Raw genomic sequence first — 276,085 nt, forward strand, 5'->3', positions numbered from 1 at the left:
TTATCACTTCTAAACTTACATGCTGTGCAGTTTATGGGCTGTTTAACACCATTACCAACCAGAACAGTACATGTACATGGGGATCCGTCGCATGTAGCCCACTTCATATTGTGACATGTACCTAAGGAGAAAGAGGAGGAGAGAGAAAAATAATAAAAAAAATAAAATAAAATAAAAATCACCACTCTGGCAGATTATTAACAGGAATTCAAATATGTAACCACATTACTATACAGTGACTTGATGAAGTTTCAAAAGAAAAAAAAAATATGGCTGCACTATAATATAAAGATGAAGCTTTCGGCTGCTTGCTATGATCGTGTTTAAAAAGGATTCAGTCTTTTGTCTTCCTTACAGCTCGAAACGGAGACGGTAAGTCCAACAGGTAGACCAGCAGGTTTGCCTGGGCGTTGGTTTCTCCCCACAGAGCGGAACAAACCTTCCCAACCCCCACCCACCTGAACTAGCTAGTGTTGCATTAAAAACAGCTTTTTGGTCCAACTCTGGCGGCTAATTACATTATTTTAACAAATAAAACAAGCAAAACTACATCTCATAGAAAGATAATGTATCTATGTCGTAAATAAAGCTGCTCTGAACTTTCCAAATGTTTGTTTTTGTGAAAACTTCCATCAAATCTACGTCAAAATGAACTGCGCGATTTTTCAGCCGAATACAATTTTATATCAAATTTAAACTACTTACAATCAGCCGAGGCTCCGACCGCGAGAGCGGCGAGAACAGCAAAAATCCACATTTTCATGATCAAACAAAAAAGTCTTCGTCTGTCCGCTTCCTAAGCGTCCGTCTCCCGCAGAGGTCAAAGACCGAATGAAAAATGCCCTCGACGCGCCCAACAAGGCTCCTTTTCTCGGCGCAGGTGTGTCCCGGTCAAACCTGTTTTAGAGAGGAACTAAAGCGCGCGCACTCACAGGTGAGACGAGGAACCGAACGAGCGCGAGCACACGCTTAAAAGTTGAATTCAAATTCAAAGCAGAGCTTATCCTGGATTATATTCCGTTTGGTAGTTGTTGTCCACCTGACGGAGGAAGGACCTGAGCAGTAAAATTTATAAGAGAATTACTCTCATGACGTCAGGCTAATTTGCATAGGCGGCGCAGTGCGGGGTGGGGAGGGGGCGGGGGAAACGCACCTAAATCCGGTATGACCATATTTGCCCTCTCTGTCTCTGTTGAGATATTTTCATTTTCAAATCATAAATAAATTTAACGTTTACCCTTGTGACGTCATCATCTTGTTATATTTATCAAAAATTATCTGAAACTGGTTTAAAATTTGGTTGAATTCATCTTTAAATACCTTTAAATGCCTATGTAACCATCGGCTTTTAGTGTTTTGGGTTCACTAACACAGAAAGGAGTCCATTAGGAACTGCAAGGAACTGGTTATTAAGGTGTTTTTCCCTCTTTTCCCCTGTTTTCCGTGTTGATATTTTCCTGACGTGCTTGTTGGGTTTCGTGTAAAACATGTAGAAAAAGGCAAACTCTCCTAGGCTATAGAAGCCATGTCATGTGGTGTTGATTCATATCATAAACTTTACTTTTAAACAAATAAAAGCGTTTATTATAATTATTATTCTCAACGTATTTTATTGTAAGACCGCCATCATAATATTCCCGCAACATTTTGTGGCAGATAACTAGAAATCCCATGTTGCTACACTGAAACTACCTAATGGTGTAGTTTCACTTTAAAATACATAAGTGTTGTTCATGCAGATGTTTTTCCTTGTTATGAATTGTGAAACACTGCGATGCGATGACATCATCAGCAGGTATCTAGCAGAAACCGGAGAGGGAGAAAACATTTCTCAGGTGTTGTGAGTCACATTCTCACGGATGAGTCACAGCCTCGGGTCTCTGTCTGAGAGATACTCTCACCAGCTCTGCACAAATCCTTTCTTTCCTGATCTAGCTAGGATCAAGTGGCATAAAGTGTTGTTTTAAAAGATTAAACTTTTAAGTTGGGGACAGTTTTTATTTGGGCTTCATGCACAGCGAACCAGACGAATGCTCTGCTGCCGCCTACGGCACACAGTGTGCTTTTTGTGTTTTTCCTGACACACCTTTCTTTTTCATGAGCGTGTTTACAGATTGAGAATCTTTAACTGTCTCTTCTTCAGTCTGGACAGTTACCCGTTTAAAGAAGACAGTTGTTAAACACTTAAAACTTTAGCAGGGTTTTATATGTCACTCCAGAAACACGAAAGGAAACAAAGACACATATTGGAAAGAAATCGCTTCACTAGGAAAAACTGAAAAAATGTGTTGCATGTATTTCCCAATTAAAAAAACATGCCCTGTTCTTTTTGTACACAATAAACAAAGTGCTATAGAAATACTAACAGGTGCTTTCTTTATATTTTTTAGACACAAATATTATCTACAAGCAGATACTTGTGATTAAATGTACAAAATTTGGTGGTAAGGAACAAAAGATCTGCTTTTAGTGTGATTGCTGGTGTCTGAGCCAATCTGACAAGGCCGAGAAGGCAAACAGTTTTTCAAAAGTCTAATGGATATCATGCATTATATTCAAAATGATATTGATCTTTATTTCAATTAGTAGCTTTTTTACTTTGTCTGCATACAAAAGCCGTGCCTATATGAAACAGGAAGTTGTAGCCCATAACTACTAAGTACACAGAAAGGTCAGGCAAACAGCAAATGGGTTTCCAGATTCTGCAAGTGGTGTAAGTCTTTCACATCGAGCGCCAAAGTAATTATAGTTTACTAAAACTAAACTGGAAACTACAAGAAGCAAACCTCCGCCGACACAGCTCACTCACTGGTATTTATTTTGAAGGCAAGAGTGTCGTATTTATATACATTTTCTAGATATTCACTTTGTTTTCTTTGTTCTTTTTAAAGAGTAAAAATAGAAGAAATATGTATGTAGCTTGTTACAGCTTCTTTTATTTTATTTGTATATATTTTGCACATCTTATATTTCTACTTTATTTCTCAAATGCTGTGTGACTGGAGAGTGCCATACAATAAAAATGTTTACAATTTTTTTTTGTAAAAACATGGCTTTGTGTGTGCACTGTAAAAAAAAAAAAAAGCACTACAGTTATTTCAGTAACAAATGGTTCGAGATATTTGTGCTTCAGTTTTGTTGCTGGAGGTTCTGTTTTTTTAATTGAAGGCTTCTTGGCACTAATTAGCAGGTCACTGTGTCACTGTGCCTGGATAAAGCTTGTTAGCCTTAGCTGGTAACGTAGCGCTCCATTCTCTGGTCACATTTAACTTAAACAAAAAGGAATTGCCTTTTAGCTACAATAAAAATGAGGCCGATTCATAAACACAAAGGTTATCCAAATTGTTCAAAACAAGTACACATAGGTGCAGAAGTATCAGTTTTACAGCTTATCTACATACTAGATATTATAATCTCATGTCTCTCATTACAGTCTGTGATAAACTATTAGCTGTAATTCCAGCTCATGGCAGACATTTGCGGTAGGAGCAGCACACAAGTAACAATAGTTGTTGTGTAAGGAGTGACAGTCTGAGTAATGAACAAAATAACACTGAAACCAAGAACAAAAGGACAGCTCACTGTCATCGTCCCAGGGTTTCCTGGACTGTCTGTTGTTGTTTTTCCTTCACTCCTCACCACCAGGGTGGAGTCTGGCTCTGGTCCCCGCCTCAGTACTCACCTGTTCAGCTCTACTCACCTGTCTGCCATCACTGATAATTACACACATGCCATCCATTGCTGCTGATTACTCCTGCACTACTTAAGGCCTTGGTGGAGGCTGACTTGTTGGTGAAACTTACAGTTCACCATGGCTAAAATGCAGTGAGAATTACAAAAGGTGGAGGGTTGGGCTCTGGAATGGGGGTTTAGGTTTTCGCTTTCAAAAACAAAGTGGATTGTTTTCACACATAAGAGAATAAATTGCCAGTTGAGTCTCAAGCTATATGGGAATGACATAGAAAGGGTTGATTGCTTTAAATATTTAGGTATTTGGTTTGATGAATGGCTTACATGGAAAATACACATTGGGAAAATGACTGAGAAATGTGAAAAGGTTCTGAATATTTTACGGTGTTTAAAAGGTAATGACTGGGGTGCAGATAGGACAGCATTGAGAGCTCTATATGTAGGTCTCATTAGGTCAGTGCTGGATTATGGGTGTCTGGTTTATGGTTCAGCAGCTAAAACTTTGCTAAATGACCTGGACAGAGTTCAATATCAAGCTCTGAGGTTGTGTTGTGGGGCTGTTAAGACTACTCCAGTGGCTGCTCTGCAAGTGGAAATGGGGGAACAACCATTAGAACTAAGGAGGCGTCAAATTGCTTTGACTTACTGGGCAAATTTGAAGGGACATAGTGAAAGTCATATAGCGCAGAGTGTACTTAAGCCTTGCCGAGAACAAGAAAAAGGGATTGGACAATGGAGAAGTTTCGGGTGGACTATAGGGAAAGAAGTCAACGAGATGGGATTTAGTGGCACAGACCTTAGCCCAGCAGTAGCCTTGTCAGTGTTGCCACCTTGGTTATATGACCAAATAATTCCTGACTTCTATTTCCTACGTAAGGGAGGGGGGGTGACTACAAGTGTTGGATAACAGAGTGGGTGTTGCATTTGTTCTCCCAGACATAAGTTTCGTGGCGAGTGAACGAATTACAGATGATTTGGCAGTTTATACTGGGGAGCTTGTAGCAATTTTACTGGCTTTGACCTGGGTGGAGGACGCACCAATAGGGAGGTATTTGGTTTGCTCGGACTCTAGCAGCGCACTAGTGAGTATAGGTAATATGTCTTTGAACTCTAGACAAGATATTGTTTTTGAGATATTTCATTTATTGTATAGAATTAAACATAGAGGGATAGAAGTGGTTTTCTTATGGGTTCCTGCGCATATCGGTGTTGATGGTAATGAACAGGCCGATAAGTTTGCAAAAGGTGCAGCAAGAAGGAGTCATGTAGGTTTGCCTGTAAAATACAGCAAAAGTGAGGTGAAAAGTATAATCAAGGTAAAGTTAAAGGAGAAGTGGCAGTCACAATGGGACGGAGATGGGAAAGGCAGGTATTATTATAGCATGCAGAAAACAGTCTGGCAATGTAGAAGGAGCTTTAGAAGTAGAAGAGACGAGGATATCATCTCGAGAGTAAGATTTGGTCACACAGGCTTGAATAGCACACTTAAAAAGATGGGCAAACATGACACAGGGAATTGTGACTTCTGTGGACAAGAGGAGACATTTGAGCATGTAGTGTTGGAGTGCAAAAAGTACAAGCGAGAAAGGGAAATATTGAAGTCTGAATTGCAAGAAAATAGTTCAGTGTGTTCAGGGTGAGGGACATATTTCAAAGGGATGCAGGGGATGTTATTTATAGGGCAGTGTTTGGCTTTTTAAGATCGACGGGTGCGTATCCGAGGCTGTAGATAACAAAACCGTTCCGACCCACACTCCATTCCAGAGGGTGGCGGTAAATGCACCTAAAAGTTGTTTGCCATCCGCCATTAAAATGTAGGAGAAGAAGAAGACTTGTTGTTGGAACTTACAGGGTCAGGGGACAGATCACCCTACATTAGATGTACTTAGACCTTGCTGGGAGAAGGGCAGGAGGGAGTTAAAGAGCTTTGGATGGGTGGTGGGGGGAAGAGCTAGAGAACTTAAAATGGAACACTTAGACATATGTCAGCGAGTGCCGAGGCCTGCAATCCCTCCATGGTTACTTCCTGAAGCAGCTGTAGATTTTGCTTTATTGTGCCAGAAGAGTAAGGACAGGGCAGGCGGTCTAGACTCAAATATACAGGGAGTGCAGAATTATTAGGCAAATGAGTATTTTGTCCACATCATCCTCTTCATGCATGTTGTCTTACTCCAAGCTGTATAGGCTTGAAAGCCTACTACCAATTAAGCATATTAGGTGATGTGCATCTCTGTAATGAGAAGGGGTGTGGTCTAATGACATCAACACCCTATATCAGGTGTGCATAATTATTAGGCAACTTCCTTTCCTTTGGCAAAATGGGTCAAAAGAAGGACTTGACAGGCTCAGAAAAGTCAAAAATAGTGAGATATCTTGCAGAGGGATGCAGCAGTCTCAAAATTGCAAAGCTTCTGAAGCGTGATCATCGAACAATCAAGCGTTTCATTCAAAATAGTCAACAGGGTCGCAAGAAGCGTGTGGAAAAACAAAGGCGCAAAATAACTGCCCATGAACTGAGAAAAGTCAAGCGTGCAGCTGCCAAGATGCCACTTGCCACCAGTTTGGCCATATTTCAGAGCTGCAACATCACTGGAGTGCCCAAAAGCACAAGGTGTGCGATACTCAGAGACATGGCCAAGGTAAGAAAGGCTGAAAGACGACCACCACTGAACAAGACACACAAGCTGAAACGTCAAGACTGGGCCAAGAAATATCTCAAGACTGGTTTTTCTAAGGTTTTATGGACTGATGAAATGAGAGTGAGTCTTGATGGGCCAGATGGATGGGCCCGTGGCTGGATTGGTAAAGGGCAGAGAGCTCCAGTCCGACTCAGACGCCAGCAAGGTGGAGGTGGAGTACTGGTTTGGGCTGGTATCATCAAAGATGAGCTTGTGGGGCCTTTTCGGGTTGAGGATGGAGTCAAGCTCAACTCCCAGTCCTACTGCCAGTTTCTGGAAGACACCTTCTTCAAGCAGTGGTACAGGAAGAAGTCTGCATCCTTCAAGAAAAACATGATTTTCATGCAGGACAATGCTCCATCACACGCGTCCAAGTACTCCACAGCGTGGCTGGCAAGAAAGGGTATAAAAGAAGAAAAACTAATGACATGGCCTCCTTGTTCACCTGATCTGAACCCCATTGAGAACCTGTGGTCCATCATCAAATGTGAGATTTACAAGGAGGGAAAACAGTACACCTCTCTGAACAGTGTCTGGGAGGCTGTGGTTGCTGCTGCACGCAATGTTGATGGTGAACAGATCAAAACACTGACAGAATCCATGGATGGCAGGCTTTTGAGTGTCCTTGCAAAGAAAGGTGGCTATATTGGTCGCTGATTTGTTTTTGTTTTGTTTTTGAATGTCAGAAATGTATATTTGTGAATGTGGAGATGTTATATTGGTTTCACTGGTAAAAATAAATAATTGAAATGGGTATATATTTGTTTTTTGTTAAATTGCCTAATAATTATGCACAGTAATAGTCACCTGCACACACAGATATCCCCCTAAAATAGCTAAAACTGAAAACAAACTAAAAACTACTTCCAAAAACATTCAGCTTTGATATTAATGAGGTTTTTGGGTTCATTGAGAACATGGTTGTTGTTCAATAATAAAATTATTCCTCAAAAATACAACTTGCCTAATAATTCTGCACTCCCTGTAGTTCAGGGTTACATCGATCAGTATTATGGTTATGTGCAAGTATATACGGATGCTTCAAAGAAACCAGCTAGTCAAGTGGGGGTGGCAGTAGTAATTCCAGACTTTATGGTAAAAATTGGGAAGAGGATTAATAATGGATTGTCTGTGTTTACAGGAGAAATGATAGCAATTCTATTAGCAGTACAGTGGGTGGAAGATTTGAGGCCTTTGAAAGCAATTATTTGTTCAGATTCAAGTGCAGCCTTGGTCAGTCTACAGAATGGTCATTTGAAAGGTAGGTCAGATATTTTAATAGAGGTTCAGCAAAATCTTTTCAGGATACATATGATGGGTCTGTCAGTAGTGTTTGTATGGGTCCCGGCTCACTATGGGGTAAGGGGGAATGAAGCAGCGGATAGGTTAGCAAAGGAAGCCACTAATCATAAGATGGTTGATCTGGCGGTGAATTTTGGTCAGGAGGAAGTATTATTAAGCTAGAAATGAGGGGTAGATGGCAGAAACAGTGGGACGAAGACAGGAGGGGAAGGTGGTTATATAAAATTCAAAGGGGGGTGGGAGTGAGAAGAGGTGGTGGTGTCAAGACTGAGATCTGGACATACGGGTTTGAATTCTACACTATTCTTGATAGGGAAGCATGCCTCAGGGAAATGTGATTATTGTGGAGAGGATGGAACTTTGGAGCATGTTATTATGCAGTGTCGGAAGTATAAGGAGAGGAGACGATTGGCCCAAAATCTCAGTAGCATTGCTATGAAACTTGATCTTGTAGGGTTACTGCAGAAGGAGTCGGGGGATAAATGTTATCAGGCCTTGTTTCAGTTTTTGAGAGAAGGAAGGTTGTTTGGGAGGATATGAAGATTTTGTTTGTTTGTTTTTTGAGCGTGAGTCCTGTCCACACTCCATACCAGTGGTGGCGGTAATGCACCATGCAGTTGTTTGCCAACCGCCAATAATACGTACAAGAAGAAGAAGAAGACTTGTTGTTGGATTGTTGTGCTAACCTGTGTCAGTGTAACCCAGCTCACCTAGTGATTTCTTCATGCGCTTTGCTAACGTTGACTTTCCCCTTGTGTATAGACTTCCCTGAACCGCTTCCCTTCTTTGTGAACCCTGAGTGGATAAGGGTCCAGCTTGGGCTGGAGTGGCTTTTGGATTATTATGAGTCACTGGCAGTGTGAAAAGGAGTTTGGACGTTGCTCTGCACCCCCTACCCTGCCCCAGCACAGCACTATGTGTGGATATATTCTCACCTGGTGTCACTTTTATAAATAAACCTCCTTTTGACTTTCATTCAGACTGAGTCATGAACCTTGACACTCACAAAGATTATGTTGTTACACAGATGTAACTAATAACATGAATGTGTGAGGCCCCAAACCTGTAGTTCAGGTATTTGTGGTCCAAATCTATTCTGTCTACTAAGTGATTCTAGAAATGTGTCCAAAAGCTGCATGAATAAGTTTTGGTTGCCCCATAAGATTTTTTATATTTTATTATACAGAATTGTTTAAGTATACTTTTTTAGTAACAGTCAAAGAGCACACCTTGTTTTTACCAGTTTAGACATTCCTCAGATTTTGGCACATGTTGACATGACAGCATCACACATCCATGATGTGAATCTCTGGTTTCACTACTTCCCAAAGGTGCTCTATTGGACTGAGATCTGCTGACTGTAGAGGCCAGTGGAGTGCTGTGAACTCGCTATCATGTTCACGAAATCAGTTTGAGATGATCTGAGCCTTGTGACATGGTGCGTTATCCTGCTGTAAGAAGGCATCAGAAGATGAGTACGCTGTTGTCATAAAGTGATGGGAATAGTCAGGAACAAGACTCAGTTAGGCTGTGGTGTATAAACAATGTTCAGGTGGTACTAACGAGCCTAAACTGTAAGGTACCTCAAGGAAAAATACACGTTGAACCACCAGCAGCTGTCTGAACCACTGATAAAAGGCAGAACAGATTCATGGTTGTTTACAGTAAAGTCTGACCTGACAGCAGCTGAACTCAAGACTAATCGGACCAGAAGAGTGCATGGCAAGAAGATTTCCCTCACACCATTACACCACCACCACTGGTAGCCTGAACTGTTGATATATGGCAAGATGGAAACTGGCTTTCAAGTTCTTCATGCTATATTTGGATCGTTTGATCTGGATGTTGCAACAAAAATCGAGACTCATCAAACCAGAGAATTGTGGTGAGCACATGCAAACTGTAGCCTCAGTTTTCTGTTCTTACCTAACAGGAGCAGCACCAGTGTGGTCTGTTACTGCAGCCCATCTGCTTCAACATGTATTCAGAGAAACTCTTGTTTGTAATGAGTGATTATTTGAGTTACTGTTGCCTTTGTGTCATGCTAAAGCGGTGTGGCCATTTTCCTCTGACATCGATATTTTCACCCAAAGAACTTCCAATATTTTCTGTTCATCCAAAAGATGTGTGTCAAAATCCCAGTAGATCAACAGTTTCCAAAAAACTCACCTGGCTGGCATTAACAACTATGTCAGGTTCCAAATCAATTAAATTAACCTTTTTCCCATTCTGATGCTTGGCTTGAACTCCAGCAGCTCGTGTCATGTGGCAAGCAAGGAACAAATGCAGGACTCCGAGACAAAAACTTTAAAGCAGCAGCTTTAATTGTTGGTAAAATGAACTAAAAACAAAGCAGATGAACACTAAGGAAACAAAATAAAGACAAATTAGAACTAACAAATGCAGAGACTTGAGACAACATAACAACAAGCAGAGGGAGACTGAGGGCTGAGGCTACATCCACATGTACACGGGCATTTTTGAAAACAGTTTTTGAGTTGTTGTTTCTAAAAGAAATCCCATCCACACGTAAACCCCAAAAACGAAGGAAAACGCTGCCAGGAACATGCCAAAGCAACAGGTGGCAATAAATTCCTAATTGTGTAGAAATGTTAGTCAATCAGAAGTCTAGAAGCCTGGGTGGGAAAGAGTAAACAAAAGTGGCCCATAGAAGCAGAACTGAGTCCTGTGTGTGGAGGGACAGAAACTGTGTGTGAATTACTAGGTCTCCACCAGCTTCTCACACTGGAGGTTCTGGTCTCCCTTGCCAGTTCGACGAACTCCAGAGTTGTTGACGCACCAGTAGTGATGGGTAGATGAGGCCTCGTGAAGCGTTTCAGCACATTCCCCAAACTGTATCGACACTGTGTCGACACAGTTTTGCTGTTTTGCTCCATACTGACACCTGCTGTACCTTAAATATCATTGCAGGCAACTTACTTGACACAACAGACACTGATTCAATGACCTAGTCATACTTATATACACTGTATACACTGTAAGGTATTGTACTTTCCATGGAATCATTTTATATCTTCTATATTACAAATATTGTAGACATCTTTAAAATATATTATGAATGACATTAAGTGAAAATTAAAATGAAAGTATTGTGAATGTAATATTACCCATTTGACTCAGAGTTTATTATAAATTTCTATTCAGAAAAATAGGTTTATCCAATGTTTTTGCATTCAGTCTATTGCGTTTTGTTTTGTTTTTTTTACACCATTTCCCCAGCTTTGGAAAACTCACAGGAACAGATGAAGCTGGGGTACACAAAAGCTGTAAAGCCAGGTGGATAAGGTTCTGATAAGATGTCTTCCTATTCCCTCAGTACGTTACACTCACTCTCCACAATACTAAGGGGTTGGCAGTCCTTTATAATAAAATTCAGGACTGCCTGGTCCAGAGCAGTCTTCCTAGATGAAAATAATAAAACACATATTAATTTTAAAAAAATGATGATAAAGATGTTCAGTGTCAATATAGGCCTACCAATGTTCATTCTCGGTGTGTTTGTCTCCTCATTTTCATGTTTGGCTCTGTAATGCCTAAACACTGAGGAGGTGCTTTTGTTTGTGTAAGAAAGCTCCGCAGAACAGATGCGACATTTAACCTGCATAAAATGAAATAAATAATTTACACTTCAAGTCACATTGCTGTTTTTCCTATTATGATAGGTCACACTGAAACAAAGACAGACAAACTATTACCTTATTTGCAGTTAAAAGATCAAAATGATCCCACACAGCAGAAACATTTCTTTTTCTTTCGGGCCCCATTTTGTTATGGAGAGATGTGTATTATTATTTTTTTTTAATCTTTGCGAGAGTAATTTTGTGTTTTTTTTGGTGGCGACTCATTCCGTTGGCAGATGCGGATGCGGTACCTTTTAAACACAGTTTGGCGCGTTGGCAATGGGCGATACAGCAGCTGTATCGATCACGTGACTTTTTCTTAAAGCGACGCACGCACCGATACAGGCATCGCTAGGTGAGCTTGATACATGCGTTGGTGCGTCAGTGTTGCTGGACCCATCACTACGCACCAGCACACATCTGTGCCGTTGCACTGCTTGGCCTTGAATTTGCCTTCATTCTCACATTCGGGGTCAATGGCTGTCTCATCTGGCTTTCCTCCAATACTGCGAGTGCTCAGACCCTTTCTAGCTCTGTACATTTCAGCTTTCATCAAGATCACTTGGGGATAAGGCAGGGCGATATGGACAAAAATATATATCACGATATATATTTGAAAATTTGCGATAACGATATAACTGACGATATAATTTCTGCGAGACAAAATACAACTCCACAACTTTACTAGCGCACAAAAACACCATCCATTTATTTTACTTAAACAAGCAGCTGTTTTTTATGTGCATTAAACCTATATAAACATTTAACAGTGCAAATGCAAATTCCTTGCTGAAAGGCATTTCCAGTAGAAATGGGCTGACATATCCTGTGCATAACCATGTATGATAAACACTGAAGTTAAAAGAGGTGCTTTGCAACATTAAACTGCAGTGTGCCAAAAAAAAAAAGGTCAAATGTGTATTTTTCGGACCATAACGTGCACGGGATTATAAGGCAACAAAGCAGTCAGATAAATCAAACTTTATTCGACTCATTCTTCTTGCTTCCTCCACTTCTGTACCATTGATTCATTAATGCTGTATTCTATCACAGCTGCTCTATTCCCATGTTGTTGCAGTATATGAATGACTAACCTCGTATTGTGGATGGATTATCTCAGTTGTTCTCCTGACTGAAGTTTGGTCCGTTTACAGCATCCTGCCATGTGATTGCATTTGTCCCTGACCATCAGGAACCTTCACGTTAACTTTTATCGAGTGGAAAAGTGTTAGCGTTCGTCCTCCAGCTTCACTGTTTATGCACAGCTGTGTCGCTAGCGATCACGTAGCACATCATTACATACCACCTAGCCAGTAGCGGTTTTTGATACGGGCGACACGGGCGGTTGCCCGGGGCGGCATCATGGTGGGGGGCGGCATCACGGGCATCGGCAAAAAAATAAATAAAAAAATGCTGCCCCTACATCATGCCAGCGCATATCGGGAATGGCATAGGCACCGATCGGTTTTCTATCGCCCATTTGCTGGGAGTAAGGGCGCCCTCTGTTTGCGAGGTGCGCCTGCTGCTTGCGGTACAGGGAGGACAGGGCGGGGCGGCGGGGGATTCTCTTGCTGGCTGGAGCAGCATCTAATAACCAACTTGCAAAATAAAACAAAATAAAAACAAACCAACAAACACGAAAACACCAGACATTATGATACAGACTTATAATTTGCACCGATGTTTTTTCGAAATTCTATACATGAAAAGTAAACGCGAGAGCCCTCGGTGCGCCTGCTCGCTGCTGAAGTCAAAGTAAACTTTATTGTCATCTCCGCTACATACAGTCCAGTATATAGAGAGACGAGACGACGAGGCTCCTGTTACAGCAGTGCAAGTAAACAAACAATAAAGAAGAGTAAGAAAATAAATATACACTTTAGGACCAGGGGGAAAGGGATCAATAACAATTTAACATTTATAATTTACAGTTTGATGATCTCACACACAACCTGTCGACAGGGGAGGGGGCGGCTGCTTCCAAATAGAGCACATTTCATTCATAATGATGTAAATCCAAGCCCATCATGTATTCATGATTTGAATCCTGGGTTGTGTGAAATCCCAGAAATAAACCCTAGACAAAGTGAATCTGTGAACTAAGGTGTAGGTCTGTTAGGTTATGTTGTGGTGATCCTTGGGTTGGGGAATGGGTGTTCCTACTGGAGTGCAAAATTAAAACCAAGATGGACAAGAAAAGTTCAAAGCCATCAGGTGCTCAGTTTAGAAAAAAGAGAAAAGAAGAGCAGGAGAAATGAGCAAAAGATACAGGTAAGAAGATGTGTCATTGGATAATGGCCGGTCATCCTGAAACAATCAGAATCAGAATACTTTATTAATCCCTAAGGAAATTATTTGGGTTACAGTTGCTCCAAGAAGAAATGGTAAAAATAGTAACAGTAACAGTCTAAACTCCAAACAATACATTATGTTACAGATTTTACACATTTAAGAAATAGCACTAATATATACAGATCACTCAATTATAAATATCAAGGATTAATAGAGGTGATTATAAATAAATATCAAGAAAATTGACGAGAATATTCAAGAGTAAAAAACAGCATGTGTTCAGCACAATATTAATTAGTCATTGTCAATTCTTGATTTGTCCTGTTCTCATTGCATGGTGAATTATGATGGCTGTTTGGTAGCCGTTTGCATAGTATGCATACTCTCTCTCTCTTCATATATGTGTGTGTGTGTGTGTGTTTCTCTGGTGAAATTCAGTATGGTTCCGACAACAGTTTTATGTTAATGTACAATCCATAATATGTTTTATGTGTGTGGGTGGGTGTATGTGTGGGGAGGTGGGGGGTGGGGCGCCAGAGGGAGTGTTTGCCCAGGGCGCCAAACAGGCTAGGACCGCCACTGCACCTAGCCCAACTTCAGTAACCCTACAAACGTCACTGCTGTTTAGTTTCCTGTCTTCATTTATGTTGGAAGTGATAGCAGAGCTGTACGTTTGAATTTTTTCAGAAATCTCTCAGTCAGAACATGCTTAGGTAACTAGCGAAACTAGCGAGCTAACTTCCGCTAACTTCCGCTAACTTCTAACTCCGTTAAATGTAATGAATTCTGTTTTCATGGATGCCTGGATGTTAAACATCATAGTTACACCTGGTAAAGCACCAACGCTGATCGTTTTATTAAAGATGAAAGAATTTAGACAGTTTTTAACTCTCAGTGATGCCGCAGTGTTCGTTTGACTTTGGGACCTTAAAGGACGGAGTTTAGTACCCAGATTACCCCCAGATTTACCAGCGCCTTAGTCCGACAAATACGGCAATAACGATAGCCCGCTTGCATGTTCTACAAAAAAATGTGCTTTGTTGTGTATCTGACGGACAAACACCAAACCAGTTAAGTTGCACCATTTTTACAAATCAATTCTGGTTTATCCGTTTCACTCAACAATCCGCTTTCCCCCTTCTCGTTCTCCGTTGCCGCCGTGCTTTTTCGGCACTGCGCATGCGCGTTTTACCCATGTTCTATCGCGATATTTCATTTTCTTATCGTTAGCATTGTACCGGTATTACCGTGAATGGTATAATATGGCCCAGCCCTACTTGGGGGACCACTGATGGGGGAACAAAATGCACACCATGAGCAGGCTGGAGTGTCAAACAGAGGACATGAAACAGGAAGGAGCCCCTTTATCACTTCTAAACTTACATGCTGTGCAGTCTATGGGCTGTACCATTACCAACCAGAAGAGTACATGAACATGGGGGTCCGTCGCAGATAGCCCACTTCATAGTGGCACATGTTGTTGGAACTAAAGAGAAAGAGAAAACAACAACAACACAACACTAGCAGGTTATTAATGGGAACTCAAATACGTAATAACATTACTGTACTGTGACTTCATGAAGCTTAATTTTTTATTTTTAAAAGATGCAGTATTATATAAGGGTGAATCTTTTGGCTGTGAGTCCCAACACAGCGGAACAAACCTTCCCAACCCCCACTCGCCAACAAAACTAGCTAGCACAGCTTTTTGGTTCAACTCTGGCGGCTAATTACAATATTTGATCACACAAAACAAGCAAAACTACATCTTATAGAAATATATATCTATGTCTTAAATTTAAATTTGTTGTTGTTGTTGTTTTTCTGAAAATGTCCATTAAATCTAGGTCAAACTGAACTATGCATTTCTTTTCAGCAGAATAAAGTTTGTATCAAATTGAAAAATAATAATATTAATAACAATAATACATTTGATCTAAAAGCGCCTTTCAAAACACCCAAGGACACTGTACAAGAAAACAAACGTAAACCACTCGGAGTATAACTCAACTTAGAATATAATCTCACCCAGATGAAGTCTAAAACATAAACCCCCAAGACAGCTTGCCTTGACCATGTCTACATACTGCACTGAGTTCCTGCCATGTGATTGGCTGATTAGATATTTGCATTAACAAGCAGTTGATGCATGCACACTTCCTTTAAAAATAAGAGAGAGAATGTTTTTTTGTTGTTGTTGTTTTTCCAGCTGTCCCGTTTGGTTCTTTAGCCGTCAGAATTGTTGTCTGAAGGTCAACAAAGATACCCAACGGATTTACAAATGGATCATCACGGCTTTGCCATATTGGTCCATTTGATCGACCTTTTTTGTTATTATTATTTATTTTATTTTATTTTTATTTTCAGTTGTTACAGACGGGACAGACATGGCTGGGGGATAAGAAAGGTAAAAAAGAAAGATGAAGGAAAAGAAAAACAGAGGGGAAGAGGGACAGTGAGAAAGGACACTTAAAAAGAAAAAAAAATCTCCCGGATCAACTGTTGAGAGAAAAAAAAAAAGAGAAAACAAAAAAGAGAGCAGCATAATAAAACCAACACCATCACATTAATCTAGCTATGTGTAAAAAAAAAAACCAGTAAATACTAAATATTGAATGTTGTTGTGCAGCACGTAGGACCAACAGCGCACAATGTGCTTTGAGGTAGCAGCCAAGAAAGGTATGGTTTGTGTCTATGAACAGTGCACGCCTGTGTGGATGAGCGTGCTTGTATTCAAAAGGTTTCTCCATGTAACGATCTGCTAGACGGTGTGGGGAGCCATAGCCCCGTCCCCCAGGGCATGAAGCATGCATGGAGTACATCCATGCCCCAGACATCCAGAGGCCCCAGAGTGTGAGAGCCCAAGGAGGACCACCAGAGGGGCATCCTTGCCACCCTTCTGGGAAGAGCAAAGGAGAGCCCCTGACGAGGGGTCACCAAGCAGCTACGGAGCAGAAGCCAGAGGGGGCTGCAGTGGCGTGCCCATGGGCTCTGCCGGCAGCCAGCTGTGCCAGAGTGAACCGAGCCGCAGGCCCAGAGGCCTGAGGGCCCCCCAACCGAATCACGGCGCCCGGGCCCATGTTTTACGGTGAGCCGGTACATACCTGAGTGCCCAGCCCCGGACACCAAGAACCACCAACACACCGACGCCTGAGGGCATTAGCCACTGGCAGGGAGTGTGATGAGGGCAGAAAGGCCTCCATAATTTGGAGGGCCTGAGAGAGAATGGTTAGTTTTATTTTCTAGTGGGAACACACATCAACACAAACCATAAACATACCCGAAATCACAGACTCACACATACCTTTGTACATTCATTTCATTACCTCAGCTACTTTTTGCACAACCCACTGTCATTGTTGCACGTTTCTATTGCACCGACTAGTGTATGCATCGTTCTGTTGCACAGTTTTTTAATTTTTGCATACTTGCACTTTATGCAGTCCTGTGCTGATTTACTGTTACATGTAGCACCATGGTCTCAGTGGTTGAAATGACAATAAAGCCACTTGAGCTTCTTTTTGTAAGTTATATAAAAATAACTACTCATACTTAAAAACGTAGCCTCCTAGCTTACTTTAAGGAAGCTTGTAGGACAAGTTTGGAACTCTGTGTGAAGCCATACAGGCTATTTAATGCATCCAGTCTGGATGCCAATTAGCCAACAGCTAAATTTGGCTTTTTCAGCGCCTGCCTGAACAAGCATGCAGCATAGATGCTGAGCTTGTAACTGTTGCTTGTTGCTGTGCAAAGACTATCACTGCTACATGTAACCAGGGTAACCAATTGTGCAGTCAAATAGGATCAGACACCTTAATCTTTATAACAGGCCATAAGATTGTCCCAGTTTTCTCACCAGTGGACAGAGCTAATAAACCTGCGCAGTATCTGTGGCTGTTTTATCATCCAAGGATTTATTACTATGTCATTCTGTGACGTGAACAGAATGGCTGAGAGATGGCGCCACCATGTGACTGGTGCTGGCACACATTTCAAAACACTGTCACTTTGTTGTGAACTGATCTTTGTGGCAAATTCAACCCAAATCCAGAAAATTCAATTAGATCTTTTAAAAAAAAATCCCACAAAGAGCCTTGTTACTGTCATCAGTGTACATTAGTAATACAAACCAGCTAAAGCTACAGTTAGAATATGTTAACATTATTAAATACCAGGAGGGGTGAGAAGCATGGCTCTAAAACCTTTTACAAAACCTGCTTTTAGCATGAATTAAATTCATAAACATATTTTGGACATTCCTCAGATTTTGGCACACGTTGACATGAAAGCATCACTGGACTGAGATCTGCCGACTGTGGAGGAACCCAGGCGGTCTTCCCCTCTCTCCATCCTCCACTTTCCTGTCAGTCTTCACTGTGCCTATCAAAAAATAATAATTTTCTGAAGTAAAAACACTTATTTTGATCTTTTTTCCTTTTTTTGCAGCTGAAAAATAAGATATAATATAGAAACATGTCAATAAAAAAACTATACATAAACTACATAAAGTTTTAACAAGACTAAGAGTGTTCATGGCAATGGACTTCTTATTTGTCATTTGCTAAAGCAGGTTGTTACGACCCGTCTAGGGGCCAGGCAATAACATAAGTGAAGGACTCACTCGCCCCACAAGAGCGAAGCAGTGACAGGAAACAAATCAGTTTGTTAAAAGGTGATTTATTTACAAAGTGATAAAACAGATACAACAAAACGGGAGTGTCAACACATCGGGGTGAGCTAAGGCCAAAATAATAAACAAAACGAATCTAAACTGATTCCCACACACATAAACTTACCAAAACAAGAGCCAAAAACAAAGACAGAGGCTGACCTCCTTAACTTACTCAAAACAGGAGAAAACAGGTGATCAAAAGAAACGGCAGCTCACCCCTACCCACTCCACTTCCTCAACTGTCACAATGTCACTGAAGTGGCTGTCACAGGCGTACTGCTTGGATGTTGGGAGAAACGCGAGAACCTCTCTCACCACAGAGCTCCATCCTTCATTTGATGGGCGGGGCCTCCAGCTGGAACCAGTCACTCTGGAGCTGTATATCCACGCACCAATCGCAGCAGGGCCCCGGCAAAGCTGAATTAACATAACCAGATGCGTTGAGCGCACAAAACAAACACATACAATGCAGGTTTGTAACAAGGTCTCCCTCAAGGAAGATTAACATGATTTACACCAGGCGTGTCCATATCCTCCTGACTACCAGGAAAAAAAATGTTGTCCAATCAAATTTTTTTTTAAATCCCCCAATGTTTGTAAGGTAATTAGAAGACTGAAATAAGTTTGAACTCAAGGAACTGTAGTGGTTTCTTCTCCCAAAACTGCAAGTCACTGCTATACTGAAGCCACGAGTTGGTGATTGCCAGATCAAAAAGTAGAGAACTGCACATACTGTCAATTTCTGAGTGCGAGAGACCATCCTGTAGAAACTCAACATTCGGCAACAAGGTCCACGTCACCTATATTGGCCTTGGCACATGGGCAAACCTTTTGTTTTACTTAGACCATCTTGTGCGTCTGTCCTGAGGTTGATTGCCATAGGCAGAGGATGCCATGACAACTGGCTTGTTGTCCAACCACTTAATGACAGCAAGTTCAGGTCTGAGTACCATCCCTGATGCTCCTCCTTCTTTCTTCTTCAAGGGCTTATTCCCTATGATCTTCTTCATCAGACAACTCAAGATCTGGGTTTCCCTCATCAAACTGTAATAAATTTCTTTCTGCTTCTAAAAATGACTCCTTTTCTGGTCATTTAAAAAAACAGAACAAAATGGAGGAAATGACTACAAATGTCCACTACGGAGGACATTTTTTAAACACTTCAATACTATACTAAAATGAAGTTAGAATTAAGCATACTATGTTTTAATGTGTTATTAAGAGACTTATTTAAAATATGTTAACAACATTTATAGCTAAAAATTGTTCAATAAGAAGTTTTATGCACTTACTTTTCTTCTTCCCATAAAATGTGCTTGCAGCGATGGCCGCCATGTTCCTTAATGAAAAAACTAAAGTTCCCAAAGCTCCACCCCTTCACATTTGGTATCATTGGAAAGCCCTAAATGTCCTCTGTAGATACCAAAAGGAAGCAATTCTGTAGTATGCAGTGCATGGGAGATATTCAGGTTTAGAAAGGTGCTCTACAGAGGACAAATTTGCATTGATGGTAGTCAGGAGGTTAATGATGTAACTGACTGTCCATCCAGAACCTTCTCCTGAGACACAGACAATAGTGTTGCATGCCCTGGAGACAGTATTAACATTTAGATGGTAAGGGATTACTTTAAAAAAGCATTTTTAAAATTTCTTTTAAAAATGTAAAAAAAATAAAATGGAGAAGGAGGACAAGATGCACTAACAGTCATCGTCCACATAGACACGATGATCTTCTCCATCGTCAGATTGTGCCCATCCACAGAAGGAGTAAAGCGTCTGCTCTGGTCATAAAACAGTTGCAAATTATGGCTTTTTATTTTAACATTTGTTCTTTAAACAACACTTCTGACATGCAAATACACTCGCCACAGCAATCACAGCAATCGCTACCACCACGATGACAGCGATGATCCCGCCTGTCAGGTACGCGTATGCGTCGACTCTTCACACTCTCTCTGCTTTACATCTGCTCCATCTCTCTTTGCTGAATTGGAGGAAAGAGCAGACACACAAAAAAAGTTTATACAATGACCCTTTGACAAACATAAACCACTCAGAATATAATCTCACCCAGATGAAGTCTAAAACATAACATGACAGCTTGTCTTGACCATGTCTACATACTGCACTGAGTTCCTGCCATGTGATTGGCTGATTAGATATTTGCATTAGAAAGCAGTTGAACACGTGTACTTAAAAACTTGGCTGGATGCATGCACACTTCCTTTAAAAATAAGAGAGAGAATGTTTTTTTTTTGTTGTTGTTTTTTTGTTTTATCTGATCTTCACTCAGAGACTTTCCTCCTGAGTTACAGCAACCCCAGAATATCCACAAGCCTTTTCTACTCTGTACCAAAATCGATCAACTCAAAGGCTTAAAGAGGACCAGAGGACTCAGAAATATGAGGTGAGGAAGGATCGACTTTATTCTGCTTTTATTTTATTCTTTTGTTGGGGGCAAGGCACTGTCATGACTTAGAGTCACCCAGCCTCACGTGTAAAGGTAACGTAAAATAATCGTTATTGCGTTTTACTAATGCACTGATATTTTTATTAAAAATTAATGTCAGCTTGAATATACGAAAGCTTCACTGGACTGTTACATGTGTCAGTTTGTGACATACTTTGGTGAATACAAGTGTACGTTAACTGTGACCTGCTGTCAAAGTCGTTTTGCATCGAGGTCCACATCCAGCCCACTTTAATCTTAAGTGGGCCGAACCAGAGAAACTCCCCTTTGTCTCAGTATAAAAATGTTTAACCATGCCTTTAATCCCCTTTAATATAAAAAGAAGTGAAATTTCAAGAGTGCATCTCAGTTTTTTTGCACAATAAAGACATGCTGCTCAGAAAACGTTATCTTTCCCCTGTGGACCCATTGTTAAAAACACAAATGTCTGCAGTTTAGTAGATTCTATAGAGATACCTTAAAATACTAAAGGTTTCTTACTATTTAAAAAAAGGTGCAAATAAGTGTGAAGTCCAGATGTTTTTTATTTCAACGCTGAGTTTAGTCAGCATTCTGTGTTGTGACTTTCTGGCTGTTAATCGCTACAGAATGTTTATAAAGATGATAAAAATCAAAATATTTTAATAAGATAAAGTTGAGCTTCTTGTAATCGGCACATTGGTAATACAAACCAGCTAAGGCTACAGTTACAAATTCTACATTACTGTGCTTAACTAGGATTTCAGTTATATGTGCTTTATTTGAGTACTTATTTTTCTGAAATGTTACGTTACCATCCTACGCTTCAACATAAATATCTTTTTTGGCTCTGGCTTTTACAGAGGCTTATATGTTGCACTGTTTCTTGAAAGGCTGTGCTGATTATCCGATCTCTTTTCCTTTTTTGCAGCTGAAAAAAACACAAAATAATATAGAAACAAATTTAAAAAAAAAATCAAACTACATAAAGTTTTAGCAAGGCTAAGAGCGTTCATGGCAATGGACTTCTTATTTATCATTTGCTAAAGCAGATTTCCCTCAAAGAAGATTATTATGATTTACACCAGGCGTGCCCATATTGATGTAACTGACTGTCCATCCAGAACCTTCTCCTGAGACACAGACAATAGTGTTGCATGCCCTGGAGACAGTATTAACATTTAGATGATAAGGGATTACTTTAAAAAAGCATTTTTAAAATTTCCTTTAAAAATTAAAAAAAATTGGACAAGGAGGACGAGATGCATGAACAGTCGGGGGCTCCTCATCCACGTAGTAAATGATGATCTTCTCTATCACCAGGTTCTGCCCATCCACAGAAGGAGTAAAGCGTCTGCTCTGGTCAGTAAACAGTGGCAGCATCTTCACCTGCAGAAAGTCACGTGAAATGATGGAGTTAGCCAGTGGGTCCATTATACAAAACGTGCGCACACACAAAAAGCTTCTACATACGTCTTGCTCCATGTAGTAAACCATGGTGGACAGGTCATAGGTGCGATCTCCTTTCACCTTCTTCACATCAACCACAATCATGCGAGCGTCTGTATATGTAACCACATTACTATACTGTGACTTAAAGATGTTTAAATTTAACAAAAAAAGTTGCAGTATTATATAAGGATGAATCTTTCGGCTGCTAGTCCCAACAGAGCGGTACAAACCTTCTAAACCGCCACCCACCAACAAAACTAGCTAGCATAACATTAAAAACAGCTTTTTGGTTCAACTCTGGCGGCTAATTACAATATTTGGTCAAATAAAAAGCAAAACTACATCGCATATAATCTATCTATGTCTTAACTTTGAAATGTGGTTTTTTTTTGGGTGAAAATTTCCATTAAATGTGCATTTCTTTTCAGCAGAATAAAGTTTGTATCAAATTTAAACTGCTTACAGCTCTGAGCCGAGGCTGCTACTGCGAGAGCGGCCAGAACAGCAAACATCCACATTGTCATAATCAAACGTGAAGAAGAAAGTTTTCGTCTGTCCGCTTCCTATGCATCTGTCTCCTGCAGAGTTAAAGACCGAATGAAAAATTCCCAACAAGGTTACTTTTCTCTGCACATGTGCGTCCTGGTCAAACCTGTTTTGGACAGGAACCAAAGCACAGGTGAGATGAAGAACCAAGCCTATTGTTCTACAATAGGAACTGAGCTGTACTTGATGACATCACAGCTTAGCTTAGTTTTTACTGCCAGACCCCTTAATTTAACTGTGATTAATATTTGCAATGGAAAAACATTACATTAAGATTTCTTTAAGAAAAAAAATGCGCCTGCCTAGACGATGCAGAATAGACGCTGAGTTTGTTACACATACAGACACTGATAGCAGTGCAGAGTCTATCACTGCTACATGTAACCAGGGTAACCAATTATGCAGTCAAAAGGGACACTTAAATCTTAGTGAAAGGCCATAAAACTGTCCCAGTTTTCTCAACAGTGGACAGAGTTAATGAGCCTGCGCAGTATCTGTGGCTGTTTTATCATCCAAGGATTTATTACTGTGTCATTCTGTGACGTGAACAGGATGTTTAATTGATGGCGCCACCATGTCACTGGTGCTAGAACTGACTGCTACATTTCAAAACACTGTCACTTTGTTATGAACTGACCTTTGCTGCAAATTCAAGTGCAGACATTCAATTAGGGCTGACAAAATGCCTGCTATCACCCTGCGGCAGCAGTCGTGTGGTGTAGTAAGAATGAGGACCCAAAACGCTGGCACTGGCTGTGATGCGAGCGAGCTTTATTGCAGACGGTGTACACAACAAAAACGAGGGAATAACCAAAACAAAACCTGAACTGGGAACAACTAAAGAACACCTCTCTATGACTTTCATAGAGATAAGGTACCGCTGTACCGGACTCAGAGCCTGAAGAGATGGCTGAGCAGGTTTTGATGATGAATCTACTGGATGACACATTAGTTGACATTGCACAGATCAAACGTTGGACAGCTAAGGATGCCTTGTTGTTGCAAGTTTGTGAGTACACCTTAAAAGGCTGGCTTGTTCAGACCGGGGCCTGTTTCAAGCCATATCGACAGAGAAAGCTGGAACTGAGTGTGAGGGATGATTGCATGCTCTGCTGAGCCCGACTAATTATTCCCACCAAAGACAGAGACAAAATATTGAAACTCCTGCACCAGACTCATACAGGCATGTCGAAGATGAAAGGCTTGGCAAGGTCTTATGTATGGTGGCCTGGGATGGATGAGAACGTTGAAATGGAAGTGTAGGCATGTGAGGAGATTCAGAAACACCACAAGTCTCCACCTACGGCACCATTACACCCTTGCGAATGGCCGGAGTCACCATAGTCCAGGATCCATGTGGACTATGCAGGGCCTTTCCTCGGGGAGATATTTCTAATCATAGTGGATGCTCCTTCCAAGTGGATGGACATTTACCCTGTGAAATCCTCTACATCACAGGTGACTATAGAGAAACTGCGACAGAGTTTCAGTGTGTTTGGACCACCTAAAATGTTAGTTTCAGACAACGGAACATGTTTCACAAGTGCTGAGTTTGAGTCATTCATGAAGCAGAATGGCATTGACCATGTGAGGTCAGCACCTTTCCATCCTTCTTCAAATGGGTTGGCTGAGAGGGCGGTCCAGACCCAGGAGGGGATGAAGAAAGTAAAAGGTGATACCTTGCAAACCAGACTGTCCCAATTTCTGTTCAGTTATCGCATCACACCGCATGCCACTACTGGTTTATCACCTGCAGAGTTGATGATGTCACTGAGACAGCAGATATTTTCAGCAGATATTTATGAATGCTAATTAAAAGATAAAATGATCTTGCAGGCCGACAGGTTAACCCAGAAATGTTTCCAAGTGGAGATCAGGAACCAGCTTATGAACCAGCTTATGAACCTATTGGTGGACTCTGGGACTTACTGAACAATCTTTATCTTGCTCTCTATGATATCATTTTTTGGAGGCTGAATGAGCTATTAGATGAAATGGAGGCACGATATGATGAGGACTTTGACACTGACTTTGACAATGTCATTGAGAACAATGTAAACATTCACAATATTAATGTGAGAGACAATAATGCCAATGTTGACAACAATGATCATAATGCTCAGTTTTCAGTTTTCAGTTTTATTTGTCATATGCAAGTTAGCACAGGGTCAACATTGCAATGAAATGTGTTTGACGAGCAGCAGTCACTCAGCAGCATGGTACAGTAGGAGAAAATATAATAAAATAAAATAATAAAGAAAATAGAAAAATAGTAAGGAGCAAAATATTAGAGAGACATGGTAAAGGAGAAAAGATGACTAAATATATATGTATCTATAAATATAAATATATGTACACTAGTGATTAAATAAGAAAATCTTGAAAAGAAATATGACGGGAGGGCAGATGGGATATTGCACAGGAATGAGCAGCAGAAAATTACAGTATTGCACTTTTAAATATAAATATCAATGACAATAAAGTGGAGTGACCAGTGCAGATTAAACAGAGTACTTGTGAAGCTGCAGGGTAGCTTCTGAGTGCTGTGTTGTGTGTGTTTAAGTGTTGTGGTTGAGGTGTCGTATGGCTTGGTGGTAAAAACTGTTTTTGAGTCTTGTAGTCCGAGCAGACAGACTCCTGTAACGTCTGCCAGATGGTAACAAGGAGAAGAGCTGATGTGCTGGGTGGCTGTGGTCCTTGATGATGCTGTGTGCTTTACGGAGGCATCGCTGGAGATAAATGTCCTGAATGGCAGGAAGCCTCATGCCAGTGATGTGCTCTGCTGCCTTCACCACCCTCTGTAGTGATTTACGGCTGCTGGCAGAGCAGCTTCCGTACCAAACTGTGATGCAGCTCGTCAGCAAGCTCTCAATTGCACACCTGTAAAAATTTGAGCCTCCTCAGGAAGTAAAGCCGCTGGCGAGCTTTCCTGATAGCAGTGTCTGTGTGAAGGGTCCAGGAGAAGTCCTCAGTGATGTTGACTCCAAGGAACTTGAAGCTGCTGACCCTTTCGACCTTGACACCGTTGATGTGGATGGGCTGGTGTTCTCTGACTGGTCGTTTCCGGTAGTCCACTATCATCTCTCTAGTTTTGCTGATGTTGAGAGTCAGCAAAACTAGCAAAATGCTGTTGTTGTTGTTGGCATTGAAAGTGATGATTCTGATGAGGCATTTGAAGACTGTGTGGATGTTCACCAGTACATCCCAGAAGAGGATCCTCAGCCAGCTGTATCCAGGAGGAGGTCTAGAGAGATGGATGATGAAGATGTGGAACCAAACAAAAGAATCAGATGGAGCGAGGAGTTTTCTGATGATGACTCTGACTTCATCTCTGCTTGTGACACTGATAGCGAGGGCTGTCCTCATGTTGGTAATATTGCTGATGAGGACATCAATCAGCAGGTAACAGAAGAAGAACCGCTGCCTGGTGGATCCACGAAAAGGTCCAGAAAAGAAGATGTAGATGAAGAAGAGCGTAACAGCAAAAAATCCAGGCTTGCAAACTCTGATTCGGGGACTAGCTCAACTGTCTTTTCCTCATCTTTTCCTTGTTTTGATGTAAGAATTCCAGGATCCAGAATTCAAAAATATGTAAATAAGAAAATATTTAAATGGATTTTTTCTGAGCAACACAATAAAACCTCTAAGATGTCACTAGAAGGCTTCAGATCTCTTTCACCTGTGCTGAACAGGTGAATAGAAATAATTATGCCATCTTTTGTCTGCAATAGAGAGGACAAGCCAGGGCCTCTGGGTCTGTTCGACTTATTGTGTATGAACTGATACATCAGGGCAACATGGGTGTTCCCCTTCCCAGAGGTTTAAGATGTCAAGGCAGTGGACAGTATGATGCGATGGGCTATTGTACCCAGAGGGGTGGAGAAATCCAGGTAGAGTTGGAGGAGAAGAAAGCGACAGAAGCTGCTCGAGAAATAAAGTTTTACCTTGTGATGAAAGAGCAGAGAAAGAGAAGGATCTGGAGGTGGCAAGCCCACACTCTCTACCCCATTTCAGACTTAAACAGGACCAGCGGACTCAGAAATATGAGGTGAGGAAGGAGCTCCACTACTTTATTCTGCTCTTATTTTATTCTTTTTTTGGGGGCAAGGCACTGTCATGACTTAGAGTCACCCAGCCTCACGTGTAAAGGTAACGTAAAAATAATCGTTATTGCGTTTTTTATTGAAAAATAATGTCAGCTTGAATAGAAATAAAGCACGGAAGCTTCACTGGACTGATAATGCCTCGTTACATGGATCAGTTTGTGACATACTTTGGCAAATACAAGTGTATGTTAACTGTGACCTGCTGTCAAAGTCATTTTGCGTCGAGGTTCACATCCAGCCCACTTTAATCTTAAGTGGGCCGAACCAGCAAAATGCATTTAATCCCCTTTAATATAAAACAAAAGTGCAATTTCAAGACTTTTTCTTCTACACAATAAAGAAATGCTGCTCAGAAAATGTTTTTTCCCCCTGTGGACTCCAGTAATCCCCTGTAATCGGCACATTAGCAATACAAACCAGCTAAAGCTACAGGTAGTTGTTAAATACCAGGAGGGGTGAGAAGGGTCGCTCTATAACCTTTTACAAAGCCGGCTTTTAGCATGAATTAAATTCATGAATACATTTTGCATCATTTTTACAATCTGGGAGCAAATAAAGTTTAAAAACTTTATTTTTTAAACTTTATTTAAAAAATTAAAGATTTTTAAATAAAATAGAGGATTTTATAGAGGTAGGAAGTACAAATTCTACATTACTGTACTTAACTATGTGCTTTACTTGAGTATTTATCTTTAGGTAATTTTACTTTTACTTCCTACACTTCAGCTTAAATATCTTTACTTTCTGTATGCATTTTTTCCACCTCTGGCTTTCACAGAGGCTTATATGTTGCACTATTTCTTAGAAGGCTGTCACTTATTTTGTTTACTTTTTCTTTTTGCAGCTAAATAAAGAAGATATATGTTAAGATGTTATGATAATATGTTCACAAGCCTGTCTCTTTTACTTTGGGCTGTGTAGGGAATATCTGTTTCCATGTTTAGAGTCTTTGTGCTGTGCTAAGCTAATCAAGTACAGCTTGACATGAGACTGGTATTTTTTTTAAATGGTCCAACCTTTTTACTCACAGAAAGTGTAGAGTACGGAAGAGCAGACCAATTAAAAAATCAGAGGACATAAAGTTTTAGCAAGACTAAGAGCGTTCGTGGCAATGGACTTCTTATTTGTCATTTGCTAAAGCAGGACTCCCCCTTAAAGAAGATTAATATGATTTACACTAGGCGTGCCCATATTGATGTAACTGGAGTCAGCCTCAGTACTGACTGTCCATCCAGAACCTTCTCCTGAGACACAGACAATAGTGTTGCATGCCCTGGAGACAGTCTTAACATTTAGATGGTAATCTGAGCCGAAGAAACGGGATTGTTGGTATTATTCTCATAATTTAGCTCAACTGTACTCAGAGTCATTTCCCATAAAAATGCTTTGACATTATGCCAAGAAGATTTTAAACCGAAGCCCTCACCTCAAAACTAACTCACAGTTGAAACGCTGAGTTTAATTTATCAACTGTAGTTATATATGTAAAAGGAGCCAATACTTATGTTTCCTGTGATAGGTGTTCATATTAAAAAGGTCAAAGTTTCAAATACTGAAAACCTGAGCAACTGTATTCACAACCAATTTATGTGAGCTGAAAAAACAAGAAATTAGTGTGTTTAAAACACTAATACTTTTTCCATTTTTGGATTTGTATACTATCAGTGATAGGAGATACCTCTAATTCAATTCAATCCAATTCAATTCAGTTTTGTTTATATAGCGTCAAATCACAACGACAGTCGCCTATATTGTACAGTAGACCCTATAATAATAGATACAGAGAAAACCCAACAATCATATGACCCCCTATTAGCAAGCACTTTGGTGACAGTGAGAAGGAAAAACTCCCTTTTAACAGGAAGAAACCTCCGGCAGAACCAGGCTCAGTGAGGGGCGGGGCCATCTGCTGCGACCGGTTGGGGTGAGAGAAGGAAAACAGGATAAAGACATGCTGTGGAAGAGAGCGAGAGATTAATAATAAGTATGATTCAATGCAGAGAGGTCTATTAACACATGTTGAGAGAGAAAGGTGACTGAAAGGGAAAAACTCAGTGCATCATGGGAATCCCCGGCAGCCTATGCCTATTGCAGCATAACTAAGGGAGGATTCAGGGTCACCTGATCCAGCCCTAACTATATGCTTTAGCAAAAAGGAAAGTTTTAAGCCTAATCTTAAAAGTAGAGATAGTTTCTGTCTCCCGAATCCAAACTGGAAGCTGATTCTGTCAAGGTTGGCTGAAGGAGAAGCCAAACGCTGGACTTTTAGAATGGAGAAAGTGTGTTTATTTACAGAGAAAACAGTGCCAGCAATCCACAGTGTGTGCTCTCCCAATTCCCCGTGCTGTGATTCCTCTCTGTGATGCGTGGTAGTGTTTCGTCCTCCTCGGTGCTGTGTTCAACAGTGTGCTGCTCCCTCCACACGTTTGCGTAATCACCCTGGAAACAAGAGATGCCACGATGAGTGCCGTCCCATCCACCGACAGACAAAACACATCAACTATTCCAACAAGAGAGTAACTGAAAACACGATTATACGAGCTGAGCACTAACTGTATTTCTAGATTAATTATCCTGCGCTGAGTAGAGCTCCTTGATTAGGCAGATCAGCAACAGGTGAGTGATTATCACAGGTGTGGCTGGCTCCAAGGCAGGGACTCTGCAGGCCTGGTGGGGCAGCAAAGCTGACATAACAACACACAGGGAAACGAGGAACCAGGAGCAGATCGCACCACAACCATAAATGATTAAGAAAGACAAATAAAACTCATAATATTCATTCAACTCAAAAATAACACATGATCCCTGGGTCACAGACTCAGACCCATGACAGGTTCCACAGAAGAGGGGCCTGAAAACTGAAGGCTCTGCCTCCCATTCTACTTTTAAATACTCTGGGAACAACAAATAAGCCTGCAGTGTGAGAGCGAAGTGCTCTAATGGGGTGATATGGTACTACAAGGTCATTAAGATAAGATGGGGCCTGATTATTTAAGACCTTGTATGTGAGGAGCAGGATTTTGAATTCAATTCTGGATTTAACAGGAAGCCAATGAAGGGAAGCCAAAACAGGAGAAATATGCTCTCTCCTTCTAGTCCCTGTCAGTACTCTTGCTGCAGCATTTTGGATAAACTGAAGGCTTTGCAGGGAGTTTTTAGGACTTCCTGATAATAATGAATTACAGTAGTCCAGCCTAGAAGTAATAAATATGATCTGCACCAAGGCCCAGTAATTAAGGAGGTTTTTTAGACCTCAACCAATCAGCAAATAATACCGGCTGACAATATTGCCTGCCAGTGTTAGCTATTTGCCATTTTATCGGCGTTGCAATTTATCAAAGTTAAAAAATGTTTTTAAAGTAAAGAAGAGATGAGAAAAACACATTTTAACTATTTTATGAGGGTTGCACAGTCCTGATCACCTTTTTTTGAATAATGGAGACATTTGAACTCTCATTCAGCAGCCTCGCCCAGTTTTAATGCAACTTAAGGAGAGTTCCAGGTATTTAGCTTGTAATGAGGTTGTCCTCTCCACTCACATTAATACGGCATTTTCAATTGCTCAAGACATAAAGACACAGGAATATTGATTTTACTATGTAATGCATGTTACATAGTGTTACATAGTAACATGCATTACAACAAAACAAAAAAACAGCAGACTTCCTTTACTTGACTTCCTTTAATGTGTAAAATCAATATTCCGTGGTGTTAATACCAGTGTTTGGAATGCCACAAATACAACTACCCAGCTGCTGAGCAATCGGTGATAAGTGCAAGTGAGTAGATTAAAAAAAAACATATAACAAAGGTTATAAAAACCGGTTCTAATTTTGTGTGTCCAAATAAATTTTAAAAAGTTGTCTTATATATTGGAAAATAGTACTTTTAAATCCCCAAAAACTGGTATCCAAAATCCATTACAAATGCTATAGCTGTCAGCTGTAATTACTTTTAACCTTTAATCATGCAAAGGAAGTAGAAAATATGGCAGTGGAATGGCGAACTGTGTTTCTTTCAGTTTACAACACAAAGAGGATGAACAGGTCAGGTAAATTAAAAAAGAACCTAAAAAAAACCCCAAAAAACAAATGAATAAATAATAAAAGTGCTTCACTTTTTTCATTTTGTAAATCTGGATTATCAGAGCAGAGCATTGTAATTACCTTAATTTCTTATTACTTCTCTGAAGTCAACAAAAAACTGAAAATTTTGTCATCATAATGCCGAAAATTATAACGTCATCAACAGAAATGATTTTTGCTTTTTGATCTTTAATACCATCACCCAGTTTGTGCAGCACATGACATTTTTTCAGAAGCCAAATAACTGCCAGATCTTACAAGTCCACAAAATCTATTTCTCCTTTTCAGACAAAAGACAAATTAATCACACAAAGACCTTTAATCGGGTTTGGGGCGTTTATTTTTAGGTGAAAGGAAATATTTGCTTTAAATATAAAACTCAATGTCTTCATTTATGGTAAAACCAGGTTGGAATATTTAGGCATGCTATGTCTTAGAAAGTGTTACGATTACTTTGACACTTCTTTTATTAAGTGAATGCGTTAACTATAGGAGATCTAATTTTATGGTATGATGTAGCCATAGTATATTTTTAGGAACTCAACAAAAACATGTTTTTTCTTATTGCAAACGACAGTCCTACTTAGATGGTGACTCAAGATAACCCCATAGGTTTATTTGTGTTAAATCGACCATAACAATGATGATGAGTGATGAAAGTAGGCCTGTAAGTAGAGTAAAAAAGGTAACACATGCTCTCTGGTTACAAAAGCCTAGTTACACACCAAAGCTTGACAAACAAACCTGGATGACATTTCACCTCACTCTACATAACGTAGAAACTGAGGCCACTGGGGTATAACATGGGTGTTTATCTGTACTTAGAGAGCTATAAAAAGTCTAAGTTGGATGAAATTCCTCTCTCCTTACCTTTGTATACCTTTGTATGAACTCTTCTTGTTTATCCATTGTCCAAGAAGAGTACAGAATGCCTACAATGTTTCTAGAAAAAGTATATTGTTGCATATGCTACTTTAAATAGTTATGGGCAGTTCCCATAATTTTCTTTTCATTCATTCATTTCCTTCACAGGTTTTCACTTCTGTGGCTGTTCAGTCTATTTGCAGTGCTGGATTACTGTGGTGCAGGTATCAGACTTCTGCATAATACCTTCAGGTGACACATGATCAGGTGCATCTTCTTTCAAGCTCATTTCTTGTCTTTATGTCTTTTCAGTTGATCTGAGGGACTGTGAGGAAGCAGGCAGCAATTGTGACCCCAACGCTGACTGTATAAGGATCAGTAACACCTTTACCTGTGCGTGTAGAATGGGCTACCAGGGCGATGGTCTGACGTGCAGCGACATCGACGAATGTGGCAGTGGCCTGAACAACTGCCACAAACAGGCAGACTGTACCAATACCTTAGGCAGCTATAACTGTGTCTGCCGCAGTGGATACACTGGAGATGGTACAACCTGCGAGGACGTAGATGAGTGTCAAAGAGACAACGGGGGTTGCCATGAATATGCCCTCTGTACTAACTTTGAGGGAGGACGAAAATGCCAGTGTAAAAGTGGCTTTAGTGGTAGCGGCTTTCAGTGTACTGATATTAATGAATGCACAACACCGAATATTTGCCATTGGAACGCCACCTGCACCAACACCCCAGGGTCTCACGTCTGTACCTGTAATCCTGGTTATAAGGGCAATGGAAAGTACCTATGTCTGGATGTAGATGAATGCTCAGAGATTCCAAACGTGTGTCCTTCTGGACGTGGCTACAGAGGTTGTAGAAACCTGCCTGGATCCTACAGTTGCGTATGCAGCCCTGGCTTTGAAAATATTGGAAAGAATTGTGTGGACATCGATGAATGTGCCGCTAGCACTTGCAGCCATTTTGCAGATTGTGAAAACAGCTTAGGGTCATACATGTGTACTTGCAAAAGTGGCTTTGCTGGAAATGGGCTGACATGCGTAGACATAAACGAATGCAATGGAAACAATGAATGTGACCCCAGGGCGGTGTGCATCAACAGGATGGGCAGTTATGAGTGCTCTTGTCCAGTTGGTTTTCTTGGAAACGGAAGACAGTGTAACGACATAAATGAGTGTGAAAGAACTAACATCTGTCCTTCTACCACTACCTGTGTGAACACTGGTGGCTCGTACTACTGTGACTGTGGCCGCGGCTTTATCTTTAATAACTCCCAGTGCATTGACGTGGATGAGTGCGTGCCCGGCCGCTGCAGCCCCTACGCAACCTGCACGAATTCACCTGGGTCCTTCTCTTGTCAGTGCATGGAGGGATACAGGGGCGACGGTTTTACCTGTGAGGATGTAGATGAATGCTCGCAGGCTAAGCAGTGCCACACCAGTGCTCTGTGCATTAACCTTCCAGGCTCCTACAACTGTACTTGTCAGGTGGGTTATTCTGGAGATGGGATACAGCAATGCAGGGATATAAATGAGTGTTTGGTGGATAACGGAGGTTGCAGAAACAAAGCTACATGTGTCAACAATCAGGGATCCTTTTCATGCCTGTGTCAGCCTGGCCACGTCTTGATTAACCGTACTCTTTGCCAGGATATAAATGAGTGCAAGGAATTGAAGAATCCCTGTGGCATGAATGAAGAGTGCAATAACACCGATGGGGCGTACCAGTGCCCATGCCGGGTTGGGTACTACCGCCCTGGTAGCAACATGAATTGCATCGATATTGATGAGTGTAAAGACAACCCATGTCATGTCCATGCCACGTGTATCAACACGCAAGGCTCATACACCTGCACCTGCAAGAGTGGCTTTGTAGCAAACGGCACTCAGTGCGTGGATGCAGACGAGTGTTCTCAGAAGGATATATGCCACGCACGAGCAAACTGCACTAACCTAATAGGGAACTTCTTATGCACTTGTCAGGAGGGTTTCAGGGGCGATGGCTTCTTCTGTCAGGACGTGGACGAATGCTCCATCTCTAATACAACCTGCTCCGCTTTCTCAACATGTATCAACTCGGCCGGTTCTCACGTCTGCTCATGTTTGAATGGTACAGTGGCCTTTAATAACACTTGTGTGCCACCCAGCCCACTGTGTGACCCTGCGTGCCACAGTCGCGGCCTGTGCCACCGTTCACCAACTGGATACCAGTGCGTTTGTGACCTGGGCTACACGGGCAATGGACTCACTTGCTCCGACATAGACGAGTGCCAGAGGGAAAATGTTTGTCCTCAAAATGAAATGGAGTGTAAAAATATCCCAGGATCATTTTCCTGCACCTGCAAACAGGGCTACACTCTCAATGGAACTCAGTGTGTCGGTAAAACAAACTTTTCATATGTCTCACAATTACTCTGTCAAGGCATGTTTAGCACTTTATTATAAAGTTAAAAAAACAAAATTCTCAATAATATAAATGCGTATCTCTCATATATGGTTTGATTGGGCTTTTTATTCAAACTGTTTAAGAAACCAAGCTTAATACTGATTAACAAACCACCCGCTCTTCCTGGATCCAGAATAATGAGTTACTTCATTTATAGTATTCATTTCCTAATATTTGTTTTAACCTCCTAGGACCTGGCTTCCAATGTGGAATCACATTTTGGGTTGTCTAGACTAAAATACAAAAATTTTGCTCTACAAGGGCTTGATATACACTTACAAGGACTCTTCTATTGGAATTTAAAGCGAACGTCCTTATATGCGGATCTACTTTTTCTCAGAAACAAAAATCAGGTTAAAAAAATCACATAATTCTTTGTTTTTACATTCATCAGGTCCCAATCAGCCCAAATAGCAAAGAGAAATTAAAAATGCATGCCATGGAAGAGTTTGGGTCTTAGGAGGTTAAACTTGTATGTATTTTATCTCACTTCTAGATTAAAGTTTGCATATAAAATTTTTTTAATCTATATTATTTTCCTTTTTTTTCTACCCTACCTTACACCTCATTTCCTGTTACCTTTGTAGATGTGAACGAATGTGAGACAGGTCAACAGGATTGCAGTGAATTTGCTAAGTGTGTCAACACAGTGGGCAGCCATTCCTGTTTCTGTCTCAGCGGTTTTACGGGTGATGGAAAAAACTGCTCTGGTAAGTAATAAATCCTCATTTAACCTTCAATTGGAAAAATTGGTTCTTTTGCACCAATCAGTGGACTTTCTTTGAGCTTTTTTTTAGCACCATTCGGAGCTGTTTCGCTGACACTGTCCCATTTTGGATAAATTATAGACTTCGATGAGTGCCAAGGCCAAAACGAAGGATGCCACCCAGCTGTCAGCTGCACTAACACACCTGGATCATTCTCCTGTGTCTGCCCACTTGGCATGGAGGGAAATGGCTTTGACTGTCAGGATGTGAACGAATGCCAGGAGAATAGTACCCTGCCACACAACTGCAGCGCCTTAGCTTTATGCCTCAACACCAACGGATCCTACCGCTGCCAGTGCAAGCATGGATACCAGGGTGATGGCTTTGTGTGTGATGATGTGGATGAATGTCAGCTGGTCACAGCCTGTAGCAAGAACATGACGTGTAGCAACATTCCCGGATCGTACACCTGTTCATGTATCTTGGGACGGGAGTACAACAAGGGCACATGTGTGAATGAAACAACCTGCCTGAACGCTAGTGCCAACTGCCACCCACTCGCCAAGTGCCTTCCACATGAGGGTTCCTTCTACTGTCAGTGTGCAGATGGTTATGAAGGAACAGGAACTGACTGCTGGGATGTGGATGAATGTGGCAAACTACAGCATCAAATCTGTCCTGCCTTCTCCAACTGTTTCAACACAAATGGTTCCTTCATCTGCACATGTTGGAGTGGTTTTCAAGACAACGGGACACACTGTCTGGATATAGATGAATGTGCGATGGGTGACTTCCCTTGCCCTGACAACAGTACCTGTACTAATCTAGAAGGGAGCTACAAATGTACCTGTGACCCTGGATTTACAAGGAATGGCACTCTGTGTGTGGACATAGACGAGTGCTCACTTGGCCTTACTCTGTGTCCTAAATTTTCCAACTGCTTAAACACAATTGGATCTTCTTTTTGTAAATGCTGGGAAGGTTACCAAGGAAATAGCACTGTCTGCGAGGAGATCAATGAATGCCTAGATAACATTACCTGTCCGGAACATAGCAGGTGTATCAACACCAATGGTAGTTACCTGTGTCCTTGCGACAGAGGATTTTCCAGCGTCGATAACTTGTGTGTGGACATTGATGAATGTAGTAACAAAGAACTAGGGGAGCTTTGCACCAATGGAACATGTGTCAATGCTATTGGCTCATATTTCTGTGAATGTGTCAAAGGATTCTGGAGTAACAATACGGAATGTGTAGATGTGGATGAGTGCTCAAACTCTTCAGTGTGCCAGCCCCATTCCACATGCGTCAACATCCACGGGTCTTACAACTGCCCCTGTAATGAAGGGTTCAAACTGAATGGTACTGAGTGTCAGGACATGGATGAGTGTCAGGAACCAGAAAACAGCCAGTGTCCAGAGCACTCATTTTGTAACAACACCATAGGGTCCTTCCTCTGTCAGTGCTCTCCGGGGTACAAAACCATTAGCTCAGGCTGTGAGGATATTAATGAATGCAAAGACACCAACGCCTGCCGCTTTGACCAAGTTTGCAAAAACCTGCCTGGATCGTACAGCTGCTCTTGCCCATTGGGATATCATGAAGAGAAGTTGGCATGTGTTGACACCGATGAATGCAAGGATTCACCTTGTCACCCAGTGGCACGTTGTTTGAACACACCCGGATCCTTTTCATGCCACTGCCCAACAGGTTTCAATGGAAACGGCTCCTGGTGCAGAGATGTGGATGAATGCGCTGCCTTGAGTAAACCATGCCACCCTCTTGCTCACTGTCACAACACCCCAGGCTCATTTGTTTGTATATGTATGCCAGGGTTTATGAGTTTGGGGCCATTGTGTGTGGATATTAATGAATGCAATGCCATGAATGGGAATTGTCACTCTGCTGCCACATGTATCAACAATGTAGGAGGTTTTAAATGCTCGTGCAACCAGGGCTGGAAGCCCACCAATGACAACGGTCATGGAAAAGAAGGATGTGCAGACTTGAACGAGTGTGCGTCACTCCATCCATGTCGTGGGGAATCGTCCTGTATTAACCTACCAGGGTCTCATACCTGCTCCTGTCTGAGAAACAGCACATTATGCAGAAGGATAACTTTGACGGGTTGGCTATGTCTTAGTTAATCACCTTAATAATTATACACTGATGTTTGTGTTTGAAATGTGAATATTTTCTTATTTTACGTTCTCAAAACTTTCTTTTGGTCAAATTATGCATTATCCAAACAAAAGGTTTTCACTGTGCTACAAGCATCTATTAGCCCTTCTGTCAAATTTGCAAATTCTCAAAAACAGCCTGCAAATAATGCTAAGCCTCTTGAAATTAATTTGAGGGGTATTCATGTAACTTCATTAAAATATATTGTGTAATTAAAAAGGCGTTTGTTAGTATACCTGCGTTGCCTTACTGATTAAGCTAACATTCCTGCAAAATGAGAAAACAAAATGAAAACAAAAAACAAAGAAATAAGAAAACCTTACCTTTATTTACACGTTTTCAGTCGATGGTTGTGGATTCAAAGTGCTTTCTTATATTACCGCTGAGGTGGTTAAATATGTTTATCTAACACAATGTAGATTAGGCTGCTAGCTGAACGTAGTGTTTTCAGTGGGAGAAACACTTCGTCACTCATCCAAGTGACTTCTTCAGTCCTCAGTGGAGACTTGGATCAGTGACAAACACTACCTTCAGATTAAAAGAATCAACTTTATGTACCTTTCTGTCTTTTCTGGATGATTGAGCATGCTTTAAGAAAGTTTTCAGCATGTTGTATTAGCAAAAAGGACAATAGTCTAGCTCACAGCACGTTAGGGTAGCAGTAAAGCTCAGTTGGATTACTTTTAATGACACATAAACAATCAAAACAATAATTGTGCATGTTTACAGCAAACTGATTTGCATAGTTGATGACTTTAATATGTTCACATTAATATGTAACTTATTAATTTTCTGTTATTCCCCCCACAGAGGGCAATCTGTTTCCCTATGGAGATGATGTCGGGGATAATGAAGTAAACATAGACACAGAAGATGGAAATTCTCCATATATCACACCACCAATGGGCTTCCCCTTCATGGGGAAATTGTACGACAGAATTTATGTGAGTTCTTACTACAATTATCTATAAATACTAGAACGAAAGTGCCCAATTTATCACAATGTTGTAGAATGTTCCTGCAAAGTAGCAGCAACTATTGAGAAATGTTTAAATCGTGATGCAAATGCAGTAATATAATAGAAACAACACATTTCAGAAATGAGGATGACATTTTCTTACTTACGCATTACGCATACTGTACATGCAATGTACTAATTGCAGCAGGGTATTAGCCACAAAATATGCAAATAATGTAGATTTTACTTAAAGGTTTACAGCAGTGGGAGTTCTTGCACTCAGCTCTTTATAATGAAGTAAATATAGTGAGGAGAGCATATTAATATACAGTAAAATTTGCCATAAATATCGAGTTTCATAGGAGAAGATTGGTATTTTAATGTGTGTCTGATATTGTCTCTCCTTTTGTTTTCTTAGTTTTCTGATAATGGGCTTGTCCAGTTTCAATCTGTTGTTGAGAATGAGCAGTATCTCCTCCCGTCTCCTTTCGCCAGTGGTTTCCCTGACCACATGAACTTGACTTTGTTAGCTGTGTTCTGGGATGATGCAGACCTCACTCAAGGGAATGGACGGCTCCTCTATCAGGTTCAATGCCATCAGATGTCATTGTTGAGCTAGGATCAAAATGACTTTTGAAGTTCATTTTACATGATTTTGTTTGGTTGAAACAATAAAGTAAAACCGAGACAAAGAACAACCTAGTTTTCTTTTAAAGAGATACAGCTTACAGAGCAAGCTCACCATGGTGTACTTGCTTTGTTTTAATACTCCCTTTCTTGTTAAATGTTAGGAATACCACACACGGAATGTGTCAGATGTCTACTCCCAGGTAGTGGTTAATCGTACGGCTGAGGAAGTAACAAAATTTGAGCGCCTGAAAAACAAGCCAGCTTTTACCCCTGCCTGGATCCTCAAAATCACCTGGGACGATGTGATGCCTGTCTCCTTCCAGAAGGTCAGCTTCTCAGAGGTGAGTGTCAGCCAACACTTGCATTCTTATTTTATATGGACATGTCACACAAACATTGCATATGGTCATAATCAGTAGTTTCATAAGAAAGCAATATAAAAAGAGCAAAAGTGGGTTTTGATGTTAATGATGTTTGTAAAAGTTTTGCTTTATTATACTATTTTCAAAACTACCAAACTCCATCTCACAACAATGCAGTAACATGCTTTTGTGTGTGTGTGTGTTTTTTTTTACTATAATACTGGGCTAAATATGTTCACATTCATAGTGTTTACTGGAAAAGTTAATGACCAGTTTATAATCTGAACCTCTGATTCAGGCTCTACCTGTTCCTGAAAGCTCTTATGTACCAGTGCCAGTAAAAGGTTTGATTGAGCAGGGAGTGTAACTGGTTACTTGTCAGATTGACCTCATTTACGTGTTATTCTTTTATGCAACGTGAGCCTTTTGAACAGTAAGCTGAAAGAAAGGCATTCAGTCCTGAGTCCTGGAACATGCTGTTTTATTTAGCTCTGGTGCCACCTTGGGGCTGTGTTGCCCTGAAGGACTTGAATGCAGAGTGCAGTGATATCTGCTGCCACCAGTCTTCACTTTTCACTTTCACTTTTACACTGTTACACACTCTAAGCTCTTGTTGCTCTTTTGTACTGACAATACTAGAAGCAAAGTACATCAAAACAAAAGCACACATTTATTAGCCACTTTGAATAAGTGATTGAATTCATTAGATTTACTTATTGTTGCAACATGTTGAGTTAGTTAAAGTTAATGTTTGTTATTTTTAGAGCAACACTTTCCAGTGTATCCTGACCACAGACGGAGCGCGTTCCTTTGCCCTCCTGCGATACGGGGAGATGAAATGGGGCCCAGGTCAGAGAAAATACCACGATGCTCTTATCGGCTACACAAATGGAAAGCTGTCTATCAAGGAAATCCCAGTCCCTCCTGAAAACCTCTTTGGCCCTGGGGGAAGATACAGGCCTCAGCAAGTGAAAGGAACCATGGGGAACTTAGGCCAGCTGGTCTATGATTTGACAGAACCGACGGGGTCAGACGTAGATCCCGGCTTCAGGTGCCAGGAGTGGGCAGTGATGGAGCCTGATCCTGATGAGTGGACAAAAGGGCTGCCTGCCTGTCCCTGCACACGGAACCAGGTTCTGGAGGATCTGTCATTTATGCAGGATACATCTGTGCCTAGTCCAACTGTGGTGAAGCTGAGGGGTCAGCGGTGGGGGAGTGCACAGGGGCAGACCTTCCGCTCAGTCCTGTCCAATATATATGGCTCAGGGAAGAGGTGTGTGTATGAACCTGATGGTGCCCTGCTAGCTGGATACAATGAGCGCTACTTCTCTGGATACAGCATACAGAAACATATTGGTAATTCAGGCATTTTCTTTTGTCAAATCAGCCACAAAACTAGTATAACTACTAACTAACATATTAGTGTAATGTACAAACTTGTCACGGCCGCTTGATGAAATAACACGACTATGTTATTTTATTAAACTTCTCTCTTCAGATGACGATCTCCTGCCCTTTCAATGGTGTTGTATGGAGTCTCCACTTTGCCACTTTTACCTCGACAAGAGGCCGCTGGACCGCTGTCAAGGTTACAGCTGGACTAGACCTGACGGCTTCACCCAATCCAAGAAGGTGACACAGGGTATAGGTGAGCGGCTGCTCCATTTTAAGAAAAACGAATACATATCAATCTGTCTGTATAAGTAAGTGTCACGGCTGAGAAGCCGGTGTGTTTTTGATGTGGACCCAAGTGGATGAACTTTAACAAAAGGCGAGTCGTTTATTTTGCTGAAAAACATGAATACAAAAGGCAAAAAATGAACAGTGGCGAAAACTGAAACTAAAACCCAAACTAGTAAAACCTAGAACTTTCAAAATAAAACAGAAATATAATAGAATGTAGACGTGACAACACAAGCTTGACAGTAGACATGGAAACACAAACACATGACTCACTGGGGAAACAGAACAAAAAGAGAGACATATGGGAACAGATGAGGAAGACAAAAGCACGGGCATAACTACACGTTAAACATAGAGGACGCCCATATGGAAAAGATATACATAAATCTTATAAAGTTTCTTGTGTGAAACTTGTATGAAAAGCATACAAGAGTGAAAACAGATATAAGGTCCCTTGAAAAATTATATAAATGAAACTTGTATGTTTTGGATACTTACTAAAACAGTATATGAAAGTAATGAGGAAGTGGCCACTTTCATGAGTAAATCATATAAGCCTGATATGATTCACTATATGAAGTAAGCCAAGTCTTTTTTTCTATTTCTTTTCCATATGGGCAAGACAGACAGAAGACTGGAAAAGACTCATAAACACATGAATAAAAACTAGAATAAAACTCAACTAACCTAACTAAATAATAACACAAAAACTTAACATTATCGCAATCTAACATAAAAAAAATCTAAAAGCTGGGTCACAGGCTCAGCCCCTGACAGTAAGATGTGAAAAACGTTTTAATTTCTCAATCCCCCCCCCCCCATGCAGCAATGGTGTATGGCAGCCTCCATTTCATCACCTTCGATGGGAGAACGTACTCCTTCAAGGCCCTGGGAGAGTTTGTGATATTGCGTCTCTCATCTGCCACCGGCTCTAATATCTTCACCCTGCAAGGACAGATTGACAGGCTACACCCAGACGCAAACAGGATCACTGAAGTCCCAGCGGTGGTGCGCATGGCTGCCTTCTACCAAGGCATTGGCAAGGTCAGGATAAGAGCGAGAAAGTCTGTGTGCGCTAAAGGAATAGTTCCATTTGGGAAAGCATACATATTCACTTCTGGGAGTTAGCCCAGGAGATGGATTTTTAGCTTAAGTGAGATTTTCTAAGCTAAACTTATCATCTCCACTTCATTATAAAATGCACATGGCGGTAATCCTCTAACTTTCGGGAAGTAAACAGATGATTACACTTCCTTTATTTTCCATGAAATAGTAGAAATCTGCTGCAAATAGATCTATATCAATTTGACTGAACATGTGCGATCATCTCTGTTGTGGCAGGTACATGAGGTTCAGTGTCAAAATCTTTAGGCAGTAATGAATTTATCTGAAATCAATTTTCCTATGCTTCTTTTGTTGCAAGATGCATGCAGGCTTAAATAGATATTAGATGATACTGCTGATATTCCATGGATGAACCAAGCTCCAGATAAACATTTGAAATTTTCAGATTGAATGGAGGAGTTCAGAGAAGGACAGCAGACTGCGAGTTTTGGTGGATGACGTTGAAGTCCCAGTCACCGATGGTAATAATCACCACACACATCTCAAGGGGATCAAGTGTATATTTTTATTCTTAAAGTGTACTAGAGAAGCTTTGCATGCCGCTGGTGGGTGAGGAGTCTGTGATCGCAGCCTGAGCCGTGTGCCTGAGATGACCAAATAAGGCTCATTCAAAGTCAACACATTTAATACAATCATCCATCACTGTAACAGTGTATACATGACTAAAAAGGAGGAAAAGCAGTAATAATAGATCCCTTTTAAAAACTATGTAACAATTATATAACAGTAAATCATCAAATTTGAACCTAGGCACGTGTATGAAGTATTACAGATTTGAAACCTATTATAAACAACACATTACAGTCTTAACTATATGATGCATATATGTTTGCTGTCCATTCAGGTCTTGTACATGCCAGTAAGAATAACTTTGCAGTGCGCTGTACTGAACTGCAACGCTGCATGGCTGTGTATGCCAACGGCCTCCACGTGGTGGTGTGGCGAAGTGGGGGTAGCAATCAGCTGTGCGCCTTAGTGGAGGTTCCTGAGACCTTCTTCAACCGCACCGTGGGTCTCATGGGCCTCTGGAGCGCCAACCCCTCTGATGATTTCCTCATGTCCGATGGCAAGGCCATTCGCTCGACGGATGTCAGCACCCCTGCAGAGGAAAAACTGCATCTCTTTGGTTTGTCCTGTGAGTGGATCATTGCTGTTTTTAGAAACAGGTTGGGGCATTTTGAGAATTAGCTTAATACAAATCATTTCTGAGAGGAGTGTTTTTATTTGATTTTATTTCATCAGTTTGTCTGAAGCACAACTCCAAATGAATGCTATGCTGCCACTAGGTGGCAAAAGTCTACGACTTAAGCTTGTGTTACTGTTTTTATTTATACTCTTGAGCTGTGCTGTGTTCCCTTTTGAGGTTTCTGTTGTTAAAGCATTATCCTTAATACTAAACATCTACAGATTCAGATTTATTGGAGCAGGGGTTCTAGAAACTTTTCTGAGGACTTACTTCAAGTTTTAAAACAATTTAACTGATTTATGCTTAACATCTCTTGTGGACTGACTCAATATTCCCCCTTGCTTGCCAGCTAGCTGGCTAATAAGCAAAACAACACTGCAGCAGAAACAGCTTGTTGTAGAATTTAGTAAATTCATGACAGACTGAAGAGATGTATTGCATTAACATCAACATTTCTGGCCCAAAGATAACAGGAGATGAAGCATAAAACAGAATTTGCTCATTTTAATTGTGTATGTGTACTTTTAAACGATGCAGTATAATTTTAATCGTGTGTGTGTGTGTGTGTGTGTGTTTAGGGGCAGTCCCAGGCCCAGAGAGCCTATTGTCCTCTCTAACTCCTATGAATTCACTGGTGGTCACCCCCACTGAGAACCTGCTGAAAAGCATCAGTCCTGCTGAGATTGAAGAGCTGACAAGAACCTGTAAAAGCAGCAAGCAATGTGTCCATGACACACTAGCAACCGGTGTTCCTGAACTGGGCCAGGAGACTCTGAAAGCTGAGACAGAATTTCAAAATCTGGCCCTGATCAAAGGTAAACTTGTCTGAACTCGTCTCTAAAAAACAATGGTGCATTTTTATCACTGACCTGTAATAATTAGATACAGTGTTTTTGTGATCTGGCAGGTAACATGCCTCCCATAGTGACACAGCCCACAGTGATCCGCTCTCAGGTCAAATCCCAGGTCAGCGTTCAGATCATCGCTGAGGATGCCAACAGAGACAACATCACTTATTCGCTGCTCTTACCCAGGCCTCCCCAAGCTTCGATCAACAGCGGTGAGACACCTACTCAGACTCTCCGTACCTAGCTCCATTTGTTGCTGTTACAGATGATGTTACTGTTGACATTTGTTAGAGGGATGGAGAGGCTGCCGCTGTAGCCGGCAGTGCAGTCTGTCAGCAGATGGGACATTTCAGAGCTGAGTCAGTAGACTGTAATGCTGAGAGTGACAAGCACAAGACACAAAATACACAAAACACGAAAAAATATGAAATGCTGTTTCGGTGATGTAGGTGTTTACAGCCTCTTGTGTTCTCTCCTGTCCAGGTAATGGCTACCTGACTTGGACCCCTCTAAGCACCCAGCCTGTCCAGCTGAGCATCAAGGTCAGTGACAAACTGGGCAGCTCCCTCTTCACTCCCATCCTGCGTGTCTGCAACTGCCTCAACGGAGGAACGTGCCAGTATGACAGCATCACTGAAAACCATCTGCAGGGAAAGTTTCAGGTGCTCTATTGTCTCAGTTGAGCTGACACTTTCATCTAACTGCAGCATTTCTTGTCATGGCATTCATGATTTCTGTTTACAAAATTGCAGCTTTGTGCCAGTGTCAACCTTGAACAGCGATAAGCAGGTGTAACTGAAGATGATGTAGTGGCAGCCCTGACAAAAACTCATAGTATACTGAATGTTAATCATCCCTAAAAGAACAAAAATATATGTATTTATATCCTCCTACTCTTTGACTAGGAGGTGTCACAACACAGGCAACTGTAGCCAGTGTTGCCAACTTAGCGACTTTGTCACTATATTTAGTGAGTTTTCAGACCCCCTTAGCAACTAGCGACAAATCTGGCTACTTTTTCTGGTGTTATTGGAGACTTATTTATGACGACTTTTTGACATGAAAGCGCGTATCGCTCTTCTCAACAAGCAGCGGTGCTGCCGTGGGCACCTCGCCCGTGCCAAAGCGCTCACGGGCGGAGGATAGTCCTCCCTCCGCTGCTATCAGGGCAGGAGATGTTCACACCTATTGGGTCCAAACTGCAAATGAATTGCGCATGAGCGAAGCCGCTGCTCCCGCACTGACTGTAACGCAGTCAGATCTTCTTTTACTGTTATGCTGTTTTGTGGATCACAAGGTTTAAAACTGCTTATAAACACACACACACACACACACAAAGTAACTCCACCAGAGTGCCTTTTTCGGGTAACTTTTGCCGGTGGAAGCCCGGATAAAGGAGCAGGGTTGGAATTGTGACATTAAAAAAACAATAATTGCTCAAATAAATTTAATTTGTAGTTCTAAATAAATTCTAAATGCATTTAGGATGTTTTTTACTCACTTTACGTCTCTTCCACGATGTTATTTTTCTCTCCTACAACGTAGGTTACAATTACATTAGCATGACCAACTATGCAAATTAGGCGATGACGTCATTTAGCGACTTCTAGTGACTTTTAGGACAGCCAATAATTTTCCTTACTGAGGAGTTGGCAACACTGACTGTAGCTAATACCTTTGCTAACTTAAGTCACTCAACTGGACACTTCAACTATGTTTCTGCTGTTAATGCCTTTTAGCATTATTAACTGACCTGTGCAATAGAGGCATACACTTTATGGAGCGTGCTAACCCTGCTCGCTAGTTAGCTGATTCTCTTCTAGGTTGTTTTTCCCCTGAAAAGACCAAATACCTCCTTCAAAATGTCCAGTCCAGTCCTGAAACCAGTGGGCAACCTCACAGTGGCCACAACTGTGTTTTATTTACAGTCTGTGGTTTGGGCCTTCTTAAGGAAAGGGCAACCAATCTGAAGAAAGTTAGTTTATTGAAAGGGAGAGGGCAGCTTTGTGGTGAAATAGGAACGCTATGTGTGATCTACAATGTGCCTAACCTTCCAGGTGGTGGGGTGTCTGTGTCCAACGGGATTCAGTGGGAAATTCTGTGGGAACACTACAGATTTATGTCAAGGCGAGCCCTGCTTCCGAGGAGTGCAGTGCCGATCAGAGTCTGGCCAGTTCACCTGTGGTGAATGTCCTGATAATACTTTTGCTAATGGGAAAAAAGGATACAAGTGCTTTGAAAGTAGTATGTAGATTTTTTTTTTACTTGTCATCACATTATCACCTTCTAAAAACCACCATGACTGACCCCATAATTTCACCCTGCACCTTCCTTTTCCCAGACATGTGCATCCCTCCTTTTCCCTTCCCCTGCCACAAATATGCTTATTGCAACAGCACAAAACAGAGCTACACCTGCACATGTATGGAAGGCTTTAACGGAGATGGACACAACTGCACAGGTAGTGAGCACTCAGCACTCGAGCATGAATAATAACGCAGCTTTTTAAAACGTCTTCACTTCATTCTTTGTGTCTGTATTATAGATGAAGACGAGTGCATGGACATTCTGAACTGTCAAAATGCCAAGTATGAGTGTAAGAACAAGCTTGGCACCTATGAATGCATCTGCAGATATAAAAACTCCAAGGATGATGAAGGATGTGGTATGTTGACCCTCACATGTAGTGGACTATTGTGGCAGTCAAAGTCTAAATATCCATAAATGCATTAGAGTGAGTCAGATGACAGTTTGCGGATACTCATGTAGCTCTAGACAGGTGTGTAATTTGTGAGTTGTGTAATGTGAGGAATAAACAGTTTTGGCACAAATAGCAAGCCCCAGACATTATATTTAATATTAATATTTACACTTATAAGTGTAGAGGCTGACACAATGCACTTATTTAGCCTATAAGAAAAAATTGTCTCAAGAAAAAATAAAAAACTAAATAGGTTTTTCTATGTCTTACCCAGTTTCATATGGAGAAGTTTTTACTTAGCGAGTGAGTTGGTTAATGACTAGTTAGTGACAAAGAGTACTTCCTCTTTTTGATGACCGTTTTAAACTTTCTTTGAACTGTGGAAACTTTAACAGGTGTTCAACACATAGCTTCCACTGTAGTTATTATAATACCTCTAAAGTTACAGCAGGAAATCAAATAAATGTACACACACTAGATTCAAAAAGCTTCAACAACCCTGAAACAGCAAATGAATCCAAACCATTTATCGTCTTTTACTTGGAACCTATCCCAGCTAGGGGAGGTCACCAGTCTGTCGGCTATCACAAGAGACAAGTAAGCATTCATGCTCACATTCACATCTACAGATGTAGCTGACATACATGTCATTGGACTGTGCATAGGAGGAAGCTAGAATACCTGCGAGAACATGTGAACTCCACATGTAATAAATACAACAGAGGATTTAAATCCAGGACCTATTTGCTATTCAGTTCAATTCAGTTTTATTTATATAGGGCCAAATCAAAACAACAGCAGTTGCCCCACGGTGCTTTATATTGTAAAGTAAAAACCCTACAATATTCGAGAGAAAACTCCAACATTCAGACAACCCTCTATGAGAAAGACCATGTCACTTTATAATGCTGGGTACAAAATGATTGTTTGGCTAAGGATAGTACAGATGTGCAAACATCCTCTTGCCAGCTGATACGACTCATATTGAAGCTGCTGACAGCTGGATCATGCTAAAGGAATTCAACTCTTCAATTCAGTTTTATTTATACAGCGCCAAATCACAACACTGTTGCCTCAAGGCGCTTTATATTGTAAGGTAGACCCTACAATAATACATACAGAGAAAAGGCCAACAATCACATGACCCCCTATGAGCAAGCACTTTGGCGACAGTGGGAAGGAAAAACTCCCTTTTAACAGGAAGAAACCTCCAGCAGAATATTAAATTCCGTTCTTTTGAATTCTTTTGGCGACAGAGAAAGACTGAACTCAGAGTGGTCAAGCTCAATAAATAATCTTTATTTTACATTTCCGGAAATGGAGACCTGAACACACGAACACACACGCTCAGGTCTGAATTCTTTGCCAGCTAAATCCGTATTTCTGCACTACGTCACACCGACACACAGTTTACTTAGTTCCGCTTTTTGTATCTGGTTTATTAATATGCCTGTGCAGCTCTGCGCTAAAACTTCCTGTTCTCTGCAAAAGCATGCAGTTTCCTGTCAGTACTTTTGGCTCAGATTCTACTCAGAGTTGGCCCTTTTAGACTGGAAGCAAACTATATTAAAAGCAAGTAACAATAAGCACTAAATAAGCACTAACAATATATTAATTTTGTGACAAGAACCAGGCTCAGGGAGGGGTGGGGCCATCTGCTGCGACTGTTTGAGGGTGAAGAGCGGAAGATAGGGTAAAAGACTCACTGTTGAAGAGAGTCAGAGATTAATAATAACTAATGTTTAAATGCATAGTGACATATAAACACCAAGAGAAAAGAGGTGAATGAAGAGGAAACCCCCAGCAGAATAGGTATATTGCAGCGTAACTAAATGAGGATTCAGGGTCACCTGATCTAACTCTATGGTTTATCAAAAGGGAAAGTTTTAAACCTAATCTTAGAGATATAGTGCTCTACATACTGCACTGTGCAGCTGAATTCAGGAATCAAAACAGGAATCCAAAACTGGATTATGACCATGACACTTTCTAAATATGCTCTAACTCATGGTGCCTACTTCCATCATTTATGTACAGCCTATTGATGAAACTGACTCTCTTAAAAGTGATGGAGTAATACCATCACCTCCACACTCAGAAAGGCACAAATTGAAGTTGCTGTAGTCTCTGCATATGTAAAAACTGTAGTTGTGCTCTACAGCAGAGCATACCTGCTGGTTTATTATAACTCAGCTAATGTGTTTCTCTGCAGGTGACTCTCCTAATCCCCCAGGTAAGCGCTACCATATAGTTTCCCCTGTAGCTTCATCACAGCTCACCTGTTCCTCTGGTGTTTTATGGAAAACATCCGCGTTTATTATAGCAAAGATGCTTAAAGCTGCTCTTTCTGCCGACAGGCTATAACATGTTCAATGTCTCTGTGATCTGGAAAAAGAACGCAGCTGGTGGGATCCAACAGGTGTGTTTGTACATCAGAGATGTGTGGTAACACGTTCATCTGTAACAGTAATACAGGTTTATCAGTAGTTTACAATCATAATCTCTTTTTTCTCTCAGTTGGATGACATGTTAACCAAAGGTTTTACAAACAAGTATTATAACATCACCGAGATCAATCAGGGATTCACACCAGATGTGCTCGAATATCGAATCAAAGTGTCCAGTGACACCCCCCACTGGTACATCACAGACTACCTGACCAGAATCAGCAGCCACTATGGCATCCATGCCATAGAAGTTAATGGTAAAATATCTTTTATCTGTATATGCGCTGTTACTAGTGTGGATGCCGATTATAAACACAGCCAAAGTTTCAAGTAATGAGGTCAGAGCATGCAAGAGTTCAGGCTTCAGACTCCTCTAAATTCCAGGTTTCTCAAAGGTTTTAGCCCACTTGTTTCTGTAAGATGTCATTAATATAGCTGCAAGCAGAGAAGCCACACCCATCCAGCCTTCTGTTTGTGAGGGAAAGCTAATCAGAAGAAAGTTGGTTTATATGCACACAGCTTGTTTAAGACAGACGATGAACTGGAAAGCTGCACGGAGACATGGTACAAGATAAATAAATATTATTTTTAACTTTTAATCACACAAAAAATCTACTCAACTGGAGTTCAGCATTAAAGACATTAGCATAAACGCTGTTGCATGGACGACACATACATACTCTGACGTCATTATTTGGATATTTATGCGTGTATTTTTGTGTATTTTATTAGCAGAAGCATAACAGTGTTAGTAAGACTGTTTCCCTGCCTACAGACGTGGATGAGTGTAGTAGTAACGAGTATAAGTGTGACCACCCTGCTCTGTGCACCAACACCTACGGTGGCTACCGGTGTATTTGCAACGAGACCGACGTGAATAAACGCCAGTCCTGCATCATAGGTGAGCATCTTGTGTCCGTCCTGGTTCTACATCAAGTTACCAAATTAGTAACCTTCAAAACGCTGCTCAGGTTGCATAGCAACCATTGTTTGATAGAAATCTCACTCGTCTTCCTTTTACTGAGTTGTATGTGTTGTGTCTGAGGCTGAGAGATCACGGGCCTGTAAAGACAAGACAAAGTTTGTTATTTGGCTCATTAGTGGCTGATCTATTACAGAAAGAGGCCGAGTGAGAGACACAGAGGTAGACCTGGTCCTGGGGCTGGTTCTGGGCATCTGCATCCCTCTGCTGCTGCTGCTGCTCCTGGCTGTTCTGGCCTGCGTCTTCTGCTGCCGCAAGAAGACTGTTACTGGAGAGTGAGTGACACGAGCTTATGTACAGTTTTAAATTTATACATAACATGAATGCAAACTGAAATATAAAAGTTAGTGTTTTCAGTGACTAACACTACATTTTGATAGCTAGGAATTAATGTTCCATGAACTCACTGCCCTTTAAGATCCAAGAATAGCGGTGTTAATTTCCAGTGTGTTTCTTTTTTTTTTTCATTCATATGACACTGTTGTCTCCTGGCGCACAGTGAGCGCCTTGCATCAGGCCTCATGTGTTCTGGTCTGTAATGAGCTTTATAGCCTCACAAAAGCTGTGCTGAGACAAAGCCTACAAATTAGCCAGACCTTCGTGGGGCACTAAAACTCTAATGAATAAATATAAAACATGCTTTCAGGTGGGTCAGCAGCTCCTTTGGGCAGGGTGAAACGAGGTTTATTGCAGGTCATCAAAAGATATACTGCTGCAAGGAGTGACCGGGCCAACACGCACATACACTGCTTGCGCACAAACACAGTTACACACTGTGCATTTCAAGGTACAGTAGTCAAGTAGGTCTGCCCAGAGACAATCTTCTGCAGCAACTTGAAGGTTTTAAATCCTGTCTGCTGTTCTGCTGCTGCAGCACTGTCGTCCTCCTATTTAACTTCTCAGTTGGAGTACAGACTGCCCACTCTACTGCTATATTAAACAAAGACACTTCCTACTAACAGCTTTGGGCCGAGTTATGAAACTGCACTTGGGTAACACTGAGGAATAGTTACGGGTACAATAAAGCCTAAACCAGTGTATTGATGAGGGGAGAACATTCACCGGTGGAACAAATCTTTCAGGTTTTATTTATAATTAGAGACAATGTTGGCTTTCAGCAAAATGTCTAAAACAGCACTGTGAATCAGTCAGCTATTGCAATGTTTTAAAGCAGGGATGTCAAACTCATTTTACATGGTGGACCAAATATATGTAAAATAGATGTATAAAATTACAGCAAAAGTTTGGTTGCTAGGTTTTTGCTAATTCACAGAATAATTTTTGTTTTTTAACCTATTCTTTAGTTGCTTTAGTGCAGTATGAATGACCATGTGGGAGGTCTTGATCAGTAGGAAAACCTGTAAAACATATGAAAACACAGTTAGAAGTCCAAAATCTCTACCCTTCTTAACATTTTCCAGTTGGAGTCTTTTGTGGGGTAAATCTAACCCCGGGTCTTAAGTTTGACGCTCCTGTTTTAAAGGAATCGTTTAAACCTTTTTTGAAAGGGAAACTACTGACTACTATTTTCTTGTGTGCTGACTTACCTGAGAAAGTTACTACGTTTATATCTGTGTGGTAAATATGAAGTTACAGAGAGCAGGAACGTAGCTTAGCATGAAGGCAGGCAATGGGGAAACTGCTAGCTGCTAGCTCTGTGTATAATTTGGTATTGAAAATATACCCAGTATATCAGGTATCGAATTTTGTTACATGTTGATGTTAGATGTAGGTGTTGGGCACTGGGGGCACAGGCTTCAGAGTGGTCACTGTTAGACTAACGAAGGCATGAGGTCAGAAGGGTGTGTCCATGGACTATGATGTTCACAGATCACATTGTAATTTGAGAGCACGAAAGGCAGTGGAAACAAGACTGAATACATGTATGTGAATAAGAGGGCGGCAGTATCTAAAGTCATGTAACAGTGAACGTGCAAGGACTAGAGGTAGCAAAGATGGATGAGTTAAATAGCTGGGGTCAACCATCCAAAGCAACAGATGCAATGCACAATGAAGACAGTGTGGATGGGGTGGAGTGGATGGAGACGAGTATTAAGGGCGGTTAATGACAAAAGGATAGAAAGTTAGAAAGGGTTGACATGGTTTGGACATTTGAAGAGGAGGGGTAGCAGATATATTGAACAACAGATGTTGAAGCTGGAGCTGCAAGGCAGGAAGAGAAAGCGAAGACCACAGTGAAGATTCATAGATGTAGTGAAGGAGGATGCTAGCGCTAGGGTGAGACAGCAACCCCTTCCCCTTCTTTATGAGCAGCCAAAATAAGAAAACTGGTGCACAGGTGCAGGGAATTAGAGCTGTGAGGAACACACACATTATTTGCGCTTTCTTTATGAGCTTGCTTTGTCTTTAATTCATGCAACTGACTTTTAGGTTGTGTATTTTTAATCTAAAATATTGACTTTAGTTTTTTCATCTCAATGGACTGGAAATGACTTCAAATTCCCAAACATGTTTTTGTTTATTTATTTATTTATTGCTAGTTGCTAGATTCTGGTTCACAGAGTGCTCCAGGAAAGAATGCAAAGAAAGCAAGAAAGTTACAATTTACACCGTATTTTTTGGACTATAGGGCGCACCGGATTATAAGGCGCATAAAGCGAAACAAAACTGTCAGATAAGTCGAACTTTATTCAACTCATTCAAAATAACTCTCAACATTGTTCAGTTGTAACACTTTTTCAGTTCATTCCTCTTCCACAAATTTCCACAAATCCAGTAATTTACGTCAGCATCGGACCGATACTGATGCATAATATCGGATCGGTCCATCTCTAATTAATACATAAGGCACACTGTTGATTTTTGAGAAAATTAAAGGATTTCCAGTGTGCCTTATAGTGGGGGGGGGGGGGGGGGGGGGGGGTATTTTGAAATGTCTTGTTCTTCAAAAAAAACAACAACAAAAAACTGTAGTTTTTGATCTTTTTAAACTTTTTATATTATATGTGTTTTTTATGTAGTCCTTTCGATGGCCTGATATATCCAGATAAATATTAAATATATATCTGTGTGTGTGTGCGTTAAAAAGTGCACCGCAGATCTGTTTATGACTTCCGCACGGACATAGAGCATCCAAACGAGGTATTAGAGTGGCTTGCTGTTGGTTTTCTGAGGCTCAGGTGGTAGAGCAGATCAGCTACTGACTGGAAGGTTGGTGGTTCGATCCTTGACTTCCCCAGTCTGCATGCCAAAAATCGTTGGGCAAGATACTAACCCCAAGTTGCTCTCCGATGCGTCCGTCAGAGTGTGAATGCATTCACTGAAGTGCAATTGTTGAGATTGCACTTGAGGATATATTGTATGAGATGGGTGAATGAGGCATGTTGTATGCACACTTTGAGTACTCCGAGAGTAGAAAAGCGCTATATAAGAGTCTGACGTTTGCCATTTACCAAGAGACAGGGAGGGGACCGTACAAGCATTTTGAGATTAAAGTAAAGTGAACAATAAAAATCCAGGGAGGTAGTTATCATGTTTTCAGAGAAAAACAGATACTTGGATTACTTAATAATATGATAGTAGTCCTTATGATAGAGCAGCTATAGTTTTTTTTCCTTCTTTTCACTCTTTCCATCAGGCTGCATCAAATATCTTATAAAATCAGCTCTGGATATAACATTTCAACACTCTGACTGCAGTTTAGACTGAGCAATATCACAAAATTAACTCTAATAAAGAAACAAACAAAGGATCTGAGGAGGTTTGCACATTCAATTGGCAGCATTACAAAGAATCACTTGGCAAGATATGCGTTTTTGTTTTGGGTCTGTTATTCACAGAATGACTCATGGTACAGCAGGTTCCACAGCCTGTACCTCATTATCAGTGAGGATATACATATTTGCACAAAGAACAACTGTAATTATATACCATCAGACACCAGTGAATGGCTAATCAGACGACGGTGAATCTAGAGAGCCATTCGGGATGTGTGTTTCATGTTTTTAATCAGCTTTAGCCCCAGATTTCAACCTCTTTCAACACTGTGCTGGAGCCTGCATGAATATGCATGAGTCAGTGAGTATTCCACAACAACTGCTGCCCATCCAAACATTTCCATAAATTTGACTGAAATTATTGTCTATTGTGTGGAAACGTGGATGGGTATTAATCAGATTAAAAGAAAATACAGTAGAATCTACAGAGAACACCTGCTATCGATAGAGGTCGATGCTGCAACCAGGCTGTACTACATATGGACCCATTTAATCCAAGACTCTGCCACCATCTCCTTGTCCGGAAAAATGCACATATGAATACAGAATCATGACCTGTAGACTGCGGTGATTTCATGTTTACTTCTTCAGTATGACTGGCCTGTGTGTGTTTTCTTCCAGAATCCCCCACCTGTATCCAAACTACATCCCGGAGCAGTACAACCCTCCACCCTTCAACTATTCAGACCCGGCTCTGCAGTACATTACTCACTGCAGCCCTCGAATCCTGGACAACTACGTACCAAGGCAGCGCCATAGATAGCACACGCTTACAGCTGCATACATCTCACGCACATTTGCATCTTATCAACCACAACATTAAAACCACATACAGTACACAATTGTGTATGCCACCCTCGTGCCCCAGATCACCTCTCAGCCATCAGCGTGTCGACATGGGACCTCTTGATGAGGCGTCCTGTGGTCTCAGCTGTGGATCATTGCGGCTGTGGGCTGTTTTAGGGCATCCTGTGGACTCTGTGGAGTATGAAACTATGGGTCAGCCTCTTTTTGTTGTTATCTTTAAGAAATTGCTGTGAAGTCATGGTGTATTCTTCTGCTGGGGAGGATGCTGCCGTCGGTGAGGTGCTGGGGCAGAATTTTTTTCATTTCTAGTGTCTTCTCATCCTGATGCACTGTAAGCCTCCTTCATCTATCCATTAAGCATGAGGTGTAATTGAACGCTGGTTTTGCACTTATTTGTTCCTCCGTGCTTGTTGCTTTCACTTCCACTCAGTTTATTCTGTAAAAACAACTTGGTTGGTTAGGGTTAAGGAAGAGATGGTGGTTTTGGTTAAAATGTACCCCCCCCCCCCAGCTTTGTTTTTGACACATGATGAGCGACAGGGGATAGCTACTCAGTGTCTCTTATGCTACATGCGTCAAGGCATTCATGCAAAGGAGAATGAGCGCAAATTAGTCCTGTATGATAAACATCACTAATTCACGCCCCAGGGATGCCAGAGGGCTGTCAATTCAATTCAATTCAATTCAATTTTATTTATATAGCGCCAAATCACAACAAAAGTCGCCTCAAGGCGCTTCATAGATACAGAGAAAAACCCAACAATCATATGACCCCCTATGAGCAAGCACTTTGGCGACAGTGGGAAGGAAAAACTCCCTTTTAACAGGAAGAAACCTCCGGCAGAACCAGGCTCAGGGAGGGGCGGGGCCATCTGCTGCGACCGGTTGGGGTGAGAGAAGGAAGACAGGATAAAAGACATGCTGTGGAAGAGAGACAGAGGTTAATAACAGATATGATTCAATGCAGAGAGGTCTATTAATACATAGTGAGTGAGAAAGGTGACTGGAAAGGAAAAACTCAATGCATCATGGGAATCCCCCGGCAGCCTACGTCTATTGCAGCATAACTAAGGGAGGATTCAGGGTCACCTGGTCCAGCCCTAACTATATGCTTTAGCAAAAAGGAAAGTTTTAAGCCTAATCTTAAAAGTAGAGATAGTTTCTGTCTCCCGAATCCAAACTGGAAGCTGGTTCCACAGAAGAGGGGCCTGAAAACTGAAGGCTCTGCCTCCCATTCTACTTTTAAATACTCTAGGAACAACAAGTAGGCCTGCAGAGCGAGAGCGAAGTGCTCTAATAGGGTGATATGGTACTACAAGGTCATTAAGAGAAGATGGGGCGTGATTATTTAAGACCTTGTATGTGAGGAGCAGGATTTTGAATTCAATTCTGTCACTTTCCCTAACAGTGGTTTTAATGTTGTGGCTAATCATTAGGTGTTTAAAAATGTTGAGATGACAGATTTTGATTTATCCCATCACAAAGAAGTAATCAAACCCGAGTGACTTTAAAAGACAGTTATTTCCAATCCTCTCCATTGATCCAGTGAAGGATGTGCCAAGATCGACAGTTTAGAGTCAGAGTCTTACCCAGCAGAATTCGACAACCTCTTGGCTGGAGACGCTGTTGAAAAGTAAACCACTGCAGTGGTCGTTGGTTTCCAGCTGATCCAACGCCAACAGCTTGTTTGATAGCAACATTAGCATTTGTCAGAATACCTGATGTCAGGTTCTGTTCACAATAAATTAAGTAAAATTAATCCCTACTGGCAAAACCAGTAGCACTCATACCCAGTGAAACACAATGAATTCAATTTGTGTTATTATTCTGCCAAGACTTCAATCCATGAAAAGTAGATGTCGCTGTTTTTTAAAAGGTATTTATCTGCTGTGAAAGTGACACCCTTTATTGTTTATTGATTGACTGTGTCCCAATAAATTTGACAAAGCAAGAGTGATTCAGTGCTGCAGCTGGAAGCTGTCAGTCGTAAAACCTCCCAGACTCTGCAAGTAAGAACCATTTCTAAGTCTAAATAAAATGCCACTTTAGCAACCCTGTGATATTGTTTCAAGAGCAGAAAGGGTGGATGCAATGAATTTTGCTATTGCATCAACCATGTCACTTTATAATGCTGGGTACAAAATGATTGTTTGGCTAAGGATAGTACAGATGTGCAAACATCCTCTTACCAGCTGATACGAGTCATATTGAAGCTACTGACAGCTGGATCGTGCTAATAGAATTCAGTTATTCAATTCAGTTTTATTTATACAGCGCCAAATCACAACACTGTTGCCTCAAGGCAATGTAGACCCTAAGGTAGACCCTACAATAATACATACAGAGAAAAAGCCAACAATCATATGACCCCCTATGAGAAAGCACTTTGGCGACAGTGGGAAGGAAAAACTCCCTTTTAACAGGAAGAAACCTCCAGCAGATCCAGGCTCAGGGGGAGACGGCTCTCTGCCGTGACTGGTTGGGGTGAGAGAAGGAAGACAGGAAAAACAAGAAGTGAAAAGAAGTGTTTCCTTAAACATTTAAAGGTAATATAGGCGGGTTGCTCACATTCTTAAATCAAGCACTTTATGAGAAAAGAGGACATTAGCCATTATAGTCACAATTAGTGCATCATTCAAAGCTAAAGCAACAGTGATGTCATTAAGTTATCAATAAGCATCTGAACTGTGGTGGAAGAAGTACTCTGTCCAGCCTGTGTGCACAGTTAGGAGAATTGAAAATGAGCTTTTCTTCATTCACAGTGTTCATGGAAGTAAGTTAAATTTGAATTCTATGAGTGTATTTTCAGAGTAAAACAACTCATTATGTATTAGCATATAAGCAGGATGGTGTTGGTCAAAAAAGGTCTAAATTTTAGCTGATTATGTATTTTATGCCATGGATGGTAATTAGGGCGTCAGCCTTTGGGGACATGGGTTTTATGTTATTTAAACAAGTGTACAGTCTAAACAACCACAACAGTCCTGTAGCAGTTTAATCTTTGCTGCCTGTAACAAAGAACCACACCTACTCAACCAATCGGCAGTTAAAAGATTTGTATGCTTGTTAGTTAATACGTTGAACTGAAAGGAGAGGTACTCTGTAATACTGTATGTACATAAAGTTTTGTAAAAACCTTCAGTAAAAGTTCCAAAGTATTATCCACAAAGTGTACTTTAAATAAAATAAGTACTTACAGGCTTAATGCTCCCTTTCTGACTGTTTATTAACTATATCTTTGTATCCTAATGTAAATTAAATGTAACCTCATACTTATATTTCTATACAGCACTTAGCGAAATAGACAGTTATTTTCCAGGATTGCATTTGATTAGTATTCCTTTCACAACGCTTCATGCAATTCCTGCTCCTACCACCAGGGGTCAGAGCTGAGACTTTCCACACAAACTGGCTCAATCACATTTGTTTACGAGCTGGGTCTGAGCAGAAACAGCACTCCCACAGCTTCATATAAACGCACACACAGACAGCCTGACACCTGTTCTGCAGCCTTCATCTGGAAGCGGCTGCAGCATGCAGCAGAGAGAGCTACCCCCTGCAGAATGAGATCATCTGAGAGGGGGCACGGAGCGAGGCAGCCCTGCAGGTCCCTGCCACTGCGGAGACAGACTTGGCCCGCACTCCAGCAAGGGTCAAGGACGCGAGAGCTGCTGCAACTCTCTACCCCGTCACTTCTTTTGCACACCAGAGAAGGTGCTCGTGCACAAAAATGCCCCTGCCTAACCTCTGTGATGCTCGTTGATTCCTCTGGTTTCACTTTCTACAGGGCTGACTGAGAGAGTAAACTGAGATTACACCCACACTACACAGAACATTTGTACGGGGAACTTCTGGAAAGAAAGAAGCACAGACAACAAGCTGAGCTCCTGACCCCTGCGACCCCTGTGCGAAAGCACGGGTAGCACCTGTGAGGATGAATTCACCTTGGCATCGGAGCTTTATAGTGCCACCTTTCTGGATGGTTCCAAGCAGCACTGTTTCATGTGCTGCTGAAGGCTGCAGTGTTTGAACTCTGCAGCAGACAACCTGGAGGCGAGCCAGTGAGAGAAAGGGTGGAAGGGAGAAGGACAGAGTTAGACAGAGTCAAGGAAAGAGTTTGTGTTGGGGCGGGCGGGTGGGGGAATTGCAGGAGGGAAAATAAAAAGCCAGTGAGTAAAGATAAACTGTAGTGACTGTAGTGACAGCCAGTAAGTGGTTTTGTCCTTCAGATCCTATCAAATAAAACTACTAGCATGTGCAGGTTTTGTTTTTTGGTGGGAGGGGGGTGCATTCCACTTGATTTAGTGCCAGGCTTTACAAACAGTAACACGTTTCGGGAAGAGGGGGTAGGAAACTAAGTGCATGCTTAACACTATATCCATTTCATCACAACATGATTGAAATAGGCAGGGAATCACAGGCCCAGACCAAATCCTCTTATACGATTTGAAGCCATTAATCATTTCTGCCTCATGATGTAATTTTGAAAAACAAGTCTTTTCTCAGTAACAGGTAGGCCAGGGTGCCCTATGGGATTGACTCATGAGCGGCTAGCCCGTTGTTAGACCTTATATGGCTAATACCCTTATTGAATGGCTATAAAGCCATTCTTGCTGACAGGGAGTGGTTTCCAGCATTACTGAATGGACCAGATGTCTGGCCACTGTGTGCTGGGAACTATTGCTAGTAATCAGGAATTATTTGCAGAGGCTGGTCAGATGTACAGACAGGTGACAGATTAAAGGAAAAACCCAAACCTTTGTTCCTAACAAGGGGTCAGAGTACAGTGACATGTACCTATGGCATGGGAGGGTTTTAATTAGAGGGAAATGCTGTAAATCAATAGAGAGATATTCCAAGTAGTCACCTTTTTTTCTCTTTCTATCCTGCTAACTTCCATGTGTCATGATCTTTGCAGGAAACAGATCTCAACCCGCCCAGTGAGATCTTCATGCAGTTCAGTTCAGTTTTAATTGTATGGCACCAAATCACAGCAGTCACTTCAAGTTACTTTATATTATAAGATAAAGACCCTACAATAATAGAGAGAAAACTCCAACAATCAGCTCCCTGTGAACAAGCACTTGGCAATAGCGGGAGGGAAAAACTCCCCTTTAACAGGAAGAAACCTCCAGCACAACAAGGCTTTGGGAGGGGCGGCCATCTGCCACAACTGGTTGGGGGTGAGGGAAGGAAGATGGGACAAAAGATACACTGTGAAAGAGAGCCAGAGATTAATAGTAACTAATGATTAAGTGCAAAGTGGTGTATATGCATAGTGAGCAATAAGAGGTGAGTGAAGAAGAACCACTCGTTATATCAGCATATAAGCCAAGACTTAACTTACTGAGGGTTCGGAGTCATTGATCCAGCGCTAACTACTTGTTTTATCAAAAAGGAAAGTTTAAGCCTAAAGTTAAAGAAGCTGGCTCCACAGAAGAGAGGCCTGAAAGGTGAAGGCTCTGCCTCCCATTCTGGGAGAGAATTCACCAAAATACTATGGAAAAATGGTGCTCCATCCCTCCAGCAGAGAGCCACATACTGTGAGAATCAGTGCTAAGGAACAGTGAAGCTATTTCAGACACCTTGTTGAGATACTTGTTTTTCCCTTGAATTTTCTCCTCATAAGAAGATAAAATAAAATACATACATGCACAAAATGCTGTTTGACCATCCCTGCATGTACACATACACAGTTGCATTCAGATGTTCTAACACGCTCTCCAAAGCAAACAGGTGCAGCGCCCGATGTGCACGTTGCTGACACGATGCAAAAACTCTTTTCACTACTGGCTTGACACACGGCTAACAGCCATTCTCTGCCATGAAAGGCAATCCTCTCACTTGGCACTGAAGCAGCAGGTGCATTACAAATCCTCATCCATTAAAAATGGCGCCTGCGTCTTTCGGTTACACAGGTAAACATCGTCTCATATTTGTCACCTGCGGTTCACATCCCTCAAAGTCCTCGCACAACTTGCTTGAAAGCTGTTTTGTTTGAGAGCCTATGCCAGCTACCATAGGGCGAGACGCGGAGTACAGCTCGGAGAGATCACCAGTCTGTCGCAGGGCTAGCACATAGGATGTAAATGGCTGTCTCTTAAAGCACTTTGGGTCCGCTTCGGTTGTTTAAACATGCTATAGGCTATAAATAGCATTTCCAATAAAGTAGTTTATTTAACACAATTCAGTGGGCTACATACTGAACCTAGCGGATAGAACAAAGTATCCCTCCTATTGTACTGGTATCATTCCAGTACCAATAGCAGCATTGGTATCCATACCATCGATATCTGGATCGATCCACCCACCTCTAAAGCTAACTGCTGTCAGTGGGAAGGAGCATTAACGTGTTGGGGGAAGCAATGTATTAATGAAGATGGAGGGCTGACTTGAGCTCATTTCCACTGAACTAAAGCAAACTTTGACCCCTGCAGTACAGTAATGAAAACTGCAGTATTATAAAAAGAAAAGCTCTGGGCTGGGCAGCGTTTGATAAGAAAGCAATACGTGAGGTAGTTACATATTCACAGAGCTGATAAGAAGAGGGGAGACGTAATATGTGCTAGTGCCCTGCAGTGGTTTGAGCATTGTGATTAATCTGAGCGACTAAATAAATAATAAAAAAAATAATACCCCAGAGTTAACATGATACCCAACATCCATAATGCCAAAACAGGCCTGCAACAAATACTGTATAGTGTTCCATGTTAAACCTAGTGTTCATTTTAAAGCCTGCTTGGCTTACATCATGGAGCCTGGTTTCAAGTTTTATAGACCATTAAGTAACACCTCTTTAGTTCCAGTATGCCCAATCCTTATTAAAATCCAGCCCGTACATACCTTTGACCCGGAACGAGGCGCTCTGAGACCTGGGGGGCATTGAAAGTCACTTTATCAACCAATCAAACATGCACATTAGATAAAGTGTAGCTATAGAAACCGGGGCAGGAGGCCAAAGTGGAAAGCTATTATGTTTTTGAAATATTTATGGCCCAACAGTGTACCATTGTGTCTAAAAAGGTCTTATTAGAGCAATTCCCCGTTGACGTTCCTTAATAACGTGTGAGCTGAAAGCAGTTAAATGTCTGCGGCATTGACAAAAGTGCATAAAAGTCCACATTGTCCTGTTTGCCAAGTGTTTTTAAGGAGACGCAAAGTGAATTCGTACACCTCCGTGTACAGTCATCGCACATGGATCAGCTTAACTGGTTCTTGTGACCGATTCAGGCTTCTGTGCCGTCACCTCTGGCATTGCCTAATCTGCACAGTGACAAAAACCTCAATACGGGAAAATAACAAAACAGAGTTCAATGAAAAGAATCCAGTACGATTCAGATTAGTTACTTTTTGTTTTGCAATTGTAGAGTGGGCTTGGCCGGCTCATTCTGAGGCTGCTCAGCGACTCACAGGGCACGATCAACAGCACTTCTGTAAACAGCCCAGATGGAATCGGAAAGCACTCTGGGTCATCATTTCTTCCATATAAATGTGACAAATTCTGCTTATGCTTATAGTGTGACATTCGTCTCTAATAATAAGAAGAACTGGGAGAAAGGCAGGGGGTTGAGGCTGTTTAGGCACATTGGAGATTCTAGTACATTCCAGAGTTGTTCTTCAAATCTGTCTCCTCACACATCTCTGTCCACCCTCCTCCACCTTCTTCCCCGCAGTCTCCCACGGGGCCAGGGCAGAGACAGGTGGTCACTGGGAGACAGGAGAGCAGTCAGGCATAAGCAATCAGGCTATCAGATACTCCAATCCACACCAGCAGCAGCACAATGAGACCCGAGCATCATCTGACAGCAACAGACCCACTTACATATTACACATCTAAATGTGCACAGTGCACACACTCGCACGCATGCAGGAGCTGTAACACCTAACTATTAGACCCAAACACTCCATCCCTGACGCTGCATCTAATTATGCATAAAATTCAAAGTGATGAACACTTGCACAGCAGAAAGGAGGAACGCAGGATCAGTCTGGGGTAACCTTGTAACAGCCATTTAAAACAGCATGGCTATCAGCACACTAATAAAATATAAGTAATGCAATCAGAAATGAGAAAACTGCAGTAATAGAATAAATAGAAACACAAACTGGGTCAGTGCTAGCTCATTTACAAGTAATCATTTTTCTTACTGGTAGCTAATTACTTATCAGAATTGTGTTATTGTGCCTCTCTGAAGACGTTGCCCATATGTATACACACTATGCAACAAGCTTGTCTGCTGTGCCTGTGGCACTGACTGAGATGTCTATGGATAAGATGCAGCGGCAGCGCAGACCATGGGAGTGACGCATTGCAGGTACAAACACACCAATCAGAAAGCGCGATTTCTTTCGGCTACAGCTTGTGCCCCATCACGTAGTAGCAGAAAGTATTAATCCGCCGTTATGTAGACCGCAGGAGATACGCGGTGTGATTATAAATATCAGAGTCGAAACCTTCACAGCATTCATAGATGAATGTTTAACTTGTTTCTTGTTCTTACTGTATAGATATCGATTACGATTTTTAAAATAATAATAATTAGGGACCTGTAGAAGAGGCGAGTTGGCGGATTGATATTAAAAAAGAGGAGGAGTTTCGAATAGCCGTTAAAGGCGAGTCCAGTTGCCTCTGTGTCAGTGTGTTCATAGAGAGTGTTGAGTTTTGGAAGCTTATTCGGCTTAGGTTTATTACGAATTTGTCGTGAACCAGCCACTACATCTACATCGAAATGGTAAGGGAAATAAGACTGGCTTTCATTTGCGGGTTGGATCCGTTCGTAAACCTCTACCCCGTTGTTTTTTTTCCCGGTCGGAATGAACGGAAATAAAACGTAACTCAAAAATGCCCGCTGTAACTACCGCATTGCTAGCCGAGTAAACGTCTTCTTTACAGTAGATAAACAAAACTAGCCCGTCCGAGGAAGCTTCTGTTTAGTCTGAATGAAAGTATAACGTCTGTTGAGCACCGTTTACGCATTTACACTTAAAATGGTGCATGTGCGTCGAGTGTCCCAATAATGTTGCTTTTTATGGCAGTTCAGCTGCGTCCTAGCTAGTGTCCCGCCTAGTAGTATCCTTTAACCGAGTAAGCTGTATTGTGACTATTTGCTAAATGCGGTATTACTTGCTGTATTAGTCACTCATTGTGCTGAACATGTGTGGCGTTGTCTTGAGTTGATGAACCGGCATGTAATGGTAGCTAGCTAAGTGCGGCTCTGCCTAGCTAACGTTTACCGCCAAATTGTACAACATTAATTTTATACCGCAAATTTGGGGTCTTCGAAGATCGCTCCAATATTTCGCGCAATTGCCAATGGCGTGGCGATTTTTTATTTTTTTTGTCTTATTTTTTTTCCTCCTTCTGTAGGACAAAGTGCTGGCTTACAGTCAAGAAAATGCCTTTGTGCAAATTTACTGGTAGTACTAAATATTGCTGTTGTAACAACATAATTTTCGTCAGCTGTAGCAGCTGTGCCAAAACGCGGCTGTAAATTTGAGAGAATACACGTAAACCAGCATGGGGGGGGTTAAGCAGGAAAGTGTAACGCGAGGCGTGTGTGTATATTTATTGTTCTTGTCTGGCATACTAAAAGCTGTTTTTTGCTCGTGTATATTGCAGGCTGATCAACTTACAGAAGAGCAGATTGCTGGTAAGACATGGCTGCATTGATCTTCTACTTTTCCTCATAACTGCAAGTGGCCTGCCTTATGGATCTTTGCATCCCATTGCAGTGGATTTATACTTTTGCCTTTTAAGGCGTTCCACAGAGCAGCCTGCTGGTCATAAAACTGGAATGAAAGAAACCGCTGTTGCTTACTGGCACTGGAGCGCTTAAGGACTCCCTCATGGAAAACTTTGCATTTTCATGGTTGCCATGTAATAAATGATGTAATCTGAAAGAGCTGTGCGTTCTGGCGAGCTGTTGGTGCTCACCTTTATATGCTTGCGTATGGCGTGAGGTACTTGCTCATGAAATGGGAGTGCTACAAGAACATTTGTGGTAGTATACTGGGCTTGGTGTGCTGGTATGCTACAATAAGGTGTTATGTAAATAATGCAGGCCTGTAAAGTTTATAAAGATGATTCATACAATTTAGTGGCTTCCTTATACCTTCCCGCATGACCTGCGGCTTGCCCCATGGAAATCAGTCCCTGTTGATATTCCCGCTGTGCACAGCAGGCCCTCTCTGTCAGAACAAAAAAGGGTGTTGCCCTATGTGTTTGACCCTGGAAATGGCAGGGCAGGTTCATAGTTTTCCTGACACTGACAAGCTGCTGCACGCCACTACACATTGCCCGTTGGCCTCATCACGCTTGATGAGTGTGTCATTGTTCGTCATCCCTCAGGGCTCCACCAAAGCTGCACGGGGCTGTCATTTGTCGTTGATGTAGCACAACTTTGCCCTCTGTTGCTCCGCCTCGCGGTCGCTGCTCTTGTTTAGCCAGAAACTTGTAGTTGGAACTCGAGAGGGTCTCATCAGTATCTCGGAGTTGATTTATATGGACATTTAAGGATACAGTTATGAGCTTGGTCTTAAAAGTGGGCTTTGTGACGTGATGTTGTGGTGTCTTGCCAGTTGTTGCCGATTGCTTTACAGGTGTGTTTTTGTTTTGTTTTTTCCCCTCACTAAAAAGCCAACTCTCTTTGTTGCAACTAGAATTCAAGGAGGCCTTCTCACTCTTTGACAAGGATGGAGATGGCACCATCACTACCAAAGAGCTGGGCACAGTCATGCGCTCTCTGGGCCAGAATCCCACAGAGGCAGAACTGCAGGACATGATCAATGAAGTGGATGCTGATGGTGAGAACTCGATCAAACCTCAAAGGCTTCCAGCTGTTTACACAGTCACTGTGCTGGATGTCAGTTGCTCAAATGTGCTGCTTCTTAAAAACTTTTTTTTTTCTTCAGGAAATGGAACGATAGACTTCCCAGAATTTCTGACCATGATGGCCAGGAAGATGAAGGACACAGACAGCGAGGAGGAGATCAGAGAAGCATTCCGTGTCTTTGACAAGGTAAATGCATCCAGCCGTTCTAGTGTACATATGCACTGTAGTTTGTAAGAAGGGGAGCTCACTGGCTGACCTGATTTCTCAGGATGGGAATGGCTACATCAGTGCTGCTGAGCTGCGCCATGTGATGACAAACCTTGGTGAGAAGTTGACTGATGAAGAGGTGGATGAAATGATCAGAGAAGCAGACATTGATGGGGATGGACAGGTCAACTATGAAGGTTGGTATATAGTTCTCTATTAGTCTTTTTTTTTTTTTTTTTTTTTTTTGTAAACATTTTGGGCTGACTTTTTAAATGTAAAATTTTATAATTTTTTTCCCCCTCTTCAACCCTGCAGAGTTCGTACAAATGATGACGGCGAAGTGAAGGCCTTGTACAGATTTCGTATATAAATAATTTGCCTTTTTTCTTTGTGTAATTTATCTGTAAAATCTTAATAGCCCCTATTCATCCCTGCCCCTTCTGCTGTCCAAAGGAACTGCATGTAAACTGCATAGGCTCTTGTCCCCATGTCCCTTTCTTTTGCTGTCATGGTGTTTTGGAGTGACAGAACGGTCATACAACCAGATGCCGTGGAGGCCCCTGGAAGCTGGAGAACTTGGAATTTTCCTGTTATGTGCTCGGGGCCCCCTCCACGCATGGTGACATTGGAAACCTGTCAGCTGGTTGTCACTTGGCAACACTGTTGGCATGGAAACGATGTAGAGAAGTTGAAACTCTGCATGGACTACGGACAAAGTATATATGGAAATCTCAGCATTGCACTACTGCAAAAAAATGACACGGGTGTATCTCCTAGGTACTCGTACAAACTCTTTTTGTATCTGCTGTTCTATATACCAGAAAAATGACACATTTTACCATGCTTTTTAATGTTTTACTCTCTACTTTTTTTTTTTTTTTTTTCTTTTTTTAAATGACCACAGGTCAAATAATCCATTCCAAGTTGTGTATTTTTTTTTTTTTTTTTTTTTTTTTTCCAATAAAATTTACAATCTACCCATATTTGAAAATTGTCTTGTTTTCAGTTATGGATTGTTGAGTTTGTATACCCTGTAATAATTCCCATTTTGTATTGAAGACAGGATGCTCCAGTTTTGATAGGTTTGGTTTTTTCTTTTTCTCTTCTTGTTGCTTGGAATACATGAGATGTTTACCAATTAAGTCCCCCTGTTAACCCCCCTCCCCCACAGCACTGAGGAGCATCAGCCAATGCCTCTTAATGTTCAGAAAAGCTCACGTCAGATGTGCATTGTCATTAAAATAAAAGCACTGAGTGGGATCAAAGGCTTCTATTTTGAAGTACACACAATGGTACTCGAAATTAGATTAGCCTTGTACTGTCCAGCTCACCCATCTGACTGCATAGGCCGTGTGTGTTAGAGCCAGCACAGCACCATGTAGGACCTGACTGCCTCATGTCTTGCGTGGCATTTGCCCCCAATCATAAGATGTGGGTGACTGAACATGTATCAGAAACCATGGTGTAAATAGGTGTACCTGTGTGGGACTCTAATTTTCTGTTTTATTTCTGATGAGTTTGTTACAGTAGCTTGCAGAGATACTAAGTTTGTTATTTTGATGAATGACAAAATAAAGCTCTATTGTGGACCTCTGTGCTGCTTCCTGTGTGAAATTTGTTTGCTGTTTTTTGCAGCCCATTTTGGGAGGGGGGGGGATGCAATCACAGCACTTTGGAGATGTGCATCTGGCTTTTGCAGTGTTGCACTAAATGTGATGTTGCACACAGCTAAGTTTAATAGCTGAAAACAAATTGTTGAATCCAGTGGTGGTAGGGAACAAGGAATCACCTTGTAATTTGCATTTCTAATACAAATATCTGCACACATCCAAATATGCAAATACATTTTAAAACAGTGTGCATACCTTAATGAGCTGCTGCAACTGGGTGACTAAAAGGAAACCTGTTCCAAACAGGAGAGCTGACAGGTTAAATGATAGGGTGATCAGGCGACTTATGGAATCCAACCAAAGACTGACAGAAGATGCTGGGTGTTCTCAGCTGTCTAAAATTTGGATCAGGTCCCAATCTTTCATAATGAAGGTTATAAAAGTAACACATACAGGTAGATGGGAAAGTGTCAGGTCAGAAAACTAAGCTAAAAAACCCAAACGTACAATTTAATTTGGGACCCATTCTCACTCCACAGACTGAAGTTTTGGTATGATGTAGTCTGAAGCTTTTTTTCATTACTAGGGATGATCTTGTTCTTGATTTTATTTTAACCATATCTATGACGAATCAAAATAATTTAACTGAGTTTGCTGGATGCATGTACCTGAAAGCCTGAATATTTAGTACAAATATTTTTGTGTCATATGGTACTGAACAAATGTCTGGAACCACTCCTTATGTATTTGTATTTTACTTCCAATGATCAAGACTTGTACTTTTAATCTATGAAAAATGTCAAAGATATGTTTGATAGGCATAAAGTAGCTATTTTGCACCAACAAGCTGAAAACTTGTTGACAGTGTGAAGTGTGTCCTTGAAAAACTGAGAAACCTAGACAAGTCGGGGACGGAAGAAGTGGCAGCTTTCAAAATCAATAGCATGTGGAGAGTATCTGAAAGTCACTTCCTTAGGAAATAGAAACCCGGCAAAGACTTGACACAGACCTGAGACCTGTGTCTGGTGCTTTGGTTGATCCATCTATGTTTCACTGAGGCCTCATCAGAAATACCCTCAGTGGAGTGGGTGGCTGTCGGAAGATCATTCTCAAGGAAAGGTAACAGGGGGAAAAGGCTGCATCACCAAATTACACAATAACTAGACTGAAAATCAGTAGCAACAGGTCACATGGAGTGATGAATCCAAATGTAGAATCTCTGGTTCAAATCATCATCAACATGTGTGGAAGATGTCAGGAGGAAGGTACAGCACTGAGTGTCTACAGTTAAAGAACAAAGGTGGTCATATTGAATTTCAAGCTAATTAGAACTGTACAAAGTCTTTTTTTGCCTCATACATTGAATTTCTATTTAAATTTGCACCTATTTCTCATTTTCTCAGCAAAATATAAAGACTCGAGACTTTTGCACAGCACTGTACTGGTGATTTGTTCATTTGCTGTAAAAGTTGAATGAACATCCACCAAGTGTGGTGTTTCCATAATTATTTTTTTCTAAGGGTTGTAGCTTTTATCATAATGCTGAACCGGATGAAACTTGTCTTATGTGTGAAGTTATGTGAGGGGTCTGACCTCCACCCCTCCGGGAGCAGTGCAGGCTGCAGTTGTTTGTGGCTTGGCCAATCATGCATACTCAGAGCTCCCTTGTGGAAGCACATTTAAACATTTAGAGCATTACAAAATGCACCGAGGTAACAGCTAGCACACAGAAAAGGTAACTGCACTACCCCCGATCTGACTCTGCTTCGTCTCGTGTCATGTGCAGTGACACAAATGAGTGGGTTCTTGCTTTCACGCGGCACCAGCTGCAGTTCCAAGGCACAGAACGAAAAGGAACACCACGAGCCACCGCGGCGATTTCAGGTGTGAATCGATCACACGAGAAACTCTCATCGTGTTAAAACCAATTATCACAAGACTTTTTTAAAAAAAAAAAGAAAAAAAAATTACCCTCACAGATGAAGTGTCATCGCAGCCTGCTTATAAAAAAGTTGTTAATTACGCTGCACATGCAACACTAGTCTGAAGCTGTCTCCTGCATTCATGCCTTGTCCGAACTGGAGATGACTGTACATGAGGGAGTCAGGGTGAAGATGTGTGTATGTCTCCTAGTGCGCTGTGGTGTCACATGAGACTTCCTTGACAAGCAGCGGAAGCATGAATTCTTGGCTCCTTCCAGCCATGTGCTGCATGTAGCCTGGCAACCGGGCCGAGTGTAGCGCTTTCTGTTCCCAGAGTGAGATTTTCGCTTCAGCAGTCTTGAATTTTGCTGTACTGAAATAAAGAGGGAAGAAGAGTTCATCCTGGAATACGATCTCAGGTGTAAGCGCACACACACACACACACACACACACACACACACACACACACACACACACACACACACACACACACACACACACACACACACACACACACACAATACACAGTTTGCCTGCAGACAGTGATGAAGAAGAGATGCAGTCTTGCTTTGTTTTCTGTGTATTCTTATTAAATTCACAGTATTCCTCCATATATCACATGTTGAATACTGCCATCCCTATGATTATGGAAACTGGACAATGAAAGATGATGGATGGATGGATGGATGGATGGGATGCAGACAGTGACAACCACATAACCACCTGCAGCACCTACAGCATCTCGGTGCTGGTTCACCGATGTGTCTTACTCTCAGCCAAACTAGCCAATCTAAATTTAGCTCCCCTTGCGAGGCCAGCTTGTTGAAAAATTGATCGATAGTGGAGTTGCTGCTATAGTAACGATCCCTGTTTTAATGGTGGTCAGGTGTCACTGGATCTCCCATTAAGCAGATAGTGAACGACAGCGAGCGCGGCGCAGGACGATGAAACAAAGTCGCCTCTGAAGCCGGTGACATGTCCCGGAGTGGTCACAGGACAGATAAGGTGAGGCTTTATCTTTAAAACCCTCATAACTCTGTGTGTGGTTTCATGAGGACAAGGTGGGAGACGAATCAACACATCGTTGGCATAGCGATGTCATCATAGCAGAAGCAGTCTGGTGTGACCTGTGCCTCGTCCCTATCTGCAGGGTGATGACACGGTGGAGCTGTGTGGCCGGGGGAGCTGGTGGCTGGGAGCACTGAGAGTAGGTGTCGCGCTGCTGTTTGGTTTCACGGACTCTCTGAAACCAAGTGTGTGCTTCAGCACAGCCCAAAACCCACATGCCACTTACATGCATGAGTAAAATGACACATCAAAACGACAGGCATCAGAAAATAATGACATCAATATTAACCTTCAACTAATCAATGATTTCGATCATTCTGGTTGCTGGAAATTGAGTGAAATTGGCATCTTCAGCCATCCATGAACTTGCTGCAGCATTGCTCTTGCATTGTTCCAAAATGTCAGACTTTGAACTGTTGTAAAATAGTATGAAATTAAGAAATGTGGGTCACAGATTCCCCATGCTCCCACTCTTCCAGGACACACCCATCCCGGGAACCTACCACGTCCGAGACTTCGTTGAGGAGGCTGACCTGAACCCTGTGAAAAAAACTTATGGCTTCAAAGGTGTGGGCAGAAAAACTCAGACCCTGGGTGTGCGTAAGGGGGATCTGCTGCTGCCTGGAGCGTATGAATATACAGACTCCACCCAGGAAGTCCTGATGCACCAGGCTTCCTACTCTTTCAAGAACTGCCCCCGACCCGACATTTTCACCCTTGGAATTAGAGACAAGGTAGCACTGAGACTCATTTACTGATCCTTTTTGAAAGTTTGCATAGTTTTTGCTTTCTAGTTTTGCTTTCACTTGAGACAGAAGCCATATGTAACCAACCAGTTGCTGCTGAGTATGAAGCTTCTTTACTTGAGTTAACACAACAAAGGTTTACATCGTGGGTCAGGTACAGCCCAGTTCAATATTAGGTGGCTCCAGTAACTACCTACTAACCGGTAAAACAAGGTGCACCTCTAAATTGTTCCCCTTTCTTTTAGCGTAAAGAAGTTATACTTAACATTTAATCACTGAGATAGCTTAAATAACCCAGTATGATGTCAACAAATCAAGGTGGGGAGCTTCTTTACGACTATCAGTTTCTTACAGGCATTAGTTTATACACAGCTCTCTTAAGATCCTGCCACAGCATTTCAGTTTAGACTCTGAGACATTTTAACACATCCTGTTGTGGATTTGCTGCTGTGTTTAGGATCATTGTCCTGTTGCATGACTCAGTTTGGGCCAATGTTGAGCTGTTGGACAGATGGCCTCGCATTTGACTACAGAACACTCTACAGAGGAGTTCATGGCTGACTCAATGAGTACAAGGTTCCCAGGTCCCGTGGCTGCAAAACAAGCCCAAATAACCAGCCCTCCACCATTGTCCTTGACACTTGGTATCAGGTGTTTGTGCTGATATGTTCTGTTTGGATTTGCCAAACACAGCGCTGTCCACTACACTACAAAAACTCAAAATCTTACCAAATATATTTGTCTTATTTTCTAGTCAAAATTATCTCATTACACTTAAAAGAAGACACAATCAGCTACAGGGCAACATTTCAGTGAGCCGAAGGAACTTGTTTCAAACAGTGAATTTTGAAACTAGAGAAAAACTAGAGAAGTTTCACTTGTTTCATTGGCATTTTTTTTTTTTTTACTTAAAACAAGATATTTTAGCTTGACGACCCTTTGTTTTTTGCAGTTTCTCTGCGCATTGTACGGTCTGACCCTGAATTTGCAGTTAACACACACATGAATGCTCCAGACGAGCAAACTAGAAATGCTTGCGTTTGTTAATGATCAATCAATCAAATGCATCTGATTAGACATTAGACCACATTACCAGCCCCATTAAATCCAATAGAAGTAGCAAGGCTTTACTTAGCTTTCCATAGGACTGCATATAGTCCAGTGGAAACGTTTTCCTTCACATAGCTGAATTCACTTCGTGCCACACAGCACAAGAAAATAGGATCAAACTAATCTGGCTCTTATGCAACTAAAAATAAATACAGCAAGTTAAGGTTATTGATGCGTGGAAGAATAAATGGTTATTTGTTAAAACAATAAAAAAGAGAAAAATCTTTTATTTTACAGCCACATATACTAACAGTAAAGTTTAGCAGGTATAGATTTCAGGCCCTGGAGTCAAACCTGGGAACCTCCCCATAGAGACTGAAGTCATTATGAGCAGAAACTTTTAAATGATAGACTTCTGCTTTCACTAGCCTAGGGGTGTAATTTACTTCAGCAATATTTATTCACTGCTCCGTTGTGGAAGTCTGTTTGGATGTAACCAGCTATCATCCATACTTTACTTAAAGCACAATAGGTGCCCCCCTCAAAAAACAAAAACAAACTCAGGGTTATAGTTTCGTGTATATATTTAAAAAAACATCTTTATCTTCTTATTCTCCTTCTGCCAGCACATAAACACTTCGCCATGTGACTACAATGTGACAGCGAGACCAGTGGAGAAGATCCCCTGCAAGTAAGCGCTCGACAAACAGCCACTCTTTAACTTTCAGATCACAGCGGCACAGACAAGCCATGAATCATCCCTTGATCGCGAAATCCTTCCTCCTCATCCGGCTTTCTGGTTCCCTCTCTCACCTCCATGCAGCTCAAAGATGGAGGAGCAATCACCAGGCTGCTCTCTCCTTTCCTCTGCCGTCGATCACAAACTTCCTTATCCATTTCTTCTCTCACTTTTTCTCCTTATTGTTATTTGTTCTTTTGCCCCCTTCCTTCTCTTATCTCCTGTTCTCGCAGGCATGTGATGTTTCGCTCGACTGTGCAGCGGATCAGCTTTCTGCCTGTAAGTAGGATCTGATCGCCAGGACCAATTATTAACACCATTCAGTCTTTCCATTGTCCACAAAAAGTTTCCTTACAATACACTTTCAATAGGTTTTGATTACAAGCTATGACCTAATGTGCACAAGGCAGTTATGACAACCGCAAGGGTTGAAGAAAACCGATCCCAGGGCGCTCTGACTGTATCGTTTTCCCCCATTTGAGGGCCTGTTATGGCACTGCTCTGGTTGACCAGTCAGCTTTGGTTCATATTGCAGCGTCGGTGCTGGTAGCCGATGGATATTTGAGCTGCGCTGGCAGCTGCTGAGTGTTGACAGAGAAGGAAAGGCGCTAAGAAATCCCGAGGGTGTTATTACTACAGAGCTGGGAGCAGTTTTCTGCCATCGCTGGTGTCAAAGCAACTCAGAGACAAGATTTTTTTGTCAAAGGTTAAGCAGCTGCATGTGGGAAACATTAGAATATCAAAGCTGAGGAGTCTTAATGGTATGTGATGAAAAAGTCGGTGTGGCCCAGCGCGGGAATTTGAAATTTCTTTCCACTTGTAACTCAGAAAAACACGAATCTGACTTTCTTACATGGAGTATATTTATTTAATTTATTTATTTAGCTTGATTTGACTTAATTTCTCCTTTCTGGTGAAATTTTGCGTCTCAGATTTATATGTTGTTCTTTTGATTTGACTGCACTACCTGAGATTTAAGCCTTGAGATTTAAACTCGCCTGAATTCATTTAAAAATTGCATATATTCTGATGTGGATGTTCTCTATTGTTATCTGTTAATGTGGCCTACTGTACAGCTGGCAGTGGCATTCATTTAGGACCCCCAGAGGAAGAAATCTCATGTCTTTTCTAATCGGCTGAACATATTTGAGATCTACCCAGTGGGTGGAGTTATTATTATTTTCCATTTGCACTTTTCCCATAAAGTAGTGATACCTTCAACTCCACAACTGAAAACTGCAAAGTTCTATAAAACTTTCCTTAAGAAAATTTTTTAGAGATATTTCTTTCTTTTTTTGATTTCACCTAATCTTAGAAAGGTTTAAAACTTTAATGAATATCAAGGCACCGGTGGAAAAAGAAGTCAAAGTTTAAAAGTTTCACAGACATTTGCAGAATATGCCAGGTACCTACGTCGCCCAGGAGAACCTTTCTTACACACTGTACCGCAGCAGGAAAGTATGCCAAGTGCTTTGGCCCAAACACACATGCACAAGAGTTTCACAGCTGCCTGATGACTCCCATGAAATACACCTGCATTAGCACCTCTGTTAGTATCAGGCAGGCGTGCCGAGGTGCTGGCAGGCAGGGTACCGAGGATCAAGTGAGCTGGCAACTGGAATCAAATGGCATGTAATGGTAGTAGCCACTGCTGCAAGGAGCAGGGTAGAGGGGGGGAAAGCACTATCCTGTCTTCTTCTGTCAGAATCAAGGAGGGATGGAAAATAAAAGGCCCGTCCTGTGTTCAGGGACAGGACGACAGTCTTATGTCTGGGGAGGAGAGCGGAGGAGGGGTGATGCTATTTCTGCATGGCACGCCGCTGGTGATGACCAGTATGTGTGTTAGTGGGTAACGGGAAAGGAGAAGTGAAAGGCACAGAGAGGAAGAAGGACTGACCGAGTTCTGACAGAAACTAGCCTTGAACGTACCTGTGATGAAATGCGCTGATATTTATATAAGTGCTTGTCTTGTTGTAGCGACCACTCAAAGCTCTTTAGACTACAAGCCACGTGTGACTAATGCCATAAGTTCATACTGTTCTTTATTCCATACACTTTATCTCATATGCACTCACCAGTTAACCTAACATGTCTTTAGAATGTGGGAAGAAGAGGAAACCCACACAAGTACAGGTAGGACATCCAAACGCCACGCAGAGAGGCTCCAGTCAGGGCTTGAACCAGTGACCGTGCTGCTGTGATGCAACACGCTAATCTGTGTACCACACATCTGCTGGCAAAGGTTAAAAAGTCAGGACTGAATTGATATATTGTATGTCTTAAATGTAAGACCTCGAAATAGAAGTGGTGTACATGGTTAGCACATCCTTCAGATGACTGAGTATCAGACTGGGACAACAACAGGTTTTCATGAGCAAACATCAAAGAGCCAAGGAATTAAAAATGATAGAGGACATGGTGTGCAATAGTAGTGCACCATGAACCTGTGAACTGTATATAAAAGATAGAAATGGCTGATATCAACCTTTAGTTGGTGAAGCTTCTTGTTCTGGAGCATTTTGGCCATCTTGGTGCTACATCTTCATCTTCTATTTACAGTCTTCTACAATTTTGCTCTAAGCTTGGTGGGTAAGCACCCTGGAGGTTAATCACAGAGCTAGATACATCAATATTTTACTGCTATTTCCTTCAGAAAGATGGCCCTGCTCCATGCCACTACAACCCACAGACCAAACCAGCTAAAGCCATCACTTCCTGTTTCAAATCCACGTTGCCGCGGCTACACGGTGTGCACTCAGTGAGTCTTATTTACATTTCTTGTGTTTTTCTACATGCCGTAATTACTAATTTAAGACTTTGTATTTTACATTAGCTGCATTAGAACATTTTTATGTTATTAGGTGCTTTTTCAATTTGTTTCAATGATGATCATATTTTTACATGCTTTTAATGGAAATTCATCTGATTTTAAAGGGATTAGTTATTAAACGGGATTTAGATAACTCCTGTAAATAAAATATAACATCACAAGATTATGTAACAGATAAAGAAATCAAACACACACTGAATTTATTTAATGGGGCACGGGTAACACGGACTGGAGACAGATTAAAAGAGAAAGCAGATGCAAAGGAAAACAATGAGTCTAGCAGGCGCGGACGATTCTAACTTTGCATAAGACTGCAGGAGGAAAAGTCCTAAATGACTTCGATAGAGGGTTGAGGCACAGATGGCAGGATACTTAGTCAATAGTGATCAACTGGTTAGTGCATAGGTGTCAAACTCTGGCCCGCGGGCCAAATTTGGCCCGCAGCCTAATTACATTTGGCCCGCGAAGCCATACCAAATTACTATTAGAGCTGGCCTACTGGTATTATACAGCTAATATATATATTGTTTAGTATTAAGCTTTGCTTGTTCCATATTCAGTTTTTCAGCAAAATGTGTTTGAGTCCATAAGAAAAGATTCATTCTTATATCTGGAGGAATAAATATATTTCAATAAATATTAACGTTAGCCCGCGACTTTGTTCCAGTTTTGAATTTTGGCCCACTGTGTATTTGAGTTTGACACCCCTGGGTTAGTGTTTCAGTAAGGAAAGTGCCTAAAATAACAGCTGCATTTAGGAAATATGGCCAACAATTTAATGCATTGCACAGTTTTGGCTCGCAGGTATTCTCATTATTTGAAACATTGACCATATTTATTTATTGCATATAGGTATGGACCATTGTAACAGTATGTATAGAGCAGAATATAGAATAAAAGAGCAACTATTTCTATCAGATTGTTTCATCAGAGTAGATGTAGTCTATAAATTATTACAGATACATTAGGGTTCAACCTGTAGTAACATCCATACATTATGATACTCATAGACATGCCTTTTGTATTGCGAATCAATACAAAGTTGTTCTAATTTATAATCTATATACTGTGAACATTTCCATTCCGATGGAGTGCTCTCTTTCAGGAAGACAATGCCTCCATCCATGGGCCGTAGAGTCTCAATGAACGATCTTATAAGAAAGCTAATGGTATGAATTGTATGATTAGGCTTTCAGCTGAACACTCATGGGTAATTTTTAGACGGATGTGATAGAAACCGCTCTGCACCAAACACCAACTGAGGGGATATCTTCTGAATGAATGGCGTTCCCTTCCTCCTGTAGTGTTTGGAGTACTTGGATATTAAGTACTGAGATGTGTTGAAGCTTAGACCCCATATTGCGTACACTTTATGTTTGTTTCTTTGGTTGCAGTCTCCTGTTTGTTAGCAATCAAAGGTTACAGCATTTAGAATTATTTGAATTCATACTAGAAAGCTACAAACTGACAATATATTATAAATTGAAAAGTAATTACAGTTACTTGTGTATTTCACAGAACACTCCAGGACCGGGGGCCTACGATCCTTTCAGGAAGTCGTTTGCACAAAGATGTTAAGGAGCCGTCTTAATTTTCCATGATACAAGCATCCCTGCATTTAGTCATTGTTTCAACTTACAGAGTGAAGTCACATAATCCAGTGTTTTAAATATAAGATAAAAGTAAAATCATGGCTGCATGAAAGAGGGAAAACCTTTGGTCTTTTATTACTTGGAGCAACGTTTATCTGCATGTCAGTGAGGGATTTTGTGGTCTGCCAACAACATAATCAGCTACATTCGTCGTGCTCAAATTGCTTTAGTGACGCCGGCCAGGGAAGCAGAATGATCTTATCTGCAACAAAGGGTACTTCATTCCACTTAACTACATGTTCCCGGTATTGCGCCCTCCCTTCATCTCTCTTCCCTCTCTCGCTCCTCTTTCCCTCTCTGTTGGCAGTCAGGCTGCCTTTGCCTTCCTACTATCTCTGCCCTGCGATGCACTCAGGAGGAGGAATGCTGCTCAGCCATGCGTCACATGCACATAGCTTAGTGTGGCATGCTGCACCCTCAGATAACACATTCGGTATTAGAGGCCAAGGCAGTGGCACACAATAAAACAGCTATTCTTATCGCTACCTACTCCACATACTCGCTCTTTCTTTCAACGAAACAAACAAGCTTGGGACACGGAGAGCAGCGCAGATAGGAATCGCCTCTAAGTGAACATAATGCTGTTGTAGATTACCATGCAATAGGGGATAGGCACAGATATAACAAACAAGCTGTTACTGTTAGGAATCTGGACACTGTTATTTACCCAGACAGGACTTTTGCTGAGCATGCATGCACTGCTTTATTGTAGAGTTGATGAGGGAACTGAGGTGTACTCAGCTCTTCGTCCCAGCCAGACTCTGTTAATGAGATCCAGGGATTAAAGCCCACTTTATTAAGTATTTGAGTGTTGTGTTAAGTACAACCAGAGATGGGCAGTAACGCGTAATCTGATTACTTTTTTCAAGTAACGAGTAATGTAAGGAATTACTATTGCAAAAATGGTAATTAGATTACATGCTTACTTTCCCGTAAGCACGCTGCATTACTGCGTTACTAAAACCGTGATTTTTTGCGAGAATGTCTCATGACAGTGACGTAAGCGAGTGCGACGTTTGTGACAGCAGCTGTGTGCAGATCAACAATGGATAATATATCAAGTGCGGGAGAGAGTATGAGCGTGCAGCGTTTAAAGCGTGGAAGTACTGACCTTACTTTGAGTTTGATTCCATAGAAAGTGACAAAAACATTAGTGTCCGTTGTGCGTGGGAAGAAAACTTCTTTTTACAGCGAAAAAAACCCTAAACTTCCAAGCAAGCACCGAGTGCGCTATGACGTAATGGGAAACTCACAGAGAAACTCGTGGATTCTTCAACTGACCGCTGCAGCACACCTGCACCAGGGCAAACCTCCGCCTACCCCACTCCTGTTTTACAGGTGAAAATAGAGCAACAGGACCGCTAGTCTTTGATGTTATTTATTTTCTGCTGTGTTTTACTTGCATCTATTTGAAGGAGTGAGTGTAAACACAAAAAATATTTTATTTTATGTGCTGGAATGCGCAGAAAATAGGTTTAAATGTTAAACAAATTTCTTCCAGTCAGACAATGTTGCATATAATTAAATTTTTGCTTGATGCATAAAGTTAAAAGATTTATAGTTTTAAAAAGAGACGTTTCCATTTGATTACATTTTGTATGATGGATTATGCAGAAAAAGTAGAACTGGGCTGAAAGATCTATTTCTTTATCACCTATTCAGGTTGTAAATCGTGTTTTTAAAAAGTAACTAAGTAACTAAGTAATTAATTACTTTTGAAAATAAGTAATCAGTAAGGTAACAGGATTACTTTCTCGGGGAAGTAATCAGTAATTAGTTACTGATTACTTTTTTCAAGTAACTTGACCAACACTGAGTACAACGCATACAGTAATATTGTAAGGACGAAGAACAGTTATGTTAAAGCTGATTCACAGAAAAGAAAATCGTCCAGAATCTGTAAATTTCCCATCAAGTGTTTGAGCACCAGTAGCTACCTCACTTTAAAAAAAGCATACCCTAATCGCTTTGCTAGTTGAACACTGAAGCTGCACTCACCTATACTCTTCATATTCATGGGGGATCAAATGGATTTTTGTAATCACGCAATCGCATCTTCCTTCATCTGTGTGAAATATTTTCGGGCTTTTCAGCCCTTTGCTTCGTTCTTATGCGTAGGCCCAAACAGCAGACTTACAAGCTATTTATCTAGCTGATGTATTCACAGGGAAACTTTCAGCAGGTAAAAAGAGACTAAGGAGCGTCATTGGAGACCAACTATACCAGCGGTCTCCAACCCCCGGGCCACGGACTGGTACCTGGCCATTTGGTACCGGGCCACGAGAGTTGAGGCTCGCGTGTGAAATGTATGGTTTTCAGGGTTTTTATCGTTTTTTTTTTAAAATAGTTTTTATCATTAACTCGGTTTCCCTGTGTCTTTTCCCATGTATTATGAATAAATCTTTTTTTTTTGGGGGGGGGGGTACTGTTTTTATTTTGTTGTATTTATCCACAACACCTTATAGGCCAGTCCAAAATATTATCGGACATAAACGGGTCCGTAGCGCAAAAAAGGTTGGGGACCGCTGGACCGTTCATGGGTATCCCTGTTTTTACCAACTGGTCACGGCAGATGGCTGACCCTGCCTGAGCCTCGATCTGCTGGAGGTTTCTTCCTGTTAAAAGTAAGTTTTTCCTTCCCACTGTCACCAAGTGCTTGCTCATAAGTGGTCATGTAATTGTTGGGATTTCCTCTCTAATATTGTAGAGTCTTTATTTTACAATACAAAGCTCATTCAGGGAATTTGCTCTTTGCAAATAAAACTGAATTGAATTGAACTTACAATTTCAATTTAGTACAGCTGATTGTATCTAAGCGTTGCATTTACAGCTTATTGTTTTACCGAACGACCGAATGATGCTAGAAAAACACCCATTTAAATGCATCTTTCACTGCTGTAGTCCATGAAGTGGGACTAATTCACTAGGTCTGGTTCAGTGTGTTAAAATGGAGGATTTCCACAGTGATTTTTCACATTATCATTCCAAGCAGACAATAAACATCTGCGAGGTAACAAAAAACACCACTGACAATTCAGCCAGCTACTGTGGAAGAGGTTACGAGCTACTTCTGAGGCATCCGGCTGAATCTTTTATGTCTTGACATGACTATTTGGGACGGTGGTCATGGAAGTCTTGTGCATAGTGCTGCACATAGCACATCTACTTAGACAACAGTTAAAGCCCTCCCACACACACACACACACACACACTCTGTTTTCCTTCAGTTGCTGACACTTAAAAGCTTGATGAGGTTGAAGCGCCAGTCTCTTATTCCCCCTGTCATTATTCCAGAGACAAAAGAGGATACACTACCACTCAGAGTGGAAGGCAATCTTATTAACACGGAGCTTTGCATACACTCTCTGGAGAGCTGGATCTCCACAGTCAGCACTTGCAAGGAAGATACAGTAGGAGAGATATGTGTGCGTGTTTGTGTGTAACAAACAGCCAGAATGGCCTGCGGTCAAGGCACCAAGCCGCCGGTAATCTCTGACTCCGTCAACCCCTGGTGCCCTTCCTCCCTTCTCATCTAAATGATCTCCACAGTACAGCACTGATCTCTGACATATGCCTCATACTGACGACTTAACACCCTCCACCTCCCACAGCCTGCCTTGACCACAGGCACGGCCAGGCACCCGCTCCTCTGTTGTCAATCAAGCTCACCCTCGTAGATGCACGGTGCATTAAAATAAACACTTGCACATCCGTGCAATGCAGCGAATGCACACGCGCTTGTGATCTTTTGCTTTTTAAAAATGCGCTTTGCAAACTGATGTGCAAACCTGCGCGCACGTGCACACACACTCATTTCTTAAAGGCTCCGTGGGGAATCAACATAATCCAACATATCAATTTTTCTTAATCTATGACGAGTACAAACATCAAAGTAACACAACAAATCCTGCCACACACACATTGTCCTTCTTTTTGTTTCTTACCTCTGCTAGTTTTTCATGTGGCGGCAAAGGTGTTTTAAGCATGATTTCAGTTGCGCTGGCACAGTGGAATTCTCTCATTTAATGGGTACAAGAACATCTGGTGCCAGGGTAAGTCGTACAAGCAGCCCAAACATTGACTCCTCTTTCTGGGAACAGCTTAATGAGATCCGGTCGCCATTCAGGAAGCAATGCAGCGCATCGCTGAACGTCTGGAATAAATCTGTGTTTTTGGCAGCTTACAGCAAGATTTGACCGTGCTACTCAGCTCCACCGTTGGGCCAGAGTTGAGGATGTCAAATTAACAGCTAACACTAAACAACATGCTGAGAAAATGTGACCCGGCTTCGGAGCGATGACGAAGGCAGACCACTGGAATTTTCAAAGAATGTGAGGTTACTTAAAAATACTCTAATCCAGCACTGGTGTGGGACTTCTTATTGGTTTGTTAAGTCCCAGCTAAAGTTCTCCAAACAAATAAACCCTTGAACAGTGAAGCCATTGTTTATTCACTGACATTGAGAGTTAAAATGGTCCTGCAGTACTAGCTCCATCTGTATAACACATCACCTATCATCTATCCTCACTCCTGGTGTTTCAACCAGGAGTGAGGATAGACAAAGAGATTTGCAGGTGTATGTTCAGAGGGCTTCAGGCTCATTCACTTTCAACACTACAGCCCTACACTAAGGGTGACGACCAAGGAATTTAGCAGGCGGTCCGACACACCGGGAGGTTAACTAGGTATCCTTTCACCGCCCATCTCAAGCTGCTGACAGACACAAAGGAGGTACATTACACTTCTATTAAATGACATTTAAAAATTTAATCAGCTCCAATGAGCGACTGTTAGTGAACAAGGGGGTCATTGTTTAAGTGGGTAATGGTGCTGGCGCTGGCGCACAGTGTGTGGAACGTGGACCAACAGCACTGGAGGGCTATCAAGTTTTGGATCTGGCGATTGATGGAAGACAACAAACTGCTGGCCAGGCTGCTGTTTACTGTGGCGCTATTGGGCCTGCTTGCTTGAAAATTTCAGCCTCATAAAAATGAGTGCCAAAGCATGTCCAAAAAATGAGGCTGGCAGCAGGGTGGCAACAATGTGAGAGTAATATAACACCTATTTTATATCAATAATCAGGTATATCAGATATTCTAGTGTCTGGCAAAGGATTTTAGATGGTGCATGTAGATTCTTTCAGAGCTACAACTGACCTTATTCACACAGGAAGGTGGAGGGCTAAGTTAATAATACTAGAAAGGTTAGCAACTTGTATCCATAGCTAGCTAACAGTGTTGGCATCCGTCTATCAGCAGTGGCAAAAAATGTCTTGTATACCAACCTGTAAACACTTTTTGTCAGGCTGTAACATTGGGAATTGTAACATAAGAGTCAGAATTGTGGAATGGCACTGAAGTAAATATAGCTCTGATATCTGTTTGTTAAATGTAAATTTAAGGCTAGCATAGTTTAGTACAAAAATCTATTTTGCATTATTAAAAAAAATGGCATAAATGCCACAACTTTGGACTTTACACACTGTGTTAAATATCGACCTTTTGAAGTTACAGTAAACAGATCTACTTACCTTTAGAAAAAAAATCAGTTTCCTCTATTAGCTTAAACTTTATGCTAGGTCAAGCTAACTGCCTACTAGCTAGTACAGTAAGTCGGCAGAAAGCACGCAGTCATGAGAAAAAATGTTAGATATAAATCTTTTAGCCAACCTTTGAAAATGACACTCATGGATTTTATGATGATACATTTTCATTATAGCCAAAAGTATATTGATTCAGGCAGATGCTAATTTGAAGCTATTAACAGCACCATAGTGAAACTCATAGTAAAACTACTGGCAAACATTTATTGAGTTTTTTTGTTTGTTTTTTTTAACTGAAAATTCATCTCAATCATCAAAACATTTTACTTTTTATTTTACAAATGATTTTTACAGCATTTTGAATACATTCTTATGTCAACACGTGAACACTGAAAATGCTCGAACACATTTTCCCCTTGGGGATCAACTCCGACGCATCTGTCATTTTATTAATAAATGAGATTATGAAACCACATCTGATCCTTATAACCTCCATCACACCCCTCACCCATCCATGACTCCCCAGCCTTGTTTAGTCATCACAGTGATGGTTTACGGTTTCCTTGTTGGCGCCCCGCAGCAGCAGCACCGCCCAGCCCCTGCCCTCCATGTGCCCCTGCCGGGTTGGCATCCACGTTGATGACCTGAATACCACACTTGCATAGAAACCTCCCCCAAAACGGTCACCGCGGTTCATGTACGTTTGTTTATCGTGAGGTGTGGAGGGTGTGTTGCTCAGGTATGAAAGTGACACCAGAGTGATGTGCACGGGTGGCATCACAGTGACAGTGTAAGTATGAATGTGTGTACATGTGTGTGTATACTATATGTTTAAGCATATATACTTGTGCTGTACCTCAAAATGACTTCATCGCATGTCTCTCATTGTCAGAGTATGTGTGTATCTTTGTGCACCATGTAATACTTCACTCCTTCCCCTTGAGGATTAGACCATTCATCTCCCGAAGCCCCTGTGTAGGTGTCTCACACGGTGCTAATGAGGAGAGGACGGAACAAGGGAGAGTCAGTGAGTGAGGAGGGAGAAAGAGTAAAAATAGACTATTCCGATGGCAGAAAAGAGGCGATAGTGATAGATAATCTCCATGTCCAAAAATCGAAGTATTGATGAATGAGGGATTTTCATGCCAAGAGCGATCGGGGCGTGGGCGGTTCTTTTTAAAAAAAAGAATACAGGGAAGGTAGAGATTGGTGCTTGCAACGCTGCAGGGAGGGAGAAGAACAGACCGCTTTTTTTTTCTCTAAAAGCAAAGCCAGGGACTCTTCCCATAACACAAATCAATTTACACCAGCCCGAGACATTGATTATAGCTGGTTCATTCCTCACATGGTAGCAGCAGACATCAAACAGACACTGTCAAACTTGTAAAACCACACGTCGTGTATGTATGTGTGTGTATGTGTGTGTGTAGTGACTGTTTGTGTCTTCCCACTGTATATGTATGCTGTTCAGAGGACCAGATCTCTCTCCACTTCCCCAGTTACTCAAACAAGGGGATGGCTGCTAGGCAACGAAGCCACATCACATCACATCAGCCAAGCTGGGAGAGGGCAAGAGACATAGAGGGTTAGCGGGAGCGAGAGAGAGCGAGAGAGAGCAATAGAAAGAGGGAGGGAAAGGAGGAGGGAGTTTGGAGGCAGAAAACTGTGCTGGCAGTATTACATAAGCCAGCAGCCCAGTCCCACTGCTCACATTTATGTGGTTAGGCACTCGGAAGTGATGCCCATTAGTCACAAGTGACAAGGCAGGTGAAGATACAAAATCCAGCAGTGATTTTTAAAAGCCATTGTTGTTTATAATGGACGGCATTATGAACAGATGAGTCAAGCACCCCCCCCCCCCCCCCAAAACACACACCCATGCATATGTGCATGGATGAGGGCCTACTGTACCGTACAAACAGAAGATTGCTAACATCCCAGAGGGATCATTCAGAGGGAGCAGATACACATGTATTAAAATACGTCATGTACACACATATAATGATGCCATATGGAATGACGTGTTCATGCTGATTCTTTTGAAGATGAGCAGGAGGGAGTGTTTGTGCCTGCATGCGTGCATAAAAAGCTACACCAGTCAAGGCCATCATCAAAAATACATCAAAGGTCCAAATAATAATGAAGTGGAGCTGCTGCTGTGATAAACAGCATGTACAATATCCACCTATCTGCACTGCCACATGTATCAGAACACAACAACATGCTTTTTATGTCAAGATGTAACCGGCACATCTCTGAATTTATGAACCCGGTGATTGCGATCATTAAAAATATCCCTCCATAGACTCCATAGGAGATTTACAACAGAACGCTACTTATGCTAAAATATTAACTTTCTATACAGCCGTCTTTTATATGCAAAGACCTAAAGCCCTCTCTTTCTTTATCCGCACAAACTGCATTAATACAATTGGTGGTGTTAGAAGCTAGCAATGTTCACACAAGTACTATGGAGCAATTAAACTGATAATTATCAAAGAAACAAAGAAAGTTGCTGAGATTAATTACTTTTTCAAGTTGAGGTAAAAGTGATTTGTTAAACGGTTTGTTCTTTAAAATATACTTGATGAAGGAATGGCTAAAATTTTGGAAAACAAACTAAAGTTAGATGAGTAAATAAATGCCACTCAAACTTAAACCCTTAAACCTGAAGTCACATTAGCTTAAGAAAAATATGAAACACGAGGAGACAGCTCACCTAGTTCAGTCCAAAACAGCAAAATAAATAAAAATAAATATTTTTCAGAAAATGAAAACTTATATCTTTAAGCAACAAATATGTGGATTTCAATTTAGTGACCTGCAGCACACAGGGATGGAAGCACCCTTCCTGAGACTGGTTATGCTGGAGGTCTTTTTTTTTTTTTTTGGGTTAACTGGGAATTCTCCAGACCAAGTGCACTTACTTGGTCAACTTGTTTTTTTCTTTTGGTTGAAAAAAGTCTTAATTTTCCCACAATTCATAATTAACATAGTCCTGCAAAGCCCCAGTTGGCAAGTGGCTGCTGGAGGCTGCTGCACCAAAAACCTGATTGTCATCATTATCTTGTCCAGGTTGTTTGTAATTTGCATGAAAGACACAACTTTTACTTCGACTTTGGGCAGTGTCGATCTTCTGTTTGTGTTGAACTTTTCAGTTTCACTTCCACTCGGCAAGTGTTTGCAGACAAGTTTACAAACTACAAACCTGACTGTGGCAACCTGGTAGCAACCAAATCAGTCAAATCAAGGTCTTCCATGCTGCATAATTTACCTCTTTGCAACCAATTATATGCTTGCAACCACCAGCCACTTACAGCAACCACTTAGTTGGGGAAATATTTACTATTTTATTTTATTTTGTCTTCAAATATTGTAAATACATGAGTGATACCAGTCTGTTCATCTCCCCAACAGCAAGAAAACAGACCCAATACCCAAAACTAACTTTTGATTTAAAGCTCATGTTTCCATTGTCTTTTCTTCAGCTCATCATTAGATTTTAGCCAAAATCTTCACCCCAACCCAAACCTCCATGCTACTGCAAGGCCGTCATCTCAGAGCTCTCTGGGGATGACAGTGAAGGGACGGATGGGACTGGAGGCCTCCAACTCCAGGGCTGTCAAGAAGCAGTCGGGGGCCTGGTTGCAATCCCGAGACTGAAGAGCTTCACCCAGTCCACTCCACGCTTCGTGGGAGGTGCTGTGGATCTGAACCGCATCACGCAGAACCTTCTCGCCTAGGTGGACACGCCCAGTTTTCACCAGCAGACGGCCCTAAATGAACAGAAAGATGGAGAAGTGCAGGAAAAAATTGTTTTACATTTACGTGCATTAATGTCACACTTCATAAGTTCTTTTCAAAACCTTAAAACTCTCTATGCACAGAAAGAAGTGTCCTGCTTAGAAAACAAAAACTGGATTTCTCTAAAACCTTTGGGGAAAAAAGTAACTAACGAGCAATGTTCCCTCTAATTTTTCACGTGTCTGAGCGAACACACAAACTCCCTGAGCGATCCCTTTGACCAATGTGAGCGACATCAGACGTGTGCACTTACATTTATGTTAGACTACTTTTAATTAACTGCTTTAGCCCACTTACAATAAAAATTAATAAATAAATCTTGTTCATGAGCTGTGTAGTATGTTAACACTATTGGAAGTAAAAATAACTTGAACTCCAATTTCGAAAACACAACTTACTTTTTTTATTATTTTTTTTATAAAGCTCTGACTTGTATTATGAGTCTGTGGTCTGGGAGAGAGTCCTGTAACTCTCTGTCTGCAAAATACAGTATATAATGACCAATGTTGGGCAATTAATTATATAGTTACTTATTCAAAATAGTAACTCAGTTTGGCAAACAACAAAGTTTTTGCAGCTATTTTTTTAAATGCAGCCAAGGCATTTTTAAATAAACATTTCAAACTATTTACAGAACAATCAGCTGTTCTGCATCAAATCTGATGCCACACAAATTATTTGTGTCACTCCAAAACATAATTTCTGTCCACTATGAGATAAAGGAGAACAACAGCCTGATACCTGCAGGCCTGACAACAGGAGATGTATCAATTCAATTCAATTCAATTTTATTTATATAGCGCCAAATCACAACAAAAGTCGCCTCAAGGCGCTTCATAGATACAGAGAAAAACCCAACAATCATATGACCCCCTATGAGCAAGCACTTTGGCGACAGTGGGAAGGAAAAACTCCCTTTTAACAGGAAGAAACCTCCGGCAGAACCAGGCTCAGGGAGGGGCGGCCATCTGCTGCGACCGGTTGGGGTGAGAGAAGGAAGACAGGATAAAAGACATGCTGTGGAAGAGAGACAGAGGTTAATAACAGATATGATTCAATGCAGAGAGGTCTATTAATACATAGTGAGTGAGAAAGGTGACTGGAAAGGAAAAACTCAATGCATCATGGGAATCCCCCGGCAGCCTACATCTATTGCAGCATAACTAAGGGAGGATTCAGGGTCACCTGGTCCAGCCCTAACTATATGCTTTAGCAAAAAGGAAAGTTTTAAGCCTAATCTTAAAAGTAGAGATAGTTTCTGTCTCCCGAATCCAAACTGGAAGCTGGTTCCACAGAAGAGGGGCCTGAAAACTGAAGGCTCTGCCTCCCATTCTACTTTTAAATACTCTAGGAACAACAAGTAGGCCTGCAGAGCGAGAGCGAAGTGCTCTAATAGGGTGATATGGTACTACAAGGTCATTAAGATAAGATGGGGCCTGATTATTTAAGACCTTGTATGTGAGGAGCAGGATTTTGAATTCAATTCTGGATTTAACAGGAAGCCAATGAAGGGAAGCCAAAACAGGAGAAATATGCTCTCTCCTTCTAGTCCCTGTCAGTACTCTTGCTGCAGCATTTTGGATTAGCTGAAGGCTTTTCAGTGAGTTTTTTGGACATCCTGATAATAATGAATTACAGTAGTCCAGCCTGGAAGTAATAAATGCATGAACTAGTTTTTCAGCGTCACTCTGAGACAGGATATTTCTAATTTTAGAGATGTTGCGCAAATGGAAGAAAGCAGTCTTACATATTTGTTTAATATGTGCGTTGAAGGACATGTCCTGGTCAAAAATGACTCCAAGGTTCCTCACAGCGTTACTGGAGGCCAAGGTAATGCCATCCAGAGTATGAATCTGGTTAGATACCATATTTCTAAGATTTTCAGGGCCGAGTACAATAACCTCAGTTTTATCTGAATTAAGAAGCAGAAAGTTAGCGGCCATCCAAAATCACTCCTGTAACACCTGTAACACTCAGCAGTCGCCTCATTATTCTGACACACACAACAAAACTATTGACTACACTACACTAACTACACAAGATTTGTGCTAAACGTCTCAAATCTCTCACATCTCAAAACACCGCCGTCACTCCTAAAACTTCCCCCCGTTTCTTAACAACAAGATGCCACGTTGCCATACCATTTTTTGATTGGTCGACATGGTACTTTTTTGGACCAATAGGAAAGGTGGGGGTGGGGTTTGTTTTTGCTCACAGGCCTTTTTTCCTTATAAAACGCCGTTTTTACCGTTTCTTCCCGCAGTAAATATAAACAACGACAGTATTCAGGAAGAAAACCAAACATTGCAGATATTTTTATCATAACTCTGGTTTTACGTGGCCTATCAACACAATTTAAAAACTGGTATAAAGTCCACACTTTTTCCGTCAGTTGTTCCGTCTGTCCTGCTCACATCTCCAATGGTTGTACACGTTGTCATTAATGTGGCTTCACTCCACATCAGCCACGCCGATTTGCTAGCTAAAACACCGGTGTCGGCACATAAGGACGCTGTCATAGCCTGTCACTGACGTTGATTGGCTGCGTATATACGCATCGGCTGAACTATGGGATAAGGTGGCATTGTTCTAATCCCATATGGGAGCAGCCAGTCACTTACTGACTAACACTGCAAAACATGATTGTTGAAGTATTCATTTTAATTTCATTTCAGGTTAGTTTTTTTTTGTGCACAACGCAGATTTTCTGTGCGCAGAGACCGTGCCAACAGTGCGCAATTGCGCTCGTGCACAGCTTAGAGGGAACATTGCTAACGAGTAAACTTATTTACATTTTTATTTTAAGCTAGCTGGGTTTGACACATTAAAACTGAATAATAATCACTTTAAAAAAGTTGGAGGATAAAAGCTGACCTTTGGCATACTCTAATCTTCACAGAATGGAGATTTTACATTTAATTTTAGTACCTAGTTGCTCATATTATGTTTTTACTCTAAATGTCTACCATCAAAACGCTTTATGGCATGATAAGATCAAGCTAGCAGATGGTGGCTTTTTGCTAAAAACCCAAATCTTGGATTAGAATGCCTGCTGTCCTGCAGACGAGTCAGGATGACAAAAAACAAAAACGGAAACACAAGAGTTGTATTCAGCTGGGATTGTACAGCTGAAGGGAGAAAATCCACAAATGATGAGATTAGGAGCGACCTTCTGCAGAAAGATGATGCAGTATGTTAGTGTGCACACAGTAACACGTGCACAAGCGCACACATACGCTGATGAAAACTGATAGCGGGCTTAGGGTTAGCGAGAGAGACGGCCTGAAGGGATCCTTTAAGTAGATGCGAGTTACTTGCTCTTCCTGCAGATGATTTGCCAACGCAGACTGTCACTTTTTGAATGACTTAACTGTGTTTTACTGGGTTTGGGTTTGTCATAACATAATTATCAATTAAAATATTTTCAGACGGAAATAATAAAAACTGTATTGTTTAGCATCTGTGTACCTTTTTTTTTTTTTTTTTTTTTAGCACAAATGCAAGCCGTCTGTGAAGGTTCTCAGTCATCCAGGTCATCGTAGTCAAAGGAGCTTGCAAACCTCTACATTGGAGAGGACCTCTACATTGGAGAGACCAAACAGCCACTTCACAAGCGCATGGCACAACACAGAAGAGCCACCTCCACAGGACAAGACTCAGCAGTCCATCTGCATCTTAAGGATAAAGGACACTCTTTCGAGGATGCCAATGTTCACATTTTGGACAGAGAGGACAGATGGTTTGAAAGAGGAGTGAAAGAAGCCATCTATGTCCACTGTGAGCGACCATCTTTGAACAGAGGCGGGGGTTTACGACACCAACTCTCTGCCATCTATAATCCAGTTTTGAGATCCCTTCCCAGACGCCTTAACGCCCACTCACATCCTGGGCCATCTGACCTCAGGAATTCGCATGATAAGGTGGGGCCAGGTTTCACAATGAACACACCCAAAACTCTGGCTGATTGGGACCCACACCCAGTTTCACACCTTGGCTCAGGCGATTAGAAGATCATCAGGGGGTCCTTTTGTCCCTCTGTGGGGGGATACTCCCACTAGGTTTATATCTGGGACTCTCCACCATTTGACCTTAGAACTGAAGAAGCTTCTCGGATGAGAGGTGAAACGTCTTCAAGTAAACTTAAAGAAGTCCAGACGCTTTTCTTTGCAAGCTCCTTTGACAAATGCAAGCCCAACACCGATAATCGAAGTCCGTGAGAAATCTCAGAATTATTGCGGACTCATTTGAACTTCTTTATTATTATTACAACAGTCACATGTTCCCAGAATGCTGTGTAACTCTATCCAGCCATACTCTACCGCTTATCTCCATTTGGACGCAGACATTTTATTCACCCCAGCTACCTCTTCCAATTAATCCAGGAGAATACTGAGTCGTTCCCAAGCCAGTTGAGAGGTATATTTTCTCCAGCAAGTCATGGGTCTGCCTTGGGGCTTCCTCCTGGTAGGACATGCTCAGAACACCTTGCCTAGGAGGCATCCAGTAGACATCCTACTCATCCTAGTCGGCTGGCTCCTTTTGATGTGGAGGTGCAGCGGCTCTTAAAGGACCGAGCTCCTCACCCTATCTCTAAGAGATAGCCCAGCCACCCTTTGAAGGACACTCATCTCCACCACTACAATAACTATTAGACAAAAAATTTAAGTTTTCCCCTTAAGCAGCATTAAAAAAAAAAAACATCGTCACTGATGTGAAAGTTACCTGAAAAGGTTTAATTCATGAGTTATTAAGTATTAATACTATAATGACATTGCTCTACCAAGTATGATTTTGCTAATCATCTCCCACGCTAAATGGTGCCTTATAAAAACTGCAAATTGTCTGAATGCATATGTCATAGATTTTGTAGGTAAAAGGTTACAGGGAAAGATAAAGGTTTACAATGCAGCTAGCATGTAGCACTGGGAGTATTTGCTTACCACCACTGTTAGCCAGTGGCATCCCATGAAAACTCATAACAGACCATTAAAATTTGCCATTGTAAAAGGAATCTTTCTCCTTTCATGTTAAAGAGTGGTCTGCATCCATCCTTGAAATAACTACTATCTTGTTGCCTATTGTCTCTGGAAGCAAGATTAACTCCGTTTCACAATGGTCTCACCCACAGGCCGTATCCAGGTCCCAATAAAAGGAGACCGGCAGCCTTTTCTGGTTGTTTGCACATGCACAACGTGGATAAACGTCTGGTTTTTGGCAGGAAACTGATGCGAGATGAGCATGCTAGACAAGCTGCTGTTAGCTCTGATTTCACTGTCGAGATCAGTTACCGTCTGGCCATTGTGTGGAAACCTCTGTGATTTATGAATGTAACAGATAAGTTTGTTCTTACTATCTACCTAGGCCAAAAGACTCCACCAACACTTTAACATAAATCACTTGCTTGACTGAATGTACAAGATCAAACCAGCTGTTTTGTTAATACACCACTTTCATTTTTCAGTAATCGTTTTAATCCACCTGTACATACTGATGGTTAACCATGTCACACAGTTTTCAAGTCTTTCAATTCAGCTGTAGTTTTTATTTTGTAAATATATTTAACATACTTTTTAAAAATTGATGTCAAGCCACATACCACTGATGTTAGTCATGCTTACGTCTCACTACACACAAGAAGTTGTGCACTCCAAGTGAAACCACTGGTCAATGCATCCTCCACTGGTCTCTTGTAAGTTTTACTCATTACTAATATTATCAAAGCCTCAACAAAAGACTTTTTACCAAAAACACAGAGACCAGCTTATATCAGATTCACTGTTTCATGTATTCAGAACAATGTTATGGCCATTACTGGCAATCGCTGTCATTAGTCATCTTAAATGTTCCTTTTTTGCTTATTTACAGCTCCACGATTTTTGGACTCTACTACAGTAGCTTTGCATGATTCACTGTTGAGAATAATCCCTATTATTTAATACTGGGCGGTCATGTCGTTATGTAAAAATAAGGAAATATAACAATAATAAGGAAAAACTCTTTAAGCTTCAAAAGTTCCAAACTTTGGCAAATTTTGAAGTTTACACAGATGGTACTAAATTGTCCAGAACATTCAAAGACATTGGTATGGTCCTGTACAGAACGTTATTTTCCCAAAAAGCTCATTTGCAGTGGGGGGTGACTATTACCTGAGGCTAGACCAGGAAGTGTGGTAGGTATGCATGCACCCACTGGTTTTGCACTTCATGAACATACTCTATATACTATGTATACAGTATGTTCATAAACAATCCACGGTTTTCCTTTACAAAAAGCTGAGGAGAGGAAAGAATGAGATATAGCTGGCATTTTTGGTAATCTGTAAGATCATTACCACTGATGTGCATATATTTAAAAAATGTATGTGCAAAAGAGAAGAACATTGTGGATGATAACTGTTGTCACCATGTTAAAGATCATACCACTGCTTAGGTTTTGTCGTTTTGTAGCACAGCTCCATGGGGAGTCTGACACAACACAACCTCACTGACCAACTGCACAGAGTCAAATCTGCCTCACATATAAGCATCGTCTAAAGGCGCGCACACAAGCTCCAGTGTCACATGCATACTCAAGGTGACAACGGGGAACGAGTCTTGCACAATCATCCCTTGACTTACTCTGACTATCTGTTACACACACACACACACAGGCACACACACAAACACACACACACATACTCTGAGATGGCCTGAGGTCAGACAGACGAGTCTTGTTATGCAGTCTCTGCTCACAAGCTTGAGATTAATTGGGCTGAAATTCACAAAGCTGTCTAGGGGCTCTGATGCAACTTTCAATAAGAGTGCACACTCTGCCTTCCTTCTTTCCTCTGCTCTCCTTTTTCTCACTTCTGCTGGGTGGAATACATGGAAAAACAACAAAACTGTTGGTATGGAGAAATGCAGGATGTGCACACAGGTCTCCAAGCTTGTAAAAGTGTGTACAAACGTGTGCATCAGTGCACACATGTGCAGGGATGTATGATACAGTCCTTGCTGCTGGTTTGGTCACTAGCTTCCACATCTCACTATCTGTGCCCTTGTCTCCAAACTCACATTGGCTACATTGTTCCAACATTTTTTTGGTATTAACAGTTGACTACTGGACTAACACACACACCAACAGTCTTAGCCTTCCACTATAACCTATATATTTTAGGCTGTTAACTATGGAAAAGTTGATGTTTATAGGTCAGTCAGCTTAACCGTACTGTACTTAATATACAGTACTGTGTTTTACAGGAAGCCATTTCCGTATTTAACTGACAGACATTGGCTTCCAGTAAATTTCAGTGTTTCTTGTAAAACACTGAAAAACAGTTTTTTTCTTCTTTAAGTAAGATAAAAAGGGCAGCTTGTGGAATGTGGTAAGCTCAGAATAACAGATGGGAAATGTCTAACTTAGGGGTATGAGGCGATTTAGAGGAAGTATGTTTCTAAGCTGCTTGTTGACAGTTTATCTGTGAAACCAAGGACACTCCTGTGTGGCGACTCTGGCTGCAGCAGGGAACAGTAGTTAGGATGAATAGTCAATATGATTAATAAATATACTGACAACATTAAGATCCAGACACAACATAATGCTGGATTTGCTTGTAAAAACCAGAAGCTGAATTTCCACTTTTGAGCAAATTGACCAATTGCATCCCATCACTGTTGTTTTTTGAGGAAAATCATAACGATTATGAGCCCCATCCACTCAACATTTAGGACATATTATGCTGATGGTTTATAGTGCATTCATGGAGTAAATGAAATATGAACTCCAATTCCCCTCAAGTCAGAATAACAATATATAGGAAGAACGTAAGCCCAGTTAAATTCATGTATTGCATGTTCATTTTTTACTGACAATCATTTAACTAAGGCTGTAGTAAGTAGTGTTCTCACTGCTGTAGTGAAACAGACCTAGAAACAATGCAATCGGCTGGAAACCTCCGGTCTCTGGGGTAAAATGTATATTTACTGCAGCGGTAGTTCTGATAACAAGTCTGGTAAAGCCTTTATCTTCAAAACAGACGAGCACAGAAGGGGAAAGAACAACATTCACACTTAGGATACTGAGCCATCCAAAAAGCACATGGATGTGATTCCAGGACCAGAAGGCCAAATCAAAACTAGAGCTTGCTAATTGACAGTTATTAGCAATTAGTTGGCTCCCCTCTTTTTCTAGTGAAGGAAACGATAATGTTTCTTGAGAACAAAACAGAATGTGACTGGCACAAACTCAAGAGATGATTAGCACCAGCATCTGGCTCACAACAGTGTTAGTTATGTCTCAGTCACAGTAGAATAAAAACAACAACCACCTGTGACAAGTAAGAAAATCAGTGTCTGAAATGTTTTCTTTCTGTGACTGATTGTAAACAGTTACAGTGACAAACTTACTGCACAGAGGTTGACCAGCAATGGAATAAATGACAAATGGTGACCACTTTGGATTAATAAGGTAATTGAACAGGTATTTTGATGGGAGGCAACTTGTTGCCAAATAATTGCAGTCTGACTCAGACTGACTGGAAACACATTTTTGAAATAATTGCTATTTAATTCATACATTTAGACAAATTGTCAATGCATTGGCATCAATCTGAGTTAATTGGAGACAATGAGTGCAACTCAGCTGTCATGCATCTCTTTGCTGGTTTCTGACTTTTTGCAAATCTCATATTTCACCCTGAAGTTAAATCACTGTCATTTTTCTTTTTTAAGTTTTAAAATTAAGTTTAAATTCTGAATTTAAGTTTTAAATCTCTGAAGTCATAACCGATTAGATATGCAATTTCTGCCAATTTATCACAGTGAATCACTGTTTTATCATAAACAGGTAACAGCTCTCATTTGATTGCAGACCGGTAGCAGACTGATAGTAGACTGACATCATATTTTATCTTCATCTTGACACACCAAACATGCTTTGAAGACGCCAACTGGCTGCAATTATTTACAAACCTGGTCCCCATCTTTGAAACAAGCATTACAAAGCCAACAAGATCACATGGCCATTGTACTTGCTCGCAGGGGTTTTGGTTGCACCGCAGTCTCCAACAGCTATATTCCCCAGTGTGACTGTTCACTACTGACCAGACAAGATTTTAAGAAAGCATTTTGCAACATCTTCTTTGGCAATGAATGCACAGATATGAGACTGAAATTAATGTCCTTGGAAAGAAAGCAAATGCATGTTTATGAAACTACTAAACCAAGAAATAATTTTAGAGAAAGAAGAAGAGGACAGATTCTTGCTGAATTATTACAAGAAGAGAAATCCAGACACAGGACATCCACTAATCAAAGGGCCGACACTCCTGCTGTCCACTTGTCTGAGGAAAACACAGTGAAAAATGCTGACGGTTAAGCCATTGTTGCCCAGTGTCATTGGTGTGCATGTGTGTGTGTGTCTGTCTTTGGATCAAATTTGATTAGAAATTCAGCCAGTACAAAAATTTATATTGTGAGTGAGTGGGAGAGAGAACAAACAAATTCAAAAGCATTTCAATTGCCATCAAATGTTTCTGGCATTATGTGGAGAAACTGGTATCTAATAGTTGGTCTTTAATTACTCCCAGCCATCTGTCTCCAGTTTTACCTAAAGCTGATCTCAGTGAGCTTGGCAGCACAGGTTTGTTTCTTTTCATGCCGTTTAAGCACAACTGAACTGAGCTGAGCCAAACTCTACGAGTGGGCACTGGTGTTTTCATCAGTCTTTCAAGCCAATTTTTTTAAGCAAACTTTTGAAATGCTTCAAACTACAAACAACATTTAATTAAGTGAACGTCCTTCGACTAGACTGAAGAGAAGGGGAAAAAAAGGCTTCTTGGATGTCGCAAACAAGCACAACCAACAGAGATTTGATTATAGAATTGATTAGCATTGGGGAAATGAGTTCTTGTTCTTTGGTGTCAGCATTATTATATTATTCATATTCCATACAGTACAAAGACAAAAAGAGGACTTTGTAATACTCTAGCATACCAACTGTAGCTAAGCAGGCTCCCCGGAGATTCATTAAGAATAATATTCATTCGATAACTTCTTCATTACCAAAAACTTTTTCTGCCTCAATTGTCCGTAGTCATCGTAGTTTGCATACAAAGTACTTGGATACAACGCAGCCTAACTCTTAAGCCAAACATAGATTAAAAAGGTTTGTGGAGGCAGAATAATGGTCACATACTTAAAAGGCATAAACACAAAATCATTTTGGGATAAGACGATCATATGAATATTTTCACAGTTTTAAAAAAAGCAATAAAAAAATTAACGCCTTTGAGACAGCGGAGAGACAGATGAACTCTAAATTTGGATTTGCAATCTGCTGTTGTCAGCCGTGCCGCCTACAGAGCTGTGACTGTCCAGACAATCCAGGAAATTAAAAGTTAAGGTACAAGTGGCTATATAGACCTGATCTAGAGAGAATTAAATGATCCTACAGTTTGGTATAGGACTCAAAACCATCTGCTGATCTATACACATCAACTACACACGAACAAGTCATGGCATAATACCCTCGCATTCAACCAAGACGAGAGACTTTACTTGAACTTTTAATCGGTCAAGTCTGGACGGGCAGGTATGGGCACAGTGAGCCAAGATTATTGTATTTACCTCTGCCATGTTGGCTTGACCTGCCCGTCTGCTTTTGGATTAATATTAAGTAGTGCTGTCAGCATTAATCTCGTTGAAATGACGTTAACGCCATAACTGCATTAACGCAGCAAATCTCTGTTAGCGAGTTAACGCGTATCGCCCCGCGCATGGGGCTGCATGGCGCTGCATGGCGCTAACGCGTTAACGAGATAACCGCGCTAAAGTGTTGACGCCGTGCAGCCCTCGCACGCGGCGATCCGCGTTAACGAGCTAACGGAGATTTGCCGCGATAATGCGGTTATGGCGTTAACATCATTTTAACGAGATTAACGCTGACAGCAGTAATATTAAGTTTACTGTTTCTTCCATTAACAGCTCAGTATTTTGGGAGGCAAGTTGAAGCAGCTTTTCGAGGTTGTTAGACGTACCGCCATTCTTCAGTGTTTATTTCATAGAGCAAAAGTAAAGCAGAAGAGGAGCTTTGAGTTGTGGAAACGTATGTTGATTGATGAGATGGTGAATGTAGTGTGGGCACCTATCATTAGAAAATATATTAATGCTGATATGCAAGAGCTCTTAATGTTACCCTTAAAAAACCAAACAAACAAACAGTAAATAAACACCAAGAACAATACGTGGAGAAATAAACCGAAGGCAGAGTCCAGATGTGTGGAGAACTATGACTTCAGTGAAATATGAAACTCTTTATACAGATCCCATCAGCTTGCTCAGAGTCATCCACCACTTGGCAAACCAACGTAGAATGAACATGTACAGCTTCAAACATCCAAAACAGGGGGTGACATTGTATTGCCAACTGCTGACCAGCCATTATATCTCTTTAAATATTTGAAGGCATCGGGTACTAAAGGGTTAGAAGGTATCTAGTCCCACTAGGACCTCCACAGTGGGTTCTTAACCCCAGGCTGTCTCGAGATACTTTAGTCTTTAATACAACATACAGTGCAATAATTAGGGAACTTTTCAACGGCGATACCTGACAGAGGTGCAAATGTCTAGTTGGATCGGACGCAAGATGGTCTTCAACTTCCCAGCTCACTATAGTCTATTCGATGTGAGATTGTGCTGTTGTGCAAAAAGTGCGCCAATACTCTCCTAGAGGTGCTTCCTACACCCTCTATCCAGGCACCTTCCTGTAGTGAAAACCCATCTGAGCTGGACTATTTTCTGTTGTGCTTTGAGTGTCTGACAGGATACTAAAGAAACTGTCAAAAGGCCCGATGCTCTTATCTAAACCTAACAGTATAACTTATTTCACACAAGCATTCCTTGAACTGAGAACTGTAGAAAATATTCTGACTCAAGGTTGCCAAAAGGTTCATGTGTGTCATGATAATCTACATACCGACTGGCTGTGATTTTATATTCAGCATTCAAGTAGTTGAGCGGTAATATTCCTGTTCCTAGCTCTCAAACAGAAAGGGAATAAGCAGGTTTTGGTGGAGGTGTTCCTCAAAGTGTACAAAAGGCCTGCTGTCCCATCCTGATCTGTTTGGCATCGCTGGTTAATTTGGATGTCCAGGAGAATTTAGTACATAACACACACTCCTACCGAGATTAAAACATTTTAATTAATTACTTTCACTTTTGTTGGGGTGATATGACCACACAAATCTTCACGCACCTGGATGGCATGTTTGCATGGAAAATACCGTGTGTTTGTTTGGGGAAAAAGCAGCACATACAGTGCGGCTACGGTTGACTCCTTCAAGTACATTCTCACCTTACAGCACATTACATCGCCTATATAAATATATACTGGAACAAAGACCGACGCACAAACTTGCACGAACACACGTACCGACGTGGAAAGAGGAAAAGAATGAAGGACAGAGTTGATACTGGACTCTCAGAAGTAAGGAAAAGAAAGAAAGAGAGGAAGGAAAGAAGTGTGAGGGAGCAAGAACGAGCTAAACTGAGAACAATGAACAGAGAGAGAGAGAGGGGTGGGGGGGTGGGGGGGGTGGGGGGTTGGAGGAGAGGCGTCAAAGAAAAAGGAAAAAATAAGTGAGCCCAGATGAGCCATACATAGCAACGGAGGCACCAGCCAACTCCCAATCGTCTTTCTGTTTGCACCACTCCCCGCATCCACCACCACCAACCCACCCACCCCATCTTCTCACTCTCTCACATACAGTCAGTCTCTCTCTCTCCCTCTCTCTCCATGGTTATCAGAGGTCGTGCTCAATAGAATAAATTTCCCTGGTTGCTAGGCAATCCCATAAAGCGGCGAGAACGAGCAAAGTGATATAAATAATGTATTTGCATTATCTAATCAGCTGACAACCACCCCCTCCCACACGCAGAGAGGAGAGAGAGTGCGAGCGAGTGAGACAGGCAAGGTGGGGGGGGGGGCATTTGATAATTGGAACGCGATTAATTCATTGAGCGCAAAGCCTTCGTCCTTGAGAGTATGCACGCATACGTGAAGCTGTGTACGAATATGGGTTCGTTGGAGAGGGCCGAAAGTAAAGTGTGCGTTTGTGTGCGGCTGACTCAGAGCGGGCTCCACTACAGAGCAGGAGAGATGAGATGTGGAGGATGATGGGAGTGGGTCAGATTCATTGCATACCGCGCCGGAAGCAAGGCTGGGCCATGTTTCAGGATCAGCTAACTGTCAGAACACAAACACACACGCGCACATGCCACACATACGCACAAGTCGACCAAATGCTTACCATAATGAGGTTAACAGCACAAACAGATAAATGTGTAATAGCTACTCCCATGATAGACAAACGTAATGCATGCTCAGTTGTAGCCAGTGGACTGCAGCGATCGAGAAATTAAACTGAAAATCCCGGTCTCACACACACGCACTCGCACACTTACAAACACCATACTATAGTCATATACTGGTTTCCCTCACTACCGCACCCTCCATCCATCCAAAAATACTCCAAAACCAGCAGCTGACCAGAGCAGTGAGTCACTGTCTGATGGCTTCGTTTCTTTCCCTCTCTTACAGAGAAACCATGTGGACACAGCTGATGCTAACATGAAGTGCAGTGAGTAAAGAAGTGTGCGGGGAATAAGGGAAGATGGTAGCCACATTGCATGGGTTGGTGAGCTTCTGCATCGATTCCAGTAATGGGTTTCTCTTACTCACATTTCCCTTTCCCCGTCTAACATGGGTAGAGTGGAAAATCTACACGATGCTGTGTTATAAAGGACTCATGTCAAACAAAATGTCTTAGAACTTTGAAAAACTTTGGTGGCTTTTGGATAATTTGGCTAATCAGACATAATCACCTTTCAATTCTGGTTTAATGCGCAGGCATGTGGATTGGGCCTGATGCTCTTAGCTAAATCTAACAGTATAACTTTTTTTTCACAAAAGTATTCCTTGAAGAGGAAATGTGATTTCAAATGGAACACCAGACTCACAAAGCCTTGCTGTAGGATTCAATTAGGCAGGACAAGAACCCACCGTGGAAACCTCACAGGCTGTTAGGAGACTTAGACCTTTCTCTGCTCCTGGTTCTGCTGGAGGCTTCTTCCTTTTTAAAAAAAGCTTTTCCTTCCCATTGTCTCCAAAGTGCTCGCTCATAGAGGGTCGTCTGATTATTTTCCCTGTAGGGTCTTTACCTTAAAATGTAAAGGCCCTTGGGGCAACTGTTGTTGTGATTTGGCTTTATATCTATAAAACTGAACTAAACTGAACTGTATTGAAGCTAACAGTTTAATGTCAGTGACTTTTGAAATGAAAATTATTCAGACAACGCCTGCAGCATTTCAAGAAGACTGCTGAATGGTGACACTAGCTTCTGAGCTTTGTCACACTTTTTAACTTAAAAAACAGACTATAGCTTACAAAATTAACATCATGTTGTTTTAAATAAGACGTGAAACTAGCAAGGAAGCATTTACTGAGAGGATAGATCGAGTCAGCAGCCGTTTTTCTGTTGACTTCTAAACATACACTTCTTCTTGCAATCCGATGAGTCTCCCCCTACTGGATGTAAGAAACATTACACATTTAAGGTAGTTATGCACTGGCTTCACTCCTAAATCTGGAAGCAACGTATCTTTTACAGTTTATATGCAGCTTAAATGACCTTAAGAAAGGCCCCCGATCTTCTAGTGAAAGCAATGTAGACAGTGCAGTACACACTGGGCACGCATGATAAGCCCACGGAAACCACTTGCAAACAGGCTCATAATGAAATTGCATTTCCACAATAAATATCAGATCACATTAACTGTTGAGCCACAGAAAGGTGACATCTTTAAAGTTTAGTTACCATGAAAACATCTTAAGGACATTCATGGAAAGTACAGTAGGTACTTTTGTAGAATAATAACTGAGGTGTAAGAATATCTACCAAGAATATCTTAAGAATTCCCCTTAAGGCACAGCAGAAAATGGGCCACTGGCACACAAAATGTCCACAGCAAATACTGTGTAAAAATAAATGGATGAACGCAAAGCCGCACAGCACCACAGAGTAACTGTAGGCTCATTTCTGGCCGGCTGATGCAAGTCACAAATATGGGCGAAGCTCCAAATAAAATGTCCCACACATTGTCCCACAGGCTCCATAACAATGCAAGAATGCAGTTATTTACTGCAACCCTCCATTAGCATGCCTAACATAGTATAGTCCATAAACTTTAGTGTTCTACAAGCAGAATTTTTGTATTTGGGTCAATTTGTGCCTATTACAATGTGTGCCTCTGTCCAAGTGTACACATGTAGTTTACTTAAAAAAAGGAAGCCCAAGTAGTCCACATGTGCTCCAAATCCGTGGAGGAAGGCTGGCATACACAAACACAGTCATGCCTAAACACATGCACATGCGTACACGTACTCAAACACTCAGACTGAGAACACATCTGTCCTGTAAGAGACCCAGAGACGGACGCTGCCAGCTGGCTTTGTTTCAACTTCTCACCCCCTGGGATTGGTTCTCCCACAGGCCAAATATGGAAGAGAAGCGTACCTCTGTCTAACCCAGTGGGACTGCACTTCTACGCACACAGACACACGCACATGCATCCAAAAGTGCGCTGTAGGAGCAAAAGCACTAGCCTTATGTGGTCACAAGAAGGCTAAAGTGATATCAGCCAGCACATCTCCGGTCACTATGGAGACCGCAGTCATTGTGTGTGAGTGTGTGTGTGTGTGAGTGTCGAGTGCTGCGTCTTGGATTTGAGGAATATCCCTCTCTGGTTCGTTCACTGTGACAACAGAGTCAGTTCAAAGGTCAGAAGAGCTGTGGTTAATCCTGTGGATCATCTGGAAGACAGACTGAGAGAGCGAGAGAGAAGTGAGGGAGTGGGTGGAAGTGGGCGAGAGAGGATCTTTACAGTGCGGCAGTAAGAGAGAAAGAGGATCTGCTGGGATGAAAGAAATGTGGGGGAGTGATCAGGAAAGAGAGAGTGAGTCTTTAAGCGCTATTTTTCATTTGCTGGTGATGGAGCGAAATTTGTTTGCTTCTATTTTCTGAAATTTCAGGTTTGCCTGCAACAAATTGGCACGTCTCAGAGGACAACAGCAACGCACCGCGATAAACAGGACTGAACCACTCAGAGTTCTGACAATGACACAGTACAGCACGCCACAGAGGAGAGAAAGACTACACGATTACAGTATGAACAGTATGAGGCAGTATAAGTGTACTATACTTATAACAGTATAAGTACTATTAGCAGCATATGGCAAACTTTAAAAAATGCGCTTAGTTAAACAAGAAAATTCCAAATTAACTTGCAGTACAACTAAGTTTCTGAGGCTAATATAATCTACAGCCGTTTGAAACATTAGGGATTTGTTTTGCTTCTAAAAGAGCAAAGAAGCTACCATTGCTAATATTAGCAGCTAATAAGCATCTGTTACAATTATAGGCTTTATGATAAAGGCAACATCACCCACTGGTTTGCAAAGTCCTGCTGTGAAGCTTCAAGCTGTGCCTATGAGACCATAAACTCGTCAGAAAAGTGTTCTGAGGTCATAGATGAAGCTGAGGGCTGCTTTCACACAGATTCCTACTTAGGTTTTGCAGACGCATAACCTCTAACCACGTGACGTTACTCTTCCACCATTTCTGACGTGTGACAATTAACAATTTAAGCTCAAATGAAAAGAAAAAGACAGTCATACTGGCCTACAGACCAGCCCGTTGTCACTCAAGAGGCGAACGCAAAACCTTCTGCGTTCTTATGCTACACGCCTGGTTATGGATGAAATCCAGTAGAATGACTCGTTCCAGCCATGTATTCCAGCCCTGACCCTAACCTTATCCCTAACGTTAACCAGAACTTTAATGATGTTAGACAGTGTTTTCCAAAGCGATTTAAGTACAATTAACAAGCATGTGTAGATTCATTCCAAACGGTTCTCATGCTTTCTCATTTTTCCGATCTCGTAATATAGGGACATGTTGGGTGCCCGGAAGCGTAATATATCAACGATTTGTCACCTAGCGTAAAATGTTACACTTTGGGAGTGAGAACGCGTTGTACAGACAGGTCCACGAGTATGTGGCAAGCACCCATCACGAGGGGAAAATTCCTTGAATGATTGCAAGTGGTTGCTGCAGGTTGATGGGAGTCGCTAGGAAGTCACATAATCATAGAGACGGAAAGTGTTCCTCCTGGCAACCATCTGTCACTAGGGAGAAATGTGTGTTCCTGCATGGGTTGGTGAAAACATCCTCGTTATTGCTTTGCTTGCTAACATAATGCAGTGGTTGTAGTTTGAATGGAAGCAAAGTCCTTGTCTACAAACACAGCTACTCTCCGAGCTCTAATGAAACTGTGAAAAGTGCAAAACAAACAGGAAATGGAGACTGTTCACCAGTCATGTTTAAGAAGTAAAACTCCTTAAACATGACTGTATTTGTGGAGCAAAACTTTTACTTTGAAAGTGAACCTTCTCCATTTCTGATTTGTGCCACACTTTTTTAAGTTGTACTACCACTCGCCTAGTAGTTTGCAAGATTTTGCAGACAAACGCAGCCAACTGTAGCAATCTGTTAGCAACCAAAGCAATCACTGTAGGTTTTTTTGTTTTGTTTTTTTGGTGGAGCACCTTCTTTAAATCCGATTTCACCCAGTGAGAGCCAGCAACCTCTAGGAACCACTGCCAACCAGTCGGGCAAATGCACATTCTTCTCTATCAGCCAGTGATTGTACCACATCCAGCACGGCAGACAGCTCTCATGCAATGTGCAAATCGCATCCTGTGAGAAACCACAACAGAATCTGTCTTCATTTTTGCATTCAGAGCAGTCGCCGCCTGCTGGTTTGCAGGTTTAAAGTAAATCCGCAGCCGCTTTATTTTATGTACACTATACTGGCAAAAGTATTCACTCGTCTGCATTCACACACATATGAGCTTGAGTGACGTCACATTCATAATCTATAGGGTTTAAAATGATGTCGAAATGTGATATAACAGCTTAATCTGGGAAGGCTTTATTGAAGTTTTTGACCGTTCTCCCAGAAGCACATTGATGAGGTCAGCCAGTGGATGTGACTGGAAAACAAGAATTCAATGATTTGGGTGGGTGAGTGATTACTTTTGTTAATATAGTGTATAGGTTATAGTTTAATACAGTAACTGAATATAAAAGTGCTAAGAGCTCAAATTCATCTGTGTCTTGAGTCCTGTCTTTAGTTGTTTGATCAGATGGACTAAAATCCATATAATAATTTAAAAAATGGTTTAAATATCAAATTAAAAATGTGTGCGCACACTGCCATGTTGCTACTGTGTATATAAGAACATGTGACCCCAGTGGGACATGGTTTAGTCTGACTGACAAAAGTCCTCTGAAATGTACTTTTATCTACACATATTGCTGTTGTTGTTGCGAGGAAAGCCTTTTCCTACTCTTTGGGAGGCGTGTTTATGAAGGCTGAAGGCAGCTGATGCAATTTAACTGTGACGTAATTTAACTTGGTGAATTTGAGAAAACGTTTAACTTCATTAAACAGCCCTACACTGTCTGAGTCAGAGCGTGTGAGCTAATCCACAGCAAGTCCAAATGTAAAAGATCTCGCGTGAAGTACACTTTTATATAACTTAGCTCAGTCAACTAAAAGCACTGCAAATATTTCATTAATATATGTGTGTGTGTGTGTGTGTGTGTTTTTAGCAGACATCAAATAAGTGTTTGCACATGTTCCGCTTGCATATTACATCAGTTTTGATTTAATTTACTCAATTATAGCATTTAAACATGTCACTGTAGCCAATCATGTGTTTGTGTGCATGTGTGTGAGAGAGGATACTGAACACCATGTTTGCATGTGTGACACTTGAAAGAGCAAAGCGTTACATAAGTTCTAACTTGATTTTGCAGCCTCTAAAGCATCCGCTGTCTCTCACCGTGTGCACCAGTATCCGTTCTCCTGTAGGATGCATGGCCAGGGCCTCGTCATACAGGCCTTTGGCTTCGTCCAGGTGGCCCCGGAGCTCGGCCAGGCGGCCCCGCTGCAGCAGCACAGAGTGAGAGTTGGGGAAGAGCGAACTGGCCTCGGCTATACAGAACTGAGCCTCCTTAAGCCGACTGTCTGCCATGAACAGCTCTCCTGCAGGATGACACGGAGAGAGAAGTAAAGAAAAGAGGTGAAAAGGTCAAGAGAGGAAAAGAGGTGGAGGGGGGCAAGAAAAAGGACAGAATGACAGAGGAGGGAAAACAATAAAAGAAAGGAAGTGATGAAGCAAAGATGGAGAGCCAGAGAAAGAAAAAGAGGAGAATAAGAGTATTAATGCCCTGAGTAACCCTGTGACAGTGACTGTGATGAACTTTGCTGTGAGTTCAGCAGCATCATGTAAAATAATATCTGTGCAGTGCTCAAATACTACACACAACCACACACACACACACAAACACACACGCAAACCATGAAAGTGAGAGTCGGAGCGATGTAGTGGCTGAAAGTCATGAAGCTGTTGCCTAATATGGCCATCACATATTAAAGCTGCCTGCCTCCTTTCTTTGCTGCTGGGAAGATGAGGACAAACCCCACACACAAATGTTTACACACACACAAAGTCAGAATCACGCCCACAAGCACTTTACTCTCCAATAAGACCTCAAAAATAAGAGCTGACCACAGGACCTGCCCCCTCAGCTGGAGCAGACCAATGTGCGGACCGGATGCTTCAGCGAGACCTGTCAATCATTTACGTGAGAGGACATTGGGTCAACAGGCAGAGAAACCCTGAGAAGGAAACCCTTCAGCTCTAAAACACTGACAGCATTGTGCGCCCGTGTTACAGAGAGGGCTGTTGAGAGAGCCGTCTGCTCCCGAGTGCAGAGAACCCATGTGTGTGTTTGGTAGCGGATGTTTTGTTTGTTTACCTGTGTCTCAGAGATGCACAGATGGGAAATACTTAGTGCACGCATGCTACCTCTGCGAGATGAGAAAACAAAAAAATGGAAGAAAAAAAACAAAAACCCTTTTCAGCTGCCTCAGGGTTCCTTTTCATGGCTTCATTTTGGGGAAAAAGGTTTCAGTGAGCAATTATGTAAGACTTTCTCCTGCTGCTCATAGGAAAAAACTGTTAGATCAGTGCCTGCATGCACAGAGAATATTTATGTTTAGAGCTAAGTATGTGAGTCTCACATACTGCTAAATGTATTCCTTTTAAAGAGCCGTGTGTGTGTGTGTGTGCGTTTTTCTGTTAGGCCAAAGAGAATGTAAGATATGAAGAGGAAGTGACCGATGAGAAGAGGAATGCTATGAAAGAATGAAGGGGGGGGATTGGTGTCCAGCCTTGAGCCAGGGGCCACACCCTTGGTTTCTCTCACACACACACTGCTCTCAGCAGATGAATAGCAGAGGCTCAGAGGTTGCACATAGAAAATAACCTTCAGATTACACAAAGCCACGGGGGACGTGACTGCTTGGCTCCATTCAACCCCTCTTGCGTCGTAAAGCATCGAATACAGCAAAGGCATCTTCGCTGTGTGCATTTCCATTCTTGCCTCTCATGGCTCATCCACTCAAGCCAAGTGCAACAGATCCTCGGCCTTCATTTCCTGCTCATGCTCTGCTCTTTTATGTGAACTTCCTCAGGCAGGCTGAAGAAGGGTGGAGGCAACAGCGATATGGATAACTGGGCATTGTCTCCTTAACAGAGCAGTGGCCAAATGTATTTAAGCACTGAGACACGTCAGTGTCAACTACTCAGCTATTTAATTTTAAACACCAACAAGCCTGCAAATAGATATTCTCTTCCAAAAATCTGCTATACTGTAACGCTGCGTTCTCCAGGCTTTCGCATGTAGCAAAATTAATATTCTCTGAGAATTTCAGTGACTGTTGTGCCCGAAACAAAAACGCACGCTCACAATGAACCGAACGCACAAACAGTGTCTCACTCCCTTGAGCGACTGAAACTCATCTGAGCTGATAAACAGGTCAGCAAGGCGTTGGAAGACAGCGAGGCTGCACAGCTTTCATTCACTGTAACATCGCACATTCATTAAAAGGTGCCAGCGGAGATTGTATTTGTATTTACTGTAGGGTTACCTGGATTTCTTTGGTGAGGGCATCACTGACACATAGTCGAATGTTTCAATAGCTATTAAGGCAATTACTGTAAAGACACATTTGCATCTGGTGTCTGAGTGAGTTAACTCAGTTGCCATTTCCAGTTACTTCCTGTTTTATTTTGAAGAGTATGCCCTGTTGTGGTATCAGGTACTGGTACTGCTCTGTGACATCACCAGAAAGACCTACGCACAGTGCTTAGATAACTTCTTAGACTGCCACACACTGTATGATTTATGCCACAAGCTGCTCTAAATTAACAGAGCATCATGGAGAATTATTTATAACACTACATTATGTCAACTACAACTCAAATGCTCCTTTTACAGTGTATAGTAGCATAAAGGAACTAAAATCTCCACACGTTCGACGTGGATGTGATCGCTCTCTGTTGCCAATACCATCTAGAGAAAGCGAGGCAGATCTATGACATTGGTCGAAGTTCACTGAAAGGACTACCACAGAATTTTTTATGGTTGCCACAGGATGAAGACTACTTACTTTGAAGGTCCCCTAATATTTGCCTCAACAGTCAACAGTGTAAGCTTTAGGTTTTCAATAACTATCAAACAGTTTACCAGTATTTTGCTTCAGTCATTCATGTTGCTTAAAAGCCCCTTTTCCATTAGTACCTACTCGGATTGACTCGGCACGGTTCACTACGGTTTTAAGGATTTTCCATTAGATAACAGTACCTGGTACCAGATACTAAAATAGTACCTGCTCGGCCGGGGTTATAAGCGATCTGAGCAGGTACTAAAATGTGACATCATCAGACTGCATGCCAACAATTGGCTGGTCGGGGAATCACTCAGTGAGTCATGAGAGCGTCTCCTTCACGAAAATCAAAACCACCAACAACGCCGTGGTGTCTGACGAAAAGCCACAGACCAACCAGCAGGTATACTGTTGCGTCGACATCCACCTTTGTTTAAGCGTTCGTGGATCATGCTAATTACGTCACGGGACGCTCGGACACATTACTATAACAACAACCACTCTCATTGGGTGAGTAGGTACTAATGGAAAAGGGGCTTTAGTGACTCGAGTCACAATCTTTTTGCAATCTTTTTACATGAGCTGCAGACTGGCTTTAGTGCTTACTGATAAACATTAGCATGCCAGTATACTGAACCAGCAGTGTGAACAAGGTAATCTATCAGCTAACGTGTTAGCATGGTGTTTTAGCAGACAGATGCTGCTCATGAAAACACTGTCATGCTTTGCTGAGTTGTGGCCTCGTTGTCTACTTCATAGCTTTTATTTAAAAAAACTGGATGACTGAAATGGTTTCTTACTGTTGGGCTTCAGATCACTAGGATAAAACATTGAATCTGATTCATTTGTCCAGCAAAGTTAATGCAAGCTTTGTCTTTATTTCATTTTTAGTTCACCAGTAAGTTAAAGCACATGGACCCCAACATGGTTCCACGATATGGGCTGACCTTGTATCTCAGATGAGGATGAAAATAGGTTCAAATCCCAAAAGATCCCAACCACAATAATTTCTGAAATATCATTTTCATTCAAGTGTGTGCTCTCATACCAGCCTGCAGCCAAATGCGTTCCAGGATGGTCCAAATATAGGTGGGCCCATGGCGACGGGTAGAGCTGAGGTCTGACACCTCGGACAGAGCCGCTTCAAGACGGGATAGTGCAACTGATGAAGGACTCTGTGAACCTGAAGCAGGATCATAGGTAAGAAATGGGAGCTGTTAGTGCTGCAAATGTTTCCTCATCTTGCACATTAAACCAACTAAACACTAAAGTGGTGATTTACAACCTGAACAATGAATATGCATATGTTAGCATTGATGAGAAGCAGACAGAAACTGTGTTTTCTTCCGTAGAGAAAAAAAAAAAGTAAAATATTTCAAAGCCAGTAACTATAATGTCCTGAATCCCTGAACACTAAATGTGCAGGTTGCAGATCCTGCTCTAAACACAGGTGTGAGTCACATCATTGATATTTAAACAGCACATCTGGTTTCCGGAACTGGGTTGCAGACAAGCAAACAGGGCTTTTAATCCAGAATAGGTCAAAAGCTGGGGGATTTAGACTGACCTACAAATTCACCTTTCTCACTGCTATTTACCCAAAGCCATAGAGAGAGCAGGATGTGTTTAACTTAAACTAATCAATTCGGCATGTTGCAATCCAAATATGCACAGTGACATGTCCTTTCTAAAAGATTTGAGCAAGCGAGAGAACAGACCAGTGGAGGTGTCCTGGAAGTCAGGCAGGGTGAGGTGGATGGAGGGTTTCCTGCCGCTGGGGCTGACCTCTGTCCTCTCAGGCATCGGTATACTGCTGCTGTCATCTGTCTCGCTGTAACACATCAGAGAGGACATTCACATGTACTGTGAACTATGTACTATGCTAAAGCTAAAAAGTATCAATGACTCACTTTTAACATGAAGGCAGCATAAAGGAAAAATAAGTCAGGAAATGGTCAACTCTTAAATCAGTATTTTAAATCAGAGAATGGGTTATGAATATATTTTATATACATATATATATCTATATATCTATCTATCTATATATATATATATATATATAGATACACACATAGATAGATAGATAGATAGATAGTCTTAAACATTTTGAAATGGCTAGGCTAGCTTAAAATGACATTGTTCTGAAAAGTATTTGTCCATTTTTAAAAATACATATTTATACAACATTTTTCCTTAATAAATGCAGTCTTTCAAAAATTGCACATTAAAGTTTATTAGCTTCCTCAGTTCTTTCCTCCTGCATCTTTTCTCTGTATCAAGTTAGAAGGAGAGGTCAAAGAAAAAAAAACATGAGCTAGCGAGCTAACTGTGTAGCAACACTAATGCATGCTTCCATGCAGAGGTTCACAGTGTAACCAGTGTGATGTCGAGCATTATACTTGTTACTGTAGCAGAAACTGCACTTCCTGAAGTTCCAGCATGCCATTTATTCAAGAACCACTTGACTGAGCCATTAGTGAAGCCTCAGCTTTGTGGATGCATAGTAAATGCACAACATTCACGGGAAAAAGATATTTTAAACCTTATTTCTGGAAAAAGTCATAAAATGTGAAGCCGTTTTTAATCAGATTCAAGTGGTGAGTCAGTAGATGTAGTTTTTTAAAACCTGAAGTTATTGAAATGAGCTTTATTCTAATTTAAATAGAGATTTCAAAAAAAATACCTACTGGTGTTACCCACACACATCTACAAGGAGTTTAGTGTGGAAGCTATGCCTGAGAGTCAGTCATCAAACTCTCAGTCATCGTCAGCTACTTTGAGTCATTGAAGTGGACCACTCCAATGTACTGGATGCAATGATTATCACCTGATGTGAGGTATGGACCATCTAAATTATTTTGCTTGTGTTCTGGTCAGTGAAATTCTAATGTGTCTAACATTTAGTATTTATTATTAGGTATAATTTTGTTTGTGTAATACATAAATAGAGTCTATGGAGGTACCTGGCGTAGCAAACTAGCTAGCATTAGCTGATGCTTTAACTTAGTGCACCACTTTTTGTCCAAATGTTGGTCAGGCGAGCACGAGACAGTCGTTGGTATCAATTCCTTCATGCTCCAGGAGCTGCCTGCATACTCTCGTCACATGAGTCCGGGAATTGCTGTGCACCAAAAGGAACACAGGACCCACCACGCCAGAATTTTAACCCAATACCTAATGTCAGTCAGGGTGCTGTTGCCTACCCTGTAGAGGCCTGTGTGTCTCTCCTCAGATACGCTTCTACAGACCTTCACTGACCCACCACCAAGAGAGAGCTCTTGAGCAATGGCATGAAGGAGCTAAAACTGATTGAGAACCCTTCTGCTGCCAAACTGACCAGATCAATATCCCAGATGTTTAACTGACTTCATGCTAAACTTTGAATAAGAAATGGTCAAAGAGTATAGTTGTTGTTCATCCTCCTAGCTCCTTCAGGAACTATGTGAAAATAAAGAGTTAGATGGGAAATTTTTACAAAGAAAATACAAATTCCATGCAAATTTTTGTCTGTAATCGTTCTACCAGCCTTCATTTATAAATAAATAGAATTTTTGCATTTGTTTTTTTTATATTTGTATTTTTGTATTGGTTTTGGTAGTGCCTTTAGTGTTCAGTTATTATGAAGGGTAATAATGAGCTTTGCTGTATGTCAGTTCTGGTATTCAAAACATGAAAAAGGTCAACATCTCAAAACCACTCAGGTCACAGGTAGAACATTATATCAGAAAAAGCATTAATGCGTGAACACACACACACACACACACACACACACACACACACACACACTGAATAACACCGCAGCAGAGACAGCCGCCCCCTCCCAGCGTCATCGTGCACAGCAGCACAGAAACTATTTGAGCTAAACAGTAATGCACATTTTGCAGCGCACGATAAACAAAGTAGCACCAATGCTTATCTCTCTTGTGCATGCTCACCTGGAGCGGCTGACATCATAGCGGCTCTGCCAGTGTTGCAACATCTCCTCACAGGTATGCAGGGCTGCAGCCGGGCCGAGCAACACCTCTTCAAGCTTTACCTTTGTGAACAGCAAACTGGAACAAGAAAAAGCCACAATGCATTTTTGTTTAAATTTGAACAGTTTTGTTTTGTTTTTATAACCAGAACATCTGTTCATATAAGATTAACTCATATGCACGTTAATCTGTAAACTGAGTGCATGAGATTGAAAGCCTTGAAACAGTTCTTATTGTTACATAAAAGATTGGAGGGGATGTAAAAGCTACCAGCTATTATCCCCTGCAACAGACTTTAACCTTATTTGGTTACAAGAGTTAGAAAATACATCACAAGACATAAATTTGCATGCAAGCATGTGTGTTTGTGCTAGTGCAGTAGCTGGGAGCTTAGAGCCCATAAACATATTGCATGTAGAATAATGCACATATGGATCAACAGAAGCAGAGACAGTAAAGATAGTCATCAACAACAACCTCTAATAGTTGTGTGTGTGTTGAGAGGCTGATGAGAGGAGGCTGTAGAGTGTTTCCGCTCGGCCCTTTTAGTTGAAGACAACTGGTTAAGTGATGTGGGAGTCTCTGATGTGAAAGAGTGTATGTCTGTGTGTTTGTGTGTGTGTGTGTTTGTGTGTGTTTGCCGTTGTGTGTGTGTGTGTAGTAATTGCCAGAAGGGGCTCTCAGAGGATGGGGTCTGTCATGGGCATCACTCATCCATGAGTGTGAGGAGGGAGAGAGGGAAAGAGGCAGAGAGACTATGGTGTTTGCAACATCTGACGCCAAGCTGTCCACTGCCTCTGTTGAAGGCTCCTCCAATTATTCTGTGCTCTCCTGTCAAGGGGGAGGGAGGGAGTCTGGAGGGGGGAGGCGGTGGGATGAAGAAGAGATGGATGAAGTGATGGAGGGAAGGTGAGGATCAATGGCTGAGCGAAAGGAGTTCGTGTCAGGGGAGAAAACTCTTGTTGAAATGCGCCTCGTTACTGACTCACGGGTCGGTGCACGGCTGGGAGAAGGGAGTGTGTGCGGAGGGTGTGAAGCAATGATGGAGGGATTTTTGAAAAGAAAAAAATGTACGAGTGTGGGAGGAACGGGGTTGGATTTGCTGACATGCAGATGACAAGTGCTGCCGAGGGACGCTGAGTTAAGGATACGCCTGCCAGTAGGAGTCCACCAGAGTGTGTACGTGTGGTTGTGTGCATCTCTCTAGACTCCCCGTTACCGGTGTGACAAAGCGTTTAGAAGCTTTGTGATGATGTAAACCCATCTAAGTGTTAAGATGTGACAAAGTGTGTGTGTGTGGGTGTATCTCACGTGAACAAAGAACCGCGTAACCTGAAAGTTTGTAATTATTTTCTAATAAAGCTGCTGAGTTTCAAATGAGCATGTAAAACTTATATTGTGTAATGTTTGTACAACAAATAATATAAATTTCATACTCATTCACAGATAAATTACAGTAATCTTGCTTTTTTCTTCCAGTCAGTTTCAATTTGTCATTAATGAAACCCACTCCTTCATGGTAATTTCAAAATAAGAGCTTGCAAAGAAATAAATTTGCAAGTTTCTTCTGAAACTGAAAGAAAACTAGAGTTCATAGGAGGCCATTAATATGGTTAATGGAGCTACATAACTAAAAAGTGCTTTGAAATCAGCAAAGATACCCTGTTGTTCTGAATCCCTTGTTTAATTTAATGAAGTTCAAGTTATTGTATATTGTGCACACTCACTGACCACTCTCTAATCAGCCAAAGGTGATTTAAGTATTGGTGCCAGACGGGCAGGTCTGAGTATTTCAGGAACTGCTGATCTATTTGGATTTTCCCGCATAACCATCTCTAAGCTTTGCAGGGAATGGTGAAAATGCCTTGTTGATACCAGAGATCTAAGGGAAGATTGGCCAGAGTGCTTCAACCTAATAGGATGGAAACAGGGGCTCAAACAACCAATTGCCACAACCAAGGCATCCATCTATGAACACACAAGAGATGAAACCTTAAAGCAGACAAGCTACAGCAGCAGAAGACCACAGCGGGTACCTCTCCTGTCAGCTCAGGCTACAATATACACAGGCTCCCCTAAACTGGACCACAGAGGACTGGAAAAATGTTGCTCTGTTGCAACATTATGATGGTAGCATCACAATTTGGCCTAAACAACATGAAAACATGGATACAATATAATCAAATGAACGATAAAACTAAAAAGAAATGTCTCTTGCTGCTTTAATATCCTGCATCTTTTAGAATATTCAAAGGACTGGCTCACCTCAATATAACGCTCTTCCATTGTACTGAAGCGCCTAAAGTGCTTTATACAACATGTCTCATTAACCCAAGAATTTTCCCCTATATTTAAGTGTTTTCTCTGATGATTTCATCAGGAGCAACTCAGAGTTCAGTATCTTCTTCAAGAATACTTTGGCATGCAGACTAGAACAACCAGGAATTAAACCAACAACCCTCAAACTAGTAGATACCCTGCTCCACCTCTGGAGCCATAGCCACCCACAACAACAAACATCTTCAAGAAGATGGTTGTCATTTTCTATCAACTAAATCTTATTTGTAGAGCTCCAAGTGTTCCTCTGCATAAACACTATGAGTTCAGCTCTTGAGTTCCCACTATATGTGAGCTGTTTGCAGACGTTGTTAGGTGCAATGTTGCATCAAAAAATATTTTTGGGAGACAGCGGATGGTGCATTACACGCCTCGCTTCCCTCATGCAATATGGCAAACACACCATCCCGATTTGCTGGTCTATTTAAGCTGTAAATTTCCCATATTTCCCGCTGATATGTCAATGCTGCCACAACTGCCCTGCATTGCTGCTTGCTCTTTCAACCCATCCACCACCCCGGCATCTACCTGTAGGCTTCATGGCTAGATTAGACCATCATCATTCCCTAGATGCCAGTTTCTAACTATATTCTGCTACTGTAACAAATAATCAAACGCGAGTTTTTGGACCTCTGGAAAGTGTTGAAAGGCTTTTGAATAATGTTTGGAGTGCTAAATTTCACTGGGCTGCACTACTTTTGATAAAAACTGGAGTTAAAATGATGGGAAAAGCTCAATTAATTTCATTACTTGCATCTTTTATGTACAAATATTGTCATCATTTACTAGTTAATTCCAATAGCTTTTACTTGTTGGTAAAAGTAAAAGCAACTGGAGTATACTTTCAGATTAAAAGCTTAAAAAGGGATGTGTTTTGCCCTTTCGGTTAGTGAAAGGCTTCAGTAGCATCAAACATGATGAACGTCGTCTGAAAAACAGCAAAGTGAAGCAAACTGTTACAACGGAAAGGTTGAAAAAGATGTTTGCAATCAAGACATTTTTATTCTTGTAGCAATCAGAAAACAGGAACATCGGCATATGAAATTGGTAAAATTAGGAAAAGATGTCACCGTCACTGATATAGGGCTTCTAATATGGAATATTAGATGGTATAAAACAAAAAAAAAAACAAGTTTGTTGAAAATATAGCACAGTAAAGTCATATATTCATTCTCCAGCGTGTTTTTGCACGATTAATTCACTGTGAACATAAAAAAGAAATATCAACTGATCTAAGTCATCCAAGGATAGAGCCTTTTCCTCTATTACAATCAGTGCTCTCCCTCACAGCTCCACAACAGACAGATTTCATCAAGATTACAACATTCAAAACTGCACATGAAATTACAAAGGCTGTCATTTCCAGCCTCCTGGGAGTGAGCCTGGTGTGTGCAGAGTGGAGTGTTTGAGGATGCATAGCAGTGAGTAGTGTAGCTCAGAGTAAGAGCTCAGTGGTGGCTGGCTAAGAGCGGTGAGCACCAGCGTAAACTCCATATAAAAATAGCTAATAATGTTCCTTAGAAAAAGTGGTACATGTACAGTATTACTCATTCTGCACTCCCACAGATCAGAGTGCGGATACTCTACAGGCAGATGGGTGCACGCATACACACAGAAAAGTGCACGTGTGCGTCACACTCGAGTATATGATGAGTATACAGATATACAGTATGCACATCCATAGAGAATAACACGCAAGACCCATGCTTGCTCAGAGCACACAGTAATCCAGGCCTGCATGTGCAGGCTAACACATGCTTGTGCAGAATCACACACACACACATGTAGCAGTACACGCTCCTGCTGCAACATCCCGTTAGATGAATGCAGAATCAAAGGCTGGGATTAATCATTCTCTTTAATACAAACTGTGAGACCACAATCACTGTCTCTACTCCTCTCTCTCCCTCTCATACACACACATGCACACATGCAACCCTCCCCCCTCGTCCCTGTATTGCCTCAGCTCTCTCAATCTGTAGCAGAATCCCATTTCACATTGAAATGCATGCCTCTTTACTGAGTGATTAAAATTTCAAAGAAAAGGGAGAAATGGAGACTGAAAGATAAAAAAATGAGAGACAAGAAAAAGAAGAGAAAGAAAGAAGGAGATAGGATGAGACGGAGAGACAGAAGACGGCAGAAGCCGGGGGTAGAGGATGTGGGAGAAAAAGGAGGAAGGAGAAATTGTGTATGCTACAGTGAGCTGACAGTTTGCTGTGGTGCAGAGAGGCAGTGGCAAACAAGAATCACACACATGCATGCACACATGCAGTGACACACAAACATGCATGAGCAAGATTACGATCTCAAACACACGGTCGCATCCTCTTCGCCTCCTCCACAGCAGACAAGAACACACACAAAGCACACACATGCACGACTGTCGCGGAATGCGAGCTTTGATCTCAGATGCTCGCTCACGTATTCAAAGCACATGATATTCAATGAGCTCGTTACTGAGAAAACACATCCTTTCACACCAAGTCTTTGGATCTTTTATTCTCTGACTCTGAGGTCTGCAAATGGGCCTCAGTCCAGATGGTCCAGAATGTTCTAGGATGGATTTAGGACCATGTTTCTGTTTGCAGTGGCTGGTTGCATTGCATTGCAAGTTCAGTGATACAGTGTTTGCAAAAGGCCTACATAATATTTGACTATTCCTCTCTGTCTGCATGGAAACAAGCATATTCTGTAGGTTCAGGTGGAGACATTGATGCATTACTATATAAATTTGAGATTTAACACTGGTGTGCCTATTAAAAACCTGAGATGGCTCAGTCAGTGAGCTAAAAAGCTGCTGCCGCACAGTCACACAACAGTGTCATCTGCATAGAAATTTAGTTAATTTTTTAGGAAAAGCTATTCTTGCCTGTACATATCCACACAACTCAATAACACCACCAGGTTACAACTTGCTAGCTATATAGGTAACACTGAAACTAAATTTATCTGGCTTTCCTCACTAATTTATTATGTAAAGGCTAGCTGGCTAAGGGTGAGAAAGAAAGCGAAAAGAAGACAGAAGATAGATTCAATTTTGAATAGTTAAAATTAACCGATTGAGGCAGATACTAGCAGCTAGCAACTAGCATTTTGAGTTGCACTTCTGGTGACTCTTCTTTTGGCTCTTTTTTTGGTCTCCACCTACTTCATCATAAGCTGCCAAAATGCTCCACTTCATCTGACTGGCTTCATATACATCACTTAAAAAAAAAAAGTAAAAACAGCTACTGCGAATAAAAATAGGATAAGAGAGAGGATATCAAGAAGCTAATCAGCTGCTAGCTGCTGCTGCTAAAACAGCTGCTAAGAGAGCAGCTGAGGGAGATGCAGAAGGGAACACACTGACACTAGAAAATCTTTCAGTATAAAGCTAATGCAAAAAAAAAAAAATATTCACCAGTGCCCTGCTCATAACTTTATCTTTGTAATCCAACTTAGACCAGCTATCACTTTAGCTATAATGTTTTTAAGCTATTATGCGCTTCATGATTATTGATTGGCTAATAGTTTGGGCTTAAGCAAGTAGAGCCAGCCTATTCACATCGCTACTGTATGCCTCTCTCTCCACTAATAATGGCTTAGTTTCAATGTGTATTACTGACTTGACAGTAAAATTATTACTAGTATTACAGATGAATAAATCTTACAGGTAATAATAAATAATACATCTGGTAAACCTCGATTAATGATTCATTTGTTCCTTTCAGGAAACTACCAACAAAAAGATATGTTTCCTTTTTTCTTTCCTTTTTTTCTGACTCAGTGTCTTGGTAGTGATCTGTAACAACAGTTTGGAAACAACAACGATGCTGCCTGCTCTATCCATATGACCTCATGGTTACCGGGACGATGGGGATTCCTGGCGCAGAGAGTGATGTGATTGGCTGAGCCCGGAAAAGAGCTCTTAAATGGGTCAAAGCAGTCAAGTGTCTCTGCGAAGGACGTGTGTGTGTCTAAGAGTGTGTGATTGTGCATCGAGACAGTGGGAGAACGCATGCGAGCTACCGACTGTACCTACAGCACAGATCGGTAAATCAGTTCTGTAATCAACAGTGTCTTTCCTGGATCCTCCCACTCTGTGTTTTTCTCCTTCTGTCAGGCTCTCGTGTCCTTCCTTCCTTTCGCTCTTTGATCAGTTTTGTTGTTTTTTTTCTTGTCTGCATTTCCTCTCCCTCCTGATCTATGGATGCACCCCATCTGTCTGCTCTGCGACCGTGGAGGCCAACACTGACCCCAAATGGCTGTACTCTGTAATGCTTGACTGGGCTTTGAGATAGAAAGAAAACACATCAGAAAGATGATACAACATGCTTCCAAATTATTGTTAGTGTGAAATAATTGGCCTTGATAGTTGATGTTGTCAGTGTCAGATACAATAGAGCTTTTTCCACTGCTAATGAGCATGTTTTTTTTTTTTAGATGTTTTTGTGCCGGATGACTAGAATTATGTGAGTGAAATACTGTTAGGAAAGAAACCAGAGCTATGGGCTCATGCTGCAACCAACCTGCTTCAAATGCGTTCCAATCAAACCGGATTCTAATTAAAAATCTTTCTTATCACTTTCTCATACTTATGATCTTGCGTACTTTGCCTACTACAATACTTTATCTATTAACTCTGGTATACTTTAAAAGTCTTGGTCGAATATGATTCTGCACAAAGGTGAAGAAATGGTTAGTAATACCAGCCCTGAAGCCAAAGGTCAAAGGTTCAAGCCCTTAAACCTGCAACATGTCCTTTCACATCACTACTTTGCTCCATGCCCAAAATGAGTTCACTTTAATTGTCAAAGTGTGTGTGCTTAGCGTAGCGGACAGGTGGGTTTATGTGTTAGGACGTCTTAGCTCAGCCAGGACAGCAGCGCTTAGGTCTGGGTCAGAGCTGCAGTGTTAAAAGGGTAAGGGTGTATGAGGGGCATCGGTACCGCAATGCAGACTTCCACTCTGGCACGTCTAAATAAGGCTTCAAGTGTGTGTGTGTGTGTGGTGTGTGCTTGGCCTTTTGTGTAGCGGAGCAGACACCCTATCCCTATGGAGAGGACTGGTGTTAGGATAGAACCTGGCTGCACCACTCTCCGGAGCTCTCTTACACACACACTTAAAAAACAATCTACAAAGTGTTAGAAGTGCAGCGATCGATTGAGTTATCCTCAGTCCACCAACATTTTCTGTTGCGTACGTGTGTGCATGTGTGTGTGTGGGATGGCATAGTAGGTTTTACTTGAAGTTGTCAGGGTGCTGGCCAAGGGCCAAAGTAAGGGTGTCCAGAGCATGACGGTGGTGTTTCTGGGCACTGAGCAGCAGGGTGAGCAGGTGGAGGGAGTGTAAGTCATCCCCACAGAGAGATAAAGCTGCCTGAAGGGGCTCCATAGCTGCTGATACCTGCCAGATAAACACCAAATTTGTCAAAAAGAAAAAGAAAAAAAAACAAGTTTGTCAAAAAAAACAAAAAATAAGCTTCAGTATTGATTCCATTGGCTTGCTTTTACCTGGCGTACGATGGCCAGCTGCAGAGCCAGGTACATGGCAATCTGCGCATCCTGAGGGTCCAGTGAATGAGCTCTGTAGAGGGAAGACAAATAGCTCAGTGAGGGTGGACTGTTGAACTGTGTGGCTCGCTTGCGTGGCTGAAACACGTGATAGAGAATGAAACAAGCCTGACTTACTTTTTCAAAGCATTTAGTGCCTTTTTGTTGAAGTCGTTTCGGTCTGTGGTCAGAGAAGCTGCAGGAAAAATGGGAAATTTACAATTTCAGATAAAAATAAAAGCTGATGATGGACCACGGTTCAAGCAAGTTAAAACAAGAGTTGGAATAAGGGGCAGTTATATGAAGGCCTGTGTCTTGACAAGTAGCTTAGACAGTCCATCATTGTTGAAACTATTTCCTATTAGCCAGAAATGAGACCTACCGTATTTTTCGGACTAATAAAGCGCACTTAAAATCCTTTAATTTTCTCAAAATCGACAGTGCGCCTCATAATCCGGTGCACCGCATGTATGAATTCTGGTTGTGCTTACTGGCCTTGAACCAATTTTATGTGGTACACGGCGCTCAAAAATCTGTTTTAGTCAAATAATGTTTTAGTATGACTTTGGTAAGCTACGAAGCCGCACCGCCTGATGGCTTGCCGGAGCATTACGGCTACCTTAGTCAGGAGCCTCGAGGAGTAATCTGGGTCCAAAACTCCGTCAGCTTCAGGTCCCAAAGTCAAACGAACACTGCAGCATCACTGAGAGTTAAAAACTGTCTAAATTCTTTCATCTTTAATAAAATGATCAGTGTTGCTGCTTTACCAGGTGTAACAATTAAGTTTAACATCCAGGCATCCATGAAACCGGAAATTCTGAAATTTTACGGAGTTAGCAGAAAGTTAGCTCGCTATTTTTTACCTTAATATAATATACCATGTTCTGACTGAGAGATTTCTGAAACATTAAAACTTACAGCTCTGCTATCACAATAAAAGTTAACGTGGCAGGATGCTGTAAACAAATCAAACTTCAGTCGGGAGAACAACTGAGATAATCCATCCACAATACGAGGTTAGTCATTAATATACTGCAACAACATGGGAATAGAGCAGCTGTGAGATAATTCTACATTAATGGATCAATGGTACGGAAGACGTGGAAGCAAGAAGAATGAGTTGAGTAAAATTTGACTTATCTGACTGTTTTGTTTCGCTTAATGCGCCTTATAATCCGGTTCGCCTTATGGTCAGAAAAATACGGTAAATTGTGTCCTATGGAACAGCTCAAACTCATCACAAGGTTTTCTAGCTAGCTGCCTTCACCTACACTTCACTTACAGTTTTGCATTATGCTGATTGACGCTCAGGTTTTAGATTGCTCCAACGCTCCATTTCGTATGAGGTCAATGAGAGCAGATATCCCGAATTCACTACACTCAGGGCAAAGCTCTGGCTGTGGACATAGTTTCCCTACACTTGTTGCTCGGTTCCTTTTTTCGGGAGCAGTTTGAAAAAAGAATACCAGGAAATAAACTTGTTTCAGAGAGTGGATGAACTGACAGGTTTTATAAAGGTCCAGTCTAATATAAGGCAAACATGAATTATTGAATCAGGCAATGCTACTCTCACAGACCCAGAATAAAAAGTCCCATAGACAGTAAGATCTAGTTAACACTTGTCGACTAAGCTATTTCCTGCTGGCAGCGGACAGAATTTAAACTGTGTCCATTGGAAATCAAATGAACCCAACATCAGCCCTGAACTCATTACAAGGTTTTGTAGCTGGCTGCCTTCTTCTTTGCATGACCACAAACTGCTGCTTTTCTCAGGGAATTCCAAACAAATGACCAGTGGTATTGTTTTTATTTTGGACAGGATGTTCTCCATATATTTCTTCAGATTGTGTGGTGAGATTTACCATCAGAGGCCTGCAGACTGCAGCAGAGTCCCAGAGCCAGGTAGGCTTTAGGCAGAAATTCTCCTGCTTCCTCCCCCATAGACACCACACTCTGGGACAGAGCCTCTGCCTCCTTGATCTGCATACACACATAAACACATTAACCTCTGAAGGATGTTAGCTGGGATGAATATGCGGCAGAGGGATGAGGAAAAACACCCAAGTTGAATCAATTTTTGGTGCAACAATAAGCTACATGGAGATTGGTCTGTTCGAAGCATCGCGCAGAACTGTCTCTTTGTCTTCGATCTCTTTGCGTAATCCCCAGCTGACTCTGTGATGTGGAGATCAGTGCTCTGTAGAAGCCATACCATCTGTTACAGTCGACTCAGTCGACTTCTTGTTCTTTTTGGGGCTTTTGTGGCTCTTTGAGACTCTGGTTGCGAAGCTGGGATCAATCACATGCCTCCCTCATGGGTGAGCATGATGGATAAGACTGATAAAACTCATAAAAATAAAAATAAAAAAATCTATATTTGCTGTGTGAATTGTGAGGTACTGTAAAGTGAGCTGAAAACTTTGCCAGTCTGTCCAGCAAAATGTGTCTGCGATGCAGTGGGGAGGGACGTGAGTTTAGTGCGAGGACAGTCCGGACAGATTTGCTTGAAGGACAGCGCAGAGTTTGCTGAAGGACACACACGCTCGCCCACACACACAGCAGTAGACTGCAGGCGGTGTGTGGCTCAGCCGAGCCGAGGTGCTCTGAGCTGAGGAAAAAGTGTGTCACTCCGTGTGAGGTATGGCTGGTGGCGGGCGGGCGGGCAGGTGGGTAGATGGGCGTGGGTGGAGGTGGGGGGGTAATGCCTTTGACAGCACACCAGTGCAACAGCAAGCAAACTGCTCTGACACCCCCCCTCCGCTTCATGTCCTCCTCCTCCCTTCATCCTCCTCCTCTGTTCTCTCTCCCTTCCTCTGAATCCAGCCCTCGCTCTTTTAAAGCCTGCGCACAATAGACCAGCCGTTTACACGCGGACCCTGTCTGTGCACGTTTTAGGCAGATTATGATTTTGTTTTGTTTTTTCTCCTCCCCTTGAACAGTGTGGAGAAAGAACACGTCGCCATTGTCGGTGGAAAACCTTGAATCTGCAAAAACTGCTCTTCAGGAATTTAGAAAAGCAGCTTTACGTGCAAGATCGAGAGTCCCACAGTTCATGGTGATGTCACTGGTTTGGGGGATTTCAGATATGTCTACAAGAAACCTACGAAAAACCAAAGAAAAGAGCAAAAAATGTTAAAATACGTAACGTTGTTGGCTGCAGTAAATATCAGCCCAGACTGTCCAGTGGAGCTGATGGTGGATAACAGTGGCACATTTATGTAATGCCACACTGCACTACGACCATAGTGTCCCATTGTGATTACGGCTGTAAGCTCCTTAGTGTTTCCAGCCTGCCATGATCTCCAGCCACTGACAGATGTGCTCTCTCCATTTGCCTCTGTTAGCTCCACTTTTCTAATCTCTCTTTCTCTCTCCAACTCCCTGTCTCCCTCTACACTAAATAACACTGTTGGTGTTATTTTCTCTTTCCTGCTGAGATCATGCACTGAAGGAGTATCCAAGCAGGCCCGGGATTCACAGTAGTGCACGATCTGATATCCTCGTGTTGGTGTTGTTCCCAGATCATCATACTAAATGTTGTTCCAGGATCAACATTGCAAGTGACCAATCAGAATGTTGTGACGTCATACTTTTGCGACTTCGGGAAAAACCGGCGTAAAACAAAAAACTGTACTTAAGCTGCGTGAAACCGCCTCTGTCCGCCAATCAACGGACCCTGACCCTGACTCTAACCCTAACCCTAACCGTAACCCTTTAATAAACGGTAAGCAGAATTGATATTGTCCTTGCAACATTGGAATTTCATAAATGCACGAATGGCTTGGCGCGCAAAAGAATAACGTCACAACAATGTGATTGGTCACTTGCAATGTTGAACCTGGAACAACATTTTCATGATGGTCTGGGAACAACACCAACACGAGGATATCAGATCATCCCACAGTAGTAGTGTGTAACTGCCTGACTGACCCCAGCATCAATCCCAAATATCAGGGGTCTCGAACTCCAGGCCTCGAGGGGCCGGTGTCCTGCAGTTTTAGATCTCACCCTGGGTCAACACACCTGAATCAAATGATTAGTTCATTAACAGGCCTCTGGAGAACTTCAAGACATGTTGAGTAGGTAACTTAGCCATTTAAATCTGCTGTGTTGGATCAAGGACACATCTAAAACCTGCAGGACAACGGCCCTCGAGGTCTGGAGTTCGAGACCCCTGCCAAATATTAAGGACCCGGTGATGTCGTCTTACAACTTTTGATCAGCACATTAGACGCACTATGCAATTCTGTGACTCCATTTTATGTTATATTCTTGTAAGTACTAGCCGAAGCTGACCATGTGCAAGAAAACTGCTTCCTTGGGAATTAAGAAGGTAAGCAGCAGCCAGGTGGTGCTAATCAAATGCACTTGATGAACTAATCATCAGCAAGTATGAGCATCTCTTAACACAAAGCTAAATGTTCCCAAGAGGGAAAGAAACTGCAAAAATCCCAGCAGCTACATCTCAGACTCTACAGACCTCAGCCAGCATGTTAAATGTTAAAATTCATGACAATACAATTAGAAAAAGAGTGAAGAAGTATGGCTAGTTGGAAGGTCTGCCAATTGGGTCGAGTGATGTTTTTGTGACAAAGCTAGAGCTCTGCAGCAGAAAAACTAACCACAAAAAGTCATTTTATCCCAATAATCTTAGTTTTATAATTGTTAAAAAAGCAAAGCTGTTCTGTTTTCCAACTACTTAAATCTTTTAGTAGCACTAAACCATGGGCTGTTTCAAGCATCTGACTGAGGGTGTAAAAATGTTTTTAACTGACACCCACAAAGCAGTGGAGAACTATAAAATGATATCAAATGGCTTCCAGCTTGTAATTCCCACTTTCCAAAATGGCATTAAGAAACGTCAGTTGAGGACAACTGTGAAAAGAAAGGCAAGCTCTGGAAGAACAAATTTACATGGCTGCTGGATAGAAAGGCAACGTAAAACCCCCATATGACTGCAAATTAGCTAAAAGAAGGTTTAACTGACATGAGTGTGGTAGTGCACCATTTCACAACGCAGCTCTGATGCACAAACAAGAAACGCAAGCTCAAGTTTTCCGACTAGTCCCTATAGATTCCGGACGTGAACATCAGTAAAAATTTGGGAGGAGATCTTAAAAAGGCTGTGGTTGCAAGTCAGGCTCAAAATATATCTCTATATCTCTCTCTCTGTCTCTCTCTCTCTATATATATATATATATACCATAAATACGTGTGAACTTGATCTTCCATTTCTGAAGTTTAAAATAAAGCAACGGTACACTAAGATTTGTTTCCTGCTGTATTTGCCGCACGTTGTTTCATTTTAAAACTAATGAACTACATCATTTGCTTGTGGCTTCCCACACTTTTGCATACTGTTTTGCAGGCTGGTTGTGTGACAAGCCTTTTACGCTGTCAGCATCTCTGTCAGTTATGAGCCTTCACATTATCAAGAAATAACACTCAATCACGCTAGCTGCTCCTTGCCTTGAGCTAAATGCTAATACCAGACTGCTAATATACTTACCGTGACAGTGCTGACATGCAGATGTTACCAGATGTAAAGTAAATGTTAAGCTTTGAGGGCAGATGCAGGGCTGCGTGCATGACTTAATTGAAAAGAGCTAATTAGTATGTATGAATGTAATTGCTAAATCCGTTTTAAGAAGAAGAGACGTGAAAGTCGTTGTCATGTGGCAAACAGGGCTGCTTCATTACGGCAAAAATAATAATCACAGTTATTTTGGTGAATATAGAAACCTTGATTTTTAAGATCTCCACCGTGCTTGACATGTGATATGAGGTTTTGTTGGCCAAACATGGTGCTGTGTATCATTGCTAAACATGATCTAGACCAGGGATGTCCAACTCCAGTCCTACAGAGCTACTGTCCTGCAGCTTTTAGATGCATCTTTGTTCTGACACACCTGAATCAAATGAATAGCTTGTTACCAGGCCTTTTCCTAACTTGATGGCATGCTGAAGAGGTAATCCAATCATTTGATTCAGCTGTGTTGGAGTAAAGATACATCTAAAAGCTGCAGGCCAGTATTTCTCTAGGATTGGAGTTGGACACTTCTGTTCCAGACGTCGTGTGGTTTGTCCAGATGCAACACAAAGCTGAGCAGTGCTGCAATGTCTTTCTCATGGCAACACTTCCAAGCAAGCCATACTTTTTCAATCTTTTTCCAATTTTACTCATGAACTTTAACATTGTAACTGTAGAGTTTATGATGTTTATGATTGAAATTTCTCTGCAGATTCCTCCTTGGTATTGAGTTAACACACACCTGAATGGTCCAAACCATCAATTGCTGCTAATTACCCTTTTAATTCCTATGGGTCCAATATGGTTGTACTTGGTTTTTCACTTAGTTTGCTGCTTTTGGATTTTGCATTGGTTTTGATAATTAAATAATAGCATTTTGTATGTCATGTTTTACTTTTATTGCCATGTGTAGATGTGATTTGCAAAACAAAAAGTTCAAAAAGTAGGACCGAAATGAGAGAACAGTCAATGTAACAATAAATCAGTCATACTTTGTGTTTCATTAATGCAAATTTCTTTTGATGTTTATATTGGAAATCCCGGACACAGGATGTATGAGGATATATTTGCTACTCTGCATCTCTGTGTCACTTCTTTATAGTTAATGGCATAATTTCCAGCACACTGCAAAACAGACAAGGAAAACAGCTCCACCTACAGAAATGTATACATAGAAAATTTACACCACAACATGTATGCCTGGGAAATTTAGTCCAAACATCGCAGCAAAAGTCAAACAACATAAACATTTTTTTAAAATATAATAATTATTATTATATAACTGCCAAGTCTTACAGATCTGCCCCTAAAAGTACATGTCATGCCAACAAAGGAAATCATCAGCATTCTAATCAAAGCATTTTTCAACCATTTTTTTCAACCAAGTTCTCTTTCCTTTATTTAAGCATTGAATAGATTTTTCTATCAACTGATCAGAAGCATAGACATCTGTTAAGTAAAGTACAGGCTCTTGGTAAATGCATTGAGGAAATTAATGACTGGTTGTGCCACAATTTTCTCCAGCTAAACAAAAACAAAACTGAAGTAATAGTCTTTGGTGCCAAAGAAAAATGATTACAGGTCACCAGAGAACTTCAATCTATACACCTAAAAACCACAAACCAGGCGAGAAATTTGGGTGTAGTGATGGATGCAGACCTAAACTTAGAAAAACACATTAAGACAATAACAAAATCAGCTTACTATCACCTCAAGAATATTTCAAGGATAAAAGATCTGATGTCTCAACAGGACCTGGAAAAACTAGTCCATGCATTCATCTTTAGTAGGCTTGATTAGTGTAACAGCATCTTTACAGGTCTACCTAAAAAATCAGTCAGACATCTACAGCTCATTCAGAACTCTGCTGCTCGAGTCCTCACTAAGACCAAAAAAGTGGACCACATCAGTCCAGCTCTGAGGTCTTTACACTGGCTGCCTGTCCGTCAGAGGATAGACTTTAAAGTTCTGATGCTGGTCTATAAAGCTCTGAATGGTTTAGGACCAAAATACATCAGTGACCTCCTGACCCAGTATGAACCTTCCAGATCCCTCAGGTCATCTGGATCAGGTTTTTTATCAGTTCCCAGAGTCAGAACCAGACACGGAGAAGCTGCATTCAGCTTTTATGCTCCTTATATCTGGAACAAACTCTCAGAAAGCCTCAGATCAGCTGAAACACTCAGTTTATTTAAATCCAGGTTGAAGACTCACCTATTCTCAGCTGCATTTGAATAAAACACCAAATCCACACTTTTAAGCTTAAATTTCAAAACTTACATTTTACTACTGATTTTATCTACTGTTCTGATTTTATCTACTGTTTTTTTTTTTAAATCAATTTTAAATCATGCTTTTTATTTGTTTTCGTTTTTAATGTCTCTGTAAAGCACTTTGAATCACCTTGTTGTTGAATTGTGCTATATAAATAAACTTGCCTTGCCTAAAGCTCTTTGCCTGAATGAGCTGCAGACCAATCATGCTTCTGCAAGTAGCAGCTGCAAAAAGCCAAATTAGCCAGAAATAATTTAAAAGTATTTAAGTTGAAGTTTGTGCTTTTTCCCCCCCTTTTTTTGCAAGTAGATGTTACGTGTGTAATTACCCAATGCAGCTGATCAATGCAGACTTTAGCAGCCAACAAGGGCAACGAAGGGTCTTCTGGTCTCATCCTGGCACACTCTTTAAATACAGATACAGCACCAACCCCCTGAAACGCACACACACATACACGGAAATGTCAATGACAAATTGTGATTAATGAACAAACAGCAGCCACTTATCATGCAGCCACAGATGACATGGATCGCTTTTGAGCGACCGTATCAAACATACATTAACTGTCCTCACACAGCCCTAATAGACCCATTTAGACACATGGTCACTTAATACATGTAGGTCAATCATTAATGGACCACGTGCACGTGCACATGCGTGAGCACATGTGCACGTGCACGCCCGCTGGCCCTAAATAGAAGCAGATCTGACAACACTGAGGCGTTCCCTCTCCTTCTAGGGAGCAGCCTATTTCTAGATCTCACCATTGATCTGCAGTCACTTTATCATGCAATCCACATCAATTTTTCTGTCACACACATGGCTCTGTGCGCACACACACGCAGACACAGACACTTAGAGACTGAAAGAGCACTGTGAGGTATTCTGAGGACTCCCATTTAAAAAATGTGCCTTTTTAAGATTACATTTCATTGCCATGAATACCTAGATAGAAAGAATAGATAGCTATCTCCTTTGGGTGTGATGTGGTGTTTGATTTAAACGGAGAAATGAGCTCACTTTCCGGGCGGCCATGAGTGACAGGCCCAGCTGGTGCCACAGGTGAAACTCGTTGAATGAAAACTTCATGGCTCGTTCCAGACACTGCGAGGAGAAAAACAAATACACAAACATGTTTAAGTTATGAAACTTTGTACAAGTTATGAAACTTTGTACAAGTAGAGTGCGCCGATAAGAGTGGACGGTTCGGTGTGGACATTAAGCTTTTTGTTTTCCTTTACAGTCACAAAGCTGAATGGCCACTGTTCGTAGCCACATTCCTCTCGCTCAAAATCGATTGTCAGTCAGCGCTCACCACCCACTCTGTGCTGTTTCAGTACATAATGATGTGAGTGATGTGTGTGTGGACAAGGACAGGATGGCGTGGAGCGCCGCTCAGTCAGATGTTGTCAGTCATGCAGAAGCGAGCTACATCAAGACAAAAGGTCTGCCAAGTAGTAGGATTAAAAAATGTGGACTTATTAGAAAGGTTGCACACAAAGTAACATGCAGACAAAGATGCCATGCTGAATAGAGCAAAGGCACACAATACCAACCTCTGTAGGATTTAATTGAATAAGAGAGTGTGGAATATGTAGCTAATTGTAGTCGTGAATGGGCTCTGTATTTTCTAACATGAACTGAAGCGTGTAAGAAATGTAATGGTTCACTGCAGGTCTTTATGAAGCTATATGAAGCTGCAACTGTCTCTGCTGCTACATGGCAGTATTGCTGACCCTTGTTAACCCAGCTAAATCAGGCCCCAAACCATTACAAATCCCTATTTAACCTCTGTTTAGAAGGGTTAATATATAGAGCTCGAAGTAAGCTTCAGCCAAATTTTAATAACAGAGGTTAAAAGATACAAGTGCGTTAAGTCTCCTACTGTACAGTACTTTGAGCTGCACCATATATAACTGTTGTATCAACTGGACTAAATGCTTACAGTTTTGCACTATTAACAAACAATGGAATGACAATTAGCCCTGTGATAGATGTGTCAGCTGAGACATATGTGTTTAAGAAAATTGATGGAATTAATTTAATTAGATATTATTAATTGATAACTTTTTCTAAAAACTGGTTCAAGAACCACCTATGAACAGTGTTTGCAAGGATGCCACTTGTTTTAAGGATATAGTAAGTAATTTTCTGAATTATGTAACAGAAAAAAAATAAAATTGTGTTCATTCATTAGTGTGAAATTATGTCTTCCAACAGCAACTTCCAACCACTTACGTAACTACACCGTATAAAGATCACAAATAGCTTTTAAGTCTTTTAAACTATAATGACCATCTAATAAATGCACATCTATGTTTTCATCATCGTTTTCTCATTATGTCTTCCTCCACCTCCACTTCATCCTCTTCCTCCTCACTTCAACCCACCACATGAAATTCACCTTATGCCTGAAGTCAGGGAACATGCAATAACATTACTATTTATTCCCGATATTGTTGCAGTTACTCCTAGATATTGTCAGGCTGGCTAAACAAGAAACATCAATTGGCTAAAAGCTAACAATATACAGGCTAATATTAGGCTTGAGTCAGTGTTGCCAACTTAGCGACTTTGTCGCTATATTTAGCGAGTTTTCAGACCCCTTAGCAACTTTTTTTCTAAAAGAAGTCGCTAAAAAAAAAAAGACGTGAAAGTGCGTATTGCTTTTACTCTCAACAAGCAGCGGGTGCTGTAACGCAGTCAGTTCTTCTTTTACTCTTATGCTGTTTTGTGGATCACAAGGTTTAAAACTACTTATAAACACAAACACAAAGTAACTCCACCAGAGTGCCTATTTCGGGTCACTTTTGCCGGTCCAAGCCCGGGTAAAGGAGCAGGGTTGGAATTGTGACATTAAAAAAAACAATAATTGCTAAAAGAAATTTAATTTGTAGTTCTAAATAAACTCTAAATGCATTTAGGACGTTTTTTTACTCACTTTATGTCTCTTCCACGATGTTATTTCTCTCTCCAACAACATAGGTTACAATTAGATTAGCATGACCAATTATGCAAATTAGGCGATGACGTCATTTAGCGACTTCTAGCGACTTTTAGGACAACCAATAGCGATTTTCCTTACTGAGGAGTTGGCAACACTGGCTTGAGTATCCTAAAAATCGCTTGATTACATTCCCACATCGTATGAGTTTATTTACTAAACATCACTAAGAGTCCAACAATGTTCAATTAACTTCAAAGAAAGTTTCACTAACAGCGGCTAACAGCAGCTAAAACAGCGGCTAACAGCGGCTAAAACAGCGGCTAACAGCGGCTAAAACAGCAGCTAACAGCAGCTAACAGCAGCTAACAGCGGCTAAAACCGCGGCTAACAGCGGCTAAAACAGCAGCTCTTACTGACAGAAAAGTTCAGGATATCCTCAGTAACTCTCTTTAGCATCACTGTCATCAGACAGTCATATTTAAAAGTGGGATAAACAGCGGTCTAACAACTGACACTCACTATAGATGAATGATGACTAAAGTTGTTTGGATTACAGCAACCACCAGAATTATGCACTTGAACTGGGAGGGGTAAGAAAACCGAATTCAGCTGACTGCAGTCTTCAAGCTTCTATCGGTGAGATTTTACACGGTGTACCTTTAAAGAGTGCACAAGTAGGCAGGTGGGGGGTGGGAGGTTTAAATTATACAACATTGATTCTGGAAACTACAGTTCATGTTTGGTTTCATAATCAGGCCAAAACTACATGACTGGGTTAATGACAATGTTTGGGTGGGTTAAGGTAAAATTTGACAAGCTGACTATCACATAGAGACACCTTACAGGTGAGAAACCAGCTGTGTCGACTAAAGGGCAGCATTTGAAGCCCTGAGACTGACCAAACATCTATCCATCTGTCCATCCAGACATCCTGTTAACTAGAGGGATGGACCCTATCCCAGCTGACTTTGGGTGAGAGGGTGGGGTACTCCCAGGTCACTAGTCCATCCCAGTGGGTATAATTCATAAAATGATTATTTCCTGTTTGAAACACTGACATAAATAAACATAAATTATGACATCACCAGTGATTAGTGTGAATTATTAATTACTAGAGTTTAAATTTTAAAAATAAAATTTACTAAAGTTTAATTAAGTTTATTAGCAATAGTCCTTTTAAAGTTTTTCAGTCCGGTGCTTATGTTATAATGAAAGTGTTTCTGCTACTACTCACAGTGGACATTAGGAGACATAACAGTGCTGTAAGCAGGAAAAACACGTTAGACCTTATATAAAACTAAGATGGAGCTGCGGCACATACTTGACAGAGTAAAGGGATATCATTCAGTTTCACTTGCTGGGCCCACGTCTTCATTTGAGGTTTGATAGCGTTTTAGTAGATAAAGGTGAATGGCTTGGGCATGAATTGAGCTGCGGTTTGGGGAAGGCCTTGAAGGGGACTGGCCGCGGCTCCCGGGCCTGGCAGATCCCCGTATACTAAATATAAGTGAAGAAGTTAAAGAATTAAAAGGGGAGTGAGGGAGGGGCAGATGAGAACCGGAAGGAGCGTGTTTGGGGGCGTGGTCCCGCTTCTGAAATTCAGATACTTTATTTCCAATTATTTAGTACAACATTTGCCTTTTTTCCTCTCCTCCACAGCTCAAGACTGAAATACTGTTTGGAGACACGCAAAGAGTGGAACTTTTCAACTCAGGTTACTGAGTTACTGTCACGATCTGCAGGAGCAGACTGTGTGAGCTGTGAATTGTGGACCAAATGCAGATACAAAGGGAGGCGGAGCTTGACTTAAGTTTCAAACGGAAAACAAGCCTTTATCATGGCTGATTACAAGAAGGCAAAACAAAGCAACAAGGACAGTAGCGAAACTAAACTAGAACGTAAACTGGGAAAACTAAAAACTATGAAAACTGTGACTCAACTCTGAGAACTATGAGAAGACGTGAGGGAGGTAACACAGACGACCTGGCAAAGACAGAATGAAAACACACAGACTAAATACACACAGGAGGTAATCAGGGGAAGTGGAAACATATGGAGAAACAGCTGACAAAAATGAACATCATGACGCCACAGGGAAAAGTAGCACTAAGCACGAGGAACATATAAACAAGACTTTCAAAGTAAAACAGGAAACATGATGGGACACAGACATGACACGAACTTGATAACATGAGCCACGCAGACATGAAACACATGAAGGGCGAAGGGGACTTAAACACAGGGGATGAAGACACAAGGGGAATCTGATGATAAACTATAACAAGGCAACGTAGGCAAAATAGACATGAGCACATAAACAATGAATATCAAAATATAAGAAAACTCAAAAACACTGGGTTACGACCCAGGACTGTGACAGTTTGTGACCTTTGACTCTGACTTCCACTGACAGGAAGCGTATTGAACTGAACTGGAATGCGTACATGAGTAAACTAGCTCTAGAGATTTATGTTTTTTAAATGGTCAACCTATTCTTCAAATCGCTCATCCAAGTGCATTATTGCATCAGTGGTAAGATAAAATCTTTACAGTATATGAATACGAGATAACGTTTATATTCCTTAGTATTACTACTTTGATAGACAAGTCATTGGAATAGATTGCTTATTTTCCTTTTCCTTGAATATGAAGGGAAAGCATAACAATAATATGAATTCCTGGTATGAAATTAAAACATGATTTCTTACCACAGAGACACCATGGACTGACTGATGCTACAGTAAGGATGCAATCAGTCTTATTCATGACGTCAAAGAGGGAATGTATTGACTGGCTGACACCTGATTTTAAATAAATGGCCCATACAGGCCTCATACATCAGCAAATTGATCCACTGGTGTAGGTGGAACTACCTCAGTGTGTGTGGTCTCCCATATGCTATATATGAATCAGTGAGACTTGTGGACAAACCTAATTTGAGACAACCCCGCTAACCTCCGCCTCTTAAACTTCCCACATCTGGGTAGAAAGTCACACTGGGGGGGGGTAACAGTTTAAACAAAAAATGAGAAAATGGAGGAGGAATTCAAAGCCAGAAGAAGAACTAGAAAAGAACAGGCAGTGTGGGGGATGGTGAGAGATGAAGAAAAGACTGAGAGGCAGTGAGAGAAAAAGACACATAATCCCTGTGCTCCAAGTGATAAGGACATTCATTAAAAAGTTTGGCAAAGGCAAAGCTCTCACTAACACATCTCATCTCTCCCTCTTTTGCTCGCCTCCCCTTAGACCTCCAGCACAGTGTGCGTCTGCATGCGTGCGCGTGTCAGAACACCTCAGAGAGCATGGCGTACTGCCCCCTCCTGACCATGCCGATGGTGAGCAGGTCATAGACTGAGGTGGCATCCTGCAGGCTGGTCTTGCGAGCCTCAGCCTGATCCGGCAGACGACTGATCACCGCGTCACCGCTGGCCTGGATAAAGAGAGACGCAGGATGAGGAAGACGAGGAAGACTTAGCAAGGAAAGGTGGATGTGTGTGTGCGTGTTTACATATCTTTGTGGGGACCAAAAATTGGAATTTTACCAAGCTTATGGGGACCAGCAGCCTAATGGGGACAAAATCCTGGTCCCCACGAGTTTGACTCAAAATGTGGTTTTACTGTCGGGGTTACAGTTAGGTCACGGTTAGGTTTAGGCATTCATTTTGGATGGTTAGCATTATGTCAATGAGGTGTCCCCACAAAGATATGAAAACGAATGTGTGTGTGTGTTGTGGTTTGTGTGTGTGTGAGAGAGAGTATCTCACCATGGATTCTGTGATGAGTAGCAGCAAAATGGCCTCCTCCACCACGTCCTGAGGACAGAAGCAACTGAAAGGACACAGAAAGCAGGAAATAGTACCAAGAATGGGAATTTTATCCCTCTCTCACTCACACACACACGTCCAAAAGTACACTGGTGTGAGTGTCACGTTTCTGTCTCACCTGTGGAGCTGTAACATAATACAGACCACCCTGGATATATCACTATACAGTAGTATCTCAGATGTCTCTCGCTCTCTCTCTCTCTCTCAAACACACACTCTTTGGGTCTTACACTTTTCCTTCTATTCATCACTTTCTTTGCCCCTCTCATCAACTCCGTGTCCTTTTAAAGGACACGTTTACCAGACACCACAGAGGCCTTTTCAGGAGGCAACTGATAACAAAAGCCACGAACAATGCCGAAGCACAGCCTGTTTCTCCTGTTCCTCCTCTCTCCTTCAAATCTCAGACATGGATTTAGATCTTCACTTACGATAGTGTGGGCTAGCTTAGTCATGTTGCGGTGACTAAGTATGGCTTGCAGGGCCCGAGCAACAAGCGCAGGATTCCTTTGCAAAGAGGGCAGAAACTAGACAACTATGTGGTGATCATTGTTGTGTGCTGTCGCACATAACCAGTTTGTCCTGTCGGGACTGGCCAAGGGTTTCTTCTGCCTTCTGCCGTTACGCTACGCTGACATGTTATGTTATATAAGCATTATGTTCAAAGAAACGCCCTATAGCACAATAAAACAGCAGCCTGCTTTCTGGTGTCAGAAATGAACTAATGAATGAACTGAAGTCTGGCTTCGCTCTGAGCCCTTTAACCTCCTCTAAAGCAGGTATTCAGCCAGTGTTAATTAAGCCTGGGATGTGATGACCTCTAGTGGCATTCTAGTGGTTTCTCCAGGACAGAGCTGAACCACAGGCGCAGTGAAAACCACCCGAATCAGCTTCAGACGTCACAGACGACCTGAAAGACCGTGTGATTTTTTTTTTTGTTTCTCCAGACAAAACCTGTTTAAATGTTCAACCTTCAGCTAAACTATTGACAAGTAATAGTTCTTCTTTAACTCCGATGCTTATGTTTTGTTTCAAATCAGGTTAATTTTGTTAAGAAACACAAAAAACAAATTTATCTCACAATCTATAAAGAATATAGACCGTCCCTCCCAGCCCCAGAAAAGAGAAAATAGAGCAGCCTCTGGGAAAGTAACAAAGGAGGGAACCCATGACTGATGGACATGTTGTGTTTACAGAAGAGACAAAAATAGCAAAATCCCATCACAGGCATCACATTATTAAGAACAATATTGTTTTTTGGGGGCCATCTTAATGGTGTCCAACCAAAAAACTATTTTCCTGTTTCACATTTGTCTCTAATAGACTGGCAACCAGCCCAGCATGTACCCCACCTCCCTCCAAATGACAGCTGGGATAGACTCCAGCCCTCCCAGATCCTGAAATTGGATCAGTGGTTAAGAAAATAGATGGAAGGGAAATTCATCTTAGTGTTGCTAAGTTAGTGGACATGGGAGTTAATGTAGGTTGTCATGCAGCAGGTCAACACTCGGGTCAAACTGCAGTAAGCACCAAGGTCTTAACAGGAGGGTAATTTAGACAAAAGAGATACTCGTGGGCTCAAAGTACTAAAGCGACACTCCTTAGTGAGATAATCTTTGTCCACTATTGACAGCTGATACGGTGACGTAACACCGTCATAGCAGTCATGTATAGCTTTATAAGCTAAATACTTAGCATGACTCAAGTAATTGCATTTAGCACGATTAGACTAGAGCAGACTGAAACAGAAAACTACGGAGCCCCGCAGGGGACATGGGAGAAAAAAAAAATTAAGACGGACTTTTGCGAGATCTCGCAAAACTAACTCGGGATCTCGCAAAAGTTTTGCGAGCTCTCGCAAAACAAACTTGGGATCTCGCAAAACTTTTGCGAGCTCTCGCAAAACAAACTCGGGATCTCGCAAAACTTTTGCGAGATCTCGCAAAACAAACTCGGGCGAGATCTCGCAAAAGTTTTAGCCGCATTCTTCGGACGCCGGCTCGAAGCCGACCGGGAGGTCGAGGCATGATGTGCCGAGAAAGCGGTGTTCCTCCCGGCTGTAGTAGGTCTCGACCTCCCGTTAGCTTCGAGCTAACGGGAAGAATGCGGCTAAAACTTTTGCGAGATCTTGCAAAAGTTTTGCGAGATCCCGAGTTTGTTTTGCGAGAGCTCGCAAAAGTTTTGCGAGATCCCGAGTTTGTTTTGCGAGATCCCGAGTTTGTTTTGCGAGATCTCGCAAAAGTTTTGCGAGATCCCGAGTTTGTTTTGATCTCGCAAAACTTTTGCGAGATCCCGAGTTTGTTTTGCGAGAGCTCGCAAAAGTCCGTCTTAATTTTGTTTTTCTCCCATGCCCCCTCCGGGGCTCCGTAGAAAACCAAAAATACTGAAATGAAAACAAAAAAAACAGAGAGTGTACAAACCATTCTGTGCTGTAGCGATGTGGTGGTTTAACAGTGGGGTAGATGGCGTCTTTGGAGGCGGCGGCTCCTTCTCTGTGAAGCCAGGCTGAGGGTGGGGGGCCCAGCGGGGGCCAGTAGCTGTCCTCGCTCACAGAGCTCAGCAACACTTTTGCTAGTTTTCTCGCTGCAGACTAGGATGGAGCCACATGCAGATGCTGTATTAGTGCAGGTGTGGAATGCTGATACTTTGAGTCCTGTATTTATGCTGTTTTTCAGCTTTCATGGTTTAACTTTGTATGATTCTCAGTTCTCAATCTTTATCCATCTCAAGCAGCCAGTATACGATAAATAAGTCTGTCTGAAACAAACTATTTTAACTCCCTTCCCCCTCCTGTTAAGTGCGCTTTCTCCTGATTGGCTGCCCCTCGCAAAGGCTTCTTAACCACAGTTTGTAACGGAATTGATTGTATTTTAGGAGCTCTGCTCTCACTGGCATCATACAGATTCAAGAACAGTCCTGAACTTTCAGTTTACAGGGATTACTCATATCTGATTATATGTGATCATGTTTAATATGATCATCCACTCACCGCTGTAACAGTTTATACACATGACAGAAAAATGCAGAATCTGTCCACTTGAAAATTTGAATGATAATAATAATAAGAATAGAAATAACTTTTTTTTTTTTACTGATCGTTTTACAGAAAACATTCCCGTATAAAGATGTGTTTTCAGTGTTTTTCTCTAAAGCCAAAACACTGGACTTCATCAGATTTGGTGCAGAGTTGGAACAGTCCCAAAGAAAGAAAATATTACATTTGAATGTGGACAGGTCACTGGCTTTGGTGGAGGGCGCGTTCGCCTACAGTCTTTCTAGATTAAAAATTGTGCTGAACCGATCACCTGCACATCATATGGCAGCAGGTCAGTTAGTACTTGTACTTGTGTTATTATGTATGTGTATGTATAATATTACACATACAAACTGCATGAAAGCTGGTGAAAGCATACGACTGGTGTCGAGTAAATGGACTTGAAGTATGTAACAATGGTTAAGTATTAGAATACAGTGCAGTGTGTGTGTGTGTGTGTGTGTGTGTGTGTGTGTGTGTGTGGGTGGGTGTGTGTGTGTGAGAGGTGGCCCACCTTTCTGAAGTTCTGAGACCCTCGTGACTCCACCACCCTCAGCACTCTACGCAGCTGGTGAGCACCCTGTGCAAGATGACTAACACACACACACACACACACACACACACACACACACACACACACACACACACACACACACACAGTAAGCATATATCAGTGTGACATGTAGGTGTGAAAGTGTAACATTAAACAAAAATAAATGTGCAGAAGAAGAAGAAGTTAGGCGATCTAGTATCACAGTGTTACAGAGATAAAGTCCTGCAGGACGTTTGTTGCCATGTAATCAATGCAAAAGTTTTTCTTTGACTGAGACAACACACTTGAACTCTTCTTTACTCACAGCGACCTCATTTATGGGCAGTGGATGAATGAGTAAGACATAATATTATAGTTTTTACAGAGATGGTGTTCCTATGTGACCATTCAAACGCACCTTGCTTTTCTATGTCTAAGAGCAACACTGCCACCTATTGATCACGAGTAAAAATGCATCTGTGGTGCACTAAGGTCAAGTGGTGCTGGAAAGCTTAGGCTTGATTTTCTTCTTCTCCTCTTCACTCTAACACAAGCTAAACGACAAAGCACACAGCTCTCTGCTCCACAGAGCGAGTCTTGTGATCAAAGGAGGAATCAACAATAAAACTCTGCAGTGCACAAAACAAGAATCCAATCTGCAACTACACATGTAACAAATTCTATTTAATAATTATGCAAATATAATTATAACAAAATTGAAATCATCTGACTTGTACTCTTATCAAAGACGTTGGAATTATACTGTCACATGTGAGCATGTCTAAAGATGTTTGCTGGTCTATTTTTGCTTTTAAAAAATAAGATGGTTGTTATGGTTGCTACCCTCACCCCCTATGCAGCAGACAAAGGTAAGCACTCTGTAATGCAGCCTGCAGGAAGTAGCCCAGTTCAATATCACTGGGTGAGTGAAGTAAAATGGTTTTGGCTGACTTGATGTGGGGTGTTGTTACAACCTGAAAACACAGAGATAAAACAGACAAGATTATTAACCCCCTATGAAATTTAAAGTTTCTGTCAAAAGATTATTACAACAACTCAGTAAACAGTAAAATGGAGTAAAATGCCAAACCAAACACAGCCATAACAGGGTCACACACGATCATGCTCTCACACGGGCATAAAAAGCCCACCTTATCGAGCTCCTGCAGGTAGGACAGAGCTGCGTCACAGGCCCTGAGGTAACAGGACAGGGACTCCTCCTCTCTCTCAGAAAGACGAACACGGGACACGGCAGACAGCGTCTGGTGATCCAGAGACAGACCTGAAACGCACGGAGAGAGACCGTGGCGTTTTTACGAGCACCTGCTCTCAGCGACTAACTAAGCAAACAAACTAACAAAAGCTACCATTAAAAATGTAACTGCTTTAGTTTTCAGCTGGTCAGGTTAAGCTGAAAATGTAATACAGGAGCTGTGGGTGACTGGAAGAGGTCAGTTTACCTGATAAAATCATTAGTATTACTAATAACAACATTTCAAACAGGGTTTTTCAAAATGTGGCAGCTAGGGGTAAATGTTGTGACGTATATGTGAAATACGGAGGCTGAGCCTCACAAAATAGACTGAAAGTGGCGATAACTCAGACTTTACTGCTTCAACTGTTTGTCCATTCATTGTTACTCGGTCTGCACTTGCAATGCTCAGTTGCTCTGACAGGCTTCACCGAGATAGATCTGAAAATACAAGTAAGTTTAGTCTGTTAAAATGAGACTCAGATGTGCGTTGGACAGCTCTGACAATATTTACTAGTCCCAGAGGATGAATCCTGATCTTAGATGATCTCATGACTTTTCCACAAGCATCTCTCAAGGTTAGTATTTGTGATTTCAAGTGAAATATCTCAGCAGTTCTTGGATGGAAAATCGGTACAAATGTTAGCGTCTCCTTCAGGATGAGCATCTAATAACTATGGTTATCCTGTCTGCATGGCCATTTTCAGTTATACAAACGAAGGCATCACCTTTAGGGCTTTGATTGTCTTCCTGTGGAGGGTTAGGGCTAGTTCCTTTCTGCATTTCTATGCTCATGAACATCCTTCCTGCCTACATTTTCCCCTAATCCCCCTTAGTCAGTCGTGGTAGATGGCTGGTTCACCCAGAGGTTTCTTCCTTTCTTCCATTTGGTTTTGTGGAGGGGCTTTCACCTTAAAATGTAAAGCTTTGTGCTGTATACATAAAAATTGAATTGAACACTGTCCTTTTGTTTTTGTTTGTTTGTTTTTTCTACTTATAATTGCATTTCTGATGCACAAGTACAGAAGCGGCCGTTAACAGGCCGGTGCCGTCCAGATGATGTCTGCTAGTGCACTTATTTGTACAAACAAGTGTGGGGGGGGGGAGATCAGGAACTTCTCGAGACCGCAGGACGCCTGTGACGGGCAGCAGTCTCAAGCCAGACGCCAAGCTAAATCAAATAAGGAGACGTCATCATCCAAGTATTCACATCTGACTTCATTTCCAAAGCAACCCTGGGAAAAGTGCGGGGAAGAGACAAGCAGCTCCCGCAGGATCTGATCTACGTTAAAAGTGTTTGCAAAGACAATCCTTCAGTGGGCTTCAAAGCAATCAAAAGAAATCTGACAGTTATTGCAACAAATTTTCTCCAGTTTGATGAGCGTGAGGTCACATCCGATCATCAGGAAACAGGGAGTGTAGCCGCGTAATGATGATGATTATGATGAGTGAAACAAGATTATCCAGGCCTCCAGTGTAATGTTCTGTGAATGTGATCTGTGACCTTTAATGATGCTGGTATTCAGTGAGTCACATTAGAGCAAAAAAAACAAAAAAACACTTAAGGCTGTATCTGACTGGAAAGAGCATATTTTTAAAATTACTCCAAAATAAAAAGTGACGGAGGGGGAGGGGGGCGTTCATGTTTGGGCTTGAGACAGCTTGTGATTGTGACTAACTGTAAATCCTCCCTTCACGTATGACTCATGATTGTTGTGCTTTTAAAAGAAGCATCTGTAGAAAAACGTGTCAAGACAAAGACCAGAGGTGGGAAATCAGCTTCCAGACGAGCTTTACGTTGTTAGCTTATTCCCAATCTGCTCCCTCGAGGTGTCTGCGGGACAGAACAGCGATGCATAGAAAGAAAATGCACCGCTTCATCAGGATCTTTAAGGTTAAAACACAATAGTAGCTCCGTGCCCAATCAAGCTGATGTTTTCCAGTCGTGCAACATTTGAATCCACAGTCTGGCCCGTCGCCTCCCTTCCATTTCCACTTCCAAACCCCATAAAAGGTCATTGTGATTTTAAGGCTGTAACAGCTCCTATCAGAGGGATTAGTTAAGGGATCATTAAGGAAATGCATGACGAGAGTAGTTCAACCTTGCTGCTGGTGTTTTTCAAGTAAACCTGCCAGTTCTTAGAGCTACTTTTGCTTACTGAAGGTCCAGGCTGACAAGCAGGAGATGTGCTGTAAATGTAAACTGTGCAGCGGTGTAGCAGACATCCAGAAGCCATACTGAAACACTGTCAGCTGTGTTATGAAGTGCATTATATTTCATGTAGATAGGGTTAGAGTGAGACCACTGCACAGATGCGACATTGGTGGAACGCCCTGAAAACATTGAGATTGCAATATATAATGTATGCTTTCCACCTCGCAAGTATTCTTTAAAACCACCATGGGTCTGTCTCAGCACTCATACCTGGCAGTATTAATTTCTCCTGCGTGACATTTTTATACTAACTGTGCCTCCAAGGATTTTAGAGGTTTATGGAGCTCACTGGGACAGGCTTCATTAATAAGGACATATCGTCACTCTTTCACACAAAGACTGTGGGCACAGCCAGGCTCCAGTGACACTTTCAATCAGTTGGCATTAAAAATCAAACATTCAGGAGTGGAGAGAGGAGTTCCTGGAGTTAGTGGAGCAGTAAAGTGGAGCTGTGTAGAGTCTACTGTTTGTAAGAGGAAAAAGTTTTAATGGCTTCTGTCAGGTATATTTTTAAGTAATGATCCTGTTTCTAAATTAAAAGAAATGTTATTGCTGCTGAGTGCGAACAAATCAATTAAGGTCTAAAGAGATTTTATTATTATTACGTGTCCTTGGCCCAGACTCTGAACTTGGTAGCTAGCGGTCTTCTGCTGTCGGTGCGCTGCTGCCACCAGCTGTCAGTCAGTGACATAGTGTAGAACCAGTAGCACGGCTGCAGTTAGCGGTACACGCTGATCGGCCACAAGTCAAAATCACAGGAAGGTGAGGTGAATCACATGCACTCGCTGTCGCCTTACAGTGAAATGCATTGGGAAACCTCGTGTCCTTGGGTTCATATGCATCGTTACTTAGACACATACCTAAATGCTTTTGAGGGGCATCTGCAGAATGAAGTGGAACACACCTGAGCAACCTGCCCTGTAACCCCCCCGATCACAAAGGAGCTACTGCCAACGTCCTTTAAAATGAAATAAAAATGATCAGGAAAACCTCAAGTCTTGGTCCAAACTAAGTTGGTTTCTCCCCATGACATTTCCCACGAGCCCTCCTGCTTCCTGCTGTCCCCTCGTTGTCCTCTGGTGCTGGTGAGTGCGCCGTGTTGTCAGAGATTTTGCTTTTTCATCGACCTTTCAGCCTTGCAGCTTAAAAACACGAATGCAGCCACTAGTGTGTGAGTACAAAGATTAAAGCTCACTCCTCTTAACTTAAATACATTCAAGACACTGTAGGATTTTTTTCTCTTTGGTGTACCTGCAAAAAAGTGGATGTGCAAGTCTCTTTCTTAATGCTGCCCATTGCAACGACTGTCGATCATGGCAGCTTAAAGAAACAAAGTCACGCAGTAGACAGCCACACAGGACAGGAAGTGCAGAAAGATTATGTAACCCACTATATTCAGTTAAAACTGAGCAGAGAGCATGCACAGAAAACTACACACTCCCTACTGCACATGCAACAGATTGGATTCTCTGCAGTGTTTATCTTTGTTTTCTCTTCAAAATTAGTTTTTCTTTTCTTTGCTATCAAGAACCAACCAATTAAACTTTTAGAAAAAGGAAAGAAAAACATTTTTCACCTTTAATCACGAACGCCTCAGCCAGCAGGCGGAGGTGGTAGGTCGGCTGGTCATCCTGCGTCAGCTCCTCCAGCCCCACCCTGGCACACATTCCCTGGGCGTCCCGGTAGCGTCCCTGCACGTAGTGCACTTTGGCCATCAGCAGCAGAGCCTCGTTCAAGTACCGGGGCTGCAGGACAGCAATATAAAGAAATGCTGAATAGGAAGAAGCCACAGAAAAGGATGGAATTTATAGAAGCTGTCAGTGCTCTGTGAAACAATGGCTTTAGGGCTTTGTTTGATTAAATGAAGGAAGTCGTTTTTTAAAAAGCAGAGCAAAGTCTAAAACTCAGATATCAGAAGTAAGTTAGATGAGACTAACTGTTAGACGGCCTCGGCTAAGGATGGTATTGAGGAGTCTTTTGGCCTTGCACAGTTTGGGCTGGGTTTTGTCCACCAAAGGTTTGGACCTGCGTAGCAGATCCATGTTTTCCAGCACGCACTCCTCCAGCAGCGCCTCGGCCATCAGCAGCGTCCCGTAATCATCTAAAGGAGGGGGGGCGGCATCGAAAAAGTTCACAGTGAGCGGAGTATGCTGAAGGTCTGAGCTAAAGGTCACAGGTCATTTGTTTCTGTAGCCAAAGCAAACCTCCCTCAGTCCATTTAAAACAGCAATTCCCAGGGAGAGCAGTTCAAACATGCCTGAGTCCTTAAGTCTGTTTAGAAACTACAGTTTCCATTTCTCCTAATATTTTTCCTAAAGAACTTTAATCTCGGTATCAGCAGATAAACACTCCCATCCACCTACAGCGAATTAAAGTTTACATGTGTAGTAAAACAACCCGCTTCAGATGGAGCCTTGCACTCAGTTACAGTCCAGTAGTAAACCTCAGTGTCTGTGTACACACACACTCGATTAAAGCTTTCCTGTTTGGCTTTTTCACTGTGCGTATGTGTGTTTACCACTGCCAGCTCTGCGCGCAGTGTTTATGCCCTGATATACTTGACATATTTGCAAGTTTGGTTTATCAGCACAGTCAAGGCTGAAGATATCTGCGAGGGGAAGGTGGGGGCTAAACACCAGGACGTGTCTCAGCCCGTGGCCACATTAGGAGCAATGTAATAACTGCACCGTCAAGTTGGAGCCTAGACTTTGGCAAGAATCGGTGTTGTAAGGACTGAGATAAAAAACAAAAACATTCTGGTTTCACTTCAAGACTTATCAAGTAGAAAGATCAAATTTACTCTGGAGTTTGCTCACACTCGGTTCTCTTGAATATCATCATTGCTCTGATTATCTGATTTTCTCTATTTTCATTTTAGGAGCAGCCTTATCATTTCCTACTAATCACCTCCCCTTTAGTCAACAATTTCCTTGGATTTCAATAAACATTTGAACCTCCTGTGAATAGGATCAAAGCGTTTCTTGCTATTACTGATGAGCTTTTCTTTGTTTGAAGTGTAAGTAATAATGCTGGTTTCAATATTTTTATAGTAGCACATGGATCTCTTTATGAAAGAGGTCACTCATAGTGATAAACACAAAGAAAGTTAGCTTTTTTAGTTCTAATTCCCGGATGTTTTCAACCCATTGCTCGTTCTTTTATGAGAAACTCGCAGCATTGATTTGGCCTCTTCTGTTCCTACTTTGTCCCTGTCAGACATCTCCCTCTGGGAGCCAGCATTCATTCTTGTTTTTATTTTATTTTTATTTTATTTTATTTTTTGCTTAAAAAAAGGAAAAAAAGAAGCTCATTCAAGATTGTTTGAAACATTGAAGTTGCTTCAAATATATTTTCAAACTAAATTACTTTTTTCATTGTGTTTTAGTGGAGGTAGTTGCAAATTATCAAACACTACTGGTTAGCGAATGGTTAGCCCTGTAGCTAGATATGCTAATATATGAAGATTATAAACTCAGGGTTTGCAGGGAGATAAAGTACAGCAACTAGCCAGTTAGTTAATGTTAACATTAAGTGGAGGTAGTTGCAAATTATCAAACACTACTGGTTAGCTAATGGTTAGCCCTGTAGCTAGATATGCTAATATATGAAGATTATAAACTCAGGGTTTGCAGGGAGATAAAGTACAGCAACTAGCTAGCCAGTTAGTTAATGTTAACATTAAGTGGAGGTGCAAATTTTCAAACACTGCTGGTTAGCTAATGGTTAGCCCTGTAAACAGATATGCTAATAATATGCTAAGAGTGATTTAAGGCAGATAAAGTATAGCAACTAGCTTACTAATCAGTTAAAGTAGTAGAGCATTTGATTGCTTAGTAGCCAAATAACCCCTTTAGAAGTCAGTGCAGACCAAAATGGACTAAACAGATAGCACGCACTGCACTAACATTAAGGTGGACAGAAACACCACTCTAAATGTTTGCTAAGATGTTAGCTGTGCAGAAGTGCCTTCCACTCTGGTATGTCTGAAGGCCACCTGTTTTGTAAAACAACTTGTGTTCCTCTAAGCTAAACATCTGTGGGTAAACAGCTTTCTAATTTGACCTGAGTACACACTTTCCAGCTTAGTTTATAAGATCCAACATCCCTTTCCTCATCACACCCAGAATTTTTAAACCAAAACTGTAATGGTGAAAATGCTAATATTGAAGATTCAAAATGAGACTTCAGAAGCCTCACATCCATGACCATGTCCAAAGGTAGCCACGCCCACCTGCCAAAAGTTTTGTTTCTGCTGGCCACAAAATGAGATTGCTGGTTTTAAAGACCATTCACCAAAACTACTGGATATCTTCTGCACAATATACACACATGACATAGAGACATGTTACAAGGGAAGAAGTGCACTGGCTGCAGTGCCTTTGTTGAGAAGTAAAAAGGTATGTTGTAAAAAAACGCTGACTGAAAACATTTTAAAAGCTTCTGTAATTAACTAAACCAGTCAAAGCGATGTTAAGAGAAAACGGCTATGCTGTCCAAGACATGTGCTGCAGCAATATTAATTGAAAAAGAAATAAAGATGGCTTTACTCTTGCATAATACCACTCTGAAGTACAAGATTTTGCATCAAGTCAGTAAAATGTCCAGTCTGCCCTGAGTCTAACATGACTCATTCCAGCATTGTTCAAGCTAGTGCTAGCTCAACATTTCTGCAGACACTGTGTTACTATGAGGTCTGTTTTAGTAGCTGAAGAACACAGATTTTTTTTTGATTAAGGAAGAAATTGACATTTTTAAATTGAGATTGAAACATTAGATTAGTTAGAAGCAACATTTCAATGCTCTAATATGAAATAATTTCAGATGTACACAGATGAATATAATGCTACACTACAACTTTCTGGTAAAATGGAGACACCTTGTGGTGAAAGCTTTTATTACATTTATAAAGGGTTTTTACAAAAAGTAGCTTTAAGGATACGTGTGATACCTGTGGGGAATAAAATGAATGGTCACATAATTTTTTTAAATTCACGAATAAAAATGAATAAATAAATACATTTATTACACAGTAGAATATACTGTACTTCCCGTATTTTACTAAAAGCTCCAAATCTTCGTCTGCCTTACACACCTTATCCAAGTAGCTATCCTAAAAGATATCTGCTGTTTTTAAGTAGTGCATTACCCCATCTGTCCTTTCTGTTTGAGTGAGATAAAATCAGACTGTTACATCTTCCTCACAACATCACCTACAGCAAACTCCCCAAAGAAAAACATTTGAAACTTGAACGCAGAGTACACCACCTATTACTGCTTTTTTACAGTTTTACAGTTGGTTGGAAGTTTAACAGCTTATTTCTTTACTTGAAACAAAGTTCCTCTATCTCTAATCTAAAAAGAAAAACCTTTCCACACACAGTCCCTGACAGATCAGCTACAGTGTGAGTCATGCATGCTCACAGCAATACCACATTAATTTAACACATGAGCGCGTGTGCGAGCAAGGAGAAACTGCTGGTCTGCACTATCAGCCAGGACCTCAGCCCATATTTACTCTGCTAAGGTGAGGGTTGGAGGCAGGTGCATTAGTGAGCTACCAAATGAATGCTTTATGAGGCACAGAAACAATATGCGTGTTTGCATTTCTTTGAGCACGTGTACAGTGTCAAGTGATTTCAAGGGTAGAGGCGGGCAGCTAATAACCTGTTGGAAAAATCTTGTTTTGCATGCAGGCAATACTGCTCATCTTGCACCCAGAAGGCCACCCAGTTCCTTTAATTATTTATATACCCTTTCAGTGTGTCTACTGTAAACTTTCATTGAGGCCATCCTACTGCCCTGTGTGACCCTCTCTGCACATCACATTTATTGCTGTAATATCAACGCTTGAATAGATTTGCTTAGAAAAACTTCAACAAGGGGAAGCCAGTGTTGAGAGATCAAGGTCCAACCTGTGCGCAAAAAACACTGCAAACAATGTCCATGCTTGATCAACACTCAGTGAGTGTTTTGTGCAAATCATTAGAACTAAAGCTGGTGGATATTGCTACAAATCCTCAGTACTTTTAATTGTTTAAGAGAATTTCTTACCGCTTCCCCCCTGGAAGCAGCTTCCCGAAACTTAAAAAACTTTTTTTTTTTTTTTTTTTTTTTACAGTGTACAGATCAATGAACAGTTAAAAAACAGCCAGGAAGTGACAACAGCCACCTGAACTTAAAAAAACCCAGGTGCATACCACCATCAACTCACCGTCTTCGTGGATCCGCGCAGCCTGCATCTGCTCAACTATCGCCGGCATCTTGTCCCATTGGCACTCGGCCCGGTAGCGCTCCAGCTCCGCTTCCAGCCGGGCCTGAGTGAAGGAGATCCGGGATGCCATCGCCGCTCTGTCCCGATGGTGACTGTACTCCCCGGACACGATGGGAGTAACTGCAGACTAGGACCAGGAGAAATAAATGTGTAATCACAGAGTGCGGAGGGAGGCTGGTGGAGGGTGGAGGGTGGGGTGTGGGTTATTACGGGCACAGAAAGTCAACAGCAGCAAAGTCCAGAGAAATACATGCAGGCGTTAACATGGGTTTAATTGCTGTTACATTACACATCTGTTGGAAGCCCCAAGGACCCGCACACTCTGTTTGTGCAGGAATTATTGCTCGTGTTTATTATAACATTCACATTCTTGCTTTTCTGTCTAAAGCTTTTTCCCCCCTCAACTTCAAATGAGTGTGGCATTTGGAGAGGACTTGATCTGTAGCTGTTTGAAGGGAAGGAAGTCCTCTTAAAACCCATGTCCCTAATCTCTTGCCGTCAACACTTTAACTGGATCAGGTAGAGCTTAAGAAACAGCAATGCAAAGAATGCTGCAGCAAAGTGGGCAACCCAGCCGAGGCAGGATATACAGTACAGATACATATTGTGGGTTGTTTTTTTTTAATAGTGTTCATTTAATAAATGAGTGAAAAACAAAATCTGTTGTAAATCTTGGTTCACTGACGCGGGATCAGTACATCTGACAGCTATTGCGCTGTGAGGTGTAATTGCGCTTTATCAAGCTCAAGCTCAGGAATGTGATGTAAAATACAGTTCAACTAAATGGGGGGCGCTGGGGGGAATCACATAGTGAGCATTTACCCATGAAACCACAGCACAGGGTGCACATACAGAGGAAACGAGGGTCACTGACTACTCAGGATCTATCAGCTACTTTATGACATTAAAATAAAACCTCAAGCCTCCTGAACAGAGACTTAGCTGCTTCATTTTCTCTCTGGAAAGTTGACATTTGCTTGACATAAACGACGCACGTCCCTCTTGTCGTGTCCACCACCCTGTGCAGTGCGGTGCTGACAGACCTCACAGCTGAGCGGCCACGCCCCCTGCTGACGTAGAGAAAGGCTCAACTCAAAGTGACCCGATAAGATAGGTCCGCCACCAGGGGCGTGGCTTCGTTTGAGCATACAAAAAGGGGAAAAGAGGGACTCTTTAAGTGGAGGTGTGTATGTGTGTGTTCATGGAATTTATACCTTTATGGTAGGAATACTTTTACATATGTAAATATCTGGAACATATCATTGGATTCTCCAGGCCTCTCTGAACCCTGGTGGGAATTTTCGCCAACCCCAAATTCTAGAGTGGCTCCATGGTTTGGTGGGTCACACAATTTGATGTCAAGTTTGCTGGTTCTATTCAAGGAAGAGACAGACAAAGAAAAGCCCAACATCAGAGGGTCACAAGCTAGTGTATACTCCTTCAGCTGGTGTTGTGCCAAAAAAGAGAGTGTGTTTTTTATGTGTAACGTATTTTATTATGTTGGTAAAAAAGACTGTAGTCAACAGGATTTATGGAGGGGTTATATATGGAAAGGAAAGAAATGACATGTTTTGCTGGTATCTTTATGATCCAGCCTCATTGTAATTACATTATGTTCAATCTAGTGCTTTTTGGCCACTTAAAATATCTCTTGAGAGCTATTACATTATATTTGTTGCAATTTCTGCTGCCCTCTTGGCCATATTACTCTTTAGAAAATACATTTTTAATGTTGATGTGTCTTTTTAGCTGGATAAAGCAATAGTATATAAAACTCACTTTGCCAAAAACTGATTGCTGCTTTTATCTTCTGGTAAGAAAAGTTGCTTGTGGTTTAAAATGACTTTATATGATTCTTGACATAACCCTATTTGACAGGTCATTTATAAGAGTTTAAATACTGGAAATCACCTTTTTCTTGGCACAACACCAGTCCTTAGCTGGCAAAGGTTGTGTCAGGAAGTGAAACAATGTGGATCTTTTTCCCATGGTGACCCCCGCATGCACATAAGCACAACAGGAGTGGAATTGACGCTGTGCTGTGAGATGAGATGTGAAAAACACCCAACATTAGAGAAAATATGCCTGCCTCTGTGACAGGAAATCTTTACTGAGTTTTTTTTTTTAAATCCATCTATCGTTTAATGTTTTATTAGGGAAGACAACACTGACACATACAGTCGGGGGGGGGGGGGGGGGGGGGGGGGAAGACGTCCTTACTGATTCTGAGGAACTAAAGAGATTCAAGACTAAACTGGAGATGTTTGGCCAAAAGCAAACACAGGATAAGAGCACAAACACCTCATAGTGTCATGCACAGTGGTGACGGTTTGGATCAAAGTCCAGATTGAAACTTAATTGAAAGGCTGTGCTGGGACCTTGAGAGAGCTGTGCATAAACGAATGCAACCAAAGCCCAATGAACCAAATTCTTGATGCATGTTCAATCATCCAGGTAAATCCCAAAAGGTTGGAACTGACCTCACAGCTCTTCGTTCATTCAGTGGTCTGGTTTTAGTCATTGTGCAAATGTACTCTTTATAAGATTGGGGAAACCTGCAGTCAGCTGAGACTGAAGAAGTCACTTGGATGAGTGACGAAACGTTTCTCCCACTGAAAACGCTACGTCCAGATGAACAGAATCAACTTTTTGGGGCCAAAATTCCTCCACGATGATGAGAGAGGCTTGTAAAGTCATACAAAAACTAAAAGTTTACAAAAAACCTTCAAGTTATTACCGCTAAAGGTGATTCAACAGCACGTCTGTCGCGTGAATTCGTAAATTCTGTCAAATGATCAAAACGCTAGTTCGTGAAAACGGAAAGCACTAGAAATATATAAAATTATTCTATACGGAATATTCTATAAGATTTAGTTTGAGCTTATTAATGTATAGCAATTGTACACGAATCTTACTGTAACCCACAACAAAATAATAAAACTAATTTTAGCTTTAGACAGAGAAAGACGAAGAATTCAGAATAACGTGGAGGGAATCATCTTGCCCCAGTTGAGCGCTCTCGGATAGCTGCAGCCAATCACAATGAGCTGTCGTGTCAAAGTGAAGCTACGGAAAGCCGCTCAGTCCGAGAAAGCTCGGATTGATCATTAAAGCCAGCAAACTACGCACAACTGCACAACTGTTCGCGGATACAGGTGAAGATAGAAATTATTTAAACGTAAGTACATATATATATTTTTATTTTTTTTACCAGTTACACCAAGTCATGACCCATGAAATTATGTTATTTCAGCGTAGCCCTGAGATGCAGCTTGTTGCTGTATTTATCTTATAATGGCTCTCAAGCTAACGGTCATACATTCCTCTTTTAATGTGGCTGTTTAACTGAGTTAGCATAGCAGTGTAATCTCACAGTTTACTGCAGAAACATCCCTATTAGTGCGGTCCATGTAATTATGCACTGTGTGTGTCTGTGGTGTTTTTTGTTAAAATGGGCCATAAACACATGGTGCTTATTTGTAGCACCTTGCTGTTGTCTTATAGAGCCAGATATCAAACTTATAAAACAGGTGTGAATGTAGTCTGATCAGGAGAAACATGTTAATTCGTAAGAAGGACACTCAAATGTGTTGCTGGATGTAAGTGAGGTGCTAAACTGAGGACATTTGAGTAGTAAGAAGGTGATGTCCAACATAGATATTCAAGAGCTGTGTTCCTGAACTTGCTGACTGTCAGTCTTTGCCTTTCCGCAGCAGAATGAGGAGCAGCAGGTGTAGTGTGCAGTGGGGGGGTGTGCTCCTCTTTTTGTCCTGCTGTTTTCTGTGCGCTCACGCTCAGATGAACCCAGACCACCACCACCATCAGCAGCAGATCGTAGAAAGTGCAGCCAGCCAACATCGCCTGGATAGAAACATGGTTCAAGACAAAGAGTGAGTGGCATGGCCGTGCACGACTCAGGACGAGGTGAACTTTGGGTTCTGTCTAATCAGTAGCTGTGTTTGTTTGTTGTTCCTCTGGTGGCAGCCACATCATGGAGCATTTAGAGGGCGTCATAGACAAACCAGAGAAAGACATGACGCCCCAGGAGCTCCAGCTGCACTATTTCAAAATGCACGATTACGATGGGAACAACCTGCTGGACGGGCTGGAGCTTGCAACAGCAATCTCACATGTACACAGAGAGGTGAGAATTCATGTGTGAGCACGTTTTTTTGTCATAGTTGGCATTAAAAGGATACATAACGGTTACTTTCCCACTTTCTCATACCCTTCTTATTGTGGGATGGGACTGAGACATTTAAATGCTTTGTGTTTCAGAAAGTTGGGACAGGGGCATGTTTACCTATCTTTTAGCAGCACTCTGTAAATGTTAGCTTTGCTCTAGTTTTTTTTTTTTGATATAGAATATTAACATGTCTGCAGTTCAGGGTCTCTTCTTATCATAATATTTTTAAATTTGTTTCATAACGCACCAGATGTTTCAGTGGGTGACAGGTCAGTACTGCAGGCGGTCTTTAAGCTCCAGGACTTCTTTATATGGGAGTCATGCTGTTGGAATATTTGCACAGTGTGTTAGGAATTGTCTTGCACAAATAAGGTCTTCTCACCAAAGGCACAACTTGCCACCAAGTTGTGCCTTTGGCCTTCACAGACACCACCATGGATGCTGGTGTTTGACCCGTGTGCTGACAGAAACACTAATAATTTAAAAAAAGGAGAGATTTAAATTTCAACTTAAATAGACTCAGAGGAGGCAGCTTCTCTGTGTCTGTTTTTAATGCAATACACACTGAGGGTTCAAAGGTCACAGCTAATCAGTACAGATTTTTGGCCTTGTCCCTTGTGCACCGAGACTTCTCTGAATCTTTTGTTGACGCTGTCTCCTATTAAGCCCGTTACTAGCTTTAATTAGCTGGTAGGTTTTGAGCCTCATCTTTGTTATCCCGCTAACTTTTTAAATGTTCAGGAAGGTGTCAGGAAGGGTGTGTGGGACAAAATCGGTGACAATGCGGATCCATCACTCCTTAGGAAACAAAGAATTCATGCAACGTGACACCAAAGCGATTAAAAAAAAACAGTTTTGTTAGCTGACACGTTTTCTGCTCCTTTATTTCTGTTGCTGTGATTAAAAATATTGTTGTGACACATTTTCGCCTCACGATTCCTGCGCACAGAAAGGTCCAATCGTTTTCACTGCTCTGCTCGTCTCTGTTTAGGAGAGAGGAGAGAGCAGCCAGCCAATGAAAGAGGAGGAACTCATTGCTCTCATCGATGACGTTCTGAAGGACGATGACAAAAACAATGACGGCTACATAGATTACGCAGAGTTCGCCAAATCGCTGGAGTAGAGCGTCTTTCTGTTGCTTCCCGTCCACGACGACAGCAAGGAATCAGCAGAGAGGCTGGAGGGTGAGCGTACCTGCAGCCAAAACTGAGAAGCCGCACAACTTTTTAGAGGACCGTCTTTGATTTCTTTCTTATAGATTATCGGTCAGGAGTATCGATCGTTCGTGAAACTTCTGACGGATGATTTTTCCAAGCTGAATCAGCAGTAATCTGATAAATGACAAAAAGGGTGGAACACAGGATGCCCTTTGTTTCAGTTTCAGTCTGGTGGAGTCTTCCACTTCATTAGGACCTTTTTTTTTGTGTGTGTGTGTGTGTGTGTGTGTGTGTGTGTGTAGATGCCATTTCAAAGGGCCAGTTCACCTAAATTGGTATTTTTCTAGTTAATCCTTAGCAGTATACTTTCAGATCTGAATCCCCCGTTTTTTGGAGCTGCATATGTGCAGCTGGGGAGTTTTAAGGCCGCCTCATTCACACACAGGCCCTGAACGACTGAAGGAGCAGTACTCCGAGTGTGTGGATTAAAAAAACAAAGGAACAGGAAGTGATTAAGGTACAACAAGCAGGTGGTTAACCGCCTGTAACTTCCGGTTTCCACAGTGAAGCTTGGACTTCACTATATTCTGAATACTGTATTCTAAGCAAAGCTGCCTTTGATTTTGGGTGAACTGATCCTTGACATGTACAAAAGCTTGGGTAGAGTGTTTTCTTTTAGTGGTGCTACACTTTGATTCTCTCTGGCAGCACAACAGTCTGTAAATAGAGTGTTCTCACATTAAAGGGGACCTGTTCTACTCATTTCCAGTTCTATATTTTTATTCTGGGACTTTTGAGAGTAGCTTTGTGTTATACAGAGTTCAGAATATGCCTTATTGATCTTTGATTGGCCACTGCACAACCACATTAAGGATATCTGTTCTCATCGACATCATACTGAAAATAAAAAAAGGTAAATGGAGCGTTTAGATCAATCTGAAACCTGAGCTTTACTTTAATATACAGCCAAGAACATCCAACACTGTAAAAGTGTATTTATATGACATGATGGGTCCCCTTTATGTGAAGTAGCTCTGCTTCAGACGGACACACTCATTTACAAGCACGCTCATGCTGAACACAGCGGGCCAAATGGTTCCTCCTGTCAATCTGTTTAATTTGCTGTTTGTGTGAGGATGGTTCCCATGACAACAGAAAGTGACCTTGACTTGATCACGCGCACAGTCCGTATGTTTGATGTGAAGCCCGAGGCTGCAGGTTACAGTAGCAGAAATACCGTCTGTGTTTCAGTTGTGACACCTTCCCACTGTCGTCTTGGTGATGATTAAAACGACAAAAAAATGAGCCGGCGTGATAATCGCAGAGTCAGCAGGAGCTCGACGCACACCTGTCCTCGCAGAGTGAATGTAAAGCAGCGGCGTGTTGCAGATTCTTCATCACTGGATAAGCTAGACTAAACGCACACTGCCGTTAGTTTTTAAAGCGGACTCTGTTTTACGGGCCTTCAGGAAAGGACTTGAACACAACACATTTGCTTCAGACTTTAGCTGCCTTTAAAACAGACGTGTGTATAATATGTCAGGTTAGGTCTGTTCAATTCATCTGTGATTTCTTCTGAAGTAGTTTTATTTTTTTGCCACACGTTGATGACTTCTCTATATTTTTGCCATCTAGTATTAACTCTTCGGTCAACTCAGGTTTTTCTGAGTGCAAATATTTAAAAAGCATAACAGATGCGACTGTGTTGTCTCTGTAATGTGAAATATTAAAAGAAGACTGTATTCTGCACACCTTTTTCATGTGGTGCTGTCTGTGTTATTTGTTGTTGGTCACTTTTGGAAAAAGCAGATATGATAGAAGGATCGCCCTCTGCTGACCACTAGAAAGAATGCAGCTTGAAAGTGTTGTGCATTGGCTTCAATTATCAGATCCAGAAGGTATGTCCACAGTTTCTATGTAGGACATAATTATAATTATATCAGGACATAAAACGATTTATATAGACATACTGCGGGAACTCCACCTCCTTTAAGGGGACAACAAGCACGTCTTCATATCCTAAATAAATATTACATTTCATGTCAAAGCTGCAGGGGCAGCAAGGCTATTAAGGATTTGTGCGTGTGTGTGTGTGTGTCTACACACACATCTTTGTGAGGACAGAAAATTGGCATGCTACTATACTTGTGGGGACCAACAGTCACTTATGGGGACAAAGTGCCCATCCACATGAGTTTGAAAACATTTTTTAGGCTCAAAATGTGGTTTTAGTGTTAAAGTTAGGTTATGGTTAGGTTTAGGCTGAGGGTTAGGGTTAGGCATTCATTTTTGATGGTTGGGGTAAGCGGCTGGGGCAGGGGTGGGCAACTCCAGGCCTCGAGGGCCGGTGTCCTGCAGGTTTTAGATCTCACCCTGGGTCAGTACACCTGAATCAAATGATTAGTTCGTGATCAGGCCTCTGGAGAACTACAAGACATGTTATGGGGGTAATTTAGCCATTTGAATCAGCTGTGTTGGATCAAGGACACATCTAAAACCTGCAGGACACCGGCCCTCGGGGCCTGAAGTTGCCCACCCCTGGGCTAGGGAAAGCATTATGCCAATGAGATATTCTCACAGGGGTCTCAAACTCTAGTCCTCGAGGGCCGGTGTCCTGCAACTTTTCCATGTGTCCCTGTTGCAACACACATGAATACAATTAGTAAGTCATTAGCAAGAGTATAGAACTTGACTGCATGCTGAAGTGGCAACCACTAACTCTACTTAAGTAAAATTAGGTAAATGTAAGTGTTTGGAAAAATGTACTTCTAAAAGTACTTTTATTGCACCATGTTCATTCACTCATGAGCTGCTGTAACATGAATCAAATGGCTGAACTGCCACCTCAGCATGCAGTCAAATTCTGTAGAGTCTTGCTAATGAATTGTATTCATGTGTGTTGCAACAGGGACACATGGAAAAGTTGCAGGACACCAGCCCTCGAGGACTGGAGTTTGAGACCCCTGCACTAAGATATGAAAACCAGTGTGTGTTTGTGGTCTACTAACACATACTGTATTTGCTAATAATGGAAATTGTTTAGATGTAATGATGTAGAAACCCACCTCCCAAAAAGGTGGGAAACAACAGAATGCAGTGATTTGCAAATCTCATGAACCATCATTGTTGCATTCACCATAGTTTTAAACTCCATCCATCCTCTTCCACTTATCCCAGCTGTCACAGGGTGAGAAGTCTATCACAAGGCTAACACAGAGAGACAGACAACCATTTACGCCTATGGGTAATTTAGAATCACCTAACCCCACTAACTGTGTGTATTTAAACTGTGGGAAGAAGCCAGATTACCTGAATTTGTCAAATTCAAACAGGGATTTGAAAATCATTGCATTCTGTTTCTATTTACATTTCATTTAACGTCCCAACTTTACGTTGTAGTAATGTTACCTGTAGGTGTATTAGGGAACTATGAAAGCCGTGACATGAAGCTGAAAGGTTTATACAATTAAAAACAAATTCTAGTGTGTGCTCCTTGAGCTAACCTTTTTTTGCAAAGTAAAAAAAAAGTATCCTTAATGTTCAAAGAACCTTTTAATGCATTTCTATAAATCCAGTAGACATCAGTCGTTTCCAGCCAAGGGACTGGGGAAGCTCGGGTGTGGCTAAGAAGATACATTTTATTTTACAGACTAGCTGGAAAATTCAGCAGTGAGAGAGCAAACAGGATGTGTGTAACTGTGAAGATGAAAAAGAGGCTTCTTAGTATTCTGTGTGGAAACATCTGGTGCTTCTTAGCTCCAGTGAGAGGTGGGATCCAGAGGCGGCATGGAGGTGAGCGAGAACATGGGCGAGGTGAGGTTGCTCCTCAGCGAGCCGTACCAGTCATCATGCTGCCGCTGGGAGGTTGGCTGAGTGGAAGCGCCGGGACATGGGCACTGGCTACCTGGCCCCGGGTGGCGGGTGTATGCCCCTGAGGGCAACATGGAAGAGAGGCGAGGGATGTGGGGCAGGGGCTGGGGGTAGTACTGCCGAGACATGCCGGACGGCTGAATGTGCACGCCTCCCAGAAGCGCCCTGTGGCCTGGCATCACTCCCACTGGGAGAACCTTCTGCGAGGCCCTCTCCTGCTTACGCTGTTTGGCTCTCCTGTTCTGAAACCACACCTGCTGAGACAAGGATGGGTTAGTCGAGGCTTTTACATACAAAGCATGGTGGGTTCAGCAACAAATAGGGCCACCACTGAATTAGACTGAACCAAATCAGGATCATTGATCAGAATGTTGCACGCAGCATTCCTGCAACACAACTTTGGGACAAAAATCTGAAGCATTCATCCAACAATGATACGCCACAGAGGTCAGGGTCCCTTATATTTGTAACTGTCCCAGGTCCTCCCAAAGCAAAAGGTATCAGTGATTTAGTGAGATACAGAATGAACAAAAAGAGCTGAAGTAGAGGTGGGTTGCAAAGTGGCTTGCAGATGTAGACCAGCTCTTTTGTTGAACTGTTTTATTAGCAGTTTTGAGCATTTGTGCCTAAAACACCCCGCCCTGTTTCTTTTTTTAGAGTTGCACACCCCAACTCCTAAAAAGCCAGAGTTGTCAGAGAGATCTAACATGAAGACCATCCCACCTGTATGCGAGCCTCATTGAGTTTAGTGATTCGAGCCAGCTCCTCTCTGTAGTAGATGTCAGGATACTGATTTTGTCCAAACGCCACTTCCAGCTGCTCCAGCTGTTTGTGGCTGAAGGTGGTGCGGTGGCGTCTTCTGGCTGGGGAGGGGTATGCTCTGCTCCGTCTATTGAATCCTACAGCCACGGAGGTCTCGCACAATGTCCCCTTCCTCACCGACTCTCCTATATCTGTTTTCAGGAGCGAGAAAAGAAAAGGGGAAGGGGTTGCGTGGATCCTTTTTTTTTTTTTTTTTTTGGGAAAAATTCCCCAGGTCTTATTTCTTCACTTCCTCAACATGACACAAAAAATGCGGCCTTAACTGAAAAAGCAGCAATTCACCAATGACTGTCTCAAAAAAAGGAGGGATTACCCGACTTTCTGGTTCCCACTGGCATCAGGCAACCTGAGAGCCAGAGAGCTTTAGCTGGCAAACACAAGCTCGTGAGAAACAGACACCAGAAACTGGAGGATTTGTCCAAGATTATTACCACAATCACCAGCAAAGGGACTCATCTCCTTAAAATGAGTTGACTTGGTCTGCTGGTGTCAGATGACATTATAAAACAGCTGGATGTCGAATGGCAGAGGCAATTATTATGATTACATGAGCAAACTTGGTAACTTGCGGGGGGGAGGGGATCGTGTCAGGAAGGGCAACCAGCGGGGGGGAAAAATCTGCCAAATCAAACATGCGGAGCTACCCCGCTGTGAAAATCAGAGAAGCTGAAAGTAGGGAGGTTTTATATAACAGTTTATTTTTCCAAAGCTTTAAACTTTTATATCGTGTGTTCATCACTTTCCAACACTACTATACTCTGTTTATTAAAGAGTACGAGACCAACAAAGCATCGCAGCTGATTAAATAATCTATCAATGGTAAACATAGAAAATACTGCCTTAAAAGCTAAGAAGGTAATCCAAAGGTTGCAAAGTAAACCAAATCAGCAGGATGACAGTATAATAAAGGGAATTAACATAACACCACTTCTTTACATAAAGTGGTTTTGCTAATTCTTTATAACAAAGCTGACAATATACAATGTGCGACTCGTGTGTCAATAAAATTAGAACTAATTTAATGTAGATGCTGTGGAAGAACACAAGAACGGGGTCATTAGGATGTGGTTTGACTCACCTGCACTGGAGCTGACAGTAGTCATGTCGGAGTAAAGATCCGTGCTGTCCTGGTGGATCCTCACACTCTCTCCCGCTACCTTCACCTGGGCCATCACTTCACTTCTGATCCCCCCTCACACAGACGCAGCTACACTTAAAGTCACATGTCCCACCCATCTGTTTTACCTTCACCTGTGTTGGTGGGCCGGTTGAGTGAAAGGCACCGTATGTTTCTGCTGGTCCAGCACAGAAACCAACGGTTGTGTTCTAGCAGCTTCATGCTCATCTACAGTTTTGCAGTGCACCATTGCAAAGACTTGAATATATGCAAAGAAAGTTGAACGTAAAGAATGCACATTTCAGTAGAAAGCGGCAAGAAATGTATCATATGTAGAGAGGATATAAAATAAAAACTTGAATATATGGATAAAATTGTCAACATATGCAAAAGAACATGAATATATGGGATGAAAGTTGAGGATTTAGAATAACAACTTGACTACATGACAAGACATTAAGTCTTTAGCAAAAAAGTTGAACATATAAAAATAAAAACCTTAAATATACAGAATGAAAGTTTAATATTTGGAATGAACTATCAATATATACAAAAACCCCTGAATTTATGGGAAGAAAACTGAAAATATGTGAAAGATGAATATATAGACCCAAATCTGGGAAGTAATGTAAAATCCAAACTTCAAATATGTTGAATGAAAGTTGAACATGTGGAATAAAAACTTGAATATATGCAAAAAAAAATCGAATAAAAGCTGAAAATATAGAAAAGTGTATATGCAAAAAAAAAGCTGAAGCTATATGAAATAAATATACTGAGTGAAAGTTGAACATGTGGAATAAAAACTTGAATATGTGGGCTAAAGAGATGAATATCTTTGCTCTATGTGACCACCAGGTGGCACTGTTCTGTCAGGTTGAGGCAAAGATTGAACATGAATTATAAACATTTTTTCATATGGATGAAAGAGCACCCCGTCAGCTGGATTAACTCAGCTGAACTCCAGCGTAACCTCCCGGGACCCTCAGCTGCTCTCAGAAATTCCCATGATGCTAAACTGAGTCCAGGCCCAGTGTAGAGGAATGGCCCTGATACCAGGAAGAGACCCACTAATGTCCCACTCAGCACTGAGTCATGACAGGGCAGCAAGAAGACAGCTCACATAGTTGGAGAGCAGCAGCTGGCTTTTTATCAGCGCGAGACGGCCATTCATCACGCACTATATTTGTTGAACAATGCTATTTGCTTGTACATGTGCGCCGTATATACATATCCACTGGCTGTACGTGTTAAGTAGCTTATGCAAGAGGCCCTATTAGACTACACATTTACATTAGGAGTACATTCTAAGTAGGCCCTCTCCTTGTGTAATATTATAAGATGCCATTTGGCCTGAGCCATATGTGCAATTCCCAAGAACCAATAAATCAAAAGTTCAAATGCTGGACTCTACATGTGTGTGATACAGCAGATCGTAGTCCTGCCTGGGACCAGGATCCCTGCCAGGAAAGTCTAACAGACAACGTAGAGTGATTGAATGGCTCACTGTATAAGCCTGCCTGCATGATCGTCTGAACCAACTTTTCCTTGAGAAAGTCCCTCGCCTTGTTCTGGGTTCTCAGCGTATTAACATATAATTTGATTCCTTGTGACATGCCGTCTGCCAGGGCCAAATCCTGTGTGTCCAGGAAGAGCTTCCATCCTGCCTGCATTATGTGTGTGTGTGTATTTGTGCATGCACATCTGCCAAGCCTCTTCAGAGCTCACATGTTTCCTGTTCCAGACAACCCAGCCACAAACCCCTCCAGAAAAACCCCCAAGCCTGTCTGTGTGTTTTATTTGCAGTTGCACTTCCTTTTATCTTCTTAATAAATATAATTCCTTGAAATGTGGAAAACGTTCTTAAAATCCATCTTCTTCTTCTCTTTTTTTGTTTAAAGACAATGGAGAAAAATAAACTCCTGGGAGAGCATCCTTATCACAAACTCCAAGCCATATTTCAGAGAAAGGGGGAAGTTATCATACGTCTTCTTCTTCGTCCCAGATGCCGAGCTTCGCAAACTTCATTTAAGCCACTAAAAATAACTTTTAACCAGAAGTGGAACCAAAGGCTGGATGTGGAAATAAGCCAGCTTCTGCTGACAGGTTCCACATATCCAGTTAAAGCTGTTAATCTTGTGCTCACGGCTTGTTTATCCTGAGGCCAAAAATGTGAAACAGCTAACGCAGGTTTTACGTGAACAATGATAATACCGACCACTTACATGAACAAAAGCACTGCTTTAAAGAATCAGATGATGACACTCAAGTTCCTTCAAAAGAACTGCCTGTTAAAAAAATGTATTTCTTGTGCAGCTTTGTGCTGATCTTCCACTAACTTTTTTTTATTAAATAGCTTACCTTGCTTTAATGTAACATTGGCTGATTGTTAATTTCATTTGTGGTAACCTGGGGTTTAATGAACAAGCTCCAGACACAACATATTCTCTCTGTGTACAGTTCACTTGGATATTTTGTTGTTGTCTAATATTGACTGTCATCCTCTGGGATCTGTTACTTTATGTTTAGTGTTAAACAGCTAGTGAGTTTATCCGGGCACTCTGCAGCAGCTGAAATAACTGTAAGTGATACTTACATAGCACTTTTCTACTCTGAGCACTCCAAGGGTGTCAAGGTTTCCTCTCTAATTCAATTTGGTATTTCTGTTTTGTCGTCTGAAAAACAGGCTTAGAAAACCCAACAAAAACTGAAACGGCAATTCTTTGGAGTCTGTTTTAGCAAAGCAGAATACTGAATGAGTGGACTTTGGCTCTGACTGAGAAACATGTCAGAGACACAACGTCGCTCAGCATAACGGCTTCAGTCACAGAGTAACACTCTCTGCTTTACTGGCCATTTTCCTATGAGTGCAGAATTTACCACACAAATGACATTTTGTGTTTAGAAATCTGGCAATTGAGACCATAACACTATTTGCAAAATATTTACTGAGCTCATACATCAAGTAATAACTACGGCACAGATTTATAGAAAAGTCGCCCCCTGCTGACCATTAAAAGAATGCAGGTTTAAGGCCCGTCTAGCCTGGCTTTACTTTTCAGGTCCGTCCTTTATATACAGTCTCAAACTGTGATGGTGGGCTAAAAAATTTTTTTTAAAAAGCTTCATTATTCTTGAGCTTAAGTTCAAACCCAAACTGCAGATATCCTGAAAAGTCCACAAAAGCAGTGGATTGGAATAATAGGCGAGGATGATTCACTAGAAGGTGACAGTCTTGACAAATTGCAGATGATGTGTAACTGGGAGCATGTGTGTGAAATGGCTTGTGAACACTTTGGAGGCCTGTGTCAGTGCGTAGCGTTTTATCTGCAAACATGTCGCTTTTTGTTTGCGCACTTTAACGTGATTCATGCCTTTTTCATGTCACAGCAAATGCAATATTGAACACCGCTGTCCCTGCTGACCTGTTACAACACGGGCTTAACGCAGCACAAACCAATAGCAAGCAAAGAATAAACTTCACCCCCTTTTCTGTTCCCGTAAGTTTATCTTTCCATCTTTCTATTATTGGGCTGCAGCTTGTGCCAGACGACTTGGAATCTTTTGGGAGTATCTCTCATCTGTGTGTTGTTGTGCATTGTGTGAAAGTGGGGAACAGGAGATGAGATGCAGGGATTCCTAGTAGGAAAAAACAATAAATATACAACAACTTGTTTTGAGCTTGTGTCAAAACGGAGGTCGTGGGAGGTCATCAATCCGATCAACGCAGAACTTATTGTGAAAAATATGGCGCTATAGTTGAAGGAGAGTACACACGTGCCTACACAATCTGATACTTTCCAAACATGTCCGCACTTACACACCACATATGTGTGCATGTGTCCTGCGTGGTAAGAAAATAACATGCAAGTTATATTATACCGGGTGCTCAGTTTCAAACATTACACATGCATACACACATGTGCCCCCAGTGCATACAGGCCTCTGTGCGGCTGTGCTCGTGTCCAGCATGGACAGCACAGAGGAAATTCTTCCCTCCCAATTTCCCGGGACTGAACTGGGAGTGACCTGGTTGGCAGACGCACAGCCCCGATGGAAGGAATGTAACTCAACCCCCCCACCCCATCTCGCTCTCAGCCCCTCAACCCCCTCATCCATCCAGAGCAGTGTGGGCCCAGCTGTGTGAGGACAGACAGAGAAACATACAGTACTGTAGGGTGAGAAGAACAGCTTTTATACCCCCAGCTAGTTGAGAAATACTCCATCGTTTTTCCCCCATGTGAAACAACCACAGACCCGCAGTCATGTAAAAAAAATACAAACAAAAATAACAAAATGAAGCTAACAAAGACAAATAAAGAAACAAACAATCAATAATCGAGTGTGTAGTCTGTCGCAAAGAGGGTCAGGCACCGAGAACCGTCCTGTGACTGCTGTGGTTGGTAGCAGATAACCATTTTAGTTTGCATTGAAGATTGTAACATGTCTGCGAATATTTGCTAACCAGCAATAGTGTCATGAGTAGTGACATCACAGAAACAGAGAATGTTCACATTTACAGCTGAAACCAACACGTTTCAAAAGACAGAAAAGTTTTTACTCAACATTTTCCGTCTCCAGTTTGGATCGCACTTTTCTCAGTTTCACTACCACGAGTAGTTGCCAAATGTTTGCAGACCAGTCTGCAACTATATTCACTTATTCCATGCAAACTACAGGCAACTGCAGCAATCTGCTAACGACAAAGCAACTGCAAGGACGATTTCAGTGAAACACTGTATAGCTTTTTGCAACCTCCAGCAACCGCTAACCAGTGGTTGTCAGCAGTGTTGCCAACTTAGCGACTTTGAGTTTTCAGACCCCCTTAGCAACTGTTTTTCTAAAAAGCGACTAGCGACAAATCTGGTGACTTTTTCTGGTGTTAATGGAAGTTTATGACGACTTTTTGACGTGAAAGCACGGATGCTCTTACACTCAACAAGCAGCGGGTGCTGCCATGGGCACCTCGCCCATGTCAAAGCGCTCACAGGTGGCAGATAGTCCTCACGCAGCAGTCGTCCCCAGCTATGGCAAGCAGCTGCTGTCAGAGCAGATGTTCACACCTATGCGTCCAAACTACTTTCTCGCTTTTAACAATAATTGCTTAAAGAATTTAATTGGTACATTCTAAATGCATTTAGAGTGTTTTTTTCCTTTTTTACTTACGGCGTCTCCTCCGCAATGTTATCTTTCTCTCCTATAGCTAGGTTACAATCATGACCAATTATGCAAATTAAGCGATGATGTCATTTAGCGACTTTTAGGACAGCCAATAGCGATTTTTCCTTACTGAGGAGTTGGCAACATGGGTTGTCAGGGGGTCACCAGACAGTTTTTAGGTATGTACATTATGACTTCAAATTAAATCTTCGCACATCTGGACACAAAATGAATTCATTTCTGTTTTAGGTTTAAATGTCCTTCTACTATCACTTCTGCTGTAACTGTTTAGAGTTAGCTCGTTGTTTTGCAGGCCATCATGAGGTGTCCAGTACGATACATTTTCCATGGGAAAATGTATGAACACTACCTTTCATCCCACACAAATGCTCGCATGCAGCCATAAAGCTAACGAAATAAAGCTGATTTAATTCAATTTTCTTTTGAACATATATTTGGCCTTTCCTCTTGGCACTATCCAAAGGCCAAACTTTCCAGTCTTTATGCCTCCCAAGTAGAATCTAAGTCAATCCAGTCTTGTTTTCTCATCATTGCAGCCTCATCAGACACGTTCAGAACTCGCAGTCCTGTTCTCTGACAGCTTCTCAGTGTAAAATTTCTTCATATTCTATTTTATGCAGGCTGATTTACAGCTTGTTACACTTGGAAAGTGTATGTGGTTACTCAAGTAATTATTACTTGGCTGTTCCTAACCAGACATTTACAACCTGAACCATTTTGGGAATTAGCCTGTCTTTCTGACCACTGAGCCACTCTGCAGGGTGAAGTGGGAACCCATTGTGACTCAGCAGATGGTGTGGCACGCAGCACCACCCTCTTAGTGCTCAAGTGCTCGCAGCAGTACTGTATGTTCTCTAATGATCCTGAACTCATCCAGGATGTCACATTACCCTTCGCCTTGGGATTCTCATCTTTCCCAGCTTCAAATATAAAGCCAAATGAGCCAGATTTGTTCCGAGCCGGCCGTCCTGGCTGCTGCAGTGATGTCCCATTCAGAAAGTTATACAATACAGCTTTGACAAACGTACTCAAACATAATAAGAATGAAGCACTTTTAGGCTCTCTCCGTCTTCTTTTCTCTTTTCGCTCCGTCTGTCACGCTTCCATGGAAATGTCAGCTTTATTGTAGAGTGATTGAGATAATGGTGGCGTGTGGCAGCCTGCCCTGTGTGAGGTTTTCGAGGTTCAGCCGTTTGGCGGGGAGGGCCTGTAGATTTGCAGAGTTGTTGTCTGGATGCCTCCTGCTGCTCCAGACTCCCTAGGTGGTGTCCTCTTTCCTCCACGACAGCCTTTTATTGGCTCCACAGGCCTCTTGTGCTCAAAGGCGCTCTAGACCTCAAGCATGATACTCTGCCCCCACCCCTGCCACCTCTTTCTTGCCCTTATTCACCACTATGGGGGAGGAAATGGCCTGAAGGAGGACGTAGAGTGTCACGGTATAATTATCTTCTTTCTACAACACTCCCTCCACCTTGGTTTCCTCATAACACGTCTCATGGCTTCACTTTGCAACCTAAACAGGATTGGGCATCAGCACTCTCAGCTCTAAGCTATGGCAAAGATGTAGGGTAATGAAACCTACTTATATCGGATTATCGTGTGACAGATTGATGTGATATTATTACTTAGTTACTATTATAACAGAGCATTTGCTGTGTTAGCAACAGCTGCTATGCATGTTGTTCTTCCTTTACCCTGAAAAAAAGGTGTAGTAAACTTTCTGAAAGTGGGCAACCAACAACAGGTGCCAAAGGTACATATTTAAAGTAAAAAAATACGGTGGCCCTGAAAGCTCAGATGTAAATGCAATTGCTTCTGTCCTGGATGCTGTTTGCACTTTACCATCTCGGCCTTTTGTGTAAAAGCATCTACACAAGTACAGGCACGTGAAAAAAATCTTTGATCAAGTGTAAGCATCTCTATAAAAGTAGAAGCATTCAGGTGTTTATGCCACTTTTTTGTTTTTTTTTTTACTTTATTTTATTAACACAGTGACAGAATCTTCCCAAGGACTGAATGTCTAAGAAAATTCATGAAAAGGTCAGACGGTGCAGCGCTCAGAGAAACTGCAAAAAACCCTGAGCGTCAACTAACCACTCAACATGTTAATTTCCTTCAGCCAGACTAGAAAAAATGGTGGAGGGGCGATCATTTCCGCTCGTCTTGCAGCCACAGGACCTGGAAACCTTGTAGTCGGAGTCAACCATGAGCTTCTCTGTATAAAAAAGTATTCTAGAGTCACATGTGAGGCCATCGGTCCAGCTGCTACGGTTTGGCCAAAACTGGGTCATGCAACAGCACAATGATCCTGACCACACTAGCAAGCATACAGCAGATTGGCTGAAAAAGTGAAGAATCAAGATTTTGCAACAGCCCAGTTAAACTCCAGACCTCATCCCAGTTGAAATGCTGTGGCGAGTGACATCATGATGGCTACAACCATCTTTTGTATACAGTTCATGGCCACATCCTAGAGATCTTTTTAGTTATTCCAAAATATTGCTAATAGGATCATTTCTGACTTCTAAAGATCTCATTCCACAACAATTTCTCTTGTGCAACTTTGTTTCTAAATATTTTATTTGATGAGTTGTGCAACAACTTGCTTTTCAAAGCAGGGTGTGCGAGTGTAACCATGACGACAGAGGCTGGTCTACAAGAGCTGCTTGCAGCCTTTGTCATCAGAGAGAGGTTGCAAGCGGCCCTTATATATCTCCCAGATATATCGACACCACTGAGCTGACTGCACTGCTCACCATACACTCGAATGCCTTGCGTGCTTATCCTCATGTACACATGCATGTTTTCTAACTTAATGTATGTGTAGACTATCGTTTGTCTCACAGACTACGTGTGCCCTCTTAAGTGGGACCAGCGCTTGCTTGCACACTGTGTGACCTCTGGTCGAGTGTTGGATTTCTGCTGCTATTACAGTGCATATTGTAGTCTGGTCTGCAGGCTATTCTTAGCAGCACCATAAGTGAAAACATGAGGAGGAAAGCTAGAGGGCTTTTAAAGGCTGCGGATCAGATATGTGCTTTTTAACAAATCATCATCTGATGCACAGGAATCTGAGACAGGAATACTTTTACTGTCAAGGTCCATTTCCATTCGTTTTTAACTGAAGTGAACGCCAAAAATCAAAGGTAGACACACTGATAAATCAAAGCATTATGAATAATATACTGCTGCTCCTTCTAACTGAGACACCTACAGCTCTGTAGGTTCCCTGTCTTGATCCACAGCAGATTATTTATGATGTACAAGTTCCACTTTGCTGGGCCATAGTTTGTCTTGATTGATAGAAACCACTGGTCACTGGGAGCACCTCTCAGGCCTTACAGATACAGGAAAGCTCGGCTCTAAAAACGTGGCCACCGTCAAAGTCAGTAAGGTCTCCTACATCTAACAAGTTAACCAAAAGATCTGAGTGCTACGCTAGCCAGTTTTACAGCCTTTCCACTACTAGAAGCCAACCTCACAAACTATCGATATCATTCATATAAAACACAAGAAACAGAAAACACTGGCTGTAGAAATGGACAGTGTGAGCAGATTTGGCAATTCCACAAATAAAGAAAGAACACAGCAAAGTTATAATAATAATAAAAAAAAGGGAACACCCACCAAAGGCATTTATTTGACACACAGCGTCCCAGCTGACTGTGAATCATACCACTAATCTTTTGTACTACAGTTTTCACTCTGCCAGAGGAGAATCGTATAAAACTGAATGAGCTGGATGGCTTCCGGCATTTTGGACTCTAACTTTGACCACCCAATATGAGGTAAAGAAATTCTGACTAGCTCTGCTGCTGATGACTGTGACTATAAAAAGACCACCAAAGTTTAACTAGACATGACAGCTAGTCTGGAGTTAATTTTAGAGGACAAAAGTATTGCTGTTAAACAGTAACTACAGGTATGATGTGTCTTAAATATTCTGTTCTATCCATGATACTCTATAGCGCCTGTATGCTTGAATTTTTTGTGATAGCAAGATAAGCAACTAAATTCTTCTAACAAATATTTTTAGAAGCTCTTTGTATAGAAGGGAGGCTTTGAATTGCCTGTTAAAATATCAGTCAGACGGAGAGCAACATTAGAAATGCATTTATGACAACCTGAAGAACTCAAGTCTAATATTTAGCTGCGCTTGACTCTTTATTTGCTTAAATCTCCACCATGTTCACCAGAAATTAGCTTCCCGTTTGCTTGGTGATAGGACGTGAAGCGGAAAAATTGTGTAGAGCTAATGCTAAATGAGCAATGAAGAGGAGCTGGAGCTAAGGTGTTCACCTCCGGGCCGAAAAAATAAAGCCAAGTACCACAATCTGCATTTCCTCCAGTGACTGATTTTAGGCTGGCTTCAAAAGTGAGTTACTATAGAGTTCAGTGTTTGCATCCCACTTCACTGTTGGAAAAAACAAACATATCTACCGTCTCTATGGTAACATTCTGATAACTTCACCCTCACATCCGGCTACAAAAAAGATAGCTGCTGCCATATTCGGGGTTAAAGTGAGATTTGGCAGGTGAAACAAGTCACAGCATTGGGGAAAAATATAGCCTGTGAATATAGGGCAGAATAGTGACATCTGAGTTTGGCATTAAAAAGTTAAAACTGAAATTGTAAAAGGAAACATTGGCAATGAAAACTTTTGTTGTTTTGTTGATTTAAAAAAAACATTTAAGGAAGGTGCGCTAGAAGAATGATGCCTAGCTTAACTGAACAACTTTGGAAAGGATGTTTTGACTTCTGGTGAAACTCCTAAACCACACCTAAGGGGTTTCCTTTACCCTTTCATTTCCTTTAACCCTTGAAAGTGGACTGATTTAAAGAAGTTCACTTACAACTAGCTTTGTATTTGTACACATTTGACAGAGAGCTGCCAGAGCAGGAGGAAATATTAGTGAAGTCACATTAGCTAGCTAACTTCCTGTGATGCTCTTAGCACCTAAAAGTTAGAGGCCAGCTATACTGCTTCTCCACAGGGCTTCACAAAGGTGCTCATATAATTTTTTTTGTTGTTTTGTGGATTTAAAAAAACATTAAAAGAAGCTGCACTAGAATAATGATGCTATTAGCTGTCTAGCTTAACTGAACAATTTTGTAAAGGATGTTTTACTTCTGGTGAAACTCCTAAACCAAAACTTGCCAACCTTGAGACCTTGAGAAACAGCAGGGGTGTCCAAATTCAGAGGCTGCGTCCACCTGAGGACCCGGCCTTCGCAGTTTAAGTGGGCCGGGTCCTTCAAAAGCCGGCTAGACCAGAAATGAGCGACTGTGAAATTGGACGGTCTACCCTTCAGAATTACGTCACGAGCTCTCTCGGTGGAGTGAAACTCAGCCGTCTGCTCCTTGCTATCTAAAATATAACCGGATGCTGGCATAAATTCTCAACCATCTCACACTTCTGTTTAATCAGTTTTCTGTTTGACGTTTATTCAGCTGTGTAAAAATCCGGGAGGAACCCTCCCGAGGGATTAATAAAGTTTTATTTAATGTAATCTAATCTAATAACTCTAATATCAGCCACACTGAAAAAAGCCCCACAATAACATGTTTAAGTCATTTAAGTGACTTATATATCATGTTTAACCTGACTGGTGAAAGACTGCGGGGGTTTGAAAACGATGTGCCGGGAGTTTGCTGTTCTCCCCGGCTCAGATATTTGAAGTTTACACAGCTACATTCTCGCCTGAAAATATGTTAAAAGTTTATTTTGCAACCCAGAAAGAGTAATAAGAGCAATATTAAAACTAAGTAGTAGAAGCCATTGTTGGAAACTGGAATTGGCTGGGCCAATCTGGGATACGGTTTTTCAATTTTGTTGTCCGGGTGGAAAATTGGGAGAAATCTGGGAGAATGGTGACTCCGGGAGATTTTCGGCAGGGGCACTGAAATTTGGGATTCTCCCGGAAAAATCAGGAGGGTTGGCATGTATGCACCCTTTCATTTCCTTTAAATGGTAAATGGCGCCACCGGGCCCTCTGACCACCACCAGTAGGCAACGGGTGAAGTGTCTTGCCCAAGGACACAACGACCGAGACTGTCCAAGCCAGGACTCGAACCGGCAACCTTCCAATTACAAGGCAAATTCCCAACTCTTGAGCCACGATTAACCCTTGAAGGGGGCTAATTTAAAGAAGTTCATTTTAACTAGCTCTTTATTTGTATACACATTTGACAGAAGGCTGCCAGAGCAGGAGGGAATATTAGCAAAGTTGTGTTAGCAAGCTAGCTTTCCTGTGATACTCATAACACCTAGAAGTTAGAGACCAGCCATACTGCTTCTGCACAAGGCTTCACAAAGGTGCTCATACAAAAATTTTGTGGGTTTAGACATAAGTGGATTAAAAATGAGTAATCTTGGTTGATTTCTTGGCCCTAGATAGAATAAAACTCATGTAAAATTTCAATTGATTTCACTTGATGTAGCCTAAAATTAACCATGAACACCACAATCTGCCCTGTCCCAGTCAAACATGTGTAGTACTGTAAGCTTTACTATACTACTACAAACTAACCAGTTTGGCCAGTACTAAAATGTACTAAATTGCTTACTGCACTTTCATGCAACCTTTGAATGACAATGACAAAATTATAGGTCAGCTTGCTTTGCAAGAAGTTTCACAATACAAAAAAATGTAAGCACATCAACACACTTAAAATGTTCATTGTATCAAAATGTACTTGCTGAGCAGTCCTTGCCTTTGAAAATAAGCTCCTCTTTCTCTTCTGTCTTGTTTTTTTACACCTTTCTTCATCTGTCACTGTCACACATTAATGTTTTTTTCTCTCCTGTGTAACTGTACATTCAGCATGTAGACACGTAGCTTAGCAAACTGCACAGAAGCTGTTTGTTCTTGGCGATCACCTGCTGAGCCGTTTCAAAAGTTACATTTTAAATAACCTACCACTTCAAAGACTGCTCGCTACTTTTCAGTAGCATTAGCTAAATGCTAAAGCACCAGGACCAAAACTTTAATGACATCAGCAACGTGAATGCAGGGATGAGAAGAACAAAGGATGTGTTGAGGGTGTAAGCAGGACTGTGGGATGCCAGTATTTTGTTATTACTGAGCACGTATCTCCATGCCGTCAGTTGGGAGGACCGCCAGGCTGCAGCACACGAAAACTTGAGTCACTCAGTGGTGTTGCCTAATCCACCAATGCGATTTAATTGCTCATAAAATGAAGGTGTTAGATTGTTCCAGCCAACTTTAACCCTGGCCATAATGCTAAAACTTAGCATTCACTTTGCAAAACACTGGATGACTTAATGGTGCTTACATTAGGTCATACATCTTTTATGTACAATTTATTGTTTCATATTAATTTTCTGTACGTTAATAGCTACAAATTATCTTTAACATCACTGTAGTCATTTGACCCTTTGCTAATACAAAACTATAATAATCAATCATAATATATTGAAATGCAGTCCATTAATATACTGTATCTTCAGCCTCTCTTTCCTCTCACAGCCTTTTCTCCAGCAGTCACTAAATGAGTATAACTCACTGTTTGTGGAGCTTTCTCGTGGTGCCAGCAGCAGCAGCCACACCCAAACAGCTGGAAAGAGGACAGAAGCACACAGCTGGGAGGGAGAGAATATGAGAGGTGGGTGTGCACCCAACTTTACACTGTCAACACCACCAGACAGGCAGAGGGGCTTAGAAAACACACAGCGCAGGTTCAGTGGTTTAACTGCACTCCTAATTCCGACGAGTCGCAGTTTTAACTGCAAATTTGGGGGCACATTACGAGTAATTCAGAATAGAATAAAAAGCCTCAGTGTGTGTGTTTGTGTGTGCATGAACTGGAACAATGTGGTCATTTATGGGGTGAATACCGCAGTCTTTAACAAGGGCCCTTAACATATTAACCATGTGACTGTTAACATGTAGCCATGTGATAAAACTTTGCTTGCCAGGCTAAAATGAAGCTCCTAACCATAAATGACACATGATTGAGGCAAATGTCATTATGTTCCTGCAAAAGTGTTTCATAAAATCACATCAGGTCTGCGTGTAATTTGCAATGTAACGCTATCGGGAATTAAGTATGTGCGAACGAGCAAGAGCAGCCCTGACTTTTGCCCTTCAGAGTACGAGCTGGGCAACCTTTGCCCCATTGAGGCTGTGATGTCACCCTGAGCACAGAACAGGCCGTGCTGGAAAAGAAGGCCTGTAAAAAGAAGCGAGAAACACGGTCCAGAAGAATAATTATATGAGAGAGGGAGTGAATCAGGAAATAGCTTTTGGTTTGGGAAACTCAAGAGTTTGAGGGAGCGCTGCCATGTGCTAAATGAAAACAGGATTTGAAAAAAAGAGAGGAGCGCGAGAGAAGGCAAAAGGAGCCAAAATGTTTTTTTGTTTTTTCACCAAAGAGTGGCAGGGTAGCCAGTGGTCAGCAAAGAAAATATCCCTCCCTCATCCCTCGTGCTCCAGCATTTCTCTTCCATCAAACTCTGCTGCCGCCCTCCTTCTCCTCTTGTTTGCCTCCTCATTCTTTCGTAGCTGGCAGCCACTCGGCTCTTTCCTCTTTCCTCACACATTTTAATGGGTATCTTCCCAATCACGTTTTTATTGCAGGAAATTTCAGCCACACCACATTGCGTGAGCCGAAGGAGTGCTCCATTCTTAGCTCGGCACCGCCGAGTGCCAGGGTGTGCTGAGCGTGCCAGTGTGTATGCACGCATGTGTGTGAGTGGGGGGGAAGCGAACTGCAGTGATGTTAGTGTCAGTTTGATGCCAACATTACAGGCCTCCATGCCCCCCTCCTCTTTGTCTTGGCAACAAGTGTAAATTCAGGGAAAGGGGCGGAGGAAGCCATTGCAAAAAAACACCCCCCCCCCTCAAAAAAAGCAAAATGTCATTTCTGACTCAGTCGCTGTGGCATAACTTCACAGGAATTTTACTCAGAAAGCCCCTCGCCCCACCCAGAGCCACCGCCATCACCAAAACCCAACCTTTGTCTCAGTTTGTGAAAGCTTCAACTCCTCACCTCTCCCTCTCCTCACTTTACTTTCCCCCCCTGGCAACCACCTGGGTTTTTTCTCTCTGAAAAGAAAGCTGTGGTTTTGGGCCTACAGTTTAATTGAAATAATATTTGCTGTACTCCGCTGCCTCTCTAGCTCTAGTCTCCCTTAACAACGGGCATTATATTTTTAGCCTCTCAACAAAGTTCTGTCATTTCCTGTTGCAGGGCTCGCTTTGCTTTTGACCACAAGCAGACTCAAACAGACTGCTCTTCTTCCACCGTCACACTGCTCCTCGTACGCCTAGGCAAGGCGCTTCCCCAGTGAAGCATCTGTGTTTTCACTCAGCTTTTGAGACACTACATTTCATTCTAAAATCTTCCAGCCAACATAAGGAAAACAAGGGTTGCAAAACAAGTTCCCAACTTTTGTGTTTTCAGGACTTCTAACATCCAAAATCTGTTTCTGGTGTTTGAAGTAGTAACTTAACCTAAACCACAGAAATCTGTCTCAAGGTTTTGTATAGAGACAGATCATACAGGACGCTATTACGGACCATATGGCACAAAGACCTCACATGCAGTGCAAAGACGTCTCACAAGACAAAGTTTGGACAGCAGTCTACGCGCTATCACTCTAAAAATATACATTCAGCAAGAAGGCAGTGTGGCAGATGTTGAGGGGAAATGTAGGAGAAGTGCAGATCATCAGCGACTCAGTAGAATGCAGTGACCCTGGCATGTGTTGGTGTAGTAATATAAGTGGCCACATCTGTGCATGCATAGATTCCATATTTATCTGTCACGTATATGTTATGTGGGGATTTTCAGCTTCTTCCAGCTTGACAGAGGTTTGCAGTCTCTTGACGCAGGAGAGAGCATTACAGAAACAACGGAACCTGAATCTGAACATTTTCCTCACACTCAAAATTTGATCCCAGCCAGCTGCTGTTGTGAATTGGCACTATATTACCGTATTTTTCGCACTATAAGGCGCACTTAAAATCCTTTGATTTACTCAAAAATTGACAGTGCGCCTTATAAGTTGCCTTATGTATGAATTCTGGTTGTGCTTACTGACCTTGAACCGATTTTATGTGGTACACGGCGCTCAAAAATCTGTCAAAAAATGTTTTAGTATGACTTTGGCGAAGCTGCGAAGCTGCACCGCTTGATGGATTGTCGGAGCATTACGGCTACCGTAGTCAGGAGCTTCGCTTAGTCCAAACTCTGCTTCAGGTCCCAAAGTCAAACGAACATCGCGGCATCACTGAGAGTTAAAAACTGTCTAAATTCTTTCATCTTTAATAAAATGATAAGCGTTGCTGCTTAACCAGGTGTAACAGTTATGTTTAACATCCAGGAATCCACGGGGCAGCACGGTGGTACGGTGGTTGGCACTGTTGCCGCACAGCAAGAAGGTCCTGAGTTCAGGCCAGGGTCTTTCTGTGTGGAGTTTGCATGTTCTCCCTTTGTTCACGTGGGTTCTCCGGCTTCCTCCCACAGTCCAAAGACATGCAGTTAGTGGGGATAGGTTAATTGATTAATCTAAATTGCCCATAAGTGTGAATGTGAGTGCAAATGGTTGTCTGTGTCTCTGTGTGTTGGCCCTGCGACAGACTGGCGACCTGTCCAGGGTGTACCCTGCCTCTCGCCCTATGACAGCTAGGATAGGCTCCAGAACCCCTCGTGACCCTGGAAAGGATAAGCGGATGGATGGATGTGTCCAGGAATCCATGAAAACAGAATGTATTACATTTTACGGCGTTAGAAGTTAGCAGGAAGTTAGATCGCTAGCTTCCATCTAAACATAACATGCCATGTTCTGACTGAGAGATCTCTGAAAAATGAAAATGTACAGCTCTGCTATCACTTCCAACATAAATGAAGACAGAAAACTAAACAGCAGTGACGTTTGTAGGGTTACTGAAGTTGGACTAGCTGGTATATAATGATGTGCTACGTGATCGCTAGCGACACAGCTATGTTAGCATAACAAACAGTGAAGCTGGAGGATGAATGCTAACTTTTTTCCACTCAATAAAAGTTGACGTGAGGGATTCTGGTGGTTAGAGACAAATGCAATCGCATGGCAGGATGCTGTAAATGGATCAAACTTCAGTCGGGAGAACAACTGAGATAATCCATCCACAATACGAGGTTAGTCATTAATGTACTGCAACAACATGGGAATAGAGCAGCTGCGAGATAATTCTACATTAATGGATCAATGGTACGGAAGAGGAGGAAACAAAAAGAATGACTTGAGTAAAGTTTGACTCATCTGACTGTTTTGTTTCGCTTAATGCTCCTCATAATCCAGTGCGCCTTATGGTCCAAAAAATACGGTAATAAAACTGTATTGAAGTGCATTGAAATGAATTGAATTGAATTGTGTCTTTCTGTGTGGAGTTTGCATGGTTTCTCTCTGGGTACTTCGGCTTCCCCCCACAGTCCAAAGACATGCAGTTCGTGGGGTCAGGTTAACTGGTGATTTTAACTGCCCATTGGTGTGAATGTAAATGTGAATGGTGTTCTGTCTCTCTGTGTTAGCCCTGGCAATCTGTGGCCAGATGTACCATGCCAGTCGCCCTATGGTAGCTGGGATAGGCTCCAGCCTCCCTACAACCCTGATAAGGATAAGTGGAAGAGTTGGATAGATGAATTGAATTGTGTGTAGGGATATGTAGTGTGGGTACTGATGTAAGTGCACAAAGTCTACTTTAACAAATGATTCATGGTGTTGTTGTTGTACTTAAAGGAGACTTATTCTGGTAGTTTTTAACACTTTATTTCTCATTCTTGGATTTTACTAGCTTCACATAATTTGCTGTTGACTGTAGTCCCTATTTACCTCATACGGGGCCCCAAAGCCCCAGATTTCATCCTTGGTCTTAAACAAGCTGTTGTAGCTCAGACTCAAGCAAAGTTTCTTTAAGCAAGCTTCTTGTGTTTTATGAACAAAAAACTTAGGTAAGGGTAAGTGGCGTTTCTGTGGTCACAGCCTGTGTGCCTGAGATGACCATATGACAGATATTCAGTCTCAGTGACATCGTCAGATGAAACAAAAGATAATCTTTCAGAATCAGAGAACAGCCTGAAGCCTGAGGGTTTGGCTAGTTGGGATTACCAGCACACATGCTGGCCCTCATTGTTCGAAACTTTGACCAAGTTTAATATAACCATCTACCGCTGTAGCAGATATATTTACATAGCAGATAACAGGGGAAACATATTCCCTTTAAGTTCTTTTTATTTTAATGATATTATAATCCTCAGTCTTTGGTGTGATACTGGGACACCACGGCAGCATCAGCCAGATTAAATTAGCAGAGAGTTTATCCAAATGTCAAGAATACTACATTAAGGGCTAAACTGGTAACGTCTGACTGCAATGAATCAATGCCGAACCATAAAGCTGAAAAAATATGATGTAATTATATGTTATTACTCCATTGTTTGTTCCCTCACATAAGCACCAACGAAATATGGGTTAAAAAAAAGGACTTTTTTTGTTTTCCTACATTTTTTTTCACTGTTAACAAATCATCTTAAAAGACCAAACTCAGTGGTGCTGTCTATATATTTGTGTTGTCTATACTTTCCCAGTTTTTTGTTCCTCTAATGAGAAAAGTAGTGTAACTGTTGGGGACTATTTTATGGATTAATCCACATGAATCTCTGGAAGTAGGACAAAGTAACTCATATGGCGCTCACTCTGAATAAGCTTATACTGTGTGTTTGGATGATAATAATAAAGAAACATGTCATGTGTCATGTCGATCAGTGCCAGGCTACACTGAGGTGTAACAAAATAAAAGCTGTCATCTTTGAAACAGCTTTTATTTTGAAGCCCCTATCTTTAAAAATGTTGAGAGAGCCATAACTTGAATTTCATTAGTCTATACTTCAAGTATAGCCTCAACAGTTAAACCAGATAAAAGCTTCAAAAGCTTCATATGACTGCGCCCAAATATTTTCTTTTCCTCCATAAATTCACTCATCGATTTCCATTGATGTCTCTGATCATCTGGAAGGCATTCGAACAATCCATCATAATTCCAAAAACTACTACTGTTTACAAAGTAAAGCTTGGGCGAACCAGCATAACATCTGGATTTCGCTTATAGCACCAAGTAAATGTTTGCGCGCTGAGTCACACTATTTTAGAATAAGACAGGATTTGATGTGACCAGAAATCAAAGGTTAACCATAGAGCGATGCCCCACAGCAAGTTACCCAATGAGTGACAACGCCATCCGAGTTGCTCAATGAGCTGTGGTTGTTTTGGCAAGTTTGCATGCACGATGTGAAGCTGAGCCCTGCAGGGAAAAGATTGAAGTGCTCCAAGATTTTCTAGTGAAACAAAGATTACAAGAAATGGCAGTAAAAATCCCAGAGAAGCATAAAAATAAAGGAGTTTCTAGCTAAAGAAATTGCCTCAGCTTTGTAAGGAGGACTGGTCAGTCAGCATTTTCTTAAAAACACAAACAATTTAAATTATGTAGATAAAACTAAATGCTATTATCATCTATAGTGGATCCGTTTGAGCTGGTCCAAAACAATCCCTCGGCACGGCAGAAGCTCATATATTATGTTTATACTCCTGAAGCAGAGTTACATGTGTGACAGTTGCCAGATGAAACAGAATACACGTCAGCAGCATGTAAACAGCATATGTAGAAACCAGGCCAGATCTGCCAGTGAAAATATGTCAACACATTAACAAATTAAGTGAACCTTGCACAACCTGGGTGGGTTGCGGTCGTATAACTGGTGCCCAGCGGTGTGACAACAGCTGTGTGAGTCACTGGGAAACTGAGAGACTTCTCCAATAATCCTAGAAGAGACCCCGGGGCCCAGATGAAAAGGCTCTGGGCTCCTTGTGGTCACCCTTCGCTGATTCACTCTTCTGGGAAAGCCAACTCAAAAAGGAAACCGCACAGCAGCCCCGATTCTCACTCTCCTTCCTCGTTTTCCTCTCATTCTTTTCTCCTTGTTTGTTTCTTTTTTTGACGTTTTGTCTCGAGGACAGAGACAGCGATGCTTTTCATTGTTTAAGTCGTTCGTGCTCCGGCATTCATGTGTGATTGCTACAAGCCCTCAAGAACCAAATACATGTACAAGTTGTGTAATTATGTCCCATCAATATTGTTACATTTGTAATGCATCAGATGACTGAGTGTGAAAGTGTGCAGAGTGCATTAGTTTTTTAGAACAACATGATATACTGTCTTTGTAGTGCATTGAGAAGCAAATAATATCCATCCCATAGACTGATTAGGACTAAATATTGGCTATAGTACAGGCTATTTTCTATAATTTGCTACTGTTTATGGGAGCCAGCAGTTAGCCTGTTTTGACATAAAGTCCAGCTGTGTTCTGGAGCTGTGTTTGTATGAAACGCAACAACCTCTTGGATTGAAAAATTAAGCCAACAGAATCACTGCCTCTCAGGTTCTCAGTTGGTCCAGGTCTGCAGAACGTGAGGGCTGCTGAAGGAACCGCCTACATCCTCTGTACAGATGTTGCTTGGCACTGTTCTCAACCAGGACAACCCTCAAGGGCCGCTTCACCAGCAGGTCTGATAATCCTAACCCAGTACTTAACAGCAGTCAGGGTACTGCTGAATAGCACATGGATTACTGTGCAACCCTCACTACCAAAAAGCACAGCGTACTTACAGTGTAAGACGGGGAAATATTGTTTGTTTTTTCACTATAACACCAGGAAATCATGCAGCACTAAAATTACTTACACACTACTTAAATACACTTACAGTATAATTATTCCTTCGTTTCCTGTAAAAACCTGACTTGTTACCTCCTTATTCTCATGCACATACGTTTAAGTATTTGTTAATTAAATAGAAATACATTGTAATTTCAAATGATATGTGCTTTAATTACATTTAATTACAGTGGAATTGCGCTGTTGGACACAGACTTTGCAACCTAAATTTATCCACCTATGGCACTTAAGGTCAAAAAGTATGAAATATGAAATACACATACTAATATATATTTAAAAAACAGATTTTTTTCATTAATAGAAGAGCACAATGGGTTCTTTGCCATCTTTGCCATTAATTAGGCTGTTACATTGTATTCCTAGTAACACAGCCTCATCATCATCATCAGGGACCATCTTTGTCCACATCTCTTCATCTGTAAAGACCACAAGCAGCCAATTTATTTTGTTTATACAGCGCTAAATCACAGCAACAGTCGCCTCAAAGCGCTTCATATTGTCAGGTAGACCCTACAATAATACAAAGAAAAGCCCAACAATCATATGACCCCCTATGAGCAAGCACTTTGGCAATAGTGGGAAGGAAAAACTCCCTTTTAACAGGAAGAAACCTCCAACAGCACCAGGCTCACGGAGGGGCGGGGCCATCTGCTGCGACTGGTTGGGGTGAGAGAAGGAAGACAGGATAAAAGACATGCTGTGGAAGAGAGACAGCATCGCATTTCTTGAGAGACGTCGAGCATAAAGTCTTTCTAGCAGGAGGTCATAGATAGCAGTCCCACTGCGAGACTGACAACAAGATGAAAAAAGTTGCAGATCTAACCTTAATAGGGAATTATGATCCTGTGTGTCTTTGACACTGAGCAGTAATAATTCCACAATTTCTTTGTTTTGTTTTCTTTTTTTCAGGGTCCTGAAAATATAATTCTGTGCTACGTTGAATCCTTTTCATTTTTCTTTCATTCACTGGAGAACCCAATACCCAGTGAAGGGTAGTACCATATTTATACTTCAATTAATTACAGAGTAACCGGTATTCTCAATGCCAATGACCCAGGCAATACTAAGCCATAAGAAAATACAGCTTCACCACATATCCCATAGCTCTACCACAAGACCTATCGGAACCATCGCTCGCCTGTCCTGCTGCCTCCATAATGGTGCACCAGCCACCGCAGAGGCCATGGCTCCAGCTCCAGGCCCCATAGCTCCTCCACCACACTGCCTCTGCCTGCGCGAGGAATGAAGGATTAAATATAATGCTCGCATGTCAAGACTGCAAAGCAAGAGAAGGAGTACGGAGGAAGGAATTTGTCAGAACTTCATAAACACATACACGGATTCTGTCTCCCGATGCCAGTGCTCTGAGCGAGGAGAACTTTCTGGAGGCTCGTTGAGCCGAGGGGTGAGAGTAAGCAGGGCTGCTAAACGAGCCCAGGGTTTACACAGAGGCCAGCCAAGCGGCAATAATACACTGCACCGGAGGAGAAGGACACAGGGGAGCAGGCGAGAAGAAAAGTGGTAGAAATAAAAGCAGAGAGCCAGAGAGAAAGGGAAAGAAGAGGCTGGATTGAGCAGGCTAAACTCCTGCTCTGTGAACAGGATAGTTTCAGAATTTATATATGTATATATCTGTATATATATATATGGCATGCACACATATACAAAGAGGAATGAGGAGAGGATCTGGGAGGCTTTAAGGGGGAATGAGAAAGAGAAAAGGAGGAGGGAAAGACAGAGGAATTAACAGGACATGCCCACTGAATTTTCCAGGGCCTCTGCCAGAGAACAAAAAAATAACTGTTCACATGTGGTCCAGCTTCTCCTGAACTGAGGGGTGGAGGCACTGATGAAGAAAAGGGGTGTTAAAGAATGTTAATCGTGGTTTGGTTTTAATCAGATTATGTTGAGCAAAATCCAGACCTTTGGCTTGAAGATAATGGACAGGTGGTCAACTTTCCAGGACTGAGGAGAGGTCAAAGGGTAAATCTGCCTCTATGCTGCTTAGAAGATTTTCTATTGAACATCTAGCAGTATCCGATGCAGTCAGAGTTATTGATTATCAGATTAAAGTGTGGAAAGGCAAAGCAGAGGCTGAAAAATGGGACTGGTTGAACTTCCTCTCTAAGCCCCTGCAGCCGCCTCGACTCTTCTGCTCCAGATGATTGTGCGATTGGCCCTGTTGCTCTTGGCTCGGCTTGTGGAAGAGGAGCAGCCTACAGGCCCAGCCCTCCTCAGCCCCGTCAGCCACTGGGAGGTGAGCTCCACAGTGGGTGTAAAATACTGTCGGGTGGATATATTTCTGCTATGAAATATGGATGTGAGCCTCGTGTGTGCGCGTGTCCATCTGTGCGTGTGCATTTGCACAAGGTTAACTGGAGGTCAACGCTCACTTTGCCGCCAGAGACTTGGCGGCAGTCCAGAGCTGGGAAAGCAGCAGCAGTGTCTCTTACTCACTCCCCATACTATGTCTTGCTCTCTGTGCTCCTCTTCTTCGTCACCCTCTTCTTTTTGCCAGTGCTATTGCAGTTTGCGTGCAGATAGCATGCAGGGAGCCATGTGGCCTGTATCTGTGTTGAGCTCTGGACTTAGCACTGTATGTGTGAGGAGAAAAGTGGGCTCACTGAGCACGAGAAGCGGAGGAAATGAAAAGCCTAACTAGTTCACGAGTGAAACAGGAGTCAGTTGAGCCCGAGAGAATGTAAGAGGAGGAAAGTTTTTCCCCACGCATTGCAGATAATTTCAGAAAGTGGGGCTGTCAAGGAATTACTGGTACAGTAAAAGCTAGAAATACACATAACACTGACCTCATTAACAGATATATTACAATTTGAGCAGAGGCATGGCAGGTGTAAACAGTTTTTAGTCCATGTAATGGTCTATTTTGTCCTGCCTTGCTTCTGTCTCTTTTTTCAGACAAGCAAATGAAAACATCTGGAGTGAAAATGAGTGAAAAAGCAACCAATGTCCCAAAAAAAGGGAAAAAACCCAAGAAATCCTCTGTTATTACTACTGAATTAACACAAGCTTGGTCATAACTACTGCTCAAGACCACTTTATTTATATGAATGTCTGTAAATGAAGTGGTTTAAAGTGTGGCCTTAAAAGAAATACATATACATACAGTCTATGGTGCAATGCTAAGTGGTTTCATATATGAATATGGTAGCCATCAAGACCTGACAAAAAAGTAGGTGTATTAGCCAAATGTAAACTGTTGCTACACTAAAACATTTTCTACTTTTGACTCATGCACATCGTTCAAGTGTGTCCTACCAAAAACAAAAAGTACTATGTCAACATTTCGACCCTTATTTTCAAATGAAAAAACTATTTTCAGCAGAGAACAGCAGCCCGTTCTGCAGAGATAAAGAAAAAAGAAAGAACTGTAAAAAAAAGGAAACCCTTTAAATCTTGATTGCAGTGTGGTGGTTCTCACCCTTGACGTGTCTCTTGATGTCGGTGCCAACAACAACTGCTTATTGCAGCTCAATGCACTGGCAGAGATAGAGCTGTGTGTGCAGCGGAGGCCGGCACACCGGGCTGATAAGGAGGCGGCGTCTCAGACGGAACTGACCGGGCTACACAGAGATGAAATCTTTAAGGTTTGGCTCGTTGATAAACTCACAAGACCTTCATCATCTGCACTTTCATCCCCATCGTCCCTCCCCTGCCAGTGACCCATATCTAAGTCCAGATTCCACAACTTATTGCTGCAGACTTATTGCCTGGTATCTATTTTGGTCGTGCCAGAGGGCTGAATGAGGGAGGATATGTTTTGACAGCATTGCAGCAAATTTTATGAGTTTGTTACTCAGTTTGGTCGCTCGCCCTTTGAGTCAGCTGAGACTTGCTTGAGATGTACGGTAGTTTGCCCTCACCCCGTCTCTCCTCCTGGGTGAGTTTCAATTATTCATAAGCGTTGGGTAGCCAACTTGAAACTGATAACCCTCATGCTATTTATACTTCATTTCAAATGAACAAATACTTAACTGTGAAGTTCCAGGCAGCTTGGCCGTGTCTGTCTGCATAGCTTCTGCTGGGCACAGTGAGGAAGGTAGGCCGCAGGCATCGTGCAGAGGCTGTGCTCCAAAGGTGAGCCCAAAGCACAGAGCTACAAACTATATATAATTTATACCCTCCAAAAATACCCACAACTTAAATAATCATTGCCTCTTTTTGGGGTCCAGACTGAAGTCCCAGTCTTCTTAGTTGGTGTTGTATGAACGTGCTCACCTTAGCAAAACACCCTCTTCAAGGTGAAACAACATGCAGAATATGAGCGCATTCATCTGTAAAGACTTTTAAATGCTTGGAATTCACTTAAAATTACTTTACTCGAGTATCCATGTTGCTGACGTTATTTTTGTTCAATTTGATATTTAAATCTCTAAAGTTTGTGTTTTTCTATAAAGCATTTCTCAGCTCTCAGGGACACACAAGCTGTTTTCTACGGAATCACATATCTCACATTTTGATTTATGTGCACAATTATCAACACATAAGATGAGCTTTTTGCTTGTTCGTCATATTTTTTTTCTATGAGAGACTTTTAGCATCAATACCATGGTTTTATATTACAGCTTCAGTAGCAAAGCTAAACCAATTTAATGGCTTTGTCAAAGTTAAACACTATGATGTTGGATGTTTTGTGTGTTTTTTAATAATTCACTTCAGAAAACTTCAATAAAGTGCACTTTGTGAAAACTGGTGGCTGCTAAACACAAGCTATTTCTTATTTACATTTTGCTACCTGGCTCATCTTCTACTTGCCGTTCTCTCTGAGACAGAATAATTTGTTAAATTGAATGAAAGTTGTATTTTTGAGTCACACGCAAAACAGAGATTTTGATTGGTTCCTGTGTAACAGACTGACATACCATCCATACCAAGAGGCCAGAACATAAAATGTAACTGGGTGAGATGTGAGCTATGATTAACACGTCAGCCTATAAACTGCAGGGGCATCCACACAGAGTCTGCCTCGAATAAGTGAGTAATAAGTGAAAGTCTGAGGTCTCTGCATCCATGGATGGTGTCCTGTACGAGTGTACAAAGTAGGATTTGGCAGGTGGGACAACACTAAGGATTGGTAGTTTTGAGTGGGGGAAAATAAGACAAACTAAACTGTAGTGAGCTGCAGTAAATCTACTTTAGGCTAATCCGGACATGTAAGATGGAATAATAAAGGGGGAAAAAAATACATACACATTATATCATGGGCCAGTGTGGATTACACTTAACAGTTTTATTTGGAATATTAAGACAATGAAGCATAAGCCAAGCACCAAGAGTGACAGCTACAAGTGTCGCATCATACGGCTCTTAAAAATGAACAGGTTATACTGAAAACAACTGTTTTTTTTTCCTCTTTGAATGGTGATGCAGATACACAGAACAGACAGTGAAATGTGAACATGATTATGCCATTTACACGCTCCGAATTCTACCTGACAGCAGACGAAAGAAAGAAAAGAAACGGGTGAGGAAAAGCAGAAAAGAACAGAACAGCGATATTCGTCTGACGACAGTTTGGTCAGCCCCGCGGCAGCGGCTGTGGCCCTGGATTTAAAGGGCTTTCTGTGATTGGCCAAAACGAATAGGGCAGTCTGGGAACATCCCAGTGCTGCAGAGTGACAACCATTAGTTCCCATCACTGTCAAGTCCTGTTGCCTCGGCACCCACATCCACCCAGCAACCAATGTGCACATACAGCATTAAAGTGACAGAGGATTGCAACCATTGTTACACTACACTCCATTGCATATTAGGGAGCAGTAATAAGGAAAAATAATAATTCTTTCATACTTCTGTTTGCATAAAGCACTTAACCCAGCTTTCTAAAATATATATATATTTATATATGGGAACATGAAAAAATTAAATATCTCTTATTTATTTTTCTCTCTTTTTCTCTAGGATCTGACACCATGAGTCGTACCGTGGTGGTGGTGGTTGGTTTGTATGTCCTACATCCAGGGGTATTGCTATTATTTTAAGGGACAGCTAAGGAGACAACCATCTCTCATCTAGAGCAGAGTTTGTGGTTTGCCTCCACACACAAGGCTCTCATAGTGCAGCCCAATAGTGTCATACTAATGAAATGTTAAGCTTTTTTTGTGGTATTTTGTTTGGCTTAAGAACACAGAATATACACACACAGCTTTACCTTCCCTTTTTTGTGTGTGTGTGGGCTGGGTGTTGCACAGAAACGTGGCGCTGGCTAAATGTGGTCCATGTTTATACATCCCTGGCTTGGGGGGGAAGGGAGGGTGTGTGAATACCTGGGGTAGTGCATTTGTTAGAAGAAGTGTTGATAGTGTGTGCAAATCTGTGTGTGTTCCAGACAGTGTATGCACCACTGAAGAATAAAATGTCTTTTCATCAGGCTATTACATAAATCCATCATTCATACGTTGTTTTTTTTCCTCACCTAAATCTACAAGTTATATGGCAAACGTGCTACGGTTAATGTCAGATATTTCCCATGGGGAAAACTGGGTTGAGAGGGTCCTGGGACTCTCCTTGCAATGGGCCTGCCTGAGAATAAGTGGGGAGGCGGGGGGAGAACTGGGGCAGAGAGGCGTTGCTCATAGGAGTCACTGTCGTCACCCCTCACATTCAACTCTGCCCGTCTCTCCACGGGAAACTCTCCCTGTGTGGCTCTGTCCGTAAGCTTCCGTCCGTAACATACATCCACACACAAACGCACCGAGTCTTCAGCGAGGTGGAGAAAACGACTCCCATCAACACACCCTACAACACCTGTGAAATATTTTAGGAGCACCGGCTCCCCCCACCCCTCGCAACACTCACCTAAGTCTCACCATCTTCAGCTAACACACGCGCGCACACGGTACGGTCCACAAGAATTTGGACAGTGGAACATTTTCAGTTGTTTTGGATCTTTAATTCGGCAAAATGGTATAAAAATTATGAAAACTATTCAAATTTCTCAGTAGGTTTTGGAGTAGTCAAATCCCTGCGGGGGTGTGGATAGTGCAATTCCTCTGTTTTGGATCAAAGCAGACAAACAGTGATCCTCAACATAAGAGTGAAAGCAATCACTCAGTTCAGCAGGGATTAGTTGCAAAAGACTGAATCTGTTGACCCTACTTGTAAATTTTGTTCTGAGAAGTCGACTAAAAGGTCAACAACTCCAACCACACACTTATCTGTTCCTCAGCTTGATTAAATCCAATATGCTGGACTAAAGACAGGGGGAAAAACACTAAACAAACATGTCACTGTCCCAACACTTGCGGCCTGCTCTGCATAAAACAAATACACAATTAAAGTGCTATTTATTTAGACAAATCCCTTGTCCTCTCTGTGAGCATGCTGTTGCAGCAACAGGAAGCCAGGACTCAGCAAGCCAGCTACATCTCCTCCCTCCCTCCTTATTGTTCACCTCAGCCTAAACAGGACACCATCGTCACAGTGATGTCAGCAATGTGGCTGGACGGCGAGGGAACAGTTTGTATATTATAATAATAATAATAAAGAAAAAGCAACACAGACTGGACCTTACAGCACCGTGACCGTGGGCTCCAGAATGGCAACGCTGGCCTTTGATCTGTGTCTGCATATAGGATGCAGCACTTGTACTGTAGCAGCTGTGTGCCATTGCTAGGCTGCAGCGTGAGAGACAAGACACAGTGAGAAAGACGGTCTGACGTATGCGTAGTTTGGGGGTTTCATTTGTACAGTTCAGTGTGTAAGCTAAAATACCTCAAACATAGAAGTGCACATGCAAGAAAACTCAGTGTCAGCCTTATTCCACTCTTAAGGGTCACGCCTGCCACTTCAGCTAACACCAGTGATTAACATACAAAGAGACCTGCAGTGCTGTTAGTAGAGTACTACAACTTTTGAGTAAACAAGAAGTAAAACTTTGATCAGTTCACAAAATAGCCGAAAAAGCTAATACTGGTTGGTGAAGTCCTTTAACCAATCGTGTTACCACCTGCAGAAAAATCATCATCTGATAAATCCATAGAAACTGGACGACTGTTTAGCAGAGGAAAGGCATTTGGTAGCGAGTTGATGGTGTAGCTCTAAGTCTTACAGAGTGTAGTAGGGAACTAGCCATTAATTGTTTGTAAAACCAACATCTAAACTAGTTAAAGTCTAACACTACATAAGCTTTAAACTACTAGTTAATACATGTAGGTTTGTGCAAGAGCTTTGGTCACAGATGCAGATATAAGAAATAAATTATATATTTGTTCATGATTCATCCTTACTGATGGGAACTACATCTTTTAACAGCTGAGTGGGCTGACATGAGCAAACAAACAAAAGCAGTTTGAGAACTCGACAGAGTAGGCTCGGTGATCATGATCTCATCTGTATCACAGTTTAGATATTTTAGTTTGAAACATTAATGTGAAGGATTACACCCTAATGAAACTAAGTCTCCACCCATCTCACCCTCCTTCAGTCATCTATACATTTTATTAAAATTTCAACTTATGTCAGTTATTTAAAAGCCAGTTATTGCATATTTACAACTACTCAGGAGACTGAACAAATACTTGTGCTGATGAACTGATTTTAATACTGATAGCTTAGTTAGATCATTCAACATGCTCACAGTAGAGAGTTAAGCTTAAAGCTCACTCATTACAGCTGTCTGACAAGCTGAGGATGAAAACAATATACATGTGACAGGTTGGCTATCTAAACTGAAACATGCTACAGCAGCACAACTGACTCTGAACCCAACAATAAAGAACGGCTAATGCGTGCACAGAGTCAGAACAGATGTGACTAATGCACACCGTTATTTCAATAATCTGCAAGAGCTTAATCAACATAGCACCATTAAAATGTTATCTATTATAAAATCTTTAATGTGCACAATAAATATTGAGCTTATTGCTCCTTCAACTCTTCATTATGACCATCTTCAGTTTTATTTGATGAGAGCCGAGTGGATCGTGCTGAGGCAACTCCCACTCTTGTTTGGAAAATAAAGTAACATATTACTGGACATGTATGAGGCACACAGGTTACGCTTAATAAGACATTATGGAAATGACAGGCTAGATAACTAAAATGAGGATATGCCCGCCTCTCAAGAGTTGAGGGTTCTCATCATTTAATACTGTAATTATGACAATGAACAGAGAGAGAAAGTAGCACTGCAGTCTAATCCTGGGAGTTGTTCTTTCCTATTTTAGAAGATTCTTGCTGAGCTTTTGAAATGCTCTTCATTCATCTATAACTATATGAAGTGTCTCATGACACAGCCCGATCTTGAACAAGGCTCGTTACTGCCTCACTACGCTGTAAATCGACTTGCTTAAAGAGATAGTCTTTACACAGCTGCTCTCACTTCCTATGAAAAACATTTGTTAGGATTCTTTATTGTAACCAAAAGAACCCCGGCCTAGCTGCACTAATGTTTCAAATGTAATTACATATGTTGAATTCATGGATTGAGATTTATTGATATATTTGAATTTTTATTTATATACTGAATATACAGATATTGCTGATGCAACAAATGGATCGTGAGCTTAAGGAGGCACCTATAAAACGGAATTAAATATTAACCTCGATTTCAGGAAGAACTGAACTGGGTGCATGTGTCCACATGCCAAACTGCCTATGGTCAGTGAAGAAGTGACAGGCTGCTTTCACAACTGCACCAATGACAAGATTTCCTCACAATCTGTCATGTTTCCAAAGCAATGACACACAGGTGGAATAAAGCTGACAAGTTTAGCTTGCTTACTAAATGCCACACAGTCAACTGATTTATTAATCATCACTCACGATACTGCTAAAAGAGAAACTAATGTTCCTTTAGGACTTACGCATAATCCTTAGAAATCACTTGTTTTCCTTCATCTCTGGCTTCACTGATGCATGCAACGAGATGGCAAAGAATATGACTTATGTAGCTCTATCCATAGGACAAGCTCTGACTGCAGTATACCAAAATAGCACCTCCAGATCCCCTCTCAACCCACACACACACACACACACCTTCTCTTGTAAAGGTGCTCCACTAGGTGCTTTGACAAGCTAAGGAAGAAAAGTAAGAGCGCACGAAGTGAGCTGTACAACATAGCCATGTAAGCCTAAATAGCAATTTAGGATGAACGGGGGAGGCATGCAGGCAGGTCTACAGGCAGGGTGATGTTGTGGGATCAGGCAGACACTTAGCACAAAGCAGGAGAAAGGAAAAAAAAAAAAGACACAAAGCACTGATATTTGTGTCTCCCCTCCCTGTCAAAACAACCTGTTCAACGCAAAAACATGTGCTTGCCAGACAGCATTATACTGAATATAATCATATGTACTTTTGTGATGTAAGTAATAACTAAAACAAAGTTTAGAATGAATCTTGTATAGCTTGTTACACTTAAACTCGATCCCCCACCGGTAAGAAAGCCATATCAGTATAGCTTCCATTTTGCTAATGAGGAATTTCTAAAGTCATGAATTCCTCCTGCAGCATGTCTAACAGGCAATGGAGAAGCCGCCCTATTTGACTTTGAGTGGCGGTTCCCTCTCCAGCCAGCGAACTCGTACTTTCTGTTTATAGTGATACTCCTTGAGGAAGTCCTGCAGGGCAGGAGGCAATGGCAGAGACCCTATACCATCGTAAGTGGTCCAGCGGCAGATGGCGGCCCGTGCCAGGTGCTGCAGGCCAAAGGGGAAAGTCCGATGAAGAGGCGCTGTAAGCAAAGGTTCGAAAAACATGCAGGCGCTGGGGTCTTTATAGTGCTCCAGCAGTCCTGTGACAGTGGAAGAGTGGAAAACGCAAGGATCATGAGCGTCAAAGCTGAAGTTGTGGTTCCACTGCTCGATGCGTGCGTGCAGGGAGCGATTGTAACGGCGGAAGCTAACAGAGAAGAGGTAGTCCTCCTGGGCTGAGTCACGCAGCAGGAAGGTGCCCTCGGGCCTCCCATCCAACAGCGCTTCTGCCTCGTAGCGGTCCATTACGCCCCAGTAACAGGGCAGACCTGTAATCTCTAAAAGATCTGGCACCAGACAATGGATGTAGTCTATCTGAGTATGAACCTTCCAGGGACCGGGTTGTTGTCGGCTAAGGTGACCATCCCCTGAAGCATGCCTCTGCTTGGGCCTCCTGGCCTGCAGACAAAGGGTGGTCGAATCCTCCTCAGAGTCACAGTCCTGGGATGATGCTGCAGCCCCCAACAACTGCCCACAGGCTCCTGATGATGCAGCAGCCAGAGCGCTCCCGGCCCCTGTGACCCGGCCTTCCCCAGAGGCCTCTCCCATGCCAGGAGCCATTTTTGGTCCCAGTTTGTAGAGAGAGGATCCTGGCACTGAGGCCTCCAGGGTGTGGATCTGTGCATTGGGTGGTGGGTCCACACCTTCCTCGATGCTGAGCCTGCGGCGCTCGCGCAAACGTTCTTCCTCATCCTCGGGTGAGGGGTGGGCTGGGTCAAAAGCATCCAGAAGGGCAGTAGAGGAATGCGGGCTGACTGGTGCTGTGTGCTGTTTGATCAAGTGCCATTTGTGAGCAAGGTCTGAGCCTGGTGGAAAGGGGCAGGTCTCCAACATGAGCTCTGTGAGGTGAATCTTACGTTTGGAGGTGACGGCGTTCTTAGAGGAACGTGAGCACCTGCGAGCAGGCAGGGGTAAGCACAACCCAACTGTATCACTTAGCCGCTGGCGCAGAGACCGACCATTCAGACTGCGTCCTACTGATACAGAGTCATTTGTCTCCTGGATAGAGCTGACCCCATAGCGCCTGTCCCTACGGTTCCCACTCCCGCGTAAGCGGCCAGACCGCCTATCTGCCTCCAAAGAGCTTTGGGTTTTGGTGGAGCATGAGTGTTTTTTCTTGCCCCCCCACGGGGCATGACGGGAGTAGGAGTCTCTGCGAGCCAAGGGAACACCCCCGGACCCACCCTGCACATCTTCAGCGTCCTTGTCGATAGTTATCTCTACAATCTGAGGTATGTCCGACACACAATTATGATGACGGCGCCCTGCTGTTACCACTGGCACTGGTAGGAGGCTTCGTGACGGGCTGGAGGCTCCTGATGCCTGTGCCCCACCTGAGCTGCCTCCTTGACCGATATCCACCACACAGTGGACAGTGTCTGCCTCAATCCTGCTTTCATGGGGTCCTGAACTGTTGTTGTGGAAGAGTGTCTGGCATCTGCTCTTCAGATTGCTCCACATGATGCCCACTTTCTTCATTAATAGGAGCCCCTGGGACCTGAATATAAAAGAAGACAAAGCTGATTAACTCACAGGTGAGAACATCCCAACAGCAGCAATGGTACCTACATTTAACACTGAGGTACAAGCTACACAAAGAATGCCCTACATTTAAATTCCCCAGACTAATGTGCATCTAGTAATTAGACATGGTGAGAGTATAACGGGGCCAGAGTGTCTGGGAGGTGGGTGAGCTTGAGCTGTTGGAACAGCAGAGTTACGAGTTGCCAGGCAGACATGCAGGGACACAAGGCCACAGCTATAAATGAACCTAGGATCTGCTCACAGCTGATCTGCTGGTATGTACTGTATTACAGAGCCAGTCTAGACCTGACCAAAAACCTTCCCTGTAACAGCAGCAGACAGGGCACATGTATATTCACATACACTCTCACATAAGTGGTTGATTTATCACTAGTAGAATTTGACAGGGATTTGGAAGTTCTAGCACTAGAGTGCATTCTAATAATCCAAATTTTACAGAGAGTAGAGTTACTATAGAGAAGCAGCCAAAGATGCCAAAGCCCTAAAGGAATTCATAACCGACTATTTCTACAGCATTTCCTTTCCTGTTTCTGATGAGTTTTTTGACATCGTGGCTTTGTTAGTGTCCACACAACTGGCAAAACAATAAGATGCGTATACCAAAACAGTATCTTCAACCAAACAGCTTAGCACTTCTTCACACTAATGTTTAGGTTTAGATCCTGATGGTGCCGATATTAGCCATTTGCATATATACTGGTTTCCCCATTTATAACAGACAAATGAGAATTAAAGTAAAGAAGAGATGGGAGAAACACCCTTCAACCATGTTTGTGCCGCACAGTTCGTCCACTACAGAGCACTCTGCAACTTCACTATTAGCAACACATTTAATGCCACAAACAACAAATTCATAACTTATTGTGACAAGATTATTCCATTACATTATCTCAGCAGGGATACATTTTAGGGAAATATGTTCATTATTTTTGTCTGGAAAAAAGGGGGGAAAAAACAAATAAACATTGTCCATGATTTTAAAATCGGTAAATATTCTATTGTTCTATAAAGAAAATCTAAATATATCTGTCAAAGGTCTTTAGGGTCTTTATTGCTAAAAGGAATTACAGCAAATTACCCATTTCTAAAAATAATTTTTGTCCATCTTCAGTGAACTTTGAATGAAACGAGTGCAAGAAATTAGCACAGAAACCATATTGTACCATACTTAAAAGAACAGGCATTTAGTGAGCTACTAACACAAAAGTCTTCAAGTCTCTCTGGAATCATCAAATCTAACTTCCCATCTTTTCTTTTGTTTTTGGTCGGTTAACTCAATCTTCTTCTGGGCTAAAACCTGTTACCCAACGATTATGAAACATCATGTCAACCAGCATGCAGAGTAAAGTTTACCTATAAATACTAACGAACACATCACGGTTCAACACTATCAGCTGTGACAGAAAATGTTACGCAAGGTAAGCAAACCACGCTGAGATTCAGCACATGACATTTGCTCAAGGCAGCTCACTACATTTATCACAGACTTAGGACCCTGGCCCACTTATGGATTTGCTTTGTCAGAAAAAAGATGAGGACAGAACAATGAATCTCCTTTAACAGCCATTATTGGTTGCTATACCCCCCCACTCCTCCCCCCCAAAAAAACAAACTGCAACACTGGTGTAGCTTACAACCCAGCTGGCATTACCCAAAGAATTTGCAATAACCTTCAATATGTCCATTGTATTTCACAACCCAGTCCATGCAAAATAGCTACCTGACAAAGGTTATAAATAGCCATGTAATGGTCTACATGTAATCTGCAAAAAAACACAAAATGAACCTACAACTGGATGCCAGCTTCAAAGTGTGTACCTCTCTTGACACTGGCTCCATGAGATTCTAGACCAATCAGCTGGCTGATACATTTCTATCCTTGAGGCCATTCACCATTTTGTTGTAAATGCACTGTGCTTTCCCAGAACAAACAGTCTAGTTACTTGTTCACTCTACTGCTCATTTTCCAATTTAAAGACCCAATTTGCACAATTGTTATTACCAAACAATCTCATGTGATTTAGAACCCCCCCCCCCCTCTATGTTTTGTGTGGTTTATTGACATGGGATAAGCTTATTAAAACAAGAGCCTGAAGTTGCAGAAGTGCTAAAGAAGTTTTCTATTTTGCTAAAACAGCCTTCAAAATTCAAGCAGATGTCATCAAAATTCCACAACGCAACTCCAAATTATTTGCGAGCAGAGGTTAACTTTTATACCACCACCTCATCTGTGCAGTGAATTGGTTATGAATATTGAAAATGGAAATAAAATAAAAGTAATTTTCTGCCATTTTTCCACAGGTAGTCAGTAGGGGTGAGCGATATAAACGATATACGATAGAAACGATATAAATTTGGCCAACGATAGAGATTTTGACTATACCGCTCTATCGCGATAGCACATGTTGATGATGTCATCAAGCTGCGCCTGTTTTGGTCGAAAGCATCGCAGCGGCTACAACCATTATCATTTGCAAATTATGCCGGGCGACAGTCACAGCAAAGAGATGAAGCACTTTTGAAATATGGGGAAAGCCAAACACTGCGCTTCCTCCATTTCCCTACCATTGATTCATTAATGTTGAATTCTCTCGCAGCTGTTCTATTCCCATATTGTTGCAGTATATTAATAACTAACCTCGTATTGTGGATGAATAATCTCAGTTGTTCTCCTGACTGAAGTTTGGCCCGTGTATAGCATCCTGCTATGCGATTGCATTTGTCCATACAGAATCCCTCACGTTAACTTTTATCGAGTGGAAAAGTTGGCGTTCATCCTCCAGCTTCACTGTGCTAATGTTATGCTAACATAGCTGTGTCGCTAGCAATCACGTAGCACAACATTATATACCAGCTAGCCCAACTTCAGGAACCCTGCAAACGCCACTGCTGTTTAGTTTTCTGTCTTCATTTATGTTGGAAGTGGTAGCAGAGCTGTACGTTTTAATTAGTTTCAAAAATCTCTCAGCCAGAACATGGTATGAAATGTTTAGATGGAAACTAGCGAGCTAACTTCCTGTTAACTTGTAACTCCGTTAAATTTAATAAATTCTGTTTTCATGGATGCCTGGGTGTTAAAATTAATTGTTACACTTGGTAAAGCAGCAAGGCTGATGATTTTATTAAAGATGAAAGAATTTAGACCGTTTTTAACTCTCAGTATTCATTTGACTTTGGGACCTGAAGCGGACGGAGTTTTGGACCCAGATTACTCCACGAAGCTCCTCACTACGGCAGCCGTAATGCTCTGACAATCCATCAAGCAGTGCGGCTTACCAAAGTTGTACTAAAACATTTTTAACAGATTTCTGCACGCCCAAATCGGTTCGAGGTCAGTAAGCACAACCAGAATTCATACATAAGGCACACTCTCGATTTTTGAGAAAATTAAAGGATTTTAAGTGTGCCTTATAGTGTGGAAAATACGTTATACAGAAGAAAAGAATATATCGCGATATATATCGTTACCGTACGTGCTTCAAATTATATCGCGATATGAATTTTAGGCCATATCGCCCAGCCCTAGTAGTCAGTTCTTCCTCCTTCCAACAATGATTTGTACTAAGTACATATTAACTGGTACTAGGATAATGAAAAATGAAGCCAAAATTATGATGAATGACGGTGATATAGTAACCATGTATGAACAGACTTCAAAGTATGACAACTGACTACTATATGTTATAAAACTTCCAAAAAAATGCCTAAAACTTCATCAATATTATATCAAACTAAAGACATTTCAATAAAAATAGCATACTAAATTAGAGGCTTGGGGAAACAGAAAACCAAAAATTATTTATAAAATGGATCAGGTTATTATTTAAAAAACAAAAACCGTTTAACAACATACCTCTTAAAATGCTGTGAATTAGTCTATTAACACTGCAGCTTTTTGAAATGAGCGTTACTGTATAAACTCAGAAGAAAAGGCAACTTTAAAGAAGCAGGAGTCAAGATAAATATAATAAAGATGATGGACAAATATAAAACTGAAATATGATCATCACTAAAATCTAGTTACAACCATTTGGAATACACCATTTTTAAGAAGGTGAGGTGTAATAAGCTCAATCTTTACTTTTTCAGTCAAGTTTGTTTATCCAATTCTTTTTTGCCAATTTATTTTTAATGAACACTTTTGTGCTGTTATTTTAACTATTAATAGCCAAAATAAAAATAAAATCACTAACACATAGAACCCCCACAATCACTACAAATAAAGGTTTGATTTAAGTCCTGTTCAAAACAGGTCCCAGACAGTTACGTGAGTCTGTTGTCGAGCTGTGTTTGTCATTTACAGACTTATTGTGTCTACATAAACTTGAATCAGTTTCAAAATCTGTTAACCGAGAAACATGACAAAATGGGATGCCATTTTCTGCTTTGTTGTAAACAACATTCAGCTGTGAGATAGATTTGATTGCATTATATAGGCTGTTTTATTTTGCATAGCAGTGCCCACCAGTGAACAGTGAAATACTCTGCTGTTAACAAACAGCAAAGGCAAATCCCAACTTGAGCATAAAAGTGGTTTAAGTTTATATTTCGACTGGTCTGGCAGCAAGTTGTATACAGTACAACCTTTTTAAAATGTCATTAATATATTTGGGTCATTTCCCATTTGGCATTTTCCCATTGTTATTTTCACCTGCCAACTACATGTGATACCAGCAATAAGGTACGGATTTAATATTCTTATTGGGATTTTTTTTGGAGTAACATAATCAAATTATGAAAAAAAATTTGGGGGATTGGGAGCGACGGACCAGATGACCATCCCAGACTGAATACACTCACTCGAAACAGTCAGCCTGCTAATAGTGACTCATTAACCCAGGTCCATATTTTAGATGAAACAACTGATAATTTGAATAATTGTGGGTGTGCTACCAGCTCTACAGTCAAAAACTGCATTTCTTCATCTGAATGTGATGTACTTTCACTAAAGTTTCAACACACTGACTGTGTTTCCGCATTAAAAGACCGCTGCAACTGTGGCAACAACCAGTGTCAGCATCAACTCTGGCAAAGTTCAGCCACACTTTTGAGCATTTAATTTTCTGTGTGTGGGACAGAGCTGCCCCGTGTCCCGCCCCTTGCATGCAGGCTCCAAAAGAGAAAGAGAGAACTGTCTTCTAAATAGGGAACAGAAAAAAAATGCACCACAGATTTATGTCTTAATAACTAACAGAGGAGCACAGAAAGATAAGCCTCATGTACCAATAATAAACGTGTTTTTTGTGTTGTTTTGGGGTTTGGTTTTGTTGGGGTTTTTTGCCTCCAGTAACAAATCCAAAACATTATGATAACTTCAGCTTATTGACACTACAGTCATTTATAATTTAGCCCTAGGGTCTGTTTAATACCTGGTTGCAGTACCCATCCCTACTCCATGCTCTACAAGTGTCTGTACAACAACGCTGATCAAGTTTTCTACATGGTCTGCTCTGCTGGATGTCTGTATTCAATGCGCTCAAGGGGTAGTGCCACTAAGAAGAAAAAAAAGATTATTCTGCGGTCTAACTACCGCTGACTGGCGATGGAGTGATGAACTACACATCATTTCTAACGGCAACATACAAATGACATTGTCTAAACTGGTTAGAAATGTTTCTTTGAAGCTGGGTTTAAAGCCTCTCCTCTGCCCTAAACAATGAAGCCAATGTCTTTGCTGCAATAGACTCAGAAAACTTCTCAGCAACTTTTCAGTGGTGCTGGTTGTGGCCACAACTACATTACAAAATTATTATTTTTATGTATGTGAAACTGATTCTAATGCATCTTACTACGACAACAGTTTTCACAGGGTTTATGGTCATTACTCTCAAGCGCTGAAAACGAGATCATTCCTATTTCTTGCCGTAACAGTGACAGCAGTGGGGAAAACCCACCACTGTAAATCATGCCTTCACCGAGCCCACTGTAAAAACCAATTTATCAATTCTTGGCCACAATTTTCCCCCCTTTTTTTCCTGTGGTTATTGTCACCCCATCAGCGCTTCCCAGAAAGAAAGCACTACAGACTTAAATTGCCCTATAACACAGCAAAATAATTGCCAACAGCAGTCAGTGAACTGCTTTCTAGTTTTGTGCACGTCATTGTAAGCGACAGCTTTTACTCTGCCGCTTGTAACAAGGCACATAAAAATTCCACTTTATGCAAAATCTCCACATTGTATGGAAATCACAGAGATACACAAATATTATTGTGCCAAGTAAGTGCATCTTATCTGAGCCAACAGTGCAGAGTAGATTAAATTAGCATATTGATCACTGAGTTACCAAGTCAAAAACATTTGACAGGGTTTGGCTTTTAAAAAGACTTGGGTGCTCTTAGGGGATATTAAAGTTCAGTTTTTAAGTTTGAATTATTCACAGTAACAAAACACAGTTAATCTGTCACTGTCAGAGCAGCAGAGGCTACACCAAACTTGTGCATAACAGAGGTTCGAATTTATATCTGAACTATCATGGCAACATTTTATAGGTGAAAATGATGCCATTGCCTGTGTATCAGATATTGTTACTGCCATTTTTCACTGTTTTTACCAACAACAACAAAAAACCTGTCAGATTACTTGGATAATGAAATCAGATGTCACTACTCCAATTCCAAAGGTCAGTTCTTTCTTCAGCCACTAGTCTGCATAATCAAGCTTATGTTGTTTCTGGGACCTCCTTTTTCCTTCACGTCAACAAGGTGCTGGAAACATTCCAGAGATTTCAGTCCATGTTGACGTGATTGCATCACACAGTCGATGCAGAATCATCACGTGCACATCAAGGACGAACATCTCCCGTTCCACCACATCCCAAAGGTGCTCTACTGGACTGAGATCTGGCAACTGTGGCAGCCATTTCAGTGCAGTGAAGTCATTGTCATGTTCGAGAAACCACTTTCAGATGATCTGATCTTTGTGACATTGTGTGTTATCCTATTGCAAGGAGCAACGAGAAGATGTGTACACTGTGGTCTTAAACGCTTAGACATGCTGAGCAGCAACACTCATACAGGCTGTGCCATTTAAACGATGCCGAGCTGGAACTAAGGGGCCCCAAATATCCCCCATTCCACTGCATCTGAAATGTTGATATAAAGCAAGATGGAACCATGCTTTCATGTTTATGCCAAAATGTGACTCTGCCCTCCAAATGTGACAACAGAAATGGAAAAGCATCAGACCAGGCAGCATTTTCCAGCCATCTATTGTCCAATTTTGGTGAGTTTGTCAAAAAAAAAGAAAAAAAAGAATGTAGCCCCAGTTCTCAGCTGACAAGAGTCGCTTAAACCACATTTCTTCCATATTCTGATGCACAGTTTGAACTTCACTAGGTTACCTTGACCATACATACATACGTACATTCATAAGAGAGTAACGACCGATCATCGCAGCTGCTGTGCATCGCAACTAGGGCTGCCACGATTAGTTGACTAGCCACGATTACGTCGACGACTAATTTAATAGTCGACGTGTCGTTTAAAGCTTTGTAAGATCCCAAAAGACGCAGGAATAAGTAGTAGGATTTAAGAGTGTAATAACGGACTGAAACAGAAGATGGCAGCACTGCATGTACAAGGATGCCAGCTGTCGTTAAGGTGTCCCAGAATTCATAGCGCGGCCCTGCTCAGTTTCCAACAATGGCGGCAGCTAGTTAGTTTTAATATTACTATTATTATTCTTTCTGGGTCACAAAATAAATGTTTAGCATATTTTCAGGCAAGAATGTAGCCGTGTAAACCTCAAATATCTACTCAGTTTATCAAGACACCACAAAAGCGCTCCGACGATTTCGGAGACATCTGTTACCCACCAGCTCGATAGCTAGCCCGGGGCAAGGCTCACGCAAATTGTTTTCAAACCCACCGCCATCTTTCGCTACTCAGGTTAAACATGATATATAAGTCACTTAGATAACTTAAAAATGTTATTGTTTGGCTTTTTTTAGTATTTTATTTGTTCCTGAGTAAATCGGTTTGGCTGAGATTAAAGTTATAGTTTTTATACAGTTGAATAAACGTCAAGCAGACAACTGATTATCAGAAGTGTGAGATGCTCGAGAATTTACTCCGGTGTCCTGTTATATTTTAGATAGCAAGGAGCAGACGGCTGAGTTTATTAAATTTCACCTAAACAATCTTCAGATTTCATTAAAATTTAATAAACTATCATCTTGTCTTTATTTTTAGTTAGCACATACCTTAAACACTTAAAGCTGTAAGCTAATGATATTTATATAAGAGCAGATGCATGCTGGTGCAATAAGCTGTACGTTTTACATCCAATGGATGCATGATCTGATAGTCGACTAATCGCAAAAATAATCGGTGACTAGTCAACTATCAAAATAATCGTTTGTGGCAGCCCTAATAGCAACACAGTTTTATAAACCAGTATAAGTTCATCCACTTTAAGTTATCAGATGACATACACTGTAGCAAACAGTATAACAGACTTAAGTGGAACACGTTATGTATGTTCAAAGGGTTGTTTCTCAGGATTTGTAACAAGTTTAAAAATCTGTCTTGGTCAAATATTGCTCAAACATGTGGAAACCTACAGCCTGCTTTAGACATTGAGACTAGCCTTTTATTGATGTAGCACAAAATCAGTATTAGTTATGTAAATCAAAAATGTTGTAATTTTTATAGGATTTGCATTCTCCAGTGTAGTAGAGGGATACATATCATTTTAAGAATTTCTAAACAGCTAATTCAACTTTTTAAAGCAACAATATTATTGCAATCATACTATATTTATATGTCTTCAGGAATAGATATTAAAGCCATATTTGACTTTTCCCATTGTGGGACTAAACATCATACTAATGATCATGCTTATCAAAGTGCTTTATGTTTAAACTGCCAAATGTTGAAAGGCACTCCAAGATTTGTTCGAAAAGGTACATGGCTCAAAGTAAACTGTGTGTCCAGCCAATTCAATTTGAGAAAGCAAAACATGCAAACAACAGCCTCTCATTTTTTCTGCTCACAACCTAAATTTGCCAGAAGTTTTCTTGATTCTGTAACTGTACTGTCAAAATGAACAAACCACTGAACTCCAAAGTAAAAGTGCATGCTCCCACCCTGCTGTGTGTCCTCCAAGTTGAACTGGAACTGTGAGGCTAATATTATATCAGTTACATCTCAAGAGCTTTTCCATCCCGGCTTGTGAGAGTTATTCTTTATCTTGCGAATCAGTTCAAAAAGCCCCAAAAACACAAACCATGCAATGTTCAAGTTTACAACAACTATGACTACATAGTCCCTGGCTTCCAAAAGCTATAACTATACAACTACTTCTCATGCACAAGTATGATTATATCATAAACTTGGCACCATATTCCAAATCTCCTTTGACAAACAGCTAAAAACAAAAAACAAACAAAAAACTAAAGAATACAAGTTTGCTGGTTAGTCTGACAGTTTTATGTCCACTGTGACACTAATTCAAACAATTACCCTAAGATACACAGAAGCACAATGCTCATGTGTTTCATGAAAACTGGCACCTATAACTGAAAATCTGCCAACTTGTACTTCAGCCTTATCTGTTCCTTGTTCTCATTAGTGTGGCTACTGTCATACCAGACATGCTGGCACTGACTGAACAACTGCAAACATACAATCACTAGCTTTCAGGTCAGTGCATTTAATTAACACAGAATAGCACAGACCACCATATGTCCAAATACCCAATCCGTGTGATAGCAAATATTAAAGAACTTTTGTATATTTCTAATTGATAAAGAACAGACAACACACACAGGAGCATATCATAATGTAGACATGCATCTGCAATTAAAGCCAATTCAAGTGTGAGACAGTCCTCCTGAACCTTCTGACTTTTGCTGCTGTCAACAATGGCTGCACCAAGTGTGATCCAGTCCACAGCCATTTCAGCCGTCCTGAAACAGAACTAGGCTACTTCTCTCCGACAACCCAACACACCCATTCTCCTGGGACCACACTGATCTAAGAGAGGTCTGGAGAGAAGACAAGATTAAGGGAGGATGCCTCCCCTGCTCAGACCAGACCAGAACAGAATTAATGAGGTATTTGTAGCTCCTCACATTATAGAAGATTTGTGGGACATGCCATGCAATAAGAAAAAATCAAAACGGATGAGCACGCCGATTGTTTCCCCCCATCGCTTAAAACCTGACAAACCGGACGCTGAAGAACTTCTCGGTTAAAATACACCTTTGAAGCAACATTTTCATCCATACTCAATAATGCACTACTTGAACTGAATCAACGCGGTTTCTCCACAGCAATTATTCGACACCCGTGTTCCTTTGTTAGTTGTTTGAGCTTAGTACATCGTTACAAACACATCATTTAATAAATATATACTTTTTTAATCTAAAAAGAAAATCTCAAATGAATAACAAAGACATATTCTTCCAAATCCGTTTAGATGCCATGCTAATTGCCTTAAGTTATACGATTACAAAAACGGTCTTCGTTTCAGTGCAATCTTGACAGGTCCGTTATAGTATCGTTGGCTACATTACAGATTCATGTGCTATTAAAGTCAACAGAAATCCGACAATCGCGTTAAAACGTTATTATAGCTGCTTCATAGATCTGGCTGGAAGGCCTCTCGGGTCCTGGAGGCCCCACATTTTCCCTGTCCCAGCCAAGTTAGCTCACTTGCTAACCCGCTAACGAACCACAGCCAGCCCCCCGGACACCTCTAAATGTAACTATTGAAAACGTTTTCCAGGCTCATAATTGCCGAGCTAGCTCGTGGACTGCAGTCATATAAATATAATGCTTAAAAAAGCAAATATTAGAGATATTTGTCATTTAGTTGGCAAAAGACATAATCAAGTTACTGTCCAGGCTTGTGAACTGTCAAAAATGCTAATTGTTAGCATTCCCCAGAACGGGAATTTCTAGCGTTTTAGTTAGCTTTGGCTAACTAACTAGCTAGCGGAGTTAGCATTTTAGCTTGTTAAAAAAATCCACATTTTTTTTAGAAGTTACCCAGACGGTCCTGTGTACTATTAAATGAGCTAAGAAGACAAACGTGACAAGTTCGGCAAGTGCAGATTAGTTTCTAAATTTCATATCTTACCCGTGTGTCTCCTGAAAGCTCTATTCAACAGCTCTCTTTGTCTGCAAAAAATGGCTATTAAGAGAACTCAGGCATATATCCCCCTTGCGGACCACGGTGTCGGCTGAAACCACTGAAGGTACACGAATACTTGACGGTATCATACCGACTATTTAATTTATTAATGTAAAATGTATTTAAAAAACTAAATCTTGCGTTAAGCGCCGTGGAAGCCCGTTCTTCATTATGGTGGGGGTCTTCTTTTCTGCCGTGGTCGTTGCTGCTTCTAGCAACCAATATGACGGTAGTCTGAGCAGACAGAGTCGGAGAGGCGGACTGTGCTCAACGTGAGGGATCCCGACTGACAAGGGCTCGGTCCAATGGAGCAAAGGGAAAAGGCGACCACTTCCGACGAAGCACGCGGATAGGGAATGCCCCGCGGCTCGCTCCTCGTGATGGGCATCAAGTGTCACCAATGAACGGAGAGAGGAGGATGGGGCTCTCTGCTGGGCTGCTACTTGGAAACGTGGAGAGGTGAAGTGATGCTGGTGGTATCCCGGGCAGGCCGGTCCACTGGCACATTGATATAAACTGGGTAAAAGACGGCCAACGAGCCTTCATTCACCTCGCAGCCTGTGGGGTGAATGAAACCACGGGATAACGGCAAACAGTTTAATTCCACAACAATTTTATTTTTAGAGTCATAAGTGAAGAATGTAATCTAATAACTAGAATAATTAATTTAGCCTCACCAATAATCTTCTTATTCTGGTCATACCCAAGGCTGCTTTGCAAGGCAGGTCCCTCAAACTCCAGGGTGCCTGGAAAATTCAAGGCATAATGTCTTACGTTTGTACTAATTTCAATTAAAATATGTTATGAAACCCCAAGACCCAATATAAACTGACATTTTGAAGGCTTTTAGATGCAGAATTTGTGATCCAAACCTAAAATAATTTGGCCCCATCATCTGACCACAATCGAAGCTTGGTTACCACAATTAGACTTTAAAGCACACTACAAAGTAGCCTAATTCATCAGCGTGTGCGGCAAGCAAGAATACTTGTGGTGGAAATTTGCATTAAATTAATTAAAGGACCTGTTACAGCCCACCTCCCATGACCTCGAGTGCTGTAGACCAGTGAGTACGTCTCATAACCTGTTCCAAAGAACAATTAAAAAGTCTCTGAGGAGAAATTACTCACTTGCACCCACACATGAGATCATCTCCTGGAGATGGATAATTCCTAAGCGCATGACACAAGCCGTAAGGGGAAGTGGAAGTTGTGTGAGTAATGTAGTAGTTCGCTGGAGCCGAGGGTTGTGAGTTCACGGAAATCACGAGCCGTCTGAGCACATTAGCTTTTACATCTCCGAGATACTGATCCAATTTGCGCTTATGAAAGGAAATGAAAGAGAATTGCATTAGCACTGATCCTTCAGCCAGGACTGATTCACACTGTTTTAGTCGACATGGACCTTCCCTAACAGGTCGCTGCTGCTGCAAGCAAGCCACACAGAAAGGATATGATAATAACTAACTACGGTGATTCAGCTTCTTATGAAGAAGAAAGGTGTGATAGTAGTGTATTACAGGTCCATGCGAGCTCAGACCTGACATATTTCCATATTAGAACTGACTATTTATGAGTAGCAGAAAAAGCAGGGGGTGAGGTTTATTCATGGAATTAAAAGCGATGAAGTACTCACTGAGAGAATATAGTTAAATGCCATAATAAACTTTAATTTATTGCAGTAAGCTACTAAGCCATAACCACTGACAGCTAATATTCGAGGCTGGGCAGTCACTGAGTACAGGAATAGATTTGGATATAGATCAGAGGTGATACCAAGTAGAGGTTTGGTGTTTGGGGACTCATGTTCTGTTTCTTTGTACAGTGATTAAGGGAAGCAGTTAAGGGTGATTTTGTGATGTCCGCAGATCGCATTTCGTGAAGTGGGGCTTGATTAAAATGTCAAAAGAAATGATCGGCCCCCAGCAAAGTTACTGCATGTTTGACTAGAGTTGGGTGAATCTATTGTTTGGACCAGTGAAACTGATACAGTAAGCATCAGTTTATTTAACCATGTCAGATGTCACTTTGCCATCTCATTGTCTGTTCAGAGAGATACACAGAATGCAGTGTTTTGTTAATGTAACTGTAACACATTCTATTGATCAAAGTTCAGGAGTTTTAGAAAATAAATAATGCATGTAATCATAATTAAACAAGCTCAGCGAAGAAATTCAAATTCAGCTCTGTCCTGAAAGCGTTGCATGGTTCTTTATATCCAGTGCTCGGGTATTAGTCATGCGGTGACAAAGGCAGGGTTGCCATCTTGTGGCAGCAGGATAGAAACAAAACAGTCCCTTTTCCCCAGATGTGCTGATTATATATGTAATGTACTTTTCAGACTTTTATAGTGCAATTTGCTAATCGGGTATCATTTTATGTAGGTCTCACACCAGTTTTCAGTGCTTTGCTGCAGCATTTCATATCAAACAGGTGTCAACTTTAAGGTGATCTTTAGGAATGTCAATTTAATTACAGCAAAATTACAATAAAGACTAGATTAATAGGTTCTACGTGTTGTGACAACTCATTATTAAACTCTTTTAATTATGTTTTATTCGTTTCACACAGCACTTCACAAAACCAAAGCCCTTTTTTCCTGCATAATGAGATCTGAAGAAAATAGAGGAAGTCTTTTGCCATGAAGCCTTTTACTGTGTTGTTTATCTCTTTAAAGTGGACCTCAAACAATAATTGAATACAGATTAGGTACATTTCATGCTTGCAGAAATGGCACATATGGAGTGAGGAAGGTGGTAAAGGAAGAGTGAATATGTAATTGTTGAGAAAGGGCAACTCAACCATGCAGGGGAATAATGAAGCTCTGAGCTCTGTGGCTGTAAAGGGACCTCACCAGTCAGAGTAGCATTGTGTCTGTTAGTGCTGAGGGCCAGAGGGAAGACGGTGGGGGAAGGTGCATGGCAGCAGACTGGAGCTGGGAAAACTCCAGGCTCCCAAAGAGTCCTGCTACACACATAATGTGCTGTGTATCTGCATTTGAAAGTTCTAATCAGAATTCGGTGTTTTATCAGTTTTTCCTCTCTACATGACAATGAGAATAAGCTGACTTTCTGCATCGTGACAGTCAGCACTAATGGTGCAGACGACACACGATCAAAAGTTATAAGTCTGTGACTAGCACATGTCAACACCAGCAGGTGAGGAGATCTATTTGTTAGAGACCAAAATCATACCCAAGTCTTGCTTCTGAAGGAGGAGAAAAAACACATACCGCTTTCACATGAATAGAAACAACATTTCCCTGAATGTAGCTTTACCCCAGGACTCTAACAGTATCCACACACCAGGTTGTGTTTTCTAGGCTTCTAGTTGTATAAATGTGTCCATGTGTGCTGAAGTAAATGAAATCATTTTTTTTATTTTGAAGGATGATTTGTTCTCCTTAATATATCAAATGTGTCTTGGAATTGGTGACTCCAGTAGATGTGTCAAACTACTCAGATACACAGAAAATACACAAACAAGAGATGATATTTCCATATATGGTCATAGGAAATTAGAGCAGGAGGAGATGAGTTTTTTTTTTTTTTAATCGCAGGATGTTAGAAAAACAAACATGCCTGTTTCCAGTTTATGTGAATCACTCATATGGGATGTGAGCAGACATGCTTCACTTTAACAATGCATGCATTATTAGCATTAGAGCCTTTTATAAGGCTTTTTTTTAGCTCCACATGACAATCCTCTGTCTGTTTGTGAGATTTTTAAAAAAGCTCAAAAAAAACAACAAAAAAACTATAATTGACCTTAGTATCAGATTTTAGCTATGAGAACTAGGTTTAGACATCCACATCTTATATTTTACATTTTGTAAGTGAATAAAATTCTTCATGTAAACTACAAAATAAAATTTTAAACATTCAACATCAGCACATTATATGTCCCATCCATTTTCCTACCTGTTCTGTCAACTCTGTTTGCAGAGGTGCTGGAGCTCATCAGCAGTGCTTCATGAATTTGAAGATGTTACGCAATAAATGACAACATCCATCCATTCTCCTCGGGGGGTCCATACATTCACACTTATGGAGAATTTAGAGTTTCCTGGAGAGAACCCACGCAAACACAGGGAGAACATGCAAAGTCCACACAGAAAGAACCGGGTTGATGGTGGAATTGAACTCTGGACCTTCTTACTGTGGGGCAACAGCGCTCTCCAATTTCATTGAATAACACATACCTGATTTTTTAACAGGTTTGGAGTACCTTTACAGTGGCGAACATTAAGACTCATTTGACTTCAATTCCTTATGAAGTACTGTGGTGATATTGTTTCAGGTTTACAGTGTTTTTGTGGCAAACTACAATGTAAATGTTTAGCTAACAGTGCTAAAGTTCAGTTTTTAATAAAACCGGTGCTCCTGTAAATGTGTGGTATACAAGGATTTGACAAAAACGAAATCTCTATGTGTTTACAGAAAAGCAAAGAAAATATTTTGTACAGTTATATTTGCTTTTTAAAAAATAAAGTAGGACTTTCAACATGTGATCTTTGTAGTTCATTTATTGTAACATTTTCTAAAATACACTAGCATAAAGTTACTTTAAACTAAAATTAAAGAGCTCTTGTTATGTTGATAGAGTATAATATTATAATATTACTTTGCTTATTTAAGTACTGCACACTCAAAGTAATATAACTGTCCCCTGTTTAAATCTAACAATACTTTTTAAAAATATATTATTAAATGAACTCATCTGTGCAGTGTACAAGGATGCTGTAATTCTGCCAGTAAAGGAAACCCTGTGGCTTTTTGGTCAACATGGATGAAAGTGATACCAAGCATTAATAAAGAGTCTTAACTTCTGAGATGAAATGCTCCTCGATATTACGGGTCACATAAAAGGTGATTTATCCCCTTCAGAGCTATAATATGGAGATCTACACAGTTCTACTTAACAGTTTTGTAAAAAAATTATTTCTTCAGTTGAAATCATGCTTTGGAAATTTTAAACTGCGTTAATGTGTACCGTCAAATTTTAGCCATATGTGCACAATAATGAGAGACATGCAAATAACTTAGACTATAAAAAAAAGTGCTATGTTCGATTTCAGAGTGTTAAAAAACATTTTCAGCCATATGTGCCTGAACTTTGTTTTTTCAATATAAAATAGTTTATATCACAGTGAAGGAACTCGTACAAAAATGAATGGAAATGTGTTGTTTGAAGTTTGCATGAATAAATTATTGAACATTGATTTTTTTAGCAGCATCATAAATGTTTATGAGTTAAATATGTTCCACTATGAGGTACTGTCATATACTGATACATCCAGTGATACTGTAAATTTCCACACCAAATAAACAGACTAAAATTTTAAACTGTGTATGTAAAGTGAAGTTAATTGTTCCACAGAGAGGAACATATAGACTGCACCCAGTGAGTGGCGCTCCTGCCCAAGAGATAAATCAATTCATCTTATAATCTCAAAAATAGATTTAAACATAAACAGATTCATTTCCTTTTTTAAGTTTCAAAATAAAAGATGCAAACTTTTTTGTGTATTTGTCACGCTTACACGTTTCAGATCAGCAAACTCATTTTAATATAATATAAAGAGCATAAATACCAATTGCAGTTTTAAAATCATAATTTAATTAAGAGAAACTGGACTAAACTTTCCAAACAAAATATGTGATCAATCGGAGAGAACTCCTGATTTAACAAGAGTTAAAACTTTAACAAGAGTAAAACTTGTACTCAGGTTACCTTTCTCTAATATTAAAGTCTGTTTGATGATCTCATAGATGTAAGTGTGACAGTTATGCAAATATAAGAAATCAGGAAGTGGGCAAATACGTTTTCACAGCACTGTAAATCTTTAATGCATTAATGCTGTGTGTGTTTTTTAATATCTATTTCTCCTGACCTTATCTAACCTGTTATGAACATAAGCATAGCAAAGGTTTATTTCACAAATGCATCCCACATCACATCTGGCCCACTCCAAGTTAAACCCCCAAGCTGACTTTTTAAGACAGTAAACACATTTATTGAGAAGAAAGAAGCATCAACGGGAGAATGCATCGGTGGCTGTGGCACTTATAGGTCCTGGATCCTGAGGGTGGACCTTCACACAACATAAGCAAGCAAAACTGTCCAGTAGATAGAAGGCTTGTTCACCCTGCAGTCGTCTCTGCTGCTCAAAAAGACAGTTACAACAACGCAGGCTGGGACAGAGAGGAGGAGCACCTTTTACATTAAAGCTTTAATCAAACATTGTATCTGACTCTGAACAGAAAGTTAACAGCAAGTTGGCACCTTTGATTAAAATCTTTTTTTTTCTTTTTAAAGATTTTAAAAAGCTAATAACAAATGCATAAAAACAAGAAGCACTGGCATTTTTATGTCTGTCTTGCAAGAAAAGTTCAGTCCCGACCTCCAGTTGTTACATACCTATAAACATATTGGCTGGAGACCTTTGTTGCATACACTTTGTTTTGTGGAGGGGAATGGGTGGAGTAATTGCTCTAGATCCTAAAGTTTAATTATTATCTCCATTTCTATTTAAATTGTAATGCAATTCACAGGTTACAGATTCTTTACGAGATCGCTTAAATGACAGGGATAGTCCATGGGTGCTGGTCAAAAATTCCTTAAATCTCTTCTGGCTTTCATTTCAGGACCTTATTGCCTAAAACACTATTTTTTTGATTCAGACTTTTTGAAAGACTGTCTCCTGCACATGGGTTGTTCCAGGTATTCATATATCTAGCTAAGTCGCTAATGGCTAGTTTCAAACTGGTGATTTGCCGAACTAAGTTGCACCATTTAACATTAAAAAAAAAATCATCTAAGCTTGAAAAGGCTTTAGTCATTTGGGTTAAAATGGTTGTGATACGATCTGAAGAATATCACATAACTTTATCAAAAATGCCCAAAACAACAGTTTCAGAAGGCTAAGTAGTTGCTACATTAAAACAAGCACCAATCGGTGATTATGCTGATCTAATTTACAATATGTTTGACATTTAATGCTATTGGCATAACATTTTGTAACTTGGAAATTATTTGAAAGTGTAACAGATAATTTTCCTCAGCTTATAATAGCTTAATAAACATTATTTTGAAAATTTTAACATTAGCCTTTTCAGCTAGCTGACATATCTTACATTATTTTGCAGCTACTAGGCCATTAGGTGCAAATATTTAGTGACAACAAATGTCCTTGTATGCAACTACTTTTTGTGGTGCAACTTGATGTAGTAATGAACACATCTCCAAAATGTAACGACCTAACTTATAAGTAGGATTAGCAACAGCTTACTAACTAACAGCTGTTGCAGCTAGTTCTTCAACCCTTCATACCACTTCAGAAGTTTGGATCAGTTGTGCACTTCCTAAAGAATTGAAATTCGGGACGTTCAAGGAAACATCCCAACCACTTTTTGTCGACTTGATAAACTCTGAAGATGGTGTGCTACGCTCATACTTGTGCCCGATAGAGCAATGTGCATCTTCTGTGGTTCAGTCGGTCTATTCTGGGATGGGGTCAGTTTCTGAAAGCAGAGAAATGTGCTTGGCTTTGCTAGTAAACAAAGTGTCACCATCTGTGCTTCATGTTGTGCAATAGATGTACAGCATTGGGTCATCTCAGCTATCGGACTTCGATAAAAGCGTGTGCATTGGAGTCTTTGGACATTGATATGAATCAGAGTTTCCTTTCTGAAATGAGATCCCTCGTCTCCTTTTCTCTTTGTAGAACTTCCTTAAATGTCGATTAAAGAATTATTGCAGAATAACAGAAAATAAAGGAAATACATTTATAAGCTCATAAAGTGTTATTTGCACAGATTGACTTTTCATAAACTCTGGATTATATAGATTTCAAAAATGGATAATAAACCTCCTCAGTCTCTGATTAAGACATCAGACTCCCAACTTAACTTTCCGAATGTTTTGGCATGCCACGCTATAGAACATTTTTTCCCATTTTCCATAAGGCAAAAAACAAGACTTTCAAACTTTAAGATCACTCAGTCCTAGATCCAAGATCTTTTTGGAAGAAGTTTTAAACAAAAAGAACTGGGCCCTTATGTCCAGAAAAGTATCCTGGACACCGTCACAGTGTCACTAAAGCCAGCCTCTCTTTCTTTCATTAGCTCATTATTTCTAGTCTTTTCTCTGCACATCTGATCTTGTATTTAGAAATATACTAATCAATAATCTACCTCCCATAAACAGAAATGACATGAGCTCTTTAAAATGTAGCATTAGTCATTCAATGTCATTTTGTGTTTTGTTTTTTTGTTTTTTTTTGTCCATATGACAGCATACAACAACACTATACAGAAAAATGATTAAAAATGGTTATAAAAGAATGTACTTCTGAGGCAAAAGTCTTTTAAAAGAAGAGACTGACTTGGGCTTTGTGCTCCTTTGGTAGTAAACTGCAACCCTAACCCCAGTGCTGGACAGCAAGAAAGAGTTATGGCCATCAAAGAGCTCCAAAGTAGCTCTCGTTTTGTCCTTTCAGTCCTCTCTTTTGTCTCAGCTGCTGTCTGTGCATTTTTCTGCCCGTCTTTTGTTCTCAGTTCAGGTTTGGTTTGTGGTTGATTGCTGAATGATCTCTGAGTATATGTATCACGTAATGAGACAGCAGTTAATGCAGCGAGGCCCCAGTCTCCTTTTCAGAGACCCCTTCTTTCTCTTGGGGGTCAGGATGGCGATGATGGCCTCGTCAAACACCGTCTTCAGGCCCTTCTGGGTCAATGCTGAACATTCCACATAGCAACATGCACCAATCTAAAGAGAACAGAGGGATCGTCAGTCACAGCAACGCAACGTTCAAACGGCACTGACATTAAAATAGTTTGGAAAATGTTCACTTTCTTGTAGATTGGTAGATATGCCAAACTGTAGCACTATCAAAGAGTTAAATACCCAAAGGCACAAAGACGTCACTTGCACAAAACATCAGGAAAAAGTTGATGAATCTGAACTTTACCAATTTAGTCTGCCAATGTCAACGAACATGCCAACTTTTCACCCTTATGGGCTTCATCCAAGAAAAAAATGGAGGTCCGGTCATTGACATAGAGCAAGTGATTGGCTTAAAGATCAGAAGAAAATTAAATTCCTGATCTCAAATACATCTATGTAGCATATAACTTATCTCCATTTTCTCTCGTGCTTCTTGGTAAAGTTGACATGTTTGTTATTTAACAGCTTTTTTCTATGGTTTATATGCAAGTGCCACCTTTGTACCTTTGGATATTAAGCAGTCCTAAAGTATGAACTGTAAGATGGATGTAACTGGAAAACAGAGAAGCACAGTTTTCACCATTTTTTAAAGATTTATATTTTCTTTAGAGCTATAAAAGTGTCTAAGAGTATCTGTTTACCAGTCTGGGTTTTTGGATCACCTCTGCCACAATGCTACGACACCCATCCATTAAAAATGAAATGTAATAAGAGTGGAAGAGGCTCAGCAGCAGCTCTGCTAGCTAGAAACGCTGAATGCTATAATTGTATCAGACTAGCAGTGTAATCATATATTATTTGCTTTGGCTATGGTTGATATTAGTGGGTAACTTTAGAAGCTAATGGCAAGTGAGCAAGGCCAGTACAGGAATGTTTATGGAGGCCGCTCAAGTATAGAAAACAGCCCGATGAATGTTCACATAACTGAATAAATAAGTTAGCCCTTTAAAGCCAGAAATATTTATTATTTCATGTCCAATATGAAAAAAGGCCCTTCAAACACCTGATTTGTGTAAAAAATTGCTTTTTCAGTAGGATAGCCAACATATACTTGATGCCTTTAGCTTTCATTAAAAGCATTTTAATAAAAATATATATATATAACATCTTATAGATTTAAAAAAAAAAACTATAATTGATATAAGTACATAAGTGATATTCCAAAACTTTCAGACCCTTCCGATCTAAGCAAAAAGGCTAGACCAAAAAGGCTAGACCAAAAAGCTCTTTAGCGCCTAACTAAAGAGCTTTTTAGAGGTTAGCATTCATTGGGGATCCAAATTAAAGATTTGTAAACACTTTTATTTCTTTTGTCGAGTCATTCCTTTGTACTGTCCAAAGGAAGCACAGTAACCTCAAACATTTTCACTATCATGATTTTTCAGCTTTTCTTCTAAAATGTTGACTTTGATCTTCACCAAAAATGTCTGTTTTTACTGTGGCCAAACAAATTTATCTTTGATCTGACCGTCCAGAGCACGGTTATTTTAGAAGGCCTGAACTCTGCAACGGCCAACGGTAGCTTTGCTTTAAAGCTCTTTTTGAACAGCAAATACCATTAGTGGCACTGCTCCCAGGTGAAATCTGGGAGCAGTGCGTCTGAGACTGCAGTGTAGAACTGTGAAGGCACATGATGTTAACAAAGGAGCTGCAAGAGTTCCCTTTATATCTTCTGATGGAATTTTTAGATCATCAGACTGGTTTTTATATCAAAATACCTGTTACTGACTTGAATGTAACAGGGCAGCCAGTCATGAAATCCACACTACTTTTCCTTACGATGGGATGATTTTTTTCCTTCTTTTCTTTCCGAACTGTTTGGAGCTCCTTTAAATAATTTACCAGACTTACAGACTTTGCTTCTGAAGGCCTCAAAATGTTCTTTAGATGTTGGCATGATGGGATCCCAAACAGCAAAGCAAGCAATAGACCTTTATTTATACAGGAAAAGCTGCAATCTATCACTCCCTCAAAGTGTTTTGCATCAGTTGTTGGACTAGGATGCATTTTTACTATGTACTTTTTCAATTAGAATCACTTTTGCTTCTTCAAATATGGGAAATAGTTATTTTTCACATGACTGGATAAACTATTTCTTAAAAATATTTGAAATTTACCCTTTTTTAAAAAAAAATTCTAATCTTGAGTTAGATTATGGAAGATGGGTTACCTACAACAGCAACTATAGGAAACAATACCCAAGGTAAAATGCTGCTCACTTTGAGGAAAAGGGGTCTAATTTGACCCGACACATTCTTCCAAGTTTCCTTGAGGCCTCAGAAAACTTCATGACTCCATGAGACGAGAATCGCATTGAAATCTTACATTGCCAAAACGGCACGGATACAGACTTTAAAATGAATCTAGGCAGCAATGTTTTGAAAGACTGAGCCTTATTCATGCTCTCTGCCTGACAGGAGTGATTAATCACAGATCGCCTTTGGTATCTATGGTGCAGAGTCTCGAACTCTGCTGGACATCTGTGTTGGTCCGGAATGTATTCCTGGATTCATTGTAACTCAAAGAATGCGCAAAGGTCTTGATTCCAAGAATTTCTAAAGAGACATTCCTAGGTCAAATCAACACACAGGAATCTAACTGGACTGGACAGCTCAATTCTGCAACAGCGAAAGTGAAAATAGAAGCTTCCCTTTAGTTCGGCATACAAACCTCCTTTGCCAGTTTCTGTCCTTGCTCGGTGGCAATGGGCTTCTCCTTCATGTCATTTAGTTTGGCAATGGTTTTGGGGTCATCACGGAGATCAATCTGAAAAACATACGCTTCTTTTAGCTGAGTCAACATTACTATTGCTGTTATGATATAGATTTTATTAATAGCTCATATTTGCGTAACACAGAGGGATTTCATCATTGCTTCTATACATAGGAATGAGCTGTAACTGACAGCGTGAGCTCTCATTTTGTAACACAGCCATGTTGGCCCACACTTCCTGCTCTTATGCAAAGCAATTTCACAGACAACCACAAGTTTCTTCACTCTCCTTTTATTCACTGGAACGCTCTCCACCTACAGCCCGTCCATATCTCAGTAATAACCTGTTACAATCAACGAATCCAACTGCTAAAGCTAACAGGAAGCAGCCTTCATTAACCCATTTCTTGATTGGGGAGATTTGCGACAGCGTGCACATATCAGCATCCAGCCAGTGGAGTGGCGAGTGAGTTATAGCAGGAACTGATAACAGCGCAGTAAACATCAGCTGACACAAGATAAATCAGACACCCACTCCAGCCTCCTCATCACTGCTGGGGCTCGGCTGCACTGGCATTTGGTTGCCAGGGAACCCCAAAAAATCCACAACTGTCCTCAGTTTTAAGCAAACGCGATATTGGCCGTGACTTTTAAGGTTTAAGAAATAAGCTAATGCTCTGGATTAATGTTGTGTCATAAGAATCAGTAAACTGTTAATTGCTTCTTTAACAGATTTAAACCTCACATTTAACACGGGGACATAAAACGCCTAAAGCGATATGTGACAAATCAGCCTGAGATCGTTGGTCAGGTTTGTACTGGCCGTTCCATATTTTTGCTGTTATTTAATAAATTATTTCTTCTGTTCTTTGGCTCAGCTTCACAGCTCCCCGAGTACATGAGTGGCTGGGCTTAAAGCTGCACTAATTAGTATTTTTATAATGACAGTGGCTGAAAAACATAATCGTGGAATTTGAAAATGGTCTCTTCCAGACTCGGATCTACATCTGCCCTCAGCATTACTGATCACTTTAGCATCTTTCAGCTCGGTGTTTTGGTTTTACAGACCAAAGCTTTAATGTTTCAGTCAACAACTTTACCAACTTCATTACTTCCAACTTGCAATACACTGCAAAAAGTACGGTTCCCAAGTTAAACTTTTCTCAACTTTGAAGCAAACGATTGAAGCGACTACCAATCAGAGTGAAGGATGCAGCTAATTGACATATGACAGGATGGTAAGTAAATTAGAGGGTTAATACATACATTTTACATCAACCTTATGCATTGATAATATATTTCATGAGTTAATCACCAAACTAATACACTGCATGACACATGATGTAATCACAACACCAGTGCAAAGCAGAAAAAACAAAGTCTGGATGGTGTTTATACTGAAATAGGCTAATTTCTAAGTAGAAGAAAACAGTGTAAGAAAAAGAAAATACATTGTTCTTTATCACTTTTCAACTTTCTTGGTAAATGGTAGGTTACACCACTTTTTTATCCCCCATATAACTAAATAACTGCATGAATCAAAGAAACACAAATAAATCTAGAGTCAGCTGTGGAGTACTGCAGTATTAGCCAGACAGCTAATATCTAATTCCTCCATGCTACCACCTACTGTCTATTTCAGCACCTGTACTTTTAGATATGCGCCTACTCTTAGTTGTGTCTTAGTCCTCTTTAATGGGCAGCTGCGATGTTTTGTCATGTTCCCACCGTTCTCAAAGATACCTTGCCTAAGTAATATAAGGGCTGCAATTAAAGATCACATTTAACATGGATGAAGGTGCTTCATGTTTTCCCAGTTGATCAGTTATCATCATTTGTCTTTTTTATGTGTAATCTAATACAATATTTTGTTTATAGTCATTTATAAAGAAATAGGTTTGATATTATGGTGTTTGGTGTGAAAAAAAATAGCTTAGCGGAGGAGAATGGATAGATGGATTATGCTAGGTGCTGATTTATTTTATGAAAATCTAGCTGTTAATAAAATAATTGCTTCAACTTTTAATACCACTGCAAAGTTCTGCTGTCTTCTGAATGTGAAATTTTCCTTTATTTCTCATACGTCAGCTCCTCAGCTGAGCTCTTATTACAACAGCAGAGATGTCAATCAGATGCTTTTAGAAAAGAGACACGAGGGTTATGTGAAGTACAGCAGCTCAGTGAGTGAATGTAAACACAGACAAAGGAGGCGGATTATGAGAGAGAAGCACAGCAGGAGGATTACTTGACAGCTACAGACGGAGGAATGGAGAGATTGCTTTGTCACTGTAGCTAACTGCAAGGATGCAACTAGCATGCTAACAAAGCTTTCTGGTAAAATTTACAAAACTGTGTCCCAGTTTTTTCATTTTTTGTTGTGTGTTTGTTTTTTTTTTTACTGTTTTTATATTCCATATTATATATATTCATGTTAGAGTAACCAGCATGTTTGTTAATGTACAGCAGCACTTGCTATTGGCATTTGTGCTAACGCTAAAATTATGTAATCTCGCTTGTGCTAATCATCCTTATGTTAGCGACTGAGAATCATTCCTTTATGTAAGATAACATTAGACTTGACTTACACTTGCTCACATAACTTTATAAAAACAAAACCTAAAAAAATAAATACATCCAGGAATATAAATTTACTTATAATAAGTAAATTTTTAATTTAAATAATATTTATTAGTGAATTAATGACGACAGGCATTTTTTCACTGTTCTTATGCCCCTTTCCCTGATTGTAAGTGCATCTTCTCACACACACAAACAAACAAACACACTCACACATACATTGTGGGTAGAGTGGAACGGACAGGATACAAGTGAAGTGAAATAATGTTAATCAGGCCGTTGATAGTACATAATGTTACCATAAGAGCAGTAAAATAAGTCTTCCGCCAAGCTTAATAAGAATGAGAGCGAGAAGCCGGCAGCGACACGTTGTCACTGTTGTACTTGGTCTAGCTTTCTGAGTCAGGATCAGACTGATACTGGATGAAAATGATCAAAGTTTGTTCAAATATGTCCAAGTAATTGAGTTTATTTTTCATTCTTTTTCATCTCTATCTGAAAACATCAGGTATGAGCTCAACAGTGTATTCTTCTCTGGTAACCTCATTTCATTCCAGCGTGTCAGAAATGACAAACACAGGTACATCCACCACATATGCGCAAAGCACCTGAGAATGGGAAGCGTCTGTTACGTGTTTCCAGAACCAACCTGCGTGCCGATGAGCAAGTAAGGGACACTGGGAGCGTACTCCTGCAACTCGGGCACCCATTCTTCACGCACATTCTGGAAGCTGGCGGGGTTGACCACAGAGAAGCAGATGAGGAAGACATCGGTCATCGGGTAGGACAACGGCCTCAGGCGGTCGTAGTCCTCCTGGGAGAAGACAGAGCAGCACCAGTTAACAATCAGAAGATATGATTCACTCCTGTTCCTCACATCTGAGAAACTGTTACTCATCGATTATTAAAGGATTATGAGATGAGCTCAGAATGATGACCAGAGAGCTACACAGTGCCAAAGTGGCTCCTGAGCCATGTTATGTGCACTAGGGTCCGAGTTAAAACAAGAAAAGAATGGCAAGAAGATGACGTTAATGTGAGAGTTCCCTTTCTGACAGACAATCAGTTATTATATCACATTTGCAGTCCTTTAATGCGAACTGAGCACAAGGCATCACCACAAGATGCTGAGAACCAGACACACTGACATCTCCGATATATGTGTGGTGTAAATGACCAATTCACCAATGCAACACTGCCCTTTGTGAGCCAGATCAGGCGCTCCCTTGTCCTCGCCAAAGATGAAGTCTTTTCGACATAGTGTCTGAGTTGCGCTCATATAAATATTCATGACCTATCTCACGTCTACTGATGGCACGTTTTTCCTGCCGCTGGTTAGAGACATGGGGAATCAATGGATCTCCCGTAAGGAGATATGACTCAACCAGACCAACTTGACTGAGTGAATCAGTCTCAGTTCTGTCACTTTTATTGTCTGCGACACTGAATTCAAGAAGATTGAATACAACGTCCGACCAAGATGCTGCAAAAGGACAACCAAACACTGGAATTAAACTCTTTCATCTTGATGCCTTCAGCGAGTTCAATTCTTTGCCAAAGCAGACAGCACAGTGTGCTATCACCGAATCGCCTATAACTCAATTACAAACCGCTGGGAATGGCTTTGCAAATGAGCAGAATGACAGAAAACTCCTCAAACAGCAGTACATCAGCCAGGCAGAGGCGTCCTCCTTTTTTGTCACCCGGGTAATGGATTTAAGATATACAGACTTTATATTGAATTGGAGCAGATGATAAACTAAGCATACAAATCTTCAAGCCCTGTGCTCATGTTGTGCATTAGTCAACAATGCCTCACTGGAATAGGTCAAGTGGATATAATTCAATACTTTACGAGTATTTCATCCTCTTACTTCCAAATGAGTGCGATATTTCACAGATGGGGCTCATGCAGGGATTTCAAACAACTCTTAGAGGCTTTTTTTTCTTAAGCTATGGTCACACAGGTACCGCAACCCTGAACTTTTCTCTGCAATACCAGATAAAAATACACGTAAAGCTAATCGGATTGGAGATTGCTGCTCACCTGTGACTTGCCAAGCACAAAGCGTGTGGGATTCTTGGATTGCATCAATGTGCGATTAACAGCTATCAACCACTGGCATCATGCACGCTGCCTCACGCAGGTTCTATTCAGGCTTCTCCATTAACCAAAACACATAGAACATTTCTAGTGGTGACAAAACATTAAAGCAGAGCGCTTCTTGCCGTGTGCCACATCTGAAAAAGAGACATCCATAAATGTGGTAAACACCCCGACCTGATTTTCAAGATGTCCTTATTTCATGCGTAAAAAATTGCCTCAGAGTGCTCGGGGGAGTTGAGTTTTGTTACACTGGCTGGTTGAGTGTTTCGACAGCACAATACATTAAGTACATTTCCTGTGTCATCTTACCTGACACTAGCTGAACCTCCAGACCCGATAAAACCATTTTGAGTGCAAACTATCCGGTGCTTGTAGCAAACCTGAGAGCCAAATTAATAAGAATAATCTTTAAACCTTGTGCACAACACATGTTATACAGTTTAGGCAAAGGTGAAACACGAGCATGACTAAAATGATCTGATGGAAAGTTTCTCAGCTGTCAGATTTTGCAATTATTTGCACACTGTCAGCTATAGCATGTTACTCATGAAGTCCAGGTATATAATTTCTTAACTTTAGAGCGATATTTCCAGTGGTTGACAAAAATAAATTTAAATCCTATTACCAGGATTATCTAAGAATAAACTGTCTCCAACAGACATGTTATTTCACAAGTAAGAAGGAAAAACCATTGTACCGAGCAACTAATGAGAAAATGCCGGTGAGCTGTATTATCAGTGTTTCATAAGCTTTACCTAAAATAAGAAATGACATCGGGATATTCCTGTGTCTGCTGCCTCAGTTTTGACCGGATTTAAAAAATACTCTGAGAACATCGACCTCAAAGTGCATTACTAACCTGCACTACACACATTTAGTGCATATCAAGGTGTAGAACTCACTGCTACAACACTGAGATGTGGCAATATTGAATTGTTTAACCTTCATGTTCAGCGTCATTATGATTAAGTATCATGACTTGTCAGGTATTTCATTCTTTGGGTTAGCCAACATTTAATAAACCTATCAGGTCATGCCTATCCATTAATAATGACTCATTTGATACAAAAATAGTAATAAAAAAAAAAAAATCTGATTGATGTTTGGTGTGAGCAGCTTTGGTCTTTAAAACAGTACCCGTTGTTCCCTGCACACCAACTCATAGCTTTTTTAAGGCCCTTAGCAGGTAGATTGGACTGTTTTAGATCTTCTTAAAGTATTTTTTGGTTCTTCATGTAATCCAAGATTACACCTGGTTTTTCTGGGCCTAGAAGCGACTTTATTTGAATTAACGGGAGCAGTGTTAGGTTATCGGGTTATCAGGTAACAATTCAGATGTTGTTAAGAATGGCACATCCATAGACTGTTTTGGTGTAAGGGTGCTGCGATGAATATTTAGTGCATCCTGGATGAGCTGATAGTGACATTAACTTGCTCTTACAGCCTTGGAGGTCACATCTGATTTTAAAAGGGTTATTTCTTTAAAAGTGACGGAAAGAGAAATTTGCCAAATGTTTTAAAATACATGACTTAATATAATGTTTTACATACAAAACATAGGATGTTCACAAGTGTCCCCCCTCCAGACTCGTCTCATACCTTGGCGACCATGTCTGGAGTCACCGCTACCAACTTTCAACCACGTCAAACTCACGAATCCGCTCTTTCTAACAGTACGTGTTTCGATTATTACCCGTAGAGGGTTGCAGAATTAAAGCACTTTGAATTAGTCTTTTAAATACACCCTGTATAATAGTATGAGTTAAACAATTTAAAAGTCACACATCTAAAGCCACGTATTTAACGGGCGAGGCAACTGTTCGTAGTGCAACTGGATTAACGGCGAGGACTCCGTTGATCAGGCGCTTGATTATCAATACAATTGCTTCAAAGTAATACAAGAGAGAAGCAAATTCTACCCGCCCAGCAAAGACACTGAAAAATGTTGAAGGTGACTTTGCCAGATAATATTGATTAAAAACTGAAAGCATCTTATCAGGTTAGTGAAGAGACGTCGAGAAAAAGATGCCTTTTTGTTTAATTTTTAATGGCATAAACAGATTTTTGATACTCTGTCGGCTGTGGATGTTCTGCTCACAGAGGCATAGGCATCAGCATTTCTGTAATAGCATCTAAATATGATCTAGATATCTGGTTGAAATTCACATTTTTACTTTTGGTGGTGGTGCTGGGGACATTGCCCACCTCCATCAGATCCTACACTATGTCCATTTAGATTATTTATTTTCTTTGGGACAGCAAAAATAATATTTACATTCACATCATCCAGCAGCTCTCGTCTGGTCCCATATATACACCTCGTGTGTCACATGTACTTATTCCTGTGTGTTTGTAATCTTTGCCTGCACAAATGAATCCGATTTCCCCACAAGCTGCAGACGCAGTGGAAGCTGCTCAGCAGTTTACTGTAAACAGGCCCGAAGCTTGTCTGATACCCATCTCTGTACAGTTTCCTCAGCGCACGGCAAACACAGCAGCCATTCAGAGTCTTCACAGTGTATCGTCCAACACGTCTCCAGCGCTCAATCCCGGATTTAATGAACAGAACTGTTTACACCATCGCTGCCGTGAAGGTGCTCTGGATAAAAGTTTCCAGTAAAAATAGGTCCCACATTTTTATTGGTTCAGTCCAGCAGTTCATGAGCGCATCGCAGACACGCTGCACAACGATCTGTCCAAGTTAGCCGGGAGTGTACCGTAAATATTATGATCAGCGGGAAAGGAATGATGGAGGGAAAAAAAAGGGGGAACAGGAGCAGCTTGTGCATGTGTACATTAAACTCTATCAGCATCTGTCTATACATGCCCATACACTTCCATCAATGAGCCACTGTGAGCGCTCGGCTGTGTGACTGCGCTCTGTTGACTCAGTGACATATGAGTGCTATATCAGTGAGTCATTCCCTCCTCCTCTCCATCTCCACAACTCTCTCTCTCTGCTATCTTTCTCCCTTTCTACTTCCATCGCCTCCTCGGGGCTCTATAAACCGCCTATATCAACAGCGTCAGAGACGCTTGCTCTAACATGGCTGCCGGGTGGGAAAGCAAGCCCAGGCAGAGACGCTTCTGATCACAAAGTTCCGACTCCGATCTGCCAAGCTGCACATTTCAAAATACTTTATTTCACCTCGGGAGTAAAAGAAAACAGCAAAAAAAAAAAAAAGGGGGAGGGGGTGGTGCCTTTTTCTACTCCCACTAATGGCGATTAATGATCATTAATCATGCACTGAAGCTCTAATGCACTCTGTCCATTCATGTCTGTACAGTGAGAGCATCCTGCCAGAGTTCATTCAAAAAGTTGGCTGTTCAGCGTTTCTATTTATAGATGTTAATGACAGCAGTGAATAGACAACAAAGAAAGAAACAACAAAGATTTTATGAACACTAATATATAAAACTGACAGTCCAAATGTATATCAGTTCTTTACCACAGGATGCAGTGTGTTTTGATAATGGAGCATTTTGGTAATGGCCTTAAGGGATAATCCACTAATCCAAGCGCTTACTCACTCAAATGAATGAACAAATTTGGAGAAGGAACCCAAGGGAAAACCAATGACTTTCTCTATAAATATGAGTTTACTCATTTTAGCATTACTCAGCTAGTAAAAACAGTTTGTATGATTTCCTCGTACGTTAATATCGAGCTTTGTCAAGACCCCGATGATGTCACAGGAGGTTACCTCACTACACTCGATCCTGCTCTGTGTCGTTTGGCTTTGATTTTGAGCCTTTTTGTTCCTGCTGCAAAAAGCAAAAAAAGGAAACAAATTCTGCGGAGGACTAAACGCACGTGAATCCACAGCTGCGAATATTCACAAACAACCATTTCGCAATCATTTTCTTAAACTACAGGCCCCAGCTGTTTAATTCAAGAGTAACAGCATGTCCTCAATTTGCAGTAGGAGCAAGCATGCTCATGGCAACGTGCCTGAGTCAAACGCTGGTCAGGTATTCTGGGAGTTGGAAAAATTTGCATGGCGGGAAGGGAAAGCGTTACAACATAACAGTGGATTCCTACACTAAACATTGTGCCAGCGCCTGTATACGTGAAAATAACTGACTCCATCCATATTACCACTAACTGCAAAGTTGTTTTTCATATTATTTTGACTGGGACCCATAATTACACCAGACACCTACCCAAATATGTTGTCACTGGTTAGGTGTTCCATTTTGCAGTTTCAGATATTCACTATAAGCAGCTTTGTGGTGCAGTGGTTAACACTGTCAAACCACATCAGGAAGATTCAAGCCCTCTGGTTTGCATGGGCCTTTCTGCATCATCTTCCTGTGTCTGCCTCGGGGTACTCCAGTTTCCTTCCACAGTCCAAAGACATGCATGTCAGATTAACTGTGCCTGTGTCCAGGTGTTAGCCTGGTGACTGGTGACCTGTCCTAGGTGAACCACACCACTTGGCCTATGACAACAAGGACAGGATCTTTAATCCCCACATCCCTGAACTGGATGAGCAGAAGAAAACAGACAGATGTTTTCATTCTAGACTTGAAAATCATCACCTACTCACTCACAGCAGGCCTCCAGAGAAGCTGGTGTATTGGGATCACAACACTATGTATATGCTGGGAATCAGTCCTATGCATCTTTCATGTTGTTTTCAGAGAGGGCACATGCGTGTGTTGTAAATACACAAGCTGCTAAAAACCCGTCTTGGCATTGTAAGCTACAAGCCAGATGGGTGCCAGCTGTGCTGCACATCGTGGCACATTTCACAAAGACAAGAAGAGAGTTAAATCATTTCAAAATGTAAATCCTGGTGCTGACTTCAAAGGCCAATCCAAATGGCAGAAAAATGCATTACACACCCTTTGCTAAGTCAGAAGCTGTAGTCTGGTATTTCAATCGAAGTCCAAGCACAAGTTTCAAAGCCACAGAGAATATCCAGTGTTTTTTTCATTTATCAACGCCCTTTCATGCACCGGTCTCAACAGCATAGCCAAGTGATATAATGAGCCAACTCCTGCTAATTTTTCCAAAAGGTCAACAAAGACTTTCTTTTTCAAGATTCAAGACCTCTGGGCGCCGGTACAGCTCATTGGGTAAAGCAAGCAACCCATAAACTGAAAGGCTGTTGCAGACCCTGAGGCCTGCTGGGACTTACTGTATGCCTTCCCCCTGCTCTCTCCCAGCCTTCCTGTCTTCTCTCCACTGCACTATCCCAATAAAAGCAGAAAAAAAAAACCTAAAAAGGTTTTGAGACCTTTATTGTCATTGGTTCAAAAATTCCAACTATGTCAACCTCATATGATGTGACATTTGAAACAAGACAGGACAGAGCTAAGAAGTCCTGAACGTGCGGTCGCGTTCATCATCGAGGAACACTTTCTGAGCCACAGTGCAAACAAAGTAAATATTAATAAAGCAAGTTTACGTTACCAGCAGCATTTAGAACTAAATGTAACAAATTCTAAAGTAAAGCAATGGAACAAACACCTTTCAATCACGTGATGCGTGTTAATTTTGGACCTGGTTTTCCACTAGAGAGCACTTTTAAAAATCCTGTATCGGTCGAGCTCTAGTCTAGCATTTCAGTATTTAGCCTTAGATTTTTATAAAGTGTGATGAGCTTTTTTCACTATTCTGATACTTTATTAAAAGGAGAATCCATTAGTTGCAAACTGACTGATTAATCACTCATAATCGTCAGGCAATGTGCAAATTAGTTGACTCCATTCAAGAGAATAGCACTAGAGTTGTTCTGAAGTGTAAAATCTCTTTCTGAGGCGTGCCCACAGCACTCCTGTTTCTCTGTGTTGGAGCAGCTGACTGGTGACCGGCTCATGGCTGAGTAAAACCAGTTTCCCCCTGTTCCAAACCCCACTCGCGTCCCCACCTGTCATCCTTTCACCCCTATTGGGTCACTAGGCCACCTTGGGTTGCTGAGTCAAAAAAGACTCATCAGACTGTACCCAAAGCCTGGACAGGAAATGTGAAAGTGATCATAGGAAGTGCATCTGACATGCTGAGCAAATCAGCAACAATCCAACTACAAAGTGGAAGTTAATAGCGTAGTAAGACACGGATCCCTCGGGGTCACAGCTCCTGAGCTCCTGTCTTTAAATGTCGTTTCCATTGGCTCTACTGCACTTAGCATCCACTTCCTGTTTCCTCCTGCTCCTCCTCGCCAGTGGTGCTAGATTTTCTTGAGTGCAGCAGCAGCAGCAGCAGGAGAATGAATGAATGAATGAATAAGTAAAGACTTTCCCCTCTGCTCCCTCGCCACATTGCAGCAAATTAGACTTCACAGACCTTCCATATGGAATAATTCAAAAGGCAGTGCTTGGAGTAGAGACGCAGACAATAACTGGCAGGGAAGCAATAGCAACAACAGATGCGGCGCAGCGGCACTGGGCTCAGAGCCGAGCTGTGATTATGTGGCACTGAGTGACATGTGACACCAACGTGACAGCACAGAGTCGCGACCGCCGACCCCAATGCGTACGTAAGGTTGCTGATAGGCGTTGGGAATTAGTGAAGCATTATGGGAGCTCCAGCCTACGCCAGGAATATAAATATTGCAGGGAGATCGAAGCCAAATGAACACGTGTGGCGCAGGACAGAGGTGGACGTAATGAAGGGCGAGTTTTACATCAACAGGAGAGAAATGGAAAGGAAAACGAAACAGAGGCGTCTGAATTTAACCAAAGCTATTTCACACACACACACACCCCCCCCACACACACACACACACACTTGATTAGCCTCCCGCATCTGTCTCTCTCTCTTCCTCTTTCTGTCTCACACACACTATTTTCCTCCCCCTTTCCTCTCTTTGGGGGCATCGAGTCTTTGATCAGACGCTGAAGCTATAAACATTACCAGCTGGCCTTGTGCTCCACATAAAGAGGTCAGCCGAGTCGGGGGCGGAGGCACGGGAGAAACGTGAGGGGGCACATTTTCAAAAGCAGTAACTCTACTCTGGGAGGCCGGCGGCGCCCACAGCAGACATCTGGGAGAACTTCTCCATTTCAGAGACACTCTGAATCAGCTGAAAACAAACCCTCCTCTGACACACACACACACACAGCCTATCAAACACGCCAGAATAGACAAAAGGTTGTGTTCCTCTTTTCACAAGTGAGTAGTAACACTTCTACCATCTGTTTTCTTGGGGGAAAATTATAGCGCAGCCACAGGTAGCTGTTTAAGACAGGGAAGAAAAATGCAGGCTGTCTGCGATCTTTTCCCACTCACAGATTTGTGTGTGAATCAGGGTTTGTGAAGGAAACCAGCTAAATATGCCAAAGCTGACCTTTCTGAGCTTTGCATTTGTCTCTCTGCTGCATGGATCACATCGGAACAGGTCACGAGGAAAGTGTTAATAACTACTCAGCTTCTGGCAAGAGTGTAGTTTTAGGTTGCTGTAAGTATGAGGAGGTTAATCATGCGCGACTGAATGTTCGCTGTCCTGCAGTGCAGCTGAAGTTAGACCAGAAGGCCTTAACGCAAGAAAATCATAGTTGAGTGCATTCAGTTTTTCTCACCAAAACACACTGTGTGTTAGTCTTGTGTCTAAAAAAGTGCTGAATCCATTTCCTTCCTCCTCATTTGCACAGCCAGTGTTTGAGTATTATGAGTTGTGCAATATACAGTAAGCATGCCTTCTTCTTCTACTGCTCAGCTGTTGAACTATTGCTAGGTTATTCTGAGCTGCCAACTGTTAATGAGCAGGAAAGAGACATACCCTACACAGGAAGGTCTATGCAGCTGTCCACATGCTTTTCTGGTTCTTGTACATGCACAAAATAAAATCTGTTACACACTCATTAAACTCTTGCTTTAAATCACTACTGGAGGTTTAAAAATCTACAGGGTGCCTTTAGTCCTTTGCTTTAGCCATAGAAACGCCTGAAAATCGTGAAATGATACAAGAGAGGCCCATTCAGAGCTTTCGCCATTTGAAATTATTGGGATTTCTGAGCGCATTACACATAATATGTGGCCTGATTGTCATCTGAGTCACAAACATGACATGACTAAGCTAATTAAACTGTCCAAACAGCAGACTATAGAAAAAGAAAGTGATCTCATGAATTTAGCGATTTGGAGAACCTCGATCAGACATTTCCTGTTACTGCTAATAAGACTTTCACAATGATGGGGGAATTTTAGAGCTAACAAACAGTTTCGAGTTCATCAGTACTGCTTAGATGTCTTGACTGGACAGCTCTCCCTAGGTCATGCCACGGCATCCTAATTAGGTAATGTGATAAAACTGACTCTGTAATTCCTAAAACATTAATTTCCTTATTTTTTTGTGCTCGATGATTTACTCGTGTTTTCACCAAACCTCTCCAAAGATTCAGGCCATGACGTGCTACCCTGACACTGTTCTTTAAAATTTTATGGCACAATTATGAAATCTTTTTTCTCAAAATGGCTGTGAAGCATCCAGACTCTGAGGTAGCAAAGAAAGCCTAAACCACGATGCTCCCACCACCATGCACACATTTACTGCACATCCAAAGTAGCCTCAGTCATGTTAGTTGGCACAACTAAAAAAAAAACAAAAGAAAAACAAACAGAGATGACGATAACATCACTTGCTCACTCACACTGTTGTCACAGTTTGTAAAACGCTTATTTGGAAGGTTTTACTGCACTTGGGATAAAACAACACTTGGTCATCAACTTCATTAACCTCCTGAGACCCGAACTCTTCCATTGATATTTGGGCTGATTGGGAGACGATGAATGTAAAAACAAAGAATTACCAGTTTTTTTTTTTTTACCTAATTTTTGTTTCTGAGAAAAATGAGAGCCACATATGAGGATATTAATTTAAAATTTCGATAGAACAGTAGCAGTATAATGTCCTCGTAAGTGGATATCAGGCCCTTGTAGAGCAAACTTGAGTATTTTGGTCTAAATAACCCAAAATGTGATGTCCACATATGTGGACGCCAGGTCCTAGGAGGTTAAAGCCTAATCCTTGTGCAATTTAATCAAGGTGAATAACGTTGATATTTTTTTTCCTTTGTTGTATTTTGAGCCTATTGTGCTTTATTTTCTTACCAGTTCAATAAATGCCTACGTAATTATTTACTAGGGCTACCCTTGGAATATTCCAGAACCCACACTAACGGTCATCAAACCATAATGGACCATATATACTTAAGTGTCAAATCTCATTATTAAGGGTGCAGAGATCATCAAATGCTTATTAATGTAACAGTGTATCAGAAGATAGGCTAAAGCAAGGTATCTGTACTGAATCGGAGGTGGAAAAGTTGGATCAGTGGACCACTAACGTCACTGAACAATAAAAATAGAAGAACATGTTACCAAAGGTGAGGCACTGGGCAACTAAACTAGGCTTAAGTTAAGCTACTGTGTCTGTGCCCACCTGAGGAGATATTTTTGGGAATTTCAACCACCACAAATGTGCTCCTGTGAGTTCTTCCAAAAACCCAACTGCACAGTACGCGGTGTGGATGATGCTGCGCGTCAAGCAAATGCCGACCGGCCGACAAGTGGGCCGGAAAAGAGACGGAGCGGCGGAGTTCGTCAGGAACAGGAGAAGCAGCAGGAAAAGCGCAGACAGTGACAGTGTTGTTTTTAACAGTGTTGTTTTTAACACTCAGCTTGACGTCAGCTCTTTGTCTGTTTGGAACTTTGCTCTTTTCCGTGGCTGACTCATGGACCGACAAAAGCACAAGAGTAGCCCACAGAGCGGCTGTACGACATATTTTTTGACTGCCCCCATTTGACAAGAGATGCTCTCTGCAGGTAGATGGGCCGCCTAAATCTGCTCCGGTAGAGCCTGCAAGTTACCATCGAAAATGTAAATGGCAATCTGTTAGAACAAACAGTCAAAGTTCACTGTGAAACTACTTAAAAAAAATAAAGGTCCACTGCAAACTTCCATGTAAAGCCAGCAAATGATAAGTCGTTTAGCAGTTAAAAATGGATGATTAGGTGTTGATTAGTCTTTTGGGAACGGTCTAATCGTTCCCAGTAGGGCTGTTCGATATAACGATATATATCGGATGACGATATAAAAACCTCTATCGTTTCATTTTATGCTATCGTTTGTTTCGTGGTGTTGCAAAATAAACTGTTTACGGCAATATTTTTTCATCGTTTTGATGGTCACTGTAGTGGCTATATTAATTTCTTAAAGTTCTCTCTTTCTCTTATATTTTATATAACCACACTACATACGGACAAGCGCCTGTTTTTATGGGTTGTCGTTAGCAACAACGACGGTAAAACCATCGCATGTCCGCTAGTTTATTTTCCACATAAACCTTTCACAATAAAGCTCAAGATCCTGTTGAGACTTTTCAAAATAAACAGAATCACGTGAAAAAGTATGCAGAGTATTGACGGATGAGAAGCAAAAAAAGAGCCGTAAGGTGCTAAAAAATCAACATTAGACTCAAACGTTAGAACAGGCTTTTCCCCGCAGCTCGCTGTGTAATAAATACTCACAAAGAAAACGGCGGCCGTTACAACTTATGTCTAAAAATGTGTAGTTTCATACATCTGTTAAAACACTCAACTCCAGGTACACGACGCCCAGCTGGAAACACTTCACCTACCCGAGATTCACAGAATTTACAGAAAAATATATATATATATATATTTTTTTTTTTTTTTTTTTTGTGATTTATATCGTTATCGGGACGATAGAGGTTTTATATCGGGATATGAGATTTTGGTCATATCGCACAGCCCTAGTTCCCAGTGAATAACAAATATTATTTTAGTTTCAAAGGCACAATTTTTGCTTAGTTTGAGGTTGGTAGTACCTGCCAATGTGGCCTTTAGAAATTCTTTTTGGAGCCCTTTTCAGCTTCTTTCCTAACATAATGCTTCAACGACATCCTGCGAAAGTTAAACCCAACACCTCCCATCACCTTTACTGGAACACCTGGATACAAGTAGCTTCATTGGCACACAGGTTCATGTAGTCTCCAAACTACACTGTCAGTACATGTCAAACTGGCATCCAACCTGCAAATGTTTCTACAGATTGTGTTTAAATACAATTCTTTTTTAGTTCTTGGTTTTCATTTTCAGCTAATTTGCTGATAACCATCTCCTATAATCAATAATGAAAAACACTGATGAAGACTTTGCATACGTATCCAGTCATAGTGTGAAATACGACTAAAAAAAACAAGAAAATATTCAATCTCAAAGATTGAAGCACCAAATTTTGACATAACTAATGTGTAAAGAGTTGATGTGCTAACTGCTTCCTCTTTAGCTGCTGTCGCTTAGCTATTCACATCAAACCAAAACCGCCATAAAAACCAAATGATAACTTTTACACTAAAAACAAATAATTCAGGGTCTTTCCTATACGCACACCTCAGTGAGCTTCTGTGTGCTGTGTGTTTCAAGTAGCTTCCTCCATCTGTGTGTACACTGGCTCTTCTGCTGAGGGGACACATTATTTTGTGTGTGTGTGTATTACAGTTGTAACTCTTGCCCACTGAATGGAACATTGTAAAGAAAAGGCCCAAGCATTAAGCAGCCCTATTAACAAACCTGTGACATCACTACTGGACATAGGAGCCCTGTTCTCCACATAATAGAACTATTGAAACCCCTTCACTGCCATCACTGTCCATGCCACAGCACACTCTGGCAGTTAAAGCCATGTGCGAAACCCATCACCTGTTGCAGCTTAGTGTCTGGCCTGAATATGAAGCCTGTGGGTGTTTCCAAGGCACTGTTGGATAGTTATTGGTCCCAGGAGCACATGGGGAGACCGAGATAGAGCTGGAGAGTGTGTGCGTGTCCTTGACGTGCTTGGCACAGAGCCAGAGGAAAAAATAAACTTTACCTGACCAGCTGTGTCATACAGTCCCAACAAGTACTGCTTTCCTCCAACGTTGACGCTCACTGTAAGGAAATGACAAAGAGCAGTTTAGAGGAGGAACCAAGGGGTGAGGGTGGGGAGTGCTGGTGGGGGGGGGGTCCCAGCCCCTCTGTGCTATGAAGACGGCAAACAAGTGGTTTTGATTATAGCAACAGATGCAATGCAGTTGGAGGAAGAGTGATGGGGTGGGGGTCTCTAAAATCTCTCTTCTCTTAGATTCGCATGTGGCCAATTATCAGTGAGCACAGAGCGGCAGCAGTTCAGCATGTCACGCTATTATGAGATAATAAAGGCGAACAGCAGAACTGTGTTCCTACCTGCATAATGATCAAAGACCGTGGGTACATACTCCTCTGGAAAGGCGTCATTGGCATAGCTCATCAGCAGACACGTTTTACCCACCGCACCGTCTCCGACCACGACGCATTTTAACATGATAGTACCGGTTCCGTTTGCCATGATCCCGACCTTCCCAACGACATCATCGGCCCCTGACGCCCTTGTTATCCTGACCTCCTCTTCCTCCTTCTGTTCCTCCTCTTGCTGCTGCTGCTGGGCGGTGATCCCCGCACGGCGGGCATCACCAGCGTCGGAGGCGGACTGCGCGGCTCACCGAGTCGGGCTGGAACTGCATCGTTCTCCCCTCCTCCCCACTACCCATCAGGTTCTTCCAAATGTCAATGAGTTCCTTTTTTTTAATTGTATTTTTGTACGACTATCAGAAAGAATAAGATCCCCTCGGCCCAATACGGTTTTCAAATAAGCTGTCTCCTTAAACCCAATATCGGAAGCGTTTTCTGGGAGAAGCGGTCTGCCGGTACTGCATGTCTACCATGCCCGCTCCACGGTGCAGCCTGCGCTCTTGCTCCCTGGCGCACTGTGCCGCTGGTGGATAAGGTGGGTGCGCTTAGCCTACTGAAGAGGCGGGGCTTGGGTTTAAAACCAAGGGGCTCCGGATAAAGTACAGTCCGCCTGCTGTGAATGCCTGGATCACAGAGTAATTACACTATTTACGCTTCTTTAGAAGGATCCCGTGTGCAAACATTAGATTTCTGTTAGGGGGTGTCACAGGAAATAAAACAATATCCTGTTTTTGACATAAACTTACCATTAGTTTCCACACACACACCATCTGAATCTTTCTCAATCCAAGGCTGGTACAAAGTTTATTGGCTTATAAGCTTCACAGTACGATGTCCATGGAAAAAACATTACATTAAACCTCCTTTAAAGTATCAATAAATCTTTAAATAAAGACAGTAGTGATATATGTCGGCCAGACATGCATGTGTCACTGAACACTTGTTAGTAAAATGAAAGAATATACCCAGTCTGTCAGTTTGGAAATGGTGGAACCTAAGTCTAAGTCAACATTCAGCCTCTAAATTTAGGCGTCTCCCTCTCTCTCTGTTTGCTTTTCACATGACTTTGTGGCTGCGAGGATGAATAGACGATCCATCCTTACTGTCCTGCTGTGTGTGTGTGTGTGTGTGTGTGTGTGTGTGTGTGTGTGTGTGTGGGATGGATGGAATATGCGATATGTGAGATGGGACCACGGAGCTGCAGATGGAGACGCCACAGGAGGAGGCATGTGTTTATGAAAGAAGTGAAGGAGGCACACAGATTTGACCTCTGCAATGCAGTTGGCCAGGTGTGGGCTGTCTCCTTGAATTAGTGCACCCCTAGCCATCTTAATAAGGAGCGACTCTTTTTGAAGTGAAAAGGAGTGAGCAGGCACATGTGCAGCCTATTTTCTTCTCTCTCCAAATCTTTGTCTCTGCTTTGTGGGCATTTAAACAGTCAAGACCTGGAGAAAGCTAAGGGGAATCCCAAAGTCAGCTAAAGACTTCTTAATCTTAAAAGTTTGGGGCAACAAGAGACAAGTTTGTTTTGAAGAGCTCGTCTCGCTTAGACCACACATTTGATAGCGCTGTTGCAGTCCATGTTCACACCTTATCTTTTGTTTTATTTCTGAGTTTATAAATGTGAGATGAGGCAGTGCAGCAGCAGAACAGCAGTAAAATATAACCACATAAACCAGATACCATCTTCAAGTGAAAACACAATCTACATTTATAATCAGCCAAGTCACAGTTTGGCAGGAAACGTCTCATATCTAGAAACTGATTGTGTGAAAGAAAAAATAATAATAATAGAGTCAGCAAATAAGCACAAGCCACAGTAGCACAACAACACTAGTTTGCTAAACTTGCAGGCATTTAAAGTGAGATGTCAGAAGTCAGAGGCTTTACTGTAAAGTTTTACAACATCAATAGTTTCTATTCTTCAATCTATCTCCGTGTGTTGTTCAAACTAATCTTTATAACCGCCCACCCCTTCCCTCTATAAGATGATCTCTTGGTTGATGGTCCCTAGGCGACTACGAGCCGTCCAATCAGCTGAAGGGGGCGGTGCCGAGGATTCTCCTGCTATCATCACATTTGACAGCTGCTGCAGCGGCTCACATGACCAAACAACAATTACCTCATACATGTAGTACTCCTGCTGAAGGTGTTACATTGGAGGCACCGCTCCCTGCGTTGGGCTGGGATGGTGGCGGGAGGGGGAGCATTCATGAAATCACTGTTATGATTTCACTTCCTGTAGATATCAGTGGGTTTTAAATGATTCAATTCAATTCAATTCAATTCAATTCAATTTTATTTATATAGCGCCAAATCACAACAAAAGTCGCCTCAAGGCGCTTCATAGATACAGAGAAAAACCCAACAATCATATGACCCCCTATGAGCAAGCACTTTGGCGACAGTGGGAAGGAAAAACTCCCTTTTAACAGGAAGAAACCTCCGGCAGAACCAGGCTCAGGGAGGGGCGGCCATCTGCTGCGACCGGTTGGGGTGAGAGAAGGAAGACAGGATAAAAGACATGCTGTGGAAGAGAGACAGAGGTTAATAACAGATATGATTCAATGCAGAGAGGTCTATTAATACATAGTGAGTGAGAAAGGTGACTGGAAAGGAAAAACTCAATGCATCTTGGGAATCCCCCGGCAGCCTACGTCTATTGCAGCATAACTAAGGGAGGATTCAGGGTCACCTGGTCCAGCCCTAACTATATGCTTTAGCAAAAAGGAAAGTTTTAAGCCTAATCTTAAAAGTAGAGATAGTTTCTGTCTCCCGAATCCAAACTGGAAGCTGGTTCCACAGAAGAGGGGCCTGAAAACTGAAGGCTCTGCCTCCCATTCTACTTTTAAATACTCTAGGAACAACAAGTAGGCCTGCAGAGCGAGAGCGAAGTGCTCTAATAGGGTGATATGGTACTACAAGGTCATTAAGATAAGATGGGGCCTGATTATTTAAGACCTTGTATGTGAGGAGCAGGATTTTGAATTCAATTCTGGACTTAACAGGAAGCCAATGAAGGGAAGCCAAAACAGGAGAAATATGCTCTCTCCTTCTAGTCCCTGTCAGTACTCTTGCTGCAGCATTTTGGATTAGCTGAAGGCTTTTCAGTGAGTTTTTTGGACATCCTGATAATAATGAATTACAGTAGTCCAGCCTGGAAGTAATAAATGCATGAACTAGTTTTTCAGCGTCACTCTGAGACAGGATATTTCTAATTTTAGAGATGTTGCGCAAATGGAAGAAAGCAGTCTTACATATTTGTTTAATATGTGCTTTGAAGGACATGTCCTGGTCAAAAATGACTCCAAGGTTCCTCACAGCGTTACTGGAGGCCAAGGTAATGCCATCCAGAGGAAGAATCTGGTTAGATACCATATTTCTAAGATTTTCAGGGCCGAGTACAATAACCTCAGTTTTATCTGAATTAAGAAGCAGAAAGTTAGCGGCCATCCAGGTCTTTATGTCTTTAAGACATTCCTGCAGTTTAACTAATTGGTGTGTGTTATCTGGCTTCATGGACAGATAGAGCTGGGTGTCATCTGCATAGCAGTGAAAATGTATGCTATGTCTTCTAATGATGCTGCCTAAGGGAAGCATGTATAATGTAAACAGAATTGGTCCTAGCACTGAACCCTGTGGAACTCCATAATTAACCTCAGTGTGTGAAGAGGACTCTCCATTTACATGCACAAATTGGAGTCTATTAGATAGATATGATACAAACCACTGCAGTGCAGTACCTGTAATACCTACAGCATGTTCTAATCGCTCTAATAGGATATTATGGTCAACAGTATCGAACGCTGCACTGAGGTCTAGCAGGACAAGCACAGAGATGAGTCCACTGTCAGAGGCCATAAGAAGATCATTTGTAACCTTCACTAAAGCTGTTTCTGTGCTGTGATGAGCTCTGAAACCTGACTGAAACTCTTCAAATAAACCATTCCTCTGCAGATGATCTGTTAGCTGTTTGACAACTACTCTTTCAAGGATTTTTGATATGAAAGGAAGGTTGGAGATTGGCCTATAATTAGCTAAGACTGCTGGGTCTAGAGATGGCTTTTTGAGTAAAGGTTTAACTACAGCCAGCTTGAAGGCCTGTGGTACATAGCCGACCATTAGAGATAGGTTGATCATATTTAAGATCGAAGAATTAATTAATGGCAGGACTTCTTTGAGCAGTTTTGTAGGAATGGGGTCTAAAAGACACGTTGATGGTTTGGAGGAAGTAATTATTGAAGTTAACTCAGAAAGATCAATTGGAGAAAAAGAGTCTAACTTAACATCAATGGTACTAAGAGTAGCTGTAGATAATATTACATCTGTGGGATGATTACTGGTAATTTTTTCTCTAATGATAGAAATTTTATTTGTGAAGAAGTTCATGAAGTCATTACTAGTTAACGTTAAAGGGATGGTTGGCTCAACAGAGCTCTGACTATTTGTCAGCCTGGCTACAGTGCTGAAGAGAAACCTGGGGTTGTTCTTATTTTCTTCAATCAGTGATGAATAGTAAGATGTTCTGGCTTTGCGGAGGGCTTTCTTATAAAGCAGCAAACTATTTCTCCAGGCTAAATGATGATCCTCTAAATTTGTGACACGCCATTTCCTCTCCAGATTACGAGTCATCTGCTTTAGGGTACGTGTTTGAGAATTATACCACGGAGTCAGGTACTTCTGATTAGAGACCTTAGTTTTCACTGGAGCTACAGTATCCAGAGTCATACGTAGTGAGGAGGTGAAATTATTAACAAGATAATCGACCTCTGTTGGGGTAGCGTTCAGATAGCTGCTCTGCTCTGTGTTGGTACAGGGCATTGAAGATGACAAGGTTAATTATAGCCTCCAGTCAAGCCAAGCGCCCACCAGATGTAGCTGCTATATGGCGCCTTTCATACTGCAAAATGACAACACCTGCATAAAGTTGGATGTTGTCTATCATCATGGATCTTTAGCAGTTTTAACCTGACTGATGTTCGACATGTTAATCAATGCGTTTGAGTGTTTTGGGTGACCACGTGTGCACACCTTCCACATATTGAGATATGTCCCACTTACTGACGTGAGACACGTGCCTCTCGCGAAGAGATGCTGATTTATGGATGCGTCACCACTGAAACCCACAGATGATTACCGGTCAGATCAGCAGCTGAAACAGCTTAAACAGTTACTGCAACGGGGAGGAGATACAGGACACCATAAAAACAAACTTTTGCTTTCAACCATGCTTCTAAGCAGTTGAGACGATTAAAATGAAAATTCCGAATTTGAAATTTGCCTCCTAGAACATGCAACTGTAGTATGAATTTAAAAAACCTAGGTGATTTCCAGAAAAGCTGTCCTCTGAGCTTCCGCTCTGACCTATCCCAGCCAGGCAAGAGGAGGTGGGTAAACCATGGACACATTGCCAGCCTTCACAGTTTCTCATGGCAAGGCAAAGGATGTAGAAACTGCATGAACTGTGATCTGATTGTTCAGAATGAGGTCTGTATTTGACTTAAGACACATGTGGATGTGGGCCAAAAGAGAATCAAAGAAGATCAGAAGTTCAGAGAGAGGGTTTGCGCTGTTTAGATTTTAAAAAAATGGAGGTCTAAGTGGTGTCTAACATTGCTGCTGCTGTAAGGTGAAGATGGCGTAGAAGAGGATGAAGTGGAGCGGCGTGTGAGTGGAGCCATAAAAATCTCCTTAAGGTTGGCCCGTAGAGGCCAGGAATCAAGATACAAGACAACAGAAAGAGAACCAGGTTACCTTGAAAACACACGGGTGACAGATTTGAACATAATTATCAGACTTGAATGTGAAGTCCTTACAAATATGAATATTATCCAATAAAGAAAAAAGTGCAAATAAAATCATGTGAAGCTTCCATTATGTTTTAAGGACATTTCACGAAGGACACATATTGTGTTCATGCGGTGGATCAGGTAGCCATAGAGTATATCAGTGCTGGCAGGTACCTCAAGACTTTGCTGCCGGGGAGTTCATTAGTGAGCTGCTGACCTTATTTTCTGTGTGAATGACATTTAATATCAACTCTCTATTTCTGTAAGGAGCCAAGTTTAGAGGTGCAGGCTGCAATAAAATATGCTCCACTGTTAAATTCTGCATGTCACAGCCTGTAAATCTGTGTGTTCCCAACAGACAAAATGACATTATGATTACATGCATTTAATGTACATAGTCAGTTGTGTCATGTTACATCGGTCTGTAACAAACCACTGGCTGACCAACATCAGTCACAGTGGAGACGTGTAAAGCGGAGAGAGTGGTGCAGTGCAATCACAGAGTGCTCAGATGAGCTCCTAAATTAGCGCGCGTAGCCTGCTCGGACTCCCTGGGAGGGTTTGGTTAAATTACAGGCCATATTTTTAGTGAAGGCTAGGCTTCATGCCTGGAACTGCCAGGGCAGCTGAGGACCATCACTCACATGCCTGTCAGCCCCCAGTTTGCTCAACATCGGAGCTGTTAACGCCTGTGAATGCATGTGTATGTCTCGGTGAGCAGGAGCAAAATGAGGCCATTCTTAGAAAATTTTTATTGCTTGATGTGAGCTTCTGTATGTGCGCCCTGTAAATATTAATTACTGGGAACAACAGCGTTGCTTTGGATCGCACGCATGCCGCAGACAGAGAAAAACCAAAGAGGCCAGAAGTCTCAAGTGGCAACCTCCAACAGCCAGAAATGAAGCCAATAAGGAAGTGCCAGAAACTGCACTTCCTCTAATGGCAACTTCAGACTAGTAAAAACGTAACACATTCCCCTTAGACTCCCATATATTCATATTCAGCAAGTAGCATGTTTATAGCCTGCTGCGAAAAAATGGTTTTGTTATGTAGAGCTGATTTCTACCTTCATAACAACTCTACAGAGTGAAGATTTTCCACCGTGTTTTTGCTGTTTGCACCTTCTGGCATGATCTTATAGATCATAAGGAGGAACTGTGAGGTACACTACTCTAAGAAATTTGTGCTTAGGTTTTGGTGAGTGAAGCTCCGGCATATTATTTCTGTGTTGTTTAGCAGAAATCTACACATAAACTTTACTGCCAAAAGTATTTGCTTGTATGCTTTCACACACATATGAACTTGAGTGACATCCCATTTTTAATCCAAAGAGTTTAATATGATGTCTGCCAAGTCTTTGCAGCTATAATAACTTCAACTCTTCTGGGAAGAATGTTTTCTGGCGGCAGGACTCTGGGCAGGCCAGTCAAGTATTTCTACACCAAACTGGCTCATCCGTGTCTTTATGGACCTGACTTTGTGCACTGGTGCACAGTCATGCTGGAACAGGAAGGGGCCAACCCCAAACTGTTGCCACAAAAATGTCTCGGTGTACTGGACTATTAAGAGTTCCTTTGACTGGAACTAAGAGGCTGAGCACAACTCCTGAAAAACAATCCCACACCATAATCCCCCCTCTACCAAACTTTACATTTGGTACAGTGCGGTCCTGGCAACCGCTAAACCCAGACTCATCCATCTGATCACCAGACAGAGAGTGGCCATGGCCATGTTACCTGGTGTCACGTTTCCACTGCTCCTGTGGCCATGACTGGAACATCTGAATTTAGTGATTTGTATGGGTGCATAAATACTTCTGGCAATATAATGTATATGTGCCTTTACAGTTTATAGCTGTGTCTTGCAAACCAAGCTTGCATGCATTAATTGATAACCCTCTACAATCTCTCATATAAGTACCTTCACAAGAATGTGGGTCATGCCATGTTACGCTGGTCTTACACTTCCAGCCTCAGATGTGGCCACAACCCTCATCACATGAAAAACTCAGCTGATTACGAGTGGAAATCACTGTCTGGAAGTAGCCTAACCCTGAAACTGATGCTAAACCTCATGATGTCGCACACCACCGAGTGGAACCAAGTTTAGGTTTAGAGGAACCGCTTCTGTTAAGCAATCACTTCTAACTATAAGGGCAAAAAGAGAAGAAACAAGCAAAGTCATTTACAGCAAACAGAGACAGATGATTAGCACCATAAATATTTTTTTCCAAACAAGGTCCCATTAACAGAAACATCTGATGGTTGGTGGTTGACTCATAAATTTATTCAGCGTGTGGTGGAGCTGTCAAAGGATCATGTGAAATATGTAGCTCAGCTTTTCATCAAGAAAAACAAACATCAACAACATTTCTCACTTGCATTTCTAAACATGGAGCAGTGGCAGTCATGGCAATGGCGTCGAGTAAGATTGATCGTAGACACATTCGCCGTGTTGTGATTATGAAACAGGCTGGATGATGTGATTCTGTGTGGCCCTGGTGTTGTTCATTTTGGTTCAATCTAAATACATGGACTGTTATTCCATATGGCAACAAAGAACAATCCCTGTGTCATCCATCATTACATTAGCAAGGTGATACACTTTTTGACAGGGAATTGATAGATTGCCATGGTAACTCGTGTTGCACACCTGATCCGAGTATCAAAGCACCATCTGCTAAATTCAATTCAATATCATTTTATTTATGTAAAGCAATTTCACAATAACATTCATCTCTTTATATTTTCTGGCAAAGACAACATTATTAGAGAGATAACCCCAGTTGTCATGGCGTCTCCTATGATCATTTGGCAACATTGGCGAGGAAGAACTCCTTTTTAACAGGAAGAAACCTCCAGCAAAAAACAGGTCTAGTGTGTGAATGGAGGGAGAAGACAGAAGCAGGAGCACAGATAGAATAGAATAGAATAATCCTTTAATTGTCCCACAGGGGGAAATTTGGTTGTAACAGCATCAAAAAAACACATATACAAACAGAATAGGACACAGGACATAGAACAGAAACACACAAAATTTTTTACATATTTACATCATGGACAATAGTTATCAAAACAGTACTGTACAGTTATTAAAATTAAAGTACAGATATGTGGCAAACCCAGGTTGTAGTGTGCAAACAGAGCAGGAAACTGAAAGATGTTTAAATAGTTAAGAATATTTAGAATAATTAGAAAAGTACAGATTGTGTATTGTACCTGTGCATTAAAAAGTACATTTAACTTCCAATAAGTTAGTGTATATACACTGAGAAAAGTAATGTGCAAGTTATAACAGTATTAGTTGTTTGGTTTATTAGTGCAAATTACAGCGCTGATGTAAACATCTGTTTGTTGGGAGCAGCAGGAGGACCTGCGGAAACACTCCTTCATGCATCTAGGATGCAGCAGTCTGTCACTGAAGGAGATACAAACAAGATACAAAACTACAAAGAAACAAAAGTATAATGCAAGTATAATTTCCACTGATTTCACTGTTCCAGCGCTAACTATAAACTTTATCAAGAAGGAACGTTTAAAGTCTAATTTTAGAAGTACTGAGGGTGTCTGTCTCCTGAACCCAAGCTGGGAGCTGGTCCCACAAGAGAGGAGCCTGACAGCCGGAAGCTCTGCCTCCCATTTTACTTTTAGAAACTCAAAGGAACCACAAGTAAACCTGCAGTCTCAGAGTGAAGTGCTCTGTTGGAATAATATGACGTCTTCAGGATATTTTATGGCCTGATCTCTCAAGACTATATAAGTGAAAAGAAGGGAAATGGCATTTCCAAACATGCAAACAAACTGGCAAAAACTTTTATCTTGGCCTCATGACTCGTGTCAGTGGCAGAACTGCCATTTCATCCTGTTTAATCCTGTCAGTCACAAGGACGGACTGAAGTTGGAATTATGTTTTTATAATAGCTCTTTCCTGGATCTCAAAACACACCCATAGGGGGACAGCTGAAACAATCTGGGAACCCATCACTTATGATCTGATGACTTAGCTTCTTAGTGATCGGCTACTGTTTCGGGGAACAGATAACTGATATCCATGCCAAGACTTATTGTTCTTTGCACCGGTGATTCCTTAAAGTCTGACGGGGGGAATTAATGATGCGCTAAAAAGATGATAAATTGTTGTAAAAACAGAGGGATAGTTCAGGAGAAATGAAATAAGTTTAAAAACCTAAAAAGCTGCCCATATCAGGGTCACTTTATATCACTTTTTCAATATAAGCTGAGTCTGTTACTGAGGACTCGAGGGGGGGACGGTTGTTGAAAGAGAAACACAAAAAGAACTGCTTTCAATCCTATGTTGGTTCAGTAGTAGTATTCTTTACTCTTAGCTGTCTGCATCTTGTTATTATGCATCATGTGCTTGTGAACACCTGCTCGGCAATAACAGTCTGCAACATTTCCTCTGCTGATCTATCTTTAGGGACCACAACAGGCTGAAGAGCCACGTTGCCTCCTGCGTCTTAGCCTATTGTGTGTCTCTTTTTTATCCTAAGGGACAGGAACCCACGCCAGACTCTAACAAAAGGACAACTCCCTTCCTCTCATCTTAAGGATGAAGGCAGGAGGCCAAAACAGTACAAACAATATACGCACGTTTCACTGTTGCAGGAAAAACAGTGCAAAGCCTCGAGCCTGACATCCTGTGTACTATCCTGGGCTTTTTCCTTGGCGTGTTTGATAAGGAAACGTGTACAGGTCATCAGGTCGGAGGAAATCACAGGACATTCATGCAGAGAATATAAAATGATGAAATTAAATTTATCTTGACCTGACAGGTTAACCTTGGCTTTTAGGGTCACTGGTGCTCGGGGAAAGTAAACAGAGTGGCTCTTTGTGAAAATATAAAATGACACTGCTAAGTATTAATGTGGCACTATGGACTGTTCCTACAGACCAACAAACAAAATGTAAGAAAAGAAATTTCAGATAGCTTATAGCCCGTCAACATGATCTTACTTACATATCTATGATTAACACGGGTGATGAGAGAGGTCTCCCTCAAATCCCCCAGTGAGTCCACAAAGTCCAAACCTCTAGCCAACGCATCCGATCAGGAGAACGACATCCATAGTGCACAGTTCACAGTGTAGCCAGGATTGGTCCCCCAGGGTTCAGCTGTCAACATTAAATATTACTGCAACATCCAGAGGTTTCTGAGGGAGAACACCAGAGGTTTCTGGTGTAACCCTGTATATGGATGTAGCTACCATAACTTCACCCATTAGTGATTACCCAATGTGAAGCTTCAAGCGGAGCAGTTTTGCTGTCTCCAAAAACTCCAAAACTGAGGGATACACCACAGGATGTGGTGTATAAATTACAGAGAAGACCCAACCACAAGCATGCCCTGCTCTATTGTCCTTATCCAGTCTTTAAGTCTGACATCATTAGTCAATTCTGGGCCAAAACTCCGCTTCAGGTCCCAACGTCAAACACTGCGGCATCACTGAGAGTTACAAACTGTCCAGATTTTTTCATCTTTAATCAAATGATCCGTGTTGCTTCTCTACCAGGTGTAACAATTAAGTTTAACATCCAGGCATCCATGAAAACAGAATTTTAACGGTGTTAGAAGCTAGCAGGGAGTTCGCTTGCTAGTTTAATGGGCTGTAGTCACATCATATGGTTTTAGCTTTAAAATGAATAGTGCTAATAAAAACCGAGAGAGGCCGACAGTGATCACTGACTTCTTTTAGGGGCTTGTTCAGATTAAACAGAACACGATACAAAGCATTAAAACATGTTAAAAACACAACAGCCTTAATAAATGCAGAGTAGTTTGGACCCGGAAGCAGGGTTCATACGTCATCACTTAAAGACCGGATTGGCTCTAACAGGGAACATAATTTACAAAATAAACTTCATGTTGTATTCAATTAGATGTGAAACTAGACATAAATAATTACCCCAAAGACTTCTGTATAAACACTCCTTTTTGAAATCACAGGAGTCGCCCCCTGTTGGCGATTTGGAATATTGCATATTTAAAGCACTTAACAGTACTACGTTTATGTTCTCACCGACATCTTCAACATCTCTCTGAGCAGTGCCGTCGTTCCCACGTGCTTCAAGGCCACCACCATCGTCCCCGTGCCCAGGAAGTCTTCTGTGTCCTGTCTCAACGACTACCGTCCTGTTGCACTTACACCCACCATCATGAAGTGCTTCGAGCGGCTCGTCATGAGACACATCAAGACCCTGCTGCCCCCCTCACTGGACCCACTGCAATTTGCGTACCGCCATAACCGCTCAACGGACAACGCCATCTCTACTGCACTCCATCTTGCCCTCACACACTTGGACAAGAAGGATACACATGTTCGAATGCTGTACATAGATTTCAGCTCAGCATTCAACACGATCATCCCCCAACAACTGATCGGAAAGCTGAGCCTGTTGGGCCTGAACACCTCCCTCTGCAACTGGATCCTGGACTTTCTGACCGGAAGGCCTCAGTCAGTACGGATCGGGAACTGCACCTCCAGCACCACCACACTGAGCACTGGGGCCCCACAAGGCTGTGTGCTCAGTCCTCTGCTGTTCACACTGCTGACTCATGACTGTGTAGCAACACACAGTTCAAATTACATCATTAAGTTCGCTGATGACACGACCGTGGTGGGTCCCATTAGCAAGAACGACGAGTCAGCGTACAGAGAGGAAGTGCAGAGGCTAACGGTCTGGTGTAAAGACAACAACCTGTCTCTGAATGTTGACAAGACAAAAGAGATGGTTGTTGACTTTAGGAGGACACGAGGCGACCATTCACCGCTGAGCATCAACGGCTCCTCTGTGGAGATCGTCGACAGCACCAAATTCCTGGGTGTCCACCTGGAGAAGGACCTCGGCTGGTCCCTCAACACCAGCTCCCTGCACAAGAAAGCCCAACAGCGTCTCTTCTTTCTGAGAAGACTGAGAAGGGCCCAGCTTCCACCACCGATCCTGACCACCTTCTATAGAGGAACTATCGAGAGTATCCTGAGTGGCTGTATCACTGTCTGGTTTGGGAACTGTGCCATATCGGACCGCAAGACCCTACAGTGGATAGTGGGAACAGCAGAGAAGATCATCGGGGTCTCTCTCCCCTCTACTGAGGACATCTACACTACACGCTGTATTCGCAAAGCCACCAGCATTGTGGCTGATCGGACACACCCCTCTCACACACTCTTCACACTCCTACCATCTGGAAAAAGGTACCGAAGCATTCGGGCACACACATCCAGACTGTGCAACAGCTTTTTTCCACAAGCCATCCGTCTCCTCAACAAAAAGGGACTGGACTGATAAACACACACACGCGCACACACACATAAAGACACATACACACACACACACACATACACACACACAACATTATCACTCAGCTTAACTACCTCAAGCATTGAGTCTAGACTGACTAATCAACACAAGCGCAAACACACCGACCTACACCACCAAACTATCGTATACACCAACCTGTAAATGCTCTTTTGCACAATATTATTACTGGATTTTTGCACTAACTTCTTTACTTCCTAGTCTTCCTTAGATAGTTAGATAGTTAGTTTTTTGTTAATTTATGTTGTAATTTATGTTAGGTCAGTCTGTCTTGTCTCTGCTAGCCAGCTAACTAGGCCTCTTAGTTAGCTAGTTTAGTGTTAACTTATGTTGTAAATTTATGTTGCATGTAGCACCTTGGTCCTGGAGGAACGTTGTTTCGTTTCACTGTGAACTAAATGTATATGGTTGAAGTGACAATAAAGCCAACTTGAACTTGAACTTGAACTTTAACCAGCATCATATTTGATTCATACACTTCTACATCATCAGAATATAAATATTGAAATTATATTGTGAGTTTAGTTATTTTCTCTGAGTGATTTATTTTTTAGTTTTCTTGTGCCTATGAGTTCTGATTAGATCGTTTAGTTCCTTTTGCATTTCCCCCTTTGATGCCTCTCTGTCTTCTTCCTGCGTTCCCTGTATTTGATCTGTCATGTCTATCATGTATGATAAGTTCTGTCTCCGTGTTTATTCATCTGTGTTCCAGTCGTGTCTCTCGCTCCCTCTGCTCTCTGTGTTCAGTCAGTTGGCTTCTTATTGTGTGTCTCATATTTCCTGTTTTATTTTGATAGTTGCTTGCCCCGTGTTCAGTGCATTCAGTTTTGCTTCCTCCCCGTCTCAGTATGTTAGATCTGTTCCAGCTGTGTTTCCACTTCCCTCGTTACCCCTCTGTGTATTTAAGCCCGTTGTCTTCCTCTGCTTGTTGTTGCTTTGTCCCACATAACTGTGTGATTTCCTCCATGCTTGTGGTAATTCCTAGCTCTCTGTTCTAGTCTTTGTTTTCCAGCTTCCTAGCTTTATTTCCTTGTTTTTAGCTTCTAGTTTTTGAGTTTTTGGTCATTAGTGCCTTCATGTTTGAATATTTTTTGTACAGTAAAATAAAGCTGCATTAATCTAAATTCTGGCAATCTGACACAAAATTTCACTTGGATTCAAGGATGACCTGACGGAAAACTGATGGTCAAAGTTAAAGTTCACTGACATCATGTTTTGCAAAATAAATAAATAAATAAATAAATACTTCTCTCTCACCTCTTCAGCACCATAACTCTGGAAAAAATGGGTTGATTGTATTTTAGACTGAAGTGGTCACACTAATCTCCTCTTGTGATGCAATAATCGACAAATATCTATGTTTTTGTCAAAAAAATGCAGCCATGTAAATCGATTCCTTCACCAGACTCAGCACTTCATGGTTGCTTGTATCACATATAAAATATTAAAGTAGAAAAGAAGTTAACCTCCTTGCCATGAACAAGAAGACACTCACAGGTGAAAAAAAGAGAAATGAAAGGCAGCACAGGCAGAGAGCTGATAAATATAAAAGCCTGTAATAAAAACCAAATAACTGGGTGGATATTTTTACCCGCTCACTATAGTTAACTGGAACTAAACTGAAAACTAAAACTAGCTGTGAAAAAAACATCTTTGTTCAACTTGAACTTAAAAAACTAAACTAATATAAAATTTAAAAAAACGAATAAACTAAAACTAAACTGAATTCAAGGCAAAAAAATACTAACAAAGTAGAAATTACAGAACAAGAATCACTGTATCATGACACCATGATGTCACAGTACTATGCTGTAAGTTATGAGTCATGGAGGCAATGTGAACGTTCATTTAGAATAAACTTTATTGGCAAAACATGCGAACATAATAACAGAATCATAATCATAGTTGTATATTCTCTATATTACTATATGTCAGCCATGCAACAAAAGAACAAAGCTTAACAGAATAAAATATATTATATCAACATCTTCATTTCCCAAACCAATAATTAACCTCACAGAGCTTCAGAATCTTTACAGCCTCTGTTATCAGATCCTTAAAATTAATCAATCAAAATGGAAACATTATACAATAACATCTCTATAATCATCTATAGATTATTTTTGTTATAATTATTTTTTAAATAAAGTCTTATTACAGATTACATTTAATTTCAGCATTCATTGGGATTTAACACGTTTTTATATTACTCTCCATAATGTCTCTGCACACAAAGAAAATCCCCTTTTTCTCATATTTACAACTCACAGGCACCATCTACTGGCTGTAGAATGTGACCTAGTTTCCTCCCCAGCTTCATACCAAATCTGTCACATCTGGACAGCAGCGGCTGTGCAGATGTGAGCAGAGCCAAATCTCTGGTCATGAATTAGCTGAGAGTACATTCTTGGAAAGGGGAAGCCAAGAAAACAGTATTATGCAATATAACTATTGATTTTTGTTTAGTTCTTTTTTTTTTACATATATATATATATATATTTTTTTTTTTTAAGTAAACTTGAAGAAAATCAAAAAAAAAAAATCAAAAAATGTGCAGTAAATACTGCAAAAACATGGCTTTTTTTTATATTTTGAAACTATTGATCCTACGTTAAACACTTGAGCCATTAAAAATACTCATCATAGCCATCAGTAGTAAGGGGGCTCCTCTCCAGTGACTCCGTTGTCCAGTCCATTTTCTCCCAGCTGTCCCTCATTCAGCTCCCATATGATATCTTGCAATGACAGCACTGGCAGTGAGCTATCCTGGACCACTGGCGGATGTCCTGCATCCCTGCCGTACTCAAGAGGTACTGGAGTCGGAATACTCCCCATCTGCGGAATTTCCAGACAACCCGTTGGGCTACTGTCTCGGCTGCTGTTGAAGAATCCAGAATCAGGAGTGTCTGTTTTTAATATTTGAAGGAGCTCATGTATGTCTGAACTTGGGTACATGCAGGCTGCCTGGCTGGAGCTTGAGTTGTAGCTTACCATCTCCATGGGAGGCTGACGCCATGCAGGGGCCCCAGTGGAGTTTTGGCAGCCTGGCTGAGGCATGTATTCCCACAGGCCTGAGCTGGGGTTACTGCCCATTGAGCTTCCTGGTTGAATCCCATACGCGGCTCCACACTGTCCATACGCTCCGGTGGCATTGAAGGCAGGAGGAAACTGTCCATTGTTAAACACCTGCTGCATTTGAGGTGCGAAGGCCTGTGTGTGGTGGTGAGCCTGTGGACTGTGCGCTGGGATCTGAGACTGGCACTGGTCTTTGCTGGATCCTTTTGATTTTAGAGTGCGAGCTCTTCGGTTCTGAAACCACACCTGGACGGGAAATGAAGGAAAAATACGTGAGCTACAGCTAAAGCACTCCATTCTGCTGTGCTAATAATCATCTTTCTCTTTTAAGCAGAAGCTATCAGCTGTCAGTGTGTCTCTTCCCTCAAATAAGCTCCTGATAAAAACAGCTGGTGTTATCTCAACAGATAAAGACATACAGTGACCGCGGTATCAAGTCCTCGCACAGCAACAGTGGAAGAGGTACAAAGTCCACGAGGGTCTTTAACCAGCTTGCAGGTCAAATAATGTCATAATTATTGTTATTTTATTAAACAAAAATGAAATCCTAACCTAATCTAAACTTACAAACTGTATTTATTTCATCTTTATATCTTTCTTGCTCCATCAACAAATATTTACCTGGATGCGGGACTCGGGCAGGCCTGTGGTCTGGGACAGGTTCTCTCTGATGGTGATTCCAGGGTATGGGTCAGTCTCGAAGGTGGCACGCAGCAGCTCCACGTGTTCTTTGGAGAAGCTGGTCCTCTTCCTGCGACTGGCAGTGCGAGAGGAGCCGTTGCCGGAGGCCGCAGGATTGGCGTCATCTGTGGAAAGGAGAGAAAGCAGATTATTCCATCAGATCAGACGGGATATATGACCAATTTTCTTGCTGTACTATCTTAGCAGCTACATAAAGATGTAAAATGTGGTAATCCAGCTAATAGCTTTCTTGTGATCTTGTTGGAGTGAGTCACTGTGCAGTATCCCAGGAAGCTGACTGTTCATCCGGGTGCAGTGTTTCCAGCAGGACAAATGTTTCTTCACTCATCTAAGTGACTCTTTCAGTCTCCAGATATCACTTGGATGAGAAACGCTGCGCTGCATTCAACTTTCTGGGATTTTAAAAATTGTCAACCTGGATGACTGAGCATGCAAAAAGCACAGCACACAGTGCTTTTTGCTGAAAAACCTGAAAACACACAATTTAGTTTTTCTAAGTTTTCAAACCTGGAGAGCAGCTCTTACCATTAGAGTCCTTCCACATGGCAGCAGCTAGAATGGATCTCTGGATGTACAGCAGTTGAGAATGGAGGTCGCTCGTCTTTCCCTCGAAGTGTCTCTGAGTGTCCCCTGTTTACCTCTGGTCACCTTTTATAGGCTGTCACCTGAGGCCTCCACAGGGGATCCCGGTGACGTCACGGCAGCTGGATGGCTAACTCGAAGTACCCCCACCCCTTGACTCCGGCCCCACCCACGTACCCATTATCACCTAAGTTGATTGATCGTCGAAACCAGTTAATTAAAATACGACGTGCATGTGATTGTTTGTGTTTCGAGATTGTCGGCACATGATAGCTGCCCAAGAAACAGAAAACATACAGAGCAAGATAGAGCGCGAAGATTAGCCAGCAACTTTTCTGTGCACATATTTATATATCTATACACAGTTATATATTTTATTATGTATTAGTTTGTGTTTTTGCATATATTTTTACTGTGTTAGTGTTATATTTTATTTGTGTTAGTGCTCTGTGGTTTGATTCCAGTAATGTGGCTCAGTGAAATGTGCAGCAGAAGGATATAGTGTTATATTTTCACTTAAAGGAGGCCACTTTAGAAGCCACTCGTCTTTAATCCAAATATGGCAGCAGGGAGTCATGTGATTCGTTTTAAACAGTCTCCTGATGATTAATCAAAACATTAACAATCTTAAAAAGAACAAACACTTTTTTTTGTCCAATTGTAAAATAGGACTGAGTTGAAGCTTGCCAGTGTCTTTGCTTTGCTCTTCATATGCAAAGCACCAGTTGAGCTGTTATCACAAGAGGAAAGACAAAGAGGACCTTCTTGATTAATTGTCCCGGTCCAACAGTAGCCTCAGTAATTGGTGTGTGTGTGGGTGTGTGTGTGGTGGGGAGAGGGGGGCAGATTGTTTAACATGTCCAGGCCTTTACTGATGTATGTGGATGCAGTGACCTTTAACCTTTATGTGTCAAACTCTATTTTCCGTCTTTAAACTAAATCACATATTACCTCCTGCACTTACTATGCATCCCCCCTCAAATGCCTAAGTGTTTGGACACTTTTCCCGCAGCTAGATTTTATTGATTTTTCTAAAATCAAGATATGCGGTGCCAGAGAGCAAAGTGCGCAGATCTGTAGTATGCATTATTAAAACACAATGCAGCTTTGAAGTCTCTGTGAGCTATCTGATACCTGTATCAGATAGCTCGTCGACGTTTTAGTGGTTATCTGTTCCTGGAGCAGAATCAATGTCTCGGTGTGTGAGACCGGCTTCTTTAAGTCCCCCTTAGTTTTTTTTATCTGTGGGTCCTATATCCAAATCCCATCACACATCCATTATCAAAGTCCTGCAAAGTGATGGGACCTTCCACCATGACCAGTGTGAGGTAATGTTTTTAGCAGAGCAACTTTACCAACTGGAATAAATCCGATTTTTATTTTTAAATAAAATGAAATGCAGATCTGTCTTTGAACATAAATGCCATGGGTGAGTTTGCACACAGTGACGACGTGATTAAAGCCAGCTAAGCAGCTGATCAGCCTACAGGTTGTTCAAATAATGGAAAATAGTCTTAGTTTGATACCAATGCCTACAGCGAGCTGCACAAACAGCCATCTGATCAGCTTATTAGTCATTTAAATTGCAGAGCCTCTAAAAAGGGAAACAGTAAAAAAGTGCATTGCAGCATAGGGGAGCGATTCACTGCAATCTTAATGCTACGATTATGACTATTGATTATTGCATTATTGCAGGTTTTCTGTTTATTTCCACAAGAGACACATGCAACCTTTTATTACTTTCTTTATAATTGATGTAACGTAATACTGGAAGAAAAATCTACAGGGGGAATTACGGGATTGCAGTTTGAATAAAAATTTAATGTATGGTTATGCTAAAGGTACAGAAGTCTCAGAGGTCATTTTAAAAGAATGTGTACAGAAATCTTTCAGAATACTAAAATAAAGTATGACTTTTTTCAAATTAACATGAGCTCTCTATACAAAAATATATATAATATTTTTTAAAAATTACAATTTTATGCAATTTTTACATTTCATATCAGGAAAACATTAAAAAAAGAAAAGAAAATTGGAGCAGACGATTTTAAATAAATAAACAGCCCATGTCTATGATTTCTGGATTTCTGGACAATTTTTTCTTAATACAGGTTAAAATCATACAGTGCAACAACAATTATATATATATATAGATATATATATATATATATATATATATATATATATATATATATATATATATATATAGATATATATAGATATATATATAACATCAACATATAATTCTCTGTGCAAAAGAGGAGAAGGACATCTGACTTGTTATCAGAGCAGTTTAATAGCCACCATCCATGATGGGAGGTGCATTAAAGCACAGAGCATAGCTAACTTGTACATTTTTTAGGCATCAAGCTTTATTTAACCAGAAAGTGGAACTCTTGAGATCAACAATCTCTTCGACAAGAATGTATTCGGTTCAGACAGTCAACATTAACTTAGCAATTTTTTTTGTCAGTGCAAGGTCCACACAGAAAGGGTGCCAGGGTTCAAACCCAGGACCCTCCTGCTGTGAGGCAACAGTGGGCCCAGTAGTTTTCCATGAAGGCTCTGTTTATTTCAAAAAAAAGGCAAATATCATTCTGGATACAACAGCATGCGTTCTGCTGTAAAAGCTGTAAAATGTGCAAGAACAAAAGAACAATTACATAAGAAAAAACTTCAACACTTTTATGTGTATCTCTGCACTGATTTTAATTTGGTTTGAATATAGCTTATAAATTCACAAAGGATTAATGGAGAGCTAGTTTAGCACAATGCATTATATAAATCCAGTGTGTCTGTTTATGCTGATAACTGTCGTTGTATGTGATGGTTTATAGTTTTAAAACATGACTGCTGTCATTTATTGACACCCACTATTTGTCTCAAAGATATTATATGTTAAATTCTTCGCAATGAAATATTATGGCAGCTATAAACAAGTGCTGAAAACAACTAGAGAATCAGACCTGTCTAAAGACATTCAAAAATCCTTTAACCTTACCTCAGGGTGATCAATTTCAGTCTAAACTCCGTAGCTTTGTAGATGAGTAAAAGCGCAGATGTAAAATTCTACAAAAGAAAAAAAACCCAACAAACTCGCGGAGTAAGACATTCAGATTATATTTTAATTATAACTGACATTAATTACTGGTATTCGTTTATTATTAGCAATAATTTTTTGTTTTGTTTTGGGAAATATTCTATTATCATCGGACTTTTCTAGACATTTGTGGAAGAATGCGTCTTTCTTAAGGTCTTGCTGAGTTGAGCGTGGTTCTGTAGCAGGATCCCACCTTTGCAACGAGTCAGTTCATGAAATGTGTTCGCTCCTATTCCGCGATCAGCTGTAAGCGGTGTTACTGCTAAGTGGAAGCGTTCAGGAGCCACAGCAACTCCGCCGTGAAGTGGCAGACCCCGTAAGGTTACACAGCGGGGCCACCGAGAGCCGAGCGCGCACAGTGAGTAAAATGACTACATGTTGAGTCCCACGTCTTCTGTGGCATTAAGAACGAAAAATGAATGAAATAAAATAGAAACGAAATAAGTAACATTATTTGTTTTATCTAAAAAAAAAAAGAAGGAAAAAAAAACTGCTCTGGAAGCTTCATGGCATGGATTTCTGTGACTGAGCAGCTCCTTTGGGTGTAAACGTGACTCAGTCATTTTTCTATATAACCTGTATAATTAACATAAGCAGGACAAGACTGAAACAGTAATTCAGGCCGGTCATTTGCTGCTTTTACCCTGCGCGTTATTTAGTCTTCACAATACCCAGGCTGCCGTGATTATTGAGGCAGGAAAGAAAAATCGCTTTACCGAGATTATTGGATGTCTAGTAGTTAAAAAAAATTAAAAGACAGAGAGAGAGAGATGAGTTGCATTTTAGTGACGCACAAGCAGTCTCCATCCTTAAATGCGCCAAAGATCTACATAATCATTTGTGAATTTATATGTATTATTAACATATTTCATTTTAAATGGTATTTTCAGCACCATTGTGCAGCTATAGAGACAACCCATAAACTGGATTTTTTAGTTTTCAAGTTAATTCATTTATTCAGGTGTTCAGGGCAATGCAAAAACTCAAAACTCAGCAGAGCTGCAGAAATGATAGCGCATACACATGCTGACATGCATGCTGAGACACTGACATGCAGGACGATTAGAGCGCACCTTTTAAACAGAAGTTAAAACTTAAAAACTTCAAATTAAAAAAAAAATAACAAGCTATATACACGCAGACCAAGTGTTTTCTTCATGCGTTACCCACACTTATTTTTTAGCGTTTTATTTTTGTTATTTTTAAATGACCTTTACTCCCATCTATTCGTCAAGCACTAAGAGTAACGAATCAGGCAGCCGGAGGCAGAGAGGCTGGCTGCGCGCCTCAGCTGTGCTCGTCTTTGGGGTGCGCACAGGTGACTGCCGCTGTGACCAGAGCTCACGGTGTCGCGGGTGAAGCAGTGCGCCTGGCGTGTGGCTCTGAGATTTTCCCCACTCCTGCTTTAAATCACTGCCCCGAGGTAGCTGTTCACAGGAGGCCAAAACAACCTCAGAGCACTGGGTAATACTCCGGACAGTCCCCTGTTTGGAGTGTAAGTGTATCTCCAGGGTTGTTAAAGAATACCAAACAGGTTTATAACCAACTGATGTTTGTGTTTTACTGCAGTGCATTGTCTCCCTTTGTGTAATTTTCTACATAGAATAAATAAATAGCTGATTTAAAAATAAATGAATAAATAAAAAAGGCTACTAGCACTGTGCCATCAACCCCCTCCCAGCCCATCAGCAGGTTTATCCCTATGGGGACTAGAACAGCAGTAGACTGCAGCCATGGGTACAAGTGGTTGGTGTGATTATTATATAACACTGAAATAAGGTAATTTAACTCATTAAATCAGCTGTATTAAGGTAAAATTGAAATCACCCTTGTTTTCTGCTCTGCAGCCTTTAAGTTTACTTTAAAGTTGTTTTTGCATTAAATTTCCTTAAGTGGGTTTTTTTTTTCTGAAATTCACTGAAAATCGCTGTTATCACCAGATTTGTAATTAACAGGTTTTATGTCAGCACATCAATTTTCTGAATCCTTGCCAAGTCAGCTAATCTTATCGAGATCCATTCAGCCCTCAGTGCCACACAGAGTAAGCAAACAGTCTGAAGTCCACGTAGAAGCAGAACTTAGCAGCTGATACGAAAACATCGTTAGAATTATGTTAGCTTACCTCGCCTAGCTTCAGGCACTTGAAGCTAACATGCAAGCTAGTCTGTGAATGCTGAGGGTTAGCATGTAGCTAATGTACCTTTGTTTGGCTTTGTTGGCTGTTCTGATCATGTAATTTATGTTTCCATTTACTTTATTCAGCATATGTAATTCATTTTTAAGAGGGACCAAAACACCAAAATAATTCACTTTAATGATATTAAGTGGAGATGTTTGGTTATGGACCTGTGAGTGTCTTTAATGAAGCGACACTAAACTAAACTAAACTATACTATAGGAACCTTGCAATCACTGAACTCTGTATATAAAAGTATTCTAGAGTCAAATGTGATGTCCTCTGTGTGACAGCTAAAGCTGGGCCCAGACTGAACCAGGCAAAGGGACAACAATCCCAAGCAGCAAATCTACAGTAAAATGATTGGAATTATTAGAAAATATTAGGTTTTCTTCACTAATAATGTGTATATACACACATTTTTCATCATATTCTTACATGCATATATCCGAGATTCTTTTTTATATATATATTTTATACCTTTAGAATTAGAAATGCACCAAAATTTTGTTCTGATGTGCATTAACTGGTGGATGTTCTGAATGATAATAAAGAGGCTACTCTATTCTATTGTAAAATAAATAATAGCTTGAGGTGTTGTAATGCTCTGGTCAAAGTCCTCAACCTGTATTAAATGCTGTGGTGGGACTTTACGAAAGCTGTAACAAACCTCAATGAACTGAAGTAATGTTGTACAGAAGAGTGGGCCAAAAGTACTCCACAATGATAAGTGAGAAGCTGATAAAGTCATAAAGAAAATGATTTCTGTGAATTTTTGCTAGTCTATGTGGTTCTGCATAAATCATGGGGGTAACCTACTGTAGTTTTCACAGGACTGCGGAGAGTCCTTTTTTTCCACATAATATTTCATTTTACATTTCTTCAGTACTACTCGGTATATAGTGACACTTATAGGACTAAAATTTATAAATGCAATTTTTCGAAATTCATCATTCAGTCTGAATGCCGACCGTTCAAGATAATTCTTTCATTCAAAGTAATGCAGAGCAACCCCAAAACTTAGTAGGAAAGCATGAGCCATAGATGTCCCTCTGTCTTCCTCTTTCTCAGACCTGGATCGTTTAACGTTACGTGTAGATATTCAGGTAGGCAACAGTGACAGAGATGGAGAGCGACAGAGAGGAGGCTTGGGGGTTCCATCAGTGCGCCCAGGACCCCACAGTTACAGCTGGATACCGAGTGCCGCCTGGTGACTGAGTGTGAGAGCTCCCCCTCAACCTATTCCTGCTTTAACGTAACATTACTTTAACGTAACATCACTTTAACATAACATCACTGCTCAACGTGCCTGCTCAAACCTCAAACCAAAGGAAATGACCTGGGCTACCGGGTGGACAGTCCGCTGATTAATGAAACTATCCTGTTGACTTAAATTAATTTTTAAAAAATTATTTTTAAAAGTAAAGCGATAACTGTCATTATTTCAGTAAAATGTCCCCGTTTGTGTAATAATCTACAAAAAAGAAAAAAGAAAAAAACTGCCCGGACGGTTTAAATATCCGGGTTTAATTGCACGGTCATATTTGTACGGGGCAACGGAGAACTACAGCAGCAGCAGAAGCAGCAGAGATGGCTACAAGTGATGGACGCGATTATTTTCAGAGAGCACATCTCTTCTGGGTGGTCACCGTGTCAGTGGCGCTGATATATTTTGCTGTAAGTTCGTTAAATCACCTGTACTTCGGTACAACTGAGATATTATTACCGTCAGCCTTTTTTCTCTCATTTGTAACTGCTCGCGGAGCCCGTAGTTGTGTTGCACAATATGTACTCCGGGTAATTTTATTTTTCTGAAAACTCGGGGGCTCGGGGAGAGTTTAGTCCTCCCTGTTGTCGATTGCTAATGAATTTTTAAATGGGGAAAATGTTTAAATATCGGCAGGTTATTGTATGGAGTCATTGCCAAGGGTGTCTATGTAAAAGGATAATCTTATTGAGGTTCATTCAGTTCTCGGTGTGACACAGGTCAAAAACACAGCTCAAAGTCCACTGTACGTGTTAACATTAGGAGCTGATTCAAAACTCAGTTCAAGTTCGCTTTCTTTCATCAAGGCTGCCCTCGGTCGTGCTCGGTGAACACTGAGCTGTCACGTAAGGGGCGCTTAAGCTAACAGGTGAGCTAGTTTGTACGTGTTGGGGTTAGCTTGTAGCTAATTAACCTTTTGTCTGGTCAAGTAAATATGGCAAAGTGACCCCAAAGGATTCATGTCTGCTTTCCAAAGTATTGCCATTAAGGAGAAATGACTCAAACGGGGGTAGATGGAGCATAACAGTTCAAATGTACAAACAGTACGATGGCCCTAAGGTGCGAACTTTTCAGAACTAAAAATACGCGAATTTAAATAAGTTCCACTGTGCTAAAATTACTTTTTAATGAAACCTTCTAAAATTGGTTTAAAATTTGGGAGTGTTACTGTTAAATAGAGGAAATGTTATCAACCTGTTGCCAGGTTTGTTTATTAAGGTAAATGACAGGAATGTTGTGGCTACCTACTCTGAAGTGCTTTTTGTTTTTTTTTTTTGTGCCTTCTACAATGTCACTGTTCTCATATCCATGTTTTCTTAAATGGTGTATTTTGCACCTTGGGAATGGACAATAGCAGCAGTGTGTTCTATTTGTCAACTCGTGTCTTTAAAAAAAGAATGTTTTTCATGGATATTTATCATTAGATGAATTAAGTGGTCGGAAGCTGAAGATTGTAATTTAGTGTAGAAGATCAGTAATTGGATCAGAGACTACAATTATGCCTACGCTTGGCTTTCTTTGGTGTAACTCAAACAGCCAAACACAGTGAACAGAACTGATTTTTGTCTAAAACTGACATATTTTACGGCATTTTGCACAACAAGGCTGCACTTTGTAGTGCATAAATCGGCTACAGTCATGATCTAAACTGCTGGAAAGAGTCATTCATAGTACCGTGCCAGAGCAGGAAAATAAAATGATACACTTTATTATTGCCACTGTGGAGTCTTCTCATTAAAACAGCAAGTCATTGCCTGTGAGCACTGAGAGAGCCCGATGTTGGCAACTCTTGTTTATATGGGCACCATGGAGGGGACTTTCAGCAGGACAAAATACGACTTACTGTGGTCATATGCATGCCATGAAATGAGTGTATATGTCATACAGTCATTAGAAACAAAGATGTCTTTGAATAAACTAAAGTTCTCACACAGTACTGAGCAGAAGTCCTGAGCCACCCATCCTTTAAACTTATTTATTTCTTTAATGTTTTTAGAACACTTGGCCGAAGTATGGCAGTTTGCAAAAATGTGCAAACATACATGCAATTCATAGGGCAAAAACAAAGCTTAACTGTCGTCTTCACATTTTGAACTCTCCTGGCCGAGCTTTCATGTGATTTCTTTAAGTAGTCTTTGGGAATAGTTCTCAAGACTTGAAGGACATTCCAAAGGTCTTCTTTGAGCAGGGGAAAAAAAAACTTCAAAAGACCTTCAGAATGATTGCTTATTTAAAGATATTGCCCTTCAAAAAATTAGAAGGAAGTTGTGTTTATTGTATATGGTGTTTTTAAACTCCTCCTTTCTGATTCCAGTGCACAGTGTTTGCACCAGATGTAGTCCCATTTGAGCTCCTTGGTCCATTTGGCACCTTCTCCAAAAACCTTGTGGATAACCACCCTGACCTACTGTACAAAGGGTAAGTAATGAAGCACTGATTCCTGCAAACATCCAAACAAAGAATTCTGGTAATGAGGTTTGGTCATTATAGCTTTTGTAATGCAAGCCAATCACTTTAGGAGATCTATATAGACATTTTTCTAATGATGTGCAAATCACCAGACCCCCCTCCACACACACACACACACACACACACACACACACACACACACACACACACACACACACACACACACACACACACATGTGGATCGTTGACGCCACATTCATAGGTTGCAAATTAGCGCTCATGCTGTGGAGTAATAGGACAGCAATCAGAGCTTAATGTATTGTGGTTTCAATCACGAGCTCAGCTGCTAAGTCAGTCTGTTCAAAGGAAAGGCAGCTGGAAGCCATCATCGAGTCACTGGTGGTTTGAAATCTGAAACGACTGATCAATTTAAGCTTATCAGCACTCGGTGATTAGAACAGCATGAGGGGAAAACTTGTTTTCAGACCAGAAAAGTCCTCACTGTTAACTTGTGGGTCTTTTCCCCTTTTTGGAAGCATGTGCATTATCCTAGTTTTAAATGTTATCACTGGAGAGTTGAGCTTCCTTTTTTCCTGTTTCAGGTGGTGGTTGACCTTTGCTATTCATCTTTGTGAGGCCCTGGTTGCACTGAAGTTGTGCAGGTAAGAATGCAGGAAGCTTAACATCCACTAGGTGGTGCTGCAATCTAATTTTTTAGCCCAATTTCATGTCAACATGTACATTTTTGAATTAAAAAAAAACAAAATGGCCAGCTGCATTCAAATTGTGCATAATTTTCTGTTTAAGGGTTCAACAATCATTGCGCACATGATGAATCTACTTCCTAAACACACTGTTTTCTTTTTCCTGCAGTAACAAAGGCATCAAGGACATGTCCACTCGGTGCCTGTGGTTTATCCAGACCTTTCTGTTCGGCTTCGCCTCCCTCCACCTGCTAATTAAGTACGACCCAGAGCGTTCCAAGCAGGACTGACCTTACCAGGAGAGGCCTACAGAACAACACATCTGAGTCTAGAGACCCCTTCTTGGGCCCTCAACTTCTTCCACTGTTCACTTTGATTATAAGATCCTGCTGGAGAGCATGAAATGGAGCAATACTCTTGAAGTTTCTTTAATAGTGTTTCTTTTAATATAATTCTGAAGACGTATCTTTGATAGAAATGCTAGAAATTTTCTTACAAATCTTTAATTCCTGTAATAGATCAGTTTCATTCCATATTTTCTAGAGCTGAGGGAGTATGGTGCTGTCTTGATGCTGATAACTAGGGATAAGGGTCATTTAAATATGAGTGTTCTCTTAATGAATTTGAGTGCAGTACATAGAACAAAATTTAGAACAGATTACCTAAAGGTGTTTACATTCAGCCTACATGGTGCAGTACAGGTGGGTTGGGGTTTGTTTTTGTTTTTTTTGTTTTGTTTTTTGGGGGGGGTTCCCTTTTTTCTCAGCTGCTTGGATGAACGTGATGCCTGACAGGTTTGCTGCAGATGGTATTTTGCCATCATCCTCAAAAGTGCTCTTGGATTATATGAAGAGGGGAGATGCTGTGAAATTTGCCTATCTCAGATTAAAGTGCTGTGATTCATAGTCTTAATGTTGACACTACAAAATAAAGGATGGGTGAACTGAATCCACTGTGGGGTGTTTTCTTTCCTTTTTTTTTTTTTTTTTTTTTTTTTTAAATAGCATTTGTGATTTGAGATGGATAAAGAGTGGTCTCACCTCTGTGTTTATTCAGTTCAGATGTATTTATGTAGTGGCAAACCAAAACAGTTGTCCTCAAGGTGCTTTATACTGTGAGGTACATCCCTTTCAGTAGTCCAGAGAAAACTGCAATTAAATGACCTATAGGCAGGTACTAGGTAACAACGGGAAGGAAGAACATCCTTTTAACAGGAAGAAGTCTCAAGACAAAAATGTAATGACCTCCTGTTGTGGTGTATAAACATGGGGCATCCTCAGTGAATCTCATTATGTTCTGCAGCAGTCTGAACCTATAGCAACATGACAGGGTTCGGGGTCACCTGATCCAGCCTGAACTATATACTTTAGTCTCAGAACTTTGCTATTTGATAATCTTAAACTGGAGCTCATGACCCTCTCGAATCGTGTGTGTGTGTGTAATTTTTTTTTAATATGTTCTATGATCATGCCCATGAGCAACAAATCTAATGCACAGTTGAGTGTGACTAGTGTTTCACATAATTGATCAGACTAAAACTCAGACTAGTGCATAAAGCCAGCCTGGTGGGATATTTCGGTGTCAAGGAAACAAAGTGTGTTGTTGAACTTCTTTTGTACTGGTTTCAAGGCTGATGTTATGAAATATTGCCACTATTTTCACATTGTCCCCTCCATCTCATCCCAGCGGGGATTGAACAGAGTAATACTGGATTATGTGGATCCTTTACCCAAAACTAAATCCACATGTAAACACACATCGTGACAAGATTCCCAGAGGCTATAGCATTTTTTTCCCCACCTTTACCAAAAGTTCCTTAAACTGATGAAGGCTCAAATTTCACGTGAAAAGTGTTCGAGATGAATCCAACTGTTACCTAAACTGTTGTTTAGAGTCTCAATTATCTTTAGAAAGACTCAATCAGACACTTCAAACCATGTTGTGCAAGTTTTGCCTTCAGTTTCTGAAAGAAACTCCATTACGCCCATCAGTTAGCCAATGGAAAAACATGCTCAGTCTAAGATGAAGGCCCATTATGACAAAAAGACTATTTTCAGTACTCTTTAAACAGGTGAGAACATTTTTTGGTCCAGCTTGCAAGCACAGTTTGCTGTATCCTGCCTAGTAAGTTATGTAATCCAAATAACTAGGATCTGCCATATGAACATGTTGAAATGTTACTTTCCAAGAAACAGCCCTGCTGCTCCACTATCACTGTGTGCGATTGCTTAATATAAACCCTCTGATGATGGGCTGATTGAAAAAGGTGTTTGGTGCTCAGTTAAAACATTTTCATTGTTAGGTATTAGATAATTTAGAGTTCATCCTGTCCCATCTGTCTGAATCTGCTTGGGATGATATAGTCTGCCTGATCCATATTTAGCTCACTGAAGAACTTTGTCTCGATGCTTTGAGTCTGCTGCATCCACTGGGGTCCCAGAAATCTTCCTGTAAAATCTGTACTAAAATTACCAGGTCAGCCAAAATTTTCAAGTGCAGACATGCTCTAATCTTCTTGATTTACCAAAGTTCCAAAGGTTTCCTATAGACTGCCATCTGATGCTGCTATGTTCTCCCTTGTCACCATCTTCCAGTTGCCTCTCTGTTCCAAATTGCACTTCTTGCAGTCTAAAAGAGTGCAGGAAGATATAACTGTGTGTACCTGTGTGTTTGTTCCCTTGTCTTCTTGAAGTATTCACCACAGCTCTTCCCGTTCTTTTTGTAAAATCCACTGTCATGTCCTTCTGCATTTCTCTACTTAACACCATAACATCATCACCTCTGCTCCCTTCACCTCCACGTCCCCTGTAATCTGCTCTAATCACTCATCTCTCCCCCTGGGGACACTCTCTACCCCTTCATTCATCTCAAAAAATCTCTTTTATCTTCTGACAGCCATCACCCCTTTGATTTCCAACTTTGAACTCACAATCACTAGTCACACACTCTACCTTCAAAATTACCCCAACTCTATTTCTCTTCCTACCTAGAACGGCTTGAATCAACCTCCACTGTTCCTAGTTTTGCTTCCCTTCCATCCAATATATCTGCCTTTCTTCTCTCCATCATATCATCTCCCTCTTCACCAGTCATATATTTAAACCGCCACACTCTTGCCTTTCCTCCTCTCTTGCCCTTAAGATGGTATTTCTTTGTCTTTGGCCAACAGTACTACAGTTTCCACCAGAATCCTTCTGACCAACAGAGGCGGTCATTGTTAACCTGAGCTTTGACCAAACTGCTATGGAAATCTCATTCTTTATGATCCATGTGTTTGATTTCTATAAGATTTTATACCACATGCCCTTCCTGGTGGAGCCCTCCCAATTTATCTGGTACTAGCAGTAGGAGTACACTGGCTTGTAAACCCCCCCTATGTCTGGGTCAGATGTTTAATTAAACATTTACTTAAATGATTGTATGTAGATTATGTAGCTTATCTACTTATGTTAATTATGTAGCCCAATTAGCTAAGTAATAATAATTGTTAATGTAAGAAGTTATCGTTTCCTGGCTAGGAGCTTTAACCGTTTCGGGAAGCCTTGGACTCATCAATCACAGCTCTGAATGTATATCTTCTGACAAGAAGGTGTTTGTGTATGACGTGGGCTAAAGCAGTGTGTGACGTGGGCCAAATCAGGCTAAAGCAGTAGCACGGGGTCACAGTGTCCTCTGCTTACAAACTTAAGAGCATTAGCTTGTCCTAAACGGCCCAGTCTCAACTAGAGCTTTGTCCAGACATTAGTCAGTTGGACAGTGCAGACACTACTTATTTTTAAATCCTGTGTTACTTTTACTTTTGGTGAAAGTACACCAGCAATGAAGAAAAACCCAAGCTAGTTGTCTAGTCTAGCTAGTCCCCTACTTTGCATATAAACTTCACAAATGTGAAAACACGGTTACGGTTCATTTGTCCAGAGTTTTATTTGGAGAACACTTTTAGGAGGGTTGAAACTGCCACTGTGGACAGTACAAATACAGAAATATTTACAGCATTTTACAAAGAACATTCAATGAAAAATAGACCTTATATAGTGAAGCTGTACATGCGCTACAGGAGTCACACTCCACCCTTTAGCTAATGCAGACTGATCCACGTTCTGCCAGGGTGTGGAGCCACAAGTTGGCCACCACAGACTAAAGCGTGGCCACCCATGACAGCCGTTAATGAACACCCAGAGGGCTCGACACACACTCAAATAGTTTTTTTGCAGAACTGTTTCTCTATAGGGACACATTTTAATTGTAATTAGCTTATATGCTTTACCAACAACTGGGAAAAAAAAGCTTTATCCACTGTTACAGATTTATTTAATCACTTGAGGGTTACATAAAAAGCTTATATAATAAGAGTAAATGAAGAAAGATCTTGGCTACTGGTGGCTCTACAGTAATTTAAAACACAGAGAAAAATACTTTATTATTTGCCAGCCCAATGTTAACCCATTAAATGGCCCAAGTTGGGAACCACTATAAAAATAGTCTGAATAGCATTCAGTTAGAATTAGCATCATCAACTGGGATGCAGTTTAACTGCTTCACAGTGTATTTAAGGTGCCATGATGAAGAAGAACAAAAGCAGCATTAGTAATAGAAGGAACATGTAGATTTGCGCTATAATCTCAAGGTTTTTCTGTATACATTTAGGTTTGCTGACCAAGCATTCTCTTAATGAGTCTCATATAACAGAGCTTGCATATCATAAGAGTGTGTGTATTTGTTGCAGGAATGGTTTGCATGTGTTATCCCGACGGCAGGAATCTGTTTTTAGTCAGTCTAGTTTTGTGTTTAGGATTTCGCTGTGATCACCGGTCCAGCCAGCATATAGAGGGGTAGCGCTCGCTCAGCGTCTTGCGCAGATGAGCACTCTGCATCTTATCCCTGGTTTCCACCACACACTCCACCTGTCAACACACACATACAGTTAGTCTTCTTATGTCATTCTCCGTCTCACACACACTCTAGAATTAGGGCAGTGAGAGGTTTGCTTGTTGCATTATGCAACACCTTTCACCTCCTGACACTTGCTGTGAATAAGCTGTACAAATTGTCAGTGGAGACTGTGGGGGTAAGAATGCAGAGCCAGGAGATTACATGATAAGTCTGCTCCATCCCTGAGCTTTAGAAATGAAGGAGAAAAAAAACCCAAATCCATTATTTAAAAAAGCTACGATGTCCCAAGTTTTATCAGTCAAGTTATGTCAGTTTCTCCCCGGCAGCTTTTCTTCATTTTTTTTCCAAGTTAAAAAAAAAAAAAAAGGCATACTATATGTAAAGTCATCAAACTGACTCAGTAGTTTCAGTTGCATAGCAACACTGTGTTTGTAACTTGCTAAAACAACAGCCAAAATTGGCTAATGGTTGTACCAGACCAAGTAAAGCTGTAGGTGGGTACTGAACTGAGCAATGCTACTTTTTTCTATCTTTTAAAAATGTATTTGTATTTTTGGTCTTCTAATTCCCGCCAACTCCCTGACAACTCCAAGCCAAGAGTTCCACGGCAATAAAGGAAAAGTGGATGAGCGGATTGGCGAGGAGGAGGAAAGAGAATGAAGTGAAGAGGACAGATTAGTCGCCTACCTTTGCCTTGAAGAGCTCTGACTTATCGCTGTGTCTACGATGGCAGACGTCCAACAACCTGGGAGGAAAAAGACAAAAGAGGCGAAGGAATGAATAAACTAAAGGTGGCACAGGGCAACGTTAAAAACAAAACCGATTAAGTCCGAACAGGTTCCTACACTACCTGACGTCCTCTCTGGTCAGAACATCCAGCAGCTTAGCCATGTCTCCTGGCCACTCTCCCAGCTGCACTGAGAACTTACTGATCCGGTTGTCCAACACCAAAGCTCGGTCCATGCACTGCCTCACCACTTCCATCTCCATGTTAGCGCTGCTCACCACCACAGCCACCCTGCAGCAGACACAGAGGAAGGCTTAGTTTATCTGCAGCCAAAAGGATTAGCACTGCTGACATTGTTATGTTGCCAGAATGTGAGCTTTTCAGGCGTTAAGGAAAACATTGAGCCCTCAGAGTTAGGACTATATTTAAAATATATATATTAATTTTTTTAAAGTGGGAATTTGCACTGTTTGAAAACTAGAGGGTCGATGAGTAAAGAGAAATTACATGGTTCAGGTAGGAAACCGGGAAATTAATACACTTGACCCACTTTTTGCCTTTTAGTTCTGGTAGTTGTCCGGCCAAAATGGCAGCCAATCCCATGGCTCCCTCTGTGTCCACAGTGGAGCGTTCAAACTCCTGAAACCGCAGCATTGCCACCAGAGAGTCTTCCTCACTGTAAGAAAAGGAAAGAAAAATGCACTCCTTTGATATCCGATTACCAAAATTAGACTTCAACATGGGCCCCAACATCCATAAAGATATAACTGACAAGATGATGGGCCTATTATGTGAGGTGATTCACATCTGAATCTTCAGAGCCAGTCCATAACCAGACAAAATGAAATGTGATTGTGTTCACACCAGATGCACATCTTGTGATTGTTTGATGAAATTCTGAACCCTGTCTCACCAATGTGTTGACGATGGCTCTGGTCCACCGTGTCTCAAACGCTGCTTGGTGTTTTTCTCTCTCCTAACACACTTGAACAGCAGTCTCTTTTATGCCTTTTTCCATTGATGTGTGATTGTGCCTAATAGAGAACCACAGGGTTTCCAGCAGAAAGGTTAACAGCCTTTTTGGTGTGAAGCCTGAAGGACTGAGCCAGCACCAAGCCAAAACTGGCTCTGCACCAGCACCACTTCAGTGTAAAAGAGGTATTTGTGTTCTGGGAGTAATAATACATCTGTACAGTGAAGTCAGATATTTTAAAAAAGACAAAAGTTTAATTCTATAAATGTAATGTGGACGTGCAGTACCTGACAGTGATGACTTTGTCCACAAGTTTCTTTGCCAGCTGAAAGGTGTTAACACCAAGGGAATGCTCCATGAGATCTGAGAAGAGACAGATGATCATCACAAGCTCCTTTATTGCAGGAGAAAAAACTACAAAGGAGTTTCTAACAATAAATAATGTGCACATAATCTTTTTTTGTACTATCTTCCCCTTCATGAGGGGAAGGTGTGGTACATGACTTCAGCAGAACAAGTCGGAAATGAGTTTACCTCCATAAAGTTTCTTATTGGGGTTGCTGTGCATGTCTTTGATTGGACCGTTCGTTTTCAGAGATTGTAGCAGCAAAGGGAAATCGTCTGGTTCAACTCCCTGTTGAAGAAAGGTGGGTCAGCTATTGTTCTCATGTGTTGATGATGATGATTTCTAACCTGCATTTCACTGTGGAGTAAAACTGTTGAGATCGCTTTTGCAGAGTGTCCTGGATTGACGTAGGCAAGATCAAGCTAGCATTTTTGGAACTGAGTTTTTTGTATGGTGGACAAAAAACAGTGTTCGCTGTTTTGAACCCGGGAACCTCTTCCTGTGAGCCAACAGTGCTAACAGAGTCACTGAAGCACAGTCGCAGTTTGAGTTAAATGTTAGCATTAGCATGTTCAAATGATACTGACATGCTAACATTGAGCATGGTAGTGTTTACCATGTTTGCTATCCATATTTAACATACAGGCAACCTGACAGGCTAATCAGGACTGAATGTTAATGCTAACTGTGTAGACATGTATTCATAGGTAGTTACACAAAGGACCGGCATCACTAAGTCTTTAGTGATCTTACGGCAGTTCGTCCCCATTCTGAACAATATTAATGGACTATATAACAGAAATAGACTAGCACTTATTTTGCAGTGCCTTATATTTAGCATGCGCACCACTTTTCCTACTGTGAATATATTAATATATTATAAAATGGTATACACAGTATTAATTATAAATGTGAAACTGTTGTATGAATATTAAAACAGGACCATCTCTGGACTGACTCGGAGCCCTAATCAGCCTCAGTGTTGCATAATATATAGGTTTTCACTACTGGGTCAAATGTGGTAATATATTTTCTTGAAAGCTTCACTACACAAGCTGTACCAGGATATTTCTTTATAGCTGAAAATAGAGCAAGAGGGCTGTTCTGTGCCTTCAGTGCAAACAGCACGACAGCTCTCAGAGCTGTGGGCAGACAGTGAAACAAGGGAAACCACTTCAAATACAGTCGCCTTGTTTCGTAACCCGTGCAGAATGAAAAAGGCACTTGTGTCAATACGAGGGAGCTAGAAGCAATTGTGCAATAAAAAGGATGTAGATCTACTATAGGATCTACTATCGGTAACCAGTGATATGAGATGGGACTTCAAGCAATGAGCATACAGTGAAGATGTAAAGATTCAAAGAGCTTCTCAATGTCTGCTTACTATGACAAGAATGCGAGAGTCGAGGTGTTTGATGGCTGCAGCGGTGCCAGCCAGTAGACCATACTGTCCTGCAGCAGGAATGACCACTGCCTCCAGTTTGGGCACCTGTTCATAGATCTCCATGCCCACAGTGCCCAGTCCTGCCAGGTACGCTGCATTTTCATCTCTGCTCAGCAGCAAAGAGAGGAAGAGCAGCCTTATGTTAAGATACTAAAACATCAGTTAGTACTGCACAGACACAGACAGAAACTCTCATTCCAGCTCCTAATATGAATGTTAGACTGACTCTTCCAGGTAGAGGTATCCATTCTCCCTAGCCAGATGGCAGGCGTGGTTCTGGGAATCACGGCCGGTGCTGCCGTAGGAGATAACCATGGCGCCGTAGTCTCTGTAGATCCTGAGGCGGGGCGAGGAGCAACTTGACGGCATGATGACAAACACCGGGATCTTCAGATCCACCGCGTGGTGCGCCACGGCCATGGAGAAGTTACAGTCAGTGGCCACGATCACACCCATCCTCTGCTGCTCCTGCAAGCACAGAAACACACGCCTGACATATAATCACATGCAACAAATATGCACGCACAGCACACTTCAGTGGATCCTTACAGCGTCTTTTTCAGCTCCCCCGCCCCAATCTACCTGTGTGAGGGAGGTGAGCAGGTACAGCACTCCTCTCTCCTTCACAGAGCCGGTGTAGTGCAGGTGCTCCTTCTTCAGGTAGATCTCCATCCCGTACTGTTTGGACAATCTGGAGTACTGAGCACACAAAAGAAGCAGCATATTTCAAGAGCTCCTGCAGCAGCAGTAATCCGTTAAAGATAGATTTGCTAAGCTGGCTTTATATAACCACTCAGGTGCTCACATGCATGCTGAAATAGTTTTCACTTCATATAATTACTCCTGGCGTATGAAATCCATGGTCTTTGCCCCGAGTCATGTTCAACTTTTATGTTATTTTTGCATGAATTCACCTAAATGCTGGTGCTCATCCAGCTCCAGGAGTCTCTGCCTGCTCTTTGCTTTTTGCTAACAGCCGTTAATCCAATCTGCTTCACACTTGGTGGGTATAATGCAATATAAAGTATGAAGCAGATATGAGGGCTCCTCCTAATTTGGCTAAAAGCTGCAGTGCATTATTAGCGATGATGTCCCCACGAGGGCTTCACCTTTGGGTGATCTTTAGTTATTATCACCTGTCCCGCTAACAGTTGCATTACCAGTAGTTATGTCGAAGCAAGCCTCAATTAAAAGAGTTTTTCTTTGGGCGTTTTGTGGTTATTAGCAGCGACACACAACCACGCACAGTGAAAATGCAGAGATGTGCAGAGACATTATAAAAGAGAGACATGGTACTCCTGACTTGAAACTAGTGGGAGCGTCTTGAATCAGCGAAGATGATGTTAGAAATATAATGTCCAAGGACCCAAACCCACTCTAGAGACTAACTGAAACTAAACGCACCTAACCTAAAAATGTAAATGAAAATGAATGAAAAACAGAAACGTAATAACTCTGCTTCTGGGGGGGATTATTTGGGGAAAGCAAAAGCACATATCTGAGTTTTTTGTTTGTTTGTTTTTTCCTGGTGACTACTGAGATGGAGAGAGGTGACGAGGCCTTCTTCTAGAGAGACTCTTCCTTCATCACTCCATCAATTTACATCAATTACATTGTTGTGAGATCACATTTAACTTAAGGCAAGTTCTAAAATGAATCCCTGATAACCCAAATGTTAGAATTTCCCATTTTTAAGCAAAAACAAACTTGTTTACAACCTGGTACAAAAAAACTCTGCACAACTTAATTCTAACATAAAATCATCAATTTAAAATGTATCAAAGTAACGCAGACCATGAAGGCTTTGTTCAGTTTTTCCATGAGCAAAAATCTGCATCCCATTTAGACTAGTTCTGATATTAGTTCACCCTCTTGTGGTCTGTTTACAGCAAACTTCCTTAGGTATGAAACTGAAGGAAGTGATTTCAGCTCCCAAACAAAGGTCAAAGGTCACCTTTATTGCACGTTCTCCTGCACTTATTCTGTGTTAGTGTACCGTGCAAGGCGTCTTCTGCATCCCTGACTGGATCCTGAAGGCTGCCGCGCTGATGTCCTCAAAGCGGAGGTACTGGGCAGGAGGTCTCGGGATCATCCTGAACTCGCTGACTCGTCTGGTTTTGGGGGGGTCCATGAGGACAACCTCAGGAGCCATCGCTACTTTGGTTTCGTGGACTTTCACATCACCGTTGAGAAGTTCTTCCACACCAAAGTCCTTCAGACGCTCCGGTTCAATAAGGGTGGGTCTGCGGCCCACGGTGCCGTTACTGACGGGACCATATTTGTAAGAGCTGCCGGGCTGACTGGGGCCCAGATACAACTCCTCTCTGAAAACCACAAGCAGGCATTAGGGGTGTCACTTAAAATCATATCAAATCATATTCAGAGAACTAAAGTGTGCTTTTGCACAGCTGCTGAGTCCTCCTCATTTAAAACCATAAGACTACAGCTCCTGATCCTACACTCGTCTTTTTCACAGTGTAAATTCTTAATTTTCTGCACACATACTATTGCAAGCTAACACAGTAAAAATAACACACGGAGGCTTTAGCAAAGTACCACACAGTCATGAGCTGGAGCGCAGGGAGATTTGATTTGCATCTTCCAAACCCCGAAGATAAAAAGTGAGCAGATGTGAGAACGCTGATGTGAATATAATAGCTTTTCCAATTAAGCAGGTTGTTGGCGTCCACTAGCTCTCAAATCATAAAGGTTATTTCTCCCAAGTACGTAAATGCACCACCAGAGGGAACTTTTAAAACCAATTACTGTTTTCAGCTGCATGTTTTTCCACAGTGAGTAGCTTTGCAATCAGCTTGTAGCTGGTTTCCAGTATTAAACCAGTTGTTTCTGAAGGATCGGGACTTTTTTAAAAAATTACAACAGCAGGGTATGCTTTGGAAATAGTAACATAGTACATATAGTACTATATACAGTACAATAGTACATCTGTCAGGCATCAGATCTGATTTATTACTTGATTCACGACAAATTAACACAATTTTAAGATATAAAGAAAAAGTAAAACCGGACCAACAGCTTAAGAAAACAAATTTAACAAAAGTGTATTTGCACAAATTCTAATTTCTATCCTCTGGATGTCAGCCAGAATGTAGGGCGGAGCTGCGAGGCCTTTGGCAGACAGTATCAGCTGATATTCTCCACATTTCAAAAGTATACATCATCACTAGAGCTACAAGTTTTATTAACAATAGACATGAAGCAATAACTCTTAGTATAATTCACCTGAAATATATAAAATCAAAGGTTTATTTACTCAAATAATTAATCATTAAGGAGAAAGTCCTTGGTATAAACTGAATATGTATCAACAAAGTGCATAAGGAGTAATGCATAAATGTTTTTTGAGTGTAACTCGATGTAAGAACTTTGAAAAAGTGACAATTTCCCACTTTGCTTCGTCGATACGACCACTCTCACCGGCGGTCCGCTCACATTCTTCAGGCTAAGATGAATTGATTCACCTTTCACGTCAACCCTGCTTCCACTCTCGGTGACGGATTACTATTACAAGTCACCTTATGATTCATTGGGTCATTCGGCTCCTCTTTTAGGAGACACACAAGCGATTAAAAAGGCAATTTAGTAGTAATAGCAGGACAGAATGATTTATAAACGGCCGTTGGAGCTAATCAAATTGCGCGATTCATTTAAATAGCTTATTAAAGTTAGGCTGGGTATGGGCAGATTTACTCAAATGACACAACACAAAACTGGATCAGACTCCCGCGGGATGTTTCTGTCAAACAGTCAGCGCAGAGGCCTTTTACACAGCATAGACATAGTAATAGGATTATACTTATTGGGGATTAACTCAGTCACTCAGTAAAGCAGATCACATATAGTTACCAGCTACGTTTGAAACTTTGAAACAGGTTGGAGCCAATCATCGTCAGTGAGGTAAAATAAGACAACTGACTGACGAGGGTGCTTTTGCGAGCGCGCAGTTCTACAATAACATCAACAAGCCACCAGGTGGAGTAGCTTTCCCAAACAATGGTCTAAATACCCTTCAGTGGTGCCAGCTCTCTATACAGAGAACATCTCGCTCTATTTATATCGCAATGATCTTGCGGTAGACAATACGGCAACCTTTCACCTCGTCTCCTGGGTCCATTACTGCTCTCTCCCCACTTGTCCTTCACTCTTTTAGCCCCATTATTCAAGCACACAGTGTGCGCTCTTAACACGGCTATGAATAAGAAAAGTCCAAGGCTGCACCTGTGATTAGGGTGCTTTGCTTCAAAGGCAGAGTTCAAAAACAGCATCAAAGGAGGGCAAAGAGCAACATGGCAGCCTCAGAAAGCCTCATCAAAAGGGAAGATGAAGCGCTGAAACAGTAAAAAACAAAAAGTAGCTTATTTTATTATAAAACAGCACAAAAAATCCCCACAAAAAGTAAGGACAAAGCTAAAAGTGAAGGAGATATTTAAGCCCACCAGGCTTTCATCAGTGCACTATCTCAGCTTCTTTATGTCCTTTTAAAGACAAAATGCCCTGTCTGGCTGCTGAGCTGCTTCCTTTTCTGATTGAAGAATAAAAAAAGTTCATCATATGGGAAAGGAAATGTCTCCTGGCACTACATGACTATATGTATTCCTGATGTTGCATCACTGAGTGTGCAGTTCTGCATCCTTTCGGGCAACGCTTCGACAGCTTTCTTACATTCGTCGGCTGCTTTGTTTTTGGCTCTTTGGTTATAACACGAAAAGCTCCAGAAGTTTTTAATGTGCTCAAAGAGGCAGAGGAAGATCAGTTTGCTTGTTAAATCTTGACGGTTGTAATCTTCCGTATAAGTCAAACACTGAGGAAATACTTGTAAAATCTGTTTGACCCTGAATGTGATGTAATTTATCAGTGGCACAAAGAAATGCCAGTTTTCCACCAAAGCTTAAAATCAAAGCTTCCTTCCTTTCTCTAAATTTGTCACAATATCCTGAAAGGAAAGAGGATGTTATGGTCAAGAATCAAGCAGAGAGGGTAGCCTATCAGGACTTGGGATGCTGGCAGGACGAGCAAGGAGAAGATGGAGAGATAGAAGGAGAAGGCCAGAGTATGTGGATCTTCGATTTGGGGGTTTGCAACAGCCAAGCATGAACATTTGGTGCGTTTTGTTGAGTTTCACTTATAATTAAAGCTGAAGAAGAGACTGGACACAGCAGATGAGGAATGGAGGTAATTTAAGGAGGAGCTACCTCAAAATTCTGAGGGTAGATCTGAATCTAGAGGGTTGATCTGGTTGGGGGAGAGGTCTGGGGCTCCGAAGAAGGCTACAGGTAATTTCCCACCTCTGCCAGAAGGGGTCATTCTCCTCGCTGTCTTTAAGGGCCGGCCGTGGTGAGTACAAACGCTCAAGTCGCTCGCTCAAATGGCTCGAGTAGAATAATTGAGCGGCAAAGTTCATCCTGGTTAGAGGACCTTCTTCCTAGAGTCCAACAAGTGTCTGTATCTGAATCCCTCTCCTGTCCCTGCTGCTGTGTTGTGTCCGAGGGATAAGAGGACACTGACTGGTGCTGCTCCCACGGCGTAATGTCCCACGCCCCAGCTCCTTCCTTTTCCTGTCCAGGGGCTATTTAAGAAGGGATTACCCATGGACATGTGCGCGGTGGCAATGTAGTGCTTCTCCGGTGGCACGGCCCCTCCCAGAGCTCTATTCCTGTGCTCGCACCGAGATTACTTCCCCTTTTTGTGACGCAGTGCTAATCAGACTGTCTAAGGAGATAGATACAGACTTAGGGTTTAACTAGGAAGCAGCGATCTAGAGGCTCAGCAACACAGAGGAGACAACATTAGATGGAGGATCAGAAATGCATGATTTTTTTTGCCACCAAAATTAATTAAAAAAGAGACACTTGCAGCAGTTTCATCATTATGTGGCATTTCTAGTATCACGAAGTGATGCAGTTGTTGCAGCCTCTATGAGATACAGGGAGGGAAACTAGGAGATTTTCCATTCAGCTGTCAGATGTAAGTGCTTACATCTGTAAGAAAGTGAAAAAGGATGTTGCAACAGGAGAGACTATGTTCTGGCACCACAAATGAACAGCTGAACATGGTAGAACTGTAGAAAGACAGGCTGCCAGACATGAGACGCTAAAGGGAAAGCTTAGGTTTAGACTCTGTTCAGCTCTGATCAGGCGTCAAAATCTAAAACCTGAAGAGCAGCAGTGTGTCCAGCAGTCACCGGAGTCTCACTGGCAACTGATAAGCTTATTTTCAATTAGTTTCTTAATGAGTTGTTGCCTTTTTAGACAGCTGTGTGTGGAAAAAGGTTCCAATAACAGTTAGGAAAGTGGAATTGGGACTCTGTGCAATCAGTTTTGCAACTTTCCAAACTTCACTGCAAATGGTCAATTTTGGTTAATGTTTTTCATGGTCCAATGACATCTTGTAAAACCATATTTCAAGGAAAGTGAAACCTGTACAAGATAACTGGTCTCATATTACCTTCAGCTTATACACACTAAATCTGCCAATTTGCTTCGTCTGAAGTGTCTGCCAGGTGGTAGTTTGGGGAAACCGTCTTCTGCAAGACATCCAGAGTTGGACTGGCAGATGAGAACTAACAGTATATCATTTACACCCACTTCAATCCATAAATTCTAAGTTGCGACAGAACAGCTAGAGTTTGAACTCTCAGCTCCTTTTTATCGCTGTTGACATACACATGAAATACCACTCGAACAGGTACGAGATAAGATCACAACGTAGGCTATTTGTGCTTGAGTATGTCAAATATTGCACTATATCTCTGCAGAGTACTTTCATCACAATCTGAACTGAGCCATAAGGAAAGTCAAAGTGACCAATGTCTAAAAAAAATAAACTAAAATAAAACTAACAAAGGGAACAATGTTATACATCCCATTTCTGACAAGGGCTTTATAAACACTTTGAATACAAAATTAGCCAAACGACCAGAAGCTAATTTAGGCCATAGTGTACTGCATGCTTAGTGTTTGGTTGTTCTAAAATACTTTATAAGGAGTAAGCTCTGCAATTTTTCAGTAAGCACATTTTGTGTAGCAATAAACCACCACAACACATATGCTAGTTTTTGCTAGCGAAAGTTATAATCCTACACTGGGAAACGATGCCCCCTGCAGTGCACACGTGCTAACGTTAGCAGATAATGGTTCTGGTTTAAAAAAAATAAAAATAAAAATGAGCTAGGGACAACCAAGATGTCAAATTAGAGGCTTCAAAAGGTTTTCCAAAAATGTTTCGTGGCAGTGGCTCCATCCTTTTGTTTTGATATACTGCATCAGTAAACAAATGCCAGTCATCGGCCAAAATCAGGCTGCTGGTGAAAATCAGGTGGAAAAAAAATACAACAACAATCATGTAAGATGATACAATGCTAGGTTAAGATAATATCCATTAGGACGTTGGACGATGGTGCTGTAGTGGTTAGCAGTGTTTTGTCAGAGTAAGACGTTTTGGGGTTTGAATACAACTGTTTGCACATTCTCCCTGCATCTGTGTGAGTTTTCTTTGCACACCCTTCCTTCCTCCCACAGTCCAAAGACATGTAAGTTGGGTTTAAAGGGGATTCTGAAATTGGTTTTGATTGTGAATGGCTAACACGATGGCCTACAGTAGATATCCTGCCTATCCTATGACAGCTCCAGCCCAACCATGACCCTTAATTGAATACGCAGAAGAAAATAGATGGACGACAACAACTGTTTACTTTGATTTAGTTTGATCACTGTCGATGAGACATCACAGTAAGTGATCTCTCCTCAGGTGCTAGCATATCAAAACACTGACGTAGCAATGTGGCAACGCAACCCCAGTCACGTTTCTCCTAAATGACTGCAGTAAGGACTGAACACAGAGCATGCGTTAGGGTCTGTGAACTTTAACTTATTAACTCAGGTGTATTGTGGAGTGAAAGAAGTTAAATGGCGCACAAAAAAAGTTAGGATACTTTTTTAGCAAACAGGGCGCCATGTGTTCTATAAAGGTTTTGGTGCAACACTTACAGGTCCTCTCATTTTATTTTTTTATACTGTAAGGAGTCCATTTCTGAAAAAGCTTGAGGATCCTGATCTAGTGTGCAAAGCAATTAAAGTACAAACCTGAATAGTGAGAACATGCGAAAAGGTTTCCTTTTTAAAACACAGCAAACACGAAACGGGATTGCGACAATCCAGGGAAACCAGAGGCCAATTATTGACTTGTCTCTAAACCAGACTTCACACACACCACCACACATCTCACTCAGATTAGACTTAGCTTCTTACAAAAGTGGCAAAAACATGGTGTATGCCAGAGAGCTGAGGTCACATATTGGCAGCGAGGCGCAATAATGAGATCCGTGTCGAGGTGGAGACGATGAAATGACCACCGCCGAGGGTCCTCTTAATCTCTCCACGACTGTGGTGACATCTGGTCATCATAACTACTGGCAGGCGTTGCAGTAGAAAACAAAGAGACGTATGGACAGGAGGACAGAAATAGGCAGTGGGAAGGTGACCTCGCTTCCAGCAGTCTGTCACACGGTGGCTCAGCGTGATGCCGGCTGTGATCCTCTGGTTGTGAGCTTCTGCAGATGCTCTGTTCTTTACGTTGCGTCTGCTGCCTGAAAACACACATTAGCTAAATGGTCACAGGGTGAACTCTGACACATATGTACATTTATTAGCCTGTTGATTGTAAAAAGGGGGGGTTGGGGAGGGGAACTCCAAATTCCAGTTCTAATTGCAGTTCTTTAAAATTCTAATGGTACACATACATATACATATGTGTGACTATAATATGTGTTTGTGTGTGGATTTCATTCATATTAAGGCTTACTGCTACATTTACAGCTGTTGTGTTTTCTAAATAAATGAAATAGCAATTGGGGAAATTGTCTTTATGTTTCATTAAATGTGTCCAAGCTTTTGAATATGCAGCATGTAAAAGTTTGCGTTTGATTTCTGGCGTATTAAATTTATTCTGACAGGATGAAATTATTGTTCTTTGTGTTGTTGCCCCTTTCAGTTTTCTTATCCCGTTTTCCTCTTGATGCTTCTGTAAAGGCTGACCATGTGTGAGACACATAGCTATATTTCCCCGTGTCCTCGGCCTGTATCTCTGGTTTGGATCGGCTAACAGACATAAATGTCCGCTGACTCTCTTTCTCTCCGCTGATCCCTTTGCTCACTTTCCGCCAATGTTGTTTTCTGCTTCTTAACCTGTAGATCTGCTTAAGCTGCCAAAGAAATGAGCACAGAGCAGGAAGGCTGTAGACACTCTGGCTTAATAAGGTTAGATAATGCGTAACAGTGTTTGCTGTTTGTGTGTGGCAATGTGTGTGAGTCATCGACACAGAGAGACAGAGCAGGAGAAGTCAGTTTACTGGGAATAACAGGAACCAATCAATACGATTACAAAGGGCATTGTCTGCTGCTGAATTGATTTTGATTTCTTCGTCTTCCTGCTGAACATTAATAACCTCCTGGTGGATTTTCTCAGATAGCCTCAGACCCTCTCTTGATTTGATCAAAAAACTGTTTAAATAATAAAACTGAAATTAAAAGAAAATTGTCTACATCAGTCTTACCTTGTGTCTGGATAGAGATAAGATTGGATGCACTGCAGGGTAGCGATGTAAATCAGTGTAATACAGCACTGCTATGAGTTATAAATAAAACCATAAAATCTTGTTCTTCGGGACATACACTCACTGGTCACTTTGTTAGGTACACCTTGATGATACCGTGTTGGACGTCCTGTTGTCAGAACTACCTTAACACTTTTTTTTCATTCTTCTATTGTCCAGTTTTGGTCCATGTGAACTGAAGGTAGCACCTGGTCTTCTGC

The 276,085-nt window shown here is 41.4% G+C and overlaps 12 protein-coding genes across 13 annotated transcripts in view; 5 read left to right on the top strand and 7 right to left on the bottom strand.

Annotated features, from left to right (window-relative positions):
- The window catches only part of epcam (epithelial cell adhesion molecule), a 3,166-nt gene extending 2,123 nt beyond the window's left edge, over positions 1 to 1,043 (bottom strand). The window contains exons 1-2 of the mRNA XM_084948384.1: positions 706 to 1,043; positions 20 to 121 (exon numbers count right to left, since the gene is read on the bottom strand). Of these exons, the coding sequence (XP_084804510.1) occupies positions 20 to 121; positions 706 to 763 (160 nt within the window). The 5' untranslated portion in view covers positions 764 to 1,043. The remainder of the gene's footprint in view (positions 1 to 19; positions 122 to 705) is intronic.
- Positions 1,044 to 26,498: 25,455 nt separating this feature from the next.
- LOC146374541 (uncharacterized) lies at positions 26,499 to 57,772 on the top strand. The gene is made up of 25 exons (XM_084949204.1): positions 26,499 to 26,749; positions 31,925 to 31,980; positions 32,069 to 34,147; positions 34,801 to 34,923; positions 35,062 to 37,047; positions 37,912 to 38,045; positions 38,478 to 38,645; positions 38,851 to 39,030; positions 39,816 to 40,407; positions 40,550 to 40,699; positions 41,561 to 41,778; positions 42,245 to 42,320; positions 42,704 to 42,994; positions 43,624 to 43,860; positions 43,953 to 44,105; positions 44,377 to 44,555; positions 45,951 to 46,137; positions 46,235 to 46,354; positions 46,439 to 46,558; positions 48,807 to 48,827; positions 48,952 to 49,013; positions 49,112 to 49,298; positions 49,817 to 49,942; positions 50,160 to 50,298; positions 54,382 to 57,772. The coding sequence occupies exons 1-25, from the start codon at positions 26,499 to 26,501 to the stop codon at positions 54,521 to 54,523; spliced, it is 7,977 nt and encodes a 2,658-aa protein (XP_084805330.1). The 3' UTR covers positions 54,524 to 57,772.
- A 5,394-nt stretch (positions 57,773 to 63,166) lies between these two features.
- calm2a (calmodulin 2a (phosphorylase kinase, delta)) lies at positions 63,167 to 67,201 on the top strand. The gene is made up of 6 exons (XM_084948703.1): positions 63,167 to 63,299; positions 64,187 to 64,217; positions 65,227 to 65,370; positions 65,479 to 65,585; positions 65,668 to 65,803; positions 65,922 to 67,201. Exons 1-6 carry the CDS (start codon positions 63,297 to 63,299, stop codon positions 65,948 to 65,950), a joined length of 450 nt encoding a protein of 149 aa, XP_084804829.1. The 5' UTR covers positions 63,167 to 63,296; the 3' UTR covers positions 65,951 to 67,201.
- Positions 67,202 to 69,275: 2,074 nt separating this feature from the next.
- stpg4 (sperm-tail PG-rich repeat containing 4) lies at positions 69,276 to 77,539 on the top strand. The gene is made up of 8 exons (XM_084949504.1): positions 69,276 to 69,559; positions 70,025 to 70,143; positions 70,289 to 70,345; positions 70,686 to 70,940; positions 72,629 to 72,693; positions 72,975 to 73,020; positions 75,395 to 75,499; positions 77,090 to 77,539. Exons 2-8 carry the CDS (start codon positions 70,114 to 70,116, stop codon positions 77,147 to 77,149), a joined length of 618 nt encoding a protein of 205 aa, XP_084805630.1. The 5' UTR covers positions 69,276 to 69,559; positions 70,025 to 70,113; the 3' UTR covers positions 77,150 to 77,539.
- A 5,543-nt stretch (positions 77,540 to 83,082) lies between these two features.
- On the bottom strand, positions 83,083 to 148,947 carry ttc7a (tetratricopeptide repeat domain 7A). The gene is made up of 21 exons (XM_084948006.1): positions 148,824 to 148,947; positions 147,848 to 148,034; positions 143,574 to 143,737; positions 143,213 to 143,381; positions 139,321 to 139,451; positions 139,019 to 139,143; positions 138,152 to 138,230; positions 137,024 to 137,193; positions 134,544 to 134,607; positions 134,072 to 134,209; positions 128,853 to 128,936; positions 128,161 to 128,265; positions 121,891 to 122,008; positions 120,167 to 120,224; positions 119,990 to 120,062; positions 119,722 to 119,882; positions 112,119 to 112,235; positions 109,902 to 110,014; positions 109,232 to 109,366; positions 105,512 to 105,714; positions 83,083 to 86,541 (listed from the first exon to the last, which is right to left on the bottom strand). Exons 1-21 carry the CDS (start codon positions 148,878 to 148,880, stop codon positions 86,323 to 86,325), a joined length of 2,670 nt encoding a protein of 889 aa, XP_084804132.1. The 5' UTR covers positions 148,881 to 148,947; the 3' UTR covers positions 83,083 to 86,322.
- A 2,028-nt stretch (positions 148,948 to 150,975) lies between these two features.
- Positions 150,976 to 155,006, top strand: mcfd2 (multiple coagulation factor deficiency 2, ER cargo receptor complex subunit). Of its 2 annotated transcripts, none has more exons than XM_084947778.1 (4): positions 150,976 to 151,085; positions 151,621 to 151,797; positions 151,892 to 152,051; positions 153,085 to 155,006. In XM_084947778.1, exons 2-4 carry the CDS (start codon positions 151,625 to 151,627, stop codon positions 153,214 to 153,216), a joined length of 465 nt encoding a protein of 154 aa, XP_084803904.1. In that variant the 5' UTR covers positions 150,976 to 151,085; positions 151,621 to 151,624; the 3' UTR covers positions 153,217 to 155,006. The 2 variants fall into 2 exon arrangements, with proteins under 2 accessions (XP_084803904.1, XP_084803905.1); XM_084947779.1 differs by having other exon boundaries at positions 150,977 to 151,085; positions 151,624 to 151,797.
- Positions 155,007 to 156,795: 1,789 nt separating this feature from the next.
- On the bottom strand, positions 156,796 to 159,496 carry prop1 (PROP paired-like homeobox 1). Its single transcript, XM_084947780.1, has 3 exons — positions 159,021 to 159,496; positions 157,844 to 158,073; positions 156,796 to 157,374 (listed from the first exon to the last, which is right to left on the bottom strand). The coding sequence occupies exons 1-3, from the start codon at positions 159,112 to 159,114 to the stop codon at positions 157,003 to 157,005; spliced, it is 696 nt and encodes a 231-aa protein (XP_084803906.1). The 5' UTR covers positions 159,115 to 159,496; the 3' UTR covers positions 156,796 to 157,002.
- Positions 159,497 to 184,204: 24,708 nt separating this feature from the next.
- socs5b (suppressor of cytokine signaling 5b) lies at positions 184,205 to 202,679 on the bottom strand. The gene is made up of 2 exons (XM_084947777.1): positions 202,317 to 202,679; positions 184,205 to 191,185 (listed from the first exon to the last, which is right to left on the bottom strand). Exon 2 carries the CDS (start codon positions 191,164 to 191,166, stop codon positions 189,475 to 189,477), a length of 1,692 nt encoding a protein of 563 aa, XP_084803903.1. The 5' UTR covers positions 191,167 to 191,185; positions 202,317 to 202,679; the 3' UTR covers positions 184,205 to 189,474.
- A 5,679-nt stretch (positions 202,680 to 208,358) lies between these two features.
- On the bottom strand, positions 208,359 to 231,265 carry LOC146374548 (rho-related GTP-binding protein RhoQ). The gene is made up of 5 exons (XM_084948211.1): positions 230,686 to 231,265; positions 230,333 to 230,391; positions 217,035 to 217,199; positions 213,767 to 213,862; positions 208,359 to 211,138 (listed from the first exon to the last, which is right to left on the bottom strand). Exons 1-5 carry the CDS (start codon positions 230,825 to 230,827, stop codon positions 210,977 to 210,979), a joined length of 624 nt encoding a protein of 207 aa, XP_084804337.1. The 5' UTR covers positions 230,828 to 231,265; the 3' UTR covers positions 208,359 to 210,976.
- Positions 231,266 to 246,505: 15,240 nt separating this feature from the next.
- LOC146374549 (uncharacterized) lies at positions 246,506 to 248,177 on the bottom strand. The gene is made up of 3 exons (XM_084949534.1): positions 248,159 to 248,177; positions 247,553 to 247,737; positions 246,506 to 247,177 (listed from the first exon to the last, which is right to left on the bottom strand). The coding sequence occupies exons 1-3, from the start codon at positions 248,175 to 248,177 to the stop codon at positions 246,506 to 246,508; spliced, it is 876 nt and encodes a 291-aa protein (XP_084805660.1).
- Positions 248,178 to 255,021: 6,844 nt separating this feature from the next.
- Positions 255,022 to 258,819, top strand: tmem254 (transmembrane protein 254). The gene is made up of 4 exons (XM_084949448.1): positions 255,022 to 255,168; positions 257,073 to 257,176; positions 257,770 to 257,829; positions 258,041 to 258,819. The coding sequence occupies exons 1-4, from the start codon at positions 255,082 to 255,084 to the stop codon at positions 258,159 to 258,161; spliced, it is 372 nt and encodes a 123-aa protein (XP_084805574.1). The 5' UTR covers positions 255,022 to 255,081; the 3' UTR covers positions 258,162 to 258,819.
- A 2,957-nt stretch (positions 258,820 to 261,776) lies between these two features.
- On the bottom strand, positions 261,777 to 271,839 carry LOC146374551 (uncharacterized). Its single transcript, XM_084949359.1, has 11 exons — positions 271,561 to 271,839; positions 268,251 to 268,578; positions 266,837 to 266,953; positions 266,481 to 266,722; positions 266,195 to 266,360; positions 264,999 to 265,098; positions 264,752 to 264,827; positions 264,042 to 264,167; positions 263,615 to 263,782; positions 263,452 to 263,509; positions 261,777 to 262,775 (listed from the first exon to the last, which is right to left on the bottom strand). The coding sequence occupies exons 1-11, from the start codon at positions 271,674 to 271,676 to the stop codon at positions 262,677 to 262,679; spliced, it is 1,596 nt and encodes a 531-aa protein (XP_084805485.1). The 5' UTR covers positions 271,677 to 271,839; the 3' UTR covers positions 261,777 to 262,676.
- Between the last annotated feature and the right edge of the window lie 4,246 nt (positions 271,840 to 276,085).

Source organism: Perissodus microlepis, chromosome 13, assembly GCF_051167445.1.
Source record: "Perissodus microlepis isolate ML-2025 ecotype Zambia chromosome 13, ASM5116744v1, whole genome shotgun sequence".
Classification (NCBI taxonomy): Eukaryota; Metazoa; Chordata; class Actinopteri; order Cichliformes; family Cichlidae; genus Perissodus; species Perissodus microlepis.

Coding starts and splice junctions, on each gene's coding strand:
- LOC146374541 (XM_084949204.1), top strand. CDS start 26,499: ATGGGTGTTCCCCTTCCCAGAGGTTTAAGATGTCAAGGCAGTGGACAG. Junction 40,700..41,560: donor GAAGGTGACACAGGGTATAG/GTGAGCGGCTGC, acceptor CCCCCCATGCAG/CAATGGTGTATGGCAGCCTC. Junction 42,995..43,623: donor GCATCTCTTTGGTTTGTCCT/GTGAGTGGATCA, acceptor GTGTGTGTTTAG/GGGCAGTCCCAGGCCCAGAG.
- calm2a (XM_084948703.1), top strand. Junction 64,218..65,226: donor TACAGAAGAGCAGATTGCTG/GTAAGACATGGC, acceptor TGTTGCAACTAG/AATTCAAGGAGGCCTTCTCA. Junction 65,586..65,667: donor CATTCCGTGTCTTTGACAAG/GTAAATGCATCC, acceptor CTGATTTCTCAG/GATGGGAATGGCTACATCAG.
- stpg4 (XM_084949504.1), top strand. CDS start 70,114: ATGTCCCGGAGTGGTCACAGGACAGATAAG. Junction 70,941..72,628: donor CCCTTGGAATTAGAGACAAG/GTAGCACTGAGA, acceptor TCCTTCTGCCAG/CACATAAACACTTCGCCATG. Junction 75,500..77,089: donor GGCTACACGGTGTGCACTCA/GTGAGTCTTATT, acceptor TGTATTTCACAG/AACACTCCAGGACCGGGGGC.
- ttc7a (XM_084948006.1), bottom strand. CDS start 148,880: ATGTCAACTTTCCAGAGAGAAAATGAAGCAGCTAAGTCTCTGTTCAGG. Junction 119,883..119,989: donor AGCTGGCCATCGTACGCCAG/GTAAAAGCAAGC, acceptor TTTATCTGGCAG/GTATCAGCAGCTATGGAGCC. Junction 109,367..109,901: donor CTTCCAGGACACCTCCACTG/GTCTGTTCTCTC, acceptor ATCCTGCTTCAG/GTTCACAGAGTCCTTCATCA.
- LOC146374551 (XM_084949359.1), bottom strand. CDS start 271,676: ATGAACTTTGCCGCTCAATTATTCTACTCGAGCCATTTGAGCGAGCGA. Junction 263,510..263,614: donor CTGACCAGAGAGGACGTCAG/GTAGTGTAGGAA, acceptor TTTTCCTCCCAG/GTTGTTGGACGTCTGCCATC. Junction 262,776..263,451: donor CAGAGCTCTTCAAGGCAAAG/GTAGGCGACTAA, acceptor GTGTGTTGACAG/GTGGAGTGTGTGGTGGAAAC.
- mcfd2 (XM_084947778.1), top strand. CDS start 151,625: ATGAGGAGCAGCAGGTGTAGTGTGCAGTGGGGGGGTGTGCTCCTCTTT. Junction 151,798..151,891: donor AACATGGTTCAAGACAAAGA/GTGAGTGGCATG, acceptor CTCTGGTGGCAG/CCACATCATGGAGCATTTAG. Junction 152,052..153,084: donor TCTCACATGTACACAGAGAG/GTGAGAATTCAT, acceptor GTCTCTGTTTAG/GAGAGAGGAGAGAGCAGCCA.
- LOC146374548 (XM_084948211.1), bottom strand. CDS start 230,827: ATGGCAAACGGAACCGGTACTATCATGTTAAAATGCGTCGTGGTCGGA. Junction 213,863..217,034: donor ACTTGCTCATCGGCACGCAG/GTTGGTTCTGGA, acceptor TATGTTTTTCAG/ATTGATCTCCGTGATGACCC. Junction 211,139..213,766: donor GACAGAAACTGGCAAAGGAG/GTTTGTATGCCG, acceptor TGTTCTCTTTAG/ATTGGTGCATGTTGCTATGT.
- tmem254 (XM_084949448.1), top strand. CDS start 255,082: ATGGCTACAAGTGATGGACGCGATTATTTTCAGAGAGCACATCTCTTC. Junction 257,177..257,769: donor CCTGACCTACTGTACAAAGG/GTAAGTAATGAA, acceptor TTCCTGTTTCAG/GTGGTGGTTGACCTTTGCTA. Junction 257,830..258,040: donor GTTGCACTGAAGTTGTGCAG/GTAAGAATGCAG, acceptor TTTTTCCTGCAG/TAACAAAGGCATCAAGGACA.
- LOC146374549 (XM_084949534.1), bottom strand. Junction 247,178..247,552: donor TGCCCGAGTCCCGCATCCAG/GTAAATATTTGT, acceptor TTTCCCGTCCAG/GTGTGGTTTCAGAACCGAAG.
- prop1 (XM_084947780.1), bottom strand. CDS start 159,114: ATGGCCCAGGTGAAGGTAGCGGGAGAGAGTGTGAGGATCCACCAGGAC. Junction 158,074..159,020: donor TACTGTCAGCTCCAGTGCAG/GTGAGTCAAACC, acceptor TCCTGAAAACAG/ATATAGGAGAGTCGGTGAGG. Junction 157,375..157,843: donor TCAATGAGGCTCGCATACAG/GTGGGATGGTCT, acceptor TTGTCTCAGCAG/GTGTGGTTTCAGAACAGGAG.
- socs5b (XM_084947777.1), bottom strand. CDS start 191,166: ATGAAGAAAGTGGGCATCATGTGGAGCAATCTGAAGAGCAGATGCCAG.